The sequence below is a fragment of the Phaethon aethereus genome, assembly GCF_964289735.1.
Source record: "Phaethon aethereus genome assembly, chromosome: 8".
NCBI lineage: Eukaryota > Metazoa > Chordata > Aves > Phaethontiformes > Phaethontidae > Phaethon > Phaethon aethereus.
In genome coordinates, this window is record NC_138584.1 from 32,102,166 (window position 1) to 32,326,928 (window position 224,763).

The following is a 224,763-nucleotide window of genomic DNA, read 5'->3' on the forward strand; positions in this document are numbered from 1 at the left end:
CTGCTCTCTGGCCTACAGCTAAGAGTCTGGCATGCTGAAGCAACGGAGCAGGATATCCCCAACCTCTGCATACGGTGCTGCCAACGTCTTTCTCATCTTTGAATGCTTTGACCTGAAAGGCAGCTGCAGGCAGCTCCTGGCATCTCAGGTACCCGAAAAGGAAGCACCAGGGCAGCCAACACTTTCACTTTCACCAAGGTGGTGCACATGACGCAAAAGACGGGAATTACTGCTACGGCCCTCCAGAGAGTGTGGGATCTGACGGTTCACCCGAGTGCTCCTAGTCGCACTCTATGGATCGCCTGCCTCCGAGCCGCCTCACACACCTGGTCTGGAGTACAGCTGTGTAAGGGAAGCAGCCACAGGTTCCAAGGGGAGAAACGGTGCTTTTCACACGTAACAAGATGTACATCCCCTTTAGTCTTGCTGTTGGCTGGGGACAGGTGTATCGCCCGACTACAGCCACCACCCTGCCAGAGACAGAGTGCAGAGGATGCGCTAGATCCATCTCCCTCCCTGTCCCACTCCCCACTAAGTTATGATGCTGCAGAGAAAAGAAAAAAAAAAAAAATTGGTGTTCAACTTCTCAGACTTGGACCAAACCTCAGCTCAAACCAAGGTTAAACAGGCCCATTCTAAGCCTCTTAAAGACAGGATTTATATAGTAATTACAGTAATGGAAACTGATCTTTATAATTTTTATACTGCCTAAAATTCTGCTGTGTCATATGCATCTGCAGAGCCTGAGAACCGTGCTTCTCGGAGAGAGCACTGCAGTCTTCAAAGCAGCCATTCAAATGTATAATGGAGAATTATCAGAGCATGAGTACGTTCGAGATTATAAAGAAGCACGATGAGCAAGAATCAGAAATCCTGAGTTTGTATTTGAGACAAGCAGTATTTTTTAAACACTTTCTTTTGTTGGGAGTTTACGGAACTAGATCTGCCTCACACACGATGCAAACAGCACTGAGAGTGCCCTTTTTATTCTTTTATTTCCTTTCTTTTCCTTTGGCACAGTCTTAGGTCTAAAGAGTGAGCGTAGCGCAAAATGCAGCTCGTCCAGACAGAATCCTCACATCCACTTTCTCGTTTTCTCTGTCGTGCAAGGAAAAATACCGGAGCGCTAAGGCTTTGCTGTATGAGGAAGAACAACTTCAGAAGATTTGGAGATCTGATAGGGGGTTTGGCTCCACCTTCAGGAAGCAGAAGGCAAAGAGACAACAGGGTTTTAAGTTTCAGACATACTTTCTGCAGAAACTGAAACCTACAACACCCTTTTATTGACATCGACTGCTCCCCAATGTGTCTTTGCTTCACACATATAAAAGATTCCCTGATCTGATGCCGTGACATTTCTACATTCTTCATTCAGCTCTGAGAGTCCAACTCCTCCTAGAGGTACTTGAGAACCAGTGGCAGGATGTCCAAAGGTAGCCAATACATGAACAAACAGAGCTGATGATACATGAGCAAAAGTAAACGAAAAGCAGCTTTGAGGTGAAAAATAGAAGTTGCAATGCATAGGATGTCATAGAGCTGTATCAAGTATTAACAGCCATTTACACTGTCAGTGCTAAGGTTTCCATATAGAGTACAATTTTCTTATCGTTCACAGAGATTAGAAAGGTTCTCTGGGTAACACAGATGGACTGAGAGGAAGAAAGTGGGAAGACTCTTGATCAAATTTCAGTCTAGCAAAACACTTAAGCATGTGCCTAAAGTTAAAGTTATTTTTTCTCCTCAGATCCAGGCAGAAGATGCAAACAGAACAGTCTCTTGTATTTCACCTCTTGGCAGACTCTGATGCAGGTTGAACCCAGAACACAGTAGCTGGTTAAAAAGCATGATTTAAATGAATTAAAATGATGCATTTCTTAAAGAAGCCATATAGTGACCATTTATAATAATGAAAATGGCAAAGTAGTTAGGGATGAGATGACAGCGAGTTTGAAAGACCGTATGATGTATTAGTGAAATTATAGGTGATCACACAATTAGTGACAGTCCTGTGAGGGAATGGATACGTACGGATGCTTGCAAAATCTTGCCTTTGGCATTTCCCCAACCGGGTGCTTAAGCACCCAGCCTTATTGTATTCAACATCACTTTCTGGAGGAAACAGGTTTGAAAACTGCAGAGCAAGCAACAGGAATGGCTCTCGGTGCAGAAACGGACTAAACACCTAATGAATCTAAAAATAAAAAATCCCAAAACTGAGAAGAGATGCGAGAAGACTGAATAGACATAGCTGTGTAAGCAAATATAACTGAATATACTCTTGAGTAACAAACGAAACAATTCTTGATGGGGTGACAACAGATGTTCTCCAAAAAAATTCTAACAGAGCATTTCAAACACAAAGACCTTCCTGTGGAGCTGAGAAGTTTTACTGGCAGATGTACAGTAATACATCTTTGGAAACATAATAAAACCTAACATTTAAGGTGTTATCAGGTCCTGAAAGCAGAATTGATATCTTCATGTAATAAGTGGTAGGTGGTGGTGGAGGGGGAAACAGTTAGGATAACAAAATACTGTCACAGGAAGTTGCTATAGCATAGTTGTGACTTAAATCGCAGAAGGAACAACTAGTTCAGTTTGTTCTAAAATCTCTCTAAAGCTGCTCTTTCGAAAAATGAGCTCTAAACACAAGTAAAAGATGCACAGGCTGACCTAACTGAACAAATACAATCCAGAGTAATTTATTAGTATAGTCAGCACACCTAAGTATAACTGTTTTTGCACTGTGTGAGTGAATGCGAAGTGCCCAAAGCTGAATGTTGCTACCAGCTACTGCTCTTTCAGATCGTGGTTAAGCACATTGCAGAAAATCCTAAAATGGACATTTAAAAAAAAAAAGGGGGGGTGGGGGGAAGAGAAAAAAGGACATGTTTATGGAGTCATTTTTGCAACAACTGAACTGCACTGGTACTTAGGGAAGATTTGGATTTAACTCCTGGCATGGATCTGCAGCATCTTCAGTGAATAGCTTTACACAGGTTTTTAAAGGCTAGGCACTTAAAATTCTTTTTTTAAACTCTGGCCTTTACTTTTTATGTTCTTTATTTTTACAGATACAGAATAATAACTTCCCTGTCTCGTTGGAATGTTGAAAGGATTCCTGAATATCTGCAAGGCCAGCAGATATCATTTTATTGGGGAACGAGGCAGGAGGATGACATAGTACATTGTCTAATTATTTTTATTGCTTTGCAACTGTTTTTGGGAAAACAGTCCAGAGAGAAGATTATTCCAGTGTAGTCAGAGCAATCAGAACTACAGAAACACTAGGATGGACAACTTGATTGACAGGAGAAAGCTAAAGCAGGCAGCAACACAGAAAACCATCGTAGGACACAATTTTTATAAATATTGTAGCCAATTTATTATTAACACAGTGGGACAGCTTTACATCTTGCATCCCACTTTTCACAGCCCTTATGGTAAACATGCCATATCTGACAATTATGAGATGAAAACAAAGACCTCACTAACTCTCTACTGGCCCTGCAGTACTATCTGCTTACTCAGTTAACCCTCTCTAACCTTCAACTATGCAACTAAAAAGCAGGTACGTGTGTTCAGATGCAGAACAGTATCCCATTCAAGTTCCAAAGGTTACATCAGTGGCACTAATTTCTAAAACGCTTTACAGACAAAGGAGAGGGTTGCAAAAGTATTGGAAAGCTGCTAGTACAAGATAGAGGATCAAGTGGAGTACCATCTAAAGAGAAGAGAAAGAAAATTTTGCTAAGGCTCAAAATATTGCTTTGTCTGGTCACCCGTGGTTCATTCTGACTGCTACGACAAAGCAGTGCCGCCCCGAGAAAAGCATGCACTGGTATCACAAACCAGAGGGCATTAGGATGAAAGAACCCCATAGCAGCTTTTATTTCCTGGATTGGTTGACACACATCTTCTGTTTCTACAGAAACACTGCAACCTGGAACAACGAATCTTTCTCTCTGCTGGCTACTTGGTTTCTGGGATTAACAAACTATCGGATAGACCTCATAACTAATCACATTTTCATCTGATTCACACAAAATAGCTTTGATGTTCTTTTACGGATAACAAAGCACAAGATGGACACTGAAGTCATTAAGTCAAGCCCTCTGCTACTTGTACACATGGAGATACATTTTAGAATGAAATCTTGGGTGATGAGACCAAGGCTATTTCTTGTTATTATAAAGTCCATGGTAACTTCCTATTTTCACATCTTTACTATCAGCCTCAGGGTTAAAAAACAATAAGCAGACAAGTCACAGGATGATCTTAGCCATGAGATTTTATTTGATTCAAGCATTTATTTTCCATCCACTTCCTGTCTGTTTTTGAAAGTGTTTCAGGAAACAAAACTGACATGCACAATGAGAATCCAGTGAAAGAGAGACAAAAGCGAGATGCAACAAATACCGGGCAAGTGTACGAAGCTAACAGTGTGTTCCTGTCTCTCTCAACCCACAAGTAAAACACATGTTAGCAAGTATTCCAAAACTACACCTTTCTTGCATGAAGGAAAGAATTAATGTTAAGCACAAATTACTCTTTGTGGTTTATTCTCATTATCTGTTATGTCAGGTTACGCTGTTTTGGAAAAAAGCAGGATTTCTTTACATAGCTTTCTGTGCACCAGTCTTAATGTAGGTTTAAGAGAGACTGAAAACCACAAACTGCACTTTTAAAAATCAATTTAGGAATGTCATCTTTTGTAATTCCCTTAAAAATACCGTTTGTGGACACAGTAGTAACATTCTGAAAGTTTCATCTGAAAGACAATACAGCCCAGATTTTTGAGAAAATCTACACTGAAGTTTGTATCACGCAGATCTCTCACTCTCACTCAGTTACTGCCAGTTTTCATTGAAAGGTGAAAGGAATGCTTAAAATTGGTCAAATAACATGAAGATTCTGTTGACATGTTTTCTGTCTCTGTATGTATACACTTTTCTATCAAGGAACATCTAAGTAAATATTGGTTGTCCTAAAGGCTTTGGTCAAACAGCTTTGAAGGACACAGAATTTATTTCACTGAAACACAACTGATCTAAAAGAAGAACTTTTTAAGGGCTTTCTTAATACAAAGAATTCACTTTTTTGACATTCTGCAGCTGTAAAACACAAACACCAATTTCTTTTCAGAAAAAGAAGGTATGTATTTCACTGTGGATGGTTGCAAGGGAGGAAAAAAAAAAATCAAAATAAGCAAAATTATTCATTCCTATTCTAACTTCAGGGCACCCCAACATCCACCCTCCTTTTTCTGATGTGTCATCTACAGTTCTATTTTTTATGCATCCGTATTTCTACTGTTGATCAGCAATGACCAAATTTTGCAACTTGGCCAAAAATTTGTCTTTAAGCTTTACAGAAATGATTATTTAAATTAATGGAATTTCACAGGATACACCAGCACAAGACTTAGGGCCATCTGGATTTTAACTAACAGGGGAGAAAGAAAGGCAGTTTCTATGGCTTGGGATATTTAAGTTCATTTACAAACTGCTACACATAGTTATGAAAACAGACCCCAAGTGTAATCCTGGCCCATCCATGCTAAAACTCTCATCAATTTCAATGGACTAAAGACCAGCATAAGTCACTCTGAACAACTCTTTCTCCACCCCTCTATAACAGCACTTTAAATTATACTTACAGACACAGAACAACATCAGTGCAAACTGTGAAAGTCTGCACATTTCACAAACAGTACCACTTAGCAAAAAACTATGTGCTCACAGAAATAGAGCAGTCGCAAAGAAACTTGGCGCCTTTGACGTACTGATTCACTTGAGGAATTTTCATATTTTATCATCTTTGTTCAATGTATATTTAATATTCAGCTCTGATGAAGCTAATTAGTAAGTCATCAGCAATTTCAGTGGACAACTGGATCCATCTGTAAAAATAAAATGCACCTATGCGTTTGTGACACTTACTGCCAGGGTTAAGGATAGGTCTGCATTTTCCTGAATGTTGCATTGGTAATAGTGAGCCGCGTAAGCCTTGCTCCATAGTAATCTATAATGTAACTAGAGCCATCGGAAGGTCCAACGATCTACAAGAGAAGAAGAACGAAGACTTTGCAATATGATGTGAAATATACACTTTGCGCTCATGTCTCAATTACTGCTAATTTTCCCATCATAAAATTAGTCATGCTTAATTAGTCAAACAGAAACTAGATTTATTTTGAAGTTATGCTGTAGTTTAACTATTTTAGTGAGCACTGTCTCAGAAGGAACATTTCCCTAGGGCTTCTAATCAACCAAATTACACAGCCAGGCGCTGGTACTAGGTTAAGCCGATAAGGATTTGAGTCACAAAATCAGGCTAACAAATGAGTGGGTTCCAAACCACTTTTCTTGAACAAAGGAGGGTACGCAGGAGAGCATTAGGTTGATGACAAGTATCTTTGAAATACTGCACAGGTAAGGAATGGAGAGAAGGAGAGAAGATCATGGCTTTTTTTTTCTGGAAATGCTAATTTAATGTGGAGTCACCAGGGAGATGAATAAGGAGAGATGAAAGATACTCTCAACTGTATCTGTAAGTGATCTGAGGCAAGATCACTGTGATAGCACAGAAAGGAATTTGAGAATGCGTATACTTTAAGAGACTTGTATACAAAGATGTATACTTTAAAAATATTTTTCTATAAACCCATAAAAACAATTTCTATATCCACAATGCATTTTAAGTTCATCATAGGCAATTTGTAATTCATGCTAAATGGATGCACTGCAGAATAAGACAACTTGGAAATTTTATGATGTCACAAGATGTCACCCCAGCTGGGGATTTAACCATCATGAATCCTACAGTCACAGCTCTCAGGTGATATGGGACTTGTATTTGGAGGAGAGGCAGAAAAAAAAAGTGGCAATGTCTTCTCTCCTGCACACTGCATGGACACTCCAGATGATGGGCTCCATTAGTATGAAGCACATGCAAACACCAAACTTCAGGATTCTGGAAACAGCAGAATATCTCATGCAAAGTTCAACACTCTGTGTCGCATAAAGAGCTCATAGGTTCTGACAAAGTGAATTTATGGTGTTACAGCTTTCAAGCTTTTCACTACGACTATTCATAGGTAGCTAATCTAATTTTTAATTCAAACAACAAATACATTGATATTTTGTATCCATATTCTACAACATCAATCTACAAACAGAGCTAAAATAAATGCCTTTATTTTTCAATACACAAAGGTTCTTAAGGCTAAAATGCTAACAAAGAATTAGCAATCAAATCAGAGCTTTAACAAACACAGATTTTTTTCCTGAAAAGGCTTTGAAAGCCCTGACTTACCTGCATTGAAATAAGTATGAAATCAATTAGGCTACCAATTCCACAAAATCCTACAGTGCAGAACTTTAACAAACCTAAAAAAGGAAAATAAAATTTAACTGTAGCTTTAAGCCAGTCACTATGAAGTTCACAGGTTTCTGGCAGCAATCACATCACAACTCTCTCCCCATCCCATGAAAAAAATAAAACCAAAAAACCAAAACCCCCCACACATACAGAAACAGACCTGAAGTTAAAGATCTTTAATTATCGGGGGAAAAAAATCAAACTGTATATTCATATTTCTACATCCTGAATACACTTTAAAGATATTAAACAATTTTTTTTTTAACAGATAAATATTCTTAGAAAAGGAAAGGCAAAAGTTGATAACCAAGTTACTGGAAATTTTCCTTTCTTTGACTGAGGCACAGCCAGAAAAAAATCCCAACTTGAGCTGCAAAATTTACTTATGAATAGAAAGAGGCTTTCTACCATCTCAAGAGTTGCAGCACATACTGATTTGATTTTCAGAACATGCTACTTTGGAGAACAATCCTTTGCATCATTTTTATATTTTTGCTGAAATAGGAATTTATTTTGAATATATACACACACATATATAAACACTTCTTTTTAACCAGTATTCAGAAATGTTATTTTTTGTATGAATAAATAAAAGATTAATAGAAAATATATGGGAATAGCAACTAACAGATAAATGTTTCATTGGAACTTGCCATGCAAGGCTGACTTTATTTGGAAAATGCCTTCAGAAGAAGGAGACTGTCTTAAAATCTTTTTTTTTTTTTAATATCAGTAGTTTCTTATACAATGAATATAATACAATGAGTACTATCTATACTGTAAGTAATACTTCAGCTGAGCTAGGCAAACATCTAGGTTATTTTGAGAATGAGATCCTCATCATGAAGACGTTTGGCTCCTTACCCAGGTATAGACAGTATGAAGAGAAACGCGTATCTGCTGCATTTAAGTCAGTTGTAGGCTACGCTGTACAGGGAAAACACAGTTCCCTGATAAAAAGCAGATCCTTACTGTGCTTACAGGGGCCAGCACACTTCTGAGGCAAGAGAGAAAGCACGCTGATAGCATCACCCAGCGTGGCATCCCAGAGCACCTCTTCCCACAGCCGCAAGTTGTGCTATGCTGCGTAATACCTGCCAGTAAAACCACACAACTGTTTTCCAAAGAGCGAGCCTGCTCTCGGTCAAACACTTGAAGGTCTCCTGACCTCCACCTCCTCCTCTGCGCTCCCCGCCTCTCAGAAGTGGCAATCTGTCCTGCATACCACCTCCTCTCCCCCATGCCCTGTTTATGAGGCTGCATGTGGAGGAGAGTGGGGGAGTAACTGCATGCATGCTGCAGGAAGAGCATCCCACTGTCTGGATATAGCTCCCATAGTTGACAAGATGAAACTAGCCTGATTTATAAACTCCAGGGAGACAGTTTATAATCTCTCCATGGAACAACACAGTAGCCCGAGAGAACAGGGCAAATAATGACCACAAAGATGAAAGAGTAGTAGCAGGACAGGCTTTCAGCTGATTAGAGGAAAAGCCTATGTGCATATTACAAGTGATGCCACTTAAATGTGCAAAAAGTGCATCATTTTTTAAAACAACTTGCTCCCAGTGGCTGATGCATGAGACTTGCAGCAGCCAGACATAGTCAGCCTGGGTACCAGTACTAGCAGTAGCGTAGCAAAACATAAGGGAAACAGACAGCTAAAGAAATGTTAGCCTTAGGAAACAACAGTTAAGACAATTAAATAATGTCAAACTCTGGTGAACAGTTTACTTTGTTATTGCCTGCATCAAATGCAGTCACCATTTAAGATACTTATTTGTGACGCTCCTTATACCATCTCCTCTCAAGCTCTGGTCCTGAACCTCACTGCCAGTTGGCACTTTAGGAACCCAGCAGTTCTCTTACCATTGCTGGTTCCAGCAGCAGCTCCAGTTTACTTGAGGAACTGGTGGCTCCATTATGTTACTGGATGTAGAGAACTGTTTCTGAACCTGGCATATGTTTCTGGAGTGCAGGGTAAAGTGGATTTTTTTCTTCCTCCTCACTTCCCTCCCCAAAGCAGATCACACTGAGAAAATAAATGGCTCTAATGCATGAAGGGAAAAAATAGTGCTCTTACGCAGTAATAACTTATAGTTTAGTTCAGAGTGTGGGGGAGAGGAAGAGGTTGCCTTCCTGTTTCTCCATATTCAATATCTTGTTTGTATTTGTGCTCTCTTTAAGCAAAAGAGAAGGAAAAAAAGAAACCAAAGAGCATTTACAGTCTTCACTACACTTGCACAAAATATTTCAATGCTATTACCTTTCTTTACCATTTTTTTGCCAAGGCATGGATGACCTAAAAAATCCCCAATCAACCATTGCCAAGGAATCCAATTTATTGATTTTTATTCTTTTTTTCATTTCTACTTTTACCTTTTTGGTTTTTTCTTCTTTACCTTTCAAAAGCTTGAAAACTTGACTTTGGAAGAGTTTAATTTTAAGTCTTTTAACTTTGGTTACTGGCTACAGTATATTCCAGTAGGGTTAACAAGCATGAACCGTAAAGAACTTCTATGTAAGAATGGATGAGTTATAAATCTATATGACTACAATATATTACAAATTAATTACTGCAAATTATTATTCCAAACCCAATGGTATAACAAAAAGGTGCATCTCATTGACTGCTTCCAAAAACATATCTTGTATGGACAAAGTAAGTGCTAATTATAGAATCTCACGGTAAAAAAAGGCACAGATGCTAACACAATATTATCGAGAAGGACATATAATGTTATTAAAGAAACAAGGGTTTGCATTTAATGGACAGAAACTCAAAATTCCTACCTAAAGTGACAGTAACATGTATAGCTTTTTCCAATTCATTGATCCATGCTATCTAGACTTAAATTTACTCCATTTGTCCAGCTCACAAACAAAGCCAGTGATAGTTCTAACATACTAATTTATTTAATTATAATTATTTAAAAGCGAATGACACCATCACCCTGGGAATCAGGTCCTAAAAACACTAACCAGACGTAGGTCTTTATTAAAGGTCCCAGCTTCTGCAGAACTGTTGTTAATACTATGAGCTATCTTGAAAGTATGCATTTGCCAGAATAAATTCCATATCCCAAAACACTAGGTTTACTGTAAAGTTTGTCCATTATTTTCCTGGTAAAATCAAGCATCATTTAAATAGCTGGCACATGAGTCAAAACCACTTCTGTTTTACTACCTCCCAAAGAATGCTGTGGTAAACACCAATCAAAGCAAACCTAAAGGAAAACTATGAATAGCAATAATTATGTTTGCTTATTAGGATTTTATCTGTTGGACAACTATATATGCATTTGTCACCACTCACTCCAACAGAATAGCAGGCTAAGGATAATAGAGAATTTTATCTTACTTGACAATAAAGTAAGGATTCTATAGTTGTAAATATTAAAACTATGACTGTCAGCCTTCATTACTCAAAATAATAAGTATACACATACAACTTGGTCATAACAATAAGCTTTACCTCAAAGAAAAAATAACAAATAAACTTACCTAATGCAGGATAGCCTAGATAAAATCTATCTGCTCCCAACCATCCAAGAAATAAGGACAGAGCCACTGCCACTTTGTAGGAGTATCCATTTCTGCCAAAAGAAACGAATAATGTAGACAATGACTACAAAATATATTTACTTGTACTTTTGAGAATTGAAATAGCAACTCATTTGCCTGCTGCTTCAGTTTAAAAAAACCCAAACAACAAACTTGTTATTTATCTTCAATTAACGGACACAGAATTGATAACATTAAACTTTTAAACTGGGTAGGCAACCTCCATAATGCAACCTCAGCTGTTGCAACTCAAGTATACTCTTCCAGAATACAGATGATTCTGAAACTAAATTATGATTTCTTGTCAAGAGAGACACAATTCAGTTTCTGATCAGATTCCCAGTTTTACAGAGCACTTCCTAACAGTTCAGCCCTACTGAGACAACCCTAGAAAGCTAAGAGGTGTATGCATACTGTCTGTAGGCATTAGTCTCACATGCAGCCAAATCGAAAGGAACAGGATAGACAGGTGAGATGTCAGCAGAGACAGTAATTGCAATGAGATCTGAAGGAGAAATGAACCATGGCCACTGGTTGAAGAAGCTGCAGGAAGGTTTCAACAAAAAGGGTAAGTCATGTATCCATTTACTACACTCTAAAGGCACAGACTCTCAAATGAAAAGAACTGTTGACGGTACAAAGAGGTACAGCGGTAGAGAGGTACCCTGAAGTTAAGCATCCCATGGTTAGTCATACAAAATACACAGATACAACAGACTTTTTGTGATTTATACTAATTGGCACCATTCTTGCCACCAGCCGGAGCGATGTGGCCACTTAACCACTCGTAACTTTCAGTCATTGCTCGTGTGAAATTTACACTAATAAGTGATCTAGAAACATATGGCTATCAATACTAGAACTTCCTGCATCCTTTGCTGCATTGGCCAATGGCTAGCTTCTGAAAAGAGAAGCAAACCCAAATGTAATTAGAACTCAAAAAATATTCAATAATTCACTGTTTTGATACATGCACTACTATGTGCCAGCAATTACTTAATAAGCCCAAATTAAACCCTTGGTTGACAGTTGAATAAAACATAGAGTTTCACAAAGACAGTAGCTAAGAAAGGTCCAAGCACCTTTATTAAGCACTTCCAATGCCAAATAAAGATCTACCTTTTTGCTTATTATCTAGACTTACTGACTTTAAAACTTAATGGCAACATTAAGTGATTAAATCATGACTCTTACCTCAATATTTGTTACTTAGCACTTATTAGCAACACAGAACATACTGGGTGTTCTTGGTACCTAATGTAACGTAAATTATCATCTTTAGAACTGCCTTGTTTCCACTGTAAAGAACACTAATGGTTTTATTTAAAAGTTGAGGTAAACTGTAGGACACTTTATCAACTACAAAGTGTCAACAACCCTCCAAGGACACTGAAGCATAAAAAGAGCTCTTACATAAAAGGTGGGAACACAGCAGAATTTGAGATACTCCTGATTAAAACCAGTAATAAACTGAGCACTTGCCTATGCATTGAGATGCTTTTAAAAGCAGAACAGTCTGCAACCTAGCCAACATCAAACTGATGGGCAGAAGAAATCTAGTATAAAATGGAAGCACGTTAACACTTTCACAAGGCTGCTTCCACTCTTGTATTTCCTTTGCCTTACTCACTCTTACAGATAAAGCCATGCACTGAAGACTAAACCAACAACTAGGAAAATAACACATCCCAGGCACCTAAAAGAATGTCTACAATTGGGTAAAAGATGCAATTTCTTTTCAGTTGCTCTTCTGAATTTTTTCTTGCTTCTCAGCCTCATCCAATCTTTGTTTTTCTGCACACGTTTCTTCCAGCTGCTATGTTAAAAACTTGTTCTTCCAGCTGTCCCACATCAGTTGATAATATGCAGGTACTGCTGTAGGTCACAGTGGTTTCTGTGCTCTTTCAGTGTCTCTTAGCACTGCTCAAAGACCTGTCCACACTCAACTTCATGAATTTCACAGACTACCCTTTGATGGATTCCTTGCCTGGAACGACAGTACTTCAGCAATGGACATTTCAAGTCTGCAGCATCAGGGCCTGCCCATATTGAGCCAAATACATGACAGAGCGCCAATCTGGGGAATTCTAGAATTTAGCAAAACATCTACTTCCAAAACATCAATTTAAAACAAAACCAAAGCAATCCTGACTCCCAGTACTTCTTTGCTGGAGCAACCTTATCAGCACTTACAAGCTTTTCCTGGAACTAATACTAGGAGCAACTTGAACACATCCACTTACACAAACATACAACATCTCCTGGTCTTGCTCTAAAATAACTGAATCCCAGAACTGTTATCTGGACTGTTGTTAAATTACAGTTTAGGCTAAGGACAACTTGCTGATTTGCTCCTTCTAAATGCTAGGGATAGAGATTAACCTGTTGTCCCCATGCTAGGGCAATCCTGCATGGGAAGATGCCTTCTCAAACGAATTTTCTGGTTAAATGATGTGCAATTATTTCTGCCAGAAGACAGTTACAGTTTCCATCAAAACTCAGATAAGATGCTGGAAAATCTCCAAGAAGCAATAGAAAGGGCAGGCCTATTGTTGTAATATCAAGCTGGAGATTCCTGCTCAAAATAATGTTTCTAACATTTAGGTAACATTCAAAATGCCTTATAAAAGGCCCATATAACAGTAAGTGATTAGATAACTTTTTAAAAAAGTGTACATATGAAGGATGGTAATATTAATCTTGCTGCCATTTTAACTGGCTTTGGGCTTTATCAAGGGCGTGCTTGTGTAAGTCTTTCTACATTCACAGTTGTATTTTATTGCAGTTTTCGGCAAGCCCACAAAGTGTCCTCTTCCCCTTCCACCATACTAACAGTCATGGGACTGGAAAAGCCACAGCAAGTTCTTTTGGTAGTGTAACCATTGATTATTTCATCATAAATAATGGTCATGATCAAGTAATAGACATCATAAGAAGGATGACATTTTTCTGCCTACATAGATTTGGTTTTTTAATTAATAAATGTAAAGAAAAACTACATTTAAAAAATGTTTCTAGAAAATATATTAAACCAAAAATATATGTATACAAAAAACTCCAAATGTAAGAATTACTGTCTACTCCAGAGAAGAAGCAGTTTTATTGAACTAGTATAGCTCATCTTATTCTCAGTCCCCATCACAGATGGGACTGAAACGCAATTGTTTTTGGACAAAAATGTGACTGAATTCTAGTTTGCTATCATTTAAATTTGATTAGATGTAATAATATGTTTTCTTCAATTTGCTGAGCTTTGACTGTTGAGAAGACTAAATACAGGGAAAATATTTACCAAGCTAAGAGGCAGAGCTGTACTTCTGAGTTAGGCAAATTACTGAGCCGTAAGTATCATATCAGAGTTATTTGCCCACTAGTGTGATATGGAATACCCAGCGAATATTACTGGAGTTTTAATTTCCAATGATTCCAGCAGGACAAAAGAAAAAGGCTCCTGCGTGAATCCCACAAAAAGGAGAAACAAATGGTACTGACAGGTGTTCGCTGATCATTAGCACTGGCCAGTTGGAACATTTATTGGCATCCAGAGCTCTCCATTGCTCACAACACGCTGTAGAAAAACTACGTCCATCGTTTTCACGTTTCAGAAACGGGCTCTTAAAAGACATAGAGGACTTGATTAAATACAAAGGTTGTTTAAAAATTGAGAACAGTTCCTCTAGAAGAGATGTTCTGAGGAACTGGAAAGAGACTTAAACTCTCCCAGTATTCATCCAAGCTACAACTTAAGCTGCAGCTAAATTTTAAGCTATTGGCACACTTTAAACTGGCAAGAACCTGTATTGCCACTGAACAACGCAGCCCAGTCCAGTCCTCCTTTCTCCACTCTCCCTTATCCTTGAGTTGCCCTCATCCTTCTGCTGGCACAAGCACGTGAAGCGACTGTACTGTGATTCAAATCGAGGAACTGATCCAATTTAGTTCAAACCCAGATCAGTTCCCTGATTCAGTATACAGCGGGGTACGTCAGGGAAAGGGATGGAGAGGTGTCCCCAGACAGCTCCTTTCAGCAGCTGTGCGGCTTTTAAGCATATGTGAAATGCTGCCTTCGCATTTGGGGCAAATTTTTGCCAGGGTAAAGTACTAAGTAAAGCAAAGGTAAAATACTAAGGTGAAGCAAAGACACAAACACAACTAAACAAAGAAAAAAGTGTCCATGGCTGAGACAGATTTACTTATAAAGATGCACACTGCATCCTTATACTACTTATAGTGTTTATTCAACTACTGGGCAACGTGTCCAATTCTACCTACTTCTCTTTTTCCTTCTGTCAACACATCACACTATTTTAGAAAAACTTCAGTGTGAAAGCAAAGACAAATTATTACCAAAAAAAAAGGTGTACTTACACATTGCGACATGCAATAGGCTTGTAAAATCCAACTTCATGTCCCGTAAAGACTTTTTCTATGCCAAGGTGATCTTTGCAAGTAATATTTGGTGCTGGCAGACATTGAACTGAGGACAAAAAAAACTATCTGAAATTAAGCAGTAACTGATTGGGTACTGTAGCAGTTTTTTGACAAGATACAAGTGAAATACACAAATGAAGTTATACTGTGCAACAGTCTTGATATGCAGCACAGTACACACAGACACATTACTTTCTAAAAAATAAGTATTTTTTAAGCCAGTCCTATGACTAATTTGTCTTTTTGAATGATACATATTAAGCAAAATATACAAACCTAATTGTTGCCCTAATTTTGTTGTAATTTCAATTTTGGCTCCGTTATAAGTCAATGTGAAATCTGAACCTGACATACCAGAAAACATTTTCATCGTAAGAACAATCAAATATTGGAACAGAGAGCTGGTGCCATCACCATCCTTAGAGGTTTTCAAGTTCTGACTGCACAAAGCCCTGAGCAACCTGGTCTGAATTCAATACCAATACTGCTTTGAGTAGGAGGTTGGACTATATGACTGCCTGAAGCCTCTTTCAATGCAAGTCATTCTATTATTCTAAGCTAAGGCTTGACTCTTAAGAGAAGCGAAGTGGAAATCAGAGCAGAAAGTGACATTTGCTAAAAGTTTGCAATATATTACCAGAACATTAGTCATTCTCCAATGTTGAAGTCTGTTGTTTTAAAGGGAAAAATGCCAGTCCTTTACCCACTTTCTATCAATTTTCAGTATTTGTGAGTCCTGTTGGTTGGCTCCAACAAAACACAAGCAAGGTTCAACATTTCTTTCCAGATTTTCCAATAATACCTACAGGCAAGAAAACTAGGAATTCGATTTTTTAAAAAATATCTATCAATATTGCATAGGGACCAAAACAGAAAAAAAATAATAATTTCAGGCTGTCAGTATCCACAATAGCCAAAAAATATGAGCAATGTCTGGACTTAACTGCTATGAAGTCCTACATGGATGTTATTCATCAATGTGCCTAGTCTAAGACAAAGAACTACATTCTTTCGTGTAAAAAGGTTAAGCAAAGAAAGCAGCGCTTTCTTTTACTTAGAAGAAACACATAGCAGTTTAAATATACTGATACAGGAAAGGCCACAGTTTTTCTGTCAATGTCATGCCTGTAAGACTTGGAATTTGCTACTCAATGAGACTCCTTGGATGCTTTCAATTAAATCCCTGTTTGTTTGGGTGATGGATCCCAGAAAGACGTTCAGAAACTGCAGTGCCTCAAGCATGATCCAGAAGATTAAGTTTTTATTACTTAGATACTACTGAAACAGGAAGCGACTCAAATGCTGTGGGGACAATCTAAAAACTGCTCTGTGTGTAAAATACTCTATACAGACACAGAAAACAACACTAATTAATTCAGCAGCTTTCCCTACTCTGAAGCTTATCCTGTTCAAATGTGTAATGTATTAAATACAATCACATGGTAACTGGTTAGACAACTAACAATTTGAGTTCTGATCAATCTCTCACTACAGAATATGCTTTCTGCTCACTGACTGGATGTTCATAATCAGGTACATGATATCAAAGATGATGTAAAGGACTGCATAACTTTAAAAAGGATCCACTTTGGATAGTACTTTCATCCAATCTCTGAAGTACTTGGAAAACCTTCACTATCCCTGAGCACCCCAGTGAAGAAAATTATTCAGCATTTATGGAAGACGTAATATGAAAGACAACAAGCATACACATGTATTTTAATCATGAGGACACATAAAGCAAAACTGTCATTTTGTCATTGGCTACTTATTTCAATGCCTGAGAACATCAGAAAAGCTAAAACATATGGTGTAAACCAAGTGATCAATTTAAGCATTTTTCTGTTGTACTCCAAGGGACATCAGAACTTAACATCAAAATAAATGTAAGTGCTTTCAAAACAGAGCGTCATGGCACTGAAAACTCCTGATGATGGAAGTCCCCATATTTCCTAAAAAAATTTAGAAAAATAGAAGATCTTGAAGGCAGTGCTGTCACATGTCAGTTCTTCTAATAAGTATATGCAAAATCAGTATGACAGGAATGGTTTGTTTTAATCACAGCAGTGCAGGACAGAGCCTAGAGGATATAACATACATTGAAGAGATTTACCAGAAACCTCACTTACAAATGTACCAATCAGAGGCAATGTATTTATTCATTTTTAGTAAAGCATCCAATCTACACAAGTGTTTTAGGCTTTCATACTAATGATATTACTAATCCCATGTTTTATAAAGCTCATCGAGCAGATACACAAATGCATAAATTGAACATTTCCTTGGAAAATGTAGCTACTGTCAATATAAGTTAGAAATCCTTACCATATGCTGTGTGATTTGTACAATTCATTGGTTCTTGTGTACTATTATCTATTTTAGGCTCATCGCACATATATGTTCAGGTAATTGAGGAAAACATTTTTCATAAGAAACACTACAACAGGTTTAGCAGTTAAACCCTGAGGATTTAAGATGCACCTTGATGTTAGTTTTCCTTCCCATCCATCCCCCAAAATAGGACCAGCACATTACCATACAGCAAATCTGCTAATCCAATTTAATACACCAATATATCGCATAAGCTCCACATTTAATTAGTGCTGCAGTCAGCACTACCTAAAGGAACTACAGTATTTATCAGTCATGGCCTCTGTATTTGAAGGCAACAAGACAGCACGGCTAATCTAGTCGTCTTCCCTTATTTCAATATCAGAGTATCTTTAAATTGAGGCATTTGGTTGAGATGATTTAATTTACAGTAACGTACCAAATTCAAAGAACACCTAAAAATTAACATCTGAAACGCCAGGAATTTGAACTAGAAAAAAAAAACTGAGCAGGAACTTATTTCCAGAGGTCTGAGCTCCCACAGCCAACTAAGAGCAGGAGATGAAGTTAACTTTTCCAAGATTTGCTTTCCTGACACTTTTGATCTGCAGCTACATCAATAGCCGTCAGCTACCATCAACAAACACTTTCTGGGGAAGGCCTGACATGCCTTTAGAGAGCCAGGAGCCTCGCAGCTAGTCTGTAACACCTGCGCCCGGCTCCTTCTGACTGTGGGGGAAGACTCGGCATTTTGCAAAGCCACCGCGCGTCCTGCAAAAAATAAGAAGGTGGAGGGGTGGGGAGGAGGGGTCTCCCATCCCATGGGACTTTTCTCTTTGAAAATCAGACACCCAAACCTGCATACAGGCACGCACTGTACCACCCCCAAAATAAGCCTACGCCGCCGCAAACGTACCCTCTACGGCTCCCTCCAGCAGAGACCCCCCCGGGGCTCCTGACCCGAGGCTTTCTCTGACACCCAGGGGCTCCCCCTCCCTGCCAGGCACCTCACACCCTCCACCTTCCCCTTCCCCTCCGCCCGAGGCAGCTGGAGACGCGGCCCCGGCTCAGGCAAGCCGGGACTGGGGCGAGGCGCCGCCGGCCCCTCCGCCCTCCCGGGCCCCATCGCCATAGCAACCGAGCCCCCGCCGCCCCGGCCCCAGCCGCGCTCAGGATATTGCCCCAGCCTCAGCTCGTCGCACTTGAGCGGCGGCTCCGTGCCCGCCGCTCCTCCCGCGGCTGCACCGGCGAACCAGAGGAGAAGCAGGGTCCAGGCCTCCACCGCGCCTCTCCGCCTCCCCAGTCCCGCCAGCAGCCGCTCCGGCCGGGCGGCCATGATGGAAACCGCCGCTGCCGTCAGCTGACTCGCCGGCCCCGGCGGCGCCGCGGGGAGGAGCGGGCCCCGTCGCGGGGAGAGGCCGCCTTGCCTGTGGGGAGAGGCGGAGTGGCGGCCCTACGAGTTATTCGTGGGCTGTTTTGTCATTTTTGTTTCGGGGGGGGGGGGGGTGGGGGGGATGTGTGACCTCAGCAAATATGGCTCCTGAGGCAGCTAATAGTCACTGCTGAGGAAAGAGCGTGCCCCTACTCAAGATGGCGCTCATTAGCCCGGCGGGGAGCCCGGACAGCTCATGCCCTGAGTAAAGATGCCTGCGGCCGTCACCAGCACCTGGCGGGACGGCCGGCTCTCACTTGCCCTTACTTAAGATGTCGGCCATGAGGAGCTCCGCCTCGGTTTTGGCCGTCGGGCGGCGTGGAGCCGGCGGGGAGAGGCGTTAAGCGGCTCTCTTGGCGGCGGCAGAGGCGAGCTGCGGCCATCCTCCAAAGTTGGCACGGCGAGGGGGCGAGTCACCCGCAGCCGGAAGAGCCCCGGCGCCTTGGACCGGGGGACGCCGGGAGCGGTGGGCAGGCCGGGCCGGGCGAGGCCGGGCTGGGCGAGGGCACATCCCGGGAGGCGAGAGGTGAACTCTCCCTGTTCTTCCAAATACCGAAGCTGTAACCTTGGCCCACCAGGTGAAGTTTTACCTCTGGGTGTTGGTACCTGTAGATGTCCCTGGTGCTGTCTGGAGTTTTCTAGGCTTCTACAAAAATTTTTTAAAAAGCCCAGGTAGGGTTAAAGGGATGGGCTGTGCCGTTCTGCGGCCTGCTGGCGCCTGCCATAAACCCTCCTGCTGAACCAGGGGTAAACCCGGGCTGGGGCAGTGCCCTGGCAGCCAGGTGGGCCGGTTGGGCCTTGGGTGCTGTCACTGTGTCCAGCAGTCAGGTTAAAGAAATATTTTTAAATTGTTACTCTTATTTTCACATAAAACTGTGATTGTTGTCGGCATTGTAAAAAATGCTTTTTTCTTTTATTTTTTTAAATGAATACTAAATGCCTGGAGCGGGCAAGCTTTTATCTTAATCAGCATTTGCTTTTTGTGAGGTATTTTGTGGTGATGATCAAGTTTTTCTCGCATCCTTGAAGCTTATTTCATGTTTTTCTAGTGTTTGGTTTTGAGGGCATCAGTTTTCAGTTATGAACTGCTGGGGATCCTGGACTGTTGATAGGAGATGGTGAGATCGTTCAGGGTAAACATACCCAGGAAAGGCAGCACTACTCTCCTAAGTTTACATCCATTCTAGAAGCATTTTCTGAAGAACAAATAGGGACCTAGAAGCTTAAAAAGGCTGAAAGAAACTCCAAGACAGTATATAAGAGAATGTCATCATTACCCAGCCCTTCTGGATGTCTTTTAGTTTTATTAGTCATTATTTTGGTGACTGAATGGTGGCTTGTATATGGGTCTGTCAGTACCAATGAAAGGTTTGTCACAGTCCCAGATATTCAATCAGTAAAAACATGGGTTTAAAATGTGTGGATGGCTGACAAAGCTCAGCCAGTGATGTGAAATATTGCCATCTAACAGCTTTTTGGGAGATTTGTATAAACTAAATTGGCAGTCTAGAGTTCAGCAGACAAAGTATGCAAATGAAAATTGATACTCCTTTCAGCAATTGGAAGTGAAAGGCCAGGGCCAGAGTGCACTCCATAATGAACTCAGCCCTCTGAGATCAAGACTGAGGTGCACTGATGAGAAAAGTGCTTGGCTCTTGTCTGCAGTGCATCTCTCAGATGGATAAATACACAACTTGCTGTTCATCACTGTCAAGAAAATTGTCACTTCTCACAAGCGCTACATTAATTAAAATTGAGAGCAAGGGCTGAAAAGTTAGCATTTGGACTCTGAATTTTTGAAAAAGGAGGATGAAATTGTATGTTCTTAGCATGTTGCATGCTCTAGTGCAACTGCTATTGCTTAGTAAAACAAAACAGGCACTAGGAAGAGGGGAAATCACCCCTAAGTTATGAGGTAAAATTAATTTTTAAACCTTTTGTAGTTCTTATTCTATGGAACTAGCAGTGTAAGATCTGTTGCAAATGAGCTAGTGAAACAGTGTAGCAGAATAAAAATTATTTTTGGAGAGCTTCATTTAACACTTTATGTGTGTGTTTATATAGATCTTTAAAAAAATCTGAAAACAGACTAACATACAGGTTTTGGAGGTAGAACGCACCTGCAGCTCCCACAATTAACTTCAACTAAAATGGTGTCTGTTCAGTGTTTTGTGACTAGCAGAAGGGAAACTTTGCTTTTATTCCCTCGTCTTGAGCTGCCTCTGAAGGGACTCGAGCCACTGCTCCCACACACGAGCCATCCCAGGCAACGCGCCGTGTCTCTTGAAAGCCACCGGTAATGTGTTGCGTTGCGGAGTGCTGTCGGGAGCAGCACTGGTTGCGGTGAGCGCTGTGAGAGGCGGTTGTGCATTGCCAGTTTGGTGCTCTGTGGGGGAAGCGTTACAGTCCCTTAACTCTCTCCAAGTCCCCGTCCTCCTATGGCTTTTGCCATTCCCTCCTGTGGAAGTGGTATAGGGGCTGTGCTGCTGAGGCCTCTGTGGGAATTTGAGTTCAAAAGAGCTCTGAATTCATGTTTGGACACTGATTTACTGCAAATGAGTACAAACGAAGCTTTTCTATGAGGTCTACACCTACATTTTTCCCTCACTGGGGAGTTTGGTGGACATGTTGCTCTGCATGTCTTTCAGGCCTGTGATTTATAAGCACACTTGCAGGTCAGGATCATCTAAATATTGGCTTGGCTTTTAAGCTCTGCGTTTCACAGAGCAGCTACCACTAGTCCCTGTGGCCAGACTGGGCGAGCCGTTCATGAGCTTCAGCCCCGGGCCTCGGCCTGCAGGACCCCGCTTCCATACGCTCTGTCCCCAGTGCCCCATCTCCAGAGTTAGCACGGACATGCCCTGCCCCTCTCCCAGCCTCCAGACATATTCGGGTCGCTCGGCCGCTTTTCTCCACAACACCTGAGGGCTCGCCCCTGCTCTCAAGTGCAGCTCCGCCGGCGGTGCGGGCGTCCCCGGGCCAGGAAGGGGTGTTTGCCGGCAGCGGTGCTTCCCCCGGCGCTACGTGCCTCCCCGCGCGGTCTGCGGGCCGCCCCCGCCGCCGCCGGAGGGATGCGGCCCGGCCGTCCCCCGGGAGGCGGCTCTCCCGCCGCGCCGCCCCGGCTTCCTGCGCCGCAGGTGAGGCGCGCTCGCTTCCCGCTTCCGCCCAGGTGAGAGCCGGCGGCCATCGCGCCGCTCCGACCGCCACCGCCTCCCGCCCGCAGGTACCGCGCGGCGGGGTGCCCCGCGCCCGCCCCGGCCCCGCCGCGGCTATCCCGCCCGCCGCCCCGGCGGCCGCCCGCCGCCCGGCCCTTCGCCTCAGCAGTGCCCACGCCGCGGCGGCCCCCCGCCGTGCCCTGCCCCGCCCGGCCCCGTAACACTGGCGTGGGCGAGACTCTCGGTAGCGAAGGTGGTGGGGCTGGGGAAGGGCGCAGGGGCGGCCGGCGTGCCCCTGAGGGGGCCGCGCTGCCCTCGACGCCGCGGGAGCTGGCAGCTGTGGTTTTAGGGAGGGGGCGACTCCTGGCAGGTGGAGTCCGCTTGTTGTGAGGGGCTCTTCTGGAGCAGGTCAATTCCTTCTTCAGACGTGGAGGCTCTGCCTGGCACTAGCGCCTGGTTGTGGCATAGGTCCTCGGGAGAAGCCATTCCTACCGTCTTGCTTCCTCAGCGCCTGACCCGTATGCTGATGTGAACACTGCCATGGTCAGGATACCGGCCTGGACTTGGCCAGAGACTCTCACCTCGAAGACCTTTAGGTTTGGGCCTCGGTGGCTCCCTGACACCCCCGGTAAAAGCTGGGGAGGGCTGCCTGGCCCCTGATGGTGGGCAAAGATGCTCTGGGATGCAGGAGTCATCTTATCGCCGTGGTGTTGTGCAGACAGTTTCCATTGCTTGGAGAGACTGCGTAGGGGCGAGGAGAGGAGGCACTAGGGAAGTAACACACCGTTTGCAACTCTTTCTGTCAGTGCCTGCCAATGTGGAGATTCTAAACAAAGCAGTGTTTTTTCTTTATTTAAGGATTGATTAATAAGAAAACAGTTATTTTCACGTTCTTTGTAAATTTTTGAAGCTTAGAAATTCAGTATGGTTCCAGGTCTAACAACTCTTCTCTCCATGAAGTGATTTGTTAATCATGTACACTGTTATCATAGTAATTATAGGATTTATTGGCTAATTTGAGTAGAATATGACAGTATTTAGATCTCAGAAACAAGTTTTCCTCAAGCTTTGTGAGAATAGGTTTCTGAGACCACGTTATTGCTCCACAGAGAATGGCTTTGGTGTGAGCTCACCCGTCTATTAGACATCAGGGAACCCACACCAACGCTTCCCTAGAGGCTGAAGTCCGCAGGAATTCAGGTTCTGCTTGTTAAAAGTTAGCATGCCTGGAGAGTGAGTAAGGCTCCTCTTCATCTGCATGGAGACTGGTAATCACAGATGCAGAGGTTTGAGGTTTTTTGCTTTCCTTATCTTGTGGTCACTAATCGTGTGTAACAACAGGACACACTCAGTTTGGCCATGGAGTAGTTTTTTTATATTTAGCAATATTTATCTTTGACCCTCTTTACCCTGGAGATGCATGGTGTGTTTGTGTTTAGGTACTCATAGCACTGTTCAGTTGTTTCCTTCTTTCAAGTGCCTGGAGCAGTCAGCACGTGCTCAGTAGCACTTTTTATTAATGCTGCAGCATTACACAGAACAGCAGGTTTTGGTGGTTTCATCTGAAAGGTCTGTGCATGCTAAGCTTGGTTGAACTGAATTCTTCTGCACATTACCAGGATGGAAAACTGAGCATAACATGTAGGACAGCAAAATATGTGTTAGACTAGTGTTGTTTTTTTCACAGTACATAGTCACTTGATGGCATGTAAACTATGTAATTTTTAATATCTGAAGTTACAGGTGATGCAGTGTTAGGACAATTTAGGATTAAGTTCACACTACCAAATGCTGTTTTCCCTTTATCAAGTTTTAAACTGTTTGGGCTGAAATTTTCTAAGACAGAGATTTCTCTGATGAAGAAGACGACATGCACCATATCAGTCACTCCTGAAAACAGGGCCAGGAAAAATTACAACTGCATTAGTGCAGAAAGGTGACTTTGGATTGGGATGTACCCTTGGCTGCTCCTGTGGCAGGCTGCTCGGATTTGGCCATGTTAGAAAGCCTTTGAAAAGTAGCATCAGTTAGCACTTGTGCGTTAGGATATTTGGTGTTTAATGTCCCCAAAGGTTACACTCACGCTGAGGGGGAGAGCCTCCCATGAGGCAGGACTTTCCCTGCAGATGCGTCTCCTGGAAGGACAGAGGTTGTCAGAGGCCAAGTGGAAGGACGTAGGGCAGAAGCGGTTGTAGTTGTTAGGTGGGTGGGGAGAAATGGCCAGAAGAATCTCTGCTGGCTAAACTGTGTCCTCCTCCAGACTCTAGCAGGAAAACCTTTATTTTTGTCTTTCAGCAGCCCTTTGCAGAGGGCAGGTGTTTGTCCAGGCCACTGCCAGGGGTGTCATGTTCCCCTCTGGCTCTGGGATGTGCCGGGGTTGAGCACCCTGTGTCTCCGAGCAAGTGGCAGGCGTCTGGCAGGGGGCTGATGGCAAGGGAAGACTTAAACCTTTCAGCTCTTCTGATGACCTCTGCTGGCATCAGCATGGGGGAATTCCTTTATTCTTAGTCTGCTTTTGAAGAAGATCCAAGTCTTAGGTTTTCATACAAAACCTTATGAAACTTTCCTGCTTTCTATGATGCTTGCGCTCAGCTCTCAAAAGTGAAGACAGTAAAAACCCAGATGAATGCTGTGCTGGAGTGTGGGTTTTTTTCTGGTGTTAGAAAACACAAAACTTTCTGAAACTAATTGTTTTTCTCATTGATCTTAAAATTATACTGGGAGTTGTAACATACATCTTGAACTGAGGCTTGCAGTTTTGTCTACCAAGAAGAGAAACAAGTGGCTGGAGAAATATGAGAATGGAGCTAAGGAAGTTGAATGCGGAGTGAGTGAACTGATTTTATCATGACAAACCGTAGTGTTTTGGATCACTCTTCAAAATTATCGCCTAGGAATGGACCTCCAAATTTAGCAACTGTCTGTTGGCACCCTGCTCGGACTTAGCATCAGTGTTTGGAAATGATAAGCTGTTTGGGTCCCCAAGCATAAACAGCTCAATAGTATATGGATTTGTGTGTTTCTCTGGTGCCCAAAAGCCGATCTTAGAGACCTATCCTCCATTATACATTACTTGAAAACTTTAAATTAGTTTATATTTTCAGGGATCCTCTCACACCCAGAAGGAGCTGATTACTTTAAAATATAAAACACTTTTTCCCCACTCCCTTTTTATAAAAGAAAGGAGAACAAAGAAATACTGAGGGCGGTTGTAACTTACTGCACAAAAGAAATCATTAAAAACCATTGCAAGCTGGCTGGAGGCCAGCTTTGATCACGAGGAATCCCTAAGTGCTGTGTAAACTTGAACTGTTACACGCACCGTACCTGAGGTCCGCTTTGGTATCCACCGGCGCAGAGTGGTCTGCAATGGCTCTTAGCAACACTTTGGAGCAGGTCAAGCAAGAAGCTGAAACTTTCTTTAATCTTTCCCACTCCCATTTTGTACCTCCTTCTCCCGGGGACTTCTGCCTAGATGGAGTCTCGATTTCTCACCTACATTTTTATGCTTAAATTTTTCTTTCTTGGATCTGTACCCATCGTCATAATTGCTATTGTTATACCAGCTGTAATGGAAAAAAGATTAATCTTGGAGACTGTCAGCGTGGCACTTTGAGGCTGTTTTTGAATGATGCTGGCTATTTCTCATGGCGCGGTTTGACAGCGCAGCTGAGCTGCTGCAACAGCTTAGCTGCTGCTGCAAGGTGTGGTCCCGGCCCCCTCCTGTGTACCAGCGCTGGCAGTTGAGAGCTAACTGGGCAAAAAGCTCAACCTACCAAAACGTGAAGGTTTTTTCTGGGCGTTTAGCTCCCTGTTCCAGCTCACTGTGGGATCAGATGAATGAGTGCAAGCGCAGGTGGAAAGGGAAGAACAAAATGCAGGAAACAGGGCTGGAGAGCTGGACCAGCCTCTTGGCTTCAGCTGTTAGATGGGCATGGTGTTGTCAAGCCGGCAGTATTTCCTGCCATGCTGGTTTTCTTTTTGGTGTTTAATCTTTTCTTCACCCTGCTGCTGGCTTAAAGGTGTTTCAAGCCACCTTTCCTCATAGGAGTTATTTTACATCCCTTTCTAATGTGGTTCTCTTGCTTTAAGTTTTTTTTTCTCTGCTTTTAGCTGATGATGTGAAGTAGAAAAACAGATAAGGGAAGTGAATGGAGGGAAGTTAAATTAGGAAGAACAAATTTCCATACTCTTTGTCTTGTTTTTTTAAGATTCATGCAATATTTTTAGTCAAGGAGGTTAAGGTTTGTCTTTTTGATTTAGATGAAGACTCAGGAATGTATAAGGAAATGGTATTTTCATCTGTTCTTCAAAACCAGATCTCAGCACAGAATCAAAGGCTGCTGTGCTCTTAGAAGTGTTTTATTTCGAATGGAAAAGAAAATAAAGCTGCAGCACTTAGAAAAGTTCAGATGCATTCCTGAAAATCTTTCAGGGGTTGTATGGGTTTGCTGCTTCAACTCTTGCTATGAGTTTGATTTAAAATGACCTCCTAAATCTGTTAATAGTCTTGCAAAGCGATTCATTTTGCTTGGACCTGGGTGGAAACCGTGCAAAGCCACCAAGTTCTGCAGGAATTCCTTCAGGAGCCAAAGCTGCTCAGATACAGTAAAGGGTGTGTAAATCTGGAATTGTGGTTTGTGACACACCTCCACTTTTTTTTTCATTAGGTAAATCAGCTTAACCTGACTCTTTGGGAGAAGAAAAGCTATCCGCCTGCACACTTAATATTTCATTAAATATAGCAATGTCCTCCCAGAACTCAAGATGTGTTCTGTGAGCACAGACAGTGCAAGAGGCAGACCTGAAAGGATCAGAGGTCCTGCTGGGAAAGAGCCCCTGGGCTGTTCTTACCCTGGTATTACATTCAGATGCGAATGATTCTTTCTTTTACAAAGATGTTTTTTATGTATATGTGGCTATTTTTGTTCCTAAATAATTCCAAATATATTATTCTGAAACTATGCAGTTATATACTGGGTAGAGTTAAAATTATGTAAATTGTGCTATTAAATAGCTGATTTCTTTCAGAGGAGCTTGTACTAAGAGAAGAAATCTTGTTTCTCTTGTATATTTTGGTATAACAGCCTTGATAGATTTTGGAATGGCAGGCTCCGCATCAGTGTAATAACATGCAAGTAAGGGTACAAATCTATCATCGCTGCTAATTGCAAGTCTGTTGTTTTTATGCTGCCATCTAGGCCTCAGCCCCAGTTGGAGACTTGCTCTATTTGGCACTGTAGAGGAGTGTGATAAAGGATATTCTGTACCTTCAAAGCTTGTCGTGTACATGGAAAAGAGAAAAGCAGGCTCATGTAGGAGAAGGGAACGAGCTTCTTTCACCTGTTCAACACCAGGGCTGCGATTAGAACTAACCTCCCTTAGGAATGTGCTGGACTGTATGGCCAATTTTGGGCCATAATGCAGTGCTGTCTTGTGAGTGGAGGGAATGTCATTGCTTTATAGGAAGATGCAAGCTTTCACCTGTATTGCCATATGGCAGGGTAGAGCTATCGTGATAAGAGTACTGTCTGCAAATAGTTAAAGTAATCAAGAGGAAAGTACCTTCTAAATAATAGGAAGATTTTAACTGTGTGTGTATTTGAAAAGATCACAATTTTAATGTCCGTACTCAAAATAATTTGGTTGAGCGTAGCTGTGTCTCAGTTTTCTTGGCCAATGTTTGTTTTTATAATCTGCATTCTTACTCATATTTGAAAGAGTTGTTCATATTCCCTCCTGTGTGTGAAGGGAAAAGCATACAGAACAAGGAAATATTTTTGGATGTGCTGAGGCTGCAGTGCAACTAGCTATATAGAGAGCTTTGTTGAATACTTGGGGTAAACAACAGGGGTAATATTTTTTTAATTCTTTTTTTATAGTTAGCTTAGTATTTTATTATTGCATTTATTGATTTTATTATCTGTTTGCATTCTGCTTGGATATATAAATTATTAATTTTCCTTTTTCTTTTTTAAACCTTATCTAGGTTATTCTGAATAATTCCAAAAATATCCTTCAACATGCCTGAAAATCCTGCTGCAGGTATGTAGTCTGAAAGTGATTACTTTTGTTAAGCAGTGAGAAATGAAGCTCCGTTCCTAACATGTACTACTTCGTGGTGCAGATAAGCAGCAGGTGCTGCAGATCCTTGATCGTCTGCAAGCAAAACTACGTGAGAAGAGAGATTCCCAACATAATGAAAACCTGACTGTTTTGCGTAACACACTCAGGAGCCCTTTGTTCAACCAGATACTGACCCTCCAGCAATCCATCAAGCAACTGAAGGAACAAGTGAGTGTAAAATTAGAATTGTTGATGTGATGATAACTAGAGTGAACTTGGAACTTAAAACAGGGTATGTAGGCATGTGTTAATGAGAGCGCTCTCATTAATAAGCTGTGACTTGGTGTGAGTGAATGGTGGGCTTCCCCCCGGCCCTGGTCAAGCTAGTATCTACAGAGTCACTACTGAAATGAGAAGTGATATCACAACAAACACGTCATGGGGCAACGTGCTTTGAAAGGGATGCCGAAGAGGCAGGCATTGAGAACTACATAAGTCAGATAAAAGCATCTGCAAAAGATATCAGCTCTAGTACTTTGAGTTCTGAACACAGCTGGAACTGGGATCCTTTGTTTTTCACGGAAGCTAAATTCTGTTTATCAGCTAACTGGCAGCATCTTTTCTCCTTAAAAGACATCATCACTTAGTTCCTGCTGACTTGTACAAGAATGGTTAACCTGTTTTGGGAAATAATAATCTAGAAAACCACCCCTGAAGATTTGCCAAGCTCTGATGCAGACGTGCCCAAGCTATCTTTAAAATGACTTGGCTCCAGCAGTGGAAGGAACTTGTGTATTGGCTTATAATGCCAACTGACACTTAGATCTGGTGAACGTGGGCATCAGTGACACATCTGCATGAACAGGTCTCACCGTGCAGTTAGCAGAATCTGCCATACAAACTTAAAATCAGGGACTAACTTGGCCTACCCTAAGCAGCAACAATCCCTGTCTCTGCTGTTACTGCACCTGCCCAGCTGCAGATACAGAGGGTGTACCAAGCAAGGGGACGAGGCCACTTTGCCGTCATTGTCAAATGTACTGCATGTGTTCCTGCCTGGGTGGCATGATAGTGGTTGTGCCATTCATTCTCTCTTCTTCCCATGATTACAAAGGTGCTGTATCTGCTCCGGTGCCTTCCAAAGGTTGGATGCATGTCTGCAAGTTATTAAAAATGTATGAAAATGCAAATATAACTAAGATCATGCTTTGTGACTGTAGCATAATGGATTTTATATTCAGAATGTTCAGAATTATCCTATCTATAAAATTTTGTTTTTCTTGAAATTATTTTTAAGCCTGTCCCTCATGAGCAGTTTCATTCAGGATGGGATTTTTCAGTTTACTGTGTTGCACTGGGAACATTTCTGCATTTCTTCATTATCTGTCAGGATTAGGCATTGAACTGGAAGTTCTAGCAATGCTAACGTGTTCAGTGGTAGTTAGTTTGTACCCTAGGCTCTCTCTGGGGAGGAGATAATACAGACCAGGCCTTTGGCTCCTGAGTGACTAAGTGACTCCTAAAAAAATTTGGATTCTTGTGCCAAAATTGTCTAGGTTTGCCTGACAGTTGCAACAGTGCTTGAGTGCCTCTTTTAATGTTGTTGCTTTTGCATGTGTTGTTTCTGGAATATCAGGGTGAAAAGAGGATAATGGGCACAGGCAGGGAAACACAATGAAAGAAATGGAGAAAGTGAGTGGAGTAGAAACACAGCTGAAACATTCAGGGAACTTTTCCTTCTGAAAAACAGTTTAAACTTGATATGGTAACTTGGTTATAGCTTACATATTAACATTGCCTAATTCATACAGGTGAGTATATTAGTGTGAATAGGCATGTATGAACATACGTGTACTTGCTGCTTTGGCAGTCTTCACACAAGATGATATATGTGGAAGTCTCTTTTGGTTTTAATAGTTTTTCTACATCTTTGTTCAACAGCTCAATTATATGCCTCCTGACCGTTCAGTAGATTTTGATTTTACTAAGAGAGGGCTACTAGTGTTTGCTGACAAATCAGTTGCTGCTGGGAGCGTGTATACACCTTGCAGTTCACCTGAACCCAAACCATCTACCTTCACTCCAAACCTGGGAGTTAATGACTTTAACGCAATCATCCAACAGATGGCAAAGGTAAGGCTCTCGGGTTTGTTGAACCAAACCCACATTCCTTTAACGTCAAACTTTTTCTTGCATGCTTTTGGAGTACATTTTCAATCATGTTCTTTTGTTGCATATCTGGGAGTGTGGTGCCTCCTAGACAGTAAGAGAGTAGAAGTGCTTAGGATAACTTTTCCCTGTGAAAGATAATGTCAGTAATGGAAAGTCGTTTGGTGTTTTTGTGTCTTTTTTTTTTTCCTTTTTCTTTGCCCTTTTTTTTTTGTCTGTCTTTCTACCAAACACACCAATGTAGAAAAGAAATTTCAGTTCCCGGGAAACTTTTTTGGTATTTGATGACACTTAATTGAAAATGGACATTTTCTGCAGAAACTTATCTTGACCGAGAGACTTGTTTTATCACTTAATATATGAACAGTGCAAAATGATTAAAAGAACTGGCATGTAGTATTTTATTTAACTCTTCATGTAGTATGTCTTAACTTTGCCAGACAGATGCTGATTTCATTAACATGTGTTGTAGCATGTACCAGATACTTATGGAAGTTGTACAGGTGCAGACACCCACCCACGTGGGACTGGTATTTGTACCACAAATGTATTGTTCTGTGTTACTTTGAACCATTACTTTGTAAGTCATGCCTTTCTATATTAAGTAACTGTTGCTAATTGACTACCTTAATGTAGCTGTAGTATTTTGAGCATAACTCTTCTCATTAGTGTTTCATTAACTCATCAGGCAAAAGATTTAGCAGTAAAGACTGCACATTATTTTGGATAAAACGCTGTGATAAGCAGTGCATTCTCTAAGTAATATTTTCCAGTAAACAACCCCAGAAATCTTGTATTAGAACTGAGAAGCAGGCAGTCACAAAAGTAAACTTTTTTTAGCATTAAGTGTGAAGTTGCAGGGAGGGGAAGGAAATTAATTTCTTTATTTAAAAGCTGCAGTCTTTTGAACATGCACCTAAAAATCAGCATTAAAAGCAAGGGGAGCCAAAAGACAAGTAATTTAGTTTAGCTATGCAGCATTTCCAGAAATCCCAAATATATTGCTCTAGACAGCACTTTGTTCATAGTTTTCATCCAGTTTGGAATTCATCTCATAATGTGAATGAAGTGTGAAAGCAGCTCTTAAAATCCCTGAGGTTTCAGAACCTCAGAGTGCTTGCATATCCAATACTCTGCTATATTAAAAATAATAAATGGAGGAGCTTTTATAGAAATAACATATTCAGTATTTTGCCTTTGTTTAGTCTTAAGAGGAGAATAATTCTCCCAGTATTCATAAATTTTAAACTAGCTCATTGTATTGCATTAAAAATTAGTAAATCAATTTTTTATGTTTTATTAGGGGAGACAAATAGAATCAATAAAGATTGAAAAGCCTTCTGTTGGAGGTCTTGGTTTTAGTGTGGTTGCCCTTAAAAATCACAGCTTGGGAGAAGTTGGTATCTTTGTCAAGGAAGTCCAGCCAGGAAGCATAGCTGACAGGTGAGATCTTTATAATTGTATTGGAAAATCACAGTATTTCCATGAAGGGAAAAGCCATGACTTTCACATTGAAATCTCTATCAGACTAACATGTTTGGGTTATCTGGTGGGATATTTTGTTGGTGGTATCTTGAATTCTGACTTTTCAACTAAATGGATTCATGTTTTGAGGATCAGATTTTCAGATGAGTTTTAAATATCTGAGCCATTCATAAATGGAATTTCCAGAAATCATGACTCACTTAAGAGAATCTTGAGTACTGATTAAAAAAACAAAAGAAAACTCAGAAAAGAATACAAGGAAAATAAAAATCAGCCTCCTTTTTAATTTTTATGCATTGTGTCCCTGAAAGATTCCCCCCCCCTTGATTCTTTATTTATGTGCCTGTGACAAAGCCTTATTTATAGTTGATTTTACTGTTTATTTCCTGTGTAAATTTAGATCCAGTCCTCCCGACAGATCCCTGCACAGATGTCATCATAGAATCAAGGCTTCAGGCAGTTTCTTCCTGTATTGTCTGTGGGTTTTCGCCCAATAACAAAAGACAGAGCAATCCTTTAAAAATAAAATGTGATTGTAAAACTACAAGAGTTGGCATGAGACAAATGCAGTGCTTGGAATTATGTTTCAAGAAAATGTGTCTAGATTTCAAGTCATTGGTGTCACTTTTTAAATAACACATGTCAGGAAGTGCCAACACAGGATGACAAAAAGAGTGGGGAGAGGTTGGAATGATAATGGCTATGGGCCCACAGAGAACACACCAGAGAACACTTAAAGAAAAGCATATTAGGCTCTTTCAAAGTGGAGACAGATGGACTGATCCGGATGTCAAAGGAGGGTGAATATCTCACTTTAGGATTTGATGACCTGCTGCTCACTTTCTTTGATGAGAGAATCTAAAATATGGTTAGTGCTTGAAGAAAGTGATTTCTGGGAAACATCTTAAACATCGCATGATAAAAAGGAAGTTTAAAATGTGCTAGTTAAGATGTGCAGTTATATTGTTTCAGAGTGTTTATAAATTTCCCCAGCATGCTTCCCATTTTGCTTCTGAGACAAGATCTCCTGGAGACTTTTTTTGGATTCCTACAGAGCTTTGAAGGCACTGTCTGTCTGTGTAACAGTTTGGTCTCGTGCTCAGAATGAATATTTAACTAAGGAGATGAATGATGGGTTTTCTCTTGTCACAAATCTACATTCATCACTAGGGTGAATTAACTGTGAAATTTATATTTTCTTAAGGTATAAGTTGAGCTGTGTGTTGCTTGAAGAAAGTTTGATGTCTGAAGTTTGATTCTGTAAATTTTGAGTAAAATATATATGCAGCTCATCTATCTCTAGATTAAATAATGGTACAAAACAGTATCATAACCTGAGTTGTGGGAACTTAGAGATAATATCTTGTAGTGCTAAACATAATTAAAGAGTAGTTCCTAGTTCATTGTATAACTACAAAAATGAATTTTTCTGCCCTGTAATTGAACGTCATCAAGAAAGCATGAGGGAATTTCACTGCATTTTGAATTGAAGCAAAGGATAAAATTGAGCAGACTTATGTACTGTTATAAAGTTGGACCAAAATACAGCATGTGTATCAGTACAGTGTGGATTGCATGTAGCTTGTATGTTGGTGAAGGCAGACTAATGAGCAGATTTTTTTAATATATAAATACTTAACCTTGCATAACTGTATTTTGCATGTTCATATTTAAATTACAGAAGCCTGTTATGAAGTCACTATGCTGCATTTTAAAATTTCTTTTAATGTTTTGTAAAGGGATCAAAGACTAAAGGAAAATGACCACATACTGGCCATTAATTGCACCCCATTGGATCAGAACATTTCCCATCAGCACGCTATTGCCCTCCTCCAGCAATCCACAGGATCTCTACATCTGGTTGTTGCTAGGGAGCCAGTTCAAGGAAACAGCAGAACTTCGGCTGTCTTATTAAGTGATATAAATCCACCTGAGACTGTGAGTTGTTGTAATACTGTCAAAATCAGATTTTGTACTATGCTGGATATTTTTTTTTGTGGTTGTGTTTGTGTTAGCAAGCTTTACATGTAGGGATTTTTTCTTTAATCAGACATTATATGCGATGACATTTCACTTAGACGGATCGTGCAATAAGTATAAGGCTTCCATTGCAAAGCTGCGTGAACTTGTTAGAAAATACATCCTGGGTTTTTACGGGATAACAGAAGCTTTAGTAGATAAACATATTCTTAGCAGCAGGGTCTGTTCAGCATAGGCAGGGGAAAGCATTTTGCGAGTATATCCAGCTGAAGCCTACTTGTGCTCAGCAATTAAAGATGCTCTGATTACATTTTAAAAGAGTGTAAATATAACCTATCATGAGCACAAGCACTGCCTGTAATATCCCAAGCAATTTAAACTTAAACTGCTCAACACAAAAAGCTTTGTCTTTGTTTTAAAAACAAACAAAAACTATCTGTTAAAGAACCTCTCAATCCCTGTTTGTTTATCAGGGTTTTTTAATCTGCAGATTTCATTGATTGTGAACCCTTTTGTTTTCTTGAAAAAGAGAGATTGTCAGTGGGACATGTAATAAGCTAGGGCTGAACTTCCATCTGTGTTCAAGCCATATGGTCCAGGTGGCTTCACTGAATTTGGTTGAACTGCACACCTAAATCCAGGGTTTGCAATATTGGAATCTTAATTTATAATGCTAGTAGGTTTTGATGAAAATCTGGTTAAGAGCAGTGCTTTTCCTTACTCTCAGTAATTATTTCCCTCATGATTGTTACAGAGCTAGTGAAATATGAAGGTTTTAGTGGATAATCAATATTGTTTATTGCACTGAAAATTTTAAAGAATTAAACTTTAACTGCTTTTTCATTGAAAGATCTGCACTGAACAGACTAACAAAATAAAATACAAATATATATCTCTACAGGGGGTCTTTAAACTTCTTTTATGATAGTTAACTGGCTTTGGCAAAGATTTTCAGTATGCTAATAAATCCTTTATTCACAGAAGACTTAAATCTGCCTACTTTGCTCCATTTTGGTGTCTATGAGATATTAATCTGACAGAAACATTGGCTGGGTTTGGGTTGCTTAACAGCTTTGTTATGTTCAGATTGTCGTGTAGAACATAAGGTCATGGTACAGTGTAGCTTAGAAACATGCTTCTGATTCAGTATGGCAGAATATTGTACTGTGCTATTAATTCAGCGTGTACTGGTGGTATTTAGAGTGTGTAAGTAGAATAACAGAAATAAGAATTTGGGCAACGCTAAGTGAAAACTAGGCCAGTGCAAGCTCCTTGCCTCTGTTTTTCTCTGTTGTTTGCAGTGTTCTTGATTTATGAAAAAATAAAAAGATAGTTTTCATTTTGGCAAGAAAATCTTAAAATTGCTTTTTCTTAGTCGAACTTTTTCCTAGTATCCTGTTATCCTGAAAGTGAAGAACAAAATGTATGTTTAAAAACAGATGAGAAATCCCACTGGGTATTTATAAGGAAATGAAGCTGACTGAACAAACTCCAACAGATCTCCAATATGTGGGGTAGAGAGAGAAAATTGCTCTGATTAATTTCTTGTCATTCCTGGTACATGTGAAAGTGAGAAACACTAAAGATCGACTGAAATTAAAATCTCCTGTTTTTATTAATTGCAGATTCACTGGGGCCACGTTGAAGACATTGAGCTGATTAACGATGGTTCAGGATTAGGCTTTGGAATTGTAGGAGGAAAGTCGAGCGGAGTAGTTGTAAGAACAATTGTTCCTGGGGGATTAGCAGATCGGGTAATTTGTTATATTATGTCACTTCTTGTTTGATTGTAAAGTATAATTAACTGGTTTTGACAGTCTTAAAATAAACTAATATACTTAAAGAAAGGGAAGCTGATAGCATCGAAGTCTGAATGCCAACATATACTTTATAAATAAGTATGTTGAAGGTATGATTGAGGAAAAAGTCAGCACCTGATATGAATTAAGTTGTTTCTCAGGCATGCATTGGCTTTTATAACACTGTCGAACATGCAGAAATTCTGAAAAGGTGTCAAACTTTCTAATATTTTCAGTACTTTTGATATTTTCAGCTTTTGGTCAGTCTAGGGGAGGACAAATACTCTTAATGGATTTGCACATCCTCTGTAGAATTTGGCATATTTGGCAACATTTATAGGGACAAACTCTCCAAATGAGTTGTCAGGCAAGAGAATATGCCCCATTGAAGTAACTGCATTGCAAGATTCAGTTTATAGGTGGAAGATGTCCTCTTTTTAGTGGGTTTCATTTTAAAGGGATTTTGATCCCTGCCTTGCTGTCTGAGCAGTTCAAGGAGACACTTATGATTGATGCAAAGCCTTTTGAAGTTACTGATATCTTTTAAAGTTGTACAGGTACAGTTTGCAACCTTTAATTGATAATCTTTAAAGACTCAGTGCTAAGTGTTGCTATGTTTCAAGAGTAGAACACGTGCAATACCAAAACATTTGGATTTTTCATGTGTATTTGGTCATGACAACTTACTATATTTGAGGTCTGGAACCCATGCAGACAAGATCTGGTAACATACAAAAGAGAGAGGCTGAGTACATCCTCTAGTATAGGATGGAAATGAAAACTGGGGATTAGGAGAGCTTTACTGGAAAATGTTGCCTTTTGCTTGACTGCTTCCCTCTGAACCTGTCATGTATAAATGAGTATTTTTTAATTATTGTGTAACACCTGTTTTGCTGTAAGGAATAAAGTGTTTTGGCTACAAATGAAGCATGCAAGTTAGGAACTCACCACATCATTCTCAGCTGAATGAGACATCATTAAGAACATGTGAAATAATGAGCACATATACATGTTAAAATCGGATGAGTTTGTAAATGAGTTTGAGTTAGTTCTGGGAATAACTCTGCTATGACTGCTGTATAAATCAATGCACCTAAGGTGGTGGAGCTGTGCTGATCAATACCAGCTGAGGATTTGGTCCTATGAATGCTTGCTTATAATAGAAATGATGATGTGGGTCATGAATCATAATTATCATGTAAAAATGGTTTATGCAGAATCTTGTTACCTTCAGTGGCTTTACTCGGTTGAGTTGGAACTAGTCATATGAGAAAAGAATTGCCAGGCTAATGCAGAAGTATTAGGAAAAACTCTAAAAGTTCTAAATCAAAATGGTGTGCTTTTTAATCTATACCCCTGTCCATGAGGAGTGGTCTATGAAAAAGCAATACATAACAGTTTGTGAGATTATAAAACATTGTTGCTGTCTGCTTTCTCCTAAATGAGAAAAGTAACGACTTTCTTAGGAACGGTACTATTCAACTTGTGTTTCTTACTCAGTTTTGTAAAGCTTGATTTACAGCTGTTAACTACTGTGGAAAAAACAGTGCATGGTTGTGCAAACGCTTCCTTTAATTATTTAGGATGTTGCTGTGGTGGTCAACTTTATGGTATTTTCTTGCATTGGCTCTCATGGCCATGAAGATGACTGTACACAGTTTCAATTTTGTAACAGAAAAGATATTTTGTATATAGATTGGAAACATTTTTTTTTATTTTATTTATGTTTGAAGGATGGGAGGCTCAGGACAGGAGATCACATCTTACAGATTGGAGGGACCAATGTGCAAGGAATGACCAGTGAACAAGTTGCCCAAGTGCTGAGAAACTGTGGGAATTCTGTTAGGATGATTGTTGCAAGAGACCCAAAGTGTGAAATTATGGAGATTCCACCAGCTCCTATGAGCTGGCCAGTCAGTACATTACCTTCCTTTCAAAATGGAACTGTAAGTATCTGGTGTTTACTCAAGACATCTTTAAGTGTGTTTGTGGCTTGTGATCAGAAAGGAGGAGGCGAACAGAGTGTTCCTGAGACCTAAAGTGCTTCTCCTCTTTTGAGTTGCCAGATATCATATGTGTGTATTTAAGTGGTCATTATTACAGACCTGCCTTCTATAATTTTTCCCTTTTTCCTGTATGTTATTAATACCTAAAATCTTGGGTTTGGAATGACCAGCTTTACAGAATTTATTTCAGAGTGAGTAATTTAATTACCAAGACCATAAACGTTATCAATAAATGGTACTTTTAGTTCTCCTTCTTAGCTCACTACATTTTTGCTAATCAATCATTTGTAAGTGAATTTAAAACTTGACTGTGAATTTCCCTAGTCTGAAATCCAGAGCACCATGGCCACACCAGAATTATTCAGCACAATCATCTTTTTATGAAACATAAGTGTAATGTTTTCATAGTCTACGCTACTGTCTGTGATAGGAAATATATCTAAAAATTTTGAAACTTGTTTTAGCAAATCTTATCATGGTCATATCAAAGTCTCTTGTTTTTGAAGTCATTCTCTTCAGTTTTGAGTAATTAAAATCAACAAATGCTACACTAAGTGTACAGTAGGTCTTGAAACATAAACAAAGCTGTGCTTGTGTACCATCTGCTACTACTGTGCTGCTTAGATTTAGGTGTAGAATCCGAGTAGCCTTTTCTTGTCTAGTTTCTTGAATGAGTGAAGAGCGCTGGGTGTTTGTTTTTTTTTTTTTGAAGCACCATTTTTAAAGGTCAGACTAGCAGTCATATTGTTACAAACCCGCCTTCTCGCTTACTGGGCATAGTCACTGCAAAGGCAGCCGTTAGCGTTGTGTCGTGCATCTCTCTGGAAGGCTACTGTGGCTGAGGCTGTCAGTAAAGTATTTTGGGTCCTTCTCAAGCCCCTCTTCTCACAAGAGCGATTGGTGTAGTAAGAAATGTGAGTGGCAGAGAGACGGGAGGGCGTAGTCTTACGTACATAAGGTTGGAGTCTTAAAAGTCAGCTTGTCTAATACTCGGAAAAAAGGCTTTCCTAGAGAATCACCATCATTATGAAGCATTTCTTTTCTGGCTGTATCATATTTTCCAAGGCCCGTTGTTACTTCCTCTACAAAGTACTATTGTTCTCTCTCCTCATCTCAAAGGCAGGCCTGTTTGTCACTAATTGACCCCGAGCATTGTAGATGCTGCAGCCTTTCTAAAATGTTATTCCTTCTGGATGTCTTTTCAGTGTCCTCCTTATTCCTGCTATGTAGTTTAGAGGTTTTCTTTTTTGCAAACCAGCAGAAAGGCATTTTTAATATATGGTTAGTTTTTTTCAGTTTTATATTAGTAATTGTTTTCCTTGACATTTCCTGTAGTAGAGAAAAACTGAAACTACTTATGTCTGTGCACGGGCACAAAAAGCCAGCCATATGATCAGTACTCTTCAAGATGCTGACAGCAAGGCTAGTAGCCTACATGTGCTGACTGTATTTAGGACTCTCTACTTTGATTTTTCCAGACTTGACTTCTAATGTTTTGCATTCTACCAGTAATATTACCTAGAGAAAACTTCTATAGTGCCAGAGCACTGGCTATGAAGGCTTTTGATTGTCAAAATAGCAGGACTCTAGGCCATAGCTCCATTTAAGATGTAGCTATAGGCTTGTTAACTGTTTTGGTTCCCTCTCCTAAAGATAAGTGAGAGAACATCAAAACTTATCTTCACCTCCATCAGCATCTTATGGAGTAACAGAGTTGGAAAGCATTTTATGAGCTTAGTGAGTTGGCTAGTGGAGGGAAGTGTGTGTGATAAGGAGGAGATAGCTGTCCATCGATGTCTCTTTTAGTGAGAAGTGAAATAGGTATGGCCCTAACTTTGGTCTGCTTTTAATATAGGTCCTTCCAAAGCTGATATTTGGCAAACTTTTGATTAAACTTCTCTTTTGTTCATTCTTTTGAGAAATGTTTTCCAATTTCACGGTTCATTTTTTTCTATTGGCAGTGACAGTATCCCTCTTGATTTCATCACTTTAACAGACCTTACTCTGTTCATCATCTTCTTTTTGATCTCATTGGGCTGTATCTGATTACTGAAAACAAACAACTTTATGTGTTTTAATTTATCCCTTGCAGTCCCAGATCTATGTGCTTGATTTTTTTTCTCTTTGGTATCACCAAAGTCTTCAGTGTGTCCTGTTTGAACTCTGTCTTGCAGTTTTAATTTTTACTCGTCAGAGTGGAGTTACACAGACATTCTGAAGCTGGCTTTGTGGGGACCTTTTTCCGTATACTTCTCCAGTGTAAGGTCAGCTGATATTGTAATCTTAGCTAGTGGCTTTTATGGGTTTTTTGATAATTGTAGTAAGTGGAGGGTTTGGAGAACAGGTCATGTTATGTGCTTGTCTTTTCAAGTATTGTTTGTTATGAGAAGTTGTCTTATCAGTTCAGCAATAAACCATTTACAATTGAATACTCTCCCTTCCTCTGTTAGGTCTTAAATAATTTTCATTGAATGTGAACTAATGAGTCTTTTGCTTCCTGTTGCCTTGGACAACCTGGAGGCTTCCAGTGCTCTTTGCAGTTTGGTGGTGTTCAAATCTGAACAGGATCATATCAAACCTGTTAAGCTGATGTGTGCAAGATTAACTTTTGGAATGGTTTTGTGGTTTGGGATCTAGCATAAAAACAAACACTAAGCTCAAACACCTACCTAGTCTCCCATATTTGCAATTTAGTAGGCAACTGCTTCTGTATTAGGGATATGCCTACTATGTGTACACGTGGTTTCTTTCATTTCAGGGTATCGAACCTGTTTCTGTTCTGGTTTGAGATCCCTTTCCTCCTGCCCTTCACTTCCTTACTAGGTGGTAACAGGGAGAGATAAGCATCGCTTTTTCTGACAGAAATGTGTGATGTGATAATACTGTGTATTTATACTGGGTTTTTTGCTTCTTAACCGACCGCTGAGTAGAAAGAGCTCAGGCAAATGGTTTCATGACACTGTCAGGACTAACATTTGAAAGGCAGAAGAAATTATGAGGGCATTCAGAGTTTCTGTTGTCCTGTGGGATTTCACTGGGAAGTTTGTTGTTACCAAGTGGCAGTGGAATCCAAAGGGAAATGGCCCCTGAGCAGTCTAAGGAAAACCTTTATTCTCCATAAAATATTAATATTATACCTCTGACAGGTATATAGAGAAAGTATTAGGAAAGAATTTTAAAAGCAACTAATGACTCTGGCTAACACCTAATTTTCAGCAAATCTTGGGTATATATCTTTTGCAAATATGATCCTTCCTAAAATAGGAAAATCAAAATCAGTGCTCACTTCTGAAGATCTTAATTAACCTGCAATATCATAATGGTACTGGGAAATTATGAGATTTTTTTTTTTTTTACTGTCTTGTGTTTTGTTTATAGCATAATACCAGCCGTTTTGAGACCTATGATGTTGAACTTATAAAAAAGAATGGGCAAAGCCTGGGGATAACAATTGTTGGATATGCTGGCACATGTGATGTAGGTGAGTTCTGCAGGATTTAGTAAAGCCTGGAATAGGGGCTTCTCAAATACCCTTCATTTACTATGGGGAAAATGGATAGTGCTTCTTTGAAACAGCGTAACTTAGAAAATCTATGAAAAAGATATTTGGAGAACTTGCTGCAAAGTGAAATTCAGCCACAAAAATTTTTAAAGAGGTGTACTTAGCTTAAAAAATAATTCCCACTTGACTGCTGGACTGTGAATTTTACATGCTTATGTTGTTACTGTGCAAGACACTAAACTGTAACAGACAGTTCCTGCATGACCAGACTCTAACACAGTCAGGTTCCTGTCCACACTGTTCCTTATTTTGCTCCTGCAGTGTGTAGCATAATTCTGATAGCGCATTTTAAGAAGAATTTAAAAAACAGAGTATCAAATGTCCCCAGTTTGCATTAACTTTTGAATAGCTTCTTCAGTATGTACAAAATAGCTCAACATGCAACTTTTGCTTGTTTAATGAATTGTAGGTGTTAGAGTGGAAGTGATCAGTCAGATTAACTAGTCCGTCCCTCTGCCAGGCAGGAGATGCAGGGAGTCTTAGCTGTGCGTGATGTGTATGCCACCTTCACAAGATGATGTACTTGGCTTTGGCAGATGGCTGTTTCAGCGTCTAAACTCTGGGAACACTTAAAATACCTGTGCTAGGATATGGGGACATGGAATCAGTTTGTTGGTTTTGGTGTTTTTCTAAATCCTCTTTAGATTAGAGCTGTTAACTCTTCATTTACATACTGGTCCCAGAAACGATAGTATCTTTAAAATTGACTCAACTGAATATCTAGTTTTACACAAAGGGGTAGCGCTTTTTATCCCCTCCTCTTCCTTGTGGGACTCAAGAAAGTATTCTGGGAATGTGGGTTGCTCTCCAGCCCTCTTCATTCCCAGGAGACCCTCTTATGTTGCTGGTCAGGAGTCCCAGGCTGGTGCCGTGAGCGCTGGGAACTGGCTTGGGGAGGAGCACATGTCAGGCAGTGGGAAAAGGTGGATTTGAAGTACTGGTAGAGGGGTTTTGCTGGGCAGGGACAAATTATGATGGCCAGGTGTCTGAGGACGGTTAGTGTTCAGAAAAGGATGAAGTATTCACTAGAATTAAAGATCAACATCTCATATTTTTCCAGAGTTAATGGAAGAGAAAGGTTACTGCTTTAGCACATGACTGGGTTTTTTACTGTTTTGTTTTTATTTCCTTGTTCTAGTTAGAAGTTAGAATTAGTAATCAAACATCAAACATGACAAGGATGGCTTTTTTGACTTCCATGGGGGTTTTTTTTTGTTTTTTTGAGAAAAATCCTTTTTCATTAAGATTTAAAGTACTGAATTCTTTAGCTGTAAGATGATTGAAGTCATGATCAAAGTACTTAAGCACATACTCTACTTTTAGCTTAGGTAGTTCTATTGAAATCAAATGCAGCATGGATTTAAGTGATTGTGGTTTAAAGCATGGGTAAGCACAAGGAGGAATCCATGGAGGAGGTCAGTGTATAGGTGGTGGTGTCGGTGCTGGTTTTTCCATCAGAGATCTTCAGTCATTCTGTGTCAAGCTGTGTGAGTGGTAACGTGCAAACGTCAGTGGTTTGCAGAATCATAACTTTGTGGACAGAAGTTGTTTGTGGAAAAAGGCTGTAATTAAAAATCTTAATAAGAAAAGAAACAGATTAGATTAGTGTAGTGACTTGTTTTTCTTCCTTCCCTTCCCTCCCCTGCCAACAGAACCTTCAGGGATTTTCGTGAAAAATATAATACCTGGTAGTGCTGCTGACCACAATGGCCAAATCCATGTTCATGACAAAATTGTTGCTGTAAGTAAAATAGTCTGCTTATATATTGTTATAGAACTAATACTTCATTACACATCTCAGTGTTAAAAGAACAACATAGTAAAGTAATTCTAAAATTAATTAAACCTTCTCTTTGCCGAGGAAATAATTTAGTGGTTCGTATTTGTTTAGGTAGATTTGTAACAGAAGTGAACTTTCGCTTGCTGTGGTTAAAATGCTAGTTTACATTCAAAGAAGTAGTAAATAGTAGTTAATTATGAAAGAAACAAGCATTTGGATTAAAATGCTTCAGAGTGGAGAATCTTTACTTCAGGCCAAAAGCCAAGATGAGCAGCATTAACTTCTATTTGAATTGAATGGGATTTGAGGATGGTTAAGATTTTGCAAGATGTGGCACACTGTTTATGATCTTTAATGACTGTGTAGCACAGAGTGAGTACAATCAAAATGTTAAGAGTCACAATTTAGGTTTAAAAACCCAAGCTTTATATTGTGTTAAAAAAAAAGAAAAACCATTGAATAATAGTGAATTGAATAATAGCCAATTTTATATTCACAATACAAGCAGGAATGAATTACACAGTCTTTTTGTTTTAAGAGATAATATTTATAGAGATATGATTTTAAATTACTTTTAAAATGTGTGCTATGCCAGACCTTCCAAAGTCAGCTTCTGCTTTGTGAGAGCAAAAATTGATATAACCTTGTGCTTTTATCTGCAGCTTTGCAGGAGTAGCCCCTGTTGATGCAGTGAGGTGAACAGAGTATTTTGGGTATAAATTAAAACATCTGAATTAATGTAAGAATTGGGCTGTTCAGAGTGGATTATACGAACAGTTATGTGTATAGGCTTGTGTGGGATGTGTTAGAAATCCATGAGAAAACTAACAGTGATAATGAACTGAACAGAGTTCTAGGCCAACTGCTCTTGCTGGGAAGCTTCATCCACAATACACCTCAATCTTTTTTTTGTAAGCAAAAAAATTGTAGGGGGAAATCAGTGCATACTTATATCAGATTAGTAAATTCTGTTTTGTGGCTGCCCCGTGAAGACAGAAGAAATTACTGCCGTGTTTCCTTTTAAAATGCATTTTGAAAATATTATCTAATTAGTGAAATGTAATTGATTTAATTAGATTGTTTTGCAAATAGTACTGTCTTGGGTGAATAACCCTATAATTTCTGCACAAAATAATGTGGATGTTGCTTACACTGTATGGTACAGCCTAAGAATGTAATGTGATTACTATTATATGATATGATTTTCTTGCTTTAGGTTGATGGAGTTAATATACAGGATTATACTAACCAAGAAGTGGTAGAGGCATTGCGTAACACAGGACAGACTGTACGCCTTACCTTACTTAGAAGGAAACCTTCTTCTACTATTTTTGCAGAAGGACCTTCAGATAGAGGTAATCCTTTTTTTCCCTCTTTCCTTTTTCAGCAACTGATTTTTTTTTTTTTTTTCACTCAATTTACAGTTACCTAACCTAACAATTAGGACTAGATATGACATGATCCTAGATTTTCAAGGGCACACTATAGAAAATGAGATACTTAAGGAGGAATGGAAAGAAACAGAAATGAGGGATTCGGGAAAAGTGAGGCAAAACGCCTGTGTAGCCAAAAAAGGAGGGGGAAAAAAAAAAAGAAGGAGAAAAACCAGTAGTTAGTGAGGCGGTGTTACTACTTCATGTATTTTTCCAGCATGTGATTTTTTTTTTTTTTTTTTTAATCTATTTTCACAGTGCAGCCAACTGTTCCAACCTTTGTGTCCCCTGGAGCTGTAGGGACTGAAACTAGGGTGGACACTAAGAATGAGGAAAACCAAGAACAGAAGGATAATCTTCAAAATGGAAAGAAGCAGGTTCTACATAAAACAGGTGGGTAGGATATCTTGCAGTGTCTCTTCTGAGTCTTTGGAATTGTCTTTAATCCATTTTCAATACTGGTGGGCTATTGTGGCTTACTCCATCGTTAGGTTTTGCTCTGTAATGCTTTTTATTCAGGTCCCTCGAAGTAAAGCTCTACCTGTTGGATCTCTTAACTCTTCCACCCTACCCTATCCCCAAAATGTAGCACTGTCCACAGGTTTTCAAAGAGTGCATTCAGTGTCATCATGGAAGTCACTGATGAAGATACTGGATAATCCTAGCCCCTGTAGCTATTGACCTTCTCTCATAACTGGCTGTTGAGTCATTGGTTAATGCTGTCTCTGATCCCAGTGGTCCATCTAGTTTTCAGCCTATTTAGCAATCATTAACTCATGCTTTCTCAGTTTCCAAATGAGAATGCTGATGTAAATGGTGTCAAAAGCTTCAGTAAAGTTGAGGTGTATTTCAGCCTTAATCCGCATAGCTATCTTGGCAGTCATATTGGTCAATTATTTGGCAAATATATATTAACTGTTCCTGATTTGCCTTCTTATCATTTATGTCTTCGGAAATGGATTCTAAGAGGAAACATCTCATAATCTCTCTGGGGCTGAAGGTGAGACTGACTGGCCTATAATTCTCTGGATCTTTCTCCTTGCATAAAGTTTGCCTTTTTGCAGTCATTAGTGATCACCCTTTGATTGTCATGTTTGGGGGAGCGGGGGGTGTGTTTTTTGTGATTTTTGGGGGTTTTTTTTGTTAAGATTATAGACAGTGGAGGTACAGCCATTTCAGTACTCTGGAACGATCTCATAAGCTCTATAGAGCTGAATGCCTCCAGATCACTGATTCCTCTTTCTAGCCCTGATCCTACTCTGACTGAGGTGACCCTACCTGCAGTCTTCTCCTGACAGAGAAAATTTGCTCATCCTCCTCTGCCGCCAGGGCCCTGAACCAGACTGCTAAGTGAACAGCATCAGAAGATGGAGCTCTTGGGAGTTCACATGTACTTCCTGATCCAATGTTACCTCAGTCGTATCCATCTTCTTGCCCTCACAGGTCGTAGGCTCCGGCATCTGCAGAGTCTTTTCAAAATATTCTGTTGGTTTCCTGTGCATCATCTCTGATGCCCGTTTGTTACATTTTCCTTCTTGGCACTGCAGTAACTGCATCAGAACTCACCTTCCGAGCTGCTTGACTTGGCCTTCTACAGCCTGTGACCTGAGCTGCAGCATTCTCCTTTGGGAGTTTTGACCGAGTAGGGCTTGCTGAAGGACCGCAGCAGCAGGGACAGAGGATCATGTCTTGTGACATGTCTCCATTTGTAGGTCATTTTCCACACAAATGAGACAGTTGCCATTTCCATGAACAGCTATCTCGCCTGTGTGTCACCTGCCATGTAACTGCCTTGCTCCTGTTTGCTTGTCCTGCTTATAGTGCTCCTGGTCACTGATATTTCCTGGAGTGCCAGAGAAGTATGAAGCAGAGCACAAGTTATGTCTACCTCCTGTGAGATTCCACACTTAGCAATGAACCTCACCTTGCTTGCTCATTCCCAGACCCAAATCATTTACTCTGTGGTGCTAATACTGTTGCATACTGCTTCCTCCCATGCTACTGTTGGAAATTAGAGTTCGGACTCTAGACAATTTCTGGCTTGCTTTTCCTGAGCTTACTAGCTGAACTGGAAATTGTTGACTGCATACCTATGCAGGCAGATGAGAATCTCTGGTCTGGCAAAGGCATAATAAGACCTGATAGCTGGATTCAGAAGCTGGACAGGAGTTCAAATTAGGCATGTGTTTTTAACAGCAAAGGCAATTGGACATAGGGGCAGATCACAAAACCATGGGATTACTTTGGTTTTTAGACCTCTGAATCAAGGTTGGAGGCCTTTCCAGAAGGCATGCTTCAATTCCCCTGCAGATTTCTGGGCTCTTCTACAGGAACTTCTGGGTGAATTTCTACAGCTTGTGTTAAAGTCAGCATAAATTATCCTTATGCCTTGCAGTTTCTAAGATATGTAGATGTAATAGAGGTTTCTAAATTATGGCTGTCAATGAATAACAATTTTGCTATGACTGTGGAAGATCTGTCAGTATTAAAGACAACCTGGAAACGAGAGAAATGTAGCAGCTCCTGTGTTCCGTTCTGTTTTACTTTTCTGTCCAAGCCTTATAACCAGACATCCTTTGTTGTGACTTCTGCGTGTTCCCAGAAATAGGAAGCCAAACCAGAGGTGGTTGAGTAGCTGAGATGTGAGGTTATCAAAGCATTGTTTTAGCTGTATGAATGGAAGAGCATATATTGATTTGTAGTTAAAATGGATGAATAACTTAAGGACTTAGCAGTTGGATGTATTTAGGGGCAGAAGAGCCAGAAGGACTTACGCTTGCTATGACAGAAGCTAGAAAAGAGCAACACATGCTGTGCTGTGTCACTTTCCCACCCCTTTTTTGCTGTGGACCTTTCTCTGCATAAAGTATTTTCCCTTTCTACTGAAGCAAACAGTATCTCTGTAGTCAGTTCCTGACTACTCGTTATTGGGTTATCTTGTGTCACAGGCTGCAGATGTCTGCCCTGATGCAAAGAGAACTTTCTGAGGAATTTGTTACCTAATACCTAGTGCTGTGCAAATACAGTATATCAATGCCAGGAGCAGTTTATGCTGGGAACTAAAATTTCTTTTACCTGCCTTGAAGTTAACAAACTCTGTTAGTCTCAAGGTATGTCTAGATATGCCTTGGCATATCTAGATATGCCCTAGTGATCCCTGTTCTGCTGATCAACCTGTATTTTTGAGACCTTTTCATGGCAGACCCAAACTGATGTGGATCCACTGCCTCGCCGTAAATACTCCAAAGCCCTTAGTTTCAAAAGGAGTTTATAACCAAGTTTTATGTGTATGAGTGGCTCCCCTGCAGTTCTAGCATTGTACAAATCTCATAATCCCCTTCCTTGGACCTCTGCAGAGTATAGTGCAGATGCACCTGGGTCTGGCAAGGACTTCATTGCCTGGAATCCATAGCTGCCATTTGGACCCATGCTGATTCCTTGCAGGAGCAGTGTGGTGTATCTGCACTCCCCAGTGTATGATGTAGCAAGTGTACAATGAGATTTTTCTATTCTCCTATGTATCCAAGTGCCCCTTAACAAGATAATGTGTTGGTATGCACAGTGTGCATCCAAAACTTAAACACTGAAGGTGTTCTTTGTTTGCAGTTGGATACTGCCCTTGATACCATCTAGCAGTGCTGGTCCTTTTTGGGCCGGCAGGATAATGCAAGGGCATGGCTTTGAGTAATGAATCAGGAGCACTTAATGCAATTGTAAGCAAGTATCATTGCTTGATTAAACTGGGGGTTTTCATAGTGAAAATACACTTTAGGTTACAAGGTTCTGCAAAAGCTTTATGCAACTGTAAAATGTGTGTGTGTATCTCTGTTAAAAAGTTGAAATACTTAGTTGCAAATTTTACTCACACTGAAATACGATGTATAAGATTTCACCTTGGAATAGAATTTAATGACCAAGTTTAAATTGCAAAGATAGGTGCTTATTTTGGACATGGTGATGGGCACTTAGTTATAATGGTGCTAAAGTAAATACTGCTAATTTAAGGCTCTGACTAAATGCTTTTAGAAGTTTAACGTAAAAGGTATGTTTTATAAAAGATGTATTGCTTCCCTTTAAGCCCAGTTTGTGTGAAATTCTTATTAAATTGTGTTTCCTGGAGAGGTATTAAATAGTAATTCTGTCCAGGCAAAAGCGTGCTTAAGCAGTTCTGTTACAGTGGCGACATGGTTTAGGATGCAATGTGCATGAGGCCTGAACTTTCTGCTAGCAGACTAGAGGCAATTAACTTAACAGCTGCATCTGCAAGACTGCAGACTGGGCAGAACTGCTTTCTTTTGCCTTGCAGCAGTCGTCAAAACCCAAAGATCTGATGATGCTAGTCAGGCACTTAAAGACGGCTGGGGAAAAATATGCAACAGTAGGGCAGATAAAGATAGTGCATTAATGAAGTGCACTAGAGCACAGTACACATCCTCGTATCACAAGTTTGTGAAACCAGAGGAAACTGCAAGAAGAAAAGATGACAATTTTGACCGGGAAAGATGATTTTTACAATACACTTGTGATTTCTTGATGCTGGCTAATTAGCAATGAGAAACTGTATGGAAGTGCAGGCAGAAGGACAGACTAAATATGTGGAAAGTTGTTGCTAATGGAAGCTGTCTCTGGGATGTGTTTTCATTTCTGAGGCCTTGCACATTATAGAAGATGTGGTACGTATCTCTGGTCATGAGAAATCCAGCTGGATGAGAGACTAGAAAGAAACTTTCTGTTAGCTGCCATGTAGAAAAAGCCGTTTGGGGGAAAAAGGAACATTTTAAGTGAATTGGGTGATACCATCGGAATTGAATATATTTAGTCCAAATCCCCCCAGCCAACATTTCCACAGTTCTGAGGAAGTTACAAGCAAAGACTTCAAAGTGTGTTTGAAAGAAAGAAAGGAGAAAACTTCAAATGGAGACGTGCATCAGCACCTGCTCTGAACAACTCATAGATTTTGGTAACATGTTTTGGAAGTGACAAAAAGTCTGTATTCAGCCAAATGAACACAACTTACTGAACTGAACTTTAAGCTTGGCCCTAAGATTCATTCTATTCACGCTATAACTTTGTAATAGCAGAAAAAGGGACTAAAGAATTTCTGTCCCTAGGTATTTCTGCAAACAGTAGGAGTAGAAAAATGTACTGGTGTTCTGGTTTTGCTACAGTTGGGAAGTAAAGATAGTGATCAGCCTGTGCTTGATAACAAGGCTCATGAAGACAACTTCTTCTTAGAAACTTCAATTAAATGTCAATGGAGGAGAAAGCCCTTAACTCACAGCTGAGAATTTTGGGGCAATTTGTCTTCCCTTTTTTTTTAAGGAGATAATATTTCAGAGAGAACTGTGGGCTGTATCTACAAAGCCACGTTTTTATTCTTGGTAGGATTTCCTTTTGGTGACGAAAAATAGTTATCTGAATTGCCGGAATCCTTGAATATCTGTATCTCCTTGAGCCTATAGGTTAAAGATGCTCTGGATATTTCCAAGTGAAATCTCAGTTGTTAGCTATGAGGAGTGTGGCTTCTCAGTGCAGATCAGACAGAATTTGCCTAGCTGACATGACAGAAAGTGAGTGGAAGAGATACAGTGACGGATTATGTTGTTGTATAAGTTAACATAAATCTTTTGTTTTTAATGAGCCGAAAACTTCGAAGTTATAAAATGATGTAATGAGGATTGTATTGCAAAGCTCATGTTTTATCTTTGCAGACTACAAAGGTGTTGAAAGCAAAGGCAGCTTGATATCCCATTTGTGTTGGCTTTTGCTAGTAGGTAGGCTCTGAGCTTCTCTTGGTGTCTTCGAAACTCCCCCCTTGAGGTCTTTTACTCGCGAGTTTGTGTGCAAAATGTGAGGTTGTGATTTACATTCTAAATTTCAGTATGACACATCAGCAATACTAAGTGGTCTGTGCCTTGTCTAGACATCTGACAAACTGTTACAGTCATTCGGGGGGGGAAAAAAAGCAGTTTTCAGTAATTCAGACCCCAGTTGCTGCTGCTGTTAGCTGCTAGATGGAATTTGCTTTAGAGCTTGATTCTTACCAGTTAAACATTGCTTCGGCTTGGAACTTTATATGTGCACTGAGCTTCTGGATGAGGTCAAATGCAGGGCAGCCAGTCATTTTATGCTGTCTAGCTCTGTCAAATTGTCTTACATGAATGTAATACTGCCTTGGTTGCATAAGTAAGAAAGCTGAAAAGATATAAATGTCAAGATAGCCAAGTTCCCACGGAAGACTGGTTTAGAACTGGAGCTTATATTAAAGCTCATGTTACTTACTGGCCTAATTAAACTAGACAAGCCTTTATACCTGCCAAATGTATAAATACAGGCTGTGACTGCATTGTGCTGATGCAGCCCCTTGATAACAGCAATATCTTGTCAGGTGTTTTACTTCTTAAGGGGGTTCATTTTGGTGGGAGATGAGGCTTCCCTGGAGTGGCAAGCATTTTTATAGCAACATATGATGAAGTTGTGAGAAATTTGTTTTGCAGCCTGAAAGAATGATTTATTTACAGTACTATATGGTACAGAACTCACATCTCATCAATGCAAACATCACCTCTTCTGCTTCTCAGTGGAATAAATCACATGTTAGCAGTAGCTGACATTTTGCATTGTTTTCCTAAGACAGACATTTTTGATTTGCACTGATGATAGACTCAGCTTAATGCACTTTCCTTTTTGGGATTATTCCCGCTAATCTTTTATTTACACTGAATTTTTATTGAAGCATTTAGAATTAAACATACTTCTGAATGTACAATATGCTTGTAAATTTAATACTTACTTTCATATTTAGGAAGAGTCTCACTCCCTCCAGCACATGAGCTGAAATCCAAGTGGGAAAACCTGCTGGGACCTGAATACGAAGTCATGGTATGTTATCTTTCAATAAACTACATTCATGTACGTTATTTCTTTAAATTACAGATCTGTGAGCTTAGCATTATAGTCTGTTTATAGAACAGTTTAGTGTTTGGAACAGATCATTAACATCAAATTTTGTTTCCTGTAACATCAAGGCTGAAATATAGGAGTGTTATAAGTGAGTTGTTGGGGTTTTTTTGTGTGGTTTTTTTTTTTTATTCTGTTTATATAGATACTATTGTTATACAGATACTAGACAGGAACAGTGATTTAAGAAAATCATCTCTCCTTTTAAATCTGCATCAAAGCAGCCACTTAAAATATGTGGTATTTTTATGATTTCATTTATGATCTATTTGTTTTATTGTGCATTGAGGAAAAAAAGGCTCAGGATAGAGCTCCTGTGTTTCACAATGAATCTCACAAAAAATCTAATTTTATTAGAAGAATGCAAGAATGATTTTTCAAACATGCTGGGAGAATAGGAGGTAGTTCATGGTAGCGTGACTTTGTGGTGCCAGTGTCTATTAGATATTTCTTCACGTCTATTAGATATTTCTTCACTTCGTATTAAATAATTGCCAAGCAAAAGATTGTTTTGATGACTTGTCATAAGGAGTTGACTGAAACTGCAATTCACTACTGCTTTTCGGTGCTGTGTTAGCCAGTGAGTACAAATAAAAGACTCCAGCCAGTGTTCTTTCCAAAGACTTAAAAAATTCTCACCACCACCAAGAAGATGCCCCGTTTGTCTTTGCAATGCTTGTCCAGTTGATTTAAAGACACTTATTTTTACTACTTGGAGTAGCCATCGTTCCAGTCAGTTGCTGGAAGATTTAAAGTAGCTTTAAGAATTGCCTTGCGAAACTCACTTCTCTCCTTTCCATTAGCACTCCTTTAAGAACTGAAGTTCGTGTAAGATTATGTACATGATGCAATAAATCTGTTTGGCTGCCCACTTCAGTTGCTTGGTATTCCCATCCTTACATTTCAAGAGTCTGATATTACTTCCCTTAGCACTATCACACTTCCCACAGAGGACGAAAACCTGCTTAGTTCATGAAACCATCCATTTCTAATTCTTCTTTAGCTGCCGCCAGTAAAATGTCAGGAGTGAAAATGTTAATGATTGGTCCTTTTAAATAATAAAAGGAAAATAAAAGGATGTTGTGGCATCCCATTTTGAAAGTAATTTTTCAGTTCTTCCGGTTCTTGTCATCTGTGGCTCTCTCTAGTCTTTCTTGGCTAACTAACGCTTAATTCAATTTCAGCCTGATGGCGCAGTCCCTGTTCCACGCTATCCTCACTCCTACGCTCAGCTCCCAGAAACTCCCCCTGAAGGTGCCTATAGGTTTGAGTATTCTCTCAGAGTATTTCCCTTCAGAGGAAATAGCTGTTTGAAGAGAGGGTTTGGTGTCACTCGTGGCATCTGTTTTGCTGATCCTTTGTGGTACCAATGGAAGGAGCTTAGATCCTGCTGAAACAGAAGGAGACCCTGGAAGTCTATACAGGCTTGTATGATGCTCTGGTATTTGTTGCCAGGTACCTAAGTGTGAGCAGTCGAGCTGAGGAGTTATCAGTCATAGATTCATTTAGTTACAACTGAATGGACATGAAATGGATTCTGTCTGTCGGGAAAAATACCCTAGCTACTGGAAAACAAGATGCTGGAAGCCCTATATAAAATTAAACCAAAAGAAAAGGCTGAGGCTAGAAATTTCCAAAAGAGCCTGAAGTTACCTGATTTTTTGCAAGGCTATATATTTTCCAAACCTAACGATTGTGGCAATCCTCCCAAACTCCAACCCTGGGTCATAGATCACCACAGATGTCATCTTACTACATTTAAAATTGAAGTAACTAACCTTCTAAGGTTACAGATAAATAAATTATCTTAAGAACATTGCAAGAAAACTGGTGGTTTCTTGATAGTTGTTTTATTAATATTAAATTATTTGTTTTAGGGCCATAGTTGTTTTGTTAATACTAAAAAAGTGAGGGTATACTGAAGAGATTTCTTGTCACTGTTTTAAATAATCCACTTTGCATTCAAATTTGGTTATTAAACTCATGTAGAAACCATGTTAGAAACATGCTGCAGAAGATGGTGGTTTAGTCTAGGTGTTAGATGGCTGTACTATAGCCTGAAGTAATAACTTAAGGTATGATACTTTTCAAACTCCAATTGGCAAGTCAGTTTGGGTATTTGTGTCAAACATAATGGCATTTTGTGCTTACAAAGGAATGCTGAGCTTGAATAAAACTGGCACTCGGGCTTTGGGAATAGGATAATACTGGAGTCTGCTAATAGTGTGTAATCACCACGTTCCTAGTTGTAAATGTTCTGTGTCTGAAAGATTTTTCTAACATTTGTTTAAAATTATTTTGCATCAATGTGACTTTGTTTAAGTACAGTTTATTTTGCTCATCATATTTTTTGCCGGAATTTATCATTCTGGTAAAGTCTTTATTGTCCTGCTATTGAAAAATGTTATGATGTGCAATTTTTAGGTTGTGAATGTGGATATGCCCATTACAGATGATTCAGAGCTCCAGAAGTACTCAAAGGTATGACTTACATGATGGTTTCCTTCATGGCATACGTTGGCAGCGTAATCCCAGGAGGGCATGACACAATTCCAGATTTATGTGTTTCAGAAATTTTGTGGCCATGTGGCTCTATCTTACTTTTCCGGTTCAAGGTCAGGCTGGACAGGGCTCTGAGCAACCTGATCTAGTTGAAGATGTCCCCGCTCATTGCAGGGGGGTTGGACTAGATGTCCTTAAAAGGTCCCTTTCAACCCAAAGATTCTATAATTTGATGATATTCTGCTTATCTTCTTTTCGTAGCATGGGCAAATGAACCCTTTAACACACATCCCCAAACAAAATGAAACAAAACAAAACAAAAAACCCCAACAAAACCCAAACCATGCATATAAGCCTTAAATTTTGGGGAACTTAATTGCATTGAAATTCAGTTGTTGAAAGCCACAAGAGAATGGAGCAGAGGTTGAAACTCTGCTGAACAACATCGTTGTCCTGCAGAGGACTTTGCCATAGTGATGCTTGCGCAGGGAGAGGAAGATCCATTTAATTGACATGGTTAGAGCTGAAATTAATTTCAGTCTTCTGAGACTTTTGAGAGATTTTTCAAGATATGTATGTTAATATTGTGCCTTTTGCAGGTTTGTGGAGGTGATGCGTTTATGTACTTGCGGGGATGTCTCAGTGAAGAAAGGCCATAAACTCATAATCAGACATAGGTGTGAGGGAATGTTGAGGATCAATGGATTGCTCCTTTTACTTTAATATCCAGAATTAATTGGGAACCAGAAGGACAGTCAGTGTTTCAACTTAAGTAGTAAAAAGCCAGAAAATGGCCAAACTGAAGGAGCAGATACTGCTGATCATCTGTTCTCCCTAAGTTGCCATGACTTCTGCTGTCTTGTCTGGATAGCATATCAGTTTTATGCTAGTCTTCCTAATGTTAGCAGACCTAAGACACTAATGGTTGGAGGCTTCCTAGAGAAAAATTCCAAATGAAGGAAGCCCACTGGGAAGAGGCTAACACAAAATCAGTGATTTCAACTTGCAGAAACAATGATGCCAGTATTATTAGTTATTTGCAGAGGACGCTTCATGGATATTTTTCCTACCTCAAAGTAGTGTAGCTCCTAAAGGAGTAAGACAGCTGATCTTGTGTTGAGTTTTTACAGTGATTATGGAATTTCTTTCAGTTTTGTTGAAAACTCACATTTTGGGTAGGATAGACTTTAGGTGGTACTTTGATCTGCATTTTTTTACGATATGATAAACTTATTTAAGAATACAGTTCACATTGCTTTCTCCCCCAAAAGAGCAGATTGGTTCTTTTTATTTGTGCAAACAGTTTGTATAGCGAAATTATGGACACTTCTGCTGTAACACAGTTGATGTCAGTATGAAGACTTAATCTTCTTAGTGTGTGCTTAGTTTAATATGGTGAGCTACTGAGTCCTAAATGTGTTTGTATTGTGGTAGATAACGCTATATACATTCTCAGCCATACTTATCTTTTGACAGCTATTACCCATCCACGCTCTGAGATTAGGAGTTGAGCTTGACACGTTTGATGGACATCATTATATATCATCAATTGCTTCAGATGGTCCAGCTGCGACACTTGGTCTTCTGCAGCTGGAGGATGAACTTCTGGAGGTAAAAACCAAAACTACTTCCCCGCCGCTGCAATAGAACTGATATATATCTTGTTTGCTTAGCCTTCTTAAAAATGTTTGTGTTTAAACTCTAGTTTGGCTGCTGTGTGTGCAACAGTAGTATTCAAGAGTTGGTTGTGAGAGCAGTTGGAGCAGTGCTTTGGAAGTCACATTCCTTTTCTTCACTGTTTCATTCCTCCTCTATGGACAAAACGTCAAATTCTTGTGATCTCTTAGTGACTTTATGGGCTTTTTTCTGAAATGTTTTAACACAAGTATCAAGAGTTATAAGGGCTGTGTTGATATATATGTGTGTTGAATGTATTTGTATTTGTAGCCCTTTAGCTCAGTCTTTTGAGCAATTTGGCATTAGCTTCTGGGGTGGATAATCTTTCTTAATATTTGTCACTCCTAAAAAATTTACAACAGTCTCAGGAATAGTAGCTCCTGTTACGCATTATAACTTGCTTCAGCATTGAAAGACATCTGTGTGTATGAGCTAGACATCAGTTTGTTTAAATATGTATAAAGAGGTATTGGGGCAGCTTTGAAGTTATCGGAATCAGACCAGACCTATTTGCTCAGGAAAAATATTTATTTGATAGTATTAAAGTAATACCTATTTTCGATGTGTTTGTATGTATATCTATCAGTATCTCAGCCTGCAAGTGAAAAGACATTAATTTCCTATTGAATACCTGCTCTTTGTGGAATATTTTGAATTTGAACATTTTTTTTAGTGGATGTGAAGAACTTTTTAATTGACATCAATGGGAACAGAATTAGGCCTTCTGAAAGATTAATTTGTTAGGTGTAGAACTCTCGTGCTTTTACTTGTTGTTCACCCTTTAACATCAAAAATTCATACCAATATCAGTAAGACCTAAAACATTTTCTTCAGTTATTGCTTAATGGAGGAAATCTTGATTGCTAAAGGAATGGATTAATGGAATGCTGGAAGTGTGGTTTAAATTCCTTGGCCACTAAACAAAAAATCGTATACAAAAAGCAATAATGCAGTTCTGTAGAGTAAGAGTAACTTAGGAAACTTTAATTGTATATATTTAACAGTTTTACTTATTACGGTGTACTTACAGTTAAGTTCACAGTTCTGTCCAGATCTAGTGAGCATAAATTTTTTTCTATTCTCTAGCTGGAAAAAAAGCCCCAACAAAATAAAAATGTGCTATATATGCCAGCTTTAGCTCCGAGTATGTTTTTGCAGCCAAGTTATAAAACCCCTTAAGTAGGGGTTTACAATGGAAAAAGTGGCAGCCCCATTCCCCAAACAAGCAGATCTGCCTGGGCCTGATACAGTTGGGATTAAAATGTGATCAGCAAGGAATTTTATTTAATATATAGTGAGGTTGAATGTTGATTATTTTTAATGATGTGTTTGAATTATGATAGAAAGCATGGTATTTTCTTCCTCCTGCTCTGATTTTAGTTAATTTCATTGTGTTCTTTTTTTAGGAGTAAATTGCTTCCTTGTGTCCTTCTAGTTTTGTTATCTGATGGCACAACTAACTAGAGAGGTGTGGTGAATGAATGGGGTGTAGGGCACCTTGCGTGTGTAGAGGCTGATTTCTGGCAGCTGCAAAAGAAGAAATGGGAGTCCCCATGTCCGCTTGGGAGCGCGTGGTAGCTCTTCTCCATCAATCACAGTATGCTGAGAAGTGCTGGTAGCTTTCCACCACGCTGCCAGTCTCAATGCATTAAAAAATCCTTACGCGTAGATACTTCTCCTTAAATAATTAACTAATGGATTAGCCTGATAGCTCAGCAGTTGCTGTAATTCTTGCAGAAAAAAACCCATAGCAGTTCATCTTACCATGCTGGAGGCCAGTTACACCACTCTGAATTTTTCTCCTTGGCTGGATTATAGTATGAGAGGAACTCTGTGTTTCCCAGCAGTGTAAGCTATATTTACACTGTAAAAAGCACAAAGGAAAAAGTGGGGAAAAATAGAGGTAATCAGGAAGAAAATGGTGGCTTAAGTGAGATTGCCGTTGTAGTCTTGCACAAGACTGAATCTCTTTAAAGAACAAGAAGATCTGGGAAGTATATGGCGAGGCTCTGCTTCACGTACACCTGTGCAGAGGTGTGTACATGTATGTTGCATATTTACATGATACATTTTCTAGGATCAAATGTGGGTTTGTTCACATTAGCATTGTAGTTTGGGTATGAAGTGAAGTATTGAAGAGAACCTTCAATTATCCTCACTTACTGTGCTTTGGTTCATGTTGTGGAGTGGACTTGGATGATGTGTACTAGATTCCTAAGCTGGTTGCACTCCAGTGACTTTGGACGTTTGGTCATGAGAGCAGACTTGAGGTCTTCAGGAAATCCCTGAAACACAAGAGGTGTCGGGATTGAGTCCATAGCACTAATCGGGTTAAACCTCTGCTCTTTTGGGGCTGCACTGCTCGTCAATGTAGATGATGTTCACATCTAGGACACCTACTGACGTTCTGCTTTCCTCATATTTAAGGGTACCGCTATGGTGCAAATAGATGTACCCTCATGATATTGCAGGTTACAAAATACATAAAAGAGGATGAATCACTGTAGTTTTATTTTCCTGAGGAAGTACATCTGCAGTATCCATTTTTAAAGCAGCATTATTATCTATCTTTTTTTTTTTTTTTTAAAGTCTGTGGTTTAAAACATTCATTAACAATGGCCTTAACGGTCTTCCATTGTCAGTCAGGATCTAAAGCTTATGCGATGGTAAGCTTTGACCATTGTCAGGGTTTTCTGATTAATTGCTTACTGTGACTGGTTTCTTTTTTTACTGTATAAACATTCCTGCAGGTTTTCTGCAGGTTCTATTTTAGTTGCAACCATTTTGTTACATTTTAAACAACTGACAAAGTTGTGCTAGTTCTGACTTCAAGTTTTTGTGCAGAGCTCGAAATCTGTGTCGTCTTAAAATATTTTGGAAAATTAAATGTTTATCTTTTTCAATTTAAAGACATAAGCCTAATGTCAAAACAAAAATCCCCCACAAGGAAACAGGTGAGAATGAAATAGCCATGCTAGGAAAGATTTAGGCTAGGAAAAGTAGTGAGTGTAAAACAAGTTAGAGGAAGCTGGAGAGAGCAGAGACATGATGTAGCAGTCAGTAGTCACAAGATCTTGCAGGTGAAGGTTAAGTCTTACAGTTATGTATGTGTACTTTAGAAGCGTACGTTAATAAAACTATGCAAGCTTTGCCAGAATCCCTAGGTAAAATTAGACTTTTACATTTAGCTGGGCAAAGACATGTATGCGGAAAAAAAAAAGAAAAGAATCTGGTTGATATCCTTTTAATTATCCTCGTGTGGGTGTGTGTTTCCCCTTCTGTGTAGGTAAATGGAGTTCAGCTATACGGAAAATCACGCCGTGAGGCAATCACTTTTCTAAAAAAAGTGCCACCCCCATTTACACTGGTTTGCTGTCGGCGACTTTTTGATGATGGCAGTGAGTCTCTTGTGGATGAACCCACCGTGGGAGTTTCCCCTCTAGAACAAAAGGTAGACGTCTCATGTCATTCAGTTGTGTAGAATGATAACTTTTTGCAAAACTGCATATATTTCTGAGTAAGTGATTTAGCTTTCTAAAGACAGTGTTTCTGTTTTCCTTTTGCTGTTTGATCCAAACCACTTTTCAGTCTTAAATAAGAACATTTTCTAAAATACATAGTTGTGTCAGGCAGTTTTGATAAAGCTGCCTTTGCCATTCACTTTGGGCTTGTAAGGGACAGCTGGTTTTTCAGTGAAAGATAGTTCATGTTTGCAACTGGTACTTTTGCTACAGTTTATACAGGTTGGTCATGAGAAACTTCATTGTACTATAAATACAAGGTAGGTAAATCACTGAGCTAGCATGCTGACTATGTACATCCCATACATCATTCTTACACTTAATATGTGAGAGCCCTGAATTATACTAAATCACATCCTTGCCACCATTAGCTGATTACTTCCATGTTCTGAGTAGGTTTTTATAGAACTGGAAAAAAAAGAAACTTAATGTTTCTTTCCATTGCAGGAGCTTTAAAGTCTCAAACTAAAGCTTGACACTTGTAATGGTTGTTCCTATTTATAATAACTATTTACACCTTGACTTCTCATCTTTTCTGATATGTTCTGATCTAATTTCCTCTAAGGTGGAGAGTTAAACAAGAAATACGGGTGTTTCTTGGAAGAATAAGGTGTACAGTATTATGTCTTTTTGTGAAAGGCCCTTTCTGTTGCAATAGAACTTGTTCCACTGTTTTTTTGATGTTGCATTTTACTGAACAATTTCTGTGTGCATCCTGCCAGTTGCACATCTTTGCCATATTGAGTGAACAGAGGTTGCCCTCTCCTTAGAGCAATCTCACAATATATCTGCTTTCTTTTGTCAAAAGTATCAAGAAAGAATGTGTGGAAGAAATACTTCTTCCTTTGCCTCATGGCAGTGCTCTGTGTAATAGGCATATTTGTCCAAAGAAATAAAGTTAAATCAGTGTGAAGTTCATGGTACAAGATTTTAATGTTTTTCTCAGGACATCATACATTGATATTTTGTAAAGATTGTATTGATAAAATAGCAGTAATGTTAAAACACGCGTTTTAAGTTAGACAACAGAAGATGCCTTTTTGGAAGATGTATTTATGAAGCTGCCCGTACCCAATGAACCTGAGTAAATTATACCTCTTTCTTCTATTCCTTAGCACAAAAATTATGAAAGAAACTGCTTTTTCAAATTAGTATAGTTACAATACAAGAATTTTTTGTTTGTGTATTTAATGCCACAAGTATCAGATGTGCCTGATCGTCTGGTCTATTAGCTGTCTGTGGTGAAAACTTTTATGCTAAGATATTTATTTTTCCTTTATGCATCTAATGGGACAGCTGAAGTTCATCAACATGTAACAGGTTAGTAGTATTATGACAACTGATTTGACTAATACATGGGTATTTGTATGCCAGGTTGGGCTCTGATGCTCAAAACATGTAGGCATAGTCCCAGGAGAGTATTCAAGTCAGCAAGACGGAGAAAACTGGATACATAATGTTCAATGAAGTTGTAATTCCATAAAAGGTCATATTTTAGGACATATATGAGCCATTAATAATCAAAATATTGAAGGAATAGTGTTTGTAAAGAGCTGAAAGGATGGTATTTGAACTAGAGCTTTTATTTTTCAGGTGAAACCCGAGGAAGACATTAATCCTGAGGAGGAAGAAGGGGAATTAGCATTATGGTCTCCTGATGTGAAGGTTATTGAACTGGAAAAAGACAAAAATGGTTTAGGATTCAGCATTTTAGACTATCAGGTATACTTTTCTGTATAACTAAATACTAAAAATGCCTTGGATCCTTTGTCTTGTATGGTGCCTTAAAATGTTTTGTGATGTTGATTACTGGGTAATTGATTTGGCACTTGGGCCTAGAAACCATGTAGGGAAAAGTAATTTATTTTGAGGCCAACTCTATAAAGTATAGAGCTTATTCTAAACCAGTCTGATTATCGGATGTGATAAAGTGCAAAATCTTTAATCAAACTCCACCTCATAACTCCTAGTTTAATGGCTAAATGTTGGAGGGAGGTTGGGTTTTGTTGGGTTTTGTTTTAACTTGAAATGACTTTTGAACTATGAGAGTGGCAAGCAAACTTTTTTAGGTATTGCAACATCATTTCCTATGTACCAAATTTAATGAGTGTTTCACTTTTTCTCCTCTCACTGCCCCAGATCAGCTTTCATTTATAAATGGAGTATAGACCCGTGCTGGTCTGTGATCTGTGGTCCCACTCAAGTCATGGAAAGATTCACTTAGGCTTTGAATCAAGCCATGAAAAGTAGAGTTAGCAGAGGTAGCTTTACCAGGACTGTCCTTCATAGTCAAAGGGAACGTCAGGGCTGACAGATGAATCTGTGTTGCAAACTCAAGTTTCTGTAAACACAGATTTGCTTTAATACATTTATTTAATTTATTAGTATAAGAATAGAGATTGAAGAAACTAATTAATAGTGTTTCGGTTACATTTCTCTGATTAAACTATTAAACCAGTTTGCCAGAGATACGGGTAGAATTTTGGAGGTGGCGAGGGGGCGGGGCAGGGCAGAGGTTGACTTTCAGAGCTTAAAACTTGATTTCTCCAAGAACAACCATTTTGGGGTATATTATATACTTAATTGCTAAACTCCTTAGAAATCAACAGACAAGTCTTTAATTGAGGAAAAATTCTACTAAAATTAATGAATCCTTCTTTCAAAAATATTGGCTTCAATTAAATATATAGAAAATCTCAAAATCTGTAGTCAGAATGAAATGTTCTTAATGTTTCTAGTCAACGTGATGTATTTTTAAACCTCTAGCTATCATATTTATAATGAAGTAAAATAGCTGGATCACTCTTCATAATAATGTACACATCACATCTGAATACTGCCTAAACATTGTAGTTTAATAAAATGTGTTCAACTGTTGTGCATAAATGTCAAGTGATATAAAATTCACTTTTTGATACAATAAGGCATGAATTGAGAATGAATTAGAAGAAAAATATTTGAAGTATTATGCAAAACCATTAAGTCTATATTTTACCAGTGTGATTTAAGATTACTGAAAATAGATGCGGTTAGTCATTTTCGCTGACACATGTTGTGTTGCAGTGCCAGCTTTACTGTAGAGTTGCTAGGAGTCTTTACAGAGCAGTAATACACAGATTTGCTTTTAAGTTCTCATATAATCAGAATTAATGAAGGCTTTAATAACAGGCTTTTTATTTACTTATTCGCAGATGCAAATACATGAGCAATGTTGTGGTACTTTCAGCTAAATTTAAATACATTCTAATCAATTCTAAATGAGTGGTAAACCACTTAATCTCAGATCTTTATAATTTCAAGATATTTATGTATAAAGTATGCTCTTTTGTTTGGGATTTGCCTCTTAGATCTTTTACACTTTTCATCATCTGCAGTTTAATTTTTATATAGAGATATCTTTGACTGTGTGTGTGTTTATGTAAATACATCCATCATTCTTGAGTGCAGGGCAAAGAAAATAAATAATTGTCCATGCTAGATTGGAGGTGGGGAAAAAAAGAAGTACGTGGTTCCTGGGAGACTGTTCAGAATTCTTAAAGCAGATGTACTGAGAAGCAAATTACAGTGAAGTGTTTAATTGTGGCTTAAAGGACCTGGAGACCTAACTGTTTTCTCCATTTTTTTGCAATTTTACTCTTTAAAAAATGAAAGGTTTGTTTTTTTTTTTTTAGGCAGATACTCTTTGTTGTGCAAGAAAAGATTCAAGCCTTATCATGGCAAATGACACTACTTGCACTGTGTATCCACTGTTGATTTTGCTCTTTTTGAGTAATTGTATGTTTGATTTATTTATTTATTTATTTATTAAATGACAATGGGTAGTGACATGGCCTGGCTTCATGGATCGGTGCATCGGTGAGAGACCAGCCTTTCTAGGCTCCCATTTGTGTTGATGGAGGTAGGGTGGCGAGGAAAATACTTTAAGAGGTGATTCTGAGCAGAAGGCCTATTCGTGGTGCTCCTAACTACGCACATAAGGACTGACTATCCGTTACAGAAGTTTAAGGAAACTTAAGTTCTGTAGCTGTTGGTTGAAATGGCACTTCAGAAAGATTGGTAGGACTTCAGAAAGATCAGTAGGAATAGTGAAGTAACATTACAGGGAAAAAACAGTGATGCACTGTTATTCCATCTTACTTTCCCCCCTCATCAAGGTATGATAACATCTTTCAAGTGCTACTGCAGTACCAGTGTATAGCAGCCCATTTCAGTGGCTTCTTGTGAGAAACTGGTGACTGTTACCTGCAGTATTTAAGAACCCCTGAAATCCAGCTCATACAGACGTGTTCATTTATGACAGTGAGCGATGCCAGATGTGCCGCAGAAGTGGAAGAATGTTAAGCAATTAGAGACCAGGCTGCTTATGGTGCTGTGGAAATTTCTTCCTACTGCTTTCCATTCATGTTTGGTATTTGTTTCGAAGCGTGATGCTCTTTACCTTTCCATCTCAATTTTGATTATAGAATTAGATGTGGTGCTGAATACTCTTATGGTATGAAATTTATAGTGTGTGTCATTTTGTTTTCTCAAAACTGACCAAACACTTGGCATGAAGGATGTTGTGCCTAAGTTGTCTAAAATGCTGCGCTTCCTGAGACATGCTCTGAAAAACAGTATTAATAGAAACTCTTTGTGAGGTAGAATAGGAATCTGAGTACGTCGAAAACTGAATGCTGAGATCGAGAAATTATTACTCTGGTATATTAATTTTTAATGGGCTGTCTTTCTAATAACATTTCATCTATCAAATAAATGATAAGCATATCCCAAGTGACTTGCAGGATATTCCCAGAATTGTGCAAGCATAATTCCAATGCCTATATATTTTAATGAACTAATTACAAATTAATTATAGCAATTACGCATAATCAATAGTATTTCTACGTTGTCCTGTGTTTTCTTTTGTCTGTCTTTAGGGATTTAAATGCTTAAAACAGAGCTGCCTTCTTTTTTTAATAAGGTCCTCTTGGAAGGCCTGTACATACGTTCCTAAAACTTTGGGATACCATTAGAGAAATGGAGTAGAGTTACTCTCTTTGCTATAACAGGACTGTATTTATATAGGATACTGTTCAGATTCCCACAATCACTATGTATGAAAAAAAATGGTTTTTCCACTTTCCCGAATGTCCTAATTTGTAATTATGTGGTAGGAAATCTAAAATCTTCGAGAGTGCTGCTCTGCTAGCAAGGTCAATACTTGGTGAGAGGCTGATCCTGTGTATTCTTGAAACGATCGTTTTCACTGGATTTTTTTTTTCTCCCACTGTGACGGCTTATTTAAACAAGAAACATTGACGAGGTCTTAAAGTGAAATCTTCTGTGTATTTTTCTATTGCCACCACTATGTTGGGATCTTGTCAAAGCTCTTAGGCTAGACATTGCTTTTTCTTGATAATGCTTAGGTGAAAAGCCTGCAGAAGGAGAGGCAGCAGTCGCCACGCCGATAGGCTCTGCGTGCGGTGTGCTTTCTTCAGCTGATAGCGCGTGGTGCTCAGCAGAGACCTGAGGAGCAGTGTTGCATTGCTCATGACGCTATCTTGAACAGGGACCTTGCCCCCCTTTTGGCCGTTAAAAAGGTGTGCTGTTCGGTCTTCTGGCCAACTTCTCCGTGAAGTAATATACTCTACCTCCCTTAATTTCCTTGTGATTTCACTTGGAGAAGTTGCTCTCTTTTTCACCTCTTAACTAACTTTTATGTAGTGTTGCTGGCACAGTTAGCGGCAAGTATGTTTTGATGGTGAATGAGGGACCCAGTACACTGTTTGTAGAGTGCTTTGGGATCATCTGTGATGCAAGGAGCCGTGGTAAGCTATGTTCTTTGTCAATAGACATGAAAGTATCCAGCTTAGCAGTAACTTTGTCTAGCCTGAAGCTGAACCTCCTAGCCAGCAAGTCGAGAGCTAAGCCATTGCTACTGAGACCAATCCTTTTTCTTAGAAAGAAATTAAACAAAAGAGGGCATGGTATGTCATCAGGTTAAAACAGAGGAGAAATACTGTATAAAAATGACAGTGATTCCAGGGCGTTAGAGCAAGAGGAAAACAAAAAATCACACAAGAGGAAGACTTCTAGAGAAAAAGAAGAGATCTCAACAGTATGAAAGGTACTTTGGCCCTGAAACAGTGTTTACCAAAGACCTGATGCATGGAGGCCAACAGATTCTGTCAGTAATGTCTTACAGAAATATTGGAAAAACCACAGGTAGCTGAATTGCAGATTTCTTGAGGCAGTATTGACCAGAAGGTAACTTGAATGGTCTGATGAGCTTTTATCAAATTAAACAAAAAGCTGAATAGACCTTATGTGGACCTTAATTTACTGTGCTTTGAAGTCAGAGTATTTTAAAGCAGCTGTTTTAAAGTGCGTGAAACTGGAAGGGGCAAGGGTTGGAATAGAGAGGGTTGATACTTTACATGCTTGTTCGGAATGCTTTTGAGATGCTGTTTCTCTCTCTCTCTGTGCTTGAAAGGTAAGTCCCTGGTGCCCGGCTGCACTTGCATAGTACCCAGCTGCCCTATAGACCCGTGGGGCTGTAGGAGCTCATGGGCTCACGTGCTCCAAGTGGGCCTTTCCAAAATGGGTCTAAATATCTTCCCATCCATGGAAACAGTAACAGGCATTTCAGCACTGTTAGAGCTTCGTGTTACCCAGACTTGAAACAGCATGAAGCGTGCCTGCCTTCGTCAGCCTGAGTCAGTGCTTAAGGGGTTCTTACTGAAGTCTGGCAATAGGGACTCCACAGCCGCCTTATTCCTGGGGTTATCTTTATTATCATTAGCAGTTTTTTCTTACTGTTGAACTGAAGACTTTTTTGCTGCACATTCAGCAGGTTATGTTTTGTCCTTCTCCCAGGGAGCATGGGAAACAATTGTTTTCTTTTTTACAACAAAATCACTGCATAGTCATTCACGGCAGGAAGTGAAGCAATTTAAGTGTCTCCAAATATCTTTCCTCTTTTCTTTATGCCCCAAACAAACAGGCTCCAGATGTAGAGTTAAAAAAAACTGAACTGACTTCTTATTTGTAGAAGGTGGTGTTCAGCTAGATTGTAATTTTTTTTTTTTTCTTGGACTGTTCAACAGTGAGATGTGGGCTGGAATGCTTTGACATGTTGCTGGCTAAACGTTTGCCCTCTCATGATAATTTGAGCTTTGTCTGTCTTGTGATAAGTTTGTTATGAACAAAGAAGCATATTCACGTCCTTGTTAAGCACATTTTCACCTGATCATGTGATGGAAACCTGTGGCTTGCTGGCAAAAGCAGCACAGCTGTATTAAAAAGCAGTTTTACAATGGCTATCAGCTTGGTACTGGGAAAACTGATAAAGGCAGCTTTTCTCCCATCTCTAAAACCCATCCACATTCATTAACATCAAAGTTCTGTAAGCCTTAGTACCAACTGTGTTGGTACTCATCTCACGGAGGATTTGCTTCTCTCCCCCTATGGGAAAGTTCTGCATCCTTTAAATCATATTAAGCTGCTTCAGTTGTAAAATAATTCTTAATAGTGTGTCATGAATTGAATTCAGTGTAGCTTTTTGAAAAATTCTCTTGGAGTTCAGCTTAAATACTACTTTTCAGGACCGAAGTGCTGGTGAATGCAATTGAGCACATTCCTGGTAAAGTTTCTAGGGTGTTGGTGATTAGTGGTTTCCAAAACCTCAGTGCAGCAGTACTAAAAGCATTGGGAGACCAGAAACCACTTTAATAAGAAATCAAAGAGACTGTGTATCTCAGCATGAGATACAGACAGATACACAGGAATAGCTTGCTGAGGTAGAGAAGCTGGAGAACTTGGATGCAGGAAATCATGTTACGGCTTGGGTATGCCCCGCTGCTGGGCTTGGGGGGATCGTCAGCCTGACTCTTTAAGTGAGAAGTTAGGAAGGAATCCCATGTACAGAGTGGAGTGGCATATCCTAGGGACTGCCCTCCTGTCTTTTGTGAGCTGCAGCAGCCAGTGCAATACCTGAGTTTGCAGGGAAACTGGAGCATTATTTGAGAACATCTGTTTTCCTTTGGTTTGTCGCATATCCTTGAAATAAATGCTAAGCAGTATTATTATTAACCTTTAGAAATGTTTTCCCTATTCCCCCAAATTCTACAATCTGGTTGTTCTTTTTCATTTCCTGCTAGGAAGAATAGCTTTTAATAAAAACAAAAAACCCCAAACCAAAGAAATTCATTATTATTCCACAGATGTCTTCTGCCTGCAAGAGAAGGCGAGAATTTAAAGGGACAAAACTGTAGCTAGATTTTCTGTTAAACACTTGGCAAATTTCAGCAAAGGTAAGATAATGTAGATGAGACTAGAGGAAACTGTGCAGCTGACTGCTGCTTATCTAAAAGCTGCACTAGTCTTTCAGTGAGCATGTGGAGATGGTACAATGGGTGTGTAAAAAGCTCAACCCAGACATCTCCAAATCTGTTGTTCTGCACTGATGAGATTTGAGGTGTATGTTGGTGCTGATGGATAAGCATGAAGAATTCTGAAAACTCATGGAAGTTATGAGGTATTCTGTTTTCTTAATAGCTCACCCTTCTGGAAGGTGCTGCTCTACAAATCCAAGTAGTACAGTTGCACTTGGAATTTTTCTGTCTGTCCTCATTTGTGTTCCAGTAGCCTTAAAATTCTCGGCAACCTTTTTACCTACCCTTCTGTCTTCTCCACCATCCATACTGCTGCAAACCTTCTTTGGGCCAAGTCACTTTTTGTAGATCCTTGGCCTGTCCTGTCTGTCCAGTTTTCTTTTGCAGCTTTTTTGTAGCAAATTTTCCGTAATTCATGTGCTTTTTGTTTATGATGCAACCTCTCCATGCAGAGAGCTCTGGTTTGCGTGAAAACAAATACTGCATTCCCATGGACTGCTAACAGTGTTGAGGTCAGCACACCTAACTGGTGGAAGTACCTGTTGGGCTGTCATGGTGGATTTTTAGTTCAGGAATTATTTCAATCTGAAAGCTGATCAAACTCAAAATGTGCATTAAGACCACTGACTTGAGATTATCTAAGTGATACCATTTATAATTTTTTCCCTTGGCTCACCAGTAGTTTTTTCTTTGTTCCCACACCTCTCTATCCCTTCTTTATCTCATCACACAGTGGCTTTCCTCCATTTCCTTATGAGTTCAGGGTTGTTTTTCTTATCTCTGTGGCTTTTCCCTGTAGTCAGCATTCAGTGTGTTTTTTCTGGAGCGGGAAAGTCTGAAAGTGTAAGATATTAAGAGAGTCTAATGAATGTAATCCCTGTGACTTTAGCTCTGTTAAGAGCAAATATGAAAGGAGGATGAAACCTTAGGTTGATTGTGAAGTTTGATAAATTAAAAGATAGTGACGTGCACCTGTGTCCACTGCACAGGGACACTTTCAGAACTACCATAGTCAGTGCCTATCTTTGATCTTTTTATTTGAGAGTGACAGTAGTGTGTAAGACTTTTATTTTTTTTCTTTCGATCATTCCCTGGAGGCACTTTCGTCCCAACTATCTGCTGCATATGCCACTTCCGCAGCAGATGAACGTTGACTGCGTAGTGCTTGCCAGCGCTGCCAGAGCTACGCGGGTTTGAGTAATTGCTGGCCACCGTGTTCATTCTTGCTGTAGAAGACTGATATCATTTCAGATCGCAGATGATGAAAGCCCAGTGTGGGAAACCCATTGTACCACCTACTCTTATTTTGCTGTTTTGTCTCCTCCTTTGGGTGTGGCTCTGTATGTTTTGTTTATGTTTTTTCTTTCTCTGTGAATTCCTGTTTCTTTGCTGACATTTCCCACAACAGAAGTTTGGATTAATGCTGGCTTCACACTAGAGTTTCTGAAATCCATTGCTTTATTCCCTCACTGCAGATCAATAAATACTTACGTTTTATTTCCAGTGCTTTGCCTTACATCACAAAAAAGTTCAACGTTCTTCCTTGAATACTGTTCTGTATTTAAGTTTGTATGACCTCAGTGCATCAGCCTGTAGTTTATTTCTTTGGTACAGCCAGTGGATGTGCGTTGTGTAGTCTTCTTCCTAAGTAGTCCTGCTGGCCGCAATCTAATGCGACTGGAAGAGGCAGAAGCAAGACTTAAATGCTTTGAATTTCAGTCTGGTTGCCCATGCAGTGGATCTAACAAAAACTAGTTGAGCACTTTCTCAGAGATGTTTTTTCAGGCTTTAGAGTGCCTTTGGCAGTTCCTATGGCCAAGTCCTGTAAATATGTTGGAGTGAATGGACAGAAGGTTTGGACCTAATGTCTCAATCCTAAATTGAGGCCACTCGAAGGAAGGAACTGGACCTTACTTACAGCTGGCTTTTTTTTCCTCTCTTCCCCTTCTGCCGGGAAGTACTTAGTGCCTTTTGAAAAGGCTGCAGGTTGTTTGTCGCTCTTGACTCTTGCATCCTGTTGGCATTGTTGGTGTGTATGCGGAGGGTGGCTCTGAAAAGGCACTTCACAAAATGAAAGCACGGATGGGTATTTTGAGTGACTTCACAACACTGAGCGTGCAGGTAACTGACTTCATGCGCAGATCTGCCTTTGTTCTACGTAATAGTAAGATGAACATAAAATGCATTTGGTCGCTTTAATTGTTGAAGTGTACAGTATGCTACAGTGTTGTATTTAAGAGTCTTTCAGTCTGGTATCTAATTCACTTGCAAACTGAAGAGTTTTAAATATGGATATGTATGTTAGACCTGGAAGTGGTCCCATGCAAAATGTAACGAAGCTGGGTTGCTCTGACCCCGGAGCTCTAACATGTGTTTGTTTTGGCGCTCTCGCAAAAACCTGCAGTATACAAATTGGCACTTGTAAAATTGTTCAGATAAATCAAAATTGGTATAGGAAAAAAAGTTTCAAACTGTTTCTTTTGGGATCCTTTGCCATGCTATTTTTGATGTGTGTTTTCAGAGGAGTGTTTTTGTGGCAGCAGGCAGTTTGTTGCTTGAAGAAAGCTAAAATATTCTAGGAAGTCAGGCTAGCTGAATTTAGATCTTAAGTGATGCCAAAACTAATATAGCTTGTAACTAAGTGAGAGTGACTTTGCACAGTAAATGTCAGTCACCCGCCGCTTTGTCTTACATTTTCATACGAGCCTTTAAAAAAGGAAAACACAAACAAAACCCCCGAAAACGTGGTAGCTGCTTACATGCAGTCGAGTTACAGCTACAGCCTGCTGCGCAGGGCCGGCTGCGCCCTCCTCATCCTCCGCGCTTAGCGAAGGCGCTGCCGGGCGGGCGGCCGCGCTCGGCAGCGCACGAAGGGCGCCGGGAGCTGGGCTGGCCTGGGGTGCCCTCTCTTGGCTGCCGCGGAAACCTGGCCTTCTGGTGAGGGCGGTGGAAGAGGCGGGCGGTTGTTACCGCTTTAATTTTCCGGTGTGATGGACAGAGGTAAGCTGTATTGCGTTTGTTTCCTAAGGACCTCTGATAGCTAAGTGAGTGTGAATCTTCTGTGCCCGTGGCAAGCTCGAATCCCTCGCTGGAAGCCACAATAAAGTTACACGCTCCAGCAGCACTGCATGTAGGACTATGTTAACTTGGTGCTCCTGGGACTCTTAACATTTTAGCAGAGCTCAGGTTTTTAAAAGGCTTCATACTGTTCCGAATCCAGGGATCCCAGAGGCAGCGACTGCAGTGGCCCCTGCTTGACTCTTTGCACTGCTAAATGAATCCAGAACAAATGAGGCTCTGAAAATAAGAAGAAAAATTTGACACCTGGACTCCAGGAAACATTTGTGGATTTTGATGAGGAGCAGTAGGGGGGAAGGGAAAACCTATGGTTCAACATAGTTAAATATATGGTGTGCTAAGTATGAATAAATTGTGACTATTTGAAACAAGTTCATATACTCTGTGGCTGGCTCAAGCACAAAGGAAAAGACAACAGCTACAACATAAGAGTTCCTCAAAGGGTTACCTGGAGGCCAGCATCTGGGGCTGCTGCTGGTGCATGGCAGTGGTCAACCTTCATCATTTATACAAGTGACAATTTTATTTGACATGAAATTATTATTTGTGTCAGTGCTTGTGAGTTAAGAGGTTTTTGTCTCCTGATAGCCTTACTTTGCAGTCCGATTCCTTTTCTCATTGTTCATAAAGGATTCATTTGTGTAAAGGAATCCTTCAGTAAACTGAAGTTAGAAGTTCCTCTTTAAATGTACCAAGCCCAGTTCATGGCCAAATTGCATGGGGCCATCCTGTGCACATTCCTGCTGCTGTAATGCAAAGTCATGTAATGATTTCTTAAACTCTTGAAGTTGAGTAACTTCTGTATTCCAGCTGAGTACCATTACAGCAACATCTTAGCTCAGAGTTTGGGGAGGGAGTTTCTTTCCAGCCTGTAAACCCCATCCAACTAAATGAGCCTTTCACTTTAAAGCAGAGACTGAAATTCGGTTCTGACTGCTAGTGACTAAAAATCACTAGTATCTGGCTTAATGTGAGCCAAGTACAATGAATCAAGAGCCTTAGGGTAGGTGTGCAGTCGCAGTTAGTGCTGTTTTTAACCTCGAATGGCTCTAGCTGGTCTGTTAACATGGAGGTGGCCCTGAAGTGCCCTGAACTTGCCTTTTGCAGTTAGTGTAGAAGGTAAGAATCTGTTTTTCAGCCTGCTGCTAGCACGGCTTGCTTTCAAAAACAAGACATCAACCCACACAGTCCAGTTGCACTCACTCTTTACAAGATGTGAATGTGAATTCTGTATTTGTTGCCTTGTTTTAGCAGGTGTTCTTGAGGGTACGTTTGGGTTTGAGTGTAAATCGTAAGGCAAGGTTTCCAAAAAACATTGTTCCTTTTGTTTTGATGAGAAAAGCATGGTGCAATCCACAGTTACAGTCACCCTCGTGTGAAATTAGAGAGAATATGTATTAAAGATTACACCTTGAAATTCAGTAGGTCTGTGTCTCCACTTGTGGCTTTTGTCGCGTTCCTCACGGCAATCGCATTGCGATTCACGGCCACTGGTAACAAACAGGCAGGGTTTTACAGCACTGCTGGCGTTACTGGCTTAGCCCTGGCACTGTGTAGTGCATATCGCTCTTCTCTTCCTGTACAATAGCTCCCTCTGCTTGAAAACAGCAGCGTAATTATAACCCGTGTTTTGTATTTGCCTGATCAACGGGTTTTAATATGTGCCCCTTATCTTAAGAAGATTTCTTCTGCTGCTCTTCATGAAACAATTCCTATACGTGGCTTACGCTTGTGCATGTTGCGAACTAGCGAAGATAACTGTGCTGGTCTCAAAACTTTACTGCATGTGTTTGCAGGAACTCTATCTTCATTTTTAGCTTGAGGGTTAGAGCTAGTTGGGACACTTTTTAAGCTAAGCTATCTCTTATCAAAACATGTTGATTTATTGAAGCCAAAATGGTTTTATTTCAGTGAAAACTTAAGTTGAAACAGGACTGTTTCTTATAGAATCATAGAATGGTTTGGGTTGGAAGGGACCTTAAAGATCATCTAGTTCCAACCCCCATGTTCTGATGTTCTCTCATCAGAAACATGTTAGGCCACTGACCTTGAATATCTGCATAGAAGCAGCTAATGGTGAGATTCCCATGTCCTACTTAAGTGGTTCTGATCTGGAAACCAAAAAAGAACAGCTTTAGATCAGGCAGAGCAGGGATTTGAACCTAGTTCTCCCACATTCTCAGCCAGTGCCATAATTGCTGGGCCAGTCATTCACTTGCAAATTTTTTTCAGCTTATCTGCATCGGTAAGGATGAGTGCTGGCCTTGTTTTGTTCATTTTTTATCAATATAGCTAAGTCAGCAAAAGTCATAGTATAAAAGCTGTTGGGTCAGCAAAGGTGTAGTTTTGCTGAGAGCGCATTCACCCATTTAGGGAACCAGCATAAACCTTGCTTGCCACGGCGAGATGAGCCCATGATAGGAAAACTCGCCGGTTTAGTTCTATTAGCAAAGCCTGCCTAATGTGAACAGCGCCTTACTTGCTCGAAAATGGCCGTCGCCACGTGATCCTAGTTTTGCAAAGAAGTCCAAGAGGTTATTTTTCTTTTGCATTGGAGCAAACCCAAAAATTAAAACCATCTCAAAAGTCTATGTCAAGTGGAGTGTTTGTTCCGTGGTCAGCTGTCATCAGGATGGTTAGGCACATGGTTTTGTCAGCAAGGGCAGGCAAAGCCGACTCCCTACACAAAGGGCAGCAGTAACTGTACATTTTCAAAATTCAACACTCTTAAAGCAAAACCCTTTTTCATATCTTGGAACCCTTTGGATTCTTCGTCTGGGCTTCCTGCATTTGTGTTTATTTTGTTTCTAAAAATTTCCTAAGTGTATGCAGAACGTGGGTAGCTTGCTATTCGAAACAAATGAAATCCTTTCCCCTCGGCATTGTCTGAGGCAGGTTTGAGCATAAACAGCCGGACAGCTCAAGCATATTGGCAGGGGTTCAGTAGGCAGAACACCATTGCACAGCAGAGGGAGGTTGCAGGGCTTGATTATCAAGACATGATACTCGCAAGGAAGCCTCTTCTGTACAATGTGGTTAGCCAGTGTTTGGGAAGATTATAAAATGGCAGGATTAAGCAGTAGAACGGGAGAGAATTATTAGTAATATGTATGTACTTGAATTCAGCTGCAGCATGGCTCTTCCTGATGAACTCTAATTTCGGTGCTCTAACTTCAGCCCTTTACAGATATTACATTCATTGCCTCATCTGTTTGCACATACCTTAAAAAAAAAAACCCGTTCCATTGGAAAGCAATGTATAATTACATAAAAATAGTTTTAAAAAGCATTCATGTTTTCAAATTAACACTGAGGTGCTGAATTTGTGGTGGCCGTTCTGATTTGAATTTTACCCTTTTTTTTTTAATCCCTCCCGTGCCCTGAATAAGATGCAAGTCCTGAGGGAAAAATAGTACATGATTATGCATTTGAAGACCCAGTGCATATAAGGAGCATTTCTGAACTTTATGAGCCCTTAGTAAGGGAGAGAAAGGCTAATTCTAATCTGAAAAAAAAACCCAAATGAGGGGGGAAAAAACCCCCACACACTTATATTTGTTTTGTGTATCTTTCTGCCACTATATAATAACTTATGATCATTTCATTGGATGGAGGATGAATTTTCAAATAGCTGAATGCATGATAGAAATGGTACATGACACAACACAGAGGCTAACGCTGGCAAAAAAATTAAGTTAATGTCTTTGCATCAGTTTACAGTCTCTCCAATCTGTATAATATTCTCTACTTTGCATTCCTCTGTATACAGCACTACAGTGTTCCTTGTCTTCAGTAATAATCTTAGTTACTCTTCTGTTGCTGTCCCTATATTCTCTGTTAAGGAAGCTTCATGGGTGGAGAAAATGTCTTTTATAAGTTGTCATGCAGATTTGACAAAGCAGGAACATGGCAGTAATATAGCAACTGTATACTGCTATTTCTTGAATGTTTTGGGTTTGATTTTTAATTTTAATCTAATAGTATTTTTAATTAAATTTCGAATCTTGCAATGATTTCTTTTAACCTAAATGTTGCTGCTATGAAGCTCTTGAATGGCCTGCAGAATGGTTATTTTATGTAACATTAGCACGTAACAGGCTGGATGGAGGCTTATGGAAAAGTGCCAGCGTTGTTTTTCTATTTGCAGGTTGGCCTGGCCGTTTCTGTGTATGTAAGAAGGCAGCAGGCAGGGTATCAGTCAGCTTTCAGACCTTAAAATTTCTTAATGGATTAGGCAAATGACAGAATATCTTCCTACTGCAAACCTTTCTTTTTGTAAACTGTAAGCTTTGGTAGCATTAGTAGACAGTCATTTTGAATATCTCAGCAAGCTTCAGTTCTGTAGCGTTAGATGATGAACATGCTTAAGTGCTCTTTACATACTCAAAATAAATATCAACTTTCTGGGGCCTTCGGCTTTTTTTTTTTTTCTTTTTTCTTCCCTCCCCTCCCCCCCCCCCCCAGGATCCCTTAGATCCAACAAGAACAGCCATTGTGATCAGCTCTTTGGTGGCAGGCGGAGTAGCAGAGCGTGGAGGCGAGCTTTTACCAGGTGACCGCTTGGTGTTTGTAAATGAGAAATATTTGGACAGCGCCACTTTAGCAGAGGCAGTGGAAGCGTTGAAATCTGTGCCCCCAGGTACAGTTTCTCTTGGAATCTGCAAGCCTTTGGTGGTAAGGACTGATTTTAACTTTTTCTATTTGATTCTATGACATGTGTAGACTGGGCTGCTGTATTTGGGGTGGGGGGGAAACTCAGGGTAGAAGTATGTATGCATGTGGAAAGCAACTCATTTGCTATGCATATGTCATGTCATGTCTCAACATGTCCAGAAATTCTAGATAGCTGGCGAATGGGCAGCTCAATGTCCGAAAGGTGTGACTGCAAAACCAGCGTTCTCAAGTTCCTCCTGGAAGAACATCCACGGGGAATCAGAAGACATGTCCGGGCAAACCTACGTGCACTGGCCCTATGCATAGGTGTAACGTGGTTCGAGCAAGTCAGCAAATTGGTTAAATATGTGTTGAAGTCCATTTCACTCTAAGACACTGCTAAGTGCTTGCTTGAGCTCTACTGACATCAAAGAAACTTAATCTGTTTGAAGTCAAGACTGTAAATTCAAGTAGAATTTCCTTTTTCTAGAATCAGAGCTTTGGAACAGACAGTAGTTTACTTGAGAACACTGCAGTATTGTTCACCAAGGGCACCCGGGCAAAATTAATTAAGTAAAGCACCATCTAACAGAAAGTGCTTGTAATTCAAACTGGTAGAGGAGTGGTGAGATAGGAATGTAGAAAGCCTGTTAAATATATGCTTTCCTTTTCTAAAAAGTGATATTTCATTGTTCATATCCTTGTATTTTTCTCTCCTACACATCTTTCTATTTTTTTTATTATATCTGTTCTAATATCTTACAAGAATAAAACCTGTTGTCTTCATCTTCTCCATTTATGACTTCCCTTTTCTATAGTTCTGTAACTTTTTCCCATCTCTTTTCTAGTGGCTTGTTCTCCCTCTCCCTTTTGGCTCACTGAAAAATGTGGGATTTTTTTGTTTTGTTTTCCCAACTCATCATTTTGATTGCCTTTCTTAGGGAGAAAACAAAGAGGAGGAGAACATCCACAGTGTGGATTCCAGCAACGTTAAAACCAGCCCTGGATCTCCAGAACCAACAGATAATATTAATTTCTCAATAATACTTGAAGCACCACAGGTATTTGGTTAGTCTTTTGAATGAGCTTAAGTTTATACAGACCAGAAATGATGTTTTAAAGTTAAAATAAAAAATAGTATGTCCTTCAGATAGACTTCAGGCTGGATCCCCTCTGAAAAAGACTCTGACAGCTAACTGTATACTAACTGTATTGTGGACACTAAGCAAATGCATAGCACTTACCAATGCAGTTCCCAGACTGCCTTATCAAATTTATTATGTCATTAAAATACCTTGGGTTACCTTGGATATGAAATAGGAATGCTACGTTAGTAGTAGTTGGTTCAGCTTTGTGCAGAAAGTAAGGTATGGAAGTAGAACACTTTGTATTATGATGAAGAAAAACAAAAAAAGTAGTCTAGTGTATAAGGAAAGCTTGAAATCTGTTCTTTTTCATAGACTTCTGATGTGGTCTTGAGTGATTCCTTTACTGTCTTCCTCAATTCTCTCTTATTTTCTGAGAAATAATTCTGTTTATTGTGGGAGGATGAAGCACTAAAGACAGTGAGACACTCAGATACCAGAGTAATAGGCAAGAATATTGCAATTCTACTGACCTCTGTAGAGTGAGAGAGATGTGGATATTTTTGAATTCTCTTCTGTTCTTAAGTGCTTTGAGAATTTGTATTCATTCGTAATTAATTTGTGATTTGTATTAATTTGTAATTAATTTTTAGACCAGAAGAGACAATACATAAAGGATCATCCAGAACTGCAGCACAGTAATAAAAATAAATTCTAGATTTTCTTGTTGCTAAACATGTCTACCTGTATCTGGACCCAAACAAAAATCTTTAATGCTGAAATGGCATATCACAACCACCAAAAGGAGCAATATTACAAGGTAGATGTAGGGATACTATGTAGAAATTAGCTTGGACATGTTATTTACTGATTTTCATGATGTAAAATGGAGTTGATTTCCAGGTGCATAGGAATGATTCCTGGCAGAGCAATTACTCCTCTGCCAGCTTAGATTGTTTCTCTGCTTCCTAAATAAAACTAACATTATTAAAGTATTTTTAAATAAAGTATTTTATCTTAAAGTCCTACTGAATATAGAAACTAGAATGATCAATTTGTACAAAATACACGCGGAGGTATTTGCTTGTATTTTGTTTTACCTTATGTAGGACAGCATTGATAGTAGCTTAGAGCAGTAGTGTAAAATTTCCATCCATTTATTATCTTATCTGCTCATATAAGAGCCAAGAGTGGTGTGTCATGATGGCTTCCACTCTTATGCACTAGCATTGTGCTGACAAAGCTGACTAAAAAAAAAAAAAGGAACTTGGAAGATTTTATATGCTACAACAGTAGACTTTACTGTCATGTTTGCAGTATTCCCTATTCCATTGCCAGCGTCTGCCACTGCAGTGCAGCAGTCTGTGATTATAGATACCTAAGTGCTGTATCAGGAGATGGTAATACAAATTGCTGTGTGGTTTCTGAGCTAAGTCAACTGTTCTATGTAACGATGAAGTTGGTGCCTCTTACAGAAGTGTTTGGAGAATGATGCTGCAGAAGTGAAGTGAAATGAAAAGAAGTAAAGATGAAGAGAATTAGAATCTCTTCAGACTGGGTATTTTTTGAGATTGAGGTACACAGGGCAAATAGATTAAAGGAAAATTTAATGCTTATGAAAAACGTGCTCATTTCTTGATTGCTAATGTTCTGCTTCCATGCCAGCTAGTATTACTGCATTGTTTCCTTATGCTCTTTCCTGTCTCTTGTTTTCTTTTCTGCCTCTCATTGAACTATGCGAGCATTTTGGCAGCATCTGTTGGGGTTTTTTTCTTCTGCATTTGTAAAAACCTTACAAAACAGGATTCTGACACTAAAGGTCAGAAATGGTGGAGTACCTTGGGGAGACTGGGAAGAGGCAGGAAGCAGAAATTAAAACATTTTGATTGAGGACCCCTGAATCTGTAGATTGGGTTCAGTGTTTGGGGTGTTGGTGCCTTGGAGATCGGGTTTGGGCATACATACTTGGTGGCCTGAAGGAAAAAGAGGAAGAGGTTTCTGCGTGTGGTAGCGGTGCAAGGCATAAAATTTCAGAGACACCTGTGCAGGCTCGCTCCAGGAGCGGATGAATAGCACCCCATTCAGTTTAGGAGAACATGGAGCATTGGAAATTGGGGAGGCATGTGACAAATCCCAGAAAAAGAACTGTTGAGTGAGATCTTCCAGAGTGGGTTTTAATACCTTTTCTTTTGGTTTTGTTGGACCTTGCTTTGAAGTCAGTAGGAAGTTGAGCACTCTTCCCTTTAAAGCAGTGAGGATATTAGATCATGAATAGTCAATTATGTCCTCTCTTTTTTTAAAAAAAAATTTTTTTTTAGGATATAGGTCATCCATTTCCCCTCTCCCCCAGGTTAAAAATACTGTATGGAATATCTAAGGGAGAGACAAATGAGTGTCGCTTTTGTTTTGGTTGGTTTTTTGTTGTGTGTGGTTTTTTTTTTTTTTTTTATGCCCTATACTGTTACATAAGCAAACTCTCAGACTGTTTTTTATTTAACTGATGGTGGTATTGTAAGAAATGTATGTACATGCGATAGCAGATGAGTCTGGAGCACAGAGATACTTCAGCTGGATTCATATATACTTTTTCATGTAGGTTTTTTTGTGTTGTTTAGTGTTGTTTAATAATTCCCAACCCCTTCCCCAAACTTCAGTCCAGTTTGGTTATTCTGAACGGATAGATACTCAGCAGTATCTAAGCTGTACAACTTAAATTTCTTTATATGTTAAAAAAAATTGCAATGTCTACTTTTGATGTTAAAATCATAAGTCAGAGTGTACATTTTCTTTTCGAAAAATGCAAAAGGTAGAACATTTTCACTTTAGAAAATCAGGATGTACATTTAATACAGGCCTAACATAAAACTTAGTTTTAAAAGAGTTAGCAAGAAACCTTATTTAAAATCTATATGCCTGTAATGTTTTATGCAGGGTTTCAGAGATGAAACACCTTTTAAAGAAGAACTTGTTGATGAACCAGTTTTGAACTTGGGAAGGTCATTTCAGCTGTCTCAAAATGACAGTGAGTATGAGAAGGAGTCCTGGGAGATGCACGAATTTCTGAAACCCAGAAGAGAAGAAATGGATGAAGAACGGGAAATGTTGGTGGATGATGAGTACAAAGAAGATTCAGACTTCCTGAAATACAATGCATCATGTGGACAGAAGGCAACTTCAGAGAGGAACCTTGATACAGAACGATGGACAAAGCAACTTGAGACTACTGAAATGCAAGACCTAAGATCCAGTGTTAACTTAAGTCCAAAACAGTCCCTGGAATATCCATTCAATAAAGATCAAATGGTAAGGAACGCTGTGTTGGTCTCAGTGCTGTACACTGGCCATGGGACCCATACCACAAAGAAAATTCTAGATCTAAACTCTGTAAGGAGTTTTTCTAGTGTTTTAACTACTAGATGAGATCTGGGTACCTCTAACAGACGCAGTCTATCCTTTTGTACATTTTGGTTACTTAGGGTCTCTATATTTAACTTCTTGGATGAGATACATACTGTGGTTGGTATATTTTACAGGCATCCTGTACTTGTTGTCTTTCCCATCTCTGACTTACAAGCTCAGCTCTTTATTGCAACCTGTACTAATATGGTGCATATCAGTAATAGCAGGAGGTCACTTTGTGGTTTTAATAGTCCAGAGGCTTCAGCAGCAAAATCAGTGAAAGGAGCTCCCTCTTTTCCTCCGTATTTTTAATCCAAATCGGTTCCTTGAGCCAGATGATAGTGCAGTTGAGTGAAAAATGATATGGTAGAAGCAATTGTAATAAGCATACTGGTAGATGAAGGAGTAGGAGGAGACAGTGTTTCAGGTAAATTGCAAAACTCTTATTTATAGGTCCTCCTCAAGTATTCTGAGAATTATTTTCTTCCTTCTGAGTCTTTGTTCATTCACTTGCCAAACAAAAAGGTGGTAATATCGGCCTTCCATGTACCAGCTTCTGAGATGTATGCTTTTTTATCAAAAAACTGAAGTGGAAAAGGGTTTAATGTCACAGCCACAGAGAATTTTAGGTTTTGTTTGCTTTATCCCCTTATGCATTATGTACATAAACAGGCTAAAGTGGAGCTTCTAGTGACAGTTTTATACCAGAGTGCACAATATTAAATTTATACGTTTGTTACTTAAAAACAACAAATGAGCAAGAGGAAAGAACTTCTTGTCTGTATTAGCAAGTGGAAAGATACAGTTGCTTTATATTGCAATTGCACATAACATTTTTTGTTCCTCTTCTTAATATAGTGCATAAATGAGCAGTTAGTATTTCATAATTATCTGAATAAATATGAATGTTGAGAAAAATATGAATGTTTGCTGTAAAAATCAATGCTCATGTCAAACACGTTTATACCATTGCTTTCTAACTTTATTTTTTTTTTTCTCCCTTGTGAAGTGTGAAGAAAGTGCTAGTATAAGTTCGCTATTTTCTGGAACTACAGCACACAGTGGCTACCAAAAAGACATATTTGATACTGAAACTACCCAGTCAGGAGGAAAAAACAAGATGGATTTAGGTTTGTAAGAAGTTTTTTCTTTATCTTATTTCATATTTACAAATTTTAATTTTATACTAAACCACACATTCTTTCAAATGATAGAATAGTCACTTGAAGACTTCTGCAGGCTCAAGACAGTCTGGCATTAAACAGATTTCAGCTTCATGATGTTGCTTCCTCCTCCAAATCTTTACCTACAGTTGTCACAGGTGATACTGGAAGTGGCTGCAGCTTTGTCCTGCCTGTGGAGAATCACTCTCTTCTGTGTAGCTATGTCCACACTAGGACTCCATGCATAAGTACAGTAGCTCATGCCTGTAATTTCTGTCAGGAATTTGTCTCAGTTACGTTTCATTGCTGATTTTATTGATTTTTGCACTTAAAAAAAAAAAGTGACAGGCTGTGGAGGTAACTTTACTACAATCAAAATTTGCAAGTGACCTCTATGGTAGATAATTGCCCCATACCCAGATTTTGTAATCTGTGCTCAGAAACAAAGTTTGTACTTGTTGGATGGCCAGAAATGGGTGGTTAGAATTTGGTAGATCATCAGGGAACTAAATTTAACAACCTGCCTGAGATAGCACTTACCAGCTGGGAGAACGGAGGTTGGGTTGTTTCGTTTCTTTGTCACCTGCATGTTGTACAGCAGACGCTATGTAAGCTGCAGTGGCAGACTGACCACTCTTGCAAGGAGCTCTGGTAGTTTAATTAATGTTGATACTTAGGACACAAAAATTACATCAGAATTCCCCAGCCTGATGGGATTCCATGCTGGACCAGACCTTCCCTGCATCAAGGATGGATTCGCTATTTCTAATTATGTGATTTTGTGAGGAGTGTCTGTCATGAAAGTTGTACCTAAGCATGTCTCGGTTCCACAAAAATTTGGCATTTCCTGTTATTGCTTGACTGCAGGTACATCAGAAGCAAGGTGCTATAAAAGTGTTCAGTGTGATTTAAATTTCCTTCAGAAATAAATGTTCTGTATCTCTAAGCCTCTTGATCGTCACATAACATCCACGTTTGGAGCATGGTGAGCTAAGGGGTTTATTTCCAAGGACAATAACTGGTAGGTGCAGAGACGGAGGAAGCAAAAGTTTACTTCTGTGCCTTTTCTTCTTCAGGTGCAAAGCTTCAAATTGATTCTAAAGGACACGGGCTTGCTGTTGATCTGGAAGCTGTTGAAAAGGAAGAACTAAAAGGAGAGGATTATATTTTTTCCAAGAACCCAGAATCTGGGCGAGTTACCACCTTTGCTCAGCCTAGAACAACGTTGTGCAGGTATAGAGAAAAATTTCAATTTTCAGTTGATTTTCAATTAATACTCTTAATTTTCTTCTTGCTTTGCTTAGCTGACTAATCATCAAAAGCTGTGAAACAGTAAGATGTACATAGCTGGCCGGTTCTATGACTTTTGCCCAAGGAGCTGTATTTTTTTGCCCAAGGAGCCTTACAACCTTATTGAATCTTTACTTGCCACGTTTCCTCTCCTGAGTACTAGGACAGATAAGTGCAAATGGCTCTGCCACCTACTTCACTTACTCCACAGTTAGGGGAGTATGGATGTGACCTGGAGGAGAGGGACGTAACCGTTACTGGTAGCATTGGTCATTACTGCTTAAGAAGCTCTCCCCTTCACTTCTTACCACAGCTCTGTCCTCTTGATTTTCCCTTTCCTTGATTCTTCCTTTTGGGAAGAGCAGTTCAGCCATGGTGCTCAGACCTCTGCAGGAAATTTTAGTCTTGCCAGTGCTGCTGATAAGCCTTGAGCTGGCACTGGTCGTAGATATTTGCCACATCTGTCAAGTGTCCCATACTTCCCCCACCAGTTTTGGGTGAGTGGGTAGTGGATCTGCTTCTGGGGCCTGTATTTCCCTAATTCATATGTAACCTTCTCTCAGAGGCAAAGCAGTTCAACAGTAAGGTGAGGGGGTTATTTCTCCAGCACAATATCCTACTTCCTTTTTGCAGTTTAAGAGTAGCATTTACAGCTCTCAGGTTCTCCAGAAAATGTGTGCAAGGACGTATTGTTTCAACTTTCTGTGGGGGCATGCAATTCCATACTTCTGTTCCTATTCTGTGAATAGGTGAGTCACATATAGTATAAAAGTTTAATTAACACCCTGTTCTGGGGTGTTTAATGGAACACACAGGATCTGTTCTAGTTGCAGCATGGTCTGCTTTCTGGTCAGCTAGACTGGTTTTATCATGTTTATATCCCTCTATAAGAACCACAGCATATTTATCAGAAAGTAAGTGTTAATTGCTTAAAAATTAATTTTGAATGAGTGAAAGCAGTGCAGATTTGTATATCACAGAGCAGCTTATAAATTTGGCCTGCCCATCATGTTTATTTCTGGAGCATTCCTTAAGTACGTTTAAACCTAAATACAAAAATTCCTGTCTAGTCTGTTGACTCTGCACATTTGATTTAAACTGGACAGTGTGAGAAAGCGTTGCTGTCTCTCTGCCAGATACAAAATATGCAAGGAATTGCGACCTGGCATGGGTGATGCATTTTTAAATTTTTTTATTCCTCCCTTCCCTCTGCCTCCAATTAGTGAATTACCTGAGAGAGAAGAAGGAGAAGGAGAAGAAACTCCAAACTTCAGCCACTGGGGACCACCACGGACGTATGTTCATGTGATTACATTATTTCTTCCCATATACCTTATGTCTTTTTTTTCTGTGAGCCTGATTAGTTCTTGTGGTGGTGTTTGTTTTTTCCCCTCCCTCCTCTGCCAATAACTTTAAGGTACTTGTGTACCTTGGGCTTTCTTAGATACAGTGAATTTTTAACAGATGTTCAACAGAATTATGCCTTCTATTTATACAGCTGACTTGGGAAAGCTTGGCGGTTTTACATCGTGGATGACCTACAAGTTCTTGCTCATTTAATAACTATTAGGTGTGAACAATGCACATAGTGCTGCTGTCTCCTTTTCCATGGGTTCTCTGCTAAACTTAATGGCAGAATTCCAAATTGCCAAGCCAAGTTTTAGCCACATCCTCGTTGTATTGTTAACATTTTTAGGTGAATTGTTTTTATGGTCCTAAGTAAAATATGATCAGAAAATTTCTGCTGAAGCTGATTAATCTGCATCTGATAGGCTGAAGTCAGTGTTCAGAAAGTTGTATGAGACGCTTTGTTTTATTATTTGTCTAGCATGGCACTTGCAGTGTTCGCCATTTCCAGCCAATTTGCTCAAACGGAAAGAGAATGAATGTTTACTTGAAGACCTGCCTATTTTACCTTGACTTTCTCTGAAATAAAAGCCTATGCCCAGTAGGCACGGGTTGGCAGCAGAATTTTATTCTTTTTATGGGGTGAGGTCTACTTGCCGTAAAAAGCCAACTCTGCTGAGAGCATTCTTAGGCTTCTGACTTTACCCCTTTACTTATTAAACCTTCTTGAAAGACCAGAAGCTTACATTTATTTAAGGCTGTGCATTTATAGTTTAAAAGAACTGTTTCAAGCAGTTAAACTACTGCATGTACTTTTTCAGTGTTGAGATCTTTAGGGACCCTCATGTGTCTCTTGGAATCAGTATTGTTGGTGGACAAACTGTCATAAAGCGCTTGAAGAATGGAGAAGAACTTAAAGGGATCTTTATCAAACAAGTTTTGGAAGACAGCCCAGCAGGAAGAACAAGGGCTTTAAAAACTGGAGATAAAATACTTGAGGTAAATGCCGATAAACCTGCCTTTTCATTCTAAGAAATAAAGATTGACTGAAACAGCTTTTGGAGGAGAGAGGGACAAAATACTGCGACCACCTCATGAAGTATTGATGACACGGTTTTAAAAAACCAAAAGAAACCCCTGGTGTCATCTTTTGTTTGTTTAAGGTCTGGCTGTGAAGCTCTTTTAACATTCTCCTCTATATTTAAGAAAAGATAGGTCCTGGCATCTGATGGGGAAATTAAAAAAATGAGTGCCCTCTTCCCATATAAATGAGTAATAAGTTATAGCATATCTTTACAAGCATAAATTATAATATATAGAAGAACATGGACTCTTCATACTGAAATTTGGGCTGTTATTTTGTGTGTGTGAATCTGGAGCAGTTAACAGTCTGATTAACTACTATTTGGGGGAAATCCCCGCTTCTGGCAGGTGCCGTAGGGGAGAATGCCATTCCTGGCTCTCATCTCTGGCTCTGTGTTGATTTTACTCATTTTTCTCCAAATGAATACTTCAGAATCTGGGCTCCCAAGATGATAGTGCTGTTCTTGTATTGTGCTTTAGGGTTGCGCGTGACGTTTTGAAAAGTTGTTTCAAAATAGGTTTAGTTCACAAACAGATAAAATCTGAGAGTTGTATTATACCTAGCATTGTATCTGTCACTCTGACAATCTTATTCCTTATGTTTTTTTCTAGAAGAATTGCTTTGGGAAACGTATGGCCATCTTTTAATTATGAATACTAAGTAACTAAGTAACTAGTACTAAGAATACGAAACCATCATGGCATGGAAACATACTTTGCAAATAATTTCTCTTGACTGCTTTTGGTACCTTCCTCAGATACACTAATCTTCTGCAAATGTGTGTGATCGCTTGTGGTGAGACTGTGCCAAAGACAAGCTGCCTAATAAAAAAAAAAACATTGTTTGTTAGGTTTCTGGGATAGACCTACAAAACGCCACACATGAGGAAGCGGTAGAAGCAATCAAGAATGCGGGAAATCCTGTCGTGTTTGTAGTTCAGGGTTTGTCTAACATGCCAAAAGTAAGTTTATTTCTATTTTTATTCCAGAACTTAATAAATGAGTAATATGCACCTTATTTTAAACTTGTCTAAATTAGTTTCAGCAAGTTCCATCAATTTTTGTGTCCATCCTTTCTGTCAGAGTTTCTGCTTATAGACCACATGATTGATTGATTACTTGTCTGGCCTGATTTGAAACCTCGTTTCTCTGGTGTAAATTGAGGAGATGTAAATCAGTTGACTAGGTGTTAATTCAGTTCTCCCACCGGTGTAATTGAGTTCTGGCCCTGTGTATTTTAATTCGTTCGTATTTCATAATCTAAAAATATACTCTGTTATCCAAATGAACAAAAGTGTAATTAAAATTAGTCAGATTTACACTAGCGGCTCTGTGTAAAATGTGTCACCAAAGGGACCTGAAGTAGTTATTTGGGAGCAAGTTAATTTTCAAGATATTTTAGATGTCTCCTCATCTTCAAGGCCAAGGCAAGAAACCTTTTAAAGCCTTAGTAAGAAAAGGCATGCAATTCTGCCTGCCTTGAAGTACACACAAAAACCCAAGACTTCTATGTACTTTTGGTATAATCTGAGAAGTTAGAAGTTAGTTGGCAATTTTGGTGGATTAGTAGACCTGAGGAGACCTTTTTGACAACTGTAGACAAATCTGGCATAATGCGTGTCCATTATTTTTCCAGTGCTCCAGGGAGTCTTTAAAAACCTGTTAAGACTTTCACCAGCTATGCTGGGAAGGTGGTCAGGCAGTGATGATGGCAACTGAATTGGCTCCTTTTCTGTATTGGCTTTTTCACAGAAAAGATCCAAACAAACCATCAGAACATATGAGTGTTCATCTGCATCTCTGACCTTTGCTTTCCTAGTCAGTCTAGAGAGATCAAGGGAAAGACAGACAACTTGAAATTTTGAGTTGCTTTGCTTTGAACTGTAGACTGTAAGAAACTGGACATTCACAGACTTTTAGCGGTGCTGCGCAGTCCCAACTCCCATTCACCAAAATAAGGTGCTGCCAGAGGAGTGGGAATATATTACATTTTGAAAGAATAAAGAACAGCAAGGAGGAATATTACATGGAGGCTAAACATGCTCTCTTTTATAACGTGTCGGTGTGCATGGCCATTGGTCTCTATCGGAATAATTAAGAACTGACACTTCAGGAGTCCATACTGAGCTCTGTATCAAGGGTGTGCATCCATATTGTTGACTTCAGAGTAGTGTTTAATTGAATGGAGAGATGGGACTAGATATCAGTGAGCACTAAAAGTAGAGAATGTTTGTAAATTCAGTAAAAATGTGATTTAAAGACTGCACTGCGATGCCCTTCTGCATAAGGCAAAATGAAGAGTGCACTGAGTAACTTTATTATTGCCATTACCCAACTTTTAGATGTTTGTTTTGCAGCTATAATGCTCTTTCTAATATACGTAATATATGCATTATTTTTCAGGTGGTTTCTGCCATACAGCCTAAGGGAATCAAAGGCAGCAAAGATCAGGATGCAGTCAAAGAAGAGAAGAGTGAAAAGGTATTTATCCATTCAATGCTATACCCAAGTTATGCTAAATCAAATGGTATAATAGCACACATTATAACTCTATGATAAGCCTCCTCCAAGTCTGAAATGAAATTTGGAGTGTTTTGTTGAAATATCTTTGATTCAAGTAATTTTTGCCAAATTTCTGTCAAATACAAGGCAGGTTTCTGACAAATGTTCTGTGGGTCTCCCCAGGGTGCTGAAACCCTGTACTTATTGCAGCTCTTCACTGGCATCTTTCTGGAAGTACCTGCTTTGCTCCACGTGGAGGCAAATTGATTCTTTTTGTTCAGTAGAAACAGAGAAATAATAACATGTACACAAATGGTATCCTTAATGTGAGGCTGGCTGAAATTCAGTAAAATCACGTTATAGGGTAATTAAATCTGCTAAGTCTCCTACATTTCCCATTGCTGTGTAAAACAAGGAAATGACCGAGTGATCTGTAGCTGGACCGCTAATTGTGAAGCAATTGCTGCACAGTAACTTTCAAGCGACTTCACAGCAGATTTAAAAGAGAAAAAAAATCTGTTTGGTCTAAACCAGTGGATTTATTTTAATTGTTGCAATAGGGGAAAAAATTTGTCATACCCAGCCAAATTGCTATAATGGCCGAGGTGCAGACAATAACTTTTGCCTGGTGCAGTTTAACATGCCAGCTACAAATACGATGAGCTTTTCACCTACTCATCCTACTCAATAGTCTGGCGTGTGGTGGATAACTGAGAAGGCCCTCTTGTCTCCAAAAGTTTTTTAAGACTCCTTTCAAATCCTGTCAGATGCAGAAGCTATGAGGCTCAGTTATTCAAAAAAATCAAGAAAGGTGTTGAAGTCATGCTTTCAAGCCAGTGGATAATACTTATAATGAAGCAGTTACAAAATCCCCTTTTCTTGGTTTTGTTATCTATATTTCTGATCTCAAAAGCGCTCATCCTCTTGCAGTGTGCTGCCTTTAATCTCTAGGACTCCAGTGTGGTGCATTCTATAGCATTCGGAGGTTAAAGAGGGAGCCTAATCGTTTTCAAACCTTTTTCATCTACTGGTGCTGTAAACTGGTGGGTGGAAATATCGAAGAGCTTCAGTGCATAAATATGTAGCTCCCTTTTAGCTTTGAACATTGATTCACAAAGCAGTCATACTGTGCTACAGTAGGGGCATCTCTAAGTTGGAAAGAGTTGCTATTAGTGGATTACTAGTCTGTGTCCCTTTGGGAATCAATGATATTTCTAGTCCAGTCTTCAAAGTGTCACAAAAGAGTTTGGTTTAAAAGCAGCCACATGCAGCTGGAGAATTTGCCTGTTCCTGTACGATTAATGATCTTTTCAATACTGAATGTTTTCTCTGATTTGTTGCTGTTTATCCTCCTCTATTGATCTGTTTGTTTAAAAATGATCACTTGAAGTAATTTATATAAAACCACTTAAAACAATTGAGCTACTTGTGGGCAAACCAGATATTAACATTATTTTGCTGGTTGGCTATGTAAACTGTGCTTTTGCCTCTGTGCTGGAAAGAGCTGTGTTAATACAAAAACATGATGTAATGGAGTACTCTGGCACAATTTATTCATCTGGCTTTTCAGTGGGTCAGGAGGGACAAGAGAAGCTTGTCGTTCTGAGCCATGGCAAACTGCTGGATAAGCTTAGCTGTCTCGTGCAATTTCACACAGACTTTCTAACAAATGTTTAAGGTCTTAAAAAGCTAAAGGGTCAACATTTAGACTATGAGTTATTACTAAATCATAGTGATACCAATTTGTTATCGGCAACTGAAACTGGGGCTGCAAGTTTTTCATCTTTACCTGCTCAGTAATGTGGAACCTGAGTCCTCTCATGCTTCCTGGATCTTCTGGATTTTGTACAGTTCTGCCTCTGCTGGCATCAAGCAAAAAGTGGGAGGCATATTTGGTTTATTGCATACTTTGGGGAAACAGCTGTCGTGTTTCCAAGTGCTCTTATTATACACTCTTACTGCTATTGGATTGAATTAATTTCATTTATTATTGTTATGCTGTCTTCAGTGCAGTACTTTCCTGTGATGTTTTTTAAATGGATAGGATGGTGTATATCTTGTCTCACAAAATTTTCTATGTAGCTTTCATTGCAGTTTGCTAGTTAGACTATTCTATACAAACTTAGGCTCAAGATGTTAGAAATCCATATGCACGTTCAGCTTTCATTGTATACAGTGAAAAATTTTCATTCTGGTTTTGATGTTTGGGTGTTGAGTCGTATTTCCCAGCTATAGAAGAAATTAATTACGGGCATTCTGGTTGCTCTAATGGCATATCGTACTCGGTGTTCCCTTTCTAAAGTGCATCCTGCTATCAGTAGTGAGGTTGCATGGGATACAGTTGAATGTAATTTAGTGAAATCATGTAGCAAACTAAGGTACGATCCGGTTACTTGGAGCTATAAAAACAGTTGCTCAGACGAACAAGCACCGCCATTAGATTCAGAGCCTATTCTTTATGCCTGCTATGCGCCGCTATATGCATCATTATAGGAGCTGCCTGTATTTATGTGAGGTAATAGAATTTTATTGTGAGTTATAATTCAAAATCTTTTTAAAATTTAAGCCAAAATATTGATGAACTGTTATGTTTAACTATTTGTAGATGCACTAAGAAGATTGAGTTCTTGTTTTGTACTTAGAAGTTTGACTTTTATCAGTACCAGACAATTTTGTTGTTGAGTCTCTAATGAGAAATGGGTAAAACTTAATGTTTAGTTTTAAACCCTTGATTGATGTTCACACTGTCATGTTTATAATGATACACAAGTAGTTTGTCAACAAGTAAATGTGCGTGCACAATTGTATTTTCTTTTTTTGATGTTCAGTGTCGCTTCTTGTTCTGATTTCTTGCATAAAAAGCCTGTGTTCCAGAATTCAGCATTGTAATTAAGTGCTGTGTATATACACATATAGTGCAAGAGACAGTAGACTTTTCTTCTTGTGCGTAGAGGTTACAAAACATGTAACTATTTGTCTTTGAATCCATTAGAGAAAATATGGGGCTCCGCCTCCAATGAAATTGCCACCTCCTTATAGAGCACTTGAAAGACGGCATGCAGAGGAAGTTAACGTGGATGAAGAGGAGGATGAGGACGCTTGTGCAGAGAGTGAGTAGTGCCACAATCATTACGTCAGATTACATTTATGGAACACAATCAGACTGTGGTAAGTGTACCTGCCTGTGGTGGGTTGACCCTGGCTGGACCCCAGGTGCCCACCAAAGCCGCTCTGTCCCTGCCCTCCTCAGCTGGGCAGGGGAGAGAACATGTAATGAAAGGCTCGTGGGTTGAGATAAGGACAGGGAGAAATCAGTGACCAGTTACTGTCATGGGCAAAACAGATTCGACTTGGGGAAATTAACTTAATTAATTGCCAATCAAAATCAGAGCAGGGTAATGAGAACTAAACGCAAATCTTAAAACATCATCCCCTCCCCTCCCTTCTTCCTGGGCTTAACTTCACCCCGATTTCTCTCCCTCCTCCCACCCTGAGTAGTCCAGGGGGACGGGGAATGGGAGCTGTGGTCAGTTCCTCACACATGGTCTCTGCCACTCCTTCCCCCTCAGGGGGAGGCTCCTCACCCTCTGCCCTGCTCCAGCGTGGGGTCCCTCCCACGGGAGACAGTCCTCCACGGACTTCTCCAGCGTGAGTCCTTCCCACAGGCTGCAGTTCTTCACGAGCTGCTCCAGCCTGGGTCCCCCACGGGTGCCGTCCTTCAGGAACAGGCTGCTCCAGCCTGGGTCCCCCCACGGGTGCCGTCCTTCAGGAACAGGCTGCTCCAGCCTGGGTCCCCCCACGGGTGCCGTCCTTCAGGAACAGGCTGCTCCAGCCTGGGTCCCCCCATGGGTGCCGTCCTTCAGGAACAGGCTGCTCCAGCCTGGGTCCCCCCATGGGTGCCGTCCTTCAGGAACAGGCTGCTCCAGCCCAGCCCCCGCGGGGTCCCAGGTCCTGCCAGCAAACCTGCTCCAGCCGGGGCTCCTCTCTCTTCCCACGGGGTCACGGCCTCCTTCGGGCATCCCCCTGCCCCGGCGTGGGGCCCTCCCCTGGTGCAGGTGCAGATCTGCTCCCCCGTGGAGCTCCATGGCCACAGGGGCACAGCCGACCTCCCCGTGGGCTTCCCCAGGGGCTGCCAGGGACCCTCTGCTCCGGTGCCTGGAGCCTCTCCTGCCCCTCCTGCTGTGGGCTGCAGGGCTGTTCCTCTCACAGAATCACTAAGGTTGGAAAGGACCTTCAAGATCATCAAGTCCAACCATTAATCCAGTGCCACCATGTCCCCTAAACCATGTCCTGAAGCGCCACATCCACACGTTTTTTGAATACTTCCAGTGATGGTGACTCCACCACCTCCCTGGGCAGCCTGTTCCAATGCTTGACCACTCTCTTGGTGAAGAAACTTTTCCTAATATCCAGTCTAAATCTCCCCTGGCACGACTTGAGGCCATTTCCTCTCACATACGCTCACTCCTCTCTCCGACTGCTGTTGCCCAGCAATTTTTTTTTCCCCTTCTGTTCCCCCAGAGGCGCTGCCACCATCGCCGATGGGCTCGGCCTTGGCCAGCAGTGGGTCCATCTTGGAACTGGCTGGCACTGGCTCTGTCGGACAGAGGGACAGCTTCTCAGAGAAGCCACCCCTGTAGCCCCCCCCCACTACCAAAACCTTGCCACACAAACCCAATACACTGCCATTTATTGCTTGTATTGTGGGCGGTAGTGCTCAGTGTGTCAATAGCGTCTAATCCTCAAACTTGTTCTTACCAAGGGCTACCTGATTTGTATCTTAGATAGTCTCCTCTTCCCAGCCAGGCTCCTATGGCTCTTCATCTTCTGAAGGAAGGGCTCTGTTTATATTAAGTCTAAAAATGTCTAAGCAATGTCTAGAGGACTTGCTTTGGAAGTGATGTCAGCAGTGAAAGGCAGATGATGTGCTTTACTGTTGCCATTGCCGTGGTAGTTGAGCAGCCATAGGTTGGGAATCACCAGTATATAGTCCTTGTCCAGAAAAGCTTGCAGTTGATTTCAGAAAATGCTGTTCATGCAAAATAGTTTCCTTGAAAAAGAAAAATCTGCTGATCTATTATTTCAGTACTCTAGTAAAAAAAGGATTCCCCTTTTTTTGAAGCACTTTTTGTGGGAAAGGTTCTGCAATGGTCCAGTTCTGGGTTTTGCAATGAATTAGGACCTAAAGAGTAGGATGCAATACAACTTGAGAGCTGCCAGCAGCGTGACTTAGATTCCAGCATACTGCTTTGTTAATTGCAGCTTTGGATAAACAGAATATTATTATCCGTAGCTTATCTTCCTAATTACTTCATTGGAATACTGAAATTGCAGGTAGGAGTCATAAATTATTTTCTAAAATTAGTCACCTTTTATTTCTCTTCTCTTTATACTATCTTGTACTAAATCAGCATACATGTGGTGTTTTTGTTGAGGTTTGGTTTGGATTTTTTGCTACAGTGATTTTTTTTCTTATCATCTTTTGTACTGGAGGGGTTTTTGTTTGCCCTAGTAAGCCAAAGCAGAGAGATGCCTTTGTAGCTTTTGACCTTGAAGTGACCATGGCTCCCATTCAGAGTGGAAGCTCCTAACTCAGGGCCTGCTGGTGGGAAAGCTCTTCCAGCTGCTCTTGCTGATTTCCTTGGCTTCAATGGCATGCCATTGCCGAGATAATTAATGAGTTTGGCGGGTTTGTCACTTTTAGGGCTGCTTTGGTGGAGACGAAAAGGCCACAGAAGCAGGGTGTTCAGCTCTGCCTCTGTTGCTTTAAGGGAAAGCTGTGAGTTCTTGAACCAGCTGAGATTTTTCCAGAACTCCCCGTTACCGAGTTTGTCATCTCATCTGTTTGAAGTATGCGACATAGTTACCTCAAGAAGGTTTTTCAGCATCTTTGTGGGGAGTGGTGGTGAGGAGGAGCATTTGACTGCAGACTCTGTGGATGTTGAATTAAATATGTATCTTGAGCTTTCAAACCAACTCTGTAAAGCTCCAATTGTAGCAAACTGATTTCAGCTTGTTATTAAAGTTGTAATTCCCTGTTGAAGAATATATTTGATAAGTAGCTCAACACCTGAGTTACCTAATTAGGATATCCCTCAATCCGAGTGCTTGCTGGACCTAAGTTAATACTTTGCACAGAAATCATTTCTTATTGATGGGCTTGGTCATTCTTTAGCTATTCTGCCATCCCTAATGATATTGCCAGCTGAGTCTAATAGCTGAAAAGATAAAACTTCTTTTGATATTCAATTCATCAGTCCTACCAGATTTGTCAGCAGCAAGCCTATCTATTCAGATGAATCTCCTTCTCTCTACCCTTTTTACTGAAGTTGAATGTTTTGCAATAGCCATCCTTCCAATGAATCTTGGAAAACAAAGATACGCATTTTCCATTTTATTCTTCCCCACTTCATTCTGTTTCTTTAAAATAAAAAACAGGCTAAGGAAGCTTAAACTAAGTTTGTACCTCAACCCTTGAAGTAAAAAACATGTTAGAGAGATCTAACTGTACTTAATGATATTAACAATCTTGGCAGCTGTGGAATGGACTTTTACAGAGTGTCTTTCTGTGATCACTTGAAGAACAAAGTTTTCTCTGTGAATTCCAGTACAGTATTGTTTTTGTGAACTACTTGATGTGCATAACTTCTGTCCTGATTCCTGAGCACCTTTCCCAGAAATCTCAGCCCAGGCCAGTACTTGCCTTTTTAACATTGTCTGTTTGCATGTTCATATTGGTCTATTCCTTACCCACTTATTCTACTAATTCTACTGGTTTTGTAACCTTTAATAATTTTCTGAGCTTCAGTGAACAGGTGAAATGGGTTTATTGTCTACATTATTTAAAAGATAAAGTATCTTGAAAGCACGAAGTGGTGTCAGCTCAGATAAATTCATGTCATAGCCTCTTCTTTCATTTACTTCCTGTAGTTCTCAATCTCTGCCAATAGTGTGGAAGGCCTTAGCGGGCATTCTGAGGTGAGTCAGCTGTTAAATCTGTCTTCTGATTGTGCTCCTGATGAATTTTATTTTATTTTTTAGCATTCTTATTAATACAGCTGCAGTGTCACGAACCTGCTCATCAGTTTTGTTCATACTCCAGAAATACTTCACTTGTACCCCTTGACATTTTTTTTCCTTGCTCATCATTTCTTTTGTCTCCATGTCCTTCATCATTCCTCATATGGAAAATGAAAGCAAAGCATTGTTAGTCTTCTTGCCATACTTAGAAAATTTTTTCTTTCCTTTTTGTTCCATCCATACTGCCTCATAGTCTCTGTGTTTTGTCTGTTTTCCCCTTAAAGTGGCTGAATAACCGTTTGGTATTGATTTAATTTCCCCTGTGGGATCTAACTCCACTTGCCTTTTGGCAAGGCTCCCTTTTATTTCTGCTTTTCCAACACTGGAACTGTAGCTTTCATTGCTGAGTTGTTGGAACAAACAGTCATTTCTTGTAGATGTTCTCCCTTTTCTTTTCAAAGGTTGTTTTTGATCCAAATAGGGTGGATCATTATTGGGAATAGAACTACTAGGTAGCTCTTGCTTTAGAGAAACTCCAGACATCCTCCACGTTTTTGTGGTTTAAGAAGTTTAAAGAAGTTTTGGGCTTATTTTTTTTTTCAAACATATCTTCTTGCACTCAAGACCCTTAGTTTCAGACCTACTTCTCCTTCATATTTCAGTTTCATTTGAACCACCATTACTTCCAATATTGTTTTCTAAGTTCTTAGTTTTTTGCTAGACTTTGAAGGCAAGTTGAACATAGTGTTTCCTCTTGTTTTATTTCTCCTTCTAGTGATACTGTCAAATCTTTATCAGTATTCAACTCTAACCCTGTGTGATGTGTTTTTTGTTTCTCTGTGCTTTGACTTTGCTGTTTTAAGGTTTTCAGTTTATGCTTTAAAATAGTTTTGTAAAACTTGCAGCATGGGTATCCTGCTGCAAAAGGAGCCTTCAAAATGCTTCATCTTAGAAACCTGAAAATGTTACGACATGGGTTTGGATTTTTTCCTCCCCACACTAGAAACGCTTGTCCGTGGCAGAGGTTATTTTGGAGGAGGTCACTCTCCATTAAGAGGTTTTTTAGGCTTCCCAAACCTTAAAAACATCAGGTTTTGAATAAGATTTTGTTTTTTAATCAAAACAAGTAAAAGGAGGGGAGAGCATACAAAGGAGCTATTTGTACTTGCAAGCAGCTGTGCTACAGCCTGTGTCAATAGGCATTGGTGTGTTTTCCTTGAGTGGCGGATGGTTGTAGGTGTGCACTAAGAATCTGCTAATAGACTAATGTGCACCCTGTTGTGGCTTATTGCTATAATGAGGGGTTAGTAGTAAAAAGAAACAGAGGAAATGGATGGGCAGAGTAGTTGGTAATGGAATGTTTTGTAAGGTTTTCCTTGGCGCATTCATAACTGTACAATTTAGATATACTTTTGTGATTGAGTTGAAGCAATCATAGGAGATAGGAGAGACCTTAAAAACCATTATAAGAAAACTAAAAAGACAACTATTGAAAGAACGTGCAATCCTTAATTTCAACTGATATTATATTTTTTAGTAAAATCTTTTGTCTAGTTAGTTGACTGAGAATGATCTGGTTGGTTTCAAATAAGTTTAAAATAATAAAGATGGATAATAATAAAAAATTTGTGAAAGATGGCTAAGATAATGGACTAGATACTGCTGTGCTCAGACTTCCTGTCTGCAAGGGTATTTAACTGTATCTAATAAAGGGGATAATAATGTCCCCTTCCTTTTATTTTGTCTCTAGATAATGTAGAAATCAATGAAGTTGTAAGAAAGCTTAATGATTTATCTTCCTAAAATGCTTTTTGAGGAATGGTGGTTTTTCTACCAAAGCAAGAGATTTTAAAACTTCTCTAGTATTTTGACTCTGCATTTCCCATTGTGATAAATCTGTGGCTGCGTAGGAGGGGAGAGTCTGTGTGTGCTCCCATGTGTAGGTTGGTTCAGACAAACCCACGCTGCCTGTTGTGTAAGTTGAGTTGGGGATAAAAAGCGCTTGGGCGTGCGAGCAGAGTGCCCTCATCACGCCCAGGGTGGATAGCAGCTTCCATAGTGCCAATGATATCCGTACTCGCGTGAGAGGATGGTGGCTTCATTAAAAACAAAAGATGAAAAAAGGGAATAGAGTTTAGTTGAGACTTTGTAGAAGGTGTATGGTCAAGTATACGGGGTGTGCAAAAATATGACCTCAGGAAGTGTCTATGTACTGCTGCGGGCGAAGGTGGGAAAATGATCTTTGGCACTTTGGAAGAATGCCAGAATTATTAACAATGACTAAATGAAAACAAAACTACTGATAAATCAATAAAATTCTGAGGATCTGACTGTTTAGAGTCTGTTTTATGCAAAGCTGTGCTAAAACAGGAAAAGCAATTCTTGATGTTATTTTAATTTTGAGGGGGGACACACACCCAAAACCATTGATCTTCAGGTGAGGCAGCTTGTGTAGCCAAACACTGCCTCTCCAATAGATGTCACTGCAATCAACAGCAAATAGAGATGATGTTCAAAGAGTAAGATGTAGCTTGGAAAAATGCTTCAACCTTTACGAAAATAAAATACTGAAAAAATAGTAATTGCAATATTTCATTTTCTTAAAAGTAGCAACAAGTGTATTTAGTGCTGTGGATTTACAAAGATCATGCAAGAGTCAGGATTAGATGAATAGAGCAGTGACTTTCATTTTTTCAGCTCTGTGTTAATCTCTATTTAATATGTTTCTGTACTGCTAATCTTCTTTTCCCGTTTTTGTTCTGACCCATAATTAGCTAAAATATGTCAGTTTTGTAACCAGCCCTAATATCAGATCCAGGAGGGCTGTACATGCTGGGCAGACTCACAAGCTGTTGTGCCACATGAGGATAGATTATGATGTTGGTGTTATTGTTGTTTGAGGTTGTGGGTTAGTTTGGGTTTTTGTTATTGGGCTGGGTTTTTTTACTCTATTTGTGAATCACATGCACAGTTCTCATCATCTGATGAAGTATTGCAAAAGGAAATTACATTTTTGATGAATTAATAGTAAAATTGCAGCTGGGACTTCTTGTATTTTTTACTGTGTGCTTGTACATAATGCACTGAACAGATGGCTTTGTGTGTGCTGTGATACATATTCTCAAGAAAGGACAATGAACTTTGAAAATGAACAAATTAATAGTATTGACAAAATAACTGAGCATTTTGAGTTGTTTCAAATGTAGCATTTGGAAGAGAGAATTAGTAAGTACTCCCCAAAATAACTAAGTATGTGTATAGATCTAGAGAGTCATTTTCTTTGCTTTTTTTTTAATTACTAAATGAAGCATTTTGAGTCTTTTTAATGTTTCAGTTCAGCACTCATTGCAGCGAAACTAATATTGCTTGATTAGAGTTTCAGCAAAATACAAGTTATGATGAAGTTTGATTTTTTTTTTTTTTTTTAATTTATGCTTATAATGACAGATTGGTTTTGTTTTCTGACATTAAAAAAAAACAACAAAACCAAAACAACCAGACCCTATGCTATGAACACATATCAGTGTTGGGAAACTGCAGGATTTGCAGCATTGGAAAATTAATGAAGCCATTTGACTAAGAGAAATTCATTTTTAACCCCTGTAGCTTGCATATAAAGGATGCTTAGATAAATAAATGTCTGTTAACTGCTACTTTGCCATGCAGTGGATCATTAAGCATGATAGTACCTGCAGCTAACGGCGATATAAACAAACGTTTGAGGTGACTCGTGTTTGGGGATAGAGATGTCATTCGAATGCTGGCAGAGTAAGCCGGTGCGCACACAGCCGCCGTAGAGCATCAGTGGGTCAGATGTGGGAAACCAGAGATCTGCTTCTCCCTGCATACTTTCATAGGCAGCCTTCATCTGCTGGCAGATGTAACTGTTAGCTTGTGGCTAGCTTGAAATTAATATAATTGATGGCATCTCATAATAGAAACAGACAGACGGTTTGCCCTTAAGGAGAGAAAAATCTCAGAAAAATAGGCCCAAGGTCGTCAGAAGACAGACAAGCACTGAGTCTGTGTATGATGAGGATTTGAGCTGCTTACAGCATTGAATGCTTGTCAGGAATGCAGATATCTTGAAGTACATGCTGCTACAGCAATGGTACAAGGGGGTTTCCCAGGTAAGGATTCAGATCTCTCTCTATGTTGTGTTTGTTTCCAGCAAGTAATTTTAAGTATTTTTAGAGATAATTTAGAGCTAGTGAAGTACTGGAGATAAGAAAATAATAGCACAGATAATTATTTTTTTCTCAGTTTGAAGCATGGACATGTAGCATGATTGGGATATTGAATGCATTTAATATCTTTAAAATATTTTTGCCTGGTGTTTGTTTGTAAATCATTGTTTCTGTGTACATTGGTGTTCAAGGTTCTTATATACAAAACTGCCATAAGCACACAGTGCTTAAAGTGTAAGAATTCCTAGCATTAAATTTCTTGCTATATAGAATAATCTACGCTTCCATAACTGTTATTGTAATGTAGAGACAGATGGCTGAATTTTCTTCACTTTGCTTGTTAAGAATGTGTTAGGTAAATGTTTTTAGACTAAAATAAAAAGCTGCTGGGGAATCTAAACTGAATATTCAGCATTTTCATGGTATAAGGAGGCAAAACAAGAATAAAGCAATGTGATAGTAAACAAATGAGCTATTTGCAATGAAGGATAATCTAATCTTTAAATATTGCCTTAGATTGCAGTTGTTCTTAGGTATGATCTTTTCTTCCAACACAAGCCAGGTATCCAGAGAATAGCATTGCAATGCTAGGCATGAAATATACTGATTTGATGTTTTAAGGTTATTACATTGTCTAAGGCATGGTGCAGGTGGCTTACGTTGTTTGGGATCTTTGATCTTACTCGGGTGTTACAGATAAGTAATTTCATACAACTTACAGATTGAAGATAATTTCTGTGGTATAAATCTGCATACACAGGTATCACTGTACAAACTTGCTAAGAGAGAATAATACAAGTAGATTTTTATATTGCTCTCACTGAAGAACACTTAGTATCACTGCAATGACTTGCAACTAAAAAGATGTTAAAAGGATGTAAATATTTAAATAAATAAATGAAAGGCAAACATTAGCCCATAAAAGGCGTGTTTATAGTCTTTAATCTCTGATTTTTAGATAGGAAGGTACCTTTCATCATTACCATTGTAAATGATGTTGCTCCACTGCGCACACACGAAAAAAAAAATTAAAAGAAACTCTGCTGTGCATCGTGTCTTGTCCAGACTAGCACAGCATTGTTTTTACTTAGAATATAGAATAGATTATTTGCATAATAGCTCTGTTCCAAAATGGTCTGCTTGGTTTACACAGTATTTTTAAACAAGTATGTAGTGGAAGTAAGCCTCTAACAGAAGGGAAAGTAAAAGTGTTAAATGACAATAATTTTATTCTTTACAGATGTTACCTAGTTTTCCACAGTACTACAATAATTGAGACAGCTGTCCAGAATAACTTCTTTAAGTGTTTGAGAAAGTTGAAGTTATCTTTTGCTCCCCAGTCTTAACACTTGATTCTCCCTTATTCAGTGTAGTGGCTTAGGGGCTAGTCATCAGTTTACCTTCTGCTTTGAGCAGGTATGTTATTGCTCTTTATCAGGATAGCTGGCATTTAAAGAGCAATCCAGAACGTTTATCTGTAGGTATGCTAGCTATAGCGCACTATGACAGATGACTAAAAATTTGCTTTATGCCTTGTAGTGGCCACATGCACATCAAAAACCACTTGCAAGGTAATGACATTAGGAAGGACATCTATAAACACATATGCATGTAAATATAGATATGTGTCTGTGTATAGAAGAATGCTATCTGCATCAGATAAACGTCTCTCTTTTATCAGCAAATTCAAAATATTTTTGCCATATTGAAATTAGAAGAGATGTTGTGGCAAGCGGCTAAAGGGCAGGTAGTTCTTTCTGCTACCCCAGAAGTAATAATGAGCCTTTTATTATTAGTGTAGTGGTGGGCATGTCTGTTCACCTCATCAGCGCTTAGAGATCATGGCTTGTGCTTCTCCATCTCATCTTCCCAAAAAAGTTATTAGAGGAAGTGTTAAAGCATTGAGCTTTCGGGATCATCAAGGAAACAGCAAATTTCTGCTGCTGTGCAAAATGTGCAGGTGTGCGAGGCAGAGGTGGAGTGGAGGTCAGAGGAGCGTAGCCCTCCAAAGCCGAGGGCCCTGGGCTGTGCTGGCAGCCCTCTGCAGAGAGCTCTGTGCGTGGGCAGGGTCCGTAGCCATTGCACCCGTTCTGCACGGGCCCTCCGTGTGCTCCCCGAAGGCGAGGGATGAGCACCACCATTGAGACACCCGTTAATCCGGATTACCTCCGTGGATGGGGAAGTGTTTCCAGCAGGCAGATGGCACGCCGGATACCGCTGACGGGTGGCATCTTGGTGCTGTGCGCTCCCAGCTCTGCCCTTGCCCTGCCCACCGCCGGTGCTGTGGGAACCAGCTGCTGTCAGGGTCCACAGCTGTAATTCAAGATCCAGGAGCACAGTTGATGTTGGCATCATTTTCTGTTGTCATTTTGAGAAGGTAAGGGAGAAGGGGAGCAGAATGGAGTACTGGGGTGTTTGAATTAGAACGTGCAACAGGAGAATAGGACAGGTATGGGGGCTGTTTGGGGTCTTGGTCTGGGGGAGGGACAAGGCTGCAGTATGGAGGAGGACCCTACTCTTCTGCATGTCTTTGTGTGCAGACAGTCCAGCACAGAGCCAGGAGCCATTGCCCTCCCAACAGCAGTAGCTGAGTGAGCTGAATTCGGGAATTCCTGTTCAGGTGATGAGTGTATTACTGCCAGAGGACAGAGCTACAGGTGGATGATGTACGTTGTCCAAAGCCAGGAGGAGTAAACCTTGACTTCATCGTACTGTTTTGTGATTGTTCTGTAGATGCCAAATGCTTTTAACAGTTGTTTTGGAGTTTTTAAAAATGCTTTAGGTAGTTTCAGAGGTTTTTTGTATCCCTTAACTGAAAACCCAAGTGCATTAGTTATCACGTACATATAAATACCTATGTGTTTTGTCTGCTGTTTCAGATCTTTAAGCTTAAGTAGTATTTTTTGACCTGTGAATGTTAAACTTATGTAGTGTACTCAACCAGGTCCTCTATGAAGTGAGGTGGGAAGTCATCATTACCTTGGTGTGTGGTAGTATCACAAGATATTAAAGTTCTTATATCTGTAATGTGCTGTTACTTAGAGTTGAGCCACATACCTAAATTGGGAAGAATTTGGAGGGAAACGCCAGAGAGCTTGGAGGTACAAGGCATTTGTTTGTGTGTGCACATTCCTGTGGAGCTAGTTATGGCTCTTTTATGCTGTGTTTGTGAGAGCAGGGAGGGATTGCACCAGCCAAACGTTTCTTAAAGGTATTATGCTACCAAGTCTCCATCCCTCCAGGTGCTCTGGGAGTAAAGAGCAAGCAGCAGCATTTGCTGTACCTTAAAACAACAGCAAAATGTATCCTATACTACTATAGCGTGTAATGATCCTGAAATAGTTTGGTCTGGTAGAGCCATGACCGTTCTGTAACGCATTCATTGGGACCACTCAGCCGCAGCAGATCAGCGCGATGCCCATGCAAGGAGGAGGGACGAGATTCTCTTGGTTCTGGTCCCTCCTGCTCCACACGCCAGGCTCACCTGAGACTTCCACCTTCAAATCTGGACATTTTTCTGTGCTGAATTGTAAACCTTAATGCAAACTGTGTTCTGAACCAGAAACTATATTTGTTTCGAGTGTTCGGCAAAAAAATCTGTTCTAAACCTCATAAGATTTGGCTGTACTTTCCTCCATTTTGTAACTTGTTACTCTCTTTAGGGATGTGAGGGTTATTATTTGAGGGTTAACACAGTATCATTTTGTTGTGTATCATTAATGTATTTAAATAGACAATGCAGTAATTTTACAGCAAGAGGTCATTTCAGGATTGAGTTGTTACAAGAATAGAAGATGTGATTTTTGAAATACTGTTTTTCAAGGGAAGAAATCCATTAAGTGAACAGCCTGACACATAGTGAGGTATCACGGAAGGGCTGGGAGAAGAATGGAAGGGGAAAAAATGAGATGAGACTGGGATGTGATGGACGAGAGAGTAAGTAGAGCTGTATGCAAGGATGATCACGGGCAGTTTATGACCGAGGGCCGAGAAAGAGGTTAAAAGGGATTTTGTGAGGAATGGGGAGTTCAGCGAAGCCTTTCGGGGACAGAATGATGTCATCATTCTTTTGTGTGTGCAGCAGGCATATTGTGGCATTGTAAATGAGTAGGACTTGCACGGTGACACGCATCAGGGATAGTGCCGGCTTGGAAGGGCAGAGCGAGCGGGACCCGTGGCAGCTGCTGGCAGCGTGCGCGGATGGCTCTTGGCATCGGAGCAAACCAATGGGCTAACCCTTTCAGCGTCCCTGGACGCCTCTGCGTAGCAGCCAGTTGGTACATCTGGTCCAGCCCGTCCTCCCCGTCCCTTGATAGCCTTGTGTTGGCAGAGCTTCCCCTTTTCCTTTTCGGCTGATTTCAGTACTCTGATCGGAGAGACGCGGAAGAGACGTTTTGAGGAGAAGGCAGAGGTCCTGGTTGGGTGCTCTCTGCATTGACTCCAGCCAGGACTTGAGTGCAGAGTTGTGAAGAGTTTAATGAGTACTTCTGTGAGTACTGCAACTAATGAAGTTGGATTCCTACAGATTTGTGTCTCCCGTTTGACTGACTTGGGTGTCAAGGAAGGTGTGAGCTCTGATTTAAGCTTTTCCTGTGGCTGGAGCATTTCTAAGGGCTTTCTCTCATGTGAATTCTTTGACGCTTTAATAAAGTGTGATCTCACACTGAAGCCTTTCCCACAGTCAGAGTGTTTATCAGGTTTCTCTCCTCTGCACGGCTGCTTATTTTCATGAACCTTTTATAGCACCTTTGAGACCCGTAGTCCACCATCAGATTTGCTTCAAATTGCCCAGCAGGTTCAAAGGTTTTGGGGCAGGAGCTTGGATTGCACAGGGTATGACTGTATAAGCTTTGTTCCTATAGGAAAACAAAATAAAATTATTTACCATATTAGAATTAAATGTAATTTATATTAAGAGATTAAAATACAATTAACAAACAGTGGAGCATAACTCTCGGACTGCAGTTCGGAAGACCTGGCGTCTCTTCTGGCTTGGTTACTGTCTGTTGGATGTCTTGGTTAGCCATCTGTTGTAAGATACACAAAGCATCTTGAGCCTTCTGGAGCACCATGCCACAGTTTCTAGGGGTTACTTGGCCATTTCCGTTTAAAAATAAAACAAAATAAAAAGCAGGATCCATGGAATTCCAGCTTACCCAAAAGACAGTGTTTATTCCTGAGAAGCAAGTCATGGATGCATCTGAAGCATCCCTTTTTGAAGACTGAATTTAATAAGAGAAAAAAAATCATTGAATATCAACATAAAAGAATTACAGTAAATACTACCATACCACACTCTTAACTTTTCCCTCAAGCATTTGTTTTTTAACTTTCTCTTAGCTGATCTCCTCCTCCAGTCAGGGTGGAAAAAGTAAGTCTATTTAATGTAGTAAAGTTTATCCGTTTAGCTCTTCCTTTTGGATAAATCCTTGGAGATGCATTTCTTTTGCCAGAGGAGAAGAGAGTGTGCTTGACATATTGCAAGTCTCTGTTCACATACATCATCAATTTCCTGATGATAATTGTCTTCATTTAAAAAATGCCTAAAGCTTATTGCATTAATATCTTTATTTCATTAAATACCTTAAAGAGAAGCTATTTGTTACCTAATAGCATATTTTGATGCTAAAAAAAAAAAGTGTTAAAATACTCTGTTCACTTCTTTGTGATTTTATTTTTCTTCTGCAGAGAAATGAATGCCTTGCTTATCACCTCTTATTTGAAATATGGTATAAGTAAAGGTGGCTGACCCTAATTCTTATATTTTACTCTTTGTGGAAGAAAAAACAGGTCTGCCAGACTCTGTCCTTTGGAGAGATTAAAAACAATCAGAATAGAATTTCTGATACAAAACAATGTGTCATATTTAATCAAATCTGTCAAGTTTTATGATGTCATAAGTGCAGCATAAACCTGGTTAACTTCTGGAATAGACTCTCAAGACAGCTGATTAAGTAAGATGTATGGCTTATTTAGGGATAGTCTACAACTATTTTATGATTTCACAGGGATAGTAAATGGGGATTTTTGTGTGGGGAGGAATTGTTATCCATTCATCTGCCCAGATCCCCCTGCCTGACCTGATGGAAAAGGAAAATGGCAGTTGGCTGTGTAAATGCAAGAGTTGCTGTCTGACTGATGCTTTCAGTGGTAGAAAAATCTATGTTTGTATTAGCGCAGCGTACATACTTATTTTCTGTTTATACCGCATAGGACAATTTAAAATTATTCCAAGTAATAAACCCTTGCTTTCTCATTTTAAGAGGAGACATTTGAGCTAATTCTTTATTTGGGTGATGTCTTTCTCTTTTGGAATAATAGCATTAATCAAATGGTATGTTTTCAGCCTGGAAGTTTGCATTTTAGTTGTTCAACTAGACGAGAAGTGTTTGCTTTGTTGTCCTCCTCTAATGTTCTGCTATTTCTTGGCTGAAGCTCCACAGTATGAGACCATCTAACTGCAAGCCGAAAGCAGGAGCACCGTTTGCCTGTCTGTGCTCCCACCTTCCCCAGTGGTTTATGGTACTTCGGTGCTTGTTGCTCTTCCCTTCCTCAGCCTGTTCAACCCACTCAGCAGAAAACTGCTCCATCGTTAAAGAGGAACGGTTTTCTGATGGGTTGGTGACCTGCAGAGGCTCACAGAGGAGTCTGAGGAGCATGAGAGCTGGGCTAAACCCATGATCTAAAATTAGAGTGCTGTGCTGTGGGTCCCTTTCTTTCATCCTCTCCTCCATAAGGCAGGGAGAGGTCTTCTCTTCGGGATACAGCTTGAGCTAAGGCACCAGCTCAGCAGTGAAGTGCACAGGCTGAGTGCAAAGCAAGTGATGCGAAGGTGTGGGCTGTGCAAATGCTGCTCTGCACAACACTGTCTGATGGACCAGGCTGACGAGAAACCAAAGCACGTAAAGGGGAGCTGCAGTTTGCCCCTCCTGGAGCAGGAGGGGGACGTGGGGCTGTGTTAAACGTGGGAGTGCAGTGATGCACTGGCACTTGCTCTTGGCTGAGTGGTTTGGGAAAGGGATCCTGTGGATTAATGTTACCAGAGGTTGCCGGTAGTACTCTCTTAATCATGGGAGAGCCAAGCTGTGTATCAGACACCTCGTTTGGAGATGTGGGAGTAGGTCTCTGTCTTCTGACTTGCAGGTCTCTTTTGGACTTGAAGCTAACAGTTGCCCAGTGGTGGCTATACCGTTAGCTTGTGTATCTGCTTTACATGTAATACTGTGATTAATACATTAGACGTCATAAATGAAATATACATGTCATAGCTGAAGATATGGAAAGATATAGTAGAATAATTTTAAAGTGAAATTATAGGTATGTGTTTGTTTTGTTCTAAGGCACAGAAATTGGTAGTCTGCAGCATTACCAGTGACTGTGGTATTGTGTTGCAGTCATTTTTCATTTTTGTATTTCATTTTACCTCAGCAATCGAAGGCGAGCCATGAGATTGGGAAACTTGGGTTTATACTTCAACAAACAAAGACTCTAAGCATTGCTTGATGTTGTAAAAAGCTTGAAAATCACTCAAGTGCAATTTGGTAGCTCAAAAAAACAGGATCTAGAACAAACCCAGGCTTACTCTTTTGAAATTTCTGGGCTCTGTAGGAGCATTGCGTGATATGGGGAGGTATGGGGTGGGCTGACCCTGTTCTTCTTATCTAATATTTTGTTTCTTGGCTTCATATCCAGAAGTGTGTGGTGACGAGGTGGATATGCAGCACACCAAACGCGGTGCAGGGATGGTCTTCAAGTAGCTGACAGACCTCTCAGCAGCACTGGGGAATTAGAGAGCATGGTTTCAGTGTCCTGTGCAAAACCACAGAGGATCCTAAAAGTCATCAGATAGTTTGCAAGTGTTTGAGGAGCTGTAATCAGTGTGATGAAAGGCTAACCAGGTATGAACCTAGCAAAATAGTGATTCTGTATAGCTGCCTAAATTAAAAAAAAAAACCAAAAACAATACTAAACAGTGTTGTGAGTCTGGTCAGGTCTGTTCTATAAGTGGACTATGCTCTCTCACCTTATGTCCTCTGGAAGCTGGATAATGCATCTTTTCTAATATTAAGCTGCTTTTTTATTTAAATTGAATTCACACTTAATTTAAATCAAACGTTTTCTGCTTTTAACATGCATTGTAAGTTTTAAATGGCAATCTACATAAAGATCTGAGCATACTCTAACCTATTAGCATAATTTAAGTGAAAAAACTATTCAGTAAAACTATGTGTGCACCCAGAGAATTGAGAGAAATCTGGATCCAGAACTGACTGGAGTAAAAAGCCAGCTTTTGACTTTTTCTTGAGCTGCCTGAAACAAAGACCTATTCTCTCAACAGCTTATTTAACTAATTCAGTGGGAATGAAAATAGCTTATCAAACTTGAACAACTTATTAGGAGCTGAAAAAGGATATTTTTCTTTTCTGGTCTTTGAGTAAAAACTAGGAGTGTGAAGTTGAGAGTTGTCAGTTGGAAAATTATGGGAGTGTTTGTGGTCGTGATGTGACGGCAGAACCTCCTCTGAGGTCACTGCACAGCATTTATCGTTAACTAGGTGTTCGTGAAGACCCAAAGACAGACAAAAGGAAATCTATGACAAAGTGGAAATTAGACCGTTTAAAAATGTTTTTGATCACCATAGAACCTGCATTGTCTACTGTGAGAATAACAATGCTTTTGTTTAATATCCCAGTTTTAAATTAAAACATTTCAATAATAACATTTTTCTTACATTAATCGCAATTGGCATACTTGCATGCAATATTTTTATTACAAAGCTATTGCTTATATTTTAATTGCATTCTAATTTCTGTCTAAATACAAAGAGTATATATTGTTAGGAAAAAGATGTAGTATAGAAGAAATTATGTTCACAATATCTGACGTACGAGATAGATCTTGAGCATTTCAACAGATATACAGGAAATTTTATATTTCCTTAAATACTTATATAGCATTTTATCCCCATAGTTGGCCTAAAGAAGGAACATACAATATAAATGCAATATTTTGTCGCAAATAAATGTATTTTTGTAGGGACTAATTAGCTACAATCAATCTTTAGCGAAATAACTAAAACCTAAAAATATTGAACAGGATTGAAATTTATCAGTAAGGTCACCATTGAATTAAACCACAACTACGGTAGCTGATCATGATCTATCTTCCCTGGTTGTTCTCGCTGTTAAGACTTGCACTGTATTTTCCAACATAGCTCTGTGGGTAGTTTCCTTGTCTTTACAGTCCCAGATGACTCATCCAACTTTAATCTTTTCTAATCGCTGTCACAGCATATTTAAAAATTGCTGTACAAACAAATTTAAACTACTGTGGCGGGGGTTGTGATCCAAAAACTTAATTTAGTCCTTGTCAAGTCACACTGATTTTACGTGGTTTTGTTCCGTTGCAAGGTTGTGCTGCTATGGCAAAACAAGCGATCGTGTTAGGTTGGGACATTATTCCTGCAATCTCCTCTCCACCGTCTCTTATCCCAGCTGCAGAGTATCATTTCCTCCTCTTCACCTGCTGTTTCACACCCAGGTCTTTTAGTCTTTTTTTCTTCTTATGGCTTGTTAGTGCAACTGTTTGGGGGGGTTTTGAAGCTTTACGTTTTCTGACTACTTCTCACAAATGGTGGCAATTCCACTGCGGAGAACTCCTTTAGCAGTTTTCTTTAGATCTTTGGGCTCATAAGTACAGGTTACGTTTGCTGGTCAAACAATTCTTTATTATTAAGTCCAGAAGTCACCCCATTTTCCCATTCTGTCCTGCTCTAGATGGAGGACGTTCAGGCTCTCACCACGGGTTCTTAAATTAAGAGCGAGTCACTATGTAAGAAATGTCGCATCATCTTGACTTCTGAGAGGTGTCCTCTGTGCAGCCTTTCACAATTACTTATCGCTGGGAAAGTTGGCGCTCGGGCCCATAAAAGCCTTTGTTGGGTAACAAACTTTCTGGTTTTGACAATGGTCTGATGCCACTCTCCTTAATTAGACTCGGTGCAGAAAGATTCCAAGATAATTACTGTGCCAGTCGCTTCGTGGGAACATCATTATTTAAAGATGAAACACTGATCAGACCAAGTTACACTGTTACTGTCAAGGGAGGAAGAATTTAAATGTTCACAATATTCATTTGCTCATGTTGAGACCAAGCAGAAAAGCAACGGATTAGAGTTCGCCAGTATTCTTTGTTCTGTCTCAGACACCCTTGCTCTTCCATCAAATGAACGAGCAGCTTTAAAATACGAATGCAGGGAATGGATTACAGATCCTAGCAGAGCAAAGTGATCAGGAGTGAACCAGAAAACCTGCTCCTACCAGAAGGAGCACTTTAGAGAAGAAATTTCCATCCCAGTTGTGAGATGTTTTTATTTTTTGTTCTCCAGAATCGTGTTGTAAAATGGGTCATTAAAGCACTGTTTGTCACAGCATCTGGGAATCTGATTCTGTGTGCGCACGTCGTGCGTCCTTACAGGTCGCTGGCGCTTGGTGGGCATGTCGACGGCAGGCGATGGCCACTGTGCAGCAGGCCAGAAGGGCAAGCAACGTGCGTTTAGAGTCGTTTCAAATTTCCTCGAGACTTTGCGGATGCAAATCAGTATCTTCTAATGTTCTTACGCTGTTACCATATCCTAGCTTCCCAGAGAACTGTTAGGCAAGCCTCAGCAGAGCGGGGGCAAGGCCGCTTTCCTCGCGGGAGGCGCAGCATGCGTGAGCCCGGCGGCTGTGGTAACTGAGCCTTGTCTCCGGGCTGCTCGCTGCCATCGCCACCGAGTGGGCTGGGAAGCTCTGAAGACTGCTGTATTTTGGCCTCAGGTGACTTAAACGGCATGGTACAATATAATATACTGCAATATTATACAACAGAGTATTTTTAATGGGGTTTTTCTCAATCATCTTTTTAATGGCTTAAAAATAGGGTCTACAGCAGCTGTCGTTTGAAGCTACCCCACATTTTAATGATGTAATTAGTTCAAAATGCCTTCAGTTAGGCCTTTTGTGGACCCAGACATCAACCATGAGGTGATATATTTTTGCACATAACTATTTGTATCCTCATAGAGTATTTTATCAAAAGAAAAATGTCTTTGTTGCTATTTGGCTCTATTTAATCAACTAGTGGCAGAACGATGCTCCAACAGCCTAACCCATTTGGTGCCTCTCCTATCTGGAGGAAACAACTGGTTTACCAGTCCCAGGGCAGCAGACAAGAAACACATGGGCGGCTTTTGCCAGTGCTTTCCTCCAAAGCCTGCAAGACTGCAGGATCGTCAGCTGGTGCGGAGGCACTCTGAGCTCAGCGTCAGTGCTCCACCGGAGTGACTGATTGCGAGAGCTCGGCACCCAGAGGAGGTGGCTTCTGAGGAAACCCAAGTGCTTTGATGAGGGTTAATGCGTTATTTGAAAGGCAAATGAGTGGAAGTATTGTGTGCAGGAGAGAGCAGATTCCCTTATAATCAGCAATTATTAGCATCAGGATGCTCTGCTTACCACACTTTCACTAAATTTCCTTTTAAAAGTGTTAAGGATCTCAGATAAACATCGGTATGAATAGACTAATCATATCCTTGTCATCCAATTAAAAAAGAAAAACATACAATATCTCTTCCTCGGAGAACTTAAATATTGTGTAACAAAACTGCAGCTTTAGAATGAAGCTTTGGGCCTGAAATAAGGAAAAAATTGTTGGCAAGAACTCCATTTGTTCAAAATGTTGACACGAGATGGTGCAAGCATTGCAGATGCTCCATCATGTTACAGGCTGCAGTTACCCTGTTTTTCAACCAGGGCTAAGTGTTGCTTTTCTCTCTGCTGTTGTCTTCAGGTATGACAATTCCTTGGTTGTAGGAACTAAAAATTAATGATAACTGTTTCTAAATGTCACCTGCTCACTGGAACAAACTGAAATGGTACTTGAAGTGGATTGTGGAGACTCTCATTATACCCTTCTTCCAGGATTAGTTAAAAATCACTAGCAGAAATTTCTACCTTGCTCTGTAGAAAGAGTGATGTGAGGGACAAGTGGGATTTAAGGAAAATATTGGAGGAGAAGGAGAGTTTTCTTGTGTGAGCTGAGAAGCTGCTGCAAGCGTTTGCATGGCATGAGAGGAGCAAAACAGAATGGGAGCCTGAGCTGAAGGGAGCAGTTAGAAGAGAAGAAACTCAGAGACCCCAAATAATAGACTGAATCCTTCACATAAGAAGAAAAGAGGCAGTCTTCAAGTTAGGGTAAGAATATTGTCTTGGGAGAGTTTAGTGCACACTTGTTTTTCACTTGAGCTTGGGTGAGTTGTATTTACGAGAGTATGAAAGCCCCCACTTTAGCTGTTCATCTAGAGAAGGCTTTGTCGGTGTGCATGCACTGTCTCTCATGTTCTTAAAAGTAAAGTTAGAACATTTTGGTTCACGGTATTTTGAGGAGGAAGGGGGAGAGTTACAGCCAGGGAGCTTTTGGTTTTGGTTTGTTTTTTTCTCCTTCTTCCTTGTACATGACAGATTTGGGCTTGGGGTGGGAGTATTTATTGAAGTGTGCCAAAGAATAATAGAAATGCTGGGTTTTATTTTTCTCTAAAAATCATTGCTTCAGTTTTGGTAAATGACTTCCAAATGGTGTACATGAAGCAAAACGTTACGAAAGGGATGGTGTGACTGTCAAAGGGATATTGTAGGAGATGCTGAGTTTCTGGATCAGATGGGGAAACCATAGCTGTCCTGTCCCGCTGGTTTGGAGATAACAGCATTTACGAAGACGTGGGCGCCAGCAAGCTCTATCCTTTCCTCTCGGCACCCAAGGGAGCGGGACTGGTCATAGCATGATCTCTGGCTCTTCCATTTAGATTTGCCAGTTTTGAATACAACTGCCCTATTTTACTCATGCATGCTGGTCACTGAGAGAAGAATAGGAATGAATTTATGGAATTCAAGAAAGCATTACAGAAATTCTCTTCTTTCTATTTATCAGTTTAAAGCTTATGAAAACAGACGAGTGCATCGCTTTTGAGATAAGGTTTGCAGAACTGTCTGCCTCCTTGGAGCTGAATTGAGGGCTAGTGGGAAGATTAAAACAATAAGCTTATTATATTATTAGTAGTGGGAGAATTCTAAACCCCATTTGTTCAATTATGGTCCCTTCAATATGCTTATTTAGGTTCTTGTAAATTGTAATCAGTAAATTAGACATGCTGCCCTCACAGCTCTAGGGTTAGCTTTCAAGGGACTGCCTACTTTTTTTTTTTTAATAGTGAAATCAAGAAGGGAATTAGTTGTTTGATATGCAAGGTTGGCTGCGTGTAGTGGATGCTGGCTGCATTCTGATATCTATCACTACTAAATGAAAAACAGTGGTTGTGATGCTGCAGCACTGCTGTCTGAGCAGAGTAATTTCAGAAAAGGCCAAGACTGTAACCATGTTATGTGCTACGTGATAAAAATGGTAGCAAAAACGATTAAAATGAACAGAGGCTGGTAAATGAGACCATTGTAAAGTCTCCACAAGCCAGCCTATGTTGCTAATAGTTGTCTGAGGTAATGCAAGAGGGATGTAAAATCCTCAGTATCACCTTCTGTATACAAATATCATGTGTCATCTGGTTTTTGTGGTGTTTTTCCCCCTTTCTTTTCTTGCTATTTTGCCTTGACAGTTTTAATATTGAGCATTTGCTACTAAAACCAATCACCTAGCTGAGTCATCCACAGCTTTTTCTTTCCTCTTTCTACCTTTCTAGATGGACTTTAATTTCCATCACACCGAGGCACCATTTTCAAAAGAAACACCTCTTCCCTTTCAGCTCATTTAACTGGAGATTTCAGCAGGTTTGGGAAACAAGCTCCTCAGCCCTTTGCAAGTGCTTTATATATCTTTGTAATTTAAAGACCCTTTTGCCTTCCTGAGAAGTGGTGTTGCTTTTTTCCATGCAGATAAATTGTGTATTTGTTGCAATACTAGATCATGCAAACTCTAATATCCTGACCATATTGTCCCCATTTATTTCTTTTATCTCTCTGTTTAATATAATAGGAATAGCGGCTGAAGCAGGGAAACATATGCAGCAGCATAATAGTATATTGTTTGAAAGCAGTTGTCTGCCGTTTCCAGGGTTTCTCTTTGAAATGTAATTGTCTGCTAATATAACTGGGAAATATTATGGCAGGAGTGATCACTAAAGCGTATACGTGTGCTTTTAGTTCATACTACATCTGTATAGTATTTTTAAGAGAAGCTGGATGCAACCTTAGCTGGTTAAATATCGTTGGTGAGATACGTTTGCAGAAGTTGTGATAGGCATATTGTCACCGAATGTGGAAACAGCTCCATGTAGTGCCAAAACAAGAAATGCAGTGTCCCATGTGTAATGCAGCAACAACAGAATTACAATTGCCTTGTGTAAAGTATCTGGTAATGAAGGCAGATAATGGAATTCTTTGCAAAAGCAGATGCTAACTGGCTCCCCAATGCTAGGCAGAGAACCGAAAAGTGATACCAGCTGGAGGGGAGAAAAAACAGCTGAAAAAGGCATTAAAAAGAAGATGCCTTAGATGCACGTTTGTTTAAGCAGTAAATACTTGTTTAAAATAACCTTATGAGATGCTTATTAAGAGACAAACTGAGAATACGATTACAACGTTACAGTACGTCAGCTGGATGCCCAAAGGATATTTGTATGCAGATTGGATGAATAACGCAACGACACCGCTGGGAGTAGCGCGTTATCATTTACGGCGCAGGGCTGGCTGGTGAGGACAGCCCTTGGAAGTGTTTAACTGCAGGAGGTGGGACTTGCGAGAGCCAGAACCTTCTGTTGTTCAGGGAGGAGGCAGCAGGCCCTGCTGAGGGAGGCTGGATTTTAAAAGCGGGGGTATCTCTGCTTGTCCCTACGTGCACGAACACGTACACACACGCTTGCGTCTTCTCCGGCCGCTCTCGGTAACGGTGCCCTCCTGCCAGGCTGGAAGCGGCGCTCAGCAAGTAGCATCTCCACTGTTTCCTCTGTAGTCTCCTACTGTTTTACCACTCCAGTCACCTTAGCCATTTCAAATAGCTGCTTCGTAAATGAATGTGACCATTTAATGAAGGGCTTAGTCCACACAGAGGTTTTCTTCTGTTGTAAATATGGATTTTTTTTCCAAATAAAAACATGCAGCAGGGAAAACACTTTAAAAAAAAAAGTCCTCTTAATGAGTAAAGCAATTTGATGAGCCTTGGAGTTGGTCTCTGGTTCTTGCCCCGATCAAGTTTTCTCTATGGCGGGGGATTACTGGCGCAGCTGCAGTGCTGAGCTGGGCATCGGCGCGCCAGGTTGCCAGCCTGGCCCAGTGCAGGCAGAGCACAGGCTGTAGTGGGGTCTCTCTCATCCCAGTGGGTTGCTCTAACTGCTAATGTTTGGAGGACTAAAACTTCGTTTTAGCTTCAGCCCAGCATGGAAGGGGAATATACACGTACTTCTGAACAACTGACGTTTTTCTCACGTGAGACACATTCTGTGCTGCTGCTGCAGGAGGAGGAAACACTGCAAAGCTTACAGACCTCCTGGCACTGGTAGTCTCGGAAGACACTTGTGTGCAGGCAGAGGCCGGAGCGATGTGTCCATGTGCGGTGTCATGGACACATGACATGTCCATGAGCTGCTCCTCCCTCAGACTCTGGGGAATGTCAAGGAGGTTTACTGAGAAGCAAGAAATGAGGTTTGAAGCAGTGTCTGAAGACGTGCAGCTTCATCTGTACGGCGTTTGAGTGTGTGTGTTCTCCTTGCCTCTTCACCTCTTTTCTGTGCATCCAGCTATGAGTTGCTAAAAACATGCTTTAGATGTGTGCTTTGCTCCTATAGTGAATGAAAGCGAGATGTGTTGTCCATGTAAAACAAGCAGTGGAAGGAGCTGTGGCAGAGCAAAGATCAGGCAGCAGCATCCCTCCAGAGCACCGATTCTTTGCTTTGTCTGCAAAAGTGCAGTCACCAAGAAATCCCTTTTCTGCCAATGACCTGTTCTTAATATTCTTACAGCTGGGATACGCTGCAGCTACTTGCTGCACTGTAATGAGTTGTTTGTCTAATTGTGGTGGGCAGAAAATGTCTTAGTGCTCTTTGGGTCTGGACTTCACTTAATGGGAAATGAACGTTAAACCTCAGCGGTGTGAATAAAACACGTGTGGCTGCATATGTGCTCGCATCTGCTGTACTTTAAGAAGCACCGTTTTCGAGACCTTTCCTCACTTGCTGTTTTTTGGCAGGAGGTAGCCTGCGTACTAAGCAGAAGAAAAACACTTTCCAAATTCGAGTAGCAAATCACACCTCTAATTACATTTTGACCCCATTAGTTAAGAAATATATTAAAGAACCATGCAGCTATATGGATTACTATTTAATGCAGTTATGAATTTTTAGCATATAATTGATGAGTTTTCTAATTTTTTATGATATTCTGGTTTTGTGCAGACCTCTGCAGGGCTTTACAGCTTTCCAGGGATAACATCACACCCTTAATATACACCCCTGGGATTTTCGGCTCACTGGGGGTTTTGAGCACTGCAGGAAAATGCCAGCCTGCAAATACAGCAACGGGAGACCTGGTTCTTGTCCATGTTGGTCTGAATGTAGGTAGTGCTCTTGGTTGCGTCTAGGGTTGGAGGCAGGAGACTGCTCCTCTGTCCCAGGGGTCTCTGCTGAAGCACGAGGGGCTGCTGGAGCTGGAATAATTGCTGAGGAAGGACCCTTGGAGAGGAGAGCTGCCGGGGCGGACCCAAGTTTGGCTGCATCACCCTGGCAGCCTGCACAGGGGCTGTAGAAGGAACACCTCTGCTTCATAGTCTGTCTTCTCAGCAGTTCTTATTCACTTTTAGTTGCTCCCCTCTCACCTTCCCCAGCTCTTTCCCCTCTTCTGTGTTGTCATGGGAACATTCACTACAGTGGTTAAATCATACTATTAAAATACACTTCCCCGGTAGAATGGTAGTAGCTAATATTGATCTAGCTACTGCTGCTGACTCAGGGATATGGCTGAACGTATAATATCACCTATTTCTCTTCTTAATGCATAATGCAGCAGTTTGTTTCACCTTGGGCTCTGTACTAAAGATGACGTCCAGCCACAGCAAAATACTTTGACTTGCCTTTTTTAATGTGTGGCCCAGCTGAAGCACTGGATGCAGGAGGTGTTATGCAGCTGGCTTTAAAATCTGCACTGGACAATGAGACAGAACCAAAATTACCCTTGCTGTGATTGACCCTGGCAAGCAATAGTTATAGATGTTTATATGCCAGTGGTGAAAAGACATTCAGATTAAACTGTCAGCATCCACAGACACGCAATGCGCTTCAAATAACTTTGTAAGTATATTGTGCTCTGTCACGGAAGTGGTTGAAATGTAGATGAAAGACAAATAACTACCTTAATATCAAGTGAGGCTGCATTTAAAAATGTAATCAATCATATACATCATCACTGACATCTGCTTTGAGTAATCATCTGCAGAGTAGCACATAATGTTAAGCAGAGCGTGGTAAGCATATTCCTGAGTCACCAGAAAGAAGGAAAAGTAAAAGATTCTACCTTGAGATGTGAGTTTGCAGTATGTTTGTAACGTAAGCATTTTGGTTTCCCACAGTGGTTAATTAACCAGCTCTAAGTTTGAGAGTTTCCTGAAATTGATAGTTTCTGTAAGGTAAGATCGAGGTGCCTCTGGAATTCCCTTGGAATTCCCTCCTTTCAAAAAAATTTTGGTTTAGAACCAGCCTGTTGTAGAAACAATGAAAATAGTGCTGTTTTAATGTGATTAGTGCTTGAAGCTGATGCTGCATTTTGCTGTGTGAGTGATACAGGCACAGCAAATGGTATTTTAGAGTCTGTGCTGGAAAGACAGCTGTTACCAAAGAGTAAATGCTGAGAAGCCATCAATTTCTAGTTTATTTGTATGGTTTTGAACATCTGCATGTAAGTTATTTTATGTTATAACTCATTTTATGTTTGATCTTTCTAGAAAAAATCAGGCAAAGATACGCAGATCTACCAGGAGAGTTGCACATTATTGAGCTTGAGAAAGACAAAAATGGGCTCGGACTGAGTCTTGCTGGCAACAAGGACCGCTCTCGCATGAGCATCTTTGTAGTTGGTATCAACCCAGATGGACCTGCGGGACGAGATGGAAGGATGCACATTGGCGATGAACTTCTAGAAGTAAGCATTTCCTTTAACTACTGAGCAGGGCTCATATGGAGAGGGGGAGAGGCATATGTGAAGCTATCATTTGAACCTTAAATAAAGCCCGCAAATGGAATTAGGTGGCTGAGGCAAGGAGCTGCACTGATTTATGCCAACTGAGAACTTGGCCTTTGGCAGGTAAATGTGTTTTCAGTGAAACAAAAATCATTGGCCTGTGAAAACTAATGTCTTGTCAGTGAAGCCTGTGCTCTCAGCATGTTCACAAGCTATGCTTAGGGAGGGACTGTTGAAAGGCAGGAAGGGGACAGTAAATCTATCCTTGTAGTGCATATGTGGTTTCACAGGGAAATTCACACCTTACATTAAAAAAAACCAAAACCCCCTCAAAGTTACCATATGTGTTTTTACAGATGACAGGGATATCCCCCATCCTGAAACTAAATTTCATGCTGTGATCTGTTTTGATCTGTTACAACTTAAAACACTTATTTTCTTTAGTCATGTCTGGCACAAGTTCACCTACAAGGCAAGAGAGGTTGTTAGCAGGTAGAGTACTTTGTCTTCGCTTTTTCTCTATCTCCTTGCTTCACCTTCAGATTGAAAACACCGATTTCCTACACTTCATCTGAGTTTTGACTGTTGCAAAATGACACTTTGCTGCAGTACATGCAGTGGTTCCCCACATCATGATTGCTTCAGTGGTTTAAAAAAATGAGCCATCCCTAGGGATCTTTACTTTAGAGAGAAGCTTTCACTGAAGAGCAGGTATATGCTGACTTACTGCTCTCCATGGGTTGTGGTTTTCTGATCTTTCAGCAACTCTCTGTGCCATCAGAGAACCACCTATTTTCTCACTTTTCTTGACTTGAGAAATTGCAATTTGAGTGCCTGGGGATACCTTGGGAGTATTCAGAATTGTCTAAGCATTTGTCATTGTCCAACAGTTCTGTAATTATGGGTTTTCAATAGACACAGTATGAGAAATACTTGTTTGTTTTGTTATAATAACAGCACCACCATCTGAAGTTTATTGTTTTCTTTTTAAGTGTGATACATGGTATGAAGATTTATACCATACTGGAGTAGGGTAGGAAAATTACTTTCTCCTTCAAATTTATGTTCTTTCTGTCCCTGGCACCAAATTCTAATGGCAAAAAAAATTAAAATTGTCAAATTTTGGGTGTATACCAGTTGAAAGGACTCATGGTACTGTTTTCCTCCGTGCATATCATAGGCCAGGTAGTTATTGGTAGAGGAAAGGTAGTAGAGCCTTTTATATCAATACTTTCCCACAAAGAAGGATCCACAGAAGTTTTCTTACATCTCTTGAGTTGTGCCTTGCAGTGTTTGTTTAATCAAATGTTAATAATTGCTAGTGGTACTTGAAAGATGCACCATATATGACTAATCACATATATCTCAAGGCTTGGGATTTGCATGCATGAGCCACGTTATAAGTAGCATTTTCCAAAGTGGTGGTGTTACCTTGATTCTCCTCGCTGGCAAGTGGGAGGTAGAATGATTTTTTTTCTTCAGTGAAAGAAAAGTGGTGTTCACCATCTCAAAAATGCCAAAATTCAAATAAACTGAAGTTCAAAGAGACTTTAGTAACTACCTCTCTTGTTCACCTTTGCAATCAAATTAAAGGTGTGTCACTAGTTGGCAGAAGCGCCATTACTTATATGAAAGGATGTGTTGATCTCATTCTGGTCCCCAGTGAGTATGTATCCAGTGTCAAAACATCCTGCATTACAAAGGAATGGGTTGTGCATTAGTCATGTACCAAAGTCTCATGTTCACACCAGGGGTCAATTATTCACAGCTCTGGTTTTTTGACTTTTAAAAGCATTTCAATGTTAGGTGAGTAGCATGGAAATGGAACTAATGGGCATTTACACTAGCAGGTTCTTTTTTCAATAGCCATTATGTTCAATAACTAGATTATTTCAGTAACCATTAGGAGTCCTCATATTTGACAAATATATGGGTCACCAAGGTTGGAATATCACAGAATATGGTTGGGCCTGGAAGAGACCTCTGGAGGTCATCTGGTTCAACCCCCTTGCTCAAGCGGGGCTACCTCAAGCCAGTTGCCCAGGACTGTGTCCAGACAGCTTTTGAGTATCTTGAGTATAATTTCATGCTACTTCCATGCCAGTGATGCAGAGGTCAAGGTGATCAACTGGCTCTACTTGCAGTCTCTTTTATGACAAAATACATTAAAAAAGGACTAACGGCAGACTCAAGAATTCAGAAGTTAGGAAATGACAGAATCCAGGTTGTTTGGTTTTCTCCAGTTAAAGACATAAAACAAAGACTGTGAGCATGGTCGTCAGTCATGGAAGCGTTTGTCTCTCCCGTGGTTTCCTTGCCTTGTTCAGAGACCCAGATGGACAATCTACTGATGACGCAACTTAACTTCTCTTCCTTTGGGTAGTGCTTCACTGCATGTAGGTATTTAATTTCTCTGCCTGCAGACTGAACTGCTGGCTGTTGCCCATTGCTCAAATATTTAGTTATTCCATAGAAAAAAAGCTATTCAACTTTGCAACCACTTCATTCATAAGCATTTGAGACCATTTTCCCCAGTACTCTCATCTGTTCATTAGCAAATAGGCACACCCCCCTCAACCCTTGTCTAACTGCATGTTTTAAGTATATTTGCATCCGTGCCTTTCATTATACATCAGTTTTGAATGCTAGAGCGTATCAGCAAGAGAAGGGTTTCACAGCTTGGGAAGCCTCTACCATTTCTGCGCTGTCCCGGGGTGCCTCAGTGCATCTTGTTGGTTAGTGTTGCTCCATTAAAACAGTGGATGCTACTTCAGCGTGTGCAGATTATCCCCTGTGGCTGTTGATGGGGGTAAGGTTAATGGGATGGAGATACAGATACAATATAGATATAGATAGATATTACCTCTTCATTTTTCTTTTGAACTGGAGCTTGATTGGATTCAACTGAAGGACATGGGATGCTGCCAGACTTTCTCAGCTCCTTATTCATAAGATCTTTTGTCACTGAATTAATGAAATATCACCTCACTTTTAGCTTTTGCAAACAGCAGCAGTCTTTTGAGCCTGGCTTGTTTTCAAAGTCAGTCCAGCCTATACATTGAGTGAAATGCAGGTCACATAAAAAAATTGTATGTAATCATAATTTTTTTAATACGCCTTCTGTGATGTATTTTGGATGGCTATGTTGCTGGAGAAAACAGCTTTTTGAGGGAGGAGGTCCTTTCACCCTACTTTCGTACGTGGAGGAAAATTATTTGGGTCAGAATTTGGACCCCGTGCAAAAGAATGTATTTTTTACATGACACAAATTCTGCTTTTCCATTCTTTTTCCAAGCAAAGCAGCCATCTGTGGTGCTCCTGCCTTGCACTCTTGCTGTTTTAGTGCAGGTGTCTGCACTGCTTCGTGTCTTATTAGTTTGGGCTTAGTCCTGTGGTTGATTGTGCCCAGCATGGCCCGCAGCGCGTTCACGTGGTGCTGTACCTGTGCTGCTAAGCCCCGCTGCTCGTGAACTCTGCGGGGGTCTGTCCTTTTGGTAGGTTTTATTCACACTGAATAATCCACCCTATTATTATTATTATTATCATTATCATCTCTCCGTAAGAGAATCAGCTGTGTTCTATTAATAAACCAAGCTGTTCAGAGCCCCGTTATGCTAAATTACTGATGCTGGGATTTTCTGCCATCTTCCTGTCCCTGCTTCTCATGCTGAAAATGGGACAGGAAGTGGAAGGAAACTGCTTGTTCGGATCTTTTGCTCTAGGAGACCACAGCACTTCTTGAAAGAGTGAATGCTAGTCTTCATAGTCAAGAATTGGGGTACGAGTTCACCTGTTGTCCATTCTGGACTGTTGAGAGGCTTTTTTTTTTTTTTTTTAAATGCCATTTTGATTATATCTCAAAGCCAGAGGGCTTTTCTGCTACATATATTTTTATTGCTATTTTAAGATTCTTAGATAAATTCTGCTGCAGTAATATAATAGATACATCAGTATTTTACCCAAGTAAATGAACTAGCCAGCCAAACTCATGATGCCACTTCTGTTTTAGAATGTGGGGGACTGGTGTTTTATTCTCAGTTTATTTGTTGTGGGATTGTTATTTTTTTCCTGTTTCAAGACAGTAACTTTGTATTAGGCAAGTGGTACTAACCCTCAAGAGGGACAGTAACTTGAGCATAGAAAGCTAGTGGGGGTTTTTGCATGAAAACTGGTTGGGGTTTTGAAGAGTCATTTAAAATTATGAACCCCAGGGGTGACTTTTTTTTTAATTTCTATTTAAACGCAATACTCAAAGCTTCTGTTCTTGTTTTCAGATTCATTTACTGAAGGTAATGTTGAGGAATAGTGTCCTTCTGATCTTTTCATAGGAGGATACAAATATTTTTTTCATGTACTTCATGTACAGGTTACCAATTAAGGTTAGCGTTGGATGGTGATTTTTAAAGCTGCCAGTAAGGTAAAGCTGTAATCAGAAAGCCGGTTGTTCGCGAGGACAAAGGTCTTCTGCAGTTTTCTGTCGTCCCGTCTCTCTTTCCGCACTCTCTAGGTGGGGAACCGCAGGGGTCAGCTGCCTGCCGAGCCAACGGCAAAGCCGAACTGCGACACAGGGCAGGAGATTTTCTGTCTTCATGGGTTTGATGGTCTGTTGATCACTTTAGATGATGCACATGTTTGAACGTGTGCTGGGCAAGAAATTTGGTGAGAAAGAAGAATGCACATTCTAATTACTTATTTTTTATTTCAATTGTTTTCCTCTTGCTTTATTGTTTGGGGGGTTGGTGTATTTTATGGGCTTTCAGTCTATATAATTTGACTGATCAGAAAGCTGAAACCTTTCCCATTGTTTCAGAGTCTGATTGTATCTCAAAATGCTACAATTCCTGTGGTTAGAAGGAACCTAATGCATTGCTACAAAGAAATAATTATTATAGAAAGCCATGCCAGTTCTTTTACTGGCTTTGGGGTATCATTTAACTTGATTTTCATAAAAATCAAATGATACTAATCTTACGGATTTCCATTATTGCCACATAGTAAAAACAGTGCTCTTTTTTTTTTTAAACAGCCGTATATAATGTTTCTCTTCTGCAAATTAAAGTTTGAGAAGCAAACAATCTTTTAAATTTTTTTGCTTAATTTAAGAGTTCAGATTTCAGTGAGTTTGTACTTTCTGCTACTTTAGTGTATGAAACTGTAAAACAAACCTTCTGTAGGTGAAGGCATCAGTACATTTGGGATATGTGATAAAATCTTCAATAAAGCAGTGTAGGGTTATATTAAAGATCAAACTTAAGTGTGCTGACCTGACTTCGTACCTGTAGCATGTTTTAATCTTTCTCTGTTCTCTCCTGTCTTTCCAAGAAGTTACATAAAGAGACATTTAAAGAAGAGTTGAGGTTGATTTAGATCAGTTTATTTCTTTTGCTTTGTCAAAGCTTTGTTTTTCTTTTCTAATCTCTAATGAAAAAAGTAAAGCACAGATTTACAAGTTTTGACTCTGAGTATTGTCTGGTTAATCTGACGTGTTACTTTATTTAATTTGAAAGATTTAAAATGGTGTTCCTTATTAAATCCTAGATGTTCTCTTTTTTGTTTTATTTAAGTAGGCTTTTGTGCATTGTTCATCACTGTGGAATCTGAAGCTAACAGAACATTAATTTACTTTCCAAAAAACACTTTAAAAAAAAAAAAAAAAGAAAAAAGAAAAATTAGTACTGGCTCTAATAACTATGTGGGACAGTCCAAAACCTTGTGGAGATATATTACTTTGATTATACTTTCGTTTTGGTGTAATTAAGTAATTATAACTTACAGACCCAGCTCACAGCTAATTAAATTTTGGACTATTTGATACATCTACTGAATAGGATTAATTTAGCCAGAGTAAAGACCATAAATTTTAATCTAAGAAGTCTGCTGTTTAGAAAAATTGATGTTAATTTAACTAAATCCAAACAATTCGTAAAGCATACAGTATTCCCAGTGAATAATTTATTTTTGAACTCAGAGAAATTAAGTCAACAAACTCACTGAAAATGTCAAGTCCAGCTTGAAGCCAGAATGCAACCGAGCATTCATTTTTGCCACCAGATTTTTACATTTATCATTGACTAACAAAGTGTTGCTTCTTGCTATATCTTTGCAACCATGGCAGTTGCAGACAGCACCATATTGAACCCTTATGAATGTTGGCATGATGCTGTTTGCTCAGCTTAGACTCTCGTAGACCTTTCTTGGTTCTTTCTTTGTAGAGTAAGCAACTTGGTAGGTAAGTGGTTTGCACTTCAATCTTCATGAATAATCAAGTGTTAAGGATTTTATTCTTGTCCTTGCATTGTCCTTATTTAACTGATGAACTTGCATGCTGTTTTGACCATAGAAAATAAAATGGGAATATTGTGAAGTTGCCAATATGACCAAACAGGCTGTATGACACAAGGCTGTAAGACCTGGCCAGTTATTTCTTGTTTGAATGAAAAAAATCTTCGAAGAACACAAAACCAAAATCCAATACAAACATTTTCAGTAACAAAAAGTCCTTCTATAATCACTAGCGAATGTGTTCCTGGGCTCCATTATCGTTATTGTTTTAAATAACATTGGTATATCAAATATGAATATAAATATCATGTTGTAAATTAAGAGTGGGAGGAAGAAATTGCAGTATTGAAATGAAGCTAGCTGCTCACTTTGGAAGGATGTGTGAGCACTCCAGCTCCAGAGACATGCCTTAATCTAATCAAGATACATGGTGTAAGAATTTTGACAGAGTTAAATAGCAGATTATTCTGCATGCTTGGAAGCCGCCGGTGCTTGCTTAGACAGCAAGGCATGAGACAAGCTGAACCGTGAACCTGAACTAACATCATGACTTCGATACTATTAATTTCAATTTCTTTTCCTTCATCTTTAAAGTTTTGCCTTCTTTTTTGGGAAAAACAAGAGATGTTAAATGTTACTTTGGAATTAGTTTCCATGTTCATGTTCACAGGTATTCAGGTGTAGGTAAATAATTGTTCTTTCACAGAACCCTGTTACCTTGATGCTTATTCCAGTATGAATTGTCAAAGTTGAAGGAAGACAGCTCTGGTAGTCCTCCTCTTTGCTGTCAGGGGAAGATGCTTTCCTTCACCACCTTGCTGAGTGGTTGCTTCAGCTTAGTTTTAAATCTGAAAACCATCAGGGTACAACTAAGAGACTGCTCAAGGGTTTTGTTAATCTCTTTGACATAGTCTTTTTTTTCCTCATCATACTCGGCTCAGCTTTTACTTTCTTGAAATTTATTGTGGTATTCATATCTACCTTACGTTCTGCATATGATCTTCATGATTGTAGTTTGTGCAATGCCTGAGCATTTCAAGGCAAGCATCCTCTTAGATACCTCTGAGGTGGGAGGCATTAACAAACGGAAGTTGAAGCCCAAGAAACTCAGGGCATTGTGGGGAGGCTGAGGTGGAGCAAGGTGTTAAACACAAGCCCTGCCTGTGAAATGAATGAAATGCTTTAAATATTCAATTTTTATGCTGCAGGTAATTTTTGTGGTATGATATTGAGTATGCTTTTGGTTGGCTTGGAGGTAACTACTATATTCATATCAGAGATGCCATTGTCCTTGTTGAAGTCCCACTCGCTGAGCATGGCACTGGCAGACAATAAATGTCTTACTTTCCTCAAACTGGGAAAAGACTTCTAGTTCCTTAGAAAGAGAAGTCCTGAAGCAGATACTGTATTAAAGCCAAGCTATTTCCCTCTGAAAACTGCAGCATTTGCTTGCACACAGCAAAGGTGTCCAAACTAGTACTTGGTGCCTGTTGCTGTGTTTGATCCACGACAGCAAAAGTGATGCAGCATGTCCTTAAATTGTCCTTTGTCTGCATGGCTGTCAGTTCTGTTTCCTTCAGCGGAACTGAAGAGTCAGCACAATGTTAACAGCAAGTTTTCCTAAACTGCCAGTTGCCTGTAGGTAAGATATAGAAGTGTCCGTCTCAAAATCTGTGCTGTTGTCATATCTATATGATTCTTCTCAGATCAAGTTGTTTTCCAAAAATCAGGGAACAAAAATCTGTTCTATGGATCTGTGAAAAAGAGTAAAAGATTTCTTTCAGTTGTGGCTTACTAATAAGACTAAATTATCTCTGTATTGATTCCTGTTTTATATTGGTCTAGAATAAAACTTGGAATGTTTTGCTATTAATACAGTATTTTTTCTTTGATAAATTGGAGTCTAAGATGTTGAAAATGTAATGTTTTAAAATCCACTCTAAGGCTGCAATTCTGTCACCTCCTCTGGAGGATTTCTTAAAATCAGATTAGGATTTATCCGTTCGAAAGGAATGATAAGAAAGCTGATGAGAAATGGTTTGGCTGCTGACTTGCAGACGCCCTCATTCTCCTCCAGTAGTTGGCTGAGGGAAGGAGCAACAGCCTTGGGCAGTCCAGGGCCAAGCTGAGCAGTGCCCTCCTATGTGCTTATCATATGATGTCTTTCTGCAGCTCTGCCTGAAAGAAGCTCTTAGTGCCTCAGCGCTGGTATTTTGGTCTCTGCTACACTATACAGACAGGTGTATCTTATCAGTGTCATGTTGGTATTCTTGTCTGAAAGAACCTCACAAGTTATATGATTTATATTTTGCGGACTGCATTTTCTTTGAGTCTTATCTCTTTATTCCACAGTAGATTTGGAAGTCTTGGTGGTATAAATTAAAACAATGCATACTTCTCCACTTACTTGAAAATCTTTGTTTTCTTTTAACAGATAAACAATCAGATACTGTATGGAAGAAGTCATCAGAACGCTTCTGCAATCATTAAGACTGCCCCATCAAAGGTCAAGCTAGTTTTCATACGGTAAGAACAGTTCTCATCAAAACATTTGTTTCCACTTGAGCCTATTACATTACGTATTTACATATTTAGCCTGCTTTGAAAATGCTGAACTCGCTCAGTTCTCTTTGAAGTGAAATAAACTTTTTCCTTGACTGTTCATCTCAGGACTGTTAAAGAGTTCTCCTTAAGAATGTAAAAGAACTAAGATCTAATGTAATTGAATGCCTATTTTAGGGGTGTCTGCTGAAGACTTGAGCTGTCCCTCTTTGGTTTGAGTACACCCTGATAAGAGCTTCTTCCTCCCGAACTTAAAGTGCTTTAGGTTGGTTCTGCCAGCACAAAGATGGGGAGGGCAGCTTGCTTCACCCAGACTGCCAGAAGGGAGTGAAAATGGTGCAGGGGCTTGGGCTGGAGAGGGAGCTGCTGTGAGGGGAGCAAGCAAGTGTGGATGGAGTACATGGAGCATGGGCAGGGTGGGTGTGTGAAGGATAGCTTTGTATGGACCTCAAAAGAGGATTTAAAAGGTGAGCTAGGGCTTGTTTGTACAGGTGGGGAACCTGACTTTGACAAGGAGCACTTCTGTAGGAGGGAATGTGCTAAAACAACCTTTCATCTGCGTAAGAATTACATCTGGGCATCTTTTCTTTTACTCCAAGCATGAAAATTTTTCCTCTTTGTATGTGAATTAAGATGCCTCCATGCATTCACTCTATAATTCCGGAAGTGTTCCTCTTACAACCCTGGGTGGGAGGTCTGGGAAGAAGCTGTCTTTTTCCAAGAACTCGTATATGCTCTCTATATATTATATAAGCTTTTTATATTTATTATATATTTTTTATAATGTTTAATATATTGAAATTTCGTAAGTGCATCTGTTCCAGCTGTGACTTTTGTTGGACACTTATCCCCATGCCATTTTATAATGTGGTCTTCCCACTGACATATACATCATACTTGATGTTGTTTTATATTCTTCATTCATACACAGCTTACCTGTGAACAATGTAATAATCTGTGGGTGAACGCATACAAATGTGTACATTTACTCGCATGGCTCTGTCTGGTACAGCATACACAGAAATGATGGAAGAGCGGCATTAGTGCCGTGAGGAATGAGTTGCTATACTTGGCAGCACAGAGGATCTGGAGAAGATTAATGATCTTGCCTGCAGCTCCTGTGTTACCTTCCCTAGCTATTGAAAATTAAACGTCATGTACAACAACTCACGCACCATTACTTAATTGCATGTGGAAAATGTGTCTGGTTGGAAGCTCCAGAGGCAGAACCACAACTTACGAAACCAAAACCCAAGGCTGGGTTTAGTGCTGTCGGGCAGCACGGCGAGCGTGGGCTTCTTGCAACCGGCCCCGCTGTACTGAGCGCTGCAGCTGGCTGCAGAGCACTTTGCTCTGCGGAGCTGCAACGAAGGGTGCCTGTTAGCTCAAGTCACCCATGGATTGGAAATCCTTGGTGCATATTTTGTATTGTGTTTAAGACATAAAGCCATGTAAGTCCTTAGCCATAATTCCCCTTTTCAGATTGCCTGTGTAGAAGTGCATTTCTTGGCAAAAAGTTGTCTTAATGATCATAATTAGTAGATATTGGAAATACCTTTGGGTAAGTCTTGTCTCTAGAGCTTTAAAAAAAAAAAGTTTCCATTTTTAAATGCTGCTGCTGAGGTTGTAAACTTATGTCTTCACACTTCCCAAGAGTACACATCTTGTCACTGATCTCAGCCTTGCATCAAAATATGCTGACAACTGATGGGTCTGTTCACTTGACCTGAGCAGCTGTTTGAACAGCAATGGAAGGAAATTCTCCCACTGAAAGAATGTCATTAGTAACTGGAGCACTGGCTGTAATGCAGAGAGAAAACTAATGTCTCCTTTTTTTGGTATATGGTCAACTTCTCATAGTAAGAGGGGTATTTCAAAATTTTAGCAAAGCCAAATCAGGTTGTCTCTCTTAAAGGTGAATTTTAAGGAAAAACAAGAATAATTTTCTTTTCTCATTTGAAAAATATTCCATGAGCCTGTTCTATCTTGGTGCTTCCAGTTCCTATATCTCACACCACAAAACCAGTGGATGTGCTTGAAAACACGAACCAAAAGACTGTGCTGACACAGAAGTCTTGTCTGTGGTGCAGTTTGGTAGGAAAAATTTTTGCTTGCTTTTTTACAATGTTGAAATAAGTTGATATAAAGTGGAGGTATTGCGATGCCACTACTTAATGCATTGTGGTGCCAGCTGCAGTAAGTAAGAGTGGCAACAGGCATCTTGAATCTCCATCCGTCTCTCATACCTGCACGTGCAATCGTTTTTCCAGCTGAGAATAAAGCGCTGAGTGTAGCAGACTCAGCTCTCCTGGTAGGTTTGCTGCTTGGTTGACTTCAGATGTGTTCCTCTGGGCTCTAATGATCTGGAAAAAGCAGGATACCGTTACATTTGTTATGCTTTGAAAACGAGGAGGAGCCAGTTGCAACAGAAATACTACTTTCCTCCTCCTGAGCGCTGTTATCCGTGCAACTTCTTTTAAAGGTAGAAGGCCCATAGCATAACATAGCCAAAACACATCCTGCAGCACGCAGTAAGAAGAGGCCACAACTCAGCGTAGCAAAATGTGTACTATAGGAGTCATGAGAGAAATGGCTTTGGTCTTCATGTGCGTGGAGATATTAATGTTCTAATTTCACCAGTGAAAGGCCTGAGTAGGTTATAGTTTTCCAGACACACGTCATTCTGCAGCCTGAAAAGTTCCTGCATGCCTGACCAGGCTGACCTAGGACATAAAAGCAAAACTGGGTGGGACCCTTGGACTGTTACTAAAAAGTGCCCTCTGATATCCTGAGGCCTTATTTCCCTCAGATGAAGGATGCTTGGCGATAAGCATGCTGCTTTTAACTTTGAAGCAGGAAACAGCATCAAGGTTTTCCTATTGCTGGTGTTGTGGTTCATGTGCAGGGCAGGGGGATGTTTCCATAAACTCTTTAATCAGTTATGAAAGAAGCCCAGAAACTCCTGGCCACAGAAAAGCCTTTCTGTGAGAACTCTAATAACCATCATTAAATAACTTGGATTTTGTTGCACTCACATTTATTTTCTTCTAGGAAAAAATAAAGAATAGAAGGTGTCCTCAGCCTTTTTGACTTTTTACTAAAATCCTAACTTACCATCTGTGCCATAAAAATGTGTTAACAATTTTTTTTTTTCATAGCCAGGTAGTGTTGCAATTGCATTCCCACCCTTTCCTGCAATTTTTGCTGATGAGACATAGTGCAGTATGTGCTGTGAGAATCATAGACATCCCCTTATATTTGAAGGCTTCTCACTCTGGTTTATAAGCATCTTTTCCTCAATTAAGTTGACGATGATTATTTAAAACAGTTGATTTTGGCCAGATTCCAAAATATAGGTCTTAACACAGCACTGTTTCCCAGTGGTCTCATTAATTACATGAGCTTGTAATAGCATCTAAAAGATTTGCAGTTATAGTGTCACTTTACTTTTTTTTTAACCTTTTTTTTTTTTTTAGATTCAGTGCATCTTGTGCTTTGTAGCCTTCTACAGTAACAAATTTGAAGGCATTTAACCTGCTCACCCAGTTTAACAAACAAACCAACGGATTGCCCAAGCACGGCAAGATTTTAGTCAGATGAAATGGCTTGATCCGAGTGCTTCCTTTGATTAGTGTCCAGTTGCATTTTATCTGACCTCAAAGTATTACAGCTGCTGCGTTAATTTCAAGCTACCAGAGCAAATATGGGCTGTCTTTTTTATTTCTGAATATCAGAAATAAATAATAATTTGACTGCAGCGTTCCAAAGTTTATAAAGGAGCCTTGCTATGGAAGCACTAGTGGAAGCCGGTGGCAATAGGGAATGTAAAGGTCTTAGTTGCCTTTTGAAATTCTTGATCTGAATCTCCAACATCAGGAATTAGCCAGGTAGTAATCTGAGAAAGGGGCTGGTTTCTTGTAGGAGTTTCTATGCCCTAGTTCCCAAAATAGAATGGGTTTTGTATCCATTGTCATTTTTGTTCATGCATTGTAAGTCCATCCTTTTAAGATGCATAATAAACCAATATAATTTGATTTTACATCTGTAGTAGGAAATCCAGTTTGTATCAGAATGCTGGCTTACAGTGAGAATTTGATGATTCAGCAAATTCAATGTTTTTTCCATGCTCAATTAACTGCCTTTAATCTGTTTTGGTGTTTCAGTGTTGGTATAATAAGCAGATCAAATGTAGTTTGAATGCTTGAATCAAAGTGAATGCCACTGATTTCAAACTATCATCCCATTGTGTTCAGTTCTGTGATTCATTCTTTGGTATACCTTTATTCCTTAAAAGAAAATTGTCTTCTGCTGTGATGAAACATGAGAAATGCTTTAGGAATAAAGTACAGTAGGATTTTGCTTATTTAAATACCATCTGTTAGCTGTCCAGAGTCATCCTCCCACACTGCGGTCAGTCATTCCGTTATCATTGCTTTCTGGTGATGGGCTCGTAGCGTCTCAGTGAAGCCCACAAATCCCTGTCAGATGACCCCTCCTTCCATTTCTAGGTGTAACTGTAGAGACTAATCTCGTATTATTTATGGTGACATGCAAAGGAGAGAGATCCTTATACTCTGAGGACCGGTAAAGCGAAGGCAGTGCTGGGTCGGCTAGTTCTCGGTGCTTTTAACACTCTCCATTGCTGTCACTTTGTCACTGAGTCTTTGCTCTTCTTTTAGAGCATCTCTAAGTAACATTGTATGTTGTATGCCAAAATCTAAAATACTGTCATGCTTTAGAAATTATTTTGCTTTAAGTTTGTTCTAACTTACATAATTGGTCATATTTTAATAGTAAAAACTCTGTTTTTACCTGCTTTGATTGTTTAGGTTCTTGCATGTGGGAAAGCTTTAAAAATAAGCTCTTGCCAGACATTCTGTGTGCAAGTTTTAACTTTTCCTGTTTTCTTCAGAGCTGTTTCCTCCTTGCTGTCATATGCATGTGGGAACAAGTGCACAGTTGAGGAAGTTGAGTAATTTAGGCTCTTTCAAACCTTTAATGACCTAAGCTGCAGTTTATATGAACATTAGTTGTTCATTTAAAATATCTGTATGCATTTGGCTCTCACATAGTTAGGAGTGGATGGAAGGGAAAGGGAGAACAAGACTGTTCTTGCTGTTAGCAGGAGAGATTTTTCAAGAAGATTCACAATACAAAGGTCTTGCCTTGACCCAGCTGAAGGAAAAATGCAGCCTGCCTTTCCAGTGTGCACCTTTCCTGCACCTTTCCTGCAGCTCCTCTTTTCCAAAGGAACATCTAGAGGAAAACAAAGATGAGAAACTAAGAGATCCTGACCTGTGTCACAACCAGTGGGGAGTCCTAAGGGTTACTGGGCAAACATTGTTCACTTCTCTCCAGATCTGGTCCAACTAAGATGTCATGAAACTGCATACAACCTGTTGGGTTTTTCTCTTGATCCTTGACGTACTTTGTATTCCCAAAAAGTGTACGCAACCCCTTACAAAGCTGTTGTCAAATGACCTTTTAGTGTTGATGATGTGTGTAGATGCACATAGTTTGTCAGGAGGTTCATCTCCCTTAGTTTAAACATCTAGAAGTCATCTGGGCTCCTGTGATTAGTGAACAGTTGTCAGTAACCTCCAAAGAGCAATTCAGTTTGTCCTGTCCTAAATTAGGTCATTTAGGTGCTGGGATGAGTGGGTCTAGTTTGGGATTTGTCTTGATTTTGCACTGATCACAGAAGAAGTTTGGACACTTAAACAAGATGCTCTGCTTTAGACAGGTAATGAATCTCATTCAGCATGCTCAGCAAGCATTTTCTTAGCATTGCATGACGGTGAGATTATACCATCAGAAATCTAAGAGATGTAAAAGTAAGTAAAAAGGAAAACACAAAATGTCCTCAAAGGAAGGCAGGGAACCTGAATTCAGGAATTACAAGTCTGAGGTTGATGAGCAAATTAAAAAAAAAAAACCAAAACCAACCAAACAAAAAAACCCCAAAACAAAACCACCCTGAATTTGGCTGAGGCTGTGACTTCTGGTTATCATCTTTAAGAAAGGTAACTTTCTGAATGCTTCATAGACCATTCCAGCTGTGTGTGACATTCCTCCAAACTGCCAGAGACAGCTTTCTGATAAGTGCAGCACAGTGTTGCAGGGCAGCTTAGCTGAAGCCTTACAACACACAACTTTAAGTTCCAGGCTTACTTTCTGCAGCATGGAATGAGTAATCCCTTTAGATTTATATTTGCATATTGCTCTCTTAAGGCTTTTTTAGTGCCAAATGTTTATGGTAGTTAATTTTAGTCTATAATAACTGTATTTGTCTTTGCTTAAGATGCACATCTCCCCCTTCATCAGAGATGCAGTTGTTAAATGGAGCAAAACATCAGAAGTTCTTCTCTTTGGTCAGTGAGAAAGGATGGAGAATGTCCAGGCATCCTATTTAGGCTAGAAAGGAAGTAAAACGTAGTAAAGTATGGCAATCTAATCCAATAAATCGTAAAGGGTATGAACTTTTCTAAAGTTTAAAGAGTCTTTGCCACTTACATATTGGTTTGTTCTTGCTTCCTGTGACCCTTTGCGATGAGAGAAGCTTCTTGTTTCTTCAGTATCGAGCTATAGTTAGTGACATTGGTACAAGCAATAGGCACTCTAACCTCCAAGCAGATGTGATTCCCATTTTTGCTCAGAAACTCATCCTGAGGGGTTAGAAGCAATAAAAGTATTTGTGGGAGGAGTGATGAATTCCTTCCCTGTTCAGTTTATATGTAACTGGTGAAATATAAACAGCTCTCTGGTGCACGAGCTCAGCGAGGAGGTGGGCTGGTGTCCCAGCCTCTTATACAAAGCGGTATGAGAGCTGGAGCAAGAGCAGGGGATGTTTATAATTTCTGCAGATAATGGAGGGGGAGCATCTGAGCCTCCCTGCTGTATAAATTGCATTGTACGTTGCTTTGACCCTGCAAGTATGAAGCTGTGTCTTGACTGTGAAGTGTTTAGACATCTTAACCTCAAGCAATACTGAGCACTGGTAGCTGGGAACAGCTTTCTCGGAGGTGGTTGTGTAGCAGCTATTGGCAAATACATTGAATGCTCATTCGCAGCCACTGTAATTTGAATATGATGTTCAGACTTCTAAGCTGTCTGCTCCAGCATCAAAAGAAAATGATTGCTCCTTCTAGTTGTAAATAAATTCATGTTTTAGTTGAGGACACTTATGGAAGTGGAGAGCAGAAAGAGCAATTTATTATTAGATCTGTCACTTTAAAATATGTTCCGACTTTGATTCTGCTTTGAAGCACTCTCCTTTGAAGCAGCATTAAAGTATTTAAATATGTACAAGTCCTAGCAGGGGGAGATTACAAGTTGTGACACTTTGTAACCTTCTCCTTTTTATTTTTTGCATTTTTTTCCCAGGGAAAAAGTAAGTGGTTTTTTATTGCTTGGAATAAAAATGTCCATCCATTTAAAACTGCATAAAAATGTTTGCCCAGTAACTGGGGAAAAAAAAACCCCACATTGTGTGTGTATGAAGTAGAAACTATTTTGTATAATTAATTACACCCCACTTTATCATGCAGATCATGAAGCTTCTGTCTAGCAATTTCTAGAATATTTCTTAGAAAAGTTTATACATCCCTTGTTATTTTCAGGTTTTCTTCTCATTGCAAGGTATGCAGCATACATTGTAAGCTACAGAAGTGTTGGTAGTTTTCATGCTGTTTGTGCTTCATATAAACTGCTGTCAGAAAAATCTCTACAGTCAAGTTAAAATTGCTGGGACTCTCAGACACCTTACATTTGTGGATTTTTTCTTACAGGTTAGAAAAGCAACATAATTAGATGGGTGTCTCATGAAGATAAGGGGAGCAAAAATGTCGTTGCCTAATATGCCTTATGGGGTAAAACGCACTTGGGAATTGTGAAACACGAAATTCACGGGCCTGATTCTGTGCGTTCCTCAGATTTGTCTTGGCCCTGTGCACACGTGTTTCTGCATCACGGGCCACTCTGGTTTCTGACTCTTGCAGGGCTTTGAGCAGGGTCGAGAGGAGATATATACAGAAGTGAGCAGCACAGAACCAATTCCTTTGAATTGTATGGCTGTTTGGTTGAAGATAAGTAAACGAATTCACCAACCTTTGCCTGCAGGATTTATCATTTCAAGTGCCTGTGACTGAATTTCCCACACGCTGCTCTGCTGAGTGATCGTAACATGCTAGCTTCATGTGTTTAATTCTTGAGGGATAAAATGAGACTTTTTTTTCTTCCAGGCACTCCTATAAAATGTTTTTAAACACACACTAGTCTAATATTTTATCTCAGAAATTAAAGAGGGAAAAAATTGTGCTTGTCTTACGGTGACCTGGAGGGTAGATAAAAGCAGAAATCAGACCCACTGCATGGGAAGTCATTTCCTTTCATCTCAACTTCTGTATCTGCAAAGCAGCAGTGTTACGGATTTCTCCTCTCTCTCATTTTGGTGAGCAGAGGCTCTGTGGTAGTACTGAACCCTCAGCAAAATGGGGTTTGCATCATGTTCCTGGCTTCCGTTCATCCCAAAAATGAAGAGGCGCATCAGTACAGTTTTTGAAACAAAATCTGGAGTCTTTTTTTAATATGCCTCAGATTTGCCTTAAACAAGTCACTGAAATCTTATTTTACTTGGTTCAGTTTTACAGAGACCAAAAAAATGCAGAGCTAAGTCCGTAAGCCAAGTAATTTTAAATGGCAGTTGAGGAAAAACATTAGCAAGGCAGAATGCTATTTAATTTAAAAAAAAAAAGGGGGGGGGGCGGGTTGCAAGTTACAAGGTAATCAGATGTTGACTCAGGAATGCATTTTAAAGAGGACAGAGGAAAAGATACCATATATAATAAGCATCTTTGAAAAATAATGCACTTTATGTATAGGGGGAATCAATGTTCATGTTTTTTTTCTCTGTACATTTTGTAGAAGTTCTTCCAAGTTTTTACATTGAATTTTTTAAAAAAAGACCATGGCCAATACGAAGAAAAAAGAAAAAGCAATCTATTGTAGTAAAACAGGTATTATATTTCAGTAATGTGAATGTTAGAGTAACAAGCAGTTTACAAATGTAGACGCTATTCGAAGAGGGTAATGAAATATTAGCACATCTGTTGATGTGTAGGGACCATATATTGCATCCTCTGATAATCCCCACAAAATCAGATTTCCAAAGAATGTCATGTGATGCGATTACGTCCAGACGGAACTACTGTGGTCCCAAGAAGGGATGTAATCTGTTTGCTAGCACAGAACAAAAGTAAAAATGAAGTCCTTTTCTACGCTCGAACTTCTGGTAAGAAACAAGTTACCTTTCATGCTAGTAAGAGTATTTTCTTAACGGGCAACACCAACTCAAAAAAAAAAAACAGTTTGGCCATTATGGTTTAGTGTGTAATATGTTGGTGGTTGGTTGTTTTACAGAAGTGAAGATGCAGTCAATCAAATGGCAGTTTCTCCTTTCCCCTTGCCTTCCAGCTCCCACTCTTCTATTGAGGTAAGGTTTGTGGGTTGTGTTTTTTTATTTAGGGATTGCTAAATTAGATAGATTAATCATAATTAGCAGTTCATTATAAATTCGAGCACCTTGTCTAATTAAACACTGAATCATAAAATGCATTGGGTAGGAACTTCACCTAACAGGCATATTTTCCCCTGTCTCTCTTTTATTGGTCTCACCATTACTGAAAGGGCTGGCATGGCATTAACGACAGGTATTACACGGGTTACTGCTGAACAGGAGGAGGAGAAGTCTCCAAAGGAAAACCTTGCCGTCTATCCTGCTCCTTTTTCAGCTGCTTAGAGTAGTCGTGGTAAGGCTCTTTTGCCTGGAACATGGATATCCTCCTACAGAAGAGAAATGAGCATTTTTCAGGGGAAAGCTCCCACCTTCCAAGTTCCTTTTCCCCCAGAATACCCTCCCGTCAGCATCTCTAAAAACAAAATAGGGATGACGAGCATCTAGCTGTGGTAAAAGAGGTCACTGTGTACATGGTTTGCATTACAAGAGCCCCTTGGGACAATCCCAGCCTAACTGAGAGCAGTGGCCCACCACTTTGTCCCGTGCTCCAGGATGGGACTCTCATTCCTGCTCATTTTCTTCCTGGAGGAGCAGACGAGGGCTGCTTAAGCAGTGAGCTCTAGTAGACAGTGTTGTAGCACACAATCTTCAAATACAAAAACTTCCTTAGTGTGGTAATCTTGGCAATGTTTTTCTTTATTATAGCTGCTGTCTCGGCCCCAGTGTAGACTGATTGCTCTCTTGTGCACCATGAATCCCTGCAGTGTCACCACATTATTATCATTTTGACATCTCGATTTGGTGTAACTAAATTTTCTAGATAAAGTACGTGTTTACCCTTGCTGTTGCTTTTTAATTCTATTTCTATTTGAGCTAATAAAGCAAAAGATGTTTTCTAATTCAATTGGGGTTTGTCTTGCCTTGAATTGATAAATTCATGTGCATTGAACTCCTGGTATTTCAATAAGCATTACTGTGATGCCACAGCACTGGGCCGTGCTAGGTAATGCTGGATGAATCTCCTGTTCGCATGCTTGCTATTTTTTTCCAGATTATATTACCACTGATGGCTGCTTCCATACAGGCGTAGTGCTGTACAGTGCAAGAACTGCTTAGTTTTTGTCCAGATCTGAGTCATTTTTGGACAGTGCTTTGGCACTTCCTTCTCTCCTCCATAAAAGCAGCGTGTTCCAGGTGCAGCTGGTGGATTGCAAATTACAATTTACAGAGCCCAAGTTCATTTTATTTTTGTTGACTCTTTAATACCTGCATTTGTTCCCAGCTTTGCTTAATATTTGTGTCTTCAGGATGAACCACGAAGCTTTGTTTAGGCACGTTCTGTGCTGTGGTCAAATGACTGTAATTAGACTCTTACCAGCACGTGGAAACCGAAGCGCTCAGCCTCATGTGCGATGTTTGCCTTGAGAGGTAGATGCTTGTGGGTTGAGTTTCTTGCATTAGTGGCAAGCTCTTACTATTTACGTTGTGTCTGTTTGATAAGTAAATGCAGGTTTTTACTTCTAGCTAGTGTCTTTTTATTCCATAAAATAAATGTAGCCAAAAGATATTATTGTTGCATAGAACTTTGCGTTGTTTTCCTTTGTTAACTGTTCCTGTCTTTAAATAGAGTGAAACAAAACTGATTGTTTTAACAAATAAATATTTAACGTTGTGTGTTACATACACTGTACATGAAACTTGTCAGATCACATTGAATAGCCTGGCTAGTGTAACAGAATAGCAGGGTGCCGTAGTTACCATGTACTATTGTGTTATTTTTCTTCATCTTATCTCTTTATCTTCATTAAGGTATTTTAATATGGAAAGCGATAAACGGTAAATACGTCCTAAAACAGGGTCTTGCTTCATTGCATGAAGTTGTAGGACAGGATAAGACTACGTTGTGGTGTAATGCTGTGGGCAAGCCACCAGAAGCAAAGTATATTATATATTAATTACTGTAAAATACCTGTTTTTAAAAAGATTCATTCATCAGAAAGCCACAGAACAAGATATTTTGTTGCAATACTGAACAGCGTGAGCCTTTGTACTAATGCAGAGGTACTTTGCCTGCTCAAGTGGCAGTCGAGACATTTGCGTAATTCTCATTGTGCACTTAAATGTAAAATGTCTAATGAAAGGTCAGAAATAATTTTGCTTCTAGGACTGAAGGTCTTGAAATTTTATTTGTTTCACATAGTCCATTTTGCTTTGCAAGAGAGAACAGCTCCAAATGCAGATCAAAGGCTTAAGTTTATTCACACTATTTTAAAATAAAGTAGATCAAAATAATAGATAAAAAATCTTTTCATATTCAGGACCTGGTTGGTTTAAAAAAGGGAAGGAGAATTTACACGTTAAATTTTACGTGTAACCAAATGAGTGATAATCTAAACTTTAAATTCTGACTTAACATTTTTCCTGAAAAGATGCCATTTCCTAGCTATCTTAACTTTAATTGTTGGTATAGGAAGGAAATAAATTTTCTTGCAAGCATATACTTCTTAAATATATGCAAGTTATTATCGAGAGAAAATACCAGAAAATCCTGATCAGACAAGCTTTTCTACTTAGTATGGTGCTATTTTATGTTTCAAGGGCCATTTTTATTGGGAATCCTCTACAGAAAGAGAAGAACTTCATGTGGGAGAAAGTTCTGGAGCACATCTTCACAAAAATACTTATGTCTTTTGGGCCATTCCCTTCATTTGCCAGTTCTCCAGTACTCGGCATTGGATGTCGTTGGCAGTATTCTCATTGTAATGCGCGGAAGTACCTGAATCCTGAGGCTACATTTGCATTTCAGGTTGGGAATTGTGCTCCAGTGCTGGCTTAAGCCTACTGAGCTTGGTGGCCACCTGCTCTAACCAGAAGAGCTTTGGCTTTACCGATTCCTCCAGGGCAGAGCACTCAGTCCTGCTGCTACCAACCCATTCAGACTGCATGAGGGAAACCGTGCTTCCTTTAACGTGCTGAGCATGCATGAGGCTCTCCCTCCCGACAGAAGTCTGGAAGAGGCTTCTTAATACAAACTCAACAGTTTTCACAGTGGGTAGGGATTAGTCTGACTTTGAAAGTTGACCCAGATCTGCACCGAAGCGCTCATATTGCACTGCCTCATGGTACTTCAGGCTGGCCAAATGGAGACAAAGGTCTGTCTTTTGAAACTTGTATCACTTATTTGTCTCCTGACATTAGGATGCTTTAATTGTGGATCTTTTTATTTTTTCATGCTGCTACTTGTTTAGAAAAACAAAAGACAAGGTAAAACTGTCTAATTTTTTTCTGTAGCTATTATGGGGGATCATAGCTGTGTTTAAAAACTCCTGTCAATCCTTTCTACCAGGATCATGGTGGCACTGAACCTGCAAGCAGTGAAGAAGACCTGAGTTTGGAAGTTGTCATGAAAACCTTGACTGATGAGGAATCCAACAAAGCTGTAAGTGACTTAAAGCAACATTTATAGATGATCAGAGCTTAGAAAAGACAGGGTCATTGCCTTGATTTGTTTTCTATCCACCTTTTTGTTGGAGTACTACAGCGCACTTTTGTCAAATAACATCCAGTACTTTTGTCAAATAATATCCAGTACATGTAAGAGCAGAATCAAGCTTTTAGCTTTACGTACGTAGTCTGTTTTCATGGATTAAGCAGTCAGTATAATTTGTTAAAATATTGAGATAATAGGTTTTTATGTAGCATTTTGGCCCTTTCTTGAGTTCTTTCTCAGTGAGGGCATTGAGTTTCCACTCTTGCCATCCATGTGTGACAAACTTCAAAAAAAAGCGTGGTTTGTAAATCATATTCTTATTTATATTCATAGCTTCATAAATTCTAAGGCCAAAATGTCTATTATCATCATCTAGTCTTGCCTCCTGAATAACACAGCTATAGAGTTACTCTCAGTAATTTCTACATCAAGCCCATAACTTCTGGTTTGATGTGGTACTGTCAGCATGCACTGTAATAAATACTGAACTTCTCATTGATACAGATGGGGTTTTTTGTTGTTTAATATGTCAGGATTGTGCATTATCAGAAATCTGAAAGTCCTTCAGGGTGCAGCTCTAATCTCTTTTTTTGACTCTATGTTAAAAGTTTAAAATGGAAAACTACTAAACGTGCTGAAGAGTGACTAACATAGAGGTACATAAAATTTGCTGAGACAGGCTTTTTTCCAACAGCCTACTCCTTTTTTGAGGAGTGCATTGGCTGAGACTTGCTGTGCGTGCACTGTTTGTGTGTGCTGTCCGCAACGAAGAAAACCTGACATTGCTGGGTTTTTTTATTTTCTTAGGTGTCTTCTTCCTGCTCCATCATGTCTTTTGCAAAGAGTGTCCTGTGTTTTGCAAATATGAATTGAATATACACAATGTTCTATAAGTAGTAAGAGCCTACAAACTCTGAGAATTAGGAAGTGTTATGTGCTATTCAAGAATCAGAATTAACCACCCGTGTAAAATGGATTGATTTGTGTTCCTAATGGATTACAAAAAAGTTCAGTTACTTGTATTTGGTAGCCTTGTGCACAGTCTTCCTTTGGTGTGCTGGAATATAAATGAATCAGAGTTTTATTGTGTACAGGCAGCAAATGTGTCGCTTCTGGCTGCTGTGTTGCCCTGCCGTCATTCAATGTATATTTGCTTAGAGGTGGCTTACTAATTTTTCCATTAGATAAGTAGATACCGAAAAGTTAAGGGCTAGGAGGTGGATTTAGAAAACTATTCGAAAGCCCATAGATCCAACTGCTCATTTCATATTGCCGTCAGCTGGGCCAGCCCCTGCTTTGGAGGCATAAACGGATGAAAAATAGTGGAGAAAGCCAGTTTCATAATTTCAGATATTTCTTTCAATCAGGATTTTAAAATTACATGGCAAGTATTTCTATGCAGCATATCTTATTTTTGTGAATGCTGATGGTTGTGATCAGTCCCTTCGGACCAGAAGGAAATGAGTTTGTAGTCGTATTGGCATTAAGACTTCAACACTGCGGTGCAGCACAAGACAGCTTGTTATTTTGAGGAAATGAGATTTCTCTTGCAGTCTTCTAATGGCTGTTGAGGCAAAAGAAAACAGTTCCTTATTTTTCGTAGCATGACGGTTGCTTCTACAGCCCAATGCTACTTCACAGTTGTTACTGAAGTTCTCAGTCATCTGTCATGAGAAATCAGGAATGTAAAAGTCAACAAGTAAAATCAAGTTCTCTGAGTAAATAAAAAGTATGTGCTTATCAGCAAAGATCTTCCACAAGTATACGCAGCTTAAAACACGGGCAGGATGTCTCAGCAAGTGACAGCTGTAATTAAAAAAAAAAATTTCAAATCATTCTCTATTCATTTGTTGCTGATAAATTTGTCAGTCTCTCCCAAGATACTTTTTATTGTCACTTCATCACTAAAAAGTATAAAGTTATATAATGGACATCATTGCAGATTTGGATAAGAGAGGGGAAAGAAAACAACTTTATTTCTGAACTGGAGCCAATGGAAGTGTTGGGAAAAGTCTGCATGTTTATTAGCTGAGGTTTGAGGTGGCCTGATAGAAGGTCATGGTTTTCTGAGGACTGTTGCTATCTGGCTTTCTCTAAGGTGTTGTTGGAAAAGAATTGATACGTGGGGCTCTGAGATGGTCTTAAAACTTTTAACTTGATAAAGGTGAAAATGGCTTGAGCAGTCGTCGTTGAGTGCTCTGAAGCACCTTGCATCATTAGTGTCCTGGCAGAGTCAGTGTCCGGTAGGTGGGATAATTAAACTGACGTTTGCTATGTTAGAACGGATTCATTTTCCTTAGAAGATTTGAACTTGGAATAATAATCTGTCTTTAACACAAACAGAAAACTTGTCCCTGAAACATTGGCAAAGCAGAGGGACTTCATAAAAACACTTTTGGATGCGTTTGACAGAACTGAATTGGATTAAACCAGTCAGGTCCCAGGCTTATGACAAGTGCTGAGTGTACAATTCAGTGCTTGAGGGGCTGGAAATCTTTTTATTTTGTCCAGGCACCTCTAGCATAGTCTGAGTTAAATGGAGAAGATTAGAGAGATTTAAAGGTGATGCTTGGTGCTTACTTGATGTGCAAGATGAAGTTTCCAATTTTAGTCACGTATCAGAATGAAAAAGGGAAGTATGAAATATTTTTTTTCATTGCTCATTAAAACAGTCTCTCTTAAAATGGCAAAGCAGTCTTCCCATTTCTCCCCTAACACCTCTGATAATAGAATGAGATCACCAATTTGTCTTTTTTCGTGTTATCCATTTGGATAATAGTTACAGTTGTTTAGTTACAGCAAGCTTGGAGAAAAATGCAGGGGGGAAAAAAAAAAAACAGAAATGCAGCCTGTGGGGCTTGGCATGATTTAACATAATAAAACTTTAGGAAACAAGGCCAGTATTTTCAAGCCTGGTTACCTAAAATTTGATTTTTTTTTTTTTTTTTAATGTATGAATTGTCATCTTAATTAAAAATTCTTTTGAGATGCAGAATATTTCTGTTGTCTTTTGAAGTCAGTACTCAGCTTTTCTGAAAACTAGGCTGTTTTTTAACATGGGGTTTTTTAACGTGGGGTAACATAACTAATACTGTGATCAAAGGGGCTTAAGTTTGGCTATGAGCTAACAAAGGGAGGACGCTGTAACTGCCGGGAAGCAGTTGTAGAAGTAGGAGAGGAAAAATGTTTTGCGAGGATATGGAAAGAAATTAGGATACAAGTGGAGCCCGTGATTGAAGTGCCATTGTTTGAGATATTTATAATGGGGCTGGATGATGGATTTTGGGCAGTTACTTTATTTAAGTGCTGGCATCATGCTCAGTACTGCTGAGGACTACCGAAAGAGGGAGGGGAAAGAGAGAACAGATGACTTTGAACTGCTTCCTGCAGTAGACACCAAAGGATCTCAGCTACCTGTGTTCTAGGGGTTCGGCACGCTAATACCTGCACGCTTCCACACAGCGCGGGAATTGCTGTCCCAGTCACCCCGGAGGATGCACTTCCTTCTTCTTTAGAGCTTCTTATTGCTTAGGAACAATATAGACCATGGATGATAATCTCCTCCCAAAAAGCCCTTTTCTTACATTGTATGCCTTCAAAACTGTTCGGTTTGTTTTTAGTAATTCATGACATTCCCTGTATTTATACTATTTTTTCTACTTCTAAGTTCTGGGCTTCATCTTTGTGTTGTGCTACAAGTGCACTTGTATGACAAAATATAGCTGTGTTTGCCCAGAATCATCATTTTGAGTTTTGGAGGATGGTTTATTTAAGCTAATGTGACATTTTCAATACACCTCACTTTCTTTTTTGACTTTTTAGGATGTGAAATATAAAGTCGACAGACCAGTGCTGGTGGATCAGCAGGAAGTGGAGGAGCAGCTCCCAGAAAATGTATATGTGGCTATGTTAACTAATACGGGGGGTGTTCGGGGGGCTGGATCTAGTTGAAGATTGAGTTGGTGGCAAGGGGATTAACTGGGAGGACATTAAAATCATTTTCTTGGGGAGAAACTTAAAAAATTACTTACTTCTCTTTAATGATACGGAAATAGTCACACAGGCTGTCAGGGATGTTCTTTGCTGTTTAAAAGTAAAAAAAAAAAACAAACCCCAAAACAAAAAAACCAAAACACAAATACCCAAACCCCACGTTATTTGGTATGAGAGGCACAACTGAGAAAGGTGGAGTGCTGTCCTTGCTTCCTACATGAGCGTTTCTGGAAGCACAGTTATCCATTAATCCTGATTATCCATTTATTTATGAAGAGAATGTTTTCAGTTCATCTATGCTTAATGCTTTCTTCCTTTCTTTTGACTCCGGATTTAATAAGGTACGATAATCAACCACTGATGATGTTGTCCACATAACATGCCTTTCTGTGATTGTCTCTCTTGCTTCTGCTTTCTTTGCTTTTAGGTCCTCAACCAGATCAAACAATCCAAAACTTCAGCAAAAGTACCAGTCCACTTACAGGAGATACCCCTGGTGCCAGCACCTACGTATCTTTCTCCAGAGGGAGAGGTCACCAGCCGTAGTATGAACTGGTTATTTTTTCCACCAATATAGTGTCTATTTAGTACCCTAACCCAGATGCATCTTTTCTTTTTTTTTTTTCCAGATAACTTTTGCTGAGATTTTTTCCTTTGAACATCGAATGACCTATTTTAAGTTACTTTATACAGTTTTTGTATTTTTTCTCATTTTGTATTTTTGAGAGCTTGGAGATGTCTTTGCTTGTTTTTCTTCACTTTTACATATGAAGGCATTGTTTCTCCTTTTAATTAAAATAAAAACAGAAGGAAATGCAACCTGGGACATCCTGTCCATTCCACAGTACTGATATGTGGCCTTATTTGTCCTGAATGGAATAATACACCTTGCCGTGGTGATCTGAATTGTATAAGTTATAACTGAATTAAATGTCCTCCCAGACATTTACTCTGAACCTTTACTCCCAGAGCTCTGGAGTTGTTACGGTTTGGAGACTTCAGAAGTGACTCAGAGCAGTAGTTCAATTTAGATTTGTAAAGGTGAAGAGCAAAATGTAAGAGCTTAATTAGTTGCTCCGATACGATTCCTTTGATAGTTTGCATTTTCTCATTGAATAGTGTGACTTATTTCTTCACCTTTTTATGTTCTTAGGTGTCTTTCCACCTCCATTGCCTGTGGATCCAGCAACGTGTCCTATAGTTCCAGGGCAGGAGATGACTATAGAGATATCTAAGGGTCGGTCAGGCCTAGGACTCAGCATCGTCGGGGGAAAAGACACTCCACTGGTGAGTTTCTGTTAAACTAATATTTACAGTGTCTGTTAAAGAATAGGAGACAAAGAAAATGTAGAAGCTAATGATGCTATTAATCTGTAATTGCTCTAATGAATTGTTCAGTACAGGGAGGAGAAACCGGCAACTACGATTTCCAATAACAAATTGATAATTTTGCCTTATATCGGATCAGTTGTCTGTTCCTGTTTAAATCGAAAGGTTTGTGCTTCAGTAATGCTTTCTGCTGTGGTTGGACTTTACAAATATGTGTTCTTTTTTAACCATTGTGAATTAACAGTTTGCAGCAGGTAAGTTACCAGAATAGTTGGACGAGAAATGGATGTCACAGAGGTAGAGCTACTTCAGCAAGGTTAACATCTCCAGCTTGAGAGCATAAATGCTTAATAGCTGTTTAAACAAACTGTGATTTATCTCCCTGCCAGCAAAAGCCCTTGCTGAACAGAGGTAAACCAAAGGTAATCTTTTATTGTTTTCCGTGTCTTTTTGCTTAATCTTGCTCTTGGCTGTGCTGTCTTTATAAAAATTAGCTTCAGCTAAAGCAAAATGTATCGGTTCAAGTGTAAACTCAGCAAGTTAGTTATGCTAAACCCTTCTCTGCCTCTGCTGTTGCGGTTTCCACTCCACTTTCCGTTTAAGAGATACTATGTTACAGCATAACAGAAGGTCAGGCTGGGTTTTTTAAATGTCAAATTCAGTTCTTTCAGTAAAGACGTCTGCTGCAGAGGTGTCTTTACTGGGTTCTCCTGAAACCCCTGCCACAGAGACACGTAAAGTAATCGACCTGCTCTGTTACATGCAGTTGTTCCCGAAAATACCATGGTGGTGCATCAGTGAAGCACTGTGTGTCAGCGGTTAGACAGTTGTCGATGTACTAATCCTTTTCCAGACCAAGAAAGAATAAGGAAAAAAATCCAAGGAAGTTGAAAGGAAAAAGAAAGTTTTGTTTTGCAAGTGTAGGCTCTATCTTTTACAGTATTAAAGCTGAAATTGAAAAAGGTTCAACTTTTGGCGCCATTTATCCAAGTCTCCGATTATGTAGAGTTTGGATGAATTGCTCTGTTTCACATAGAGATAGATCTGAGTTATGTTGAAGGCTTAAATCATCCTGAATGGTTTTCACTCTGTCCAGCCATGCGCTGTTTTGTACCCAGTCCCTTTTCTGCCAAGCTCCTCAGTGTTGAGTAAACTCAAATAAGAAGTTCAGTGCTAGTCATCTCTCTGCTTTTTCATTTAACTGGAATTTGGAAATAATACATGGCAGTCTGTCAGACGCAATCTGGTACATGTCTTTCATGAGATTTTAATATAAATAAATGAACATTATAAATATCTGCTTTACAGAGCAGATGAGAAAAATGCAAGGGATTTTATTCTTTAAATTGAGTAAATGGTTTCAGTTAAGTATTATGCTTTCATTAGTTTATTCATTAAAGTGTCCTCCCGGGAATTTATTTTAAAAATCTACGCACTTGATTGCAGTAACTGAAATTCATGAAGGGAGGGAGGTCCGACTTCCCACATTTCTCATCCTCGCATTACAGGACTTACCAAAATGAGTCCCTGTTTCTTTTCATATTTCTGAATCTGCTCATTCAAAGGTAAGCAATGTTGTTTTATAGGAAAGAAGTTGTTTTGTGAGACCGCAGTCTAATCTGATCGTTTACCATGTGCAGAGACTTTTTCTGGGATTCTCCATAACTTGCTTATCCAAAATGGTGCATGCAAACCCTTCTCCTAAAGCAGGTAGCCAGGTTTGTGTCTGGCTGGTGGGATCACCGTCGCTCTGTCTACTTTGTACTACTGATCTCCCTCAAACTATTTTGATGCCCACCTTTTTTGCGGTGAAGGAAAAAAACCTTTCATTAAAGAGTAGAAAGAAAGTTCCCATAACAAAATGAGGAGGAGTAAAAGAAAATACTACTCAGGACTATAGGAAAGTTTCTTGCTTTCTGGGTTTTGTGGACTAGAGAGGAAATATAACAAAATTAGGTACATGGAGCTGAGTGATATATCTTGTCTTACTCTCCATTATTTGTTTTTAACTTGGTGATATAGATGGACATATTTTGTATTTTTAAAAAGGCAAAATAAATGGACTTACAGCTTCACTGCTTATGTACGTGTTATGCTTATGTGCCATAGAAGTTAATGACTTCCGAAGGTCTCGTGTGGCAGAAATTGTGTATCCAAGACCCACTGTTTTCTGCAGTGCAATGAAATGAAAATGAAGCTATAATTGGCTTCAGCAGTTTGAGTTTGGTTTCTTTCACTATTTTTGACACAGGGATTGTCAGATCAAAGTCAGAAAGAATGGGAGTAACACTGTTTGTAGACATCTCTGCAGGCATGAAGTAGGAATGCTGTCTTTCATACTCTTGGCGTTCAGATGGTGCACACAGACGGTAGAGGTGAGCTGCCCTGATGGGACGGTGGAAATGTGCTCCATCGGGGACGAGGAGAGGCATGGCAGGGTAGGAGTGAATCTGCAGGAGCAATGCCTGCATGTGCCACAAACAGCTGCAGAGACTTTTTCTTCTACCTTTTTGTCCTCTGCCTAAACAAGACATGAATACCCATTTCTTCCTCCCTTTTCTACTGGGGTATCTATTTTGTACCTGCGCAGGTATGCCTACGAAATGATGAAGGATATCAACCCCAGTTCCTAGGATTTCAGAAATAATTTATTGGTACAGGGAATAGAGGGAGGCTGTGCCTTGGTAGAACTTGTCAAATCTAAGGGGGCTATGGCAAGAGTAAAAGGGCCTCATCTATGTGCTATTAAAATGCCACAAAATGTAAAATCTAAATGTTGAACTGAGTGCTAGTAGTCAACACTGGTGCAGAACAGCAGCTCACGTGTGATGGGAAAAGCTCACTTGGGGCTTGGGAAAAGCTCACTTTGGACTATTCTGGATCTTTCTTAAACACATGATGTACAGTCCTAGCTTTTGGAATAATAAATCTGGCAGCCTGCTAAAGGGACGCAGTGCTTCAAAATGAAATATAGAGTGCAACTTTTAAGTCATAACCTTGGGAATCTCATCAGAAATTACCAAGTAGAGACTTGAAACTGTGAGCAGGTAGGTTAATTTGTTCAGGAGGTTGGAGCGTGACGTTTTAACCCCTGTGAAATGTTTTTTGTTGAGAAGATGACCATCCCATTAAACTTGCAAAATCTTTCAAATTGCATGTATTGTAAGCAAGGACTGTGGCCATGTGCTTAGGGGAGCGGGAGAGTATCAGCTGGAAAGATGTGCTTGTAGAAGAGGCACAGGGAAGGAAGGATTGTCCTTGAGAGTTGCCTTCATGTCATTGATCTTTAGACTGCTTTAGCCCTTAAGCAGTTCTATTTCATTTTGTTCGAAGGGTTGATTTTTTTAATTTTATTTTTTTCTTCCCTGTCTTTCATTTCACCTTCCCATGTATCCCTGAGAGAACACAACACATGGCCTCTGCTTTAAAGCAATTAAACTGCAGAGTGGAGCTGGCTGAAGTACAGGCCTTTCAATTTGTGAGAATTTTTTTTTTTTTTTTGGTTTTAGTCCAATCAAACTTGTAAAAGTAACCTCAGAGTGGGAATTAAAAAAAAAAAAAAAAAAGTGTTTTCAGAAACATCCCAAAACGAGGTTTGAGGCTCTAAGCCTGCTCCCCAGGACACCGTCCTGCCCTCTTGTGCCCCTGGTTGCTGAATTGTATATAAATGCTCGTCAGCTCCACCGCTGCTAATAGCAGCCATAAACCTGACAGGGGTGTCATTGTCACTCGGCAGCTGCTGGTGCTCCCAGGGCGCCCGAACCGCTCCAGCCGTGGGACGCCCGGGATTCATGAATGCGGCAGACCTGTTTGGGCAACGCCTGCGGTGCAGCTCCCAGAGCCGCGAGCGCCGCAAACCCCAGCGCGCTGGGCAGGACGCTCGTGCTTGGGCTGCCAGCTCTGAGCCTGGATGAGCTGTGGCTCTTAGCGAGACGTGGAGTTCAGCTTGCAGACTCGGGCGCTCACGGCAGCAAGCCAGTGCTGGCGTGGCCAGCTGGCCCGAGGCCGCGCGGGCTTGGGACCGCGCGGGTCCAGGACGAATAAGCAGCCCTGCGGGATACAGGGCTGGTATAGTCCAGTTGTTGACCATAAATTTAGGAAATGTTCCTCAGTTGTTCTGCTTTTGATTCATTGCATTCTGCGTAAGTTGCTTCAAGGCAAATAATTTAGTTTCAAGTGATGGGCTCTTTCATCTGAAACTGTTTTGCCAGAAAGTTTCTGTGAGGTTTTCTTCTTAAATCCTGTGAGAACAGAGCATCAAGGAACTGTTTAAGAAAAGGTGTCCTGGTACTCCTCCAGATGGCATGTGGGGTTAAACCACCCGAACCCCATTATCACCCCAGAGTGGGTGAAAGCTGCGACGTCTTGTCCAGTTAACAACTTGCAATGAGCCATTTTCTATAAAACAGGATTGTCAATTTACAGGGATTTTGTTCTTGGCAGTACACGGAGAAAGCGTTGCTCTAAGATACAAACATTTTCTTAGTAGATGGGAGCACTGTTTTGCTTCCAGCTGGATAATTTAGCAATGGTTGAGTTGATTACTCGTAGTTATTGACTCTGTATTTGCTGCCTGGGCGATTAAGACGCTCAGACACGCCGGAGGGGATTCAGCGGTCTCAAGGCCGGTGGGAGGCTGGTGCAGGGATGTTCCCTCCAGGCAGCGTTAGAAAACCCTGGGAGGGGAGGAGGGCGCAGAGGCTCAGCTGGGGCTTGGAATCACCGTTTAGTACTGAAGAGGCACCTACGATAGAACAGACAAGAAGGTTGCAGGAGCGGTAACCTAGGGGCTCTTTGGAGGTTGAGTAGCTAGGAGGGGGGCAAGTGTACTACCTGAACATTACATAGTGAGGAAGAAAAGCAGCATACTTTATCCTGTGTCTTTTCTTATTGAAAATGACAACAAACCTCTCGTATGGAATTTTTATACTGGGTTGTCTACTTTCAATCTGGTAAATAACTTTTTTTTACTTTTGCTTTCAGCTGGCTTTAATAAAAAGCATTTCTAAGGCAATTAACAAACTTTAAGGTACTCCATCTATAAAATAAAGTGATCCACAAATCCAGGGAACTGGAAAACTTTAGCAATGCTCCAAAAAGTAACAGAATATGCCTGCGTTCAGCTAACGCTAGTTGGTGTGAGAGCTGGTAACGCTGGAGTCGGAGGGGAAAAAGCTTTTCGAATCACCTCAGTTAGCCCAGAAGGCTTTCTGGCTTGCAGCGGAGCAGGGGAACTTCGTGATGGTGGGGATGCAGTTTGACAGAAGAATATTTAGATTAATTCTGTCAGTCCAGGTGAGTCATACCTTGCAGAAGCCCCATCTGTTAAGGAAGGGCAAGGGAATAATCAAGAAAACTGTGACTTTAAGTTGCAGCTGTTCAAGACCCGATGTTTGCCCCTGGAGCTGTGAGGGCTAATTACCCTGCTAGGATCTCCACACTGCCAAGAGCAGGCTGTTACTAATACCGAAGCCAAGTCTTACATCTCTGTTTTGTGCCGTGCTGCAGTCAGCAGTGGGGACCTACCTAACCATGAGGACTGGTGTGACTTGTGCACTGCTAAACAAACAGGTTCTCCCTTGGTTGAGTTTCCTTCCCTCCCTCTCATCTTGGTTATATTTAGATTCAGGCAAAAATAACTTCATCAGCGGTAGACAGCCAAGGTCTGAATGACTTTGTACACAGTCGTCAAATGCAGCTAAGACTGAAACTGTTTTAGTGGAATATGCTTACCTTGTAACTACTAATGAAAAGCAAGATACTGGCCTCAGGAGGGTTTCAGCAATATGTTGGCTATAGATACTGTTGCTGTTAAGTCTATCGCATGATGAATGGAACAATAGAATGCAAAACGGTAATAGAAGTCCTAAGTTTTTAATCGTGGCTTGGGTATTGTAGGGGAAAAGTTTGTGGTTAGGAGAGAAAAAAATGCAGTCATTTCTTAACCATCACCATAAAACAGAAGGCAATTTAGTGATAGAGTGGTAAATGCAATTAGCTTGAAATTGTGAGGAATTGCTTTGACTCTTGGTTGGATAATGTTACAGTGAAGTTGTTGGATTCATCATAATTCCAAAATGACATTAGCTTACAACCGCATGAAAAACCAAACTGCTTTGTACATGAGTTATCACAAATGGGAATTAGAGTAGTAAATTTTGCAAATCATGTATTTGATAGATCTTTGGCAAAGGTTTAGCTGACTGTACAGCTAGCTTACATAGCAGTGTCTTGCTTGAAGAAGGTGGTGTCTTCCAGGAGTGTAAATCAACCATGAAATTTAAGCTAACAATATACAAAAGCAGTAGGACATGTCAGAATGGACTTCAGGAGTATCTTGCTTGCTGGTAGTTGTAACCACTGGCTTTTGGCTACCTGTGTCATATGCATTCAGTATCTCATGCATTCTTTATAACCTGTGTTGTGCACTGTACACTGTAAATTTTGGGGGGTTTTTTATTTAATAAAATAATGAGAGTGGGAGAGTTAACATTTTAATATGTAGTTCTGTGTTTTATTATTCCCTCTAAAATGAGCATGTATACTTTTTAAAAAACCTTAGTTTGCTTTGGCATGTGATTCATAGAAACATAGCTCTTTCTATCATTCTGACTTAAGTCATATATTTTTACACTAAACATCTTATTACCTTAGTTTTATTATTTCAGAATCAAAGGAGAGCTTGCAAATGTCTATGACTGCAGACCGAAGGAATGTTAATGAATAGTGCCATTGAATTTTCAGGTTTTAACTTTTCTGATCTTAGAGAATATAACTGTAAGCAAAAATATTATGCAAGCTGAATAAAATTTAAATAAATAAGGACCAGATGTAACTATAGGGGCCTATAAAATGTAATACAAATATTACCCACTTCCTTAAAATAAATCTGTATTTTAGTATGAAAAATTATATTCATATTGATGTTGTGGATTAATCTTTTTTATGAAAGCTGGCAAGGGAACACCATCTCTTGCAAGGGCTTGTTCTTAAATGGGAAACAGACCTTTTGTTTTGACCTTGAGTAGAGAAGTTTTTCAGTATCATGCAATGTAAAGCATTTTTACATTAACACGGTAATACATTTTTACATTATATAGCCTGTTTTATTACAGTAGTGTTTGGCTTAGGATTTTGGGTGCCTGTTAATGGTTTGTGAATGCTAGCAATTGCAAAATATTTGAGTGTTAGAAGGAGGTATATGCAGCATGATGCATTAGATAAACCCCTTTAAGAAGTCAAGTGATTTGCTTGGAGTTGACCTTCAGCTTTTGTTGCTGAACCGTTATCTTTTAGATTCCATTTAGATCCGTGAATGGAAGATCATAGATCATAACATAACTCTTGTAATTTCCTCTGCCTACAAGTAACCAGCAGCTGGATTTATTTTAACTACTGAGAGATTCTTATACGGGGCTAATTCTTCAGCAAAACACACTGTGTAACTAGTTGATTTCTACTTTATCTGTGAACCAGCCTGTAAAAATGAAATGACAATTTTACTACTCTGGACAAAGTATTATAAAAGTTGAAAAGGAAATAACTAATGATATTTTACTTGCCCTGGGAAAGAGATAAGTCTGTAATCCTACAGTCAGCAAAAAACCTTGTAGCTTTATTATCTTTAATAAATGCTAATTTAGTATAACATTTGTAGCTATGTAGGAGCTTTGTTGGAAATGTGTAATAATAGCTTAGGAAAACACAACTTGTCAACCAAATCAGAAAACATCTTTTCCTGAATGTTGTTTTATATGTAGCTTACTTTTTTCCTTCCTCAGGAAAGTACTCTAATCCATGCCGAAAGCTTCATCTCTTACACCAAATACATAATTACAATTAGTGGTAAGATTCATCCATCTAACTACAGACCAAACTGAGATACAGGCACGTAAAATTAATAGAATTCCAACAGTTTACCCTGCCTGCTTTCTAGCACTGCCCAACCACGTAGGTTCCCAAAAATCTAGTGTCTGTGTTTTGACCTGGACTTTCAGCATCGTTGTCTGTGTGTGCTCAGAAGTGTCTGTTATGGGAGACAGGCACCTTTTCCCCATGTAATGCTCCCTTGGTCCAGGACAAATGGCTGGTGATGCTCTGGTGGTAGAGCGCTCCTTGTAGCTAGAGGGCAGAGCCATGGATCTAATGATTACCGCCTTAAAAAGCACATCTTGGAAAATATGGCTTGGGGTTTTCAAACAACTCGTTTCTTACTGAATACCTTAGCCGGTATCATTCTGTGCTGATTATTGCAGTCTGCAATGTGTAGCGGTTCACCTTACTTGGGTCAAGCGCCTTTGATCCTATCAAAATAATGGCTGGATCTTGTAGGCTGAAGTAGCACAGCAAAGATAAAGCAAAGTTAGTATTAGCTCAGTTAAAGAAATAGCTTGTTGTGAATGATCTGCAGTAGTTAAGGACTATTCAGTGCTGTGCAAGAAGCCTCTTTAGCAAAATTCAGACCTTTTTCCTCGTCAAATCCAGCCAACACTGGGTATGTGGGGATTTCTCTGCTCCTGTTCTTTTGAAATTTCCCCTCTTGCAGACTGATCCACCTTTTATCACGTGATAGAACTTCATCAAAACATCCATAGTACTTAATGTTTGAACCTCCTTTATGTCTTATGTCCTTTTACTCCCTTGCCCTCTACTCCCAGTACTCCCAGCATTTACAAATAACAGTCTGGGGGCTGATGTTCAGTGGCAAAGGGCACCTGCATTGAAAGCTGCTGCTTGTGCCTCCACAGAACAGCTGCACAGAAGAAAGGAATGCTAGAGAGACTGTCTCAGAAGCTATAAGCTTGCAGAAAACGCGTGAGCAGCCCAGGCCTAAAGCCAGACAGCTTGTGAGACTTTCTCACCGATGTTTATGGTCCTGCAGGCTTTTAAGGTTCACTTGGTCAGTGTTTTTCCTGAATAGGAAGCTGACTTTACCACCTTTCTCCCAAAGGATCAATCAAGATAGTGCTATGTGGTCATTGCCCAGGGTCTCTGCTGTACCAGTTCTTGACATTTAAGATACAAAGATTAAGCTGTCACTCTTACTGAATTTCATTCTTAACGTTAGCATTTCTGTTTGTGCTCTCTCCTGATGGGTGAGTGTGATATTCTTCCCCTGCTGAGTCTCTGAAGTTGTTATAAATCAAGCAGAAAAAATACCCACAGCTGGCGGGGGGAGTTGTGATCAGATTCCCCGAGAGTTCAGGGCTATTCCCCTTCCTCAGATAGAAAGCAATGTAATGTAGATCACACCGTGCGCATTTTACGAGTTGTATTTTCCGTAAGTGGATTCTCAGATTGGGTGCTAATTTCTGTAAGGTGGTCTTGCCCTCGCTGTCCAGTAGTCATTTGCTCTGCACCAGCGTTGTTCTTCAAGTTGTTGACCAGGAAGCTCCATGAACTCTTCTACTTGTCTGCCTTTTCTTCCGCAGCCAGAGCCGTGTTTTGTCGGAGTCAGTGTGAGAGTTGTCATTCACGTGCTTTCCCTCTGCTCAAGACGACTGTGCAATCACAGTGGTATTCTGCTGGTAAAGTGAGAGTGAGGGACGTAGCTGTCCCACAGCTCAAATCTGAACCTTACAAAGTACCGTCTAATGTACTGCATGGCAGGTTTATAAGCACTACCGCTTAGTAACAGATTTGGTGCACATTGTAGACAAACCAGGTATACTCTTGCCGTGTTTGGGAACTATTCTGGCTTGCGGCTGATGTTTTTTCAGCCGTGCAGTATAGATAGTATCAGTGCATTCAGCTTCATTTCATTGGACCACTGGCCCTTCAATAGCCTTCAATATAAGCATTATTCAGCCCAGGACGGCAACCTCAGCAGTAGCAGACAAATTCCCTTCTACTTCGTATTTCTGTGTTTTCACAGTCAGATAGTCTGACACCTGCGAGTGCGGACTTCGTTTAGCGTAGAAAAACGCTGTTTATATGCCCTGGCTCGTACTCCGCATCCTTCCGTCCCATACAAGAAATGTTCAACTTGGCATTAATTCCTGATTTGTATAATGGTCCCAGACTATTCTTTGGCAAAATATACAAAGATTAAAGCTGCAGTTTGTTGAATGGATTTGTAAACCTTATGAAGTATGTGCTTTCAGCAGCTGGATATCTTTCTTTAAACAACCGTGTTCTTGATATGAGGGTGTTTTTATTTCCCCCTTCTGCACGAACAGTTTTTGCGACTCTGCCAAGCTATATCATGGAGTGCCATAATCTGTATGAAACTGGTAGTGAAAGGAAATGGAGAGGGATGAGAGTGAAAATCTGTCCAGAGTCACCATGAATTCACAACTCGTTGGTTTCCCTTCCTCCATCTCGATTGATTGATTAATTTTGAACTATTTAGGCCTTGACTTCTAGAGATATCAAGCACACAACTGAATTTGAAGATAGGGAGCAGGAGCTGCAGATATTCAGTAATCAAAACCCATCCTTTAAATAAATGCTTTGTATTGTTTTACTCATGATAGATCCTATTTTTTTTCTGAGGCACTGGGTGGGGTGTTACAGGTTTTAAATCCATAGCATGTCAATAGAGTCATTACAGATTAGGTCTTGCTTAGATGGTTGGAGTATGACATCACATCTCATTACTGCATAAACTTCTTCAAAATATTGATATAATTAAAAATGTTCAGTAACATCAGTAGTTTCTGTTTAGTGGTTTGTCATGGATGATCAAAACTAACAGAGTCTTATCCAGATCCCACTAGGTCCAATGGAAAAAGGTTACTTCTGGGTTAAATGTACTTTGAGCTGATCCCAGAAGTACCAGAGGAAAGATGTCTGTTTATCATAGTTTATAAGCTAAGGAAGGTAAGACTCCCATATTTATGCTTATGGACTGTTTAAAAATCTTTACAGTACATCGTGGGCACACGGTTTCATTCTGTTTTTAATCAATTTGGTAAGCCTGATTCTACACTTCTTTTAAAAAAAAAAAAACAAAACTAATTAAGAAAAACAGTGCTTTGGCAGGTCAACGAGATGTTTCCTTCTTCAGGGTAGGCACAGACCAAACAGGAATGTATCTTTTCATGCCACATGTATTTTTAGTTCTAGGTCTAGCTTCTAACACATGCAGGAACTGCAGTGTAATACTGAATTCTTGCCTTTTCAAATAGATGATGCAGATTATTCAAACTGATAACATTCGGTGGTTCCTGAATCTGAGCTTTAGGTATGTGCAGTTTTACATTTAATAATGCAGTAGTGGGAAAAGCTGGTAACTCCATTTTTTAAAGCAACCGTAGATGTAAAAAATAAACTTTATTAAAGAAACGTGACTGAAATCTCCTTGCTCAGATTAAATAGTCTGAAAGTGTTTGATTTGACCGTCTTGTGTACGTGCCCAGTCTGCTCTTACATGGTCACATTACCATTTTTCTACCCAACCTCATGTTCTATCACTGTCCTAGTGTGTCCTAGTTGAATGAGGCTGTCTTAACAAGCTGGTTGATGTTTTGTGTTCTCTTGTTGGCCACTTCTAAAGGCCTGCCTTTGTAAAAAGTTTAAAAAACTGTGTGAAGCGTGCTATGGAGGTTCTAAACCACAGACTCAGCTTTTTCCTCAAAGTTACCCGTGAGCAGCCTCAGGTGAAAAAATATACATCACTGTCACCCTCCTGGCTTTCACCCAGACAAAAGTCTCTTATGTTGACTTAGAGTTACATGATAATTTTTAAAACAAAGGTAACCCCCCAAAAAAAAACCCCAAACCAAAACCGCAAACAAAAACCCACAACAACAACCAAAACCCCAGAACTGAAAGAAGAGCTAAGACACGTAGCAGAGGATTTTGGCAGTGCCGCTGAGATGGACGAGCACGTGTTGCTCTGTTCCACTGGTAATAGCTGCTTCAGTTATTTCAGGAAAACCCTGTGGTTGCCAGTGGTGTGTATATGTATAATTATTTTTTTTAATCAAAACGTTCTTTTGATTTTTCTTAATTACCTTGGTACACAGCTCATAGTATTTTGCCTTCATTTATGTAGATTGAAATCTTTTTCCCCCCCATCTGGGATGTTGTATCAGCTGTAATCCATTTGTGATTAAAATCCTTCAGGCTTTTTTCAGTGACGGGTGTATATGTATCAAAGAGGAAGCTTGTGACAGTGGTGCTGTGCTCCAGCAGCAGCGGAGGGGCTGTAGATACAAGTCCACATCATTAAATAAGGTGTAGTGGGAATGAAAGAGAATAATGCTCTCAATGTTGTCTTGATCAGTGTTAGCTTAAGGGCATTTGAGTTTTCTTTCTGTTCCACATGCACCATGTGTGCTGGGAAAGGATCGCAAGGCAACGCGGGGGGAGTTAACTTGGTGATGAGAGATGTAGCATCTAACAGTGTTTTCAAAACACGAAGGTACTTTGTTCTACCCCAGCAGCTATTTCCTGCTCCTGCTGCAGGAAGGCAGCGCACAGCGGGGCTCGCGTGCTGCTAACCTCACCACCTTTTGTTGCAAACGCTGCGGAAGGTCTCCTCTTTGGCTTGTTGTACATCCAACTGGTGAAGGAACTTCACAACCATAGTGTTTTTGGAGGGCGTATTTGTCTGAGAACAGGTTATCCAATACCTACGTATCTAATTGAAAATCGCCGCGTATTTATCCAGAGCCGTTGTAGAGTTCGTAGTGAAGCCGGTCCCGCGCCGAGGCTGGGTGTTTGCTGGTGGCACTGGAGAGAGGAGCACGTTTTGCACCGTGAAGCGTCCCATCCTGCTAGCTGTCTGTCAGGACCGCAGCTGAAGTGCTGTAACAGGATGTTCACCTATTTGTTTCAGAGGGAAAAAAAAAGAAAAAGGAACAAACCAGAACAATGCAAAGGGAAAGCACCAGCAAGAGAACAGTATGTTCTTTGTAATGCTTTTTCTTTGGGGACATCTATTGCTGGCAATAAGATTAAATCACTGAAACCTTCCCTGAAGCTACATCTGCCACTGCCTACATTTTCCAACCTCAGTAATAAACTAACATTTGCCATTGTTCATTTCTTCTGGATTTCATTTCTTACAGATTTAACCAGTGCTGTTTACCACAAGGCATTCAGTTCTTGCTTAAAGCTGAGATCTATGCCAAGTCCCTAAAAATATTCATAGCTCCAAAGAATCTGGTTTTAAATAATATCATAAAAAGTAGACGATATTAATACAACGGTTCACACTGAGTTCACATACTGCTGATGCCAATGTATGAAAGTGATGGAAGCCTAAGAACCTCTAGACAAGACTACCTTGAAGTGGTGAACAAAATCCTTTTTACCTTTTTACAAGCTATCCGCATTTTGATTACGGCAGGAATTTTCTCATCCCAAAATATTAAAAAAAAAAAAAATATAAATCTGTGTTACAGTCTTGCTTATCCTGACATGGAGCGCTGTGCCTTTTTCACAGAATCGTTAGGGTTGGAAAAGACCTTTAAGATCATCAAGTCCAACAATGGAGTTTACTGCGGAGCAGTGGGCTGTGTGGGGTGGGTCGTGGCTGCCACTGTTGGGCTGTTTGGGAAGGAGGATTCATGCCACCCTTGTTCCCACAGGATGCCATAGTGATCCATGAAGTTTATGAAGAAGGGGCAGCAGCCCGGGATGGCAGGCTTTGGGCCGGCGATCAAATTCTGGAGGTAAATGAGTCTCTCCACGTATGTACTTGCTCGTATCTTTGTCACCTATACTTGTATTCAACGCAGCGTGGGCTTCTTGTAGGGGAAGGAGAGATCATCGAGTAGGATCTGTACTTGAAGCTTCTTTTCTATCGCTAAGAACATCTTGACAAATTCATATTTCCTTATGTATTCATATAAACTGAAGGTACAAATTGAGAATATATTAAACTTAATTGAGCAAGACAGCTCTCGAATTACATAGCTCAGCTGTCATGTCCAATAGCTCAGTATTATTCATCTGTTTAATCTTTCATTCGGAGGCGCGCGCTGCCGCCGCCACTCCAGCATCTCTGCGCCGCCGCAAGCGAAGCGCCGAGCTGGGCGACCGCGCGGCGAGTCGCTCACGGGTACCGGCTCCCTCAGGCCGCGGTGCAGAAAACTGGCGAACGCACGGAATTACTTCTGTGAATAAACGTAGCGGGTTTTTTTTCCCCGCAGACGAGCGCGGAAATCGAGGAGGGAAAGGGTTAAGAAAGAAGTGTTGGTCTGCAAATGAAACTTGCGTCAGGCAGGGGTTCGGCGCAGCTGCGTGCAGCCTCTCGCTGTCGGATCGGGACAAATTCCCAGCATGGCCATTAAGGCTTTGGTGTGTAGGGTTAGAAAAATAGCGAGGGGTACTTGGGGAGTTGTCTTTACAGCTCTTGCACTGAAAATATTTTTTTTAGCGTTAAGGCTGAATGTTGTTTTCGTTTTATAAATAACTGTATTAACAGAGCACAATAATTAGGGGATAAAAATGGGGAAGGTTAATTAATTCTTCTCTGGCCAAACAGGAAAGTGCTAATGTTTGTGTGCCATAATATTGTTATTATTTCAGCTTTTAAAAGACGTACTAATGAATCAAAAAGATGACTCTGAATTAGTTTCAGATTGGTATGATAAAGCACGCGTAGATGCCTGTGTAGAGAAAAGGATATCGAAGCGGTATATAAATAAATGTGTGCAGAACTAGTACAAAAGAAAATAATTACTATATATTAGGCTTAATTATCTTAATGTAAAATTAAGTATCATTATAACTTTGCATATCAAGAAATACTGAGAAGCATTCTCATTGCCTTAAAACTTACGATGTTATGTAAGTGGATTAACATTGTATTCTTATTCAGTTACAGTTGATGCTACTTCCAAAAGAGACTTCAAAAATATTTAAGCATTGATATTCTTTTGTGTTGACAAATAAAAGATGATTTTGTCAACAGAATGTTGGCAAATATCTTAAAGGGCATTATGGATCAGGCTTGGCACAATTAGGAGGCAAAGTTTCATGTTGCAGCTGGTTTGGGTTTTTTTTAATATTTCAGCATTCAATCAGAACTTCTTGTTCTATCTGATATTACTAAAATGCTAAAACATTTTCAGGTTATCGTAAGAGAAATGTAATTGAGCACTCCAGGAGCGGTCTTGTGTGCCATCTATTGGAACAAAGCAAAATAACCATTTAGTATGTCCTGCCTGGGCTTCGCCATTGCGCTTTGCTAATGTTTCCGATTCCTCCTGTCTTCAGCTCAGCCGTGTCGCAAAGCCGGGGGAGAAGGAATCTGGGCAGTAGGAGATACAGAAAGCTCAAAGGAGCACGGTCCACACTGCCTAGTTATAAGAAAGAGCACAGTTTGAGGTTCCAGCATTTAAAAAGCAGGGAAGAACACCCACAAAACTTACAAGCCAAAATATTTTGATTATTGTGATTTACTCCAGGCTGTGGCACAAGGCAGCAAACTCACACTCAGTAGGAGATCCAGGAGCTCAGCCCTCTGGTAATGGGAGCAGTAAATTAGAGTGCCAAGGGGTGTCAATGTGACAAATTTGTCCTGTCACACAAGGGTAGGGTGTGATGAAAAGATCATTTATACATGTCATTTGGAAAGAAAACACTGATTATTTCAGGTGAATGGGATCGATCTGCGGAATGCCAGCCACGAAGAAGCTATCACTGCGCTGAGACAGACGCCCCAGAAGGTGCAGTTGGTTGTTTATAGAGATGAAGCGCATTACAAAGATGAAGAAAACTTAGAGATTTTCTATGTAGATATACAAAAGAAAACGGGCCGAGGACTAGGGCTCAGCATAGCTGGAAAACGGTAAGAGCGTCTCTCCGATCGGACTGCACTTCAAATGAGAAATATTTTGCTTTTTGCCATATGAACAACTGTTAGCCATTAAATGGAATATGAAATAAAGGAAAAACTCTGTAAGGAACAGAATTTTGTATCTAAATAACTTCAAGGATGCCGTGGGGCTGTGGTCCTGCCTCCTCTCTCAGAACGACGACCCACCTGCGTAGCAAAGGCTCCCAGCGCCGAGCGGGTGTCCTGCTCCGCAGGAGTGTGGGCAGAACCGGGAGCTCATGGTTCTGGTGGCTTCAGCGTAACTGTGTCTCAGGGCTTGGATAGCCCTAGCCGTGGCTCTTCTGATTTCAAAATGGGGAGAGAAACCTTCTTATTTCCAAATACCAGGATATGCCTTTGAAAATGGATTTGTGAGTTAGATCTAGCTCCTACTTGGGTTCAGAGGGACCAATGCCAGTGGAAGATAAGAAGCTGAGATCCTGAACAGTATCAAAGTGACTGTACGAGACTGTAGATAGCAGTTCTGTGACTACAGAGCAGAATCTGAGATACGGTGGTAGATAACAGCTGCTTAAAAAAATGTGACTTTTTACTGATATATTTCTAAACCATTGCTATTTAGAGCATTTGAACCAGAGCACTGATAGATTTAATTTTTCATTGCTAGAAGAGATTTACGGCATGACACTGGTGAGCACTCGTTCAGCGTTGGTGCACAAGAGTCACATGGTTGCTTTTCTGTATTGCCAAAAAATGTATTTTCTCAATTACAAATCATCGTGTCATTATCCTGACTGTGTATGGTCAGTAAAGTTTCCACAGCGGTTTTTTACAAGAGTGGTGACGTTTAACCCAGGTGTTGTGAGCAGATTGCGGGATGGGTAATTAATTTAGCTTATGTAAATTACCCTGCAGATGGTAATTGCAGTCTCCAGCCCTCCCACATTTGCTTCTGTGCAAAACTTTCTGTACCATTGCTAAGTGCTTTGCTTGTGGGGATTGCCACCTTAGAGGTAGTCCAATTTCTGAAGTCGATTAAATGATACACGAGGTTTATTCAGGTCGTGAAGCGGCGTGTCCTTCAGGGTGAAGGATACCAAACGCCAAATCTTGGCATTGCAGCTGGCACCGGCTCACACCGTAGCGAGCCCCGGGAGCTGGGACCGGCACAGAGGGGTCCTGCGGAGGGCACTCCCCTGCGAGGACGCTGGAGCTGATAAATAAATACGTTCCCCCCGCCTGCGTGGCTTGCTGCAGGCGGGCAGCCACAAAGCTGGGTTTTCTGCTGCATAACTCATGTGCAAACTATAAAAGTCTTTTCTGCAGACTTCTCCCCGCTCTTCTGTTGGGGGCCTCCAGGCTTCCAGAAAAGAAACTGAGCTGAACCTTTAGGGGGAATATAGGAAAAACAAAAAAATCTGAGCCTGCATAATTCATGTCAGGCACATCAGGAGATCGTTTAACTCCATCTTAGACTGATCCTTGGCTTTTTATTCATACGAATGGTATTTTTGATGAATCTTTATGGATCACAGTCAGAACTAATGGTTCAAGGGGAAAGACAGCATTAAATATAGCAAAACATGCCTTGGTTTTAAAACTCACAGATTTTTTTACACTCAGATGGTTGAGTGGGGTGTAAAACTAGTTCTTCCTCTGCTCACAGGTTTCTTTTAATGTCTCTTAAATGCAAGTAATCTAAATTGCTCTCCCAAAGAATATTGGATTGTGTAATTAGCCATATGCTTCTTGCATTGTTAGAAATGGAAGTGGAGTGTTTATCTCTGACATTGTTAAAGGAGGAGCTGCAGACCTAGATGGAAGATTAATTCAAGGAGATCAGATTTTGTCTGTAAATGGAGAGGATATGAGAAATGCCTCACAAGAGACTGTTGCCACTATACTTAAGGTGAGTACATAATACATTTTAAGATATTGAATTGCAGTTACTGACACTGTGCAAGGTAATTATCCTGAAGTGCTGTTTACACATATGCAGGACAGCTCGAGCTGATTACCAAGACAGGAATTTCATCTGAAATAACGTTGGGAGATTAACTTAAAATCACTTCTCCTTGTATATTTAGAAGTGGGACTATATGAAGTGGGAAAACAGAGGGACATGTAGTATTTAGGCATTTATTTGAAAATGCAACTGTGTATTTCATAGGTTAGAAAAATATTTGGAAACCTGAGAGTCATACAAATCAGAACTGAAATCAAATGCCTTTGGCTTTGCTGCACTAACCTGCAGCTATAAAATGGCAGCTTAAATCCGTTTCTGCACAGCTTTCCATCTTACAGGAGTGCTGTTATACTCTGAAGTTGTGCAGTCGGGGAGAATTTGCTTTTTTCCACTACAAAGCACGTGGCTGCTCGAGTCAGAGGAGAGGGCAGGGGACGGCCTGGCTGCGTGACGTGAGCTCCGCCGTACGGCTCCCAGGCCCGACAGCCTGTGCCAAGGATGAAAGGACGGGTGGGAGCGATGCTGCAGACCCGTTTCTATTCAAAACTGCATCTGGAGACAAAGGCTTTTTCCCTGCCATCAGCACTAGCGTTTCTGCATGGGATTTCTTTTGTTCTTGAAGGGAAAGGCTAATTATTTCCTTGCTTTTTCCAGTTGGGTGGAATTCAGGTTGTCAAAAGTTTACCTGTTTAAGAATTGGAAACCAGTGATATGAGGGTATGTTATTAAGTTGAATCCATACGTGTTAAATTCACCCCTTTTCTGCAGCATTTTTCCCCTGAAGTGTTTTTTCCTAAGTATTGTTTGTGGCAAACACATATTAAAGAGTTGGGGCCTTTTAGTTTATTTTTACTGAGTAATTGGCCCTCTACAGTTTGCCAGTAGGAAGATTCATACTGACTTCAACAACCAGGATAAATCTTCAGGATAAACCTCAATCCAGGGACGGGTGCTCTTTGTATTGTCTAAATACCAATGTTAATGTTTTGAGCATTCCTTGTGGTTTTCTTCACGGGGTTGTGGTGCTGAATATAAACATAATTCTCTCCAGGAGAGCGTGAAATATTATAGGTCTACTTAAACGCTGTACGTTGTGGTTTTTTTCGAAGTGTGCCCAAGGCCTAGTGCATCTTGAGCTTGGGAGATTGCGAGCTGGATCGTGGCTATCATCACGGAAGACATCCGAAAACAGTCAGGTTAGCGACAAATTCATACGTATAAAATGGAGTTGTGAGGGGCAAGGTGTGGGGACGGTGCACAGGCGTGCACGTGAGGCTCAGTCCTTCCGTAGACATTTACTGCTGAGGATGTGGAACAAAATCTTTTATCCCAATCATTTTCTGTGCTGAACCGCAAAGTTAGCGTCGTGCTGAAATGCTGATTAAGTAGAAGAGCTAGTTAATGTGTTTTTTTGTTTAAGGAGTGTCTTCCTGAGACACACCAAAAATACGTAATATCTTTCTCAAATGATGATGCCCAGAAATTTTTTTAGACCTGCAAAAAATGCTGAATGTATTTTCTGCAACTGTTTCGTCAATCAAAATGAGTTAATGAAACTGAACTCTGTCTTTGCCTATCTTATGGCACAACCACATGAGAGCTGCTTCCCTCTTAAAGAAAACACAGAGCAATTTCCTGCTTCACTTGCTTTTTACCTGAAGCGAGGGCAACGATTCAGTTTTCAATCAGTGCAGGGCTTTTCGCCTCTCCCCGTGCCCCCCAATCAGCTCAGACACTGACACCCCTTAGTGTTAAAGCCCGAGTGCGGCGAGGGAGAAAAGCAAGGCAAAAAATGACTTAGAAAACTTTTTAAAAATGGATTTTCCTTCCAAAGACTGACTGCTTTGCCATTATATTTAAGTTGCCAGTGTCCCCGAGAGAGACAAGCTGTGGTTCACAGCAGTGCTATTGCTATGGAGTATTTTGCCCCCTCTCTGCCCAGGGGCACTGTCGGGGACCCGGGGGACATCGCCCGCACGTCTCCCTCTCACGCTGCTGTGCGCGCCGGCGGGATCCAGCCCGGCCGCCACAAATGCTGAAAGAAGGGCTTGGTTTTGGAAATGGAGAGGAGGAGCTGTAGGAGGCTGGGGCGGGGGGGTGTAAGTTAAAGCTTTTAAGGAGGTCGGTACGAGGGGAGGCTTGTCCTCGATGTCACGCGTGAAGAACCCAAAAAGGGTGCCAAAATAATAGTCATGTGGCGTGATTTCTTAACTTTAACTTTCTAAAGGCCAGTAGTGATCCGGTCTGCTGTCCGTGTGAGTGAGGTGTCAGGAAGGGCTAAAGAGCCCGTAGCCATACGGGAACAGCTGGGCTAAGCCCAGCTTTGAAAACAGTGACTAAGTATCATTGGAGAAACATCTGCACTGCACGCAGCGGACAAAGGAAAATGAAATAACAGAGGAGAACAATACTAACTGCGTTAAGTAGAGAGAGCGAGCAATCTTGAGTATTACCTTCTTTCGGTCATTGTATCAACAGCTAGCTTAAGCAAGAGCAATGTAATCAAAAAGCGACAGTCAAAAATTATCCACCCAGTTTTACTGTGCAAAACCCATATAGCTGAAAGAAAGGGAAGCAAAATGCCATACTATCTAACATGATTCTAGGCAGAAAATCAGATCAAACGTCATTCATCTTTCTTTGTAGCATAAGAGACTTTTGCAGGAATCTAGCAATTTCTGTATTTTTTTTTTAATACAAGAAATCTTAATTGTTGTTCTTAATACAGAGTCATTCGAGAGCCTTCATCTCACTGCTCTTAAGTGACTTGGTGATTTTGAAAACTGAATAAACGTTTCTCAGCAAAACAGTTCCAAGAGCTATAAAAATATTGGCAGATAACGCAACAAATCAGCTTGAATGATTTGGACAACTGCAAGCCATGTTTTAGAAGCTGCTGGCCAAGAGCATCCAGAACTTTTGTCCTCACTTGGCTTTTTTTTCTTGGTCCGTTGCATACCTTTAACAGTAGAAATACAAGCCTTCTGGTGCAGGACAGTGATTTCTTTCACGCGCATTGCAAATTATGTTAACTGACCCATGAATTGGCAACTAGAGGTGGAAATTATGCTCTGCCTGTTGTTCATCACTGACAGCTGCACACTGGTCAGTTAAGATAAATGCTGCCAGAGCTTTTGATTCACTGCCTAATGCATTTAGAGGGAGAAAGCTCTGCTCTGGATGGAGAAGTATAGACCAGATCTTTTTTCTGTATAAGGCAGCTTAGTTGAAAAGGTCTGCCCTCGGTGAAACCTGTTGTTCAGACACATTATTCCTAAACAGATAATGATGTTTCCTCGAGGGGCACAGTCTGAAGATAGAGCCAGATGTGGAGATAGAGAAAAGGAGGGCTGGAAATGGACGGCCAAGAATTGGGAACATGCACGAGCAGCTACCTTAGGAGGCTCACCCTTTTGTCAGCTTTAGTTCACGGGCATCTCATCCTGCACCTGGGATGTTAATCTGGAAGTAAGAGCAGGTTCTTGGTCTAATTAAAGGAGCAGGTTCAATTACAGGACCTTGTAATTGGGCCATGTGTTCAGCTGAAGTAACAGAGCCTGTAGATGACTGCTGCATAACAAGATGGGTGTAAGCGCTATCCTTGTCTCGTGGGAGAGGAGCTGTTATGTCTCCTGCTGGGTGCCTCATGCACGCTCAGCGTAGGGTGAGGTGCTGCAGGGTGCGTTGAGGGGAAGATGCCCACAAGCCCCCATCATCTCCCCTTCTCCTCAGGTTCAGAGACACGCTGGGAGGAAGCAGAGGAGGATAATCTTACTTCTTTATGCCCTCTAGAGCAGACCTGAGCAACGGAGGCATTAGGTGTGCACGTAGGGAGTGAAGTGCAGTTGTGTAGAACTGCAAGCAGCGCTATGGCTGTGCCCACAACTTGGGGACAGAATTTCGTAGGTTCCCCCTTTGGAAATGAAGTTGGAGAGGGTTGTACTTGCGTGGCCAATGTGGTATTTCCAGTCTGGTTGGCACAGAGCACAGCTGCGCCCGTATGCTGCGGGAGCTGATTTAAAGTTAACGTTTGGGTTTGACTCACAAGTTTTGATTTCTTTTTAACTACAGGCGAGCCAACAGAGTTTCCATAGCCACTTCCACCCTGCACTTGCTCCGGTCCTCTCTACCTTACAGAATTTTGTCAGCACGAAAAGATCTTCAGCAGATGTGTCTCAGAGAAACTCAGGTATAACCTGGGCGGCTGTCAGAATAGCTGCGTGCTATTTGCTTTATATTTGTGCTGGTTTAAAAGCAAAGCCCAATACTTGAATGTGGTTTTCCTACTCAGCCTCCCAGAAGACGTACCACTGATATTTTAAGACCCGAACACTTTCCAGCAGATGACATTATTTTTATGTCTACTAGTAGAGTAATGGCTCCTCTATTTTAAGTGCAGAATTCCTGTGCCCTGCTATTCCCCGACGCCCTTGTCGGAGGCTTAGCACAGGCAAGGTTCTCGCATTAGAAACAGTTTTCTCAGGGAATAAAGCTGCCACCACTTCATTTATATCTTTGTTGCTCTTGAGTGTATAAAGGGGTGTTTTGTAATGAAAATGTCACAATGCTCAGTTTGCAATGTGCAGATTTAGCAAGTGCTAAATCTACAACCTGCAGTAGCTTGCGGAGAGCCTGTGCATTTGTGCGCTCTGACCTGTGTCAGAAGTTGGTATCCTTTGCTCATGTCTGACCGTGGGCAGAAGTCAAAGACGTTTCTTCTGCCAGTTTGCATGCGCTGGAGGAGGCGTGTGGCTTTTGGGGCAGCCTTCCTCGTGCTATTTTGAAGGGTCCTGCAGCACTGAGAATGCGTATCTGCATACCCTGATTCGGCATCCCTGGGAATGGGCTTCCTGCTGCCGCAGACCTCGCTGCACCTCAGCGATCCTGCCTTCCATATTTATAGCAGATACCTGCACAAGCACACGTGCGTGGCAGTGAGAAGTACTGATATGCGTTATTAAGAATCGTTAACTCTTGAAAGAAACTAATTCTGCCTGCCTTCTGAAAGGTTCTTAAAATAGTTTAATTAAAGCTGGTAGAATTAGAGGTTGGTATAGCAAGAGCCCAGGACCTGACTACACCATCAGCATTTAGACTGTTTAGCCCCAGTTCAAATCATTCCTTTGAAAAGTCTCTTTTTTTCTCCACCCCCCCCCCCCCGTTTTGAGTACTTTTAAATGTCCTATGGCTAGATATACACCAGCCAGGCTTCCTGGCTGTCTATTATTTACTAATACAGAACCAATTAGAAGAGGAAATCAATGGAACCTCAACAGTCTCAGACCAGCCTGGTAGGTTGTCCCCTATGTGGTAGGGACACTGTGATTTATGAATAATAAGCCAATCTTTAATTGAGTAAAATGCACAATAGGGCTTTTCTTCAGGCCGGCAGAGTGCAGCTATTCAATAGATTGCGGTGAGCAGCGGCTGCGCTGCAATGGGCGTCACTGTGGCATCCGTCAGCGAGAGTGATTACATCCGTATTCATCTCTGGGTGAAACAGAAATCCCGTCCTCCTCACGTGAGCAGCGCTGCCTGGTTTGGCACAGGAAGGCTCCGCTTCTGCTTGGTGATAACTCTGACTAGGCAGCAAGGGACCATTGTCACCTGACAGTGTTATCTCCTAATTATATTATCTCTTAATTACAGAAGCTAATTGTTTGTTTCTTTATTAGTAGGAGCAGATATGGGCCCAAGGACTGTGGAGATAACAAGGGTCAGTGGGTATTTTCTATCAATTCAAAAAGCTGACACCTTTAACTGAAGTTGTTAATTTTTGTAGCATTTCTCAGTATTAAAATTGCATTATTGATGTTTGCAGTAGGTTGTTGGATGTAAGCCTGTGTGATGGGACATGGGTGTGTGAGGATGCATGTGTCTGTCAAACCTACCTATTTTCTCCCTGTTCCATAAATCAAATGAGTCAGCTATTGCTGTACCCTGACCATTGACCTCTACAAGTTGCTCCAGTTGCAAATGTGGGATTTTTTTGTTTTGTTTTAGGGACCAAATGATGCACTTGGCATCAGTATAGCAGGAGGGAAGGGAAGTCCATTAGGAGATATCCCCATCTTCATTGCTATGATTCAAGCCAGTGGTGTGGCTGCACGTACCCAAAGACTCAGAGTGAGTAGAAGAGTCCTCTCAATATTTCCTATTTCATCTGCCATGTGTCCCACAGAGAAGGAGCCTCAGGCACTTCTGTACATGCCATCACTTCGATAATGTCTCATAGACTATTCTGTTTCTTAACAAACAAACAAACCAACTCACCTACCCCACCCCCCCCAAAAAAGCCAAACCTCCCTTTCTCTTCTCTTTTTGATTATATTGCATCTTGGGATAATGGCAACGGTTGCCCACATAGAAAAGTGATATTAAGAGAAAGAACATAAAAGCATTCATATACATTCAAAGACCACTGTGTTCGTCCAGACCCAGGGAGGGCAGCAGTAGGCTCCCTGGAAATCGCAGATGTTTTGAGGTCGTCAGACTGGGCATCATTTAGAGCTCAAACCAGGTACAAACTAGATCAGAAGTTAGTTGTTTGATCTTAAGTCCCTTATAAAGAAATGCCAAAATAAAGCACCTGTATCAGACCCACACAAGATGTGGGTTTCCAGGAACGACCATGATGAACACTTCCCAGATTTGGAGAGAGTTTCAAGGAATCATTAGTATTGAAAGGAACTTATTATGCAGATAGGATTGCATTGGCCCATGAGATTCATTTTTACATGCTGCTACATTCATGCCATGTCTCTAATAGAATTACACAATATCACGAAGTGCCAGGGTCAAGATCATTTCATGTATAAGAAGAAGAAATTGCCTAGGTTAATTAGATTAATATCAGAAGTGCCTGCTTTTCTATACTGCATTCAGCATGTGCATACATATTGTATAAGAATACGAATTTGTCTGCACATATGGACACAAATGAATCCTTTCTGGATAGGAGGACAGCGGTGAAAATTTCACTCTGTCTGCTTGCAAATGGAAATTGTTTCTCTGATCACACTGATTTTTTAAAAAAAATCTGTATTGTACTTGCTCTGAAGAATGGTAAATGATCATTGGCAATGCAGAATTCTCACAAAAGGGATCCTGCAAAAGAGAAGCATGACTGCTTTGATCCCTAGGCATAAGGAATCAGGAAAGGAAGGCAAGAGACAGGCATAGATGAGTCAAGACCTGCTGGTCAAAGTAAAGGGCAAGAAGGAAATGCACAGGCAGTGGCAGCAGGGACAGGGATCCTGGGAAGAGTACAGGGACACTGCCCGGTTCTGTAGGGATGAGGTCAGGAGGGCCAAGGTGCAGCTGGAGCTGAACTTGACAAGGGATGCAAAGAATAAGAAGAAGGGCTTCTACAGGTATGTCAGCCAGAAAAGGAAGGTCAAAGAAAGCGTACCCCCTGATGAGCAAGACTGGCAAACTGGTAACAACGGACAAGGAGAAGGCTGCAGTACTCAACGACTTCTTTGCCTCAGTCTTCACTGGCAGTCTCTTTTCCCACACCTCTCAAGTGGATGGACCATGAGACAGGGACTGGAGGAGCAAAGTCCCTCCCACTATCAGAGAAGATCAGGCTCATGACCACCTGAGGAACCTGAACATACGTAAGTCTATGGGACCCGACGAAATGCATCCCAGAGCCCTGATATTGGAAAGTCAAAAGGGAAACACTGCACCCATTTTTAAAAAGGGTAGCAAGGAGGACCCTGGGAACTACCAACCTGTCAGCCTCACCTCTGTGCCTGGGAAGATCATGGAACAGATCCTCTTAGGAGCTATGCTAAGGCACGTGGAGGACAGAGAGGTGATTCGAGGCAGGCAGCATGGCTTCACCAAGGGCAAGTCCTGCCTGACCGACCTAGTGGCCTTCCATGATGGAGTGACCACATCAGTGGACAAGAGAAGAGCTACCGACATCATCTGTCTGGACTCATGTAACGCCTTTGACACAGTCCCCCACAACATCCTTCTCTAAATTGGAGAGATGGATTTGATGGGTGGACTGTTGAGTGGGTGAGGAATTGGTTGGATGTTCGACTAGACGTAAGGAAGAAATTTTTCCCGATGAGGGTGGTGAAACACTGGCCCAGGTTGCCCAGAGAGCTGGTAGATGCCCCATCCTTGGATACGTTCAAGGTCAGGTTGGACGGGGCTCTGAGCAACCTGGTCTAGTTGAAGATGTCCCTACTCATTGCAGGGGGTTTGGACTAGATGACCTTTAAAGATCCCTTCCAACCCAAACTGTTCCATGGTTCTATGATTCTATGGCTGCGCAGTGCCAGGTTCACCAGGAATTGTAAGCATTCTTAATTTTGATTTTCCCTAATGCTAGTAATTTTCCATTACTGTTGTACTTTCAGGTTGGAGATCGGATTGTCAGTATTAATGGGCAACCTTTGGATGGGCTGTCTCATGCAGATGTGGTTAATCTACTAAAGAATGCTTATGGGAGCATTATCCTGCAGGTACGGTGATAAATTGAACATGCAGCTGCATGAGGGTAGATAAATGGCATTCAGGGAAAAAAAAACCCTAAGCATCGCTGGCACGAGGCATCACAGAATTGCAGGGTGCTTGCTGATGGGAATTACACAGAATGAAAGCAAGACATAATTTTCATTCAAAAATTCTTTATTGCCACTCATACAGGCTGTGAGCATGATTATATAAAAGCATAACAAAGAGAACAAAATAACTTGTTGCTACACATGATAAATCAACAAGCTTCCAAGTTGTTTTTTTTTAATTTGAAATTAACTAGGAACAAGAAATTAAGTGTGTGTGTGTGTGCGCGTGCGTGTAGCCAGACTGTGACCAAACTGCCCACAGTGCTAATTTCCTTGTTCTTGAAAGGGGGAGAAGAAAGAAACGTTGGCAGCATTTAGTAAAAATGATAGTATCATCATTAAGACAGTGCTGCCTAGAACTGATTATTCTACAGGTAATGAATAATAACACTCGAGAGAGAGAAAACAGTGTCATCACCACCGCCTTTATATGCTAGCTAAAAGGAAGACATGTTCTGCTCCTTGGATTCTAATTGCTGCTTGCCAGTATATTCATCTTTATTTTTGTGTTTACACAAAGAAATTGGAAAAATGCTTGCCAGAGAGAAATCAAAATACTACTCATTTGCAGAATTATTGTAACTATTGGAAAACAAGTTTAAGATGTACCACTAAAATCTACTCTAATTTTCTTTATCATCACAGCATATTAGATTGGAAAGCATCTTGAGAGATTTTGCATAAACTTTTTGCTTGCATTACAACACAAATGTGACTGTTAAAAAGGGGAGGGGGGAATATAAAAAACCAAGGAAATGAAATTATAATAAACTTAGTTTTAGACTTGCTTATTCCTTGATTTGTCTGTCCGTGAACTGCTGGCCTGGTAAGTGATGAGCCAGTTCCAGAGCAGATGATGTATTTGTGTAGTTCCATTGAAGTCAAAGGAAATACACAGATATACAACAGCTGAGGATTTTCTGTTAAATTATAGTTATCATATTGTTACTAACGTTGAGTAATTTCACTTTTCATGTCAACAGTATTCCCTGAATAGAAAATGAAAGCTTGCTGCAGAACACAAAATTGCTAATCCTGAAAGCTGTAATACGGCGTATTCCACCTCATCATGTATTTAAAAATATTCCTGATGAAGCACACTGTCAGTTGGTCGCTCGCATAAACAAAGAGGTTCTTCTAGAAATGTCTTTGGGTTTGTCAGTTAATGGTTTTACTTCCACATTTTTGCTGTCTAGCTTAAAATGGGCTTAATACTTTTTACAGATGATACAGGTTTATTCTGATAGAGTCTATTTTCCTCTATTAAAAATCTGTTATGTGAAGGTGAGCTGTTATATTTTAATACCGGCAGGGAGCAGTGTCAAAGCCCTGCCGTAAGCATGGTGGTACAGTTACCTTACACGCTAACCACCAGTACTTCTCAATCACCGGACTGCGTTTTTTTTATTAAAACAATCTGAATGGAACAATCCTATCGCTGTGATAATCATGACTGATGTGTCATTAAGTAATTCTATTTATTATCAGGTTAGACCACTTCATGGCAAACCGCTTTGAAAGGTCAGATAATTGCGTTCAGTGGTGTGGAAAGGCTTATTATCAGTACGTCCTGGGAAGGATGGTAAAGGAGTTTGCAAATGCTGTTTGCAAATGGGAGATTAGGGTCTCAGGGGAACAATCATCCCTTTCGGCTGTTTTGATGCTTTGGTTTAATTTAATTTCTTTTCTGCAGGTGTAGTAATGAGATAAGGGGAAGCTTTTTTACAAGGTGGTTGAACTCTGATACGTTCTTACTGCCAACTGAAGATTTTTGAATGTAGATTTATTTTGCCCTCATTTTATTTAACAAATTCTGGCTGGCACTCTTCCTCCTACTGCAACAGGAAGAAAAACTTAATGGTGTCTTTGCTGGCTGAGCCAGGTGCAGCTATCTCATCTGCCGGACCCCTTCATTTAGGGCATCCGAGAACCTGAGTCCTGGGATGCAAAATTTGCATGAGAACTAATCTTCCTTCCTAGAAAATGCTACCACCCTCTTGGCTCCAAGTGATTAGAAAGAGAGGAATACTGTTGTGGAAGAATTGTGAGCGTTCATTTAAAACGGGGGATTTATATAATGGATTTTTTTATTTAGAAAAGATATGTTTCCCTTAAACCATGTTCACATCAAGGAGTGGAAAGAGTACCTGTTAATTTTGATAAAATAAGCCCGTAGATAGCTAGAGGAAATATTGAAAATATACTTACTGGCTATTTCTCACTGTCTCTTGAGCTGAACTCCTGCGCTGTACAGGAAACGTCAAGCAGAGAAGAATATCTCATCAGAAGGAGATGGAGTTAAAGGATAACCACAGCATGTAGTTGTGAGGAAATTGATGCCCTTTCAGCTGTGAATATTTAAAATCCAAAACACTTCTTAGTGGTTTCCTCAAATATTTTCTAGAAAATAGCAAAGAATAGAAAATGAGCACGCAATGAAAGGTTAAAAAGAAAGAAAAAAGCTAGAGTGGGCATTGACACTTTGCGTTTAATGAATCCCACTGGGGCTGCCAGCTACAAGCTTTTATCCTTAAGAGGCTAAACCCCTGTGAACGGCAAACCCTGGATCTCCGCGTGCAAGCAACTGTTTTCTCGAATACGGCCATAGTTGTATTTGTACCTGACCTATACAACATTGATACGGTTGCTTTAAAAAGCCTGCACAAGTTTGCTGCCACACAACCTGTCAAAATGTCGTTAACTCCATTAATTACTGTGTGGTGGTAACTCATGGTGGTTTCAGAATAATACAGGAGCCAGAACTGGGAAGTTTAAGAATCCAGTTTGTTAGATTCATGCTGGAATTTGCAGAAAAGTTGAAACCAAGGATTGATTTCTTCCCTACTCGGCAAACAAACCAATCTGAGGTATTTCAGGGCCTTTGCCCCATAGTCCAACAGACCCTTGGGTCTCTGTATTTTATTACAGGCTAAGATGCTTTCTGTGGGAGACCTCTACTTTCAAGCCCAATGCTGGACACCTTGTTTTGACTCTGAGATGTACCCGTTTCCTTGACAAAGTAACCGCTTTCTCTGGATTATCCAGAAAGACTGTTCTCCTCCGCTCAGCATCTGAGCGATAGTCATGTAAAGGCACGAGAAAGCCTCAGAGCAAAGTTTGCGTTTAACCTCCAGAATCCGTTATTTGAAAGTATTGAATTAGTAGGAAATTTAAGACCGCGGGACTTGTATTCAAATTTGCTTGAAAAAAATATCAACAACTGATTTTCCTAGTGCATCGGCTATTTTCTACATGATTAGCCAAGGTGTCTTTGCTATTAAGTGAACACCCATAGTACTTCATCGTGTCCTTCTGTTTAGGTTGTGGCTGATACCAACATCAGTGCCATTGCTACCCAGCTGGAGAGCATGTCTGCGGGATGCAACCTTAACTCGTCTTCTGAGCATCCTTCTGAAGATCCCGAGTAAGTTTGTACTGAGTTTGCATAACTGAGGTGGATTTCTATGCCCCATGCAAGGGAAAAGCCTAGGCTGGTGAAGGAGGTCTCTCCCATTGCTTTTCTCTGTAATTTTCCATCACCTTTAAAATGGTACCTGTGACCTTCTCCAAGCTGATGATGGACTCGTGTCCATCTTCTCCAGGTGTCAGAAATAGCTTGAGTAAATAAGAACAAAGTGTGTTTCCAAGCACTAGTTCTGGACGTTTTAAAAGTAAATTTATCTGCTTTCTTTTCTGCTTTTGTCACTTCGGGACATGGTTTAGTGGGCATGGTGGTGTTGGGTTAACGGTTGGACTTGACGATCTTGAAGGTCTCTTCCAACCTTAATGATTCTGTGATTCTGTAATGTGTTATGCTGACATGCTAGTTCTGCCCTTGTCTGTTGGCTTCCTTGTTTCAAAGGAGTTATGACTGTAGCAATTTGAAATAATTTGTCACTGGTAGACTAAGGCAAGAGGTGTTAAAAAGACTGGTATCAGAAAGAAAACTTTCAAAACATGTCCCAGAACTAACTTTGTCTTTGAATCTTTTTAGCTTCACAATTGGAAAAACTCTGATTAAGAAATTTTCTACTTACATCATTTCTGTATGGTGATGGAAGTTAGAGATCTAGCTCTCCCACGGCCATGCATCATTCTCCATCGTGTGCTTTTTAGGGCAGCTTATAGCATAGCAGTTACCATTTTGAAATTCATTTGATTTTCATTTTGGTTCATTATATTCGTCATTTTCATTCTTTAATTCATTATATTTATTTTAAGAAGCTGAGATGCAAGTTGCTGCCCTACCTCAGGGGGATTTTAGTATAAAAGTTAAGCTATTTATGCTGCATTTTCTAGTCTCACAATGTGAGATACTGTTTTTATTCCTGCTCTCAAAGGAGAATTGCTTACTTCACAAAAGGATTTGTATTCTCTTTTCCTATCAAAATAGTAAGGAAATTTGAATGTGAAAATATGAAGCAGAATTGGGTAGGCATATGCATTCGTTCTAAAGAAATGGCTCAATATTAGTCATCATAGGCTACACCTTTACAGAAAGGTGGAAGATGCCAAACAGCTTTTGTCCACAGTAATTTTTTCTAAACACGTAGAAATTATTTTTCAAATTTGAGGTGGATATATACATATGAGTGGTCTAAATTCCACCAAAAATCTTCCTTTGCTCAATGTAGACAGTAAAAGCCCCTAAAGAGCAGTTCAGGGTCTAAGCAATGCCAATGAGTGAGGGGCTCTCGGGAGTTACGAGGCACAGGGATGTAGGTCAAATATAGGTTGTTAGAAAACAGATCAAAACGCCTGCAGTAGAGCTGAGACTATAAACACAAGTGTTCCTGACTGCACCCTGTCTCTTAGACTCATTCCTCTGAAGTCATAAAGTAAAATTTTGCTGTGAGGAAATTGTTGCAGTTGCCACTGAGGCAGACTAAGACGACAGCTTGGCCAGTGAGAAAGCAAACTCTCCTTTACGTACGTGCAGCGATGCAGATGAGGGGAGTCTCACTTCTGCATCAGACATAAGTGCTCTTGTTGAGCTCTTATTAAAAATAAGTATTTTCAAAGCAAGGAGTTGAAGTACACTGAACAGTGTTTGAGCTCTGGGCTGCGCAGGAGTGTATATCAGCGCAAGGACAAGAGTCATGGTTCGTGACTGTATGAAAAACTTCTTGACAGATAAATATCTCTGTAAGTGTTCCTTCTGCATAAAGTCCCCAGAGGCAGACATTGCTATTCTAAGTTATATTTATTGTGTTTTCAGAGCACCTCAGCCTAAGATTATTACTTTGGAGAAAGGCTCTGATGGACTGGGATTTAGTATTGTAGGGGGGTATGGAAGTCCCCATGGAGACCTGCCCATTTATGTCAAGACTATATTTGCCAAGGTATCTTTTTTTTTGTTTTCTCCCTTTTTCTGTATTAACTTTAAAAATAAACCTAAGATTTGGCTTGGATAATATGTAGTAGAAAGCAAAATGTACTGCCTAAGTACATCGATGTGAGCAAGTGGCCCCAGAACTCACAGCCGCTTTCTCAGTTTATATTTCACGTTACTGATGGCTGAAACAAGATGCTTTATCTCAGCAAAATTGCTCCATGTACTTGGGAAATTTAGTTTTATACGCTAAAATATTTATAAGGCAGATTTATATCTGCAAACCTCAAAGTGCCTTCCAAGAGATATGGAGGCATCACTTTTCCCACTGTACAGGAGAGGAGATAGTTGCAGAGATGCTGTATCTTTGTGGCTGAGCTTCAGCTGCAAAACCAGCAATAATGTCCTGTGCTCAGTCACCTCAATGAGAAAAAATACCGAAAGACAAAAACGCCATACCTTGTGGCTTGGTGAGGAACCAGCTTACACATTGGTCCTGGCTTTAGTTATTCTCCCTTGCTTCCAGCTTCTCTCTCATGCCTCTCGGTGAGTACTCCGCTCCTATGTGCGGGAGCCGCTCACGGCTGTCTCGGCCCATCTCTGACCCCAACCCCAAGTGTCAGAGGGGGACTTGGGGGTCCCAGCCAGGTGCAGCAGTGGCTCTGGTGACCGAGGCTGAGGACAAAACACAGTAGAGCACGGCCTCGAGGCAGATGGACCCAGAATGGCCACTGGTGCAGAGGGAGAAGTGCCCCTCTTCCCACCCATCCCCTGCTGGCAGTGTGCTCAACATGGGCCAGCAAGATGGCATGGCCACCTGAAGGGATTTCTGGAAATGGGGGGATAGGGGGGTGGAGAAAAACGGTGGAAATTAGGAATACTTTACATAAAGTAACCTCGAAGTCAGTCACGCACAGTTTTTTGTCCTGTGCCTATTTGCTGTCAGTCATGTCAGCGCTTCTGGCAGGGTAGATGACATAATTAAGAAAACCTCATCTGAAAGTGGAGAAGTCATGTCTCCTCTGCTTCTGCAATTCTGGGGCTCAAGCCACAAGTATCTAGTCTTTTACAGTGTTCAGTTATTGACATGGAAAGATGCTGTGTCTTTAAACAGATGCTTAGATTTACGAGTTTCTAGATGTGAGCACAGCTGAGAAACCTTAAATCGAAGCTGGAATACACTGCAGTCACTGGTCGTGGAGGAGAAGCGGACACCACGAGCCAACCTCAGGGCAGGGCAGGGCTCGGCTCAGGATTTAGATAAAAGAGCTGCACTGAGGCCTCTGGAGGAGAACAGCCATTTCTCAAGCTTTGTGGGAGCTTCTCAGAACCTTCAATGGAGCCCAGCTCCATCCAGGGCCTGGGGCAGTGCCCAGGCTGTTCTGCTGCCTGAGCTCTGCGTCCCTCTCCCTCCCCGCATTTTAACCTGTTTCTCAGTGCTAGGAGCGGAGTACAGCTCAATGCTCCTTTATCAAGCCTCCCCATAATCACAAAAGCCAGAACCAGTCTTTACACTGCAGTTTTTTCAGTGATGAGCCGATTCTCTTCTTCCCGGGGGATCATCACCCGCCCATGCTGCCCCGGACCTTACAGGGTTGGGTAAGCGGGGCGAGCGATGGGCAATGGTTGAAGCGCTCAGGGAGACTTCAGCACTGTCATTTCCCGTGTTCCCCACCCAGTGACGGTGGGCTTTCCAGTGCATCCCTCCTCATTTCATCCATCAACATTGTGAGAGACGGGAGGGCTCCATGCTACCAGCCGCTAACGAATCGCTTTGCCGTTTGCAGGGAGCAGCTGCGGACGACGGCAGACTGAAGCGTGGCGATCAGATTTTAGCAGTTAATGGGGAAGCTTTGGAAGGTGTTACCCATGAGCAAGCTGTAGCTATTCTGAAGCGCCAGAAAGGAACTGTAACATTAACGGTGTTATCGTGAATGTCATTGTGCTTGCGGAGATAAATACAATTATTTTAGAACATCAGTAGAGCTGTAATAATACTGTTCAGCCCTGAGCGAGATGGAAAGCAAACCCTGGCAAAAATGAATCAGTATTCACCACTTTGCCAGAAAGGGTAGTGTGCATCTCGAGCTTCATTTAGCCTTCCACATATATCAGCCTTTCTCCTCACCCTCCCCTATTTCTGGTAGCTTTTGAGGTTTCTCTGGACAAGTTTAATTAAGAAACTTCAAAGAACAATATCCATTTAACTTTCTTTATACATCGGTTTATCCCCACTAATCTGAACCCCAGTTACAACTGCTGAACCTGGAATCAGTTCGCACACAAAAGAGAATTTAGATCATCAACTGATCTCATCTGATGAGCAAAAATAAATGCCGAGTGACTTGTCATCTCACTCATGATTTACTTATGCTAATTGTCCTTTCAAGTATGCCAGAAAACATTAGCAATGTAATTAAATTACCACTGTTCCAAATGATGAAATATCAAATTCTCCTCTGGGAAATTATTTGTGCTCGGCACAGTAAGTCTGATAGTCAAATGTGAACTTCTCATGTTTATCTCTTTGGGTAGGTCTATGGAAGTTAGTCAGAGGTAATTACTGTGATGTGTCAATTTGCAGCCTTTAGCATGAAAAATAAACTAGAGGAGAGGGAAATTTATTTTTTTTTAGGCTTTTAAATGTTTGAGCCTTTTCAGATATTTAGGCAGCGTGAACAACAACCTATCTCGTTCTATTCTAATTATGTTTTTAAAGAAGAAGAAATGTGCTGATATATGCCAGGCATGTTGCATACAAAGGCAGTTGTTGTTGTGCCAAGTTGCAGCATAATTGTTCATCCTGAAACTTTAATGAAGACAAAAGTTTGCTTCGGCAACGTGATCCTGTAATTCGAGTGATGATGGTGAGCAGTCCCTCTGCACGTTGTCTTTAAGGATAGATGACGTTAATCCAAACCAGCAAACCGTTTTACATTTCCAAGCGTCTCCCCAGGATCAGATAGTGCAGGAAGAGACTTTCACGGATCACAGAGGATGCTTCTCCCTCGGGGCTGCCAGAGTTCAATTTTGGATAATACCAGGCAGTGCTGAGATGGTAGCCGCAGAAAACTGCTGCGGCGGTTTAAGCCTATGTCCTCCCGGGACTGGCAGCCCTGCCCGTCCTCCCCAGGGCGGAGCATGCAGAAGGGGGTTTCTCAGCCCCCTCCGGCGAGTCGGACGGCTCAGTTGAAGCAACCGATTATTTTTTTTGGTTTAAGCTAAGCCAGACGAGAGCGTGCTGAAGGCCACGAGGAGCCTTCCCAAGGCTGTCCCGCTCTGCATGGTGGAGGTGGGGTGCGGGGTTGTTCAGCCAAAAGTTAGCAACTTCGTTACGTGTCGCAGCTATTCCTGCAGTGGTTATATGACCGTAGCCTTAGTGATTTAGTAAATTAATTTGGCAGGCAGATTAATGGCAATGCAAGTCATTGTGGTTTAATCTTCCTATCCGTAGGAACAGTAGGGTTTTAGAGGATGCAGCCCAGTCTGATTTGGACTATTTGGTATAATTTATAGCAATGATGTAGCTGGGAGAAATGAAGGGGGGGTGCTGTCAAAATTGACTACTTGTTTTATGTGAAAAATGCCTAGGATTAAATGGAAAGAAGACTCAAAATCTGTAGTATAACTGAGTAGTGCAGGGTTTGTGTTAAAGGTGCTGTTGTTCAGTATGTTTTAGCTAGAGCGGCTATTCCCCCATTTTACATAAAAGCACAGGTGCTGAAGCGAGATGAACTACACTGAAACAAGAAAGCTGTGATTAGCTCTTTTTGAAACGGTTTTCCTTATTTCATTGAAAAGTTTTCTTTAACTTTAGGTAATCACCAAGTGCATTTAGCCTGCTGGACCCATTAGTGGGTATTCGTTAGCAGTGCCTGGAAGAGACTTCACGTTTTCAGTGGATTCCTACTGAGTTGCCAGGTGACGTGTTAGTGGAACCTTGATTGTAGACGCACAGAAATATGTCCAGATGTAGCAAATTGGAGAATTTTTAACAAACTGCCTTTGGTTGCAAAAGTATCCAAGGTATGCAGAAGTTAAAGGTGGGTAGGTGAAATGGGAAGAGGTGCCCCCAGAAATAGTGTATGGAATTTATAAACACAAGGTAATGATTCCTCTGTCTGATTATGTTTTTATAACCATTGCGTTCCTACTTCAAGATGTTGCCGCATTTAATCTATGAAGTTTTACACAGCTATTTATTAGCTTATTATGCACATACTGTTCATATACATAAAGAATAGAATTTATGGGCTGAGATATTTTTCACTTCTCGTTGCTCAGAATGAGAGAGAACGTTTTCTGCTTCTTGTAATTTGCACTTTGCGTGTTGAATCTATTACTGCCAAAAATTATATTGCAACTAATTGATAAACCAGTGACCATGCGGAGAAGCGTGTGCTGTGTGTACAGGACCAAGTTAGATAATTAAATTTGCATTACGCTTGTCTGGGTTGAGGTGTTCTGGTTTCTTTAAAACTTTATTTCTGTGCAAGGGAAAAAGCAATTAAACCTCCTGATTGTGTATGTTTATGTATATCAGTAAAATGAGACATTTTATGACTTCAAAGATTCTAAATAAAGCTCAGTTACATAAGTAGTTGTGCCTTTTTTTCCTTTTTTTTTTTTTTTTTTTTTTTTAATTTAAGTCACTGTTAAAATCTATTGCGTGAGATGTTTTTGTTTGCTGTTCCAAGCCGGGCTCGTGATTGCCCTTCTCAGGGAGCAGGAGCGGCAGTCACTGTGGGAGAGACGGAAGGCTGTGGTGACAGCCAGCCGAGACTCTCCATCCAGGTGGCAGGATTGGTCCTGAGTGAGACGCTCGCAGGGAGCCATCCCGTGCCCGTCTGCCCTCCTTAGGAAAGCTACAGCCACCCAGGTTAGGGTGGCCCCAGCCTGGTAAGTAGTTTTTAATCAGGGGAACGCCAGCAGAAACGGCTTGGTTGAGAGACCAAGGATCTGGTACAGTCAGCAAAACCGGGGGATGAAGATGAAGGAGCCGAGTGATCATTATTGTGCCCAGAGGGATCAAAAGCAACACGAAGGATGCTTGTAGCAGGAGCATCTATACCATAGGCATCTCGCAACCCTTCGGAGGTGCTGCTCGCCACCATTTCAACTCATGTACCAGTGGGAAGGGTTCTCCTGCCTTGGTTTGAGGACTCCGCTGCCAGAGCCTTTTCTTTCATAAGGGCCACGTGCTGTTCACAGTCCCTCCATCAGCTTCCTTGCCTGGAGCGATGGGGAATAATCTGCAGTTTGCAGTGGCACCATCAAGGACATCCTTGACATCACCAGGAGCCATGGTACAGCTGTTGGCATTTCTTGGCTAACTCTGCAAAGAAAAGGGCAAGTTAGGCCTATGTTTAGACTTCTTCCAAGGCTGGGATTGAGGTGCTGTCAGTTTTTGTGTCCTCCCCACCATGTGAGCTTGCCAGGGAACAAAGTCTGTCCAGGCGTGATCCCCGCTGCCAAGCACTGAGCTTCGGAAGCGCCTGCCGGGTGCAGCCTGGGACGGTGCTCGGGCAGCGACGTGAGGGTGGGCTGGTGCGGACAGCAGGTCAGCCCGGAGGGATGAGGGGACTGTCACTTTGCACTGCTGCGTAAGGAATCGTGGTAATGCCTCCGAATTCCCTATAATTAATCAAATGGCGATTACCACCCTGGAAGCATGATATATAGAGAGCCTGTGGAGGTAATATGATTATGCTGAGATGGAGCAGTTAATGTACCTTCGCCTGAAAGGACTGGAATGAATTAATTTAACGTTACACATGTATAAAACATTAGTTTTTACAGTTGTGCTGAGCATTGATATATAATTCCATTATCATCTTTCTCCACGGTTTCACACTTCTACATCCATAATTTAGCTGTATTTACATTCTGGTTAACACTGTCACGGTTATTGTCTTTCCTTTTAGCAGCGATGGACATGTTGTTCTCCAACACGCACAATCCTGCGATAGCCGGACCTTTTAGGATGGCAACAAATCAGAGATCCATGGTTGCAGCATCCCAAACAGGGAAGGAGCAAGGATCACCTCGACTTTACCTCCAGCCTTGTCCAGGCGGGCTCCGAGGTCTCTGCTGCTTTAGCAAGTCTGCTGGGGTTGAAGCAGAGTTTATTCCCAATTCCTACACAACAAGGAAAATATGCACTGGCCGCATAAAAACCTCTTTATTCTGGATAGTGCAGCCCCTGCTGTAGGTGCTGTGTTTCTGTAACTGCTTGGTTAAAATTAAAAATGACGTCCTAATCAAAGTAACTGTACCAGTTAAAGCCATATTGACACGGGTTCCCACCGGCGAGCTGCCACAAGGAGGAGGTAAACCAAAAGAGAAGAGGTCCTCAAAGGTCTTGGCTTTCCTGAAGAAAATGTACTGCTGGGGAGAGTTACTTCTTTGCATTTTGAATGGAAACGGGCTCTTCTGTCTCAAAAAGCCCTTTCTTGGCTTTTTTTTTTTCTTTTCTCCTTTTTTAGCCCTTTGATGTGCAAGTATGATGGGCCATCTGTAGAAAATAAAAAATGTAGAGGACGGGTTTCTCCTGGCACTCCGGGAGCTCATTTGCTACAGGTTCTGGCTTATTTGTGTGCAGCAGAAAAGGAGCTGCGAATAAATTCCCTTCAATAGCAATACACTCTCCTTCCCTCCTTTCCCCTCTCTGCCAGTCGGCTTTTTTACAGACTTGTTTCCATTCAAAGAAAAAGGACACTGGACGCTTGCGTGCAACACTGCTCCTAAAATGCAAACTCAGCAGAAATCTCTCTGCAGATGGGAGACTGCAAGAGCGTAACGCCGCGCCCGGGAACTCCCACGAGACAACTGCGAGGACCGATGGCCCGATGCGCTTGCCGAAAGCTGTGCGCAGCCCCCCCGGGGCCGAGCTGTGCCCCAGCGGTACCTCCGTCCTCCCATCACAGCTCTCGAGGCTCAACGCTGCGCCGGAGCCCCACTTGAGATGGTGTTTTGCAGCACAGGCATGACAAAAGTCACTTCTTGGCAGGGACATTGTTTGCTCCAAGCGGCGTTTGGGCTTGAAGCCCCCACTGCAGGTGACCCCCTTGTTGCCGTTGCCAGCGGTCCCTGCCCCGGTTTCTCTGCAGGATTTCTGCCCGGCAGAAAGGGACCTGGGGGTGCTGGCTGACAGCCGGCTGAACATGAGCCAGCAGTGTGCCCAGGTGGCCAAGAAGGCCAACAGCGTCCTGGCCTGTATCAGGAATAGTGTGGCCAGCAGGAGCAGGGCAGGGATCGTGCCCCTTTACTGGGCACTGGTGAGGCCGCACCTCGAATCCTGTGTTCAGTGTTGGGCCCCTCACTACAAGAAGGACGGTGAGGTGCTGGAGCGTGTCCAGAGAAGGGCAACGGAGCTGGTGAGGGGTCTGGAGCACAAGTCTGATGAGGAGCGGCTGAGGGAACTGGGGGTGTTCAATCTGGAGAAGAGGAGGCTGAGGGGAGCCCTCATCGCTCTCTACAACTACCTGAAAGGGGGTTGTGGCGAGGTGGGTGTTGGTCTCTACTTCCAAGTAACTAGTGATAGGATGAGAGGAAATGGCCTCAAGTTGCACCAGGGGAGGTTTAGACTGGATATGAGGAAAAATTTCTTTACTGAGAGAGTGGTCAAGCACTGGAACAGGCTGCCCAGGGAGGTGGTGGAGTCACCATCACTGGAAGTGTTCAAAAAATGTGTGGATGTGGCACTTCGGGACATGGTTTAGTGGGCGTGGTAGTGTTGGGTTGATGGTTGGACTTGATGGTCTTAGAGGTCTTTTCCAACCTTAATGATTCTGTGATTTTTTTCTTGAGGCTATACTGGCCTGGCGCCTGCAGCTGCTCGCTGGAAAGCAACTTCAGCCAGTGAGAAGTGCATGTGGGATCGTGGCCATCAGAGACAGGTTTGATCTCTGAGTTGGGTGCTTTAAAACTGCTCCTGGCAGAGGAGTGGGAATCGGTGTGCAACCCCTGGTGCTCACAGAAACCTGTTAACTTGCTGCATTGCAGGGGGGCAGATAAAACCGGACAAATTATTACGACGTGTGCAAACATTTTAAAAATACTGCTGTTTTTTTAAAATCGGGGAGTGTAGTAGCAAACTGGGAGGGTTGTCGTCTATGGTGGTGTTACCCTGTGCAGGCTTAAGCGTGAGCTGTTGCTGGCTGCATGTTGTTTAACCCCCTCTGCGCCAGATTTTCCCCTTGCCGACTGCGTGTGCTGGGGGTACGTGGTCGAAGGTCTTTGGGTGATGCCTGGGTTTGGGTGGCGTGCTGGCAGCTGGTCCTCACCTCCTCCGTGGCTGGAGCCCACCCTGCCAGAGTTTTGAAAACGTTCTTGCCTTCCAGACCCAGGGCCGAGAGCCTTTGCTTCATTTATCACGTTTCCCCCATCTTTCTCAAAACGGGACTTATAAAGCCTTACATGGAAACATCTGCCCTGGAAAACATCACATTCTCTGTGCCGGTTTTTAAACATTAACAAATGACTTGGTCCCTTTGTTGCCCTCCTTTTCACCGCACCAGCAGCGTGCGCAGGAGGCGGCGCGTTCTGTGGGCACGGCTGCCATCGGCTGATGGGTGGCCCCGGCGCGGGAGCAGGGGATGTCCCCAGGACAGGGACCAGGCGCGTCCTCACCTCACAGACGGCAGCCAGGCAAAGCTGCGCAGGGCCCAGCGCTCCCACCGCTTTTTCTGCTGAAATGGCACTAGATGGAGCAGTTGACAAAATATTGTATTTCTGCTGCCTTCAGCCCGGGCCTTGCCCTGCTGGAGGGGCTGCCCCGAGGGATGCTCCGAGGATGCTCCATCTCTCAGCCCGGACCGGGCAAAGCAAACTCCCAAACCTCTGAGCTGGCTTTTCCCCTGCGCAAAGGAGGCGAGACCTGGGTACCACAAGGAGAGATTTCTAGGAAATGAAATCACAGCCTGTCTCAGCCCTGCTGAAAACTGCCCTACACCTGGCAAAAGCGGGGCCGAGCAGCCCCTCCACGCTGAGCCGCGGGTCGGGACAGGGAGTCAAGGACAGCTCGGCCCCGCAGACCCCAAAGCTGAGATGCTGTTGACGTGCCCGCCACGCTGACCCTGGGGCAGGTCGTTCCCCTGCGGCAAATAAACCTGCCCTTGCCACCGAGACCTTCGTCTCTTCTAAGAATACTGAATTCTGCTGATTAGTTGCTGAGCTGACACCGTCCAACCGCTGCTGGGGCAGTTTCTGGGTAATAAACCAAAAGGTGCTGATTTTCTCTGTCACCGCACGGACAAGACTTGGGGAGGAAAGCGGAAAGCGGCATTTATTGTGTTTTGTCCCCTGTGCTTTGACTCGGACCCCAGAAAGCTGCCGGTCATTGGTTTTGCTTCCCCACCAGCGCTCAGCCCGCAGAGACTCGTCCCAGCACCCAGTCGTCGCCCCATGGGGGGAGGCAGCGGGCACGTCCTCACCGCCGGCGAGCGGCCTGCTGATTTCATCAGCCGCGGAGGTTGTGTTCAGCAGTCGCGCGGGGCTCTGCGTGCGCGACGGGCTCGAGGTGGTCTGCTCGCTCCTCGTGCTTCGAACGTGGCCACGGGCCCATTTCAGAGGCCGAGGGCCCGTCCCTCACCCTGCTCTCCTCGTGCCCTCGTCCCCCAGGGCTCCTGGAGGGAGCGGGGTCCTGCCCGGTGCCACAGGCTGAGCATTCCTGGTATCTACCGTGCAGGAAATGAGCCAACCTTTAACAAGATCTAACCTTTAACAAGAGCTAACCGCAATATTTAAAGTAGCCTGGACAGCGTTAGCAAATTACTGCAATTATTTCATCCCCTTTTCTCTACTGTACGGCCTCCAGCCGCCGCCGAGGAACCGCCTGCATCCCTGCAGCAGGGCCGGAGCCTGCTTTGCCGTTTCTCTCCCAGCCGGAGGCCCGCTGCCCCTCATGCCGGTCCCGGGATGTTTTCACCACCCCGCAGCCGCTGAGCACAAGGCAGCCTTTTGTCCGGGCCTGCCGGATCACAGGGACCGCACATTTCGCCACGGACCGGGCGTTTTCATTCCTCGCATAACTTACGGCTGATGTCAGGACGGCGTGGGGGCGGCCGCAGGGCCCTCCTGCTCCGGGCAGCACGGCGTGGCCGCGGCTCCCCGTGTTCCCTCCCAAAGCGTCTGGATGTTGCCTTCCATCCCTGGTGCCCCCAGGGGGGCGTCGCTCCTGCGCCTTGGCAGCTCGCAAGCGGTGGCAGGAACAATTTGGGATCATCTGGTTTTCGGCAAGGAGAGGGGAAGCCACCGGCTGTTTCTTTTGCGTGTTGTATCCGGTGTGGGCATCGACACCCGGCCGCGCGCAGAAGTCCGCCGGCCGGGGTGAGAGGGTCTCACGAGGCTCTGGCCGGGTCCCACGTCCGCGAGGCTGGCTGGGGTGCAAAGCGGTGCCCTGCGGGGACGGGCGCAGCCCCAGGGGGGCCAGGGGCTCCGCTCCCCCGGGGGTCCGTGCCCCAGCGCAGCCCCTGCACGGTCATGCGCCGTGTGGTCGCACAGTTGCTACACCGTTGGCTTTTGCCATGAAGCTGGAGCCTGCCAGTTGCGGATGAGGTCTCCAGGCACGGGGCTCAGAACCTTGGAACAGTTTGGGTTGGAAGGCACCTTTTAAGGCCATCTAGTCCAACCCCCTGCCATTTTTTTGGTGTTCAAAAAACGTGTGGACGTGGCACTTCGGGACATGGTTTAGTGGGCGTGGTGGTGTTGGGTTGATCGTTGGACTTGATGGTCTTAGAAGTCTTTTCTAACCTTAATAATTCTGTGATCTTCAACCAGATCAGGTTGCTCAGCGCCCTGTCCAGCCTGACCTGGAATGTTTCCAGGCATCCAGGGTCCCCTTCTCCCCAGGATGGACCTTGGCTGTTGTTTCTCTGGCATCTTCCCTTTGGCACCGCCGACCCACCTTTCCATCCCTGTTGCACCACCAAAGCGCTCGGTGTCCAGCGTCACGGACACCCGACAGGCTCACGTGCACGTGGGTGAGAGGATGACGTCTGGGTGGTGGAGGGCTTTCTCCGAAGGTTATCGGTAAATTAGAGGGGGAAAACCAGCTAATCACTGCAAGTCACCCCGTTTTCAGTCCCAGTATGGGTGCTGAGGGCTACGCAGAGTGACGTGGTTCCCCATGGCCGTGGAGGTGCTTCGGATGAGATAGTCGAGTCCCTGCTCCCCTCCTTGCAGCAAAAGAAAGGGATACACTAGAAATGGCCATAAGGAGAGTGGAAAAATCATGTTCAGCTGAGTTTCTCATTGCTCTTTCCCTTCATAGCTAATCAACTCCTAGATGGTGGTCTGTAAAGATCATTAGATGAATTTCTTTTCTTGCTGTGACTTAATTGTCTCCATTTGTATTGTACAGCGCTCGCACTGGGGATGTATTTTTGCTTGCCTATATTTAGTTTGATCTCTACCATGATATTGAAATATATAAATTAAGGCTGGCTCTTGGGCTCTTTGTGGCACCGAGGTCCTGCAGATGATTTTCTATCGGTTTTGTGCAATCTGGTACTTCGCCAGCATGGTGCTGGGCACTGGGAGATGCTGAGGGCAGCGTCAAACCATCCACGGTCCCTCGGGGTCCACATGAGCGGAGGAGCTGCTCCGGGGGGTCACCCTGTGGGAGCTGCTCCTCCCTGGGGAGATGGTTCGAGGGGAAAAGAGGAAATATGAGGCAAAGGAATGAAAATAAACATTCTGGGGATGTAGTTAACCAGCCTGGGCTGCAGGGATGGGAACACAGGGGAAAGGGGGATGTGAGGGAAGGCAGCAAAGTCTGTGCTTCCTCGCTGCAGAGCTGCAGCACGCCCCCAAAATAACGTGCCCTGTCCCCAAATTGCACTATGGTGAGCTCGATATCCCGAGGGGTCCCGCAGGCAGGAGGAGGCAGGCGCTTCCCAAAGCCACCCTGATCCTCAGCAGAAAATCTCCCACATTTATTATGTTGAAGCCAGAAAGTTCACCTCCCTCTGGGAAGCAGCGAGAGTCAGAGCGAAATTCCTCTCCGCAAGCACGGTTCCAGAGCTGTTGGGAAAAAAACTCGGTGAAAATTGTCACAAAATGGTATTATGGCTCTTTTTGTTTGCGGCTGGGGCCTGGCGGGGATGGTGCTCACGCTGGCTCTGGGTGCTCAGCGCCCAGGAACGCAAATCACGGCGATTCCTGCAAAAAAGCCACCCCACCCCACCGTGTCTGTGCAGAGATCCGGGGCCCCAGGACCTCCCTCCCAGGGGGTCACTGGTCTGAAGAAACGCCTCGAAAATGACGTATGTGCAGCCACCGTGGGCTGTCGTCCTTCACCCTGTTGCTTTTAGGGGTCTGTCTGTCCGTCAGAGCATCCCTGCTGCCTCGCGCCAGGAGTGCGCCGCGGCCGCAGGGACAGGCACGGGAGCAAACGCAGGTAAAGGTTTAACTTGAGTTTATTTATACATAAAGGAGGTAACTGTGTTTTGGGGTAGAGTTAAAAAAAAAAAGGTGGATAGACATTTGAGATATAGTGAGTGCTTCTGACTGAAAACATGAAATACGAAGGGGAAAAGGCAGGTCAAGAGAGACTTCATCATGATGTGAATTGACTTAGAAGCAACCCAAGTAGTCCAGGATTAACTTCTGCTTAGTAACAAAAAAAGAAAAGGAATTAGCTAACTAGGGAGATTTGCTTTTAGTGATGGCAAGTAGATCTGGGTTTACCACGTTGTACTGTGCACCGGCTCAACTGGTGATGGCGTCCAGGTCCACCAAAGCCTACGGAGAGCATCCACTGCGTCCTGATGCAACACAGCCTCGTGACATGGCATTTCCCAGTACACAGTGACCCAACGACAGCGTGAAGATGTTTGGAAAAGTGAGGCCTGAGCCCTCCCTTTTCTTCGTCAGCGGCAGAGGGATTTAAGAAAAAAAAAAACCTGCCCTATGTATGATTCGAGGTGATGTTGGACCGACCCTGCGGGTGCCCCGTGGCGGGGGAGGCTCTGGCACCAGCCGACTCCGGCGGCTAAATCATGGCTTTACGTGGGAGTAGTCTGGGCATCTGAAAGTTGAGCACAAGGGAAAGAGGAGAGCAGATGCTTGCCCAAAAGGCATCTGTCAGCAAAGTCGCTCCACGAAACTCTTGGACGACATTAACACATCCTGGGACGGGAATCTGTTGTGATCTTCTCGCGCCGTGCTCGAGAGAACCTGATCCGCCCGGGGTGCCTGAGCATCGTACGTGCTGATGCACAGTGCGTGTCAATGGGCTACGCTTCCCCGTTAGCTCAAACGTAATTAGGAAAAATAAGAGCCATATGGTAATTCCAAATAGAGGCAAAACAATGTCTGTGTGTTTGGGTCTGGTATACTCAAATATTTTCCTAGAGCATTAATTTTTAATTCTTACATCAGGCCCACATAAGCAAACATAAATAGGATTTTATACTTCACATAATCCAGCTAGCTTGTGTTTGTTGTTACATATACTCAATAATCACTGCCTGCCACTACCTACAGAAGAGCTAATAATAAATATTAGGACACACACTTACAAGTTAAATTGAGATACAGTTAAGTAGTCGATTAAAAGGACAACCATAATATAAGGTTACAAAAGACTGAGTATTGCTTTTCTAATGTGCTTTTCTCCTTCATTTCGGTCGCTCACCTGCCAAATCTATACCGGGAGGAGCGTACAGGAGAGCTCGGTGTCATCTGTGGCGACGTGCATGGATTAGAGGGGTGTAAGCAGGCTTGATGAGGAGAATTGGACGTGGGGAACGCATGCAGATAACTGACAGGGTTCATCCCCCCGCACCGTGGAAGCCCACGATACTGGCCCCGGCCGCCGAGGCGGGCAGCGGGGCCGTCACAAGAAGGAGCCGTTCGTTCCTCGCTCCCCGTCGCGGCTTCTTCTTCCCGGTCGGTCACGCAGAGAGGGACGGGCTCTGCTCGGCGTGGGCTCGCAGGAGGGCCGCGATGTCCCCGCGGGCGGCGCGCTGGGCCAGCGACAGGGCCGAGTTACCGCCCTGCGGGGAGGCGAAGACGTTACCGCCCGAATCCCCGCACCTCGCCCCGGCCATCCCCGCAGTCAGCCCAGCTCCGTCCTCAACCACCTCCGCTGCTTGGGCCCACCACAGCTCAGGGAGGCTGTTGGCAACCTGCCCGCTGGCGATGGGTCTTCCTCCGCCCTCCAGCGAGCCGTTGGCCGGGGCAGCTTTGCACCCAGCTACTTACCCCCAAAACCTGCTTCCCTGCAGTTCGTCCCTCGTTTAAAATGAGTCACCGTCCCGCAAACCTCCCCGTGGTGTTTTGGGACTTAAGCTCAACAACACAAAATGCATCCTGGCCGTGCCCTCCCTCGATCCTGGTACTGTCCCCCATGTCTTAGTCGTGTGGGACTAAGACAAGTTGTAGTTTAATTAGAAAATAGTTGCATCGCTATAACTGCCGCTACGTGGCCCGTCGCCGAGAGCCCGGGTGGGAGGAGATTTCCACCGGCCGGCCATGCTTGCTCCCAGCCCCGTCCCATGCATCCTCCTGGAGAGGTGTCCGTGCTCAGGGGAGAGTTAATTGCTGCTAATTTTTTGGAGCTGATTCCAAACGTCCAGGATTTAATCTTTTTTTTTTCAGGTTTACAGTGGGTTGAGCTCTTCCCCCTGGTGCTCCCGCCCAGGCAGCAGCTGGGATGCGGAATGCTGCCATGGCCACCCCATCCACTGTGCAACAAGCACCAAAACCAGGGGTACTCTCCTAAAACTGGCCCCCTGATTAGAAAGTGGACCAAAATTGTACTTCTTCACTTAAAAACCACCACCCAGGGATTGCTGCCTGTAAAGCATGACCCTGCTTTCCCTGCCTGGTAGACGTGCGGCTGTGTACGAGACCGAGCGCGGCGCCGGAGCCTCACCTTGTCCGTCAGCGCGACCTGGCAGCCGGGCTGGGCCAGGAGCAGCCTGACGATGTCGGCGTTGCCCTGCCGGCAAGCCACCATCAGGGCCGTCGTCCCCTCCTCGTCCTGCAGGTTGACGTCGGCCTGGCAGGAGAGGAGGGCTCGCACCATGTCGTCCCGCTCGTGGCTGACCCCCAGCATCAGGGCGGTCTGGCCTCCCTGCAACCGCACAGGGAAAGGCTGAACACCCCTCACCCACCGGCCTCCGACAGTCCTGCTCATTCAGACTGTCATACAATAAAATAATAATAATAATAATAATAATAACAACAACAACAACAACAACAACGAAGAATGTTATGATTGTATATGCATTATAAGATTGCATATTATTATTGTATAGCACATATTTCATAATAATTTGTATTATTATTGCGTATTGCATATTATTACTAAATAACACTGGGGGTCTTCAGTAAGTGTTGCAAGAGATAGCTGCTCACTTGCACCACAGCTGTGGGGAGGGTCTTCGCAGCAGCACGGCTTTGAAGCTGCCTGGCTCCCAAACATGGGTCCCCCCGACCCTCCTGGGCAGTTTAACTAGGTTTAGTTAAACTAGTTTAGGTCTAAACTAACTTTTACAGCTGGTTGGAAGAAGAGCTGGATGAGGGCACTGTCATCTCTGCGTGTGACTCTCTGATGAGTGACTGCTCGCCAGCAAAACCTGACCCAGATCCCGCACCCCGGGGTCCACCCCGCACCGCTCCTCCCTGGTATCGCTTTTTCAAACTTTAACCTTTCAGCTCACACAAATTATTTTGCAAAATTTTCAGCCTTCCCTTTGTTCCTTCATTTTGCCTAGCTCTCGCGTCCCGGTGCAGGGAGCTGGTGGGTGCCACGCTCCGTTTTAGCTGAGGTTGCTTTTGTAACTTTTGGGAAGCAACAACTCCGACCCAAAGTCTACTGCCGAGTCCCAGCCTGGCGCTGCGCGTGCGGTGTAAGGAACCCGAATTATATCCCCCGCCGGCCCGAGATCTCTGTGGGGACACGATGACGCCCCAGCCTGAATTGGCATGGCTCAGCGATGGAGGCTACGAGCTCAGCAGGAGTCACTCTGCAGATGCCTTTGCCAAATAAATACCCTGCCCTCCCCTCTGCCCGCGGCTGTGGCACGATCCCGCGCGGGGCCACGCTTGGTTCTCAAAGAAACGGCAGAACTACCTGGGCGGCTCGCAGGTTGACGTCCCCCTCCGTCAGCAGCTTCATCACCACCTCCATGTCCTCGCCCGTCTCGGCGGCCGCCAGCGGGGTGAGCATCACCGCCGTGTAGCCGGCGCGGTTCTGCAGGTCCAGGCGGCACACGCCTGGCGGGCGACGCACCGCGCGGGGGAAAGATTCGGCCCCGCGATGAATTGGCCGGAGGGATTGGGAAGCAAAGAGGGAGTTTTAAAACGTGTGGCACCTTACATTCCCAGAAACGGGATTTCCACAATTGTACAGGACTGAGATTTATCTGTGTTAAAGATCTAGTCTTGCGAGCACAGTATTAAAGAGCCCCTGGTGCTACGCGTTGCTACGGTTAATTGCAATTGCTGAGGTCAACTCAATTACCTTTGAAGACCGTAACCAAAAAACAAAAAGGGGGGATAATTAACACCTTGGGCGCAGGCCAGTTGAGGAGCTGTGGGCTGTTTGCTTCTGCTCCTGCAGCCGACCCGGCCCCATTTTGCTCTCTTTTCACCTCAGAGAGCCCATTTCCAACTCCACCACGACAAACAAGCCGAGTCCAGTGGGCGAGGGCTTGGATCCAGCCTTGCCCCGGGACCCGGCCACCTCGGGCACGCGGTGGCAGGAGGGGACAAACGGCCACGGCTCCCTGCGCGTCTGCGGCAACAATCGGGTTATAGATGTGTATGATAATCTGCCATTTCCCTAACATTTAACAGATTGTCTGGCCCAGGAGAAAAGGCCAAAGTGCCTTTTTTATTTCCGAGCACGTGTGCATTTTCCCCCGTACAAGCTCAGATGAGATTTTTCCTTCTATGCAACACGAGCTGAAAGTTCAATAGTTTAAAATGGAGTTTTTCTGTGGTGCTGGGGGGTTTGTTATGCTCTCGGGAGCCTGATTCTCCGGCTCCGAGAGATGATGTGGCACTTGCTGCTAGAAAAAGCTGGGGGAGCCACCCCATCCCACCTGGAGTGGGGCTATGAGAGACACCCCTAGGCCGCAGGGACCCTGAGCCGTCCCCAGTCAGATTGCAAAGCCCTCAAGTTGTATCAGGGCCATAAGGGCACTAATGAGCCTTGATGTCCCCAAGAAACCTCAGCTGGGACCCACACCCATGACCAAGCTATGGGGAGGATGCTGGTCTTCAGATCAACCATATCTCCTGGGCGGACTTTGGCCCTACACTTGTCTCTTGGACAGACCTTGGCCCCATGCTTGTCTACTGGATGGCTCCCTTGCAGATAGGTTGTAGTTGGTCCCCAGCCCCACCTCCATCCCGTCTCCTTTTGCTCCTGACTGAACTCCCTGGGAGGACCCTGGACCTCATTCACTGTTTGCCATGTCTGGGACTGTTGATGGATCCTCGCTGCCTGGCTCTTCCCGCCATGATCATCCCCTATGGGACCATGCCCCACGGGCAAGAGTGACATAAAGTCACTCCCACACCCATAGCCAACAAAAGCCATGGCTGAGCAGAGTTCCTACCTGTGTCTAACAGGAGCTTTGCAATCGGGAAGTTGGAGTGGGAAACGCTGTAGTGAAGAGCTGTGTTGCCATTCCTGTCGGCCAGGTTCACCACCATCGCCAGGAGCTGGGGCTGGATGGCCCCCAGCTCCTTGAGATACACTGCAACCACCTCTGGGCTGGAAGACTTGCGGCTTGACACCCGGAACCACTCCTGGCAGACTGTGCTCAGGACGTGCCGCTGAAAACACCAAGGTCTCACCGTTACTCCTGGGCTAGTCATCCTGCAAAGCGGTCGCTGCCCCGGCTCCTCACCCCGCGCCATTTCGTCCTGTGTTCTGGCATCCCCCAGCCTCTATTTAGCTTGTGGTTTTGGGATTGCTTCTGTAACTTAATGGGGAAAGGAATTTCCTGTGGTAACTTGAACGAGTAAGCAGAGAAAGCCTTCATCTTTTTTTTTTTTTCCCTTTTCCTTTCTTTTTGGCTATTCTAAAACTGACTCGGGGGTCATCTCATCCCCCTCTCCTCGCAAAGCTGTCCCTGGCATAGTGAGGCACAGGCCGCAACGCGCTGTCAGGATAATCTTATCCGCTAAATGTAACAGGGAGTGGGAACCACATCCGAAATGGGATTGAAAAGTATCTGTACCAAATGCTTGTCGCTTGTGGTCCTGATTTCTGAGAGGTGCTTGCTGAGTAGCTGGCAGTCGGCAAGGAAATCTTCAGAGGGTTTGCATCTAAAAGGAAAATACTTTTGTAAATCCACCATGAGACAGAACTTGCAGGAGGTTTTGAAGTAGGAAGGAGAACATGTAGTCTAGGTCGGGATACGTTCAACGCTTATTCAAGTGCTTAACTTTATGGACACAAGTTGTCCCATTGACTTGACACAGATTTTAGGTACAAAGTTAAGCACTTAGATAAGTGTTTAAGTCCAGCATCCCAGATCTGTATGGTCAACTTCATCTGTTACAAGAAGGGGGGAAAAAAAAATCTTATTCCTGAATCTGCAAAGAACCTTACCGAGAATCTTTACATGAGAGGGGAGAAATGAGCTAATTCTCACCAAATGTGACTCACCCCATCTTTTCCACAGTCAAGCGGAGGACCTGAATTAATCCCCATTAGATTCTGTACTAACTCAAAAAATATTTAGTTCTTTAAAGCATTTCCCCATGGCTACAGAGGTCAGCAGCTGCCTTTCCACCGAGCAGATGAAGCCCTGACCCCAGCCCTGTAGGAGCAACTGAATGCAAGCGCCATGCATCCTACGGCTGCAGAAACGCGATGGAAAGCACGATTACCGTCTGGTTTTCTGGTTACCTGTCAGCCTTGTGCTGAGTCCAAGCTGCTGCTTCTGCCGATGACTCCTGCAGGTCATTGTCCTCACGTCTCTCCTGTGAGGAGGTCCCCGACAAAGCCCCCTCACTTTCACCTCCAGCTTTTCCTTGCGTGGGCTCCAAATCATCAGCTCTTCTCTCCGTCTCGCTCTCCGCATCCCCATCCGATGGGCTGTCTTCGCAACTTGTGTCTTCGCTTGAAGTCGTTTCATAGCTATTTGAGGATACCACATGTTATTCACTCCTTCCCCATCCACAGCCGCAGGGCCTGCCCAAGGCTCATTGAAGACACCCACTGACTCCAATGGGCCTCGGATGAAGCCCAGAGTGATACACAAGTTAGAAGGTTAGAGCCACAGCCAAACTTGGGGTTAGTCTTTGCCTTCTTAAGCCAGCAGGGGCGTGACAGAAGCAGTTAATTAGCAGCAGGCAAGGTTACTTCAGGGACTACTCGGTTGGTTTGGAAGGATGTCCATCACACAAGCCCCAGCGTGGCCAGGCAAGGGCTGTGTGCCGCCTCCCTGCTGGGGGCTGCTGGCACACTGATGGGGAGAAACATGGACCCCATGGCTAGGTGGGACAGGCAGCATTTTGACAACCTTGAGAACCACTAGACAAAAGCTGCATTTGCAGCTCCACCATGGACCTGAGTCCACCACTTGAGCAGCCCTGCTAGAGAGATCTCTCTTCTGGTTGTCCAAAAATATTAATAACAATAACATCTTCCATGAGACAGAATGTTTCACTCCGAGGGATCCCAAAATTTTCTCAAACTAGTCGAGATTCCTCTACTTGCTACAAGTTGTACCCACTTCAGCAACTGTTGGTAGAAGCGCTACACAACAAGAGTAATACCTGATGAACCCAACAGCAGTAGCCATCGAACTGGGAAGTTGGAGAAGCGTATGTCAACAGAAACCAGCACACATAGCTGTTTGCACAGTGAAGGGACAGTGAAACGTGTCCTGCCCTCGTCATGCCAACACACATACTCCTTGGTAGAAGATGTGCCAGTACTGCTCTCAGAGATGCATCTACAGCATTGGTGTATCTAGTTAGCTCAAAGGCCAAAGAGCATTAGATATTGGATATGCAGGGAACTGAGTTGTTGGAGCACAACCTAAAATACAGGTCTCCTTCACCCCAAGGTAATTCCTTATTTACTGAAATAGTCCTTTCTCAGTCCCTGAACCAACTTTTGTTGGCCATCGCTGGAGCATGGAGGCAGGTTAGTGGCAGCGTGCCCACCCAAGCAATGCTGACCTCCTCCAAAACCCACCAAAGCTAGTGGGAATCCTCCCACAGACCCAGCTGGGTTTTGGATGGAGCTCCACAAGAGGGGTGTGCAGAGATTGTCAGTCCCCAGGGTGTCCCTTGCTGCTCTGAAAACACCAACATCTTTTCTACAGGGTTACTTACAAGTTATAAGTGCTGGATTAAAGAAGGGAGAAAAGAGGCTCCATTTCAAATGGCCTTTTAATCAAGAGGTTTGGAAGGGAAAAGAGGGGAAAAGACGAATGACTTCTTCAGCAATACAGAGGACATTACATGTTAAAAGGAAGTTTTATCTTCTGAACGGATGCTTACCCACCATTTACCCCAACAAACTGAAGATTCTTTTTGGTCCCATTGCCCCCTGCATGGAAACCATAACCTTTCTTTTTCATGATAGATTTAAGACTTGTGGTTGGAGAGATTTCTAGCAAAATACAAAATAAGAGATTAATTAAGCATATTGCCATAATTATCAATGATTATTCCCAACCTCTAGCAACAAACTACAAACTGTAACCATAAGCATCTTTCTTACGTCATCTTAGGAGATGCTTTTTCAGTTTTGCAAAACTACTGATGCACCTGGCCACAACCTGAACCTGCCCTGCCACCTTTAAAATACAGGTCTCAAACATCTCCAAGTGACTGGGAATATAAAGGAATTGACTGGGAGTTATATACGTGTCCTATGAATATAAGTAGGTTTTACTTTTGTAATAATGTTTTCCTTTTTATTTTTTTCCATACTAATGTATTGGAAATCTCCTGTATAAATCTCCTATAACACTACATGGAGGAGTCCATCGGAGTTTGAATAGTCTCACTATGTATTGCTTATAAGTAACAGGTCACCTATCTATTTGCAAGCCCCTCCTGACAGTGAACAGGCCCTTTCGTTTTGGATTCTTATCTTCATATAAGCTAAAATTATTTGAGATGAACGGCTGTGAGTGGGGACAGGTCTTTTCCCAGCCTAGTTGCTAGTTCAAACCTAGCTTGAACTGGTTTTGCTTCTGGTGACCTCCATGCTGATTAACCCCAGATGAGCATGAGTCCCATATTCTTGCAAATTGAGATGTCCAACCCAGTAAAGAAAAATGGTTATTTATTGGAATAGCCACAAGTATGGCCACTTTTGGAAGCTGATCCTGCATATAACTGAGCCACAGCTTTATCAGCTCCTACACCGTTTTGTTAGCTTTTTTTATTTAAGACCACATAGCTGCACGATGTGCAGATTTGCCTTTCTCATTCGTGTTTCGGAGGGGCTATTTCTGATCTGAATGACTGTAATTAAACCACTGCATCACCCCGGCTCAACACTTGAATAAATGGGGAGAGATTTGGCCCGGACACCTTGAAACCTATGCCAATATTATTTACCCAACTGTTGATAGCGTGTGTTCGAATTCTCCTTATCTGTGGGCCCTTGTGTAGAGTAGGCAGAGAGCAATGAGTTTAAGGAATTAACTAATTGGTTCTGAATGGAGCTGAGCTTGGAGGCCGGCTGTTTAATGGCGCTCGCTAACTCAGGGTAGCCGTGCTCCAAACACAGCCACTGCTCCTGCAAAAGCTCCTGGATTTTTTTCACGTATTGGCTGATGGGGTCAACAGCAGGCAGATCCTCGTGGTCAGGGGGACCTTCCTCTTCCAGCCCATCTCGAGGTTTATCTTGGCCAAAGCCTGCCTTGTTTTCTCCTGTGTTTGAGCCAATTCTTGTTCCTTGATGGCTTTCTGCAGTCACTGCGTGAGCAGCGAGGCTCTGGGTGTTGTAGTTGTTCCTGTGATTTTGATTGTCATCGCTGAGGTGCTCATCGATCTTCAGTTGGGTGAAGCACGGTGCGTGAAGGCCAGCCTCCATGTTGGCTTCACCAAAATGTCCAGGTCCGGTGCAAGTGTCTGCCAGTCCCTGATCTCTCTGAGCACCCAGCTCCATCGCCTGCGCATTCGCATTGTCTGCTCTGTGGACGCTGCATCCTATGGATTTGGTGGAGACTGGAATATTTACATTGATGCCTTTATCATGGGCTCGCTTGGCCCCAGTTACCTGCGAGAGGTCAGTGTTCACCGCCGCATCGTAGCACTGCAAAGCCCCACCGCTCTGCCTGGACGGCACCTTGGCCTCTTCGGTGTTTTCCCGGCACAGCTTCTCTTCCAGCTGAGCTTTGGAGCTGGCCAGTAACCTAATGCTTTTCTCCTTCTCCTTGATCTCATGATCCTGCTGCTCCAGCACTGCTCTGATCTGCTCGAGCTCTTCTTTCTTCTTGCCCAGCTGCTCCTCCAGAGCAGCAATCTGCTGCTTCAGCGCGGCGACCCCGCCGGGCTCTCCAGCATCACGAGGCTGAGGACCGCAGCTCTCCTTGCTCTCTCCAGCCCGGACGCGCCCCTCCTCAGCTTTCTTCAGCACGTTCGGAGCGATTTCACTCACGCTTGGCTCCCTTTCCCCAGAGTTCGTGTTCTCCTCTGCGAGCCGGAGGGCAGCCGGTGAGGCTGCTTCACCCCCGGCCAAGGCGGAGCGACCGCTGGCGTCGGCGGCTTCGCCCTCCTCGCCTCCGCTCTCCATCACCACCTGCAGCTGCGGCGCCGCGGGATGCTGGCTCCGCCACGGGGGCTGCGCCGGCGCCAGCCCCGGGCTGCCTCCGCCGGGATGCTCCTTCTGCTCCACGGAGACATCTCGCTCCCGGCTCACCTCCTGGGGGGGACTTAACGCGACGCTGTCGGAGCCGGGTGAATGCAGCGCAGGGCGAAATGTGCTTTCAGAGCCGCTCTGGTCGTGGCAGGGCTGGGGAGGTGGCTGGAGGGGCGAGGGCACCCTCCCGTCCGCCGGCGGGGGCTGGCCGGGCGGCAGCGCAGCCGGCATGCTGGAGGCTCGCAGCAGCTGCGGCCGCCCCCGGAGCTCGCCCTCCTGCCGCCCCAGCGCGGCCTGCCGCCGCGTCTCCGCCAAAAGGGCTTTTCTCCGGTAACTCAGCTCATCGGCTGCTGGCAGCGGTGCCTCGCTGGGCAGGAGGGGCCGGGGGGTCTCCTCCGCCCCCAGGGACGCCTTTCGCTGGGGGAAGGAGCCGGTCGCCGTCCAGCTCTTGCTGGGAGCGGACGTGCATCCACGGGAGCCGTTCTCGGGCAGGCTGAAGTTTCGGGGCAGGGTGCTGAATTTCGGCTGCTTGGCTTTCCGGTGGATGTGAACCCTTCTGATGGTGTTCCCTTTCTCGATGTCGTCCACATACTTCAGGAAGTCCAGGTCCAAGTGAAAGCCGTACGGTGTCTCCACGGAGTAGGGGAGGCCACAGGGCTGCTCCCTCTCCCCGTCGGTTTTGGGTGGCTGGCCATTTGCTGAAACAACCCAAGAAAAAAGAAACAAAGATGACTGAGTTTCAAAGACAACAAAAAAAATTACCAAAAAATACGTTTAGAGCAGGGGAAAAACGTTACTGCTTTTTTCATCTCAGTTTCAGGCGGGTGGGGGCTGCAGTTCATCATCGTGGAGGCTCGTGGTGGAGCTGCACAGAGACGCAGCAACACGTGCAAAGGTCCGATCTGGTTTTCCGGAGGTGAACCAGGTAATTGTGGCACTGAGGAAGCCGAAAATTTGCTGAAATCATGGCTCTAATTGGCAATTAAGCAAACAGCAGGTTTTGCAGGCAGAGCTACGTGTTTGCGTAAGTATAAAAAGCTGCCCGATGCATAATAAATCCAGCTCAAAAACAGAAGGTGGAACCAATCTGTGACAATGACATTTTTCAAGGCTTTTCGTTTGGTTTTAACTTTTCAGTGCCACAAGTAGTGCTGTGCATGCCGAGCAGGAAAAGCATCGCGTTGTTTCATCAGCAAACACCGGGTCACAAATTATTCCTTGAAAATGATGAATACAGCGACGGGCAGAGGCCAGACCCAGACAGCGCCAGCCGGGGCTGCTTCACGCGGCCGCATCCATGCGGAACGCGTGCCTCCCAAGGTGACCGGCTGCGCGGCACCGAGCACGGCTTTTAAGCGAGGAAAACGGCCACGAAACGCGTGACGGTGTGGTCGCCCACCCAGCCGGCGCCGGCAAACAGCACAGCTCCAGCTGCGCAGCCCGAGGCTCCCGGTTTAATGCAGCTTCATACAGTCAGCTCCAGCCCGCAAAAATTCACGGCCCCCAAATTTCAGCCTTGAGAGTCAAAATAGTTAAACCCCTGCATCATTGCTCGTTTTTCTTTATGCGGCAAGGCCCTGGAATCACAGTGATTTGGGCTGCTTTGCACCTCCGAACAAACAAGCCGTGCTCTGTGAGGATGAGGAGGAGCGGCTCGACCAGGAGAAACCAGGTTTCACGGCTGCAAAGCCGGGCTGGTGGGAGCAGAGGAGATCTGTCCTGCCTGCAAAGGACAGGAGGACAAACACGTGCTGAACGGAGAGCTGTGACCAGGTTTTTGCTGCGGTTTAGGAAGCCTGCATAATACATGAATGATGCATTTTTCGCCTCCTGGCCCCGGTGCGTATCTATAGAAAACAGGTTATTTACGGTATTTCTGGTAAGGAAATTACTTCAGGGCTTGGTTGGGGTTTTTTTTCAAGAAACAAATGAGCAAGCAAACATCCCGTAGCCCCCATACCATCTGCCTTCTCCATGGCGCGGTCCGGTTGGGCTGTCAGTTAAACATCCTCTGACAAGCTAGGGCAGAAGAGCCGCTTCACCCTCGGAAAAAAGAAGCACATACTTTCAATTAAAAAAAAAAAGCTCAATCATCTGAACTTAATCCCTCCTTAAAGCTTTACACCTCTTCACAGGCCACCCCCCTCTTCTTTCCCGTATTCTGCAGCCCGACTGTGCCTGTTAAGCACTTTCAAGCTTAAATCAATAGCTCCTTTTCCAGTGGCAACAACTCACGCTTCATAGACACATCCCAGGTAGTTGGTTCTTATAAAACATCCCCTGCATTACAGATGGTTTTGACTGCAAATGAGGACAGACAGACATTTAGGGTAACTTCTACTGGGCTTGAGATAGGTGGCCCAGGGACTCTTCATTGACTCCTGTAAGCTGGATATATCCAACATAGCACAAAATCTCTGACAACAGCAAGGGATATAAGCTATACACAGAAATGACTGATTTGTCACCTTTTTTTTTCCTAATGCATAATAACCAAAGATTCAAAATTTACGTTAAATCTCGTTCAAAGGAAACCCATTATTTCTGAGCACGCCCACACTGTTATAAAGAACCTTCACCAAAGTGCGCCGATACACAGACAAATTGCATTGCAAACAGGGATCTTCAGGTGGAGATCTACCACAGTCTACATCATGAACTTCACATCCAGCCTGGTCTGTACTGCCCTTCAGCTCTTTCTCATCATGCTGACATGGGTGAGAGTCTCCTGGAGAGTGAGAGGAGATTAAGGCTGGGAACAACCAAGAAAGGTCCTGGGTGAAGCTTCTCCCCTCCGTGTCCTTCAGAAAGACACAAGGAGGAGGCTGGGAAGGGCAAAGGAGGTTGGGGCAGTTGGACATCAGGCTTCCTGATGTAGAGGCTTCCTGACTTGTATGAGAAGGACAACATTGCTCAGAGTGAGAAGGTCTGTCTTTTAAATCCTGCTGCAGGGGAAAATGTGGGGGTTTCTTGGCAGGCAGGTTGCTTGTTTAGGATTTTCCTTCAAGCATCTAACCGGGTTCCTGGCCAGAGATGGTCCCACAGCAGCTTGGAAATCCCTCCCTGCTTCTCCAGTGCATCCCTGAGCTATGCAAGATTTTCAGGGGTGGGACCAAGGAGCACAAAGCCTAGGTCATGCCAGCCCCAGGCAGCTGGGGACACTGCTGGAACTGTTTGTTCCAGAATCCAGCTCACATTCATCTCATCGATCAGCCATCAGAGTCTGAATTCCTTTTCTGCTGATAATATCTCACCTAAGTGAGGACTTTAGCAGTTGACCACGCTTCCAGAGCTCCCTGTGAAGGGGCTCCAGCCAACCTTTACCCCTCACTTCACCTGACACCGTACTTATCCAGCACATGGTTCTATTTTCTCTTCTGCAGCATCCACCAGCAGAACCGTTCCTTGAGACCTCTGCCTCATTCACCATCTCAGGAGAAGCTAGGTCTTGTTGGTCTTCTCCACTCTGCAGCTTCTAAATTTGCTTTTCCTCATGTAATTACTTTTGCATTGTGTTAACTCATCTTTCTTCTTGTGGCAATGGCAAGATAACTGGATATGCAGTACAGATAAGGATATATAGCACACAGAGGTGCTGTTGTTATCTTCTTCTAGAAGCACTGAAATGACGTGACAACAAAGACCAGCAGGAAAACAAAGCCAAATCCTGCTGTATTGTTATTGTAGGACGGATACTTTGAAAGATCAAAACCTTTTAAAGAAAGAGTTAGTTCTGTCATTCAGGTAGACATTGGTTTATTGCCAATTTAGAGCTGGGTGGACAGTTTGGAGGGTTCCAACCCAAGGAGAACATCAAAATTCTCAAAAGCGCCTCCAGGGTTGGTACCTCCTCGATGCTCGTGCAGTCGGACAGCAATGCCGATGCCGCTTAGCGCCACACAAGCTTCTCAAACACCTTGACCAGTGGCCTTTTGATGTGCTCTCCAATTAACTGCACTTCTTCTCTACAGGGCAATTTCTTCCGTCTCCTCCTGCCAGTAAACAGCATGTGCCAAAACGAACACTAACCTCTTTCTCATTATTTTTTTTTTTAAATTTTCTGATTACAGTCAATTACAGAGCACTTAGGGATCCCAGCTACAGTATGACCAGCTACGCCTCACTCTTCTAGGTCATTTATTTAGAGGGCCGGGGGGGAAAGCCAGTAAATAGGACGCTTTTCAATATCTCCATAATTACATCTAATCGGTTCATTTATGAGCTGGCTTGGTACCAACTCTGCAGCCCAAATTGATACTACAACTTTTCTCTTTTGACCAATCCACTTCAAAATCGCATCGTAAAAGGATGCTGAATGTACCCTACCAGCTTGCTGATGTTCTCCCGTCCCCCACCCCGGGACAGCTCAGGCACAGGGCAGATCGCTTTGAGCCAAAACTGCAGCTCCTTGGACCCCACGGGTGCTCACCGATGCCTGCCTCTAATAAAAATGAGATTAAAAAAATGAAGTAATCTGCTGGAAGAAGCATATCCGTATGCCCAGGGTCCGGCTCACAGTCTGGGTCAGGGCAGTGCTTTTAGGTGGGTCTCCATCCTGCTAATACCTGTTACACCGACCCTCTGTCAGGTTTTGTATTTGTTGAGTTTTCCCCTATTGCATAAAATTGAAGAATACTTATTTTCCTCTCCGGGCAGGCGACATCACCATGTGCACAGCATTGCTGATTTTTACCTTGAATGAAATGACATTGCTTTTCTCAGGGCAGGAATAAATAAGTACAGAGATGGAAATCAAGAAGGCAGACATATGAGAAAGCAACAGCACAGGGTGAAGTGGGTTTGTTCCCTGGGCCAGCCCATTTGCAGGGACAATGTACTGTGTTTTTAGCTAGCCCTGCCTCAAACACTTTACATTTAACCCCTCTTTTGCTCTGTCCCACTTGCCAGGCAATGTAGGTGCCCTCCCACTCCCCCTCCACCCCAGCCAGCAGAACAGAGAGCAGCGTTACACCCCAGAAGACTGAAAGACCAAATTAACTGAACCACAAGGGCAAATATCTATGAATTTCCTTCTCTGAGAGCATCTTACTGGTAATTTTAAATTGGAAACATTTAACCCTGTGCCTATAAATAAGAAGATAATTCATCCCTGCTGAGCAGCGCATTAGCACAGTCTCATTAGCTCTAACACAACGTTTTTCGAGCTCCGCCGGTCGTGTTCTCCTGCACTGCAGCAGTGGCTTTAGCACCTCATGGTGAGAGGAGAAACTATCGTTAGAAAAGCATCTACAAACCCATCGGGGAGCAGAAGCGCTCGCCTCCCTCCGAGGCATCTTTTCCCGTGCCGAGAGCCGGCAGTGAAGGGTTCGGAGCAGCAAACGTGCCTTTTCCAGTTGTTAAAAAGTTGGTCAGCTGAGCAGTGACCTTGCTTGGAAAGCAAACGCAAGTTTAAAACAAGGAGCACAAAAGAGGGATTAATTGTCTAATAAAGCAGCCCATCGATCTCGTATGACCTTTCTGAGGACAGCTGAAGCCCCACTGTGTGAAATGAGTTACTTTCCACACCACGGGTAACTTTTCCATAAAACACAAAACGCTAAGCGCTGCTTGGGCTGTCAACCAGGCTGCCGCCCTTATCAGGAAAGATTATTGAGAAGACAGTCAATTATTAACGATACGGCTCTTATCGTACCTGACGCCGCAGGCTGCAGCCGGCGCTCGCCCTCCGCACCCTCCCGGGCTGGACGCGTTAGCTATTCCGCTGAGCGCCTCTCCCAGGGAAACGCAAGCGGCTGCCGCGATTAAAAGGCGGCACCTTTAGCCTTTGAAGGTCTCAACGTCCGTAATTAATGCTGCCGAAGCCCCGTTCCCACACGCCGCGCAGAAACAGCTCCCCGGCCCTTTACCCTTCTCCCCGCAGCTCCGGCCCCTCACGTCACGCCCGTCCATCCGCCGGCCCCAGGAGACGCCGAACGGGACGGCGACGGCGCGAACGCGGCCGTGCGTAACGGTGGCACGGGCGGAGGATGCCCGACCCTCCCTGGCTGCTGCGAAAGGGGACGGGCAGCACCTGGGTTCCCACGGGACTCTCGGATGAAACGCTCCAGCCTTTTGCGGCGGGGTTATCGACGCAAACTTCAAACCGCAGGCAGGCAAGGCAGGGCACGGCTCGCGGAGCAGACAGGGTGTGATTTTTGGGCAGGGTGCTGGAGGCGTGCGGCTCGGGGACGGGCAGAGCCCCGTCCCAAGCCCCCACGCTGGCATTTGCCGGGCACCCCGGGTGGCTGCACCCCCAGGCTGGCAACAGGGCAAAAACCCGCAGCCTCTGCACTGAACTCGGAACAACTTCACGCTTGCAAAGGCAGAGGGGTTCAGATGCTGTGGACCTCTTCCAGGGCTGGGACCGAAAATCCTGAAAAGTGGAGGCATCCCACAGGGACCCCCCCGGGGGCTCCGGCAGGGGCTTTCGCCAGGGACTCGCACCACGGAGCAGCACCAGCAGCTTTGCCATCACTTAACGGGCAGCGCAACCAAAACGCTCGTGTTCGCAGGAAAAAACCCATTTCGCTACCCTCCGTCTGCGGAGCAGAGCTGCTGGCACTCCCGCAGGCTCGCGGCGCTCGTGCGACCACGGAACGTAACTTTAACAGATTAAGTCTGAAGAAAAGCAGAAAAGCTTTGCCTTTGCAGGAAGCAAAACAGCCTGGACGTGCAGAGAAACAGCAGCAGCTTGTCCTTCCTAGTGTTCCCCAAGGCACGGCTGGGTTAACGTCTTGCCCGAGGAATGAAAAATAACCCCCCCATTCCAGCGGCCGGTTAAATGCCGCCTGTCCCACTAAATGCTGCCTTTCCCACGCGGCTCCAGCATCCCACGCCACGCAGGGCCGTGACTCCGTGGCGAGGGCTTTCTGCTTTCACGGGCAATTACTGTGCCCAGGGTTCTAAACGAACTTAAAGAGCACGTTGGCTTATTTTCTGTCGAATTCTTCTGGCTGAGTTATGCCTGGGCACCTTTTCTGACCGTATTTTGTTGCTTATGCCCTCAACGCGAAGCAGCACGATGGAAAAATGTACCCATTTCTATACAGTGCTGATTATAAAGTAAGCCGAAAAGAATCGTGGCGTTTTCCCACTGGAAAGACCTAGCAGGAAGCTTTTATTTGGAGCATTTCCTTATTGCAATTACACACTTAAGACCTACAGTTTTTCCCAGATGTAATCCCTGTGGGCCTGAAGAAGGTCTTCAAGTCCGTGTCCCCCTAAATAAGCTTTTAATCAGGAACTATGAGTGGATGGAGTCCAAACACGCAAATTAGTTAAACATGGGCTGGTGCTTGATGGAGCTAAGACTGGCTTCCGACAGCTTTGCCCAGCGGGGCCGGCGCAGGGTGGGAAATGGGGAAGGGTTTCACCTGGGCACGGCCCGAGGTCATCCCGCAAGCGTCAGGACTGAGGTCGCGGCCCAAAACTGCTGCTGCTTTACGTTATGCACCAGAGCTGTCGGGGGATTCGGCTTAGCAGACTGCTCCCATGGACGTCAGGAAACAGACGGCCACGAAACGGCTCAAAAGCCACCCCGTCGGTCCCTGCCCGTCCCCGCCATGGCCACCGCTGCCTTCTCGGTGTCTTCTTCTTCCTCGCCTCAGGCAGAATCGCTGCAGGAGGGCGGGTGTGGGCTCCCCTCCACTGCACGGACCCACACGGACCCACAGACGGAGTTTGCCCTCGGTACCCAAAGGGTTACATCCAAACCTGCTCCATCCAGGCAGTCTGCTCGATTGCACAACAACCAGCCAAGCTGTTATTGCAAGTGGACATACCAGGAATAAATATAGCCTCTCGGGGAATATTTGTTGTACGGATTTTTCAATTCTGTTTTCACTGCAGAGGAAGAAAAATAATCCATTTCCATTCTGCTGGGGACATCCACACGGGTGGGATCGCCGTCGTGCGGCGGTGGGCTGTGATCGGCTGGCACAGGCACGGCAAGGAGTCTCCTTCCAGGAGGAAAAAAGAAGTCTGAAAACTTTGTGGGATCCAACAAGTAAATAAAAGCAGGTTAAAGCCCTGGTTTGCACTGCAAGAAGTCGTCACGAGGTCTTCCAAAGGCAGAGCAGAGTTGCCGCTGTAAGAGATCTGCGTCCCGGGAGCCCACCAGCCACCCGCCTGGGTGCATTCGGCATCGTCGCTGCCAGCGGCCCCGTGCCCCGCGGCATCCCTCGGAAAAGGCAGCTGGGTGTGGGCACACGCTGGGCTGGCCTGGGCCGCCTCTCGGGGGGGCAGAAGACAGCTGAACAGACCCAAAAATTAAAGTGGGGAGACCAGATGATGCCTGAGCCCCAGGAATTCCGCTGCTATAAACCCGCCCTCATCCAGAAAGGCGAGCGGGCAAGCTGGATCCATCCCAGCCCGGCATGCACCCTGCAGACTAGATTTGGGGATGCAAAACCAGTCGCTGTACGGGAAGAGCGGAGGCGGCGCAGGCGGCAGGTAGGAAAGGTACGGCGAGAACAGGGACACGCATCCTTAAACCCCTCTGAAAGCGAAACGCCGCATAGTCCAGGCGCCTGCTTAACATTCACCCTCCGTCCCGGGGCCAGCAGACGGCGTCGGCACGCGGCTTACGGCAACGCGCACCCCGCGGCGCCAGCCCCGGCGTTTTATCGCACCCCGGGCTGGAGCTCCCTCGGCTGCTGCCGGCCCGGGGCTTCTCGAGAGGAAAGCTGGGAGCTGGACGCAGTTTGTGAGCGCTCGAGAGGGACGAGCTCCCTCTGCAACCCATCGGCTCGCGGCTGCGCCGACGGGGAGGCTCAGGCTGGCCGCCCGCCCTCCGCCAGCCATCCCCCTCTCCGCAAAACGACGTACACGAAGCAGCGGAGGGGGCTGGATGGGGCTGGAGCCGGGGGCCGCGCACGCGGGAAGCGGCCTGGGGCCGCGCGGAGCCTCGCTGGCACCCGAGGGAGCGGCGGGCTCGCGAGAAACCCGAATAACTAACCCAGCCCCACAATAAAGATGACGGTTGCCTTCGGCGTAAGCGTGCGGCCCTCGGCAGCCGGCGGTACTTAAACAGCCATTTCAGGCATCTTCTCAAGCGGCAGTAATAAAGTGCGGATACTGATCTTATTAAAGCTGTTTAATAAATGTCGTGAGCTTCCTGCCAGCATTTCCATTAGAGACGGGTCAGGACGAGACCTGGAGGTATCAGATATCCAAACTCTTGCCTCTTTTATGGCTCACCGGGAGGGGAAAACGATCAGATTCATCCCCTCCTCTGATAACCTCTTTTCCAACTGACCTTCGGCTCGTTCCAGACAGGGTCTTACAAAAGCTTTGGTCGATTCTCATGATTTTATCCCGTGCCTTGAAAACTGTGGCGTTTTCCCTAAAGTCTCCTTTCGCAAAGCCAAATGATCAGAGAAACCACCTGAAGCCACGAATCAAAAGCGCTCCGCAGCCAGAAGGCAGACAAAAATCTGAAGTGTCTCATTTCCAATATTTATTTTTTGCCTCAATCCCACAAGGGTTTTTTTGGGGGAGGGGGAAGCAATGAAGCCCTCCTTTGGCTTCTGGTCTCTTCCAAGCTGCTCTTTTCTACCTCCTTGACCTTGGGACAGGTCAGGCTTTGCTGCCATGATACTGAATAACTTCCATGCAGTCAAAGAAGCTGGTAGCAACTTTATGACAATGGGGTTGTCCTTGGCTTGGCCAGGGCTTGGTGCATCCTTGAGGCTCCTGAGCTCATCCCACACAAAAGCCCGAGCTTTGGCCCAAGCCGGGCTGGAAATGTCTCGGTTTCCTATGGAAAAACAGGATCCTTTGGGTGTTTTCGGAAGCTGGATGTGGAGGGAAACCATCAAACCAAGGTGCTCCTGCTTGCTGAGAAAGGATCTTCCACCTTGATCTTGCTTGGCTGCTTGCTGAGACATGAGATGGATGCGGCAGCAGAGGGAAGGAACATTGTTGTGCCGTGTCCGATCCCCGTGGTGCTTACTGAGAGACGAAACACCGGGGTTTGTGGAACCAAAGGAACCCATCCCTATACACAAACAGGGCTTCCTAAAGCCACCAGCCTGAGAAATCTCCAAAAAGTGCATTTGTGGTTGTGAAAGCCGACTGGCAATCCGGCGCCTGTCCTGTCTCACCCTGGTAACGGTCCCGTCATCAACACAGGTCCTCTCCCAGTGAAAGCGGGACCTCCAGGTATTTGTTTTTAGGAAAGCCCTACTCTCTGCATGCCTATTTTCCTCCTCTTCCCCGGGCAACCACTGCAGTCCCCCATGGAGACACCAGCCCATTGTATAAAATGGCCGAATTTCTGGCCAGAGCCAACAAGACTTGAATTGATCACACTCATGACAGGTTTAAAAACCTCTTCAAACAGGAATATTTATTTTTCAGGCCACCTGAAGCTACTCTCCATGTTGATCGGGACCACAGAGGGGATGGAGGTGCCACCTTCCTCCTCTGCCAGTGATTTCCACGTGGATGCCGGGAGCGGGGCAGCCAGCAGCCACATTTCCCACCCGTGCACCTCGGTTATGGGGGGGCTTTCCTCTATTTTTTTGCCCAAGCTCAGGTTGTACATTGCTGGAGTGTTTTCAGCTTTCTCGCTTGCGCCGAGACTCACAATCATCCCTGATGGACAGAGGAACTGGCTGCAATGATGCTTTGAAGATAATCACATTTGGAAAATGGGAGCCTCTGCATGTGGGTGGTTTTTTCACTGTATTTCACGTTCCCGATTCCACCAAATTGTCTATTTTGGCAGTATATTATCGTAACGAAGACAATAACTGCTTTTTCGTGTGCTGTTCAAACCCTGGGATGCACCCGACACGAGGCTTCCCAAGGCATAGCACCGGAAGCATGAATTCCACTGAGGTCTAAAATAAATACGTCAGAAGAAGGAGCTCTCTGCAGCCGGTTCCTCCCCACCGCTCTCCCCTAGTGCCGGCAGCACACAAATGTGCACCGTCGGGGATTTCTGCCCTGAGCCGTGGGCTCCTTCGCACCCCTGAGCTGGGGTCAGGGCTTTATTGACCGAAATCTGCATCGTGCTGCTCTTGAGCAAGGCAGAGTCACGTAACCCCGTCGTACAGGGCACTGAATGGAAAATACAATAACCACATTTATTTTTTTCTCTAACAAGTGGGGCCACGTTCATCCCTGGTGTTGCTCCCAAAGCTTCCTTGAAAAGACCCAAGATTTGATGTGTAACACTTGGTGATAAAAATGCGACTTTCATTATATTTGGCGGCTGCAAAACCGCAGGGGGAGGGACCTGAATCGGCAACAAGCCTGTGAACGAGCTTGTATTCCTCCAACACCGGTCGTCGCGCAGAATCTCAAAACTGCTCCTGATGCGAAGGATGTTTTGAGACCAAACCTCTCCCCCCTGGAACGCGCCCACGCCGCGGGATGCAGAGGCTGTTTGACGGGAAGCAACGTCGCGCTCCCGCTCAGTGGCAAATAAATATGGGGTGGGGGCCGTTTCAGTTAGCTGAGGACGAAGGGAGACTTTGTGACACCGGATTGGATGGCTCCCGCGGGAACGGGACAGCCCCAGCACTGCACGAGGGGGACGATTTCTGCACCTGGGAGGCAAACCCTTCTCCATAACCAGACTTTCTGGAAAGGAGCCAAACGTGGTCCTGGTTTTCCTATTCGCAAGCGGTTTGGAAACTGCACTGGGAGACTGACAGCACCCACAGCAGCAACAGGCTCTCCCCCATCTCACCTTCCCACCTGCAAAAAGTTGCAGGATTATTTTAACAAATCCATTAACTGATCCCTCCTCAACCACAGACTCCCCAGCCAGGTCGCTGTTCATCAGGCCGGCTGTCATTTCGGCACATGTATTTGTTTTTGAAATATTACAGACAAAGCGACAAACAATCAATCATAAACCTGAGGTTATGGGCTCCCTCCTCTGATTTATCATTTCAGGAATAATTCCAGAGATCAGCTTTTTCCATTAAGTCCATCCCAAATCAAACACAAAACACCGGGAAGACTGCAAAACAGGCAGCAAATGCTGGTTATTTTTTACCCTTCTCTCTGCCCTTTGCTGCGGTCGCTATCCTTACCCTGGACGTGCAATGTTTGTGGGTGCTCACTGCCTTCATTTGGGCCACGCAGCTAGAATATTTAATTTCTGGTTTAGCCTCTGGGCAAAGGAAAATCTTCCCGGTGGTGTTGCATCCCGTAGCTGTGAGGCACACAGGAGAATCCCACCCAGTACAATCCCACTTCCATCTCTGGAAGGCAAACAACATACCAGAGCATCCCGAACACGACAGCCTCTGTCCTGAACTTACTTGGACTTGCAGTTGAGATTATTTAGCCCACTTTATGCCATCACCTAATGCACCCTCCAAGCACATCAGGGATCTTCTCACGGATCACTCAGCCTCTTCTACACAGACCCCAGGCGATGCTCTACCCCGGTGCGGCAGCTGTTCGCACTCACGCTGATTTCTCCCGAAGCGGAGTCAGAGCCCGGCACGTTTTTGCCTTAGGCCTGCGAGAAATCACAAACCGAACACCGGGAGCTGACGAAAGTGCTCGCACGGGGCACGCCTGGTCCCGGCAGAGTTGGGCTGCTCAGAAATGCCCTGGCAGCGGCCGCTGCTGAGGAACGGCGATGCTGCCTGCGAGGGAAAGGCACTGCCCGTCCCTCCGCTCACTGCCAAACGCGCTGCTGGAGCCTGTCGGCCCTCCAAGGATGCACAAATCTGGAGCTTAGCCTGGCCCCGCTCCGCAGCCGGACCGGGATGCGCGGCTCAGGGAACCGGAGCGCGAAGCTCGCTGGAGACAGAAGCGAGGTTCGGTGCCAAGAGGCCGGACGGGCCGGACGGCTGGAAAGCCGGCAAGGAAACGGGGAGAGGTTGGAGGCAGGCGTTGGCAGCCGCGCTCGGCCATGGTGGCTGAGCTGGGGCTCGTCTGAACCACATCGTCACGGCTGGGGAGGGCTTCACGGCTGGCTTTGAGGCTAAATGCAACTCTGGGGTCCTGGTGGCTTCCGCCGCATTGCCCGGGGGCCCTTCCCAGCCCTCACACGGTGACAGCCGCGGGTCCCGCCGGCGCCCGGGGCCCTCCCGTCCTCTCCCCGCTGCCCAGCCACGCTCTGCGCCTCCGGCCAGGCCCAGGGGTGCGCCGGCAGCGCCCCGTCCCGCGCCCGCCGGGGCCGCCGCTGCCCCCCACTCGAGGGGCTAGGCGCCCCCGAGCACCCCCGTGGCACGCTGTGGAGCACCCCCAGGAGCACCCCTCAGACTGCTCCCACGTATCGCCCCCGGAGCACACTCTGGAGCACCCCTGAGCGCTTTTAAAGCAACTCCCTGAGCATCCTCCGGCGCACTCCCGAGCACTTCTGAAGCACCCCCGAGCATCCACTGGCGCGCACCCCAGGACCCTCCTAGCACCCCCCAGGCACCCGCGGGGCATCCCGCGAGCGCCTCCCCGGAGCGCCCCTCCGCAGCGATCCCCGGGGGCGGCGGCGGTCCCCGGCCCGCCCGGCCGCTGCCGCCCGCTCCCCCCGCCCCGGCCCCGGCGCCCCCCCCCGCCCGGCGCGGCCGTTACCTGGGGGCGGCGGCGCGCGGCGAGCGCAGCGCGGCGGTGCCGGCGGCCCCGCTGCCTCCTGCGGGCGGTGCCCGGGCGGGGCGGGGCCGGGGCCGCGGGGGCGGGGCCGGGGCCGCGGGGGCGGGGCCGCGGGAGGGCCCGCGGGAGCCAGGAGGAGCGGCTGCCGTGGGAGGCCAGAAATCCACTTTTGGGGGGGGGGGGGCGTGGTGTGGGGTTTTTTTTCTTTCCTTGTGACTGCGGTATTGTGCCTTCTTTTTAATATATATTTATATATTAAAATATAAAATATTTTTTTTATATATATGTTTTTAATATATATTTTCCAGCTCATCCTGTTTGCACAAATGCAGCTCAAAAGCAGTGGGAAGGGGACATCGGCAGGGATGGGCCGTGGCTGCAGAACTTGTCCCGTCTTTGCACCAGCCGTTCTCCGGCTCAGACGTTCAACGTGCTCCGGTTTACATCTGTCCCTTGTACCTTAATGCCATCGCGTGGAAAACATAAAGAAAAATGCAATCTGAGTTTTGGGTTTTGAGCCTCCTCGTGCGCCTTACCCCATGTGATTTACGTGCTCGTCACCTACCCAGCTGCAGCAAGTCGCTGTCGTGGACAGTTCCTTTCTGGGCTCCGGGGACAGGCAGAAATCAGTAGTTTAGTGACCTGTGATGATACCTTCAGCTTTAGGTGAAGCTGTTGATTTCGCTTCTCTTGAGACATAGAGGCAAACCCCAGCCCCGCTCCCAGCTGCTCCGGCACATGGGAGAGCAGCGGCTCCGGCAATGCTGGGGGCTGCTGCGTGGCCTCCGTGTGGGCTCTGAACTCAGCGGGGACGAACGAGGCCCGCTGCGATTCCCCCTTCCTTCGAGATACCCAAACACCTTTCAACTCCACGTGGGAAATGCTGGAAATAAGAGCAGAGTCTTCAGGCTCCCGTGGTCGCACCGACACGGCAATTTGCACCTCTTTTGGGTTTTCATCTCCAGGCTGAAAAACCTCGGGAGCTGTGAGCGGAGCAGCGCGGTTGCCGGAGCCCGGCTCGGATGGGTCTGTGGGTGCCCCGGGGTGAGTGGGCTCTGACCGTGGGAGCGTGCGGGTCTGGAGCGGGTGCCCCGAGGCACTGCTGGCCGCGGCGTCGCACCTGGGCTCAGCCCCGGGGATCGCACATCATCCGAGTGTGTCCGAGGGTTGGCCCGGGCCGCTGCGCCACCGCCGGGCGAGACCAGGGCCCGCCTGGCAGTGCCCAGGCTCCTGGTAAAACACAGCCAAGGTCGGCGCCCGGCTCGCTCTGCCCTCGCTCCCGTGTGAGGGGCTCGGGTGCTGAACGAGAGGAAGACGTTTCCTGACAATTTTAGCAACGGATCAAAGAATCAAGGGAAAAGCGTGTCTTAGGGGAGCCTTCGGGCTTCGTGCCGTGAGGACAACCCCTGCCCCTGCTGCTCAGATTATTTTGGCAGGGCCCAAAAGAGAGGGACCATGATATCAGAAAGATTTTTTTTCCGGCATCACTGGCTGATGGAGGCAGGAGATGACTCCTACATTATCTTCTTCTCCCGTTCCTGAACAACAAACCTCCTTTGATGTGCAGTCATGGCCTTCGAGGCACAGCACCTCTCCTGCGGCTCCTGGGACGGCGCAGCTAAACCATGTCCCATCCCTTGGGCTCGTCCCTGAAGCCACGACGATCCCTGAGCCTTAATGACAACGACAAGGCATTTGCAACAGAAACTTCAGGCACCTACAGGAAGCTCTTGCGGTCACAGACATTCAGCTGAACTTGTGTTTTGTTCCTTTTTTCCTGGGGTTAGATTAAAGCGCCAAGAAGTGTGCGTGGGAGGGTAAGAAGTAAAGCAGTGGCAGTTCACAGCACACACTTCTGCAAGCGTGCCCCAGAAAAGCAAGCGACAACTACCAAAACACCCGCTTTTGGGCAAACAGGATGAAAACCGGTTCCTCTTTTCGGTCACTGAGGTTTTACTCGCTCGATGACTTGAAGACAAAGAACGTCTCTCCTGTGAAATGTCAGGCGCTCAGAAGGGTAACACGTATATGCACAAAACTCCTGTGACTCCCTCTTTAATCCAAGAGAGTAACAGCGCTTTCAAACAGCCAGGATAAGCGAGGAGTACTTTGCAGCGTGTTTAAATGAAGCACGATAAATTGTTCAAAAGCGCGTTCGGTGAATTTGTGGAGGAAGGCCCCAAGGTGGCTATTGCACACGATGGTCGAAGACGTCTCCGAGATGCGGCTCGCCAGCAGCCGGGAGGGGACGGCAGGAATGCAGCCACGGTGCAGCCACAGCCTCTCCCTCCCGTTCTCCCACCGCGTCCTTCAGCTCCACGCTCGGGCCGTGTCAGAGGCCGTATTCTCCGCTCTGTATTTCGGTCTTGCAAAGTTCAGCTATTCTTAGGCGAGGTTGTGAGTCATTAAGCGCTTTCAGAATGTTTATTTGTCAAGCCACAGGCACTTAAATTTACTTCTGAAGCCAGACAACCCGCTCGGAGGATTTCTTTCTGCCGCAGAAATTACTAGGTGAAATTCCACGGCGAGAGGTCAGCCCTGCCGCCCGAAACGCTGCGAGTCGGATCCCGCCCAAGGGCTGCCACGCATTCGGGTTTACAGTGGTCTCATTTTCAAAGGCAAATACAAGAGGGGAAAAGAACAACAAGAAGAATGTGGTTTCCTACAGTCTTTCACCACCTGATTTAGCTTTTCTTATGTGTGTTTTTTAAGACAGGAACCGGACCCTCCTAGCTGGCTGTAATCCCTCGGAGGGTGGACGGCGGTTTGGGTGGTGAAGGGACTCCCTGGGGAAGCAGGTTCCCCACCGGTGGTGGGATGAATTCGTCCCGGGGACACCGCCCTCGCCAGCTCCGCAGTGGGGTTTCTCCCGGCAGCTCCCCAGCGCAGACGGACGGGAGCGGCGTGAGGCTCCTGCCCTGCGCTGGGAGGAAGACAAAGTTGATGTAGCGCCCAGAGCCTCCCGTGGCGGGGCTGCCGGGACCGAGTCCTTTTGGAAACGCAGCACAAGATCACTATTGTTCTATACCATGTTACGCTTGTGCCAACATCCATTTTTGTAGACTCTCGGCAAGCTGCTCCCCCTTCGCTATGCTCACAGCAGCTGCCTCGTACGGTCTGCGAATGCTAAAACCCTGCCCCATCCAGCCACCCGCGGCTGTGACCTTCCACGGCCACTTTTTGGTCGGTAGCGCGAATGGGGCAAAATGCTTCCGCAGGTATCGGGGTGCTGCAGGAATACAAATAGCAACCTAACGAAGCAGCTCAATTTGGGAAGATTTTTATGGACGTGCCGTGATTATCTAGTACTTAAAAACACCTGAGATGTTTCCCTACCTGTGCACCCCCTCTCACACGCCAAACCAAGAGTTTGTGCTTCCCTACGCACCCCAGCCAGCTGGATGCCGCCAGGAAAAAATGTGGAGGGTAGATTGTGACCCCCGTGCCCAGGAGGAGAAGATAGAGCCTCCAGGAACCAACCTCGTGCTCATTCAGAAGCTGCCAGCACTGTGCACATCCAGTGACCCCCAGGTAGGTACGGAAAATGCTTCATTTGCTTATGACACGGATCGCTCGTGTGATGCTCACACCAAACCCTGTCAGCTTGCCTGGCAAATCAATTTGCCGCAGTTGCGTTGCCTAGAAGAATTTGCTGTGTCTTCGCAAGCATAAACAAGAAATGCTGTCACTTGTAGTGCAGTCAGCATTGGGGCAGCGATAACTGGAACTCAGATATCTGTTTATAGACCCCAAATCTACTTAAAGAAAGGGAAATTCTTGTTTTAGTTAAACATGTGTCTTGCAAAGTACAATTACAATTTTTCCATAAATCTGCTTTCATTGCTGTGTTTTCTGTTCCTGTTTTCTATCGGTCATCCCAACCTCTGACTATTGCTGTTCTATTAGGGTGTGAATTCAATTCCTATGTTTCTGCACTAAAAAGAGGGTGGAAGAAATACACTGTGCAGAACATGGATTTAGCCAGCACGGGGCTTGTGCAGGAACCGTGTCACGACAAAGGGTACGTCTGCGGGGCAGCTCGGTGAGCGACAGAGCGAACTGGCCCGCACGGAGCTCCATGCCCACGAGGTAAGGAGCCTCTTGCCCAAACGAGAGGGTTGCTCAGAGAGGACGAGCGCTCCGTGCGGCACCGCTCGGCGACACGCACGGGGCGTAGATCCCTGCGTGCTGTACATCTTGCTGACTGGCTGCTCCTCACGTGTCTCTTAAAGAACAGCTGTTTTCTTGCCATACTTTCTGAAAGGAACACAAAGTCACAATAAAGACATGAGTGCCTTCGTTCAGCACCCCGGCTCTGTGCCTAGGGCGCTGGCTTTCACCACGTGCCCGGGACAGACAATATTTTGATTTCGGAGGAAGGTGATAAAGGACTGCAGGGTGATGAGCTGCAGCTCCGATTGCTGGGCGAAGGAGGCGGCGGGCGCGCCGGCGGCGGTCGGCACCGCGGCGCAGGCCGGACCCGCTCGCTCCACCTGCACATCCTCACCCAGCCTGGCAGCAGCACAGGCTGGTGTGCCCGCGTCGGTGACGGCAGCGGAGCGTGAGAGCAGCCCGGGGAGCAAGCCCGTGTGTGTTCACGACCCTGGGCTTACCGCGGTGAAGCTCTTCAGAGGAGAGAGAAGACATACACATGTAAGAGAGAGGTGCTCAGCTGTTCTCTGCCTTAGCTTTGGTTTTCTGGATGTTTAGTCATACGGGATTTGTCACTCTGGTCCAAGCAACGGCTAATTCACACTGACCCACCACACTGGGAGTTTCTGTGCTGTAATAGTGATTTAGTGCCCGATGGCTCAGGGGACAACTTAACCCATAATACCTCCAACGAGCTGCACCTAGAGAAAAGCGTTTCCTCCAGACTCCTGCGGTTCCATCCTCCAGGCTGAAGGGTGAAATGTGACCCCCCGGCTTTGCAGGGCTCCCAGGAACAAGGATTTTACTTGTTATAAAACTGCCAACCTTCTTGAAAAGCCAAGCAAGGGCATTTAATGTTGTGAACTCAGCAGACTGACTGCAGCCCGCACAAGGAGGTGTTCGTTCTCTTTGACACCACCCTCCTGCGACGCACTTACAGCCCCTTCGTGTACTAAGGGATGCGGCAGAAAGGAGAAACCCGTCTATTCCTACACACCTTAACATCATAAACGCTTTATTAAAGTTTCGCTTTCACTGGAGTGATTCATTCACTTCACTCACATTATGATGTCTTTGACAGTAACAAAGTGCCGTGTTTAATTTTAATATATATTCAGTCTCTGGGATGGGCAAGGAACCTGAGAGGCACCGCCGGATCCCACTCTTCAACTGAGAGTTTCCAGCAGGTTGTTCAGCAGTTTCGGAGGGAACGGCTCTGTGATGGGGACAAGACCCGGCGCAGTGCTGCTACGGGACCGGCACAGACCCGTCCACACCAAAGGCTTTGCCCGGCGGGCGATGAGACACTTGACCACAACCATCTGCAGGCAGCAGGCTATGGGGCTGGAGAAGCTAGACCTGTTCTTCAGATGCTCTGGTCGCTGCTGACTGCAACAGCAGCTGGTGGAGGCTGCTCTGTCCTGCCCTGCAGGGACACAGAAGGCTCTGCAGTTCCCTTCTTGATGTGGCTACGCTGAGGGTCATGGAGGCCTTGCTATGCAATTCCTTAAAAACCTTGCAATTCCTTAAAAACCTGCTATGGAGAACCACTGTGGTTTGCTTTTTTTAAAAGAACCAGATCCTCACCTGAATCTTGAATCTTTATAAAGGTGGTCTCATGTCTCTAAATGTCGACATATCCATCCCGGCTTGGGAGGAATTATAAAATCTGTTCTAGGTGTGTCTGTTGACGGAGATGCTACCAGCAGATGGTGCACGAATGTGCAGGTTGTGTTTCCTCCTGTCTCTGCTTCCAGAAGTGAGTTACCACTCTGCGAGATGTTATTTCCGACCTAAGAACAGAGATGGGGAGAGATTTTGTTTTTACTTTAATTATGGCTTACAATATAGCACCTGGCTTCTCATTTGAATTCCAGCCCACAGCACAAAACTGCACTGCCTCTGCTACCAGCAAAGCTGTGGATCCATATGTTGTATTAAACTGAGCAGCAGGCTGTGAGTTGTGAAAAAAAAAGATGCACAGACAGGCAAAATATGGGGAAATTCCCCCTAAGGATGCAATGAGACCATTTACACAACATCACTTTTTTCTGCACTACAGAACTTAGCTTTCAACGACATTTGAGGGGAAATGTTCTGTTTCAGATCTGGTCACAGAACCACCTTGCCTTTGGTGGAATTTTAGCGTACAGAACCACTCCTTTATATCGTTACGAACCAATCTGCTTTATCTCTACATTGTGGGTGTAATTATTGTTATTTTCCTAGGTATAATAGATGCATGTGTAGCTCTAGAAGTTCATAGATCACAGCCAACCGTGTTTTGTCCTAAGTTAAGAGAGAGATAAATGAGAGCTAAGGCTGCATACTGTCTGCGGTATCAGGAGCTATACATCTTGATCTCAAACCCGATACGCTCTCCGGCACAGAGGAGCACATCACGGTTTCTGCATTGACAAGCTCATGGTTTTTGGCTCAGGCTTCCAAGCTGCCGTTGGCCTTTTGGAAGCTGAAATGAAAAGGAGCTCATTGCAAGCTTTACCATGGCGTTTTACAGAACCGTAGCAATTTCTAATTTATTATTTCCTGCTTTTCCTAAAGGAAAAGCATCTTTAAGGGTGCCTAATCTAAAGCTTTTTATACAGAAACATGGCCACACAGGCCAACCTTTTGGGCTAGGTTTTATGTGGGAGAGACTGGAGCTGGCGTAACTCCCTGACTCCCTCCCGGGTGCCCTTCTCCTCGGGGTTGTTCCATGAAGTTGCTCTGCGATCCACGTGAGCATGGTCTGGTGAAGATCCCACCCCTGATATGAGACAGTAGCTCTGCTGCTGTCTCATGCCCTCCGTCTGACATCAAATTGCACAAACTCGTCCTGTTGAGTTGCTAGAAACCAGGCAAAGCCCTGGAAAGGTATCTTTCCCAAAAGGACTGTGTTTCTACAGTGGTCAAACTGTTCCCACGTGCACCGGCATAACGGTATCGAAGTTAAATAATGGGTTATGAAATGATTGGAGATCTGCTGAAAGCAGACGTAGGTTGTCACGTAGGAATTGTTAAGGGTTTGTGATGGTCCCAGGCAGTTGGCTGTGGGAAAAGTCAGATTTTCTTTCCAGTGTTGTGAAGCGAGTCCGACAATTTGTTCCTGTGTTTCTGGTTGTGAAAGGGGGCAGAGCTTGCACGATCACCCAACAATAAGAGCCCTAAATATTGATTTATATTCCTTCTACCTAAACCCAGTCCTATCCTGACATTTTATAGTCAGTATTCTCATTTTCTGTGAATGGTTTCCTGCCTTTCCTGCCGCAGGGCGTTCGACCGAGAATTATATCCCTCAGGAATGAAATAGGTTTTGCTAATGTGAACAGCGGAGAGCACAGCGTAGGCTGCAGACCTTCCACGCGGAGGTCCCTGGGTGATCCCAGCCTGCTGAAAGAGCACATTGTGTGCCTACAATTTGCACAATGTTCAGAAAATTCACCGAGTAATTCTGACAATACGGGAAGCCTGACAGACTTATAGGCCTGTTGCTGATATGGCTGCAGGGTTTGGAAGTTGCTATAATTTACGTAATTCAGCAACAGCTAAAGGTTCTGGAGGTTTCTTCCTGCAGGGAATAGTGCTCTTTACTGGAGACTTCCTCCAAGAGTCCCGAAATCCTCCCGCTGGGGAATCTGCTCTTTCCAGGCATTTCATATGGTTATTTTTGGCTATGTCTGTGGAGATTTCCAGTTTCCCAGTCCAGCTATTTTTATAACATATGGCTGTGAAGTCTATAGGATTAGACATAAATTAATCCTGCATGTTGGAGTGTCTCAGGACCGCACGTATGCAGTTGCTGCCTCTTGCACCTGCTCCCTCTTTGGCCTGTTACTTGATACACTCCTTTACTGTAAGAAGCTGCAGCTTTGGAGGCTTCTAGACAACAGTTCCTTTATTGAGCGTGCTAAGCCACCATAAATATTTAATTAGGTGTTGCTCTATTTTTGGAGAGATACAGAAAAAAAAAAATCCCAATTTCCTTACATTTAAACAGAACATTTTCCTGCTGGGAGAACTTCCCTGCATTAACTAGTGCCAACGAGCCGTATTTTAAGAGGGTGCATAAAAATTTGAGAGGGTGAAAGGCTGGTAAAGAGGAGATTTCACTAAGCTCGGGGTTCTCTCCTGCGGTTCTCCTGGTGGGAAGGGAGGCTGTCGGATGGCTGGTTTGGAGATGGAGCTCTGTGGGTGCCTCTCGGGCAGCATGGCACCACGACGCACTGGTGGGCGCAGCCGCTTCCCACTGAGGGAGCTTCTGCTTCTCCTGTATTTGCTGTCAAAATAAATCATGGTATTTTGTAATGCCGAGTCCCGAATCGGCTAACCAAGGGTAAGCCGAGTGGTGACGTTGCCTGGAGAGCTTCGCGTGCCTTAAACCTTCGGACACGATGACGACCTGGCCTGTCCCCGCAGCTGATGTATGCATGTGAATCTGTGTAAGAAAGCAAAGGCAGGGGTGTGACTGCACTGCCAAATTTAAAAAAACATTCACTAGGATTTCACCCCACCCATTAACAAAACAGGTCTCCTAGGAAGGTTTGTTAAAATTAGCAAATTATAAGGCCTCGTTTCATGCTCCAAACATTACCTTGTGTCACTTGACCTGAAATCACCTCCAGGAATGCACAGTAAATACCGAGAATGAATCCTGACTTCTACTGTAGTTCTTACACCTCAACAGCAGTTCAAGTCTTGCTGCTGCCTGTATTAGAAAATCAGTCTGATCACTTGGTGTGGGCAGCCCATCTCTGCTGTGTCCTCAGTTTCTTGTCCTGTGGTTTCTCACCCAACCAACCTCATCTCCTTGACCTCACCTCCTTTCATCTTGCTGATTTCTACTCAAGAACCATCTGAAAATTCCCCCGTCCTTTTCAATGGTTAAAAAAAATTAGAACAAGATTAAAGGACCAAATTCTAAAGTGCTGTAACTGCACTGACCTCAGAATCACCTTTTGATGACACAGAATTAAAATTAAGTACCCTAAAATCAACAGCAGCTAATGCTTTAATGAATATAAAATTTAGCTTAAAAAAATCAGGCTCTGTATATTGTGAACAGTTTTCCATACAGGTGACAAAGGGCAAACTTAAAGATCACTCAACCAGAATGTCTCTTGTAATTACATTGACTTTGTCTTCAGAAGCCACAGAGAACTAACTTACATGTAGAGATAAAAAATGAAGTATGTATGCTTTGGTCAAAATAATGATGATGAAAAGTGAAAAGCTGTGTACACTGCCAGTCTTTGCAAAAATACTATCTCCTAACGTCACCCTTCCCTCTCTCACTCAGTTACTGCATCTGAAAGTTAAACTATGAGCCTGTAAATGTTCACAAGCCTAACTTTAAACCCAAACCCCAAGTCACTGATGGTGTTCCTAGGCGCAAGTATACCTGAATCTTACCTAATGCTTCTACATGTGGAATTAGATACTTAGATCGTAAAATCCTTGGACATAAATAGTCTTCTATCATGTTTGTTAAAGCAGATTGCAAACCACACACTTGACAGGGTAGATTTTTATTGAAACGCAATACCAGTAAGTAATAAACAGCCTTAGTCATGCCATTTGACTTGAGATCTGTCAGGACGCGCTGTCATATCGAACACAAGCCTACCTGGAGCGACTGGACTCCTGCCCTTGGAGGTTATTCCAGTCTGTTATTGATTCAAGGTCCAAACACTTCGACATTCCATCCTGTCTCGTTACACCACTCTGTTGCCACCATGGTCTTGATTGCCCAGCTCTCGGTGAAGCAACTCCTCAGCTGGCCACTCAAATCGGCAGCGTAAAGCAGATTTAATGAAACGCATTACTAAGCAATTGAGCAGTTGCATGACTTTTGAGCACCACTCACCTGGATAAGTCTTCCTGACACACACTTGTTGTCTCATACAATAGACCCTCTGTAGTCCTGAGTGTCTAATAACTGCAGTGAACTTAAGGCAATGTTTGCAAAGTGGAGCTAAATGTCCTACTGCAGAACTCGGGTCACGAAATCCACCAACTTTCAATGGGAGCTCAGTATCTAGCCAACTTCAGAGCCTTCTAAATCCCACTAGCCCAGTAAATAAATCTTTAGGTCAATATATACCTTGAGAATCTGAACCTTGCCTCCCTGGGTGATGTGCCTGTCTGCATGCAGGCGTACAAGGATATTTTAGCCTGTAAGAGAAAGCAAAATATGGGTAGTAAGGATGTAGATGACTGCCAGGGTATATATAATTTCTGCCATAATTCAAATGTATATTTAGGGATATTGTTCTACAGTAATAACTAATTCATGTAGCAATGTAAAAAACATCCAGCAAGATTGCAAAGAACTTTTCAAAATAAAATTGCTTTAAAAATGCTAGGCTTCTGATTTTATTATGGCATTACATATTTTACTTAGCAAACTGCAGTTATATGTTGCTGTACAGGATATACGAAAAAAAAGTGTACATCAGTCGTGAGGGAACCGCCTGAAGAGAGTAAAATACCCACGAATGTGGAAACACTGTTTGAAAATTGGGTGGATCTGTGGCAACCATGCATGATTTGGTGGCTCTCTGCTTTGCTTTAGTATTTAGCAGACAGCACACTCAGGGAAGGCAGCAGGAGTTTGTCCCGAGGTCCTTCAGCTCTGTACTAAGAGTGCTGAAATTCAGGGGTAACTCCACCCAAAGTGAAGGGATGCTAAAGCCTAGGTCTGGGCATGGTGTGAAGTTGGTTAGGAAACTAATCTTGTACAATATCTTACTGAATAACTTTTACAAAGGTTTTCCAGTGGAGTCATGGATGTAATTGCAAAAAACAGCTGTATTCTGGCTTAACAGGCTTTTCTTTTAATGTAACTGTTAACATCAGTGCCTAAAAAGTGTGACTGCCACATAGAGTTCCTTAGTTCTCAAGATAAAAGATGAATCTTTAAAAGATTTCTGACATTTTGGGGCAATATTAAATTACATAGCATCACAGTATATAGACTTAAAAGTAGCCGATCCATGTTTCATAAGAAATATTTACTACAGCAACGCCTCCATCATGTTTCTCCCATCTCACACTGTCCAAGTGCTGCCAGCGGAGAGCTGTGAAAAATATAAGACCTTATATGGAATAAATAAAGACCAATTTTCAGAGCCAGATGGATTTGTGAAGTATGGAAGCCATTGTGTATGTAAAGACAAGACCTCGTAATTCACAGCAAGTGAAGCCACAAGCAAATTATTGAGGCCTCTCATCATAAACGGAACGAGCGTGTGTTCCACAGATATTCATTTTGTTCCAAGACTGACATTAGATTTAAAATACTTCATTCTATTAAAAAACTGGAAGTGCACTTATCTACTGGATGGAATCGCACGGGTCTAAAATTTAGTTGGCTACATTTCTAGGGGTAATGAAATATATTTTACAATCTTTCTGTAGTTTGATTGACAAAGATCTTTCTTTAAAACAAAAACATAGCCGGGGGGGGGAGGGGGGAAGTCAGTCTTCGCTTTTCTGTGGAAAGGGGACTTTGTAAATGGTGTGATGAATCTACAGTTAGTGCATACATGTGACAGACAATAAACATATTAACTCCCAACTATGGTCAGATTGAGTCACTCAGACATTGTTTATACATAAAGGTTTCAGCAGACCTTTTGGTACAGCCCTGTCAGAAAAACCGCCTCTGTAGGGGCCAGTTTAAAGAGCAGAATGGAGTAACCTACAGTATTTTCCCAAATAACATCTTTTGTGAGTGTACTGATCCCTGTATCAGGGGTTTTTTAAGTCTTAACAGTCTCAGTGAAAATAATGATTTATTGCGTTCTTCATAGCTCAGCTGGTATCGAGTTTTCTAGGCTCAGATCTCATAGCAGTTACGAGTGCAATCCTTGGTTTTAGAAGTGGGGGGAAAAAAAGAAGCTGGAAGCATGTGGTACAGCTATTGTATTTAGGGAACGGGCCTGAATCCTGAAGGGCGTCATCCCCCGCGGACCCTGACGCAACGCCGTGTCTGCCCGGCAAGCTCTGGACGGCCCGGGAGCCGCCCGCCCGTGCCCTCCGCACACGCCCAGAGGCGCAGGGAAGCTGCGGAAGCCGCAATAGCCGACCTGCCCCTCTCCCCTCCCAGCTCGGGCGAGCGATGTCCCTGCAGCAGCGACACACACCACGCCGAAAGCAAGCGGGCTTTCGAGCGACGGGCAGAAACACGCTTGCAGCCCTCGCTCACGGGCCTCGGTCGCGAGCGGGCGGCGCCGAAACGGCCGAATACTTGAATATTATCTTCAGTTTGCCACTCGCTTTTCGCCGTCAGGCGCCCGGCCCTGGTTGGCTGTGTGCGCCCGCCGAGGCCCGCCGGCGCTGGGCGGCGCTGGGGAGCGGAGGGACCAGGCGCCGCCGGCGGGAGGGGACTTGGGGGGCCGAGCCCCCGCCCCAGCCGTTACCTCAGGCCCGCTCGAACGGCGCCGTCAGGGCCCGCGCGCCTCTCGCTGTGATTGGTGGAGGCGGGGAGAGGGGGGACTAGCGCGGGACCAATCCACCGCCGCTGGAGGGGGTGTCTCGGCGGAATGGTTCAGCCCAGCCGCCTCCCCTCCCCCCTCACGAGCCCGAGCCCTTTGGCCAGGCCGTTACTAGCGCCCGCGCGCGCCCAGGCAGGACCCCGCGGCCTGCCCGCCGCATTGCCTGACGGCGGCGGGGACAGAGGCGGGGTGCCGGCGCTGTCGGCGGGCCTGTGCAGAGGTGTCGCTCGGCTGCCGCAAGCTTGTGAGAGACAGGCCACCGGTGGCCACCATGCCCGTCGATCCTGGCGGGCGCCGGCGGTGGCTTCCGCTCCGGCGTTTGAGCGGGACGGCCGCGAGCGCCTGGGCGGG

The 224,763-nt window shown here is 42.8% G+C and overlaps 3 protein-coding genes across 3 annotated transcripts; 1 reads left to right on the plus strand and 2 right to left on the minus strand.

The window, feature by feature from the left end:
* Positions 1–5,953: 5,953 nt before the first annotated feature.
* TM2D1 (TM2 domain containing 1) lies at positions 5,954–19,060 on the minus strand (the record flags this gene model as incomplete). Its single annotated transcript, XM_082003006.1, has 6 exons — positions 18,891–19,060; positions 17,707–17,780; positions 15,319–15,427; positions 10,891–10,982; positions 7,321–7,394; positions 5,954–6,064 (listed from the first exon to the last, which is right to left on the minus strand). Exons 1-6 carry the CDS (start codon positions 19,046–19,048, stop codon positions 5,954–5,956), a joined length of 618 nt encoding a protein of 205 aa, XP_081859132.1. The 5' UTR covers positions 19,049–19,060.
* An 8,537-nt stretch (positions 19,061–27,597) lies between these two features.
* On the plus strand, positions 27,598–177,344 carry PATJ (PATJ crumbs cell polarity complex component; the record flags this gene model as incomplete). The annotated part of the gene is made up of 44 exons (XM_082002835.1): positions 27,598–28,344; positions 28,427–28,593; positions 30,307–30,498; positions 31,838–31,977; positions 33,759–33,957; positions 35,625–35,753; positions 37,532–37,744; positions 41,183–41,285; positions 43,019–43,107; positions 44,363–44,501; positions 44,838–44,972; positions 51,385–51,461; positions 53,964–54,020; positions 55,518–55,652; positions 59,005–59,169; positions 60,833–60,961; positions 75,154–75,363; positions 76,284–76,403; positions 79,359–79,730; positions 80,836–80,956; positions 82,066–82,222; positions 83,503–83,574; positions 84,448–84,625; positions 85,561–85,671; positions 87,113–87,190; positions 90,204–90,321; positions 116,392–116,588; positions 125,344–125,435; positions 134,889–134,961; positions 138,332–138,424; positions 142,298–142,369; positions 142,896–143,013; positions 143,622–143,755; positions 157,336–157,419; positions 159,349–159,542; positions 161,292–161,439; positions 162,606–162,692; positions 165,568–165,685; positions 167,172–167,212; positions 167,500–167,622; positions 169,872–169,976; positions 173,399–173,502; positions 175,297–175,420; positions 177,198–177,344. The coding sequence occupies exons 1-44, from the start codon at positions 28,323–28,325 to the stop codon at positions 177,342–177,344; spliced, it is 5,682 nt and encodes a 1,893-aa protein (XP_081858961.1). The 5' UTR covers positions 27,598–28,322.
* An 11,795-nt stretch (positions 177,345–189,139) lies between these two features.
* On the minus strand, positions 189,140–200,184 carry KANK4 (KN motif and ankyrin repeat domains 4; the record flags this gene model as incomplete). The annotated part of the gene is made up of 9 exons (XM_082003084.1): positions 189,140–189,410; positions 190,292–190,492; positions 191,495–191,637; positions 192,987–193,206; positions 193,614–193,701; positions 194,288–194,518; positions 195,892–196,003; positions 196,963–198,906; positions 200,169–200,184. The coding sequence occupies 9 exons, from the start codon at positions 200,182–200,184 to the stop codon at positions 189,309–189,311; spliced, it is 3,057 nt and encodes a 1,018-aa protein (XP_081859210.1). The 3' UTR covers positions 189,140–189,308.
* Between the last annotated feature and the right edge of the window lie 24,579 nt (positions 200,185–224,763).